The following is a 287,646-nucleotide window of genomic DNA, read 5'->3' on the forward strand; positions in this document are numbered from 1 at the left end:
AATAATGATCCTCAACCATACTCTATTTAACAGAATTATCACTTTTTGTGCCATTACTTCCAAATTTTGAAAGAGAAGTTCAAGAAATGTCGTACCTAACTCCATATCATATCTCGCTTGCACAGCGCTTGCGCACACACCAGTTAGGACTCCTCTAACATCTCCCCACTCTTTGATCCACCAGGAAACGCAGGCGCTGACGCAGCGCAGCTCCAACCTCAACGAGTACTACGAGAGTCTGCGCAACAACGTCATCACTCTCCTGGAGCACGTGCGCCTGCCCGGGGGAGGCGTGGCAACCCAGCAGGAGAAAATCGGCCAGGAGAACTTCGATTCCTACCTGAGCAAGCTGCAGACCCTGTGCACGCCCGAGGGGTACTGCACTGATGAGAACCGGCCCCTGTACGAGACTGTCAAGTGCGCGTTGCAGGACTTCACGGTACTGCCTACTCCGATTTAAACGATTTTAACGTAGGATAAGGTGAAATAACGTACACAGTTATTATTCGACTTGGTATATTGATGTGAAGACGCCTTTAGTTCGAAGAGTCTCGCTCTAATGTCTGATAACGATGAGGGTTTGTTTGTTTATAGGCAACTAGTTAAATATCAGAGTATTATTATCAACATCATGGAATGATGTTGATATGTTGGCAACTAGTTAAACGAGAGTGTATTGTTAGTTGCGTAAATTTTCTATGCTCAAATACAAGTTTTACAGTTGATTTTATTTATTAATAAATGGTTGATTTTAGACTTTTATTGTTCTTATTTAAAAGTGTGGTATAACAATAAATTTTCTTGGCTGTTTACTATTCTTTAAATAAATTAAAAATAACCGAGTTGTTCAGCTTTAAAATTTTTAAAAAGTAATGCTTACATTTTGAGAAGTGCCTGTATAAACCACAAATCCAATGACTAAAGAATACAAGGACAAATAACTTGTTCCTTTAATTTCAATAAATGTAAGCAGGACGTCAAAATTAGTGGTGGTAATTTTCAATTAGTAGGAAAAGTTGTCAAACTTTTAACTTTTCCACTAATTATAATTCAAAATTTGCGAGAAATGTCATTTTGGCCTTTGATTATCTTCCGTCAAGAGAAATTGTGGTGAGAAACCATAATTTTATTGTTTTATAAGCTAAATATAGTAAACGCCACGAATTTTTGGGAGCGATTCATCGGTCGCTACCATGTGAACTAATCTGTTCAAGGTCACATAAAACTTAATTCCAGTGCCGTGGTGTTTCAAGTCATATAATAATCAATATATAATCTGTTGTAATTTGTTGTTTTAACTGTCAAAGTCTTGTCAAAACATATATTTGGTTATAAATATAAAATGGAATGCCCCATTGGTCGCACTGCAAGCACACCAATGGACTGGCGCAAAAAAACGAATCAATCAAAGAAACGCGATATAGTATCGTCTTTGTCAATCACGCTAACATTTTAGAATAAGTAGGAGGAGCGCAGGCAGATGATTAGACCGGGCCTTTAAAAACCTACGTCTGCGGTAAAAATTTACGTTTTTAATGTAAAAATGATAGCCCGCGTGTCGATTTTAACTTCATCAAGCGATAAATTACTCCCAAACATTCGTGGCGTTTACTATATTAGGCTTTCTCTATGGATACAACTAACTAACGCAACCTGTTGCTAGGATATTCTATTAAATTTGATGTGATTTTTAAACTTTGTGAATGATCGTAAACTAAAAAGTATAAAGTGTTAATTGAAACCACTAATCTATTCCACTAATTGCGAGGTTCTGAATAAAGCTATAAACACACAAATATTCAAAATATAGGTAACGTAGGAGGTGGTAACATGGGAATGTCTCGATACACCGTGTAGAACTTTCAGGAGAGTTAATTTTTTTCCAGAAAAATTTAATGAAAAAAGTAAAATGTTCGCTTTTTTTGTAAAAAACCTCTTGTGTATAACCTCTAATGTCGTTAACTATTCTACCCCTGCTAAATTACTTATAACTGTATAATTAATAATTTTTGTTTATTACTTTATCAGACATTACAGAACTCTGCAAGTACATTGCTGTCCACTTTGAACTAAAAAGACTATAATAATACCCTGATGAATTTAAATGAAACATAAAAACCAACCCTTTTAGAACTAAAGAAAAAAAGTTAAATGTTAAATCTTTCCCGTACATTGCAACCTTTAATATGTAAGGTAATAATAATAATAATACAATTAACGTTTGTACGTAATACTTAATTGTGATCTCTGTAAATACCCTAGATTGTAAAAGATTTAAATAACATAACATATATAGCGTGGTCAGGAAAAAAAAACGGAATACGTGAAAAAAGACACTTAATGTATAGAAAAAAATACCTAAAACGTCTCAATAATTAAAAGTTTAAATGTATATAACCAATTAATTGATTGTAAGTGTGTATATATAAAGAAAATACTTATTGAAGTATCTTTAATTGTTATATTTATTTGTTTTATTTAAAGCGCTGTATAAATTATATATTTATTAAAAAGTCATCGGATATTTTTCTTAAAAAAAATATAAATTATCTTGTACGCCACTGGAACTGACGTCTGGAAAATCGACGTTGCCACGTTGATACAATTTTCAGATTTTCACTGAAACTGTGTCGTGTACAAAATATTTTACTTTTTTTAAGTAAAATGAATTATTGTAATATTATGTTTGTTTTTTGGATGATGGCACTTATATTAATTATTAGTAAAATTTTTTAGATCTGTGATTATGTATACCTAGGGTTTAAGTAGAGAAAAATAGCATTATTTACTACAACCAGGCTTATAACTCATACCTGTTGTTTTTTTTGTTATATTATATTTTGTTAAACGTGAATTAATGTAAACTTAAAAATATAATGAGCTCAAGAGAATTTTAAAGCAAGTAAAATTGAAATAAGGAATAACTTACTAATTTTTTCTTCGTGTATTTTTGAGTTCTTTTTATTTTGACAGTTTACGTTAATGATCGAAAAAAAATGTGCTAAAACTGTGCAATTGTATTAAAAAATTTATATACTTACTCATAACAATGTTCAAGAATATGTCGAATATTAAAAAAAAATATGTTTTTTGTTTAATTAAGTTTTTGGCGATTTTTTTACCACTCAAGCGTTTTTTACTGTGCTGTTTATATCCTTACTGTTATATACAGGGTGTTCTATTACAGTAGCTCGTTCATTAAGGGTAAAAGTCACGTAACGGTATACAGGGTGATACTTGCGAAGAAAAATGTTTTAATCTCATTTGTAGTTTCTTTAGATTTGTTTTTTTTATGATGACCCTGTATAATAACGTCATGTTTTTCAAATAAAAAAGACTCACCCTGACATAATAATATACAGGGTAAATATCTATTTCACTTCGAAAAGCTACCGAAAAAAATAGAACGCCCTGTATTTTGTACATATGCGATCGACGAGATGATGGAAAAACATTGTAAACGGAAAATCCCATTACTAAAATAATTATTTGTTCACCAAAATATATATGTTACTATATATGTGTTGTTATTATGAATAATAAACAAAAAAAGTCAAATGCCCCAAAAAATCCAAGTTGTTTTATTTTATTCAAAACAATTATACAAGCCAATATCTTGGTTGTTTGTTGGGCGACCTTTTTCATTTTTGGTTGCATATCAAACCCCATTAAAACGTACGTCTATGAGGTATCGCATTTCTTACCCTGGGCGAAATGTACGTCTTATAGCCATACAGCCTCCTGCCTAAAATGAAAAAGATCGCTCAACAAACAATCAAGATATTGGCTTGTATCCATCTTAAGTGGGACACCCTGTATATAGTTTGTTAAACAATTCATGAAAATAGGATTAAACATAACAAAAATATAACGTTTTTTTGCATCGGAGTGTATTAAATACTAACAATAAAAGTGCTTAAAGATACGAATAATTTAATAGTTAATAAATTACAAGGAACATCGTAGAATTTAGTGTGTAGAATAAATTAGTTCAGATCATATAAAAAGTGGAATGCCGCCGTTTTCGTGTTTTCTTTAACGTGTTTGTGGAATAAGCCCGTTCTTGTCTGGCTCAAAGAACTCCTGGCATATGGCCGAGACCATTTCGTTTAACGTCGATTCGACTACTTCTTTGTCTCTAAAAACAGAAAATAAATCATAAACTTTTGTAGGAAATAATTTATTTTTTGATAGGAAGAGGATAATGGCAAATTTAAAAAGGTATAATGTAAAAGCTTTGAATATATACCGGGTGTTGCATCGTCGGACGGGACATACGACATCCTATGTAAATTTTAATGGTGTCAATTATTGGCTGCCCTAATTATTTTAGAGAACAATTCTATTTAGGTTAATTGAAGAGCACTAAAACCGACATTCAAAACAATAACTTTATATATTTTTGATTAGCTCGTTTACGAGTTATCGCCGATTTTCTTTTTAAATATTTCTCCTTTCTTATGGCCCTGTATTTACTTATGAGCACCAGTCAAGGTAAAAGATAACTGTCAAATGAAGTTGTCATTTCAGAAATTTACGTATTTAGTGCCAGGGGAAAGTGAAATAGCAAAAACGGTTCCATCGTTTCCACGGAAATTTCAAATAAAAATGGTTCCAGCCTCGGGCGCTAGGTGGTAGTGCAATTAATTTTAGGTAAAAGAAGTTGTTACTAGTTATTGCCAGATGGCGTTCAATCAGTATTTTTGTAGTTTTCATAGTTTCCACGATGGTCATTGTCAAACTATTGTCAAATTCTCCATAGCGCCAATCATCAAAAATGATTATCAAAACGTTTTTCAAACTATAATTTGTTATATGTGTTTTTATTAGACAATTCCGGTTTTTTGTTTGTGGCCCTAAAAATATAATGTAAGTCTTTTATTTTTGCCATCAATTAAGTACCTATTTATATTTACTCCATTTACAAAACTTTGGGCGTATTACGTTGGTCTTGATTTATTATAATAAACGATGTTTAAATATTTTACTTAAAACTTAAAATAATAAATAATATTTACACATGTTTAGGTTTAATTTTATTTAATAATTGTATAAATTATACTGTTAAATCTTATTTTTTACACATCACAACGCTACTTGTTATTAGTATTGTTGAATTTGTGTAAAAAACAAGATTTAATAATCAAATTTAATTATTTTAGAGCAAAATTCAATAAATACGCTCATTTAAAAAGCCCGCGCTTTGATCCATTTAAAACAAGCCCTACTCAATAGATGGCGCCACTTCTGTAGGACCATTTTTCAGTATGGCAGAATCCATTCTTTTTCTAGCTAGGTATATTCTTTGTTTAGTGCTTTATTATTATTGAAAACTCATTCCTACAACGGAAATCTTAAAGATGTATATATAAATACAAATTAATATGAATTAAAGTAAAATAATAAAGTAAATCAATTACAAGGTTAATTATGGTATTATTACAATATTCAATAACTTAAACTGAAATTCTATTGCATTCGGCAGAAATAGCATTTTTTAACTCGTCTAGATTTGGGTATTTGTTATCCTTGTATATCCTGTTTTTTAAATGGCCCCAGAGAAAGAAATCATTTCGCGAAATATCAGGAGACCTTACTGGCCAATTTACTGTATGATTTTGGCCAATAACCTTTCCGTTAAAACTATTGTCTAAATATTCCCTAACAGTCAGGGTACTATGTGCCGGGCAGCCATCCATTTGGTACCAAACTTCCTGATTTTCCCTAACGGCGTCATGTAAAGCAGGTAAAATATGATTTTCGAGTAGTTCCAAATAATATTCTGCATTTAAATTTCGCGTAAGAAATAATGACCCGATAATATTGTGTGAGAATATTCCTGCCCAAACGTTTACTTTCTGTGGATATTACGTCCTTGTTTCGACAAACTTGTGTGAACATTGGGTTCATTATTTAAGGTAAACGTGCATTCGTCAGTGAAACATGTTTTTTAAAAATTCCCTATCCGTGTTTGCTCTTTCCATCATATGAAAAGAAAACGCCTGCCGCCGTATTTCGTCCCCATCTCGTAGCTCTTGGTGCTTTTCATATTTGAAGAAATAGTATTTATGTCGTTTCAAAATTCGAAACGCTGTAGTGTGATCTATTCCTATTTCATCCTGAAGTTTCCTTGTGCTGATCTTTCCATCGTTCTCTTCCATGCACAATAAAACTTCCAAGTCTGTATCATTTCTTGCATCTTCTCTTTGTTCTTGCCTTGCTTCACATCTGCAGTTATTTATTAGGGTACCTTTGGTCTCAAATCTCTGGATATTCCTTGCGATTGTAGATTTTCCAGGTATCGGTCTATTCGGATACAGAGCAGCAAACATGTCCGACACCTTTTGATAACTATTTCCTTGATAATACCATTTAATCATCAATACTTTTTCTTCGATTGTGGAATTCATGGCTAATATTTTCGATGTAGGTATGAGTTTTTAATAATAATAATAAAGCACAAAATAGATAAATTTCTGAAATGACAACTTCATTTGACAGTTATCTTCTACCTTGACTGGTGCTCATAAGTAAATACAAGGCCATAAGAAAGGAAAAATATTTAAAAAGAAATCGGCGATAACTCGTAAACGGGTTAATTAAAAATATCTAAAGTTATTCTTTTGAAATGGGGGTTTTAGTGCTCTTCAATAAACCTAAATAGAATTATTCTCTAAAATAATTAGGGAAGCCAATAATTGACCCCATTAAAATTTACATGGGATTTCCTATGTCCCGCTCGACGATGCAACACCCGGTATTTGATATCAATTAAACTTTTAGTTACGTAATCGAGGGCGCGATTTTTAAATTCATTGTTGCCAACGATGGACATAGTCGGCGCCGTGCTGACTAACTGGAATTTAAATTTTGCGCTGGGGATTCAGGTGGTAGCTCTGCTGTAAAAAATGTCAAGTTGCCACATTTGTTTATTTATTTCCTGACACTGTCATTACCTGTCATTAGTTTTGACACTTTAGTGTTGTATTACGAGTCTTTGGTTTAAATAAATAGTGTTGTGATACTTTAAGCTTAAAATTTTTTACTAGCAGACCTTGGAGCCGAACGTTGTTCTTTTTAGAACCTCTTTTAGTGCGAAACGCTACAAGATAGCTTAAAATAGCCGTAAAAAACTCATCGCAACTTTATTAGAATATTTTGAAAGGGAAAGAGGTAGTAATGGCCCTTTATGTCCCTCAAGTGCTGTTAAGAAGGTGAGTTTTGTTGATGTAAATAATAATAATTGTTTATATATTTATAATTAATTAATTTTTGTTTCCTAAAAAAATTGATTAAAAGAAAATATATAAAAATGAGCAACGCTGTGACGGTCAAGCATAATCATGTGACTAAAGGTTTATTTGGTATGAACCAAGGCTATTATATTAAACAGGTTGCCTTTGTAACTGTGGATTAATCAAAGTAGTTGGCGCGATGACTTCAGCTAGCGTGATATTTAAAATAACTATTAACAAAATGTTTAATAATAATAATAATTACACAAGTTAAATTGTTTTTCTATAAAGTCTTTATTTATTTTTCTCTAATTTTGCTGACATTTAACATTTTCAAGCAATATTTGTATTCAAAAAAAATACTTTTAATTTAAAGAATATACAGGGTGGTCCGAACTGTATTCCGGAAACTTCATATTCTGCAGATAAAAATAAGTGAAAAAGTTCTTATAAATGTATGTCCTAAAATGCTTAGTTTCGGAGATACAGGGTGTAGAAGTTTTATTTTTATTTCGATTATTTCCAAATAATTTATGAAGTAACGTCAATATTTGGATGAAATTTGGTGTCTGGGAGTTTTTTGATATGAGAAATTCGATTTTGATGTCAATATGATTCCTACTTGTAGAGGGCGCCACCTACATATTTTTAACTAGTTTAAAGAGTAATAACTTTTCGTCCGTACCTGTATAAAACTACTAAGTAAAAAAATATACATTTAGGACGTTTATAATGTAAAAAAGATCTCTTAATAAAAATCGCTACGAGTAATAGTTCTCGAGATATTTGAAATCGAAATTATCAATACCTGTCATCATTGACATAAATTAAACATGTTGACTAAATAGTTACTAGACGGAAATCATAAATTTGAAATGTTTTTGTGCCAAATCATCATTAATCATCATTTTTTCGAAGAACTTTTTATGATTAATTTTAAAAAGTAAAAATTTATCTCGAGAAGGGTTGCTCGTAACGATTTTTACCAAGAGACATTTTTTACGTAAAAAAATACGAAAATGTATATTTTTCACTCAGCAGTTCTATACAGGTACGGACAAAAAGTTATTACCCTTCAAAACAGTTAAGACACATGTAGGTGGCGCCTTCTACAAATAGGAGTCATAATGACATCAAAATCAAATTTCTCATGTCAAAAAACTATCAGACACCAATTTTCATCCAAATATTGACGACGTTACTTTGGAAATTATTTGGAAAAAATCGAAATAAAAATGAAACTTCTACACCCTGTATCTCCGAAACTAAGCATTTTAGGACATACACTTATAAGAAGTTTTTTTACTTCTTTTTGACTGCAGAATATGCTACTGAAGTTTCCGGAATACAGTTCGGACCACCCTGTATAATATAATTAAAAATAAATAATTTGTTATACGATATTATTAATTATATTAATTAATGATCTCCATTTCTAAGGGAAATTTGATAAATAATTTTAAAAAACTATCTAGTTCATCAATTATAATACGATAAAAAAACTAAAACTTTAAAAAATATAGTATATCTACTAAATCTGTCCTATAATACACTCAAATGCACTTAATACACGGTAATAACTTAATAACAATGTAAAATTATTTGTAAACAAGCTGAAAACTGCTGAGTACCACACGATGACGCGCAATATGGCGGTTAATGTCAAGTTACGAGGCAACCTGTTTAATTTAATAACCTTATTGGGTATGAACTGTAGCTAGGAAGTGAATAAAAAGTAAAATAATACTTACTTAACATCGGGACTCATACACAGTTCGGAATAATACTTAACCTTAGGTTCGGTACCGCTGGTTCTCAAGGTGATAAAGAGGCCATTGTCAAAAACAAACGTGATCATTTCCGATTGGCACGACACTGGCAAAATCGCCCTGTTGCCAGGTTGACTGTTGTCGTACCCCGTTGTCAGATCTCGGATCGATACGATTTTGTATTTGTTGTTGAGAATTCCCGAAGGATACTGAAAGAAAATGTTTAAGTTAAGTTTAAATTTCTTAGTTCATAGATTACTTAGTTTCCCACTTTCCAACGAAAGATATGAAATAGAAAGAGATTACATTAGGAATGTAGCTGAGTGTAATCGATATTCTCCTTCACTAGTTGATCAATTAATTAGAAAACGTAGGTATAGCTTAATGATTTCTGAAAATTCGACTTTTCAAGTGGAGAAAGATACGTCTAAATATTTTTCGATACCGTTTGATAGAGGGTAATCCCGTGGTCTAAAGGAATTTTTAAGAATGTCAATTATAAACTTGTGTAAAGTGCTATTAATAAATTACAACAATTATTAGGTAATCCAAAGGATAAAACACCTCCACTGGAAAGGTAGGGTATTTATGAAATTTCTTGTAAAGATTGTAATCAGAAATATGTTGGGCAAAGTAGAAAATCAATATTAACTAGATTTAAAGAACATTTAGCTCAGATAAGATATGGTAGACTGGATAAATCTTGCGTTGTCAAATTACAGGCAATTAGATGCATATGAAAGCATCAGAATTAATAAATGTAAAGATAGTATGAACGGTCCAATTCCTTCAAGTTCTTTGTTCCTACTACTCTAGTGGCGGAAATCTAATTCTTACGCTCAGTGGGCTCTGACTCGGTTGGCTAGATTTTGCCTAGATGATGCTAACCTGGTTAGCGAAACGCGCGTCCAGTGTAAAAGTAAAAGTGTTTTGGTGTATTGTGGTGATTTAGTGTTTTTATTTTGCTGTGTAACACCAAAGGTTCCAACCCTCAACTGTAAGCTTTAATCTAAATAAAATGTCTGTTACAATCATTTGCTCTATAAAGTAAAATGAAGAGCTGCTCAGTATCTTAAATTATACAACAAATTTAACATTTTTGCCAAAACTTCATTTAGTCAGGTCAATGTCGATATGATTTTGATGACGTGCATCGGAAGATGTTTTGCGATTCCAATAGGTTTCTTTTGGCCAGATCTGCCACCCCTTAATATACTCTCACTTATTTCTGGAAAAATTTTTAATCTAGGTAACATAGTCACTTACTGTATCCTTTCCTCCAAAATTTCTGATCCTTTTAAAGATCGCCTTGATCTTCGGAGGTTCGTGACAAAAGTAGTACGAATTGTTCGACATGTGGAATCCGTAGTAATCGTAGATTTCGGTCAGTTTGTCCACAATCTGTTGTCCGTTGCCATAAAGCTGTGAAACTAGACAGGAAAAGAGAGCCAAGGCAGAAACGCCATCCTTGTCGGTTACTTTGCTGTTGCACATGAAGCCGATAGCTTCCTCAAAGCATAAAATGATGTCGAAACCTTCTTTTTCCAGTTGCAAAGCTTTATTACCTGAATTTTGATAAAATACACATATCAGAGCTTTTATTGAAAATAATAAATTATACGAAAAATTTTAAAGTTTAATATATTTTATTCTAGTGAGCCGATTTCGACGACTTTTTAAGCAATATGTAGCTAAATTATTTGGCTTTTTAATAATTCTTTCTAAATTAAAAACGAAACTTCCCATCTGTCAATTATACGAGGAAAAACAAAATGTTGATATTTTGTTGAAAGTTTGAAACACCCTGTAGAATATAATAAGGCAGCAAGGAATTTAAAAATAATTTTATTGTCTAGGTACATCCTTCCTCCATAGTTTGTTTCTTGGTTTGTCTCAATAGCTTTATTTTTGATGGAGATATTCGTTTTTAAAGAAAACACTAATATTTTTTCCTAATTTTTACGTTAAAACCATTTAAGCCCACAGACATATTAAGGTCGTATCTATCTAAGAGACTCTAAAATGGCCGACTTAAATTCCGATTATCAGTGCCGTTCTAATTTTATTCAAAACGTATAAAAATATGATGTAGGGTACACTAAATAGTTTGTTGTTTTATTTTACGTTGTCAATAAATGTTGGTAGTTATTAAAATTGTTATAAAAATATACACTTAGATTAAGAATAAAAAAATATACAATTCTAATAAAAATAAGTAAGTAATAATAATTATTTATTAATATACAAACATTCGATACGCTACTGAAGCAGGTAAGTCAAATTGACGTATCTAAATTCTTTAACATCTAATCTTTGACGAGTAGTAAATAAAAGCAAAAGTGCAAGAAAAAATATATAATTAGTTGATTTTAAGTGAATTTCATAAATGATCGGTGTATAATATTATATTAAGTATAATATACATACGTGTAGTAACGTATGTATATTATACTAAGGGCCTGGCAAAGGTTAGTCTTGGGTTGAGATTTCCGTATGTAACAAGGGTACTATGCGTTTATAATGTACTGAACAAAGAAAGAACAGTAAACACGTTGCCAAACGTATGAAATAAACCGAGAAACTGCATACATCGCTAAGAGACGTGGAAGGGGATAGAGCAGATTTGTCGCAGTTGACCGGTCGACCCAATCAATACCTCTGTCAGTACTTAAAGTTCTAGGGAAAGGTGTACGTCATGCGTTCAGCTTCACGATTTAATTACGTCTCGTGACACTTGATTTCTTTATTTATTAACAATCTATAGCTTGAATTTTTTAAGTGCAAGCTAGAAACACTGGCATTTTTGGTAAAAATAAGTGGAATTGAGTGGGTGTTCGATAGTGGTGGCGCTATTAGAACTCTGAATTCAAAAATCGATATCTCGAAATCTATTAGAAATAATAGATTGTAAATTTACACTGGACACGCGTTTCGCTAAGCGCTGATTATAATTATAATCATCTGCTGATGATGCTAACATGGTTAGCAAAACGCGCGTCCAGTGTAAAAGTAAAAGTGTTTTGGTGTATTGTGGTTATTTAGTGTTTAGTTTGCTGTGTAACACCAAAGGTTCCAACCTTCAACAGTAATAATAGATTGTAGTTTTTTCAAGAACTTTGTTAATATTTCTGCTGTATTTTCTTTGTAGACAGTATGCGAAAATCTTTATCATTAAAAAAATTACACGATTGCTGAAAATTGCTATGCCCTAAAAGTAAATGGATGGATTGTTTACAATTTTTGAATGGAAAAAACAACCTTATCGAATTTTTCTTATGTAAACATATTGTAAAATATCCGATCTTAAAAATAAAAAAAAGTTTCAATAACTAAAGTGGTTCTTGAGTTATAGCCTGTTATGTGTTAAAAATTGAGTTTTAGTTTAAATTATCGCGATTACTGACGTTTTCCAGTTACAAAAAAAATGACACCTTAACGATATCCTTATAATTCCATTTCAGATGCTCAGAAACATGTCTATGATTTTATCTAGTTATCTCTTGAAAAAAAAGTATTTTAATAATAAGCGGTTTGCGATCGTGATTTTACTTTACTTGATAGGGAAAGGCGTATCGGCAACGCCGCAACAGCACTCCGTCGCGCGTTGCGTCGGTCGGTCGCATTTCTCTTACTCAATAAGATCCCTATGCGATTTACTTCCACACATGTAAATGCCGACCCAAAAGTAACAGTTGCCAGCACGGTATAGTCACTTACTAGCGCAAAGTTATTTCATTATTTCCCTCGATTTTTGACCGAGATCTACCGCACGCTACACAACCAACTATTTTACAGTCTTTTTCGATAAATCGCAGCAGTGTCACTGTTAATTTAAGTTCTGCCACAATTTCAATCTAGATTTACTACCTTTATACAACTATCAGTAGTAGAATAAATAATAAATAACATAAAAAAATAAGCTCAGTAAAGACTGACAAATCCACAAAATGTCAAATCAAATTCAAATGTGCCAAACGAATCGTCAAACAGAACTGTCAAAGATATCTGTCCCCACCCTAGAGTCCTCTTTCCGTCGGCCATGCACGGCCATTTTTTTATTCGAAGGTTCTTACCAATCCATTTGAATCCTGTCAGAGTGTCGACAAAATTAAATCCTTCTCGCTTGGCCATAGTTTTCAGTATCATCGAGCTGACAGTGCTGGCAATCATGTACACTTTATTCACGGGAGCGTTCGGTTTGAATTTTTTGTAAGTCTGGAAGGTCCAGTAACCAAAGAGGGCGCCCAGTTCGTTTCCAGTGAATATTTTCCAGTCGCCAGTCCTAAACAATAACGGAAATTATTATTAATATACAGAAAAAATGGATTTTTGTGCTTGCTTGTTGTTTTTTTCGGCCACAGCAAACCTGTCAGCGTCAGGATCATTGGCTAAAATGACAGATGAGTTATTCAGTGCTGCATGTTTGAAGGACAGGTCCAAACTGCTCTTGCCTTCTTCTGGGTTGGGAAATCTAAGTAGTAAAAAAATGTAATTAATAAAAAAAATGTGTGTGCACTATCGAAGTAATATTTGAAGTAAAACTTCTTACTAACAGCTATTAAATTCAAGGATTTGAAGGATATATATTTTTTTATGCATGCTTTTTATCAGGGTTGGAAAAAATCATAATTTTTTTAAAAAAATCAAAAAAATCAGATTTTTTTGATTTTAATTCAAAACATTATTTAAGTCGGATTTCAAAATGACTAGGACTTATTACCAATTAAAGTCCTATCCTAAATGGCTAAATCTATACCCCGATACCGATAATATTAACAATTCTACAGGGCGTTGTGATTTTTCCACATCGGTCACCAATATATTCCGCAAAAAAAGTCGTTCGCTTCAGGTCAAAACGTCTCAAAAGTACCTATTAATTTTGGTCATTTTACGCCTAGGCATAAAAGTGAAGCACTGTTACGCCTAAAGCACAAAAGTACAAAAATATATTATTAAACTGATTATTAAGTGTCAAATTCAACGAGTGTACAAATTGTTAAAAATGTCTATACCTATGTGGCGGATTCATCTATCCAAAAAAATCCTTATGGGTTTTTCGCCACTGCACTGCAAGAAAAATCTACAAAATAAAATAGTTATTTTTTGTAAACACTTCTGGCGTTAAACCTAAACGGACGCTGCTTGTCAGAAGTTGTGTTTACAGTAATAAAAAATTGCCTAACAAAGAAAAAATGCTTAACGATTCGGAAAGTTTCCTCTTTCCGTCGTCGGAAGCAAAAAATATAAAGAATCAAGAAAAAACTATTTAAAATATTTAAATTGAACTATTCGAGAACACTTTACTTTTAAAACAGATACGTCTACAAGAAATCGTTGACGTTCTGTTAAAATGACATTATATTAAGTTAAACTTCAAAATTAACAATTACTACCTGATAATTACTTAATAAGGTAAAACCAAAAGCCCAAACTTTCTGTATGATTATTTTTAAATTTCACGTATGTTATGTTTATTTATGTAATGTTCTTTAAAATCATAGAAGCGATTGCCATACATTACTAACATCTACAGATGCATGAGCAATACATTTATTTTTATTAGATTGAATTAAAAAAGCCTCTTTTATTTTTCTGTTAGAGGCTATAGCTTTCATTATAATTTTGGCGTTATTAGAATTTATTCTGTGCCCTGTGTCCCATGAATGCTGACAAATCTTAGATTTGTGAAAATCTCCCTTTCTTAAATAATTTTTATGTTCTTTAATTCTAACATTTAAGGGTCTAGATGTTTCACCAATGTAAAATTTATCGCATTCGCAGGGTATTTGGTATATTACATTTTTTGTTTGTTGTTCTGTATTCATTGGTTTAGTATGTGATAAAATTGATCTAAGTGTATTTTGTGTTTTGAAAGATGTTTGTAAACGCCTCGTATGTATGGAATTGTAAGTTGTATATATTGTGTATTGTTATCTTGTGTATGATTTGGGGTTTGTATTTCGTTTAATGTTTTGTCAATAAAATATGGTGGATAGTCGTTTTTTATTAATGTATTTTTTATGTTGTTTAAATCTTTGTTTAGTGAAATGTCGTCTGTACATATTATGTTTGCCCTATCATATAAACTTTTTATAACACCTTTTTTACACTTATACTGTGATTAGATGTGAAATTTAAGTATCTATCTGTGTTTGTGGGTTTTCTGTAAACATATAAAATTAGTTTATTTTGAAATTTTGACACTAAAACATCAAGAAATGGCAAACGATTACCTCTCTCTACTTCTAAAGTAAATTTTATGGTAGGTTCGCGAGAATTTATATATTCCAAAAAAATTGTTGCTCGATTACTGTTTATAATATTTGCAATGTTTGGAATTAATTAAAAAATTATTTTTTGCAATGTTTAAAAAAACTAATATGTTCTATTCGGAGTAAAAATGTACTTTTTGTGCCTCGCTGTAACGTCGGAAAAGGTTTAGGATGGTCCTTCAAAGGTACAACATCGTCAAAAAAGTATAATTTTTACTCCTAATAAAATAATACACTATTGTTTGGAAATAGTCTTAAGTCGAGAATGAAATTAGTATGTATTATCTAATGTCAAAGTGTAAAGTACTTACTGCAGATCAAAATGTCGGTAGGAATTTGGAAACATAAACCGTTTCAAAAAAAAATATAAAACAACATATTTTCTGACAACGATTATAGATTCTCGGGAATGAAGATATAGTCTCTATATTATAAGAACCTAGTTCTGCACTAGTCTTTGCGAATGATATGTATTCGAACAGTGAATTTTTGTCACATAAATTTTAAAATAAATCCCTGCGTTTAGCAGTCTAATGGATTCACACGAAATTAGTTCAAACATCTGTCCAACAATTAAATTGATGAATAGTATATTCTTATATAGTTTTATATCATTTACAATCATTTTTCGATTTATTATCTGTTATATCTGTTATAGAAATATTTTTTATAGTTTTCTGGGACACATTTTTATAACTTTTACAGTTATTTTTTGATTTATAATAAAATTTCAATAAAATCATTTTTTTTATTTAAATCACATGATTAAAATTAAAAAAATCACTTGATTTAAATCATGCCAACCCTGCTTTTTATAAACTTAAAAAAAATTGAGTTAATATAAAACCGTATACTATCCTAGCTTTATAATTTTATGTTTTTTTTAATTATTATTAAAAAACGATAATTCTATTAGACAGTTATAACCAAAGTTATAACCGAATTTTTCAGGAACCGTGTTCCGTAATAAGAAAGCTTTCAGGAAACCAATAGAAACGGAACATAAAACCATAACCAAGATAAGCAACGGAATACACCCTAAGTAAGATTACCTAGTAAAATCTCAAATATCTTACTTGACTGTTGGAAAATCTGGATCAGGATCCTTCTGTTCGGGAACTGTCGCGATCTTGATCCCAACCACCTGAACGACTTTTTCCACGGGCATATACCCCGTGCCGTGTAGCGGAGTGTAGGTAAACGTCAAACCGACTTTCTTGTTACATTCTATGTAGTCTGGATGAATCATGTCCTGAATAACCGTTTTTAAGTAGCTGTCCAAAGCGTCTTTCATCGGATCAATAACTAGAGGGTGATTTTGCAAGATTTCTACTTTCCAGGAAGAGTCTTTGGGTTCCAGGTTTTCCAAAATGCTGTTCTGGATCATTCTGTCGCAGGGAGGGACAATTTGAGCTCCGTTGCAGTCGTAAACCTTCAATTAAGACACTTAAATTATTTTAAATCAATTAAATATTTACACACAATAATACACAAGGTGGTCAAGCGATCTCAGAAACAAGAGGGGTGAAGAGAACTCTCTCAACAAGGACAGTAGGCTCAAAAAGCCTCTACACTAACAATTGGGGATTTTTTTGCGTTTCCTGTTGCCTCGTTCATTTTTGTTTCGTTTTGAGCTATTTCTAAAACGTGGCGGTATCTGTACCCGAGGCAAAGGACTTTTTTCCAAAAATCTCAGTGAAACAAGTAAACCTAGACGTTTCTAAAATAACTGTTGTTACGATAATATTTCGTTAATTATATCTTGTTTTATGTTGATATACACTATTGGACAAAAGTAGAGCAACACTTCGAGAAATATTTGCAAATCGCGATTTTTTAATTATACATACATGCATGATAATGTATACAAATACAATAAATTTAAAAACTACGAAGTAGGCTATAAGTATCCATGACAGCAAGAATTTTTACTAACAAAACAAATGAATTTATTTTGACATTTACTTTCAAATGCTTAATAGTAACGCATAAAAAGTAGAGCAACATAATTCATTCCAAAGAAGAGTTTTAGCAAAAGTAAAGGCCAAAATAATTGTGCGAGGTTTATTTTATGTTTTTTTAAACATTTCTATGCTGGATTAGTCATGCCAAGAGGTATTCCAATTTCAAAAGACTTGCAGCAAATGCATTCATGGAAGGTAACAAACAAGCCGATATTTCAAGACAGTTTTTGTTACCCCGGTACAGTGTATCTAAAATAATTTCATCGTATAATGACAGGGGACACTTAGAAAAGTTGCCAAAATCGGGAAGACCAAAGAAAACAACAGTAATGACCGTCAGACGCATCAAAAGAATTGCTCAAAATGATCCTTGGAAGTCCGCATCTAGAATTATTGCCGAAATTCCAGAAATTACGGTTGGTATACGAACAGTACAAAGATGCAAAGTTATTTAGTAGACGTCCAGCTAAAAAGCCGTTAGTTTCGGAAAGAAATAGAACAACAAGGTTGGCATTCTAAGGTCGACATTTAAACTGGACCGTCAATGGCTGGAAAAAAGTTCTGTTCAGTGACGAAACGCACTACAAAATATTCAATTCTGATGGAATGAGACGTGTGAGGCGATCAATCAATACAAGGTTTAATCCTAAATACGGAACACCTACAATTAAACACGGTAAAGGCAGTGTATTTTTATAAGATTGTTTCTCATTGAATGGGATATATAGGCCCTATATCCTATATACTTTATTAATGACACGATGGACCGAGTTGTTTAAAGGGATATCATGCAGAATGTTATGCTTCCTTATGCAGAATGCTTATGGAATTCCAACAGGACAACGATCCAAAGCACTCTTCACAAGTTGTTCAACAGTGGTTTAGGGAAAATGACGTTCGAGTTTTGCAATGGCCAGCACAATCTCCAGACCTTAACCCCATTGAAAATCTCTGGGAAGAAGTAGAACGTCATATTCGCACCCAAATGTTTCCAAATAAACAATTCTTGATAGATAAAATTAATGAAGTTTTGACAAATCTTCCCGAAAATATCATTCAGAAGTTGATTGCTTCAATGCCGCGCCGTTGTCAGCAAGTTATTAGTAATATTGGATATTCTATCAATTACTAATGTATTACTTTCAATTATTATTGTTCTTAAATGTGTTAAATATTTGTTGTTGAAATAAGACACAATAAAATCTGTTGAATACAATTTGTTGCTCTACTTTGGTCGCCCCCATTCTCATCAATTTTTATAATCATTATTATTTACCATTTTTAAACCGATTAAAAGTACACCAAAAGTTTGTAAAATATTACTTTTAGTGTAAGGATAGTGTGTTAGTAAACATAGTCGAAAATCACAACATAATTTTTTTTTATTCAAACATGAATAAAAATGAACTTTGTTGCTCTACTTTTGTCCGATAGTGTATATTCCGCAAGATTTATATTTGAACACGCATTTATAATATTGTTACGGATTCCGTGGGTCCACTAATTTAAACTCACAACTTACAACACAATTTATGCAACTACTATTACTCTAACGGTATTTCACAAACGCGGTATAATCAAACTTCAACTGCCAACTGCCAAAGCGCGGGCTTTATATACCCCCTGGCGATTGTTTCTGGAACGTTCTAAAGAATTCTGTAATTTTCTTTTAATTTCTGGCGAATTCGCCAATTTCCTCTATGCACGTTGCGGTTATGTAGCAGTAATGCAGTTATGCAACCAGTAATACACCTTGACCTTGACAATATGTAGAGTAGATATTTAAGAACAAAACTTTTCACTCAATCTGCAGGAATACAATAACACTTTGTTTATTATTTAATTTTATTATAATGAATTAGTATAATATAAAATTGTATGTTATGTTTGTTGACGCGGCCTAAATTGATTAATATAACAGTAGTATTGCTTGATGAGTAATACTGGCAACATCATCAATATATCGAGCTGATTGGGAAAATTATTGTATAACCTTATTTTACCAAATTTAGTATTACCTTATAGCCATTGTCATCTTTAGGATTGTGTGACGCAGTAACCATAACACCGCTTGCGCATCCGTATTTTTTGACAGAAAACGGTATAAACGGCGTTATAGCGTAATCTCCAAACAGTCTGACTTTGTAGCCGGCGGTAACAAATATGGTAGTCGTCAACTGGGCCCACCTGTTATTATTAAAATAAAAGAAAAACATTATTCAATATAAAAAATATTTATAATGTTTAACTTGATATAATGTTTAACAGAACGTAAGTAAAGTGTTCTCGAATAGTTGAATTTAAATATTTTAAATAGTTTTTTTCTTTTTTGCTTCCGACGACGGAAAGAGATAAACTTTCCGAAACGTTAAGCATTTTTTTCTTTGTTAGGTAAATTTGTATAACTGTAAACATAACTTCTGACAAGTAGTTAGATTATCAACACCCTGTACGTTACATTTCAGAATTAATTCATGTGCTGAGTTTAAAGGTAGAGAAATAAACTTTACTAAAATGTTTTACTGCTTCGATCCGTAAACTTATGCAAGGGTATCAAAAATTGGTGATCTATTTTTAAATATTTATCTATACTAATATATAAAATCCTTAAGTGACTGACATACTGATTAATCACGATCCTGCTCAAACCACTCAACGTAAGAAGCTCAATTTTGGCATACAGGTTGATTCTAGGGTGTAGAGGTTCGATAAGGAGGGATTTTTCGAAATTCCAGTTCCAAGAGGGTGAAACCACCCCTCAAATATTACAATATTTTTTATTGAAAAAACGGTCAAGTTTCCGAAAAAAACGCTTAAACACCTATATTTTATTTTGTTTTTTACATACTTTAAGATATTTTAAAAATATATACAGGGTGTTTCGAAAAATCTGGTCATTGATTAATCACGATCCTGCTTAAAGCGCTTGACGTAAAAAGCTGATTTTTGGGAAACAGATTGACTTTAGGGTGTAGAGGTTCGATAAGAAGGGATTTGTCGAAACTCGAATTCTAAGGGGGTGAAACCACGGCACATATAACAATCGGCACGCCAACTCTACTCAGATTCCATTGTTTAAAATTTCTATAAAATTTGACCTTGTCGGCGCCATTATGGTTTCCTAGTCAGGGCCGGATTAAAACGTATTAAAAAATTTCTCAGAAAATACGACAGGGTCGTATTAAAAAAATACTGTAATTGACTGAAACTGAATTTTATTTACAATACTTTTGTCCAAACAAATGAATCGTTAACCGCGCATACTTCTCGAAAAGTAAAAATGAAAAAATCAATTAAATATTTCACTGTAGAGAATAGACAATTAAAATTAAAAAACATGCCAGGAGTTACAAACAAGAATTAAAAAAATACCAATAAAATATTTATTGAACAATATAAAGAGGCTACGTACAAATTATGCCCATCAATGGGCGTAGCAAATTTTATTAATATTCAAATTTCACAAATTAATAAATCTACAATTTTTTTTGAGAAACTTGTATTTTTTTCATGGCAGGAAACAAAGTAGGTACCGCATTGTATTTTATACGGTTACAAAGTGAATTGGTAAACATTTTAAATTCAAAGTGAACAGAACACAACCTGTACTTGTGGGCCTTATTTATATCTTCAATCAAGTCTTCTCCGTTAGCTGCAATTGCCCATGTTCTTGCCCTAAAAATGTATTGTTAACTTATTTTCGATATACTCATTTTATTTATTTTTATAATTATATTTAAATGCATAATATAATGATTTTTAAATTTAATTTTTAATGTCTAGATTCTAGATACAACATTAAATTTTATTTTACTAAATATTTAACATTAAATCTTACTAATATTAAAGTTTGTTAAGATTTTTAATTAGATCTACCTATTTAGCTGAATGTCCTAATATGTATACTACTGTTTTTTAACTAAAATATGTTAAAATAATTAATCACATATGTATATACATACCTAATCGGATCTCTAGGAAACAGAAAGAAACTTTTATTGCAGTTTAGTCCTCTACTCGGGCAGTTTTTTGCTGCACAACTCGCCCAGGCATTTTAAAAACACGTAAAATTAACGATTTAAAAATGTTCAGAAAAACAAAATAAATTATATAACACAAGAAACGAAAATAAACTAGAAAACCCAAATATATAACACAATAAACAAAAATAAAACAACAACTATAAAATATAACTCAAGAAATAAACAAAATAAATTAATCCGTACGCTACTGACTCGAATCAGCCGAAAGTGTGCGCAGTCGATGAAACAAACTACGACACTGGTTACTTTCTGTTGATGGAAACCCTAATGGCGGCGTGCGCGACGGTATGCGCGTAGCGTTCCCGCCAAAGAGAGTTAGCCTGCCGTGTGATTTATATGCCGTGGTGAAACTATCCCTAAAATATTAAAATATTTTTTATTTAAAAACCGGTGAGTTTTTCGGAAAAACTCTTAAACAAGTATATTTTATTTTCTTATTTTACATATTTTAAGATTTTTTTATAAATTTATACAGGGTGTTTCATAAAATATGACCATTGAGTAATCACGATTCGCTAGTTTTACATAAAATCTTTGTTATTTCAAATGCAACACCCTCTATTTTTTAAAATAAATCGAAGTAGATTCAAATACTCGTTCAAATTATATTAGGGTTTCCTATACCTATGTAGCTCAGATTTTGAATAATATATACACTCTCCCCACTTTTGTATATACAGTCCATTTTTTTAAATTATAATTTTACCTTTTGCTGTTATGCCTCCCATCATACCCTATCACGAGGCCCTCAGCCTTTAAAGCAGCACTCCTGTTTTGTTCTAGGTACTTCAAAAAACCCTGAGCCGTTTGTACTATCACCAGATCATTCATGCACGCATATCCCGCGGCCATTTTGCCTCTTAAACCGGCCGTACCTACAAAAAGCACGAAAAATCAATAAAAAATACACAAAAACGATAAAAAAAAAACTGTACCAAACGCCACTCTTTTCATCAGAATTTTTTCCAAGTCTTTTGTCTGATTTTGGTCGGCTAACTTTTTTATTTCGTCCCTGGTTTTCGGGTTCTTGTCCCATCTTAACCACTCCTCCACTTTTTGGTTCAAATCACCGGCCATTTTTTGATCTTCCTTTGCTAAAAATCAATTTTATATGTGTTCGGGAAACTTCAGCAGCATATTCGACAGATAAAAATTTGTAATAAAGTTCGTATAAATAAGGTTGTAAGACGATTGCAGAAGATCGAAGATACAGGGTGTAGAGGTTTCAAGAGGGTTCATGCATCGATTTTATATAGTATTAGTGAAATGATAAAATATAAAGAAATTTTAAATAAATTAATCTCCTGGTTTCGCTAATGCTAAAATCGATGCAACGGAACCTTTAAACGCAAATATCTTGAAAACCGTTCGCAATATATAAAAATTATACAGAAAAAATCGAAATAAAAATGAAACTTCAACGCTCTCTGTATCTCCGAAACGAAGCATTTTAGGACATAAATGCATACGAACTTTTTTACTTACTTTTATCTGCAGAATATGCTGCCGAAGTTTCCCGAATACAATTCGGACCACCCTGTATAGAATAAATAAAAAATATATTGATATAACTTAAATAGGTACAATATGAAATGTAATGTTTAAATTTGCCAAAGTTAAATAATTTTTTCACCTGAACCAATAATTTCCACCATTTTTTGTTTAAACTTTATACCAATACGTCTGCACTAAAACTATGCTGTTTTCTGATAAAGACAAACAATAAAAACCCTCATCAATAATAATCTCCGTTTAAAATTATGCAAATAAAAAAGATTAAGTAACACACATCACTGATAATATTTTTTCTTTATTTTTATTTTTTCAAACTATTTCGATATATCTTTCATATATCTTTCATGGAAACTTTATGTGTAAATAGAAGTACGTCATTCTATATCTACTAAAATCAATTATATGTTTAGTTCAAATTTGCGCAATCTATAAGACAAGATAACGATTTTTTTACTCTCAAGGGGGTCCTACATTGAGAAATAAAAGTAGGTGAGCCTAAGCCGGTATTTTGGGACTTTGGGACTTAGCAAAGACGTGGAAGAATAAAATAAAGTGTCAAGGGAAAACGCAGCACTTGTAACAAAGCAGTAACAGCACGGTTGCCAACCGTACGGTAATTACCGTACTTGTACGGTAATTTCAGTTAATGTACTGAAAAACACACACATATAATGTACTGCAAACTTACAAGAAACAAAACCCCGAAAAAATCCAGTGTGATTCTCAAATTTTTTAAAAATAAATCATTTATTTTTTTTAAATTTTTAAACATGAATAACTCGCTTATTTTGGATTTATTTGGAAAACGGTAAAGAGAACATATGTTTCTTCCTTAGACGTTTCTTCTATCAAGATCTGCCAATCCAGAAAATATTTGCACTTATTTCTGACTCACACTGTATAATGGGGGAACATATTTATGTTCCCAATCAGAATTAATCTTAAAGTGCCCTTGACGCTCTAATAAATTCCCATTTGGCAATCTTAAGCCCCCCTACTATAGGATTATTAAAAATTCAAGATTATTACATGACTGTTTGGTAAGAAATACGAGGTACAAGGAACAAGTACATTTGGTATGGCTTATTCTTTGAAAATATATGGCATGTTTTTACCCGAATATTCCAATCGCAGAATACTAGACGAATAAATCAGGTGTCTAAATGTAAACTACTAAGTTACATAAAAATTTGTTCAGTTGAAAATCTAAATTTTCATGTTAAAAGCTATGCGTATTATTATTATTCTTTGCTTACCTTTGTTTGTTTTTTCGATACAATATTATTTAATTTTTATTAAATTCAAGAACTTTTTTTTGTGAAAACCTGACATGTCCCAAATTGCATTTTTAGACAAGACATTTTCAAGAAATAATATACAAGAAAACAGAAAATTACAAAATGCTGTAGATTTTTTATCTTTTTTAATATTCATCTGCCTGAATTTTAAAAATTCAAATATGTATTGAACAAATATGTGGAGTGCGGCAACCACCAATACACATCTCAAAACAAAACCTCCGCAAAATTTTAGGTTAAGAATAGTTTGTTTATTTATTATCTTTTTATTATTAAATTAAACATTATAATAACAAATCGTGTTTGTTTAATACAGTAAACGGAATAGAAATAACGCATATTATACCTATAAATTTTATAAAGAAAAATGGTGCGTCTAAAAAATAGGTATGTTAATTCTAAGTTCTTTTATTCTCAAAACTATGGATATTAGTTAGAATCTATTTTCTTTCTAGATATATAGTGTTACAAATCGAACCAAGAGACCCGAAAGACAGTTCAAATTTCACACTCTCCTCTGATGCAATTATGCAAGTGATAAAAGATAAAATTGAACAGTTACATGGTGATTTCGGCATGGCTTCGATCCAAGCTGGCTTCACAGCAAAGTATTGCAACGAATACACGAAAATAGCCATCGCCAGGGCGAGACACGGACCTCACAAGCTCGTATCTAGCAGTATACCCTTCATTAACAAGATAGGAACGCGAAACGTGAACGTCAGAATACTATACATCGGCGCGACAATTAAAAAATGTTTTTGTTTTATTAAACAGTACCAAGAAAAGGCTTTCGAGGAGGTGTGCGTTAAATTAAAGACTCCCGAGGAACGTAGGACTGTTAGAGAAGCGATTAATAACTTTCAGAGTGCTTTAAAATCAATGGAATAGTAATAAGAGAAAAATTCACTTACCTGTGTAAAAATATTTGCTTTAAATGTCTTTAAAAATCAAGGTAAAATACAGTTTTTAAGTGATTCATAAAACGGAAATGTTAGTGGTGACAATTACATGAAATTAAGAGGAAAAAAATGATAATTTTCTGGAATGTTTAAATATTTATCATTAAAAATGTTAACGCAGACAATCAACCGTGCGTAAATCAATACAAAGGTTGTACGTTATTTAGTGTTAAATTGGTTGCATAATGATTTTTCTCAATATTGTTTTGTGATTTACTGGTTGTATTTCAATTTATTTTTATTAAAAGTTTTTGATTTAATTGCACATACAGGATGATTCTTAAATAAATGGACATGTTTTTTAGGAGTGGGTAGTAGAATTCTATCTTTCAAATAAATTAAAAATTATTTAACAGATTATGAAGGCCGCCGGTTAACGTTTTTTTTTCGTTTTTTTTACTACCTATATTGCCACATTGTCATAAAAGTACATTAGTTAACTTAAAAGAATAAAGAAAGAATATCTTTACATCTCATGTTTCCAAAGGTTTCACAGATTAATAAAGCTTTAAATACCATTTAACCACGGCATACAAATCAATGCCGTGATTTAACTGTAAATGACACTGTTGAATGATTTAAAGCACATGTTTGGAAAAGTACCGTATGATCGAATAAATACGGCCTCAGCGATGGCTATGAAATGAAGATCGCTGTCATTTTATATGTAAATTTATATGGGAAATGTCATCGATTGTCATTTCATAGCCATCGCTGACGCCGTTTTTATTCGATCATACGGTAGTTTAAAATATTGAAAAAGTAATAAAAACATTTTTTTGCGTGTAACAAATGTTTTTTTTATGCGTAATAAATAGTTTTTACGTGTAATGAATAGTTTTATACGCCTAAATTAATAAACAATTAAAATATCAATATTTTTGATAAACACGTGAACTGTTCACAAAAGGCAAATATGCACTTGACCATGAAGAAATGTACAAAGCGGCAACAATGTAAACCTGCAGCAAGTTTTTTATAATCACAAAACATCCCAAACATCCCCCTTTAGAACTTTTTCTTTAATGGCCATAAGCAGGAGTCTTTGGCAGGAATAAAAGACCAACCGCCCGAACAAACACTAGAGGCGCCACCGGTCATCAAATGGTGTAAAAATTGCGAAAATTTAAGCATCTAATTTTGACACAAGAGGTCGCACTTTCAATATTCATTGTTTTCAAACTATATTATTAGACTTTGTTGTATCTTGTGAATGTATAAATATTTTCTTAGTATAAAGTTGCATTATATTAATTTAAATTATATTATATACATATTTAAAATTCAAATATTGTGACATATATGTCAGTTGCCGTCTAAAATGTCATCTTGATAACAAAAAGTTAGTTATTGTCAGAAATAGTTAAAATCATGTTAAAATATTAAAATTTACAAGTTATAATTAGATATTTTATATTATTTCAATAACAAAAACATAATAGTACAGCGTAATGTTGATATGCAGGTCCAAAAGAAAAAGTGCCGTTATATTTTTCAGTTTTCGTTGTCAGCCGCGGAAATTTCAGTGATTTTAGTGTTGTGGGATATTTTTATTTGTGAAATAGAAATATTGCGTTTGGATTGCAAAACTAAAAGTGGAAGTTTTATTCAATGTAAGTAAGCGTTTGTCCATTTTATATTTTACTTTTTTCATACCTACGACAAATATACATATATTGAAATTTTATAATTCGTTTTATTTAAAAAATATTAGAAAACAAGCTTGTAATCCTGTAATTGACATTATTGTTATGTAATATGTTCCATTTAAATGTAATATATTACTTTACAATTAAAAAAATATATACAGGCATTAATTGAAATTTTTAGTGTGCGAACAAACACGAGAGGCGCTTTATTTACTTTCATTTCTTAACATCATAGACGAAGTTCTAAAGGGGGATGTTTTATGTTTATAACTCTGGTTTATAATGCACGGAAAAAAATTAAAGAAACTACAAATATTTTTGTATCTTTGGGGTCAAAATATTTGCACACATTTAGAGAAAAAACTTTACATAATATCAAAGTTATTTTCCTGGTAGAAAATAAAATAATTTACCAAAAAGAAACGATTTATTTATTATAATGAATACATTGACAGTTTTGTAATATTTTCAATAAAAAATACGAAAATTTTATGTATAATACAACAATTTGTTCCTATAACAGTCTATATTTTCTCTGTAAGTAACATTAATTTCAAAACACACCTTATACACAAAAAGGCACCATGTTCATATTGCTTTTTTAAAAAATATCAACTTTTCCTAACAATAACATATAAAAAAAAAAAGAAATGTATCTTAGAAAATAACAGACATCTAACTAAAGGAGAGACACAATACTCCATTCATAAAACACCATTTGTTTACAACGATACATACTTTAACACTTTTTTGTAAGTTAAAAAGAGATGAGTGTATAAATATGACAACGCTGTTCTGTCTTTTCGGTTTACAAGTGGCGTGCCATTTTTAATTTTTTAAAATTTAAATTTTGATTTATAATATTATTATATATACTATATATATATATATATATATATATATATATATATATATATACAGGGTTGTTCACCACATACGACACGGAGTATTTTAGCTAAACGCGAATTTTGTATGGGCATTAGACAGTGTGATAAAAAGTAACACCTTAAAAATGATATTTCATTTTTTAATAAATGCTTATTTATAACAACAACTGACTCAAAAATCCACATTTATTTATAATAATTTATTAACGAACACAATTAAGTATGTCATTCATTAGTATATGGGCGGAAATAATGGTGTTATATTTAATTAATGGTATACTCTTTTATAAAGATTTAAATAGTTTTCTATAAATTACTTTTCAGTAAAATTACTTGAAAAACACAAAAGTTCACAAACACCGCGCAGCAACACTGTTAAACATATAAGTTGAAAAAATCAGTCTACCCGAAGCAGCGTTGCCACAGTTACTTCCCTAATAAATTTTAATTTAATTAGAAAACTAAAAATAATTTCAAAGCTTTAATCTATGTATTTTAATTAAAATGATATACCTACATGTATATTTAGTAAAGTACGTCTGCTGGATCTGTGTCTATGAAAGGAATGCGGACAAAAAACTTTTATTTTATACGTCGACTTGACGAGTACGTCACCGCAAATCGCTCCGCCCACTCATTTTATTGGCTACTTGCAAATTTGTCGAATTTTTATTGATGGGACGCGTCGTCTAATTTTTTACGAAAAACATCGAGAATATCGTTTCCCCTCTCACGGATACTCCGTAGCTACAGAACAGATAGACGTACTGTACGCCGTTTCTATAGGTACCCAAAAAAACATTAATAACAATAATTATAACATCGTTGTTTTCAAACACAAGCCGTAGATCTAACGCAAACCGCAGAAATTTGGCATCACCGATTTTTGTTTGACAAAATACACATAGTTTTGTCTCCTTTTCAGTTAGACATCTTTGGAAAATAATGTTTTTAACCTATAAATAATCTTCAATATTTTTTCTTCGAGTAACATACACAATAAAAATTATTAACATTATAAAACTGTCTCTCCCAGTAGCTTCGTTCCAGATATTTCGAATCAGGAATTGACTCACATAGCCTGGGTTATAAAATTGAGCTTCTTCACACAAACTAACAGGTTTTTTCCAGATTGTATCCAAGATCGGATACACAGGTCTCCGCTCTGACGCAAATTTCATTAGTTCATCCATAAACCTTATCGTAGTGTATTTCTTTTTAAGTACTTCAATATTCTCGGGCAGTGGCATAGATTCATAGTTAGGTAAGATCAAGGTTGAACCACGCCGAACTAGGGTCGTAATAGCAAAAATTATTTTCTTCCTAACCTTACTTATTTGTTCCGGATCCTGTGGGTCCCAGAAATCCAGTTCTTGCAGCCAGAACCTTTGGGGAAAACTCTAAAAATAACATATTATTTAAAAAAAATGTTTGGGGTCTAGTACGATATAGGTATGTCGAATTTTTTTAATTTTAAATATCTATATTTTTGCAATTTTCTGGATAGAAATAATAAAAATAGACACTATATCAGATACATGATTATCATATATAAAACGATGTACTTAAACAGCCGTTAAACGGTAGCCTACTAAAATGCCGTTAATAGATATTGTGACGTCGTTCATGTCGGCGGTAAGTAATGCCTGGCCTTAAGCTTTTTGCAAGAGCACCTATATTAGTACTGGGAGAATTGTCATATCAGGGGCTTGGAACACCCTCAAAAAGGAAATACCACTCCTGCAACTCCCAGTGGACGATATGCCAAGAACGTACAACTTTGACAAACATGTCAATGTAGTATTGAGCAATAAGAAGGATTGGAAGAGCGAAACGCTTGCCCAGCAGTTAAAAGACCATACCATAACTTGGTATACTGATGCTTCCAAAACCAATACGGGAACAGGGATCGGAGTGTTTGGGCCGAGAGCTAATTACTCCGAACCAATGGGCACTTACCCTAGTATCCTACAGGCAGAAATCTACGCTATCGAGAGATGCGTACAACTTATCTTAGATAGGAACTATCGGAAACAAGAAAAGCCATCTTATCTGATAGTCAAGCAGCGTTAAAGGCGATCAACTCAGTATCAATCAATTCGAAATTGGTCAAAGAATGCATAGAGAAGCTGAATAAATTAGGCAAAGAAAACAAAGTCCTCCTACACTGGGTGCCTGCTCACCAAGGGATAGAAGGCAATGAAAAAGCAAATAATCTAGCTAGGAAAGCAGCGAACACTCCACTAACTGAACCAGAACCGTTCTGCTTTCCAAGTGGTAACCAACTCAAGGCGGAACTCAAGAACTTGGAAGATTCCATCCGCAACCTGGAATGGAAATTTTCCAATGGTCTAAGACACTCGAAGAAGTTTCTGAGGGCTTATGATGAAGAAAAATCACAGATCTTCCTGGGTCTGAGTAAGAACAATCTTCGGATTGTCACGGGGTTTTTAACAGGACACTGTCTCCTCAACGAACACCTCAGTAGATTGAAACTAAGAAGAAACGGCGAATGCAGATTCTGTGGGGAAGATGGGGAAACACCAGTACACCTCATCACTGAGTGCGCCGAGATGACAACCATTCGTGCCATGAATTTTGGTACGACTGATATTGGAGATGGAGAACTACCCTCTATAAAACCGTCCCAGATACTGGCTTTTGTCAAAGCCCTGGGACTGTATGATGAGTTATGATTCAAGAAAGGGGGACACAATGGATCTGTAAGGTCGAAGTGATTAACCCCCCTCCCACTCATTCTAATTCTAAAATTCTAAGAGCACCTGTGGGTCAGTGGCTGAGGCTATCGCTTCGTAAGCGGATGGTCTGTGGTTCAAATCTCACGCCGACCAAGACTTTTATATTTTTTTTTGCTTATAGCATGATCTTATTGCATTGGTTTCACACTTTTTGGTTGGATTGGTTTAGTTATTTATTTGTGGGTTGGTTAGCGTGGTTATTTGGAGAGTGTTAATTCATTGGTTTAGTTGGTTATTTGGTGGGGTTGTTTGTTGATTTTACTAATTTATATTTGTTTTTTTATATTTTTATTAGTGTCGAGGTTAGTTGCGTTGGTTAAGTTGGTTTGGGTGGGGTGGATAGCGTTGGTTAGTCCTTATAAAATTACTATATTTCATAAAGCCTTCAAATGCGTCACATCAACGACGTCATACCTATTATAACAGCATTTTAGTAAGCTACCGTTTAATGGCAGTTTAACATATACATGTATACTTCTTAACAAATACCTTTCAACCCCTAATCTAAGGAAGGAGCATAAGCCCAAACATGTATTCATGCATGGTGGGCGGAAAATTCACCATAAAAGCTATTTCACCCGGATATTCATTTACACTTCTTTTGACCTCATTTGACAGTTTTTCATTTGATTTGAAATGTTTTTTAAAGGGAAGTGGTTGACTGACTTATTTTATGTAATTTAATATTTATTCTACTACTGATAGTTGTATAAAGGTAGTAAATCTAGTTGGAAATTGTGGCAGAACTTAAATTAACAGACACTATCATCGCAATTTATCAACAGAGTTGTGTGGCGTGCAGGTAGATCTCGGCAAAAATTGAGGTGAAATAATGGAGCAACTTTTCTCTAGTAAGTGACTATATAATATACATATGTGTGAAGCCAATCATTTATGAAATTCACTTAAATTAACTAAATTATATATTTTTCTTGCATTTAGCTTTTATTTTATTACTTGTCAAAGATTAGATGTCAAAAATTTAGATACGTTAATTTGACTTACCTGCTTCAGTAGCGTATCGGATGTTTGTGTTAATAAATACTTATTATAATTTTATCTATTTTATAAATTACATTATCATAACAATTGGAAAACTATCAACAAATAGTTCACAACAATAAAATAAAACAAAATCACTCTTTTACGTCTACCCTAAATCAAAGTTTACATTTCCAAACAGAACTAAAACAACACTGATCAACCGGAATTTAAGTCGGCCATATTTGAATCCATATCAGGTGGTGAAATAGACTAATAAAACAACAAATTATTGAGTCTACCCCACGTCTACCCTACATCATAGTTTTACATTTTTTAAATAAAATTAGAACGACACTGATAAACCGGAATTTAAGTCGGCCATATTTGAGGCCCATCGCGGTGTACCTAAGATTTTTGATATGCTCCTTCCTTAGTCTTCTTATTCAAAGAGAAATACCATAAAGGATCATATTTAAGTACTATAGGATGATCATATATAAAAAATATCATATATAAATTATATACAGGGTGGCTCACAACACTGGCCTCGGTTGATTATACGAAAAAGGAAAGATGTAGAAACAAAATATTTTATGGATATATGTGGGAAGGCAATGTGCACAATTTCAAATTATTCTGAAATATACAGTGCATTTCAGAACTAATATCCATACCAAAGTTAGTTTTTTTTTTCATATAAAGTCCATAATTTAATTTGAATTTTGAAAATAGCTACTAACTGTCACTAGAAACTTGCCATGACGACACCAGCCCTCTTAGTTGCCATTTTATTGAAAAATTGTTCTTCATTGAAAATCTGAGCCTGATAGGTATAGGAAACCTTAATATAGTGTGAAAAAGCAATGAAATCTGCTTCGATTTATTTTAAAAAATAGAGGGCGTTGCATTTAAAATAACGAAGTTTTTATGTAAAATAAATTATTTAAGATAAACCAGCAATTTTTGATACCCCTGTATACATTTAAGGAAGCAATTAAATTTCTTAGTAAAGTTTATTTCTCTGGCTTCAAAGTCAACATAAGAACTAACTCTGAAAAGTAATATACAGGGTGTTGACAGACTTTTTTATTATAGCATGCATATTTAAATATCTTTAAATATCTCAAAAACCAAAGCATTTAAACATATTTAACCCTTATAATAAATGCTTTATTTTGTGGCCAAGGATCCAAAAATGAAATAAAATACGGGGTTTTCCATAAGAAAAAATATGACTTTGGTGTGGATCTCAATTCTGACATACCCTGTATGTTTCAACTGAGGTGAATTAGGTGCGCCACCCCGTCATAACATCATATATTATTTTTATATGTCATTTTTTATATATGATGACTATAATATGGTCATATATAAATTATATATGATAAAATAGGCGATAGCGACATAGAAAATTTCAGAAAATATGAACAACCTCCTAGAAATATATACAGACATACTTATATTGTACATTCGACCTTCATTGTTACCTCGGCCTCTGCTATACACAATATTGGTCTACACGTTTTTAGTTTATTTGGACACTGTAACATATTGGGATAAATATCAACCAAAACCACAGAGTTCTCTCCACCAAACTCTATAAACTCTGGAGACACGCTCAGACAACTCAGAGCTATTTTCGCAGCTCTATTATATATGGTTCCGATTATATTCCTATCTAAACCTATACAGAAAAAAAAATCGTGATTAGTACAGTATGTCCCATTTTGGTGTGTTTACAGGGTTTCTCGTTTATGAGTAAATGTACAAAGCTACTTTCTTTATGAAACTAAAGATACTGTACACGGATTTTTCCTGTATATTCAAGAAACCCTATAAAATAAACGAAAATGGAACACATGTACATTAAAAAATATATTTTTACAGATATATAAAATAATCTATAGCTTTTACCTGGCTGATCCTTACAAAATCTGATTTATTAGCAGCAAATAATCATAAATAAGGTTAGTATCTCTATTTAAAGCTATACTTTATTGATATATCCTACCTAACATACTGGACATGACTTCGAGATCTACCCCTTTGACCCAGCCATACAATATCCTTATTGCACTTCTCAGGTTACATTTTACACCGTAAAAAATAGATTTTTTTCTTATAGATTCTTTACTCAAACAATTTCTGCATCTAGAAGATTTGTTATTATTCTCTTCCATTATATTTCATTAAAAATAAATGTACCTTAACTGATATGAATCGTATAATCCGAAGGCGAATACAAACTCCATGTATTGTGAACAGTTTGGATCGGTTTCAGCATTCGGACAGCTCACTGTGGAAGAGAGTAGGTCAGTATCGACGAGCCACGTCAGGAAATTCGGGGTTTTATCTTTTAGTTTTGGTAAAAACCGTTCTTGGTATACTTCCGACATACCGCCAGTATCACTGAAAAGGTTTGGATCAATACAATCGCTCTGATTATGAGGGTACCCTCATACAATGACCTAAATTCACATTAAACAGCTAGAAAACTTTTATTTTCTTATTTTAAATAAGTAGATTTTGGTAAATGCATTAGACTATATAGTAATTAATGCAAAATGCAACAAGTTTTGACCTACCTGTCAAACGCACTCAACCGATCTTTGATTTCTTTTCTTGTGTCGGAATTTTCATCGTAAAAGAGATAGTTTTCGTCACCATAATCTGATTCTGTATCTGATGAAACTAGAAACATTTCGTCTTCGTGTTTGTCCTCTACAACTTCCATGTTTTAATAACAAAAATTACTAACAAACTATTAACAAAAATCAACAAAAAGAACACACAAAATTCGCTACGAAAAGCGAAAAGTCAGGCGGGCTGGCGACTGTCAAACGAATCAACAACAAAATATCGATTTAAGCGGGAGACGCGTGCGCAACATGGTACGCGAAGGGGGTTACTCAACCATGGGCGGCACGTTAAGGAGGGAACGCTTAAAATATTATAATGGGGTCTTTCTCTATATTTTGGAATTAGCATAATTAAATAAAGCAATTAATTCTAGAATTTTCTGCTATCTCACTTTCGAAAAAGCTGAAATCGTTCTTAAGAAAATAAATAAAAACAAAAAAGCACAGAATAAAAATCCGCACTTTATTTTTAATACGTCACACGTGGCATGTTGAAAAGCGGCAACACGGCCGGTGCACCATGCTGACCCACCACCACCTCCACACAAAGCCATTCAACCTTTTCCAATATGGCGGAGTTAGAAGTGCTTTATTTGGCGCGTATTTTAAAACCTGTTTTATTTCCAAATAGACATTTTTCACACAAATGTCGGGGGTAGATTACGTAATATTTCACTAATTTTTATAATATACAGGGAGTCTAAAGCTCTCCACATAAGTATGGAATTTTTTGTATTATTACTTTTATGAAAACATCAGTTAGTTACTTTTTATAAAAAGGTCTGCTTTCTCAGAAAATAGATAGGTAGTGTACTAGTGTGTAAATATTCAAACTTGAGGTAGCATATATAGGGTGTTCAAAATCATCGGAAAAAGAAATAACCAGAAATATATATATGACAGAAAATAGCAATATAAACTAAATATTCACTTGCAAACACTTATCTACCATAGTTTAGAATTTACTGCACGTTTAATAAATATATACTATTATATGGACAGTATAGGAAGTTACTTGTCTTAGTAAAGGCCTTGGTAAATGCTCTTGGAATTATAAACTACACTGGCTTGGGTCAAAAAATATGGAATACTTTTCCTATGTTTTGCAGCATTACACAAATGGGAATAAATTTAAACTATAGTAGGTGAGGATAACTAAAAAATATAATATGTGTTTCAAGATTTTATATAGAAAAAAACTAGATAAATACCTTTTTATAACCTTTTTATAACGACTTTTTTTGCATAGTTCTTCAATAAAATATTGGATATTCTGAACAAGATGGATTTAATAATAAATTCTGACGTATGTGAGGGGCAATTGTGACTTAAAAAAAGACTTACATCAAGGCAGGCCATTTATATTTTCAAATGTGAATGTTGTCAATATCTTTCTGTGATCTTTTTGATGTAAAAGCTTGATTATTCTTCCAATATTTTACTTATAGTGAGGTAAGTGTAAGCAGTAGCCATAACTACATCCTCACTAGGGTAACAGAGGCTTTGGCCTTTGGCCTTTTTGAGGCATATTTAATGCACTTCTTACCCGAGAACAACTAGTAGGAGTGAAATTATCTTTTTTAATAGTTGTCAACTATTTTTTACGAAGCTCGTCATTTTTGGGGAATATAAAAGCAGAAACCTTGGGACCCCCTCTATAATTCTCGTGACAATTTGGAACAGAGCATGTAAAAGGTATGCTACAATAAAATGTTAATACCTATCTTTTGATTATTGTAAGTAACTATTATAAAGTACTATGCAGACTGGCGGTGAAGGCATTTTACTCATTTAGGTGTAATATCTTCATAAATACTTCTAGTTCTTACCTTAAAATAATTAATAATAGAGGAGTACGACAAGCACAAAAGTTTGAAGTTCCCTATGTGGAATCAATCTGGTTTGGATTTTTATTACTGTTATTTTATCACAATTTTCTGATCACACCATGCACTGAACACTAAGAAATAAACAAACGTGTTGCAGAAGCACAACAAACTAGAGATAATTAATTATTTCTGGTATGCAATCGGAACGAGAAACCACTATCGGCTTTTCAGGTTAAAGGTAAACAATTTAATAATGCGCTGCCTTCGCCGCCATATTTGCCTTGCCCATATCATGTTGATTGGCCTTGAGTTGAGGTGGTGCTGGTCAAATCAAATCGCAATGTTGCCAGTTGTTGGCTGGCGCACGAGCACGGTTCTGCAATGTGATTGGGCGTATTTTTCATACGTCATCAATTGGCGCTTTAAAATTATTTCAAATTAAAGCAATTTTGAGGGCCTATAAAAAAGTTATTCAATGTCATGGAACTATTTTTTTTTGGATAGATATACTGAAAATAGTCTTCTATTTCAGATTTTATCCTTGAATTGGGTATATAATTTTTTGTGAAAGAGCCCATTGAAATATATTTTTTATTTCAAATTTTTTTTTGAAATAATTTTTGTTAATTTTATACAACATGTTAAAAAAGGAAGTTCATTGTAACTCAGAATGGGGGGGAAACATGCAGAATATTCGTGATAGCAGACGGGAAGAAATCATTTTAGGCAAATATATTAATGGTTGTACAGTTCATGTATGTATAATTGTAATCATGCAATGTACAGTTCATACCAAATAGAGTTTTATTCACACGTGGTTAAGCTTGACCAGCACAGCGTTGCCCAGTTTTATATATTTTCTTTTCATCAAAATATGTTAGAAAACAAAAATAAATTAATTATCAATATATATAAATAGTTTAAATGCTTCGGCATATTTTCAATACACAATTTCAAGAAATGCAATACAAAAACTCGAAAATTTAGTTCTTAAAAGAACTGTTTGTGCTCAAAAGTACGATTTTTAAAAAAAGACTATAAGAAAAAGGTTAAAACGAGAATTACTTACAAAGATTTAACAACAACACACGATATTATACAAAATAATGACATTATGATAATTGTCAAATAATAAACGACAACGTTGCTGAACACGGCGCAATATGACCAATATAGCGATAATAAAATTCGGTTTAAACTAATTTTTGCAGCTTATTTAATCTAAATAAAATATCTGTTACAATCATGTGCTCTATAAAGTAAAATGAACAGCTGCTTAGTATCTTAAAGTATACAACAAATTTAAACATTTTTGCCAAAATTTCATTTAGTCAGGTTTATAGACTTTAGTGTCAATGTCAATATGATCGTTGACGTGCATCGGAAAATGTTTTGCGATTAGGGGTATATACAGATGCCTAACGCACCGTTGTAGGACCATAAGAATAAATATGCATTTTTTAATAATACATTATGATAAAACCCCAGTCCCTACGCCAATGGTTTGCGAATGAATTCGATTTTCCGCTAAGGCCGTTCCCCACTGTGAATGCGCGATGCCGCCTTGTGCTTGGTCGGTCTCCTGCTCCTCAAAACAACTTCAATTGCCCTAAAGGAAACAACCCAAAGGGTCTAAATATCCCGCGTTTGCACCTAAAGTTTTTTTTCCTAGTTTTTAACCGGTTCAAAACGTAATTTTTCTCCATAAACCGGCGTTTTTTAATTAACTTTACGTTACTGAATAATCATTTCTATGTGTACAGTGTTTCAAAGTGTTTTTGTGTGTTTACAGTGATATTTTTCAACCCCTAACCATCTGAAGTTCTCCCTTGACATTGATCTAACGAATTTCATGGAATTTTGTTGGTAGGTAAGTAAGCAAGAACCGCTTTTTTTTCTTAATATGAATCAGAAATTGTATCAAGTAAAAAAATAACAAAAAAATATATTATATTTCACAGAAAAAAAGATGTAATGTTATCTGTAGAAGACCTTTGGTATTTAATCTTGCTGGAATTTGGGTTAAATTCGTGAAACCCCCCATGTTTTTGCGAGTATTTTGTAATCCCAAATAATGTTAATGTCTTGAACCAGATTACCTTGCAAGGTCGTTCGATGTAGGTACCAAGAATTGGTACTATACGCTACTTAAATCAATAAGATTTAAACGACGTTTTTATTATTTTTTGTCGTTTATTATTTTTGTATACAATTCTCTGAATTTGAATAAATCGCGGTAAATCAAAGTGATTTTTTTTTTCGGAAATTTTACTTTTATTTGAATCTGATGGTCGTAAAATCCAGGATGAGCCTTAAATAAGTGCAGATATTTTTAGGGGTGGTAAAATTTCGTATTTTTCGAATTTTAAAACGTGTAAAAATATATGTATAGCATATCAAAACTATATTTCATATTAATGAAACTTTTAGTTACGTAATCAAGGGCGCGATTTGTAAGTTCATTGTGGCCAAACATGGACATATTCGGTACCGTGCTGATTAACTGGAATTAGCCACAGTCATGCCACAGTTCACAGCCATGACACCCTAGATTGAAATTTAAAATACGATTTTTTTAAAGCATAAATATGAAAAAGTTGACATATGATATGTCATTCTACTCAGAGTGTCATTTTCTATCGAATAAAGAAGAAATATACAGAGGGTGGCATTTAAAAATCAAAAGTTGTAGTCATTTCCGCTGAAACAGGAAATGACAATAAACAATTAAATATGCCAGTCAATCCTAATTTATGTCATATATTAACATACCAAATCTCGTTCTTTTATCTGAAAAAGTAAAAAAGTTATAGGGAGTTATTTACTTACTTTGAAAATAAAAAAAAATGATTTTTGCTTAAATTTTGAGAACCACTGGATTTTTTTCGGGTTTTCTTTCTTATAAATTCAGTCTACTAACATGTTGCCATACTTACCATATTATCAGGAAATTATGTTATTTAAAAAATAATAAAAATATAGTAATGTTGAAATTAAAATTGTAGTTTATTCTCATCACAATTTATTGTGACAGGTCAATGGTAATTTTCTTAATTTTATTTAACTTAATTAAAGCCAAACTGAGTGATTTAGACAGCCTCAAATTGACATTAACAAGCTAATTGCAAGAGAGTATTGTTTTCGGAACTGTATAATAGGTTTTTATTGTTCAAAATGGGAGAACATATGGCGCACACGTGTGCCCTAAATAGCCTACAGACTCTGTATATATGACTGTCTTTCATGACAGTCTGTGTGAGACATACATATACTGAAGTTCAACGCAATGCACGCATATTTATTGGGTATTGTTAAATAATAACCACTGATTTTTTAGTCATAAAAAGAATGGAAAACAGCAAATAAAGAATTTATTTGACTTATAATGGTTAGCAATTAATTTTGATTGCATCAAACAAATTAATGAATAACTAAAGACAAATTTTTTGAAATCAAAAATTTCTAATGTAAAACAGTCAATTTAGAAACGATTTTGGCGCACTCTGTATAACCGAATGCAAACAAGTATCACTTCCTGATTTTTTTCACATTTATTCATTTACTTAGACCCTGTACAGGGTGTCCTAGAACTAAGGAACTTCTCACGCACAAATATATCTAAAAATACCGTATGGTCGAAAAAAAAACAGCGTCAAAGACCACTGGGGAATGACCATTTATGTCATTTACAAAAAGTTGACTTAAAACTTGTTAAAAATTAACCCTAATTAAAGGAAAGTTAAAAAAGGATAGAACATTTCTAGACACACAAATCTATTTCTATTAAACTAAGATAACATAGTACTAATATATTATCTGTGATAGTACTATTAATTTGAAAGGCTTTAAGGGCGGAAGTACACGCCTATATCTGTTTTTGTTCGATTGTGCATGAATATACCAATTCATCTGATCAAAACAGAGCAATAAAAGCAGCTTTATTTATTTATTTATTACTTCAGTCTATCTTCCTGTCCTCTAATAGCAAATTTCCTTTACCTGTTTGTTGTTTATCTATTTATACTTTTTGGTTTTACAAAAGCCAGCTACCTAGTCGTTTGATCTGTTATTCAGGAATGATTATGTAGACCGGATGGTATATTAGATATTATTATTACATCAATAATTGTCAAATAATGTCATTTGGATAAATCAATTCAACCATTTTTCCTCTAAAATAAATAGTAATAGAGATAGAGCAATTTTTTTCTATAGGGTTTATAAATTTTCCAGTTTTTTAAACCAATCAGTTTTAATTTTTGCGTTAATAGTATAGTGTTAATATAGATAAACCAAGTATAAATTTAAGCATTAAAACAATTAAAAATAACGTTTAAATATTATTTATTAAATAAAATTGTTGTTAAAAAAGTTATTATGAAATTAAAGTTATTAAATAAAATCTGCTATGACGTCATCCTGAGCGTCATTTTAGCTTCAACTAAAATACAAAAGCTTGTGATACTGATTCCGTAGTAATGACCACACTTTGAAGAACATGCAAAACCCAGTTTCCTACAAGAACAACTTTTAGAACACTGACTTCTTGATCTTTGCAATTACAAAAAATTAATTTTAGTAGGTCAGGAGGCGCTACATCTTCTGTTGATTGAATAGGTGTCAGATTGCCTTTTTTATCTTTCGTCCATCCATATTGTAAAGGATCTAAATTGTTACCAATCCATTCTTGAATCTAAAAAATACAACTTAAAACATTTCCTATAATAGGTATATCTTTACAGCTACCTGAAAGTATGTCCTGAGTAAATGGAGTTTTGCAGAATTCTCAGAGGCAAATTAGATAGATTGAAGGTAGTCTTAAGGGATTCTCAGATAGTTCATATGTTTAATATAGCTTGGGCAGTGATATATTTAAAAGATAATTTAATCCTGACTGAAACAAGTCAAAAATGTGCCTGTCGGTAATGAAAAAAGATGACAATCTTTGTCAATGCCTCGACGTATTTTTAGAAAAAAATCCTAACAAAGATGACTTGTTTCAGTCAGGATTAAATTGTCTTTTAAAGGTATATCACTGCCCAAGCTATATTAAACCAATGAACCATCTGAGATACACTCTATACAATAGGATTACATCAAGGCAAGCCCTTAAGACTACCTTTAATTTTAATTTTAAGCTAATTTGTCTCCAACTGAGAACTCAACAAAACTCCATTTACTCAGGACATACTTTCAGGTAACTGTAAAGATATATCTATTATAGGAAATGTTATAAGTTGTATTTTTTAGATTCCAGAATGGATTGGTATCGAGTTAGATCCTTTACAATATGGATGGAAGAAAAACCAAAAAGGCAATCTCATACCTATTCAATCAACAGAAGATGTGCTACTAAAATTGATATTTTGCAATTGCAAAGGGAGTCAGTGCTCTAAAAATTGCTCTTGTAGAAAACTGGCTTTTAAATGTTTCAAATGTTCACATCAACAGTAGTAGTTGTAGTTGCACAAACTTTTGTATTTTAGTTGAGGACGAAAATGACGCTCAGGATGACGTCATAGCAGATTTTATTTAATAACTTTAATTTAATAATAATTTTTTTAACAATAATTTTATTTACTAAATAATATTTAAACGTTATTTTGAATTGTTTTAATGCTTAAATTTATACTTGGTTTATCTATATTAACACTATACTGTTAACACAAAAATTATAGCTGATTGGTTTAAAAAAAACTGGAAAATTTATAAAACGTATAGTAAAAATTGCTCTATCTCTATTACTATTTATTTCAGAGAAAAAATGATTGAAGGTAAAATATTCTAAATTTAATTTTCTACAAAAAACATATCTTTAGTTTTTTCGAAAAAAAGTAATGCAAACCGAGATATTTGAAAAAAACGAAAAAATCCAAGATGGCGGCGGTTTTTTTCAAACTTCCCCCACTGGGACCGAATGGGACTTTTGAGGGGTTAAATAGGAGATCATTATCTACACATTCCCATTGAGATCGGTTGGTTACTAATTTCTTCCACCTCAACCTCCAGATTGACTGGCCTAAATATAATTAAATTATCCAAACTCAATTTGAATTATCGGTACTTGTTTCTGTAATTATATGTGTATATCCGCGCCAGCTGCAATCTGAGTCATCCATTTAATTTGACTGACCCCGGAATGGGGACCTTGACCACCGGGGAGTACTGCCAACGCCATATGTGGCTGGCTTTGAACAAATATAGGACCCAACGACTAAATAAAAAGAGTCCTCCTACCCAGTAAAATCTCTGAATTCAGTGTTGTTATAAAAATCGAGAAAGTTAAAAAAATATGAAAGTATTTATTTTATTGCAATATTTTCCTTCGATATAAGATAAATTTCGTCGTACCTAGTGATTGGTACTGATTAAAGTGATTCAACAATTAAATTGAATGAGACGAAGATAATTTTAATAGATTAGGGATCTGATAAAACTGCCATTTCTTGATAGACACTGTACTAATATGTCATAAAGAGATTACAGTGTAAATATATACATATAGACAGACATTCTTCAGAAACTACGGATAAAATGGCATACCTGATAACCGTATACAGGGTGTGTAAAATTCCTAAAGATTATACAGAGCGATTATAGATTGTATAGTGAGATGAACCGCCTATTTAGAAATAGGAATATTTCTAAATAAATTCAAAACATTAATTTTTAAGACACTCTGTATACATAAACAAAATTATTGATTTTTAAAATATTATTCACAAACTAGGGAGAGGGAAATCAGGCGACGAACAGAGGCGATAGTTGTTAGATAATAGCTTCTAGACTACCATTCGAGACGCATTGATATTACTTTGGTTCTTGAGTTTTGTGACAAAGAATGTTATTAAAGGTAAAGTAAAAGTTTTCTCATTATTTAACTAATGTTAACTAAATCATATTATTTTGTTTTCTTGTTGTAATTCTGTTCTAAAGCTTTTCTTTATTCATTTGATCTGATAAAGACAATGCATAACATGTTTATGCTGTAAATAATTTCAGTTTAAAAGTAATCTAAATAAAATCGTTTACTGTTCCTTCGTGCCGATGTTTGTGATTTGTGAGAATAAGAGCCTTGTTGAGTGTACTAACAATTTTCGACCTTGCATGAGCGAATATCTTAGCTCGCAAAACGGCAAACAAAAACAATAAATAAAATAATTCATAGAATAACTTACAATTTATTAAATTATAAGATATTGGCACCAAACCTTCAACTTTAGCGTCGATTCCGCAACAAGGGACTTCGTACCTACGGGTGGGGACCCGTTAAACTAACAAAAACCTCTTCAGTTTTGAACGATATAAGTGTGGCATGTTTTGAATGTATTACACTCTAAACCTAGGTATGAGGACAGTTCGATATTATTATTTCTTTTTTATTAAAGTTCAGGACAGCATAGTTAGATTCTCTGGAATAGTGATCATGGTTTTCTCTGCCGTGCTTTTTTATATGTGAATTCCAGGCAGAGTACGGCACTCCTTTCATTTCATTTAATAAAATAAGTAGGGCTGTTTACAAATTTAGCGTTTTATTTACATAACCTATTCTCCTCAAATTTCCCAAAATATTGCTTCTGTCATCCGCGCATCCATATACAGTTGGCCAAAATATTACCTCTTCAACTTTGTTGACGAATTTGGGTTGTTACACTACAATAGGAGGAGGAAGTTTATTCATTAAACATTCTCAGGCCTTTAACAAATGCCAGTATTTGAGGCGGTTTTACAAAAGTTAGTTCTCCATCTTCGATATCAGGGGTCGTACCAAAGTTTATGGCACGAATTGTTGTGGTCTAATTATGGTGTAGTCTCCCTCACATATTTAGATAATACATATCCCCTTTATAGTTGGGGCTATTGTTGTCTATTGTTGGCTATGCGGGCCCAAGTTATCCCTGCTAATTTCCTAATATCATGGTCCCATCTCAGGTTGGGTCCTCTTCTAGGTCTTTTTGTGGTCCATCTATTGCCCATTGTTCTTGCCAGGTGTCTTGCCCATTACCACTTGAGGGATTTGATTATGATGATGACATCATCTATTACCTGGGGCTTTTGTCGTATCCACTCTATTCTTTTACGGTCCTTTATGGTTATTCCCAGCATATTTCGTTCCATTGAACGTTGTGCGACCTGCAGTTTCCTTATAATGTCCAGGCAATGCCCTCTATAAAAGATCAGCCTACGGGCGGACTTTTGTTTACTTCATCAGCTGTACATACTTAGATATTGGGTTAGATTCTGTATTCATATTTTGTCGGTTGATTTTTGGTATTATTTGTTATTGTAGTGCAAAAAACTAATTATTTTGGTGTTTAAGTGACATAAAGTACTACCAGATATATGGTCACTATGATGGTCACTCTGTTTCTCATGAAAAAACACGAAATATTACACGTTTTGTTAAGTGCTTTAACCTAAAAGTGCCCATAAATTTTTTATTTATCGTGACTTTTGTGTGTGTTTTTTAAGACTCTAACAATTCATCAATAAAGCTTAAGTGTGTTTATGGTGCTATGCCTCATCTTTGTTGTGTTCCTGATGGAAAGAATAGTTATACTAGGCAGCTTAAAGTATCCGGAAGAGCAAGAAAAGTGGGTACGAGTTATAAATCAAGACAATTCTATTGAAAATATCTTTAATAAATTTAAAAATAATATTCTTCCAGGATGGTATTAAAGAAAACTGGACAATTATGTTTATTTTATTCATATTGTGGAATCTCCACTCCAAGTGTTGTTGGTTCAGCATCGATAGATTCAAACACGTAAGATAAACACGTAAGTAGGTATTATGATCTAGGGAAAAATAAGAATATGTGTATTAAAGATCATGAAAAGATTATTATTTTGAGTTCAAAATTAAAAAGATTTTTGTAAAGACAAGAATGATAAGTTTAAAAGAAGAATGTGTTTTTGTTTGATAATATAATGTATGTAAAGCATAACATATACCTATTTGTTCAGTAATTTTTACTGAATAGTGTCGATTATTTATAATACCAAATTAATATCAAATATTTAAGTGATGGCTGAATACAATATGAATAAAATAACAATAAAATTGGTATATTTGCAATACAAAATTAAGTTTTAAGAATAAAGGTGTTACTAAAAATACTAAGAAATTCATGTTTTAATTGGTCGAATGTTATTTACATTTTATTTAAGAATTATACTGTATCATCGAAAAAAAATCGGCGTCTAGTTGGCTTGGAAATGAACATCGATGACATTCCCTAAATAATTGTACACATAAAAATTAACTAGAATTTTACAATCTTGGAAAATTTGATATTCTTGAACCTTGTTTTCTAAATATTCTAAATTTTTGATTTTCTTGGGATTTAGGTTCGGGAAAACGCTGATTAAGTTTTCATTTGGTTTTTCATTATTTTTATTTGGTTTTAAAAAAACGTTTCGGCTAACATTATTTTCATCAGTGTTGTGTCATATGAAAAAATAGTGTCGAATATAATCCAAAAAATTACATATAAAATATTCACACCACGCACCACATAATGTTTACTGCGTACTCCATAGTCTCCATAGTCAATGTAGATAGTTTTACTGTTAAGAATAATAATTCTAAAAAATATGTGGTCCTCTTTTGGTAAGTTTATATTAGTTTATTAATTGCAGTAAACATTATGTGGTGTGAATATTTCATATGTAATTTTTTGGATTATATTCGACACTATTTTTTTCATATGACACAACACTGATGAAGGCTATAGTTAGCCAAAACGTTTTTTTTTAAACCAAATAAAAATAATGAAAGCCCAAATGAAAACTTAAATCAGCGTTTTTCCCGAACCTAAAAATCCCAAGAAAATCAAAGATTTTAGAATAATTTACATAAAATGCCAGCGATCTTCATTTCATAGCCATCGCTGACGCCTTTTTTAGATGATATTGTATTATTTGTAAATATAATTTTTGAACATTGATACTTGCAAAATATACATATAAATTTTGTGAATGCAAATAATAATACATCACTATTAGTAGATATTGATTGTTTTTTTTGTTAAATTAGATCGATTTTCAAACCCCAAAATTTAAAATATATTTACATTTTACCCAATATCTTATGTAATACATTATTTGTATATTGTAAAACATTTGCTGCATTTGTATGGTTCATAGTTTATTTGCCAAAGTATTTATTACTATAAATAGGTATATATGTTGTAGTTATTAACTGTATATTATGTATATTTCATGTGAACTATATAATTTTTAAAATACAAAACAAAAATCTGAGGAATAATTATGTTTTCCATGTATTCTACAACATATTTATTAATCCGTAGTATCTAACTAGCGTGACGTCATAAATCTCGCCCCAAGGCTGTTCTATTAGAGACGGCATTGGTCCAGGTCATGACTGGTAGTACACATTGGTCGAATTTATTCTTTTTTAGATAAAGTAGCATTCTAGATTTGAGTATGATCGAGTTTCTTTCATAAGTACTGCATGCTAACTTAATTCTTCTGTTGATTTCTGGTAGAGAATAGTACCGGATATAAAATATACAGGGTCGTTTTTAACTCGTTTTTAAGTTATTTGCTAGGCTTAAAATGTTTCTTTCTATTAATTTCAACTAATAGCTTCTGTGACTTAACGTAAAATAAGTATAATTTATAATTATTATTAATACTAAGTTTTAGTGCCCGCTAACCCATAAATTTCTAATTATATTTCGGCTTTCTTTTTCTTCAAGGTAATGAAAAATTATTTTATTATTATTTACCCCTACTATTTTCAGACAAATATGTTTTTTTAACGCAATTGGTAGTTGTCTTATTAGATTTTTTCTTCCTCGCATTTGTCGATGTCGACTACAACATCTTTCATCGTCTGCAACAGTTTGAAGACTTTTATGGCTCTCCCTGGGCAGATATGGTATTGAAGACATATTTTTTTTTAAATTGGTCTATGTCGTCAATTTTCAGGTATATCATTTTCTTAAATATCTTTTTTTATTTTCTTCCTAAAGTTTTTATAATTTAATTGTGTTATTTCTTTGCATAATTGTATTTTGTTGACTCGTATTGTATTCTCTCGACTGTTCTGATGTCTGTTTTTCTTTTTTTAAATTTCTTAACTGTGCATTTGAAGCATTAAGTTGCAAAACCCGTATTATCCCAAAAACTATGTTTCGAGATAATATGCAAATGCTTGAAGCGTTATTTTACAAAAAACGTATCTGTTGAGTGGAATCATTGCTTTGTATCTCGTTTTTCAAGAAATAAAAATTAATATTTAATTTTTAAAGAAAAAAAAACACAAAAATAATTCGGATAAAGCGGGTTTTGTTGCAGTATGATGCATATTGCGGGTTTTGCTACGGATTTGAAATGGATAAGACGTCAGTAGTAATATTATACTTTTTTTAAATGCGGGATTTGCAATAATAATGACAATAAAAAGCAAATATAAGTGGATAAGACAGATTTTGCTACTGTAACGTAATTTGTAGTGAATTTTATATAGGAACAGGCGACTTTTGCTGCAGTTTTGGGACTATGTTTATGCAGCTTTTTATAGTTTTAGACTTTTCAAAAACCAACTTTTAATCTATATTTTAGTTGTACTAATTTTCAATTGATACACTATAGATTTCAACAAAAACTGTATTATTTAAGAATCCTGCAAAGGAATTCACCTCGGAATTTTCATTTTCCGAGAAACCCTGTATTATAACATCCCATATGTATTTTCTGAAGAATTTACCACGAAAAACGGCATTTTCTTTGAGTTTTTCTTCTCTTGTAAGTTCAATCAGTACCCATCTCGCGGGCAAAGGAATTTAGCGCCGATTTAGTTCCGTTACAATAGAGATTATAGTACCATAATCTTTAGGTGAAACTAGGAAAAACATTCCACCTTCATTGCTACCTCTGTATCATACACGCGATATTTTTATGATTACACTAGATTATCTATAATTACGTGTTTCTAACTAACAATCTCTACAAATACTTAGTAGCAAAACGACATCCTTTTGATTTTTTAAATAAAAACAAGTGTGGAAGAATTTGTATGTTTTCTTTTACGTTGTTAATACAAAATGTTATTAGTTATTAAAGTTGTTAACAAAATATATTTCTAACAAAAATAGATAACATCGAAAATGCAAGAAAAAATATTTAATTAATTAATTTTAAGTGAATTTCATACTCGATTGGTTTACTATACGTACCGTGTATTCTATAGGGTGTCCCGGAAATAAGGGCAAGCATTTTAAGAGTCCATTTCACTAGTCTGAAAAAGTAGCAAAATAAGCGTTCGGCATTTAACATTTTATGTCAAACTGGCTAGGTATTTTTACACAAATGAAGATAGAAATTAAAGATAAAGGATTATACTATATCCGTATTGTAGCACATTTTTAGACAACTTCTTTATTTTTAAGATTTTGATGGTCAAACCTTAGGCAGATTTCTGAAATATATATTTCCTTCGACCACACACCCGCTTTACCCTTGCTTACCCGACCCTGGGGTGCAACTTTCTTCAAGTTAGCAACCAATCGTTTAGAAGCGATGTCGAAGCCACATCGATACCTGTGTCGATACTATGTTCATTGCAAAACTATTGTCGCTCAAATGCTGCGAAATATGGTATCACTATATCACACTCTTGCACACGTGTCTAGACTGTCGCCTCGCCACAAAGCGAGAAATCAGAATATCGCTACGAATCGATGTTGCTACTGAACATAGTGCATCAAGTTACAAATTACTTTGCTATCGCTTTGAAACATGAACAAAGTTGCACCACTGGAGAACGACCCGAACACAGTACAGCGTAATAGGGTCTTGAACCAAAAACATGCCCATCATGAGGTTTTTTTTGCGAAAAAAAGTGCTGGAAATTTTTTATTTTTCTTGACATTTTCCAGAAAATATTGAAACGCTTTTCAGTGCCGCTTGTTCAGTTTGCGGAAACTTTTTATAGTGCTGGAGAGAATGCAATGTTGTCACCTCTTACGTTATCCACATTCTATATATATTTGTAAGTTATAAGTTTACATTTTTAAATTTCTACAAAAAAATACTTAAATGAATTGTATTCACTGTAGATTTTTTAATTACTATCTAGGGTATTTTAATCATTATGGGAGGTATGAATATGAAGGCTCGTAAGTACTAAGCGTTAAAAGAAAATTATATTCTTGCCATTGCATATGGCAGGATATAGACCGCTTGTTGCAAACACACGTGTGTGAAATAATTCATAGCTGATAACGCATCTCCACTCATACAGGGTAAACAAACTCTCGTGACTTTATCGGTATGCCCGGTATTTTTATCAGAATAATTGTCTGCCAAATGTATTCTATACTGAATGTTTTATGACAGAAGGAAATATATTGCCAATCTATTGACAAAGATCAAATCAAGAAAAAATATGATTTAAGACTAAACCTTAAATGACTTCTTACGAGTCACTTCAGGTATAGGAACATTAGAGTGCACCAAAATATATTTTTTTCTTTAAAATTAATAGCACAGATTAGGTATCCTATAAGTATACAGATAAAAATCTTGTCCCTAATTCGTGGTACGAAAATTGTTTTTTATGACGATGTGCAAACGAGTAAAATTTCCTGTGCGCAAAAATAAACTCGCGTAAAATAACAATAAACAGCGTAATAGAGAGATATCGCTAAACCGAATAGCGTGCATGGACGTTAATAAGGCCAGGTGTTATTTCCTTTACGTGAGGTGGTATTAACTCTCTTCATTTAATTTTATAGTTATCGGATCGGAAAGAATTCTGTTCGCGTCGCGTCCGCTATTTAAACTTAACCTAACTTTGAATTTAAAACTTTGAAATTGTTTTGTTTACTAGGTATTTTAAAACTAAAGAGCTAAAGTGCTTATTTCCAGTGCTTTATTGTTCAACGTCAGCCAGTGGGTTTAGGGCAACAAGCAACAAATTCTCTTAGAAAGGCTAAGTCGTCATCTACTGTAAACCTAAGCCTCTTTATAGGTTCTTTAATATTGGAAGAGGGGGAATCCATATTTTGGGCCATATTTATATAATTCAAAACTATTCCCAGCTACTTAAATATCAAATTACCTAATAAAACTAAAGTAATAATTCAAAACAATTCAAACATAACCTAAAATAAAAGATCTCCCCGGCCGGCCCCGGTTGTCAAATACCCGCACATGCCCATTTAAGCAATTTTCAAACGTTATTTAGAAATGGCGCTTGGTGTAATTGATCCGCAAATTACGTCAGGCGGTAACGTTATTAGCGGGTGTTGCGTTAAAAATTGACTCGCGCATATCGTAACCATGATAAGGGACGCGTAAATACTGCATGACGCTATTCGGTTTTCCGATATCTCTAATAACTGAGCCGGTCAGGCGCTGTGCACAGTTTTACAGGCCATAAGTGGGCGTGCTATGTGCGCAAACTAGTAACCTAACTAGTGCCCGATTCCGAAAATTGGAACCACGAAAAACAATAAAGAAAAAACAAAGTTTATAATCTGTATAATCTGTGTTAATAGTTATTTTTTTTATACAAGACGATAAAATGGTATTTAAGAAATAATTATTTCAAGGAATTTATTACGAGTAGAAAAAATACTGTGCTGGGTTGGCGTTGGTTTCTATGTAATATGACAAATAAATAAAGCTGCCTCTTTAGTTGTCAGTTTTGAGTCAATATTTTTTAATTCTCTTTCGTGTCGATTGCTGATTGAATTGGAGCCAGAAATGGCTCAAAACCAAATAAATAAATTACCGACAGATATTCAGGCTGAGGCGACAAACGCCATATCCAAACTACTTCCATTTAAATCCCGAATAACTTATGAAAAAGAATACAAAAATTTTCAAAAATGGAAGCAATTAAAAAACGTGCGAGAAGAAATTAAGTTTTTAACCTATCCTCGCTGTTAAAGTATCATTTAATTTACCCTTGCGGTTAAAGTACTATTTTATCTACTATTTTTGATAGATATAACGCAATTTTAATAGTTGCTATGGAAAAAAAGATGTATATAATATTGTAGAGAAGTTTGAAATTTTAATATTAATTTTGATCGTGATTTTCTATTTCCCATTTAAATAACACGGGGAGTTCTTTTCAATTTTATTGTGTTCTTACAAATCAGTGTATTGCAAAAATCTAGATATATTTTTGTAGGAAATTGAACGCTCTTCAAAAAAGGTCTGATATGATTTTTCATTTACTCGACTCGTTTGAAAGTTATTGAAGGTTAAAGTTCAACTTCAAATCGTATATGATAACTTCCCCAATTTTTTATATTTATCACGAAATAATGGTTCAAAAATATAAAATATCCTATTTTTCGTAAACTTCATCAAGTATTCTTTGGTAATACGTTGAAATTTTTTACGATTGACCTCGCCAAAATTATCTGTCGATTGTCCCAGCTGTCGTCGACGCCGTTTTTTTTTCGATCATACAATATTATTTAGTAGTTTCCAAAGACATTATAAATATAGACCGAACATCTCATTCATAAATACTCGTTGGTAGTGTATCAAACATTCCAATGTGTCAAACAAGGACAGAAGAGATAGAGAAGTCTAAAATTTCCGACCCCGGCAACTAGGCGCATTTGGATTGTTCTAATGGCCAGTGGCGTATCGTTTTTTGGAACGAATTTAATTAGTAAAGTAAAAGTAAAGTAATTAGTAAAATGTTTACTCCATATTAATATACTACATTAACACTTTTTCGTCAGATGAGTTTTGTTAAAAGGTCTAATATAACAATATAATTAATATCCCACATATACTTATGTTGAAACGTTAGTAAGTAGTTTTCGAAAATCGTTCCAAAGTCGATTTTCAATTTAAACTTTCAGTTAATTCTATATAAACTTTCCGTTACTTTTGAATATTTACAGGGTGACTCAGGCTTCCGAAACAGTTCTATATTAGGTTTGTGGTTGGTGACTTTTCTTTCAATTTTTTTTTTGAATATGGAGGCAATGGTAAAGCACATTTTAGACATTTTTGTAAACATAGGTGGCCGGAACATATTTTCAAACTAAAGTTGTAGATTTGCCATTAAATTTCCATTCCAGAAATACCTAGGGTTGCCACCTGTCCTTTTTTGAAAAGGACAGTCCTTTTTTGGAATAACTTGTCCTTTTGACTTTTTTTGACTTAAAAAGTCATTTTTATTTACGTATTTTCCGAAAATTGTGTTTTTTTGAAAATATAAGACAAGATTTGACTCTCTTTCGGTCTTCTTCTTGTATTATGATGGTTCTGATACGTTTATTTACAAATCCATTACTTTTAAAGATAGCTTCATGAGACAATAAAATTTTAGTTAAATGTCCCAATCTTCATGAACTGTATTAAGCATATGTATTGCGGTTTGAATTACCCCGAGAATCACCCTGTATGTTGACAAAAATATTTTGAAAATGTGCGTTACAATGGCCCCCATCTTATGTAAAAAATTGAAATAAAATTACAAACCAAAAACGTAATAGGTAAAAAGCTTTTTGGAGGCCTGGGTCACTCTGTATATAGGTATGTATAAAACTAGTAGCCTAAGAATTATTTACAGTTCGTCCCATTCTAAAAAAAGAAACACACCGTACAAATAACTCTAGGAAGAGGTATTTGTACGGTGGTAAAAATTGTTTAAACGAGGCCGAAGGGGCAGATATAATAATGCAATAAAATGTAAAAGGGCGGGTAAACAACTTTGTTTATTTGTTGAGCAAAATTCCTTTAGAATATCGTATATAATGACCAAAATATGACGCAATTTTAAGAAAAAAATGTCACTTTCTGGCTTATAAGAAAGTTTCAAATGCAACGTTTATATTCAAATTTGTTATGATCTACAACAGTTAAGTAGTAATTGACGACATTTATAATTCAATTACCGGCTACTACGTTCTTGTTTTAATAGCTCAAAATTCAACAAATATAATTAGAAATTATTTTAATTGTGAGAGGCTCCCTTGTGGGACGCCTATGTACGGCGATTACGGCGCGGCGGAAACAATACCTACCTGTGAAAAGACAAATTCGGGTAATTTGAGCTTATTTTTCCACACATTTGACACTGTCGTACCATACTGAAAATTCGCAGATTCAAAAGTACGTTAAACAAAAACAAAAACTACTGAAAAACACTGAAAAGTTCACTTCGGACTTGATTCCGACTTCAAACACACCGTAAGCTAAACGTAGTACCCTTGTTTATACATAATTAAGGGTAGAACGTTATAACGGACCAAGGGCCGTCGCGAGGGGTGGTGGGACGGTCGGCTCATTTCATTCTGGAAGACTAGCAGCGACGTTGCCAATAGTTCTAGACGTTTCAGCACATTAAACAGTAAACATGTCCTTTAATAGTAACGCATATATCCTCTGGTTAATAACATATTATTACGCATGCTTCTTTAAAATAAACTATTAATTTAATTAAGAAATTGAGATTTATTGATATCCGGTGAAGGTTTTAAAGTCACCTTTTCTGCAAATCAAACTAAGTAGATAGGCGCAAATTTGAGATGTGGCAATGTCGCCTTCTCTATCTCAGTTGGTTTTTACAGTACGTAGTCAACCTCCGATTGTTTGATCGGGTTAAAATGCAAAATGTGATATCTGTTCTTCCTAAATCTATAGTAGTTTCTATATCAAGAGCACGAAAGTGACACTTTAAGCAAGTGTTTTCTGAAACTGCTTAGCGAGAGAGTGTATATGCGTATAATAAAACGAGCGAAATACCAAAGAGACGTGGCTATTTATAAGTACCACCGAGTGTTGCAGAGAGTTCGGCCGTTAAGACGGAGACACATCCAGAAAACTTTGTCGCATTCCTCGAATGCACGAAATCATTGCGATATATATTTCGGTGTCGTTTTCAAACCGGCCATATGTCAAAACAACCGAGAAGTATGTCGCGCATTTTTATTTTGATCTCCTTCATTTAAAAATACAAAAAAATATGTTTATATGGAGAACACCAAAGAACGAGCAAGGGTCTATCATTTATCATGCATCAGTATAAACTGATTTCCAATGAAAGAAACAAATGCCTTCAAAAACGCAATTTTGAAGGTACCAACAAGCGAGTGGAATAACTGCTTTCAGAATTGGTTCCAACAATAGACTTAAAATAAAATATAGACTGAGCATCTCATTCATAAATAGCTGGAACATGCGGTCAGACAATATCTTGTTATTGTTTTAGGTTATAACGAGTGCGACACGAGCGATAGATAGGTTGTCTCTGTCGTAACGGTCATTCCCTGACGACTCTGCCGAGAAACACAAGACTGTCTTTCGTTTCTCAAGTACACCTGAACTCTCCGTATCATAGCCGGGTAATTTTTTTATTTTAATCAAGCTATAATTAAATTAAAAATATATCGTATTTAAGCTTTTTTATATTTTATTAAGATTGAGAACAGGTTTTTTAAATAAAAGTTTAGAAAAAACGTCTTAGAGTCCAAAAAGGATAAAAATAATAAAATACACGTTATAGAAGAAATTTTATAATCGAAATTACGTAATTTTTGAAATTAATAATAAATTATTAATTTTAGTCAAACATTTACAACCCCTAATATTAATCAAAACAGGATCTATTCCGCAGATATAATAGAATCGGCGACAGGGAGAGAAAAAAATAATATATGTTTGTTGTAATTTTTTTTCTGGTTAAGTTATGTCTTATGTAAATTAGAGAAAACATAAATCCAATCCATTAAAGCAAGGAAGGTGATAGGAAGTGGATAAAATGAAAACTACATTTATTTAACTCGGTACTGTCTTTATTATACCGGGTGCGTCCCAAAAGTGGCTCATCCCCATAATTTTTTTATATTTTCAAATAAAAAACTAAGATTTAGTATGTTAGTATATGACATAAATTAGGATTGATTGACGCATTCAATTGTTTTTGGTCACTTCCTGTTTCATCGGAAATGACTATAGGGATTTTCGGAAACTGCGATCTGATTGATCGGATTGTGAGGATTACCAATCCAAACGTTCGAAAATGGATCTCAAAACGAGTCTGTGCGTTCGGAAAGTGATCTAAATAACTCGATTTTTGCCATATATTGTGATCCTGCTAACCCTCCTCACGAGGTGGGTAGAAATAATCAGCTGGTCATTTCTGGGATTAGGATATAATTTTTAAAAATAACGGCTAATAACTGCCGGCACAAGTCATGCACGAGTAGGTATATAGTATAAAGTTCTTTTATCGGATATATACCTTTGTTTTTACGTACAATTATTAGCCAATCGACGTTTTCTTTTCTCACTATGGCCTTTGGTATGGCTGACTTTCAAACAATACAATTAGAGTCTGAAGAAGGCATATTTGAATGTGTAGTTAGTGCAAAGGAATACCTAGACATTGAAAATGGTGGTAAGTACTAAAGGGATTGATTATAAATGGTTATTGAAATTCTTAACATATTTTAATAATTCAATTTTAGATAATGAGTTGGCTAATAGAGTGTTGCAGAGAGAAATTGAGAGGAAGAACAGACTGGCTGCTTTTAGGTATTTAAAGGACCAGGCAAGTGCGGACTTGGCGATGTGTAGTGTGGGTGATAAAGGAAACGCTTCAACAGTCCCAGAAAAATCGGGCTCTTCTGAAACTGATGCTACTACTGAAAGTATTCCAGATGAATGTTCTTGTAAATATTGTATAGTATTGATGTATTTGCCAAATTTCTAATATGCTTATATTTGTAGCGCTTTCCAATAGGTGGTCAGATAGTGAAATCAAATTATTATTAGAAAATTATCGTAATAATATTGTTAAATTAAAGGATAAAAAATTCCGTTCAAAAAGCATTTATAGTGAAATAGCTAAAAATTTTCCCCGATTTACTGAGGCACAAGTTGAAACTAAATTAAAAAATCTAAAAAAAACATATAAAGTAATTTTGGATAACAGTAAGTCTACAGGAAGGGGGAAAATCACTTGGTCTCACTTTGATCAAATGCACGACATTTTTGGTTCCGATCCTGAAAATAAACCTATCTCAATAGCCTCCAGTAGCTCTGGTTTTAAAATATGTAAAAAACGAGAAAATAATTCTGAAGATACTGATGATGAAACCGAACTAATGGAGACACCGAAAAGGAAAAAAACGAAGACAGAGAGCACAGAACCTGAGTGGTTTAATAAATTTAGGGAAGAAATGAAAGAGCGTCATAATGAAAGGATGGCACTGGAAACACAATTTTTGACGCTCTTCAAAGCAATGGTAGATAAAAATTGATTATTTTTATTTGTCATTGAAAAACGTTTACGTTGGCAGTAAATAAATGATTTAAATAAAGTTATAGTGTTTTATTAGTGTTTTTATACCATAGATTTAAAAAGAATGTGTAAAATGGATTTAGTAGACAAAACAAATTTTGTTTTTATAAAAAACAGCATTACACAAACTAAAGGTAGATATTATAGAATTGTAGAAATGTAGTTTCTTTTTGCTACTCCTCTATTTTCTACCTCGTCATTATATTCAACACCCACATGGTCTTCTACATCTTCTGGAAGTTCCATAATAATATCATCTTTTTCTGTTATACACACATTATGTAAAATACAGCATACTAAAATTATCTTGGGTATGTTGACTGTCAAATATTTATTTACAAATTTTAATATGTGAAATCTTGATTTTAGTATTCCGAAAGTATGTTCTATTGTTATTCTTATTGACGATAATCTCTTATTAAATCTTTTTTGCTGGGCATTTAAGTGCCCATTATCTCTAAAAGGTGTCATTATATATTGGCTTAACGGATATGCCGAGTCCCCCAGCAAGTGAAAATTATAAAAGAACAGTTGCTCTGGGTTTTGCAGCATTGCAACACCGAAATCTGAATTTCTTAAAATGCGAGCATCATGCATACTCCCCGGCCATCCTAAAAAGTTAATCTGTTATGTTATGCTATAAAATATAATAGAAATTAAATTTAGAGTTTGAGCCCCATATTTTTAAAGATTTACTTACCACAAGTAACATTAATAAATTCCTTTTTTTCATTACATATTCCTTGCAAAACGACTGAGTAATATCCCTTCCTATTTATGTATGATTCACTTTTTTCTTGTGGTTTTGAAATTGGTATGTGGCTGCCATCAATGCATCCAATTATATCAGGAAATATATTTTTTGTTCGAAAATGGTAACTTGTTCTTCTTGCTTCTTCAATAGTAGGCCACTTAATAAAAATATCTTTTAAACATATAATAGCATTTAAAATAATATCAATACATGCATAGGCTGTACTTTTGGAAACATTAAACCTATCTGAGATTGATCTACAAATATTTAGTATGAAGACGGCTGTTTTTAATTTTAATAGTTGCCTAACTTAAGTAGGTACCTACCTAAAAACTTCTTGATTTCCCAAGTACCAAAGGCAAATTAACATTTGTTTTTCAAGTGGGATTGGATGTCGACCAGGCCGCTTAATAATATGGCGTGAAACAAGGGTAAGTAAAATTTCTACTGTTGACCTATTCATTCGGAAATGGGATTTAAAATCTGCAAATATAATAACAGATACTATATAAACCAAATTATACAGTCATAAATCACTTACATCAATGAAGACTAATATAATATTATATTCAGGTAAACGACTAAACGAATATATTTTCTTACCATCATTGAAATATCTTGGAATCATAGACTTAGAATAAAATATAGACTGAGCATCTCATTCATAAATAGCTGGAAGATGCGGACAGACAACGTCTTGTTATTGTTGTGTTATTGTTTTTGGCTCTAACGAGTGCGACACGAGCGATAGATAGGCTGTCTCCGTCGTAACGGTCGTTTCCTGACGGCTCTGCCGCCCAACGCAACACTGTCTTTGTTTGGCTTCCAGTGCACCTGCACTCTCCGTATCATAGGCAAGGTATTTTTTAATTTTAATGAAGCTATAATTCAATTAAAAATATATCGTATTTAAACTTTTTTATATTATTAAGATTTAGGATAAAGAAAATAGTTTAATATAAAAGTAAAGTTTAGGACTTAGAAAAAATACGTCTTAGAGTCTAAAAACGATAAAAATAATAAAGTACGTGTTATAGAAGAAATTTTAATAATCGAAATTATTTAATTTTTGAAATTGATGATAAATTATTAATTTAATAAAATATTAATTTTAGTCAAACATTTACAACTCTAATATTAATCAAAACAGGATCTATTCTATAGATATAATAGAACAGAAAGAGAAAAAACTTTATAATTGTTTAATTTTTTTTTCCGGTAAAAGTGATGTCTTATTATGTAAATTAGAAAAAACAGGAATCTGTTCCATTAAAGCAAGCTTTTAGGAAGTGAATAAAATGAAAACTACATTTATTTAACTCGTTACTGTCTTTATTATAGAGTAAGTATAATAATGGTAATGGTGACTATACTTTATTCAATGGAAATATGCACCAAATTCAAACAAATATAAAAGGCATGAGTATAAACAGTATTACTACAGTAATATTGAACATTGGTTCAAAAATATTACATTAATATAATACAATATTACTGTAGGTATTACTGTCAACGTGCAAGCTTGTTTGAAGCTTGATGTATTTGTATGCGCTTGGTACATCTTGGCGTTGGAAAATGTATAGAAAATTATTAAGAAAAACTAGTACGTAATGGGGGATATCTTGATATACAGAGTGGTCGGAATTGTATTCAGGAAACTTTGGCAGCATAATCTGCAAATAAAATCAGTAAAAAAAATAGTATAAATTTATGTCCTAAAATGCTTCGTTTCAGAGATACAGAGTGTAGAAATTTCATTTTTATTTCGCTTTTTTCCAAATAATTTATGAAGAATGTATTGATTAATTCGTTTCCAAATATCTTGAGAACTATACTTGTGGCGAGTGTCAACAAGAGACCTTATTAAGTAAAAAACGTTGGAAATGTAAATTTTTCTCAGTAGTTTTATATAGATACAGACAAAAAGTATTACTCTTCAAATAACTTAAAAAATATGTAGGTGGCGCCCCCTATTAGTAAAAGTCAAATTGACATCTAAATCTAATTTTTCATGTCAAAAAACTCCCAAACGCCAATTTTCGTCCAAATATTGACGTCACTTCAGAAATTATTTGGAAAAAAATCGAAATAAAAATGAAACTTCTACACCCTGTATCTCCGAAACGAAGCATTTTAAAAACTTACAAGTTCATTTTTTTAGAAAGCCAATGCAACATTTCTGAGTTTCAAATAAAGATAAAAAACAGTAAAACATATAATAATAATATGTAAATTATTTTCTTGGATACATACATATATGGCAAATAATAACAGATTGTTTTATTAAAGATTTACGTTTTGGTTAATTCTAAAACTATCTTCAGATTATATGTGATATTACTTAAGTGATATTACATTATAAAAGAAAAAATGAAAATTATACCTTATAATCGAAAAAAAACGGCGTCAGCGATGGCTATGAAATGAAGATCGCTGTCATTTTATATGTAAAATTATATGGAGTATGTATCGATGGTTTTTTCCAAGCCAACTGGACGCCGTTTTTTTCGATCATACGGTATTACAAATTAATAATAGATTAACAGTCGAGAAAAAAAAAGAAAAAACTCTAGGTAAGTACTGGATAAATTTTAAAATGGCATATTTATTTTATCTTTGTTTAATATAAAAAAAACGAAATATCTACCTGGTTTACATAACCCTGTATAATTTGTGAAATAATAATGGACAAAAATGCAAGCGGTAAGAAAAATATTTACAAAAAATATGTACTTGTTTACATTTCTGGACCATTGTTCGTCATTTTTGTTATCATAATGGTGACCCTATCATAAAAACGTAGTTATTTCTATACCTGATGTGAAACTATAGGGAAAAAGTAATGTTTGTAAAATATTTTAGTCTTGAAAAAAAATAAGGAATGTTTGGTATTTTAAAATGTTTGGTAGCTTGTAATTTTTTCGACTTTCTCGATTGTTTATAGTTTATAATAAGCCTTAAAAATTGTTGTTTCATAATGGAATATCATTCTGGAATTCCTGTATGTTATTTTAGATTCTAAGGATGGTTTTAGAATAAAAAGAAACACATTTTTCATAAAAAAAAGCATTAAATTAACCAATGCCCAAGAAAATAATGTGTCTACTTCTTATGTACTTAATAATGTATCTACTCGTTATATTAATAACGAGGTTAGTAAGAACCTTTACGTAAATGATAAATATAAAAAATACAGATTTTCCAGGGTTTATAATTTACTAAATTATTATCTAAATAAGCGCCTTTCTACAACGCCACTGACGCCAAAATAGTAAATTTGACTTACCTGTGGAATGTTGTTCCAGGACTTAAATAGTCCAATTTCTTACAAATTTGGCACTGACGAACCATGTTTTATAGTTTTTAAATAAAGTAATCAAATTAAACACTAAACCGACACTACACACTAAATCAATCGAATCCAAAAAATACAAAATCAAAACATCCAATAAAAACAATAAAATAGCCATGGCAGAAACTGTGACAACAAGGTTTTTACGACACGTGCTTTACTCTACTATGGCTCTACTACGAGAGGAATAAAGAATGAACAGGCGACCCGGCGATTGATGGGTGTTGCCAAATTGTAAAGAATTTGTCATTTTAAATAGTCTCCGACTTATAATTTAGTGAAGTATAGGGGACTATTTAATACATCTTTCTACTATTAAACACTACTTTATTAAAATACAGTTTTAATATCTCAATATATGTGTATAACAAGAAAAAAAAAATATTAATAATATTTTAGACATGACTGACAACATAGGCTGGAGGCGAAAAGAAGAGACTCAGACGACCGAGGTCCAGCACCCAGGAGTAAACATGTTTTTACAAAAATTAATATTGGACCGCGCTTAAATGTAAATAGTGTAGTCTATATTTTATTCTAAAGCTTGTCGCCCACTTGTCCGGCACAGCACGGACCGTAGCTGCCCGTCGCCTGCAGGCGACGGAGAGCTTGGTCGCCCACTTTTCCGGTGGAAACCGGCAAACCGTCACGTCGCGGTCGTGTGTTGCGAAGATCTTTTTATTTTAGTTTACATGTAGCAGTGACTGGGTCACTATGTGTGAAAGCAACCCAGTTCTGATGAAGAAGTTATTGTAGCGGCCGCATTTTGGCAGAAGAAGAAGAAGAATTTTTGTACTAAACAAATTAATTTTTTCATCGTCCATTTTAATTTTTTTCTTAGGACTGCTTTCTCGGACTCAAACAACAACAACTGCCGAAATAATTGCAAAACATATGTATATGCGATCGACAGGCTTCCACAAGTTGGTGCAGGCCAGCGCCAGCCGGCGACAGCCGGCTTCACAGCCCAGCCCGGCCGGTCAGCCCGTCCCGGCACGGGCCGTCATTTGATGAGGGAGAGTCGGAGAACTGGAATCTGTTCCGTCGACGGACTCGCCGTTCCGTGCCGTGACGGGCTAATGTGCGATAGTCTATTCATTTGCATGGTTTTAATCCTATCCGTATTTTGACGGGCCGGAACGGGACGGGACGTGACGGCCAAGTGGGCGACAAGCTTAAGTCTATGCTTGGAATAGTGTCTTCATAATAGTTATCAATTTTTTGGCGAGATTTTTTCCTGAATATAGAACTTCTAGCGGCTAGTATTCCTTCCTCCTCTTCATCTTCATAATTAAAAATAAAGCGTTTCAGGAGGGTTATAACAATTATTTTTTCCATTTAAATGAGACTAAAATTGTTTAAAAGTTGATTTCTAAATATTTAATATCCTATAATCTATAATTTCTATAGAGCAGAGATATTTAAATGTCAATGTTAACCCGGTTAATCGATCCAGCCGTTCTTAATTAAACTACCAGCTGATTGCTCTCAGCACTGATCTCGGAACAGCTGATTAGTAAACTACCCAATCTTGGATTTTAATTCCGAAAATCCCTTATAACTTTTAATTTTTAAACGGCACCCTTGGTATATTTCTACTTTATTCGATAGAAAATGACACTCTGAATAGAATGACATATGATATGTCAACTTTTGATATTTTCGCATATGGTTTAATTGTAATTGTAACACGCGGTTCATAACGACAATTTGGCTCGAAATACCAAGTTGTGTGGTATCAATATATTCATAAAAAAATGCTTTTTTTCCAAATATGCTAACGAGTCACCCTTGTTCCATTTGAAAAAAATTGACATATGTATGATTAAAAATACGATATGTACATCTTTTAACCGGCCTAGACAAGACACGAAACCTATTAGACGATCAAAACTATTTTTTCCAAAGGCTCCTTGATTAAAACTTAGTGTTTTTTAACAACACCATGGCACCCTGGTTGAGAAATTTAAATAGGATTTGTTTTTAAGCGACAATGTTAAAAGTTGACATATGATATGTCATTCTATTCAGAGTGTAATTTTTTATCGAATAAAGTAGCAATATACCGAGGGGTGCCTTTAAAAATCAAAGATGTAATCATTTCGGTGAAACAGGAAGAGACCAAAAACAATTGAATACGTCAATAAATCCTAATTTATGTCATATACCTACTAACATACAAATCTGTTTTTATCTGAAAAATAAAAAGTTATAGAGGGTGAGCCACTTTTTGAGACGACCCAGGTATATTAAAAGTATTGTTTCATAATGTAATATCATTTTAAAATTCTTGTATGTTATTTTAGATTCTGAAGATAATTTTAGAATAAACCGGAATATATTTTTAATAAAAACATTATTAATTATTAACAGGGTTATAATTATGATTTTGTTACAATGTAAGTAAGTAAATAATGTAATGTAAGAGAAAAAATCAGATTTTACATTTTACTAAAATATTATCTAAATAAGCGCCTTTCTACAACAACGCCACTGACTCCCAATGGATTAAATTGAGAGTTGCCTACCGGTCAAAAGTCGTTTCAAGACTTAAATGGATTATTTAAGTCAAATTCGGTTTACAAATTTGGCACTGGCGAACCATATTTTATAGTTCTTGAACAGAAAAAGTCAATGGAAAATAAACACTTAAGGACTACAAGCTAAGAAAATGCGTTAAGCTGGCCGGGAGATAGTGGCACGGCAACAAGCCTTACCGCACACGTGCGACACACGTACTACAAGGTAATATATGAATGAATAGGCTCCACGCCCTCTAATCAGTGTTGTCATATTGTCAAGAACTTATCCTTTTAAAGCAGTATCAAACTTATAATTTAGTAGTATAAGGACTATTTAATACATCTATGGCATATTAAAACCTACTTTATTAAACTGTAGTATTAATATCTCAATATATGTGTATAACAAGAAAAAAAATATTGATAATATTAAAGACGTGACAACATAGGCTGGATGAGGAAGGCTCGGTCGACTGTACCCAGAAGTAAACATGTGTACAAAAAATATTGTTTGTCCGCGTTGAGATGTAAATAGTGTAGTCTATATTTTATTTTAAGTCTATGGTTCCAACCGATGCAAAAATGCATTTCTCATCGTGAAGAATACTTCCAAAAACAACAGTATTTAAAAGTTATCTACTGTTTTTTTTTTCTATCTCTTATGCTTGTGTTTTCCAAAAGTTCAAAGGAGAGAATATGTGTGTTAGTGCAGCATTATTTGTGAGTTTGTTATTAATTGTTTCAAGTGGGTGGCACTTGAGTTAGTACTGTTGAGATCATCCCACTTTGTACCATTTATCTAACTGGTTATTTCTCTTAAATATCAATGCAATAAAGCTGTTACGAAAGTGGTTTTAGATCATGTAAAATCGAATCATATACAGGGTGAGTTTTCTACGATGTTCTCTATGGGTATCTCAGAAACTACTGGAGAGAGTCGGTTAAATGGAAAGAATTGCAGTTTTGTGGGGTCATAAATATGCTATGGCTATGACTTCATAGATGACTATTGGCTATGACTTCATAGAAAGCGCCATTTTTTAAGCTTTTCAGCGATATAAGCTACATATATGTTATTTTCGAAAAATTACTTAGTTATAGCCAATTCCTATCTTTTTTGATTAATTTCACTTAGTTGGCCTGATATTCTTATTTTATTATGATTTAAAATTTATAAAAAGACAGAATATTTGATTAAACGGTTCTTTGCAATTTACATTAAAGAAATATTGATGTAAAATCGAATCATATAGAACCCCAAATCTGTATTTATTTAATATTATTGCAAAAAAATCTTAATAATCAAAAATTATTTTTCGCCATTAGTTCGTAAATTTTACTTATAAAAAATGTGTGTTTTTATCTTTTAAACTATTAATTATTGTAATTATCTACAACAAAAATAGTCTAAAATTGAGGCGTTAAGTAAATTTTATAGCCCCCGATCGAAAATAATGTTACGTAACGTTTATTTTGCGAGTACAGCATGACAAATAAAATTGGAGTCAGTGCCCTAATGGTTAGGTCCCACCCAGGGCTGTCACACACCCATTTTTTGTACTAGGTATTATTTTTTTTCATAATAATACAGAAAATAGTAAATTTTCATAACAACCTTTTATTTTGAATAATTTTTAATCCCAATATCAATAACATTTTATAGTGGGTGGTCCTTTTTTTAATAGCAGAACTTTAACAGTCGATAGAAAAAATACAGGGAGTTTTGAAAGATAGATTGATTATTTTTGGCAGTGAATCCTGTGGAGATATTTGAACCAAATTTGGTTAATAATAAGCGGACTGTACAGTGAATTTATATTATATATTTTCCTACCATAAAACTAAAAAAAAAATATAAATTTCTATCTTTTCTAAATTCCCTACAAAAATACCCCTTGATACCTTTTCGACCCTGTATGAATTTCACCACAAAGTTCTGTTTTTTTTTGTGTATATCTTCTGTATCATCGTGGAACGTTATGAAACAACACAAATCAGCTTCAAATTGTGGTGAAATATCATTAATAAGCAAAAATACGTACCAAAAAGAAGAAATGTACTGAATTATGTACAAAAATACGTTCGATTCATCCCTGGACCCAGCCTATTTCTGTCTGTTGTTAATTTTACTTTATTATTGTTTTCACAGTGTCTCTGGAACCCACTGTACGTCCTGCAGGAAGCTCTAGCCTCGTCAAAGCCATTATTTACAACGGTTATTCAATATTTTAATGGCCGAAGAATGATACTTATCTGTCAAATAAATTGTGTTTTGCAAGAAATCTCTTTCGAAAAGTTAAAACTAGAAGTATTTTCTAGGAATCAACTTCATATTTATAGTAACAAAGAATCTATTCAATAATATAATACACAATAATGCTATATAATCGAAAAAAAAAAACGGCGTCAAAGACGGCTGAGAAATGATAATTTTCTCATTTACTTGGCCCTTACTCTTCTTTATTTTTTAGTGGTGCTTACTGCCAGTTGGCCTTAAGAAGGTTGTAATTTATTTTTATTATTTTTATATTGAATAAATATGGTTTTTAAATAGTATAGTTTAAAATTCCGGAAAAAATATTTTTTATATTTCTCTGCAAGGTCTAAAGAGGTATTAATTTGGCCATATTTTCCAGTGTCTGGACCACTACCTTATTAAACTTAATTCCTATCTGCATCTTTGTGATATATGGCATCCGGTTTGAAGATAACTAGACGAAACATACAACTCATAATCATCTACATACATTATGTCGTCATTCACATGCTAAAACGGCTTTACTTTGATACAAACGAATATCTAAAATGTCTTGTCTTAAGCTGTTTCAGATAAAAAGGAGTGTAGTAACGTGAATGTGTAATAAAATAAATTATCTTTAAGATAAGGTAATAATAGATACAAACAAATAATGCTGGATAAGGCAGATGTTTGTTGTTAACAATTATTTATTGTTATAAACACCCCGGCACAAAATTCCGCCACCCTAATATTTTGACTAAATTTCGTGTTTCATAACTTTTTAATTTGTAATCCGATTCTCGTTTGCCTATTTTCGTAGTCTTTTTTTAAAAATTGCACTTTTAAACAAAAACAGTTCTTTAAAGGAACTAAATTTTTGAGTTTTTGTATTGCATTTCTTGAAATTTTCTGTTGAAAATATGGCGAAGCATCAACAGTCGAAGCAAAGAGCTTGTAGCTTCCCTGATAAACTGTTTTGAACGAGAACGTGACAATAAAGGTCTTTTATTACCCTTGACTGCATAGTCAGAGAAGTAAGTTTGATTGATAAGCACTTTATACCACTTTCAAAGTTATTTCTACGTGTTTTTATTAAATTCTGTGATTATTAGTTTGTGTTTTAATACCACCTCCTTACTTGTTATTACCACTTATGGCGTTGTAAGATGTACATCAATAAATAAATAAATAACCCATAATAACGCTTACCCCCGGTGTTTTCAGGTACGGATAGCGTGTTATAATCTGCCAGATATATTTTATTTGACGGATAGCAGAAAAACGCGTACCTTCACCTATATCTCCCAAATATCCTATCTGGCGCCCGAACTGCCAAATAGTGTTTTATTTGGCGGATAAAAATTTGACGCATGAGCAAAGGCATGAGGAGATATTGATTTTTGACAAAACTGCTTAACATAACCAAGACATTGTTATTATTGAAGATTTCGTTTATTCCAATAAATTCGATTTTAGATTATTTGGAAAAGACTTACCTATTCTGAGTATGTAGGCTATAATCATTTTAGAACGTATGGGGTATAAACACCAATAAACACATTAAAATGGTGCAAAAAACGATTGTTGCTAGTGCCGGACTTTGTAAGGACTGTTACGAAATAAAGAGAGTCCCTGTTCTGTTAGAGCATCAGAACGAAGAGAATGCATTAAGTTAGGATAATAGTGATAAAACAGTAATTTATAAATTATTTTATTTAAATCCTTTCAATTATAAACCATTACTACATATTATATAAAATGCTAATGTTTATCTGTGTCGTCTCTACAGAAGTAACGACTTGCTCTAGAAAGTTGCTTTTTTTACTAAAAGATAGCTAATTGGCTCGTCTAAAAACTGTCGTCGCCGGATTTTTTGTTTTTCATTTAATTAAAAAAAATAAAAAGTATTTTTTTTTCCTGATGTCGTGGCGGATGCGCTAGGCTTTAACTAGTTTTTAATAAAGCTCTAAAGTAGGTAAAAAATAAATAAAACTTTTTAAATCAAACTACATATTTATTTCATTTTCAATTCGCATATCTTAATTTATTAATATTATAACAGGAACCTTATAAAACCAGTTATTCAACTCACATTTGCTTTTATTTCTTTTGTGTTACAATTTTAGTTTAATTTTTTGCACTATGTACCTTATACCGTATGATCGAAAACAAAACGGCGTCCAGTTGGCTGGGAAATGATGATCGATGATATTTCCCATATAAATTTACATATGAAATGACAGCAATCTTTATTTCATAGCCATTGCTGACGCCGTTTTTTTCGATCATACGGTACATCTCTTCTCCATGCTGTTTTTTAAGTAACTCTCTAGCTAAACCTTGCTAAAACATCTGTATTGTGGTCCTTTGAATTCCAGTTAGTTCAACTTTGTTTAGACAAGATTTTTCCTTTATTTTTTGAAGTTCCATCACTTTGAGTTCTTAAAAATAAAAGTAATATGACAAAATTGTTTTTATTTAATTTTTTTTATTAAATAATTTGTGCATATAATGTGTAAATATAACAATTATTATAGGTACTATTCATTTATTATTATTAAGACAAAAGTATAAGTGCATTTATCTATTTTATAAAATAAAAACTTACCTTAATTACTATCGTTGATGCTATCCTACCTATTTCTTTACTATGAGAAGCCCTAGAACAACATATTTGTTATTACTAACAGTCTTATGCTATTTTTAATTTTCAATATTAATAACTTACCAGATGGTGGTTTTAGGATTTGTTTATAAATCTCTGCTTGCACTCACCAGCTTCTTCCATATTTTCAATTATCAATTGTACTAAAATGTTAATATAATAAATATAACAGTAATATTATGTAATTAAACTATAAATTACTTACAGATTATTTTTTCTTGTTTTAATTTCTTATAAATCGCATTCCATCAATAGATCTATTGCACCACCACCACTGCTAAAATTGAATTATCTTTCCCTTTTTCCATAAAGGTAAATTTAAATAGCCTATACCATAATAGGACTAGTTGGAGTTAAACACAAAATATATTTTAGTTGAATTTTATTGTTTTTAATTTCATTTTGACGATCTTTTGACAACTGAACAATAACCTCACTTTTTAATCTAACGATTTGAAATTCCGAGTTTTTGTCTCTGTCTGTTGTATCGACTTTTCATATATAACTATCTCAATTTCAGATATCTTATATTGGCAACACTTTCTCTACGGAGTGTCTACCGGTCCGTAGGCGGCCGTCCTCCAAATTGTTATCTATTGGATTATTTTGTATGAAAATACCCAAATGTTATATCCTATAGATATCAGGCTCTAGATTGTTTATCTTTTAGATGGTTATTTGTTAGATAAAAGTTATTTATTTATAACTGAAGAGACCGCGCCTTAGAATAATATTCATAATGGACTAATTTTTGCCAATATGTAATATGAAAAATAAGCTATAAAACAAATAAATCAATTGATTACTAAAATATTAGTTATTAAATTAAAAATAAAACGTAAAAATCTTTAAAATATTATATAATAAACTAGCGTGTACCAGCGACTTCGTTCGCGTCGAATTAATCATTTGTAATGGTGATAATAAAGCAAAGCAAGAATTTCCATTAACATACAAACTGGATAAAATGTTCTCACATTTATGTCAGCATGAGAAAAAACAATATGGCGATATTATTATATAACTTGGTAATATTTGAGGAGTAGTTTCATCTCGTTGCAATTTGACTTTGGAAAAATATATATATACAAATCAGTTTATAACGTTCTTCGACGTCTTCTGATTTCCAGTCTCCATTGGTCTCTGTCTGTCCAGAGGTTTTCGTCTATTCCTCTTGTTCTGATGTCCCCGTCTATTCCTTCTCTCCAACTCCGTCTAGGTCTCCCTCTCTTGCGTTTGCCTTGTGGTGTCCAATTGAGTATTTTTTCGGGATTCTGTTCTCTTCCATTCTTTTTGTACGTGCCCGTACCACCTGAGTTGGTTAATTTTGATGTCTTCTGATATTCGGTGTTTAACGCCCATGATGTTCTGAATTCTTTCATTTCTAACTCTATCCAATTTCGATTTTCCGGCCGCGCGCCTCCAAAAGTCCATTTCTGTAGCTTCGAGTAACTTAAGGTTTCTTTCTTTCAAAGGCCATACTTCACTACCATAACTAATGATACTTTTAACTATGCTGTTATAAATTTTGTGTTTGTTTTCTTTTGATACGGCCTTATCCCATAAAATACTGTTGAGTTGTCTAATTGCTTGTCTTCCCTGGTTGTTTCTGCACTTAATTTCTTCATCAAGGCTACCATCGTTGGTAATGTTTTGGAAAAATCCGTTTGCCAAAAATAAGCTTTTTACGTCAAGCAGTTTAAGCAGAATCGTGGTTAAGAAATTACCCAACTTTTTGGAACACCATGATTGTATGATTTTTTAAAAAATTTCAAAATATGTAAAAAACCAAATAAATTATGCTTGTCCAAGCGTTTTCCCGAAACACTAACCGTTTTTTAAATAACAAATATTGTAATATTTGAGGGGCGTTTTCACCCTCTTGGAATTTGAGATTCGAGAAACCCCTCCTTATCGAATCAATCCTTTTGCCAAAAATCAGCTTTAAACGTCATGCAGTTTAAGCAGAATCGTGATTATTCAATGGTCATATTTTATGAAACACCCTATATAAATTTATAAAAAATCTTAAAATATGTAAAACAACAAAATAAAATATACGTGTTTAGGAGTTTTTCCGAAAAACTCACCGGTTTTTATATAAAAAATATTTTAATATTTGAGGGATAGTTTCACCCCCTTAGAATTCGAGTTTCGAAAAATCCCTTCTTATCGAACCTCTACACCCTAAAGTCAATCTGTTTTCCAAAAATCGGCTTTTTACGTCAAGCGCTTTAAGCAGGATTGCGATTAATCAATGACCAGATTTTTCGAAACACCCTGTATACATTTTTAAAAAATCTTAAAATATGTAAAAAAACAACTCAAACTTGACCGTTTTTTAAATAAAAAATATTGTAATATTTGAGGGGTGGTTTCACCCTCTTGGAACTGGAATTTCCAAAAATCCCTTTTTATCGAACCTCTACGCCCTAGAATCAACCTGTATGTCAAAATTGAGCTTCCTACGTTGAGTGGTTTGAGCAGGATCGTGATTGATCAGTATGTCAGTCACTTAAGGATTTTATGTATTAGTATAGATAATTAATTTATTTCGGTTTCCTAAAATACTTTGATTAAAAGAAAACATGTGAAAATCGGCAACATTGTGCCGGTCAAGCTTAATCACATGACTGAACGTTTATTTACAGGGCCGTATCTGGGGGGGTGTTTTGGGGGTTCAAACCCCCCCCCCGAAATTATGGCCGAAAATTTTTAAAAAGTAATGATCATTAAGTAAGTAAGAATGAAACAAAAAAGAAGAAGAAGAAGATGGATGAATATCAATGACTAAAGAATACAAGGACATGTAACGCCCATATACGGGCTGCAGCAGAATTTGTAACCTTAGACGCCAACTTTTTAGACATAACCACATCATCAGCTGGTCATCAGCGACAATTTTAGCGATTTTTAATAGTTGATTGTGTGTAGTGAACTTTGTATAAACTTTATTACAATGGTAATTTATTCAGCTTTCAAGTGTAAAAGGCACAATGATAAGAAAGAGCCAGAAGTTACGTTTTATAGGGAAATAAACAGTCCCCTACACTTTTTTAGCGTTTTTTTTTATTGAATTCGATAATTATTTTTCTGATATTATATGTACTTGATATGTACTATACGTCGATACTAGTTATGTACCTTTTGTCAACATTTTAATACGTTTTTTTCGTAATTAATTAATATGATACCACCCGATACACCATAAGCGTAGTGAAAACATATAATATCAAAAATATAAATATCCCTTCAAGCGGCAATGTTAAGTAAAATAGGTGCTACGCGAGGTGCTACGGCACTGTTTGGAAGAATGGTCACAGTTTGGTCTCGGGTGCTATTTGTCCTTGTATTCTTTAGTCATTGATGAATATACATTATACATCCTAACCTCATTTTTCCACTTTGAAAGCAAATGTCATTTTCGATTTTCGACTTTCAACATTCAAGTGTTTAAAACAGCAAAAGTTTGACAAGGAAAGATTTGGAATGTTATGTGTTTTGCTGGTCATTAACGTGATTAACGTTTGTTATTGCTATTAGACAAAGAATTCTTGGACTATGACACTTTAGCGGCAGAACTAGACTTGTGGCGGCAAAAATGGAAGCAGCTACCTGTAGTCGACCGACCTAAAAACGCCATCGAAACGATAATCGGAGTGTAACCAGTGTATATTTCCAAATATATACATTTTATTAATGATCTTAGCAACTCTACCAGTGTCAACAGCTACACCAGAAAGGTCTTTTTCAACCCTAATGCCGCAACCGCACACGCGGTATTCGGCGATCTCCGATCGGGGCTTCGCCGATTTCCTATGTGTGTGGATGAGGAAGTCGGAGTTCGGCGACGAGAACGAGCGCTCGTCTCTATGTTGTTGCTATCAAAGCCCGCATGTATGGATGGAAAGGCGAAGTCCGATCACGAGCGTTCGGTAGTTGATGAGCGCTCGGAGTTCGCTAAATGCCGCATGTGCGGTTGCGGCATAAGACGATTGATGGACTTCCTACGTAACTCTACAGGTCAGGAGCGATTGACAGGACTTGCTCTATTAAGCGTACATTGAGAAATAAATATCGATATCGAAGAGGTAGTCAATCGTTTTTCCAGGGAAAAGACCAGTTTATCCTTTAAGATTAATAATTTTTACCTGTTACTTTTTTAAAATTTTATTTTCATTTAAGATTTGAGTGTAGCCCAAAGCGATTTTTTTATTATGCTTTTTTCTAGCAGCTTTTTACCCCCCAAGGCCAAACCCCCCCGAAATTTTGGTCTAGATACGGCCCTGTTTATTTAGTATGATCAAACACGCCCCTGCTCTATGTAAATAATCGTAAGTCGACTAGCTGGCTAATAAATAAGCTGTGATTAAATTGATACCTGTTTCGATAAGTATTCCCATTCAGTTCACTTCAAAACAAGAATATTCACCTTTCTCTTGCTGTATTATTGTATAAACTGGCATAATTTCAAGTCCAATCGCCTTTACGTAATAACAGTCTTATTTTTTATCGAAATTCTTCATGACTTATTCATTTTGATCATTTTAGTCCGCCAGACGGCCCAAGAAAAAAGAGAAATACCTTGAATAACGAGTAGTTAGGAAGTCAGTCATGCGTCTGAGTAGATTTTAACTTATTATTATAACAGCTACTTATATTATTAGATTTTCAAAGAAGCTTTTTATTTCCTTTACAGACAGTTAGAGAACCTAAACGGTTTTTCATTAATGTAATTTGTTTTTTTTTTCTATATTATCATTGCTGGCCGTAGGTCCAGCACTACGAGGGTTGTGGTTTATATTTTGCATGTAGAATTGTTTGACTCTGACTGAGAACTTCAAGTTTTCAGTTATTCCTAAATATACAGGGTTGTTCACCACATACGACACGGCGCCGGCGCACAGTGCTTCGAACATATGGCTCTAGAGGACAAAAATGCAAAACTTCTCTTTTATTGTAGGCAATTTATTCAAACTAGGTTTATTTGACACAAATGATGAGTACTCTCATTGTACTAAATGATGGTGTTCTTAGTCCCACGCTTATAGAAAAAAATCTTATAAATAATAAAAATGTTGGAGCTGTGTTCCATCTAAGGAAATAATAATTTATAGTATGAAAACGGTGTAAGTATTAAATAAATCTCTGTGATAAAAAAAAATTGAAATAACATTAGAACATGATTCCTACAATATAAGCCTAATATAAGATAAAAATATTTTTCTTTAATGAAAAAGAGACATTAATGTTATATTTAATTAAAAAAAACTTAAGATACTATAAATTTACTTTAGGACAGAAAAATGCATAGATCGTTACTACTCTGATTCAGAAGAATCACTGCTGACAGAATCTTCCTAATTTATAATATCCAAATCACAGGTAGATGAAGTATCCTCATATATAAGATATTTCTGTACATCATTTTCTAATATGTTACTTTTTCGCATTGTTACTGTTCTTTTTGTTGGTATGAGGGGTTCGGATGTTAATAGTTACTTCTTTAATAGACCATATCCATATATTATTTTTTCCTTTTCTTGGGTAAGAGGTTTTATAATAAATTGAAAGATGGAAACTTTTTTTATGCGACGTTTCGCTCCAACATAGTGGGCTTTTTCAGGCACAATTGGTGTCTCATTTGACTGGAAGGTTCATCAATATCTAATAAAGAACACATTTTTTAAAATACAAATAATTTTGAGTTCTTGTCCTTATGATCAAGTCAAGTATTAACCAGATCGGCATTACTTATCAATTTTACTCCATCTGAAAAGTATTATAAAATAAAGTTCGTCGCAAGCAGACGCAAGTGAACTATACAAAAATTAAAAGTGTATGAATATGAAAACAAAAATATTCAATAAATACGATATGTTTTGATATGTTTTTTTTTAATGCCTTTTTGAAGTTTGAAAACGTAAAATTTTTATACCCATTTAGAATCATCTTAAAAAATAAATAAAAACTAAACAATAACGAACTTGTTCAGAAATAAACTTAAAGTACATACCTTGTTTAACAATATCCATAGTGGCTTTCAATTAAGTACGTACCGTTTAACTCCATATACAGAACTACTATGAATGTTATTCTTTTCACTGATATAAGATAATGATCGCAAAATTTATTTTTAGTGAAAATATTTGCTAACAAAAAACGTGAAAAAAAATGTATTTTTGTGAAAAATAATATACAGGATGGTTGAACATTGCTATAAGTATAAAATTACATATTCAGATATTAGTAAATTTTAACTTTTTTTTCGATTTTTGTCCATGGGACGAAGCACTGTGCGGCGTATTCTAGCTAAACGATTACATTTTTACAAATTGTAAGTTTTGGGTTCGTTGATAGATACAGAATGATAAGAATATCCCAAATAAGATAATATTATGGTTGTATTTTTTTAAATGGAACACCCTGTATATTATTCTATTTTTAGATTCTACGATTGAAATAAAGATAAAAAAAAAATTTCATTAAGGTTTATCACAATTAAAACTTACCGTTTTTGAAATATTTTCAATTTTATAAAATTGCAGTAAAAATTTCAAGGCTTCATTTCTCCAAAGGTATCAAAGTTTTTAATACTAAATATTTACTGTAGCTTATTTATTGATCAGATATTGTGTTGCAATAATAAATAAAATACTACCTAATACAGAGTGTCCAAAAATTTGTATTAAATTATTACTAGCTTTAAACGGCAATAACTTGTTTAATTTATATGGAACACCCTGTATATTTTACGAGAACCAAATGCACAATTTAATTGTCTGTTCAAGTTTTTGCAGAAAATGCATTTAACAACTAATGGGTTTGCAATGTTATTATTTTTACCACCTGTTCATTTTGTACATACAGTACGTCTGTCCGTTCTGTAGCTACGGGGTATCCGTGAGAGGGGAAACGATATTCTCTCGATGTTTTTCGTAAAAAAATAGACGACGCGTCCCATCAATAAAAATTCAACAAATTTGCAAGTAGCCAATAAAATGAGTGGGCGGAGCGATTTGCGGTGACGCACTCGTCAAATCGACGTATAAAATATATTGCTGTTTATTTAAATGTTTTTTGTCCGCATTCCTTTCATAGACACAGATCCAGCAGATGTACAGTACGTCTGTCCGTTCGGTAGCTACGGGGTATCCGTGAGAGGGGAAACGATATTCTCTCGATGTTTTTCGATGAACATTTGCGATGACGTACTCGTCAAGTCGACGTATAAAAGATATTGTTGTTTATTTAAACAGCTTTTGTCAGCATTCCTTTCATAGACATAGATCCAGCAAACGTACTGTACTGTGTGTTGCTTTAAAAAATCTAAAATGTCAATATTCCATGGGTATAATGCTAAATGAGGTCTAAATTATAAAAAATGCATTTTTTACGAAAACTTGAAAAGATAGATAAAAAATGATACAATACAATTTGATAGACAATTAAATTGTGCATCTGATTCACGTAAATTATACAGGATATTCCATTTAAATTAAACAAGTTATTGCCGTTTAAAGCTAGAAATTATTTAAAATAAATATTTAGACACTCTGTATGAGGTGAGGATGAGGTAGTATTATTTTTGTTATTGCAACACAATAACTGATCAATAAATAAACTTCAGTAAATATTTAGCATTAAAACCTTTGATACCGTTGGAGGAATGAAGCCTTGAAATTTTTACTGTAATTTTATAAAATTGAAAATATTTCAAAAACGGTAAGGTTTAAGTGTGATAAACCTTAATCAAATTTACCTTTATTTTAATGGTAGAATCTAAAAATACAATAATATACCGGGTGTTCCATTTAAAAAAAAACAACTATAATATTTTTTACTATTTGCGACACTCTGTCTCTTGTAAAATTATTTTTAAATTGTAGCTCTAATAGTCCTTCAACGAACCCAGAACTTACAATTTGTCAAAATCTAATCGTTTAGCTACAATACTCCGTGTCGTATGTGGTGAACAAGCCTATATATTTTTCTGTATTCGGATGAAAAAAAAATACATGAAACGCCACTGTAAAATTTAATCAGACACGCCTTTGTGGTGCGGTATTTCTGTATTTTATATTTTTATTGTGTTAAAACGCTTTAATGTCTATTTTAAGTTAATTTATGATGTCACCTTACTTTCTTATCAGTGTTAGTAAATTTTATGAATAACATAAAGTTGTAAAAGGAAATAACAAGTGTAACAAGGCTTAATTGATAAAACTATCAGTTTGGTGCTGTAGAGAATAAAACCTAAGAAACTATACAGGATGAGTCTTAAATAAGTGTTGTTTTTTTCGCGAAAAAAAAACTAGAAAATTTGGAATTTTAAAAAAAATTATGGGAAACTTTTTAAAGCCAAAAGCCAGAAAAGATCTAGTGGTTCTAAAAATATAAGCGAAAAATTAATTTTTTTTAATTTTCAAAGTAAAATATTTTGGTTATTTTGGACTTATTTGAAAAACAGTAAAGAAAAAATATGTTTCTTTTACCCAGATCTACAAGCCCTGAAAATATTTGAACTAATTTAAGACTCACCCTGTATAAGAGCAGCAAGATTATTTTAAAGATAAATTCATTAAAAACTTCAGGATTAAAATGTTTAATTGCTTCAGGAAGTTAATTAATAATATAGCTTGGGATTTTTTCTTATTGTGTATTATTTTATTTATAATAAATTAATTAAATTTATTTAATAAAGATATTGCACAGTAAAATATTGTTTTATCTAACTGTACTTCATTTATGATTTATTATAATTATGATTGAAGCTCTAATTGACTTATTTTTTTTTAATTTAATTGGAGTGACGATAAGAATAAGTTTTAATTTTTTTAAAATTTTGTTATTATTTAAAACCGTATAAACCGAAAAAAAACGGCGTCAAAGACGGCTGGGGAAAGACAATCGATAATAATTTTGGCGATGTGAATCTCTAGACGTCACTTACTAAAAATTGACATAAAATTTGTCAAAAACTAACATTAATTATACAAGATAGAACGTTTCCTGACACAAAAATCTATTTCCTATAAAATCATTTTTATTCAGTCTAAAAATAAATTATAATCTTCTTAAGGCCAACTAAATGACGTTTAGTGCTTGACCTAGCCAAAATTATCATAGATTGTCATTCCCCAGCCGTCTTTGACGCCGTTTTCTCCGATCGTATGGTATCAGCTTTAGAAAAATTAATTTTCTTTAATTACTGACTATTCAGGTACAGTTAAAACTTACCCAACGTTGATTAAAATCAAAATTAAATAAATAAACAATGAGTGAGAATAAAAAAGTAAAAATGTTAGATATTACGTATATTTTTCATATATACGGTGTGAATATTACAAAGATATCTATTGTTTCTAACCTTTTCTCAGGTGACTGTTACATAAACAAACTTGGGCTTTCATCTTTTGTCTATTCTTAATTCTAACATTATTATGTTTTAATTTGCTTATGAATATTCAATGAGGCAAAATATCTTTGTTTTAATAATATATGGCTGTACAGGGTGAGTCAACGATAGAGTAAAGTCCATTATTTCATTTGTTTCGAGGTTTACAAAAAAAATTAAATATAAAAGTTATAGGGACGGTTAAGATACACATTTTGAAATTATTATAGAGTATACAGGGTGCTTCAAAAAAGTGTGGCGAATATAACATATGTTTTTTTAAATATAACACCCTATTTTTTACTTTATTTTTAGATTCTGCATAAAATTCCATAACTTTTTTATATATCATGTTATATACCTAAAATTAATAGTTTTTGTAATATTTGAATTTGTTTAAACAAATGTTATATTGCAGTGTGATAAAAAATTGTCGGTGATGCCCTTGTTTCTTAAGTTGGACAACTAAAATTTGGTAGGAGAATTTTATAGAGATATAGAAAAAGACCTATGTAAAGATATATTAGTTAGATGGTACAGGATGTTCAAAATATATTTATGAATTTCAACTACATGAAATTAAGAAATTTCAAATTTTTTAAATGGTACACCCTATATATTATTATTTTTTCTGGTAGAGTGTGCAAAACTCTTCAACTTTCATTAAGTATGTCATATACCTATTTTTAATAGTTTGCGATTTATTCCAATTTTTTCTATTTTTACCCATATTTTTAATACAACTATGTATAACATCATAGTTGCCATGACAATAAGTAATAATTATCAAAATTTCATGTGTTTTAAGCAAGTTAAGAACAAAATTTGAATTTTAGTTTAACTTGTTGTAATAAGTATAAATGGTAGAGATAATAGTTACAGATTTTCCTTAAATGAATTAGTCAATGTGACTGATATACACGAACAAGTCAAGAAAAACATATTTTTTAGTTCAGTACTAATTAGTATTATATAGTACTTTGCTAAGTACTATAAGAATAGATGTAGATTATCTAGAGAACATATTCAGTGTGTAATGAGACGGTTTCGCGGCAGTTGTAATATTGGCTTTACGAAATGAATTATAAACCAGAATTACTACGAGAAAAAAAACTTTACCGTATGTCGAAGAAAATTTCTAAATGATTCTAATCAGTAGTCTTCAACATTTAGGTAATCTAGTAAGTATTACCCTAATCTGTCGCTTTTCGCTCCGACGGAAAATCCAAGTGTCATCTTTCATAATATAGAAATATTCCAAGAAATACAGGACTACTAATAGGTATATGATATAGGTACTTAATAAAATTTGAAGAGTTTTGAAAAATCTACCAGAAAAAATGATAATATATAGGGTGTCATATTTAAAAAATTTAAGATTTTTTAATTTTAAATAGTTGAAGTTCATAAATATATTATGAACACCCTGTATCATTTAACTAAAATATCTTACATATATCTTTTTTTTTTCATCTCTATAAAACTGTCCTACCAAATTTTGGTTCTCCAACTTCAGAAACAATGGCACCACTGACAATTTTTTACCACGCTGCAATTTAACATTTGTTTAAACATTGTTAATCTAAGGTTTAAACAAATTGAAATATTACAAAAACTATTCATTTTAGGTATATAACATTATATATAAAAAAGTTATAGAATTTTACGCAGAATCAAAAAATAAAATAAAAAATAGGGTGTTGTATTTAAAAAAACATATGTTATATTTGCCACACTTTTTTGGAACAACACCCTGTATACTCTATAATAATTTTAAAATGTGTATCTTAACCGTCCCTATAACTTTTATACTAAACATTTTTTTGTGAACCTCGAAACAAATGAGATAATGGACTTTACTCTATCGTTGACTCACCCTGTACAGGGTGTCCCAAATTATCAGCCTCATCATGTCGGAAACTGAAAGAGAATAACGTAACATTATTTGCTGAATGTAGATCTTTGATAAAAAATAATATTTGAGACTTTTGGCTCAGACACTTTTCAATATCTCACCCTGTATATTATTTAATGCTATTTTTTGGCTAATATTGGGCCAAGCCAAGTAAATTATTTATTTACCATTTTTTTAAATATTTGTTGTGTATGTATGGTTTTTCTTTAATGTCAATAAGTGAAAGGGTAAACAGAAATAATAATAACAAAAGGGCCAACATGAACAAAAACATATAAATTCTTATTTTTTATTATATCAATTTTTTAGTTTTCGCCGGTCTATTTTTATTGTGACCATGGAACAGGATAGCACCATTCCCTATTTGCGTCATTTCAAGATCTTCTATGTCTATTAATGACTTCTAGCAACGCAAACGGAGAAATAAGCCAATTATAATACGACCGAAATATAAAAAGTATTAAAAATTTGACTCGAAAGTTTTATAATAAACAAAAATTCAAAGAAACACTATAGATATAGAAGAATTAGAAGGTTAACTTAGAAAAAAATAATTCCTATTAAGGGATTTTTAAGGTTATACCTTGCGAAACTGCTAAAACAGTTTGCGTGACTGTTCTAGACCTACCGGAACGTATTTTTTTTCTCTGTATTTCCGCACCCGTCAACAGATCAATAAATTCATTTTCAATGTTAAGGTTAATCCCAGTTTTTTTAATCTCTTCAATGTTTCCTTAAATTTCCTATGAGTTTCCTTGAGCAGACCTATCACTACGATTAATGCATCAAAATGCGTTTGTCAGTAAATTTTTAAGCTTCAAAAAATTAACTGGTAATCACAGTAGGGTAATTTAGTACAGCTTCATTTTAGAGGAAAAAAAATATACAGGGCAAATCAAAAATAAACTTTAAATATGTTTTTTTTATTTTTTAACATCGAAACTCGAAAGTATAATAACAGGTATAATACCAACTATAAATAGAGTATGTCATATAAAAATGTTTTAACTTTTTACTAGAATCAAGCCTTGATAAAAAATTGGCGCCTGGAGGCACGTATAGCCGCCCATACTAAAATATGTTAATATCTCGAAAACTGCGACTTTGACTGATTTTGATGTTATTACAAATTTTGTTGCAAATATTATTCCTAATCTTAATTTGAAAACCGCGTTTCGCTAGCTACTGTAATTTTGAAGTTACGATTTTTTTAAATTTTTAACCCTCTCCTATACCCCCTTACCACCTCCCCACCCCCACCAAAAACTAATGGCCAGATTCTCGGGTGCCACAGTATTTTTGTGCCAAATTTGGTTAAAATCGGTTCAGCGGTTTTTGAGTTATCGTGTTACAGACGGCAGACAGACAGACAGACACCACGAAAATATTATGTATTTAGATCATTTATGTGAGTGAAATTAAAAAAACCTTTTTTTTGTCGATCCTAATAGCCTACCATACCTATTGGTATGGTCGGCTAAAAAAGGGACTAGATTTAAGTTTCCCTTTGGTCCAGTCTGTATACTATTTCCTTGGTTTTTCTGCACGTGTGCAAAAACTACACATAGTGTTTTAAGACATAGTGTTTTAATGTCTGCATAAAGGAGGAGATAAAGATCAAGCTTCGAACTATCGCCCAATTGCTCTCCTGCCCACATTATCTAAGATCATTGAAAGATTGGTTAAAAAAAGGCTTCTATCTTTTCTCCTTAAATATAAAGTACTTTCTACCCATCAATTTGGATTTCTAAGTAACTAATGCTATGTTCGACCTTTTTAATAATGTATACTCTAGCCTGTGAATAACCATCACTCTACAGCTACAATTTTCTGTGATTTCTCTAAGGCTTTCGACTGTGTAAATCATAATATCTTAATTAACAAATTGCAATACTATGGATTCAGGGGAATGCCGCTCGAATGGCTTAAGTCGTATCTTGGCAACAGAAGGCAGCTTGTGAGGATTGATACGTCTATATCTTCTTGTAAGCCTATAGAATGTGGTGTCCATCAGGGTTCAGTACTTGGCCCTATTTTATTTCTGGTGCTTATCAACGACATTGCAAATCTAGGCATTAGCGGTAAAATCTGCCTCTTTGCGGACGATACTAGTTTCACTTGGAGCGGCCCAGATGTTACGGCACTATATAATACCAAAGATAATACTATATCCAGTGACTTACGCACCATTAAATCTTGGTGCGATTCTAATCTCCTATGCCTCAACCTTTCAAAAACTAAAGTTTTGTCATATAAAAGTACTATACAACCTTTTGTACTTAATAACACCACTATTGACGTCGTGGACTCTGTGAGATTCTTAGGACTTGTTAAAATGGAACTTGCACATCGAAGCCTTATCAAAGAAACTAAGCTCTGCCTGTTTTGCGCTAAGATCTGTTTCTAAGGAACTTAACTCATCAACCTCTAGAATGGTTTATTATGCCCTTTTTGAATCGCATCTTCGTTATGCCCTTCCATTCTGGGGTACTTGCTGCGCGACAAAATTTGATCGTATTTTCAAACTTCAAAAGAGAGCAGTTCGATACTTATTGGGACTAAACCGTAGAACTCACTGCCAGAATTTCTTTAAAAATTTCAAAATACTGACTCTTTCTTCCTTATTCATTTTTGAATCCGTTTGCTTAATCCGCAAGCACATATTCTCTATTCCGGAAAGGCCTTCTCACAACTATCCACTTAGGAATGCGGAGCACGATATTTATCTGCCAACCCCGAGCTCAGAACTAGTTAAGGGCTCAATACTGTACAATGCCAGGAAAATGTACAATCATTTGCCTTCGAATATCAAGTCACTTTCATTCTTTCCCGCATTTCGCAAAGCTCTGAAATTATACTTACTGGAGAGAGCGCTATATGCGGTAAACGACTTTTTTGTTGATGTTTAATCATGAACAATTTTGAATTTTAAAATTTTGATCATCTCACACACTGATTAAAGGTCTAGTATTTAATATTTTATAACTCTTGATTTTATAATATATAACATTATTTTATCCATTTACGGTTTTCCTTTTGTAAAATTTTCTATATACGCCTGTGTTCTGCAATGTCCATATATGTTTTATTTGTAATTTTATGACGTAATTTTTTTTTGAATTCATTTGTATTGTATGACATTTTTACTTGTTTATTTGTATATTTGTTTTTGTGCTTTTTTGTTTTGCTTTGTCGATGAAGCTGTTTTGGCTTTTTGTGCAATAAAGCGTTGTGTTGTTGTGGTTGTCTTATAGAAAATGTTGCGTTGAATTTGCGGGATTTTATCTGAAAAATTATTAATTTGGAAGAAAGCGGCAGAAAATAATAATATTTTAGTAGAATATATATAATATTTTTAGACCAGCCAACGACCAGGCTTGGTTAGGTTAGCTTGGCTGCGACCTAGAGGGTTTTTAGGTCAGTGCCTTTGCGCCCTAATAGCAAACAACTGATTAACAAGAAAATATGTTCTCTGTCGTTTCTCCTTCAGATTGATAAAATCCTCACATTTCTTTATAGCTTTAGATGCCTATTATTAAGCTTAAAATGCCCTGTTATTAGACTCACTGCAGCTTTGACAGCCGTCCTCTCTTTGTTCCATGTTTCTCGGTCTTTGCGTCCCTGTTCTACTATTGTATGCTATTGAATTATCGATATTTTTCTAAACGTGAAGTTTTTCTGGCACTGCTTTTATAAATCGATGGTTTACATCCCTATTTATTGGGGAATAATATACCTTATTTTTAATAAACCGTATTTTTCCAGGAAAATTCACGAATTTAGCTGAGCTTGTATTAATTAAAAAGAAAAATGACTTCCTACGATTTCCTGCTCAGATTTTTCGTAAAAATAAACCCAAAACGATGTTATATCGATTAGAATACCCCAGATCCGACTTGCTTGATAAATATGGACTGGCAGAATGTCTGGAAAAACTGGAAAAATATGTTTTCACTCTTATTTATAAATCGTTCTGTCTTGAGAACAAACGCAAATAAAAAAATGACATGGAGGACTGGAGGACGTTCTTAAAATCTTAAAAAATGCTTGAATTAATGCTATGCCAAAAGAAACATATAGAATTAGTTGATGTAACGTGCTAACAAACAGTTTTATATTTCATATTTCTGTTAGAATGAGTGAAGAAATCGTTATAGATTTAATGAAACTCAGTCACAAAAAGAACGGTTAAAGTTTCAGACAATGAATTCTTAATTGTTTTTGAGATTGTAGATTATATGGGAGACGTGGGCTTTGACAAAAGTCAGTATCAGAGACGGTTTTATAGTTTTTAGTTTAAGTTTAAAAATTACTGAGTTATAGCCAATTCCTTGTTAATTACTAATTAAAATTCCTTGTTAATTATTAATTAAAATGTTCCTGGTTAACAATAAAGGGTTACAGAATCATTGGGAAGAAGCAGTTCACAATAGAACTCAATGGAGAAGAATTGTAAATTCCGGAGTGCGGTAGGCAAATAACATCACGTATCGGGCTTTTCAATCACAGAAAAGCTCATGAAAGAAAACGCCTTGCGAGACCATCTTTTGATGCGTGTCGAATACTCGTCAGCGAGTAATGGCAGTATATGTATAAAGGTTTATAAAAAAAATATAATTAAGAGAGGCAGTCGAAGTGGCGGTACGAGAGAAACAAGGTACAAAGTTTGGATGTGACAACTTCACATTTCTGAGAGCAAAGACGATTAAACTTGTTTCCATTGCTAACTAAGTGAAATTGTTTAAAAATTAGAAGAATTGGCCTATATATGTATAACTCTAATTTTTCGAAGAAAACATATTATAGCTTATATCGCTAAAAAGCAAAAAGCTTAAAAAATGGCGCCTTTTATGAAGTCGTGGCCAACTATGGTTTCCATTTAAAAAAAAACATATGTTTGTATCATATGTCAAAAATTACAGGCTTTAGAAAAAAAAACGGAGGACACAATCTCATTAAGGATGTGATTATCTTACAACTTTTATCTGAAAACTTTTTGTCTAAAATAGTTTATAACGGAATTAGGCACAAATTTTAAAATAGCCGAAATTTGTTTTTTTTTTCGAAATAGTAAGCCATGAAGTTTTTCAAAAATCTGAAAGGCGCATATTTATGACCCCACAAAACTGCAATTGTTTCCCCATTTACCCGACTCTCTATCTCCAGTAGTTTCCGAGATACCCATAGAGAACATAGTAGGAAACTCACCCTGTATATGGTAGTTTTCGGCGTTCAAAACTCGATTTGACAACCCAACTCGTTAAATCGTTGCAGATTTTGCTTTGTTTATGTTTTAGGTTTCATTAAACGTCCTTTTTAGGAAAATTGTGAGCTTGGGAATTTTATTCTTTATAACGAGTAAAAAGTGAGATTACTCTTTATAATAGTTTACAAATATTCTATGCTATGGACCGTTAAAATACATGATTGGGTTAATTTACAACATCTGTTGTTAATTTGGCTTTAAAGTGACTGTAAAATTCAAATGAAACATTTCACTGAGATAGAATGCCTTATTGATCTTTTACTCAGATATATAGGTTTTTTAGAAGGTCCGAAGATCATTATTGAGATTCTGATCTTATGCAACAAAAATATACTTTTACTCCAGGTGATTTAAACATTAAATATAGAGAAATTTTATTGCAGTTCTTTTAGTTACTTTTTCTATTAATTACCTTGAAATCTTTGTTTATGGTGTAAAATATTCCAACTAATTTTGTACAGAGGGTCCTCACAAGCAGTGATATATGAAAATTTTCAGTCACAAACAAATAAAAATAAAATCGCGTAAACTGTTTTTTTTTTCGAAATCTTCGGAATTTTTAAATTTTTAAAGTGATATTTTGATCAGCATCCGATATAATCGATCATCCGGACACGAATTTGGGTCACCCTATACAAAAAAAGTGATGAAATATGTTTGCGAGAGCTATATTGGTGTAAAAAATTGATTCAAAAATTAAAAAGATACCACCAGTGACAGCAATTAGCACAAGACATAAAAAAGCCCAATTAAAATGGAATCACCCATTTATGGTATCAGGAAAAACTGTTTTTCGCATCTTATATGGACTTTTTTTCTAATTTCTCCTTGTCTAGACTGATAGAGTCATTAAAGAAAAATTAAAGAAAAAGGAAATGTAGGCTAAGGTTATTTCGGCCTTATAAAAAATTGCTTTTATGGGCATAAATCCCACTTCAAGATCAAGATTATCGTCCAGTCAATTCGATGTTTGTATTTAAGTTTCTCTTGAGGTCGAATTCGAGCTAAAAAAAGTATTAAACTACTTGGACGTATGCCACCAGATCGGTTTTTTTTCTAGTTATGGTCCGATATTGTACAGGGTGTCGTAAAATTCGATCCTTTTATCATTGGGATGTCGGAAACTACAAGTTGAGCAATTAAAACATAATAATGTTAGAATTAAGAATAGACAAAAAATAAATTTTGATTATAGCTACAGGGTGTTAAGGTAACAAATCTAAAAAACGGTGTATTTAAAAATGCAGTCATGTATGTATAATAATTACAATCAATCAATTAATGAAAGTTTATAATAGAGTAAGTCAATTAACCCTTTTTTCACAATTGTGTTGATCCACACTTCATCCAGAATAATTAAAACACTGTTCCAAAAATAGGCTGGCTTTCGACACTAACCAGACTATCACCTGGATAAATAATCTTTTCATGGATAGAGCTCATTCGTTATATTTTTATTAGGGTTAATTTTTCCTGTAAACTCTTTTATAAATAGCTTATTCATTAACCTCAATACCTCAAAAGCATTTTCATTAACTTTATTAGCAAATTTAATAAGCATTGTATAGTTTGTTATCAGATGATTTTTTTAATGAACTGAAAAAATATATCAAAGCAAACCTTTGAAGGAGGGTAAAAGGACAATATATTAATGTACTCTCAACATATTAATGTACTCACATTGGGTTAGAGAACGTTTTTTGAAAAAATATAGGTGGAATCAGTCGAATTCTTACATCTTGACCAATACGCAGACTTTTTTAAAGAAATATTACATCGGGGTTGTAATAATTTAAAAAAAATTAAAAAAGTAAGTAATATATACCGGGTGCGTCTCAAAAGTGAATGGACTACCGGAAATGACTACAACTTTTGATTTTTAAATGGCAACCTCGGTATATTTTTACTTTATTCGATAGTAAATGCCACTCTGAATAGAATGACATATCATATGTCAACTTTTGACATTTTCTCATATGGTTTATTTGAAATTGTAACATGCGGTTCATATGACTCGAAATACCAAGTGTGTGGTACCAAATTATTCGTAAAAAATGCTTTTTCCAAATATGCTAACGAGCCACCTTATCGTTCCATTTGAAAAAAAGAGATATGATTAAAAATACGATTGGGGCATTTTTTAACCGGCCCAAAATCCCGCCAGATGCGCCAAATTCTAAACGAATGACCCCTGTATCTAGAATAAATTTAGTCTCTCCGCTATGCATTTATATATAAATACAAGACGTTTCCGTATTGCAAATCTAATTCCTTTGTATATGTCAACGATATTTATATCACTTTCGTCTATTTCAGGACGGACAATTAAACGGAAATGGACCCGGACATTCCAGAGAACACTCAGCCAGAGCCTGTAAACATCACAGTACATTCTGAAGCCAAAGAAGATGCTTTACCTCCACCTGCCATGGAAGAACACGAAGATATTGAAGCAGACTCCAACATTCACGGGTTCCTAAACATCACAAACAACATCACAGTGATCGAACAACATCTCAATAATTCTAGTGACAGTAAAAAACAGTTATTGTGCGAAGGTAGTGATAGTGGTGTTGAAATAGCTGAAACTATAGAGTATCAAAGAGCCCTAAGTTCGAACAGCGGTGTTTCTCAGGATTTCGACAATATCTGCGCTCAATCTTGCGACTCTTCGATCATTTCTTGCTGTTCTAACTACGAAGAAGCCTACAATCTTTTAGTCAGGAAGAATTCGACGCTTTTGGAGGATTATACCTTGAGAAACGGTGACGTTACCAGTGAGAACGGCAGTGAAAGTTCTTCACTGAGCGGATCCCAAAGCAGATGTAGACGTAGCACTCTATCATCAGCGAAGAAGAAAATCCTGAACTCAAACGAGTCAAAAAAGACACCCACAACTGCAATCAGGGATAGATCCAAGTCAAAACCACCCGCAACACCACTAAGAACGTCGAGTAATCCTTCCCGACTCAAAAGCTTGGATAGGCTTCAAAGTAAGACTGCGCCAACTTCACGAACAAGTATTGCAAGCTCCAGGAGTAAACCTGTACCAAATAACCTGGATCTTAACAGGAAAGACTCTGTTAGGAAAACTCAAGGACCTAGATCTATGCCTCCCACTTGTTTGAGTAGAACTTCCACCCAGGCAACACCTACAGAAGACAATAGATGGTCCAGTAAGACATCTTCTGCCATGACGAGGTCTCTGAGAGTCAATACTGAACATAAATCTAGAATATCACATACTGACAGTAAGACTATAGAAAAATATGCTACACTACCGAGAAGGAAAAAAGAAAAAGACAAAGTTATTGATGAAAAGAAAGTTCTTAATCCTTCTACGACAATAAACAAGAAGAGCTCTAAAGAGAACACTCCCTCCAGAATGTTTAGTTCGTTATATGTCCCGAAAAACAAAGCCAAAACGAAAATATACCACGAAATGAACGTCCAGACGGCCTTGACGATGTGTGATATAGACAAGGCCTTGAATGGTGCCATGGTGTCTCCGAAAGACCCCCAAGACATCGATCAGTGTACCAAAGAGGTTCAGGTCGATATCCATTCGAAAGAAATGGAGAAACTCAAAAACCAACTGAGGAATTTGACTGAGAAATACGATAGTTTGCTGAGTCAGCATAAGGATCAGACTGAGAAGTTGAACGAGACTGAATCGAGGCTTAAGGCTGAGACTTTAGAGAAAAAAGGCTTGAGAGAAGAACTGAACAATAATACTCAAAGGGTACTTGCCATATTAGGACAAGCAGAAAATACTGAAGCTACAGGTAAAGTATTATCAAGTATTTCTTTTGCATAATCAAAATTCTCACTCTAAATTTTACATAACCAAATTGTCACTCTAAATCGCTGTCTATTTTGGACAGATGTCACTTGTCTTGTCATTATTCTAACAAAAGTTTCATCTTATAATAAAATTTTAATCAATCACAATTGTTTATCTCCATCATTTACCGGATTAATAATACAGGAATTACAGATGAGTTGAGTGTTACGGCCTTGAATTTTTACTCCCAGCGCGCGTAAAGAAGTTTCAGAAACTTAATCTCTTTGCAGAATCGAGCTCTTCCAATGACAGTTTGCTGGTGCTGGAAAACAGGTTTCAAAACGTCAGTCAGGTGATCATCCAACAAGAGGAGGAAATAGCCAAACTCAACAACTACTGTCGTTCCTTTCAAATAGACCTAGAAAAAAGCCTGGCAGCTCAAAAAACTCTCCTCCAGCAACACCAAGACCTTGAAGCTGAAAGTATAGAGCTTCAGGAGTTCATGCAAGCTGAAAAAACGACTTTGGCAGATGCTTTGAAAGAGGCGGAAGGTGAAATAAAAAGATATCAGCAAGTATTAACAGAAAAAGATAAGGAACTAGCCGAACAACAGGAAGAGTGTAAACAGCTTGCTAGGCTTAGTGAGCAAAGACGTTTAGAGAAATTAGGACTGCAAGCTAGAATAGGAAACTTAGAGGCTAAAAGTAGAGAATTGTTAGTACATCAAGGAAGCTCTGTATCTGGAGCTTCTGTAGCTTTAGCTTCCCTTATTCAAAGGCTTAGTGGTCTGGTAGATGAACTTGTAGCAGCTTACAATATCTCAGATCAGGAACTAGAAGTGAGTATATCAATAAATCTACTCCAATTCTTTCATGTCAATGATATTAATGATTTGTTTTATTATTACAGGATGTAATATATCACAACGAAGCATATAATAACAGTAGCAGTAGTGTAGAGTCCACTCCAGAAAAATCCAGAATATTTACTGAAGACAAGCAGTCTCCAAATGGAAAAGGTTTGTTTCTACAATAACTAGGTTTTTTAGTCAAACGCTGCTTAATATGCAACAGCAATACGCTCACTCCTAAAGAAAATATATAAATTTTTCAAAGTCTTTTCTTTGTAGGTTCTTCGTTTGTTTCTGCTGTGATCAATGCCATAAAAAACGCAGCCTCCGGTAAGGATTTGAGCAGAAAGGACAGCCTGTATGACCGCAGCAGTTCGAACGAAATGTTAGATTCTGAAACTGAACCATGCCTCATGATGGAACACGTTCTGGAAGACGTGGTGGTTCCTGATGGTTTGTATATATAATAGTACTAGCTCTTATCGAAAAACAACGTTTCCAATGACCTCAATTATGTTATAATTAATAAAAATAGTATTATAAAAGTTTGTGCAGAGTTTTTTGCTTCTAAAGCAAAAGGATATCACTGAGATTTTTACTGTTTAAAGAGTAACTGTTAAAAGTTTTAACCGTTACTGATGATACTGTTAACAGTAACTGTTAAAGATTTTAACAGTTTTACTGTAATATTTTTAGCTTTTTAAATGTAAACTGTTAAAGGTTTTAACAGTTACTGCTAAAACTTTTAACAGAAAACTGTTAAATTCTTACTGTTTAAAGAATAATGGTTAAGTTGTTTCTCAGTATTCTGTCATGTCATAATTAATAGTATCACTATAAAACTTTGTACAATGTTTGCTATAGGTTATAACTGAAATTTTTACTGTTTAAAGAGTAACTGTTAAAAGTTTCAACAGTTTCTGGTAACACTTTTAACAGTTACTATTAAAACTTAACTGTTTTACTGTATTGTTATTTGTTGTTTTTTCGTAATGGTTTATATTTTTAAAGAGTAACTGTTACAACTTTTAACAGTTACTTCCAAAACTTTTAACTATTTCACTGTATGGTTTTTACTTTTTAAAAAGTAAATGTTTCCAATATCTTCTTATATTCAGTTAGGTCACTTAAGGAGACTGTCTGCATTTTGTACTTCTATGTCAAGCAGTTTCGGCTGTTTGTTGATCCTTAAGTCAGCCAGCATCGATTTTTGCATATTCTACATATATAACTTTTGCATAGACGCTAAATAAGGAAAATATACTAAAAAACCCTTGAAAATTATTTGATACTGAAATAAACTTTTTTATACGCTGTACAATCATTATAAACATATTTTTTGTAGGTCATTCACACAATATGATCTCTTCAGGACATGGCAGCATGCTGAGTTCGAGGCTAACTCACAGCGAGAGTTTGAAGGACGTTTCAAATATATACCTGAGCAGGCAGTGTTCTGAACCGACTAGTCTCAATACGTCATTAACCAGTGATATTTTCTCTTTAAGTATGTTACAGAAATATTTTTGGGGACTCCCTGTACTAAATATTAATATATTTTTTTCTAGGTGAGTTTTTACCACCTATTTCTCTAGTTGATCAAGTGATAGATGTCGATAACGTCATCACCAGGTTATTGAAGGTCATCAGGATCATTCAGATTGAGAATGACGATTGCATGAATGAACTACAAGGTATAAAATAGTTATTTTTGAGTTTACTGTACAAAATAAGTTTTTTTGAAATAAAACATTCACTTGAATGTATTATAAAACACTAATTTTGCACATAAAATGCAAGAATTTTGTACAAAACTGTGCGTTCTTGCTATTTAGTTAAAGAGTTTAAACTAACTTTTGGCAGTAGGTAACTGTTGAAATTTTTAACAGTATGTAACTGCTAAAACTTTAACAGTTACCCTTGCTACTTAACCGTTACTGTTTAAACTTTTAAGTGACAGTAACTGTTAAATCACTGTAATGTTTCCTACCGATTTTTCTAGATCAAAGAGACTCACTGACAGAACAAGTTGACAAACAAAAAGAAACCAACAAACTAGTGGTAAAACAGCTGAAAGACTGGGAAGTCTTAGGTGCCAGACTCAAGAGTGAAGTCAAAGAGTTGATGAGTCAGCTGAGTCGGAAAAACACTGAGATGGATGGAGTGAAAAGTGAATTGAACAAACAAAGAGAAGAGGTAGAGGTAAATAAATTATTCTTTTAATAATAAAAAGTGTTTTAAACAACAAAAAATATATATTTTAGAAGTTGAATCAAGATGTGTGTGATCTGTCAACAGCTCTGTCAAAGGCTGAGCTTGAAATGAGAGTGAAAGATGAAGATGTTGATAGACAAATAGGAGTTTTTAGTGATACTGGTGAAATTCCATCAGAGGAGGTCTTGGCAAGACTTATTGTTACACAAAACGAGGTAATTCGCACTCATTTTTTTATCTGTATATTACATCGTCAAGTCTTGAAATATTTAATGTAATAATACACAGTTCCATAAATATCATAATATAATAAAGCATCATGTTAAGTTTCAAGATTGTTTAATCTCCTCTAGGTTCCTTCTTTGAAAGAGAAAATTGCTGACAAAGATAAACGACTGAACGAATTGAACCAAGAGTTCCTAGCCAGCAAACAAGTACTGACTGAAAGCCTGAAAGATGCCATGAACGAAACCAAGAGACAATACGACGCCATTGACAGCGCTTTGGAGGTAAAACTAAACAGAAAAAAATATATTTTTCGAAAGTAATAAAAAATATAAACATCTTTTAGGTACTTCACAGTATCCAACCCGTAGTCCAACAATGCCCTCCCCTATCCCAACTACAAAGAGACCTAGAGGAAGCGAACTTTCTTAGCGCTTCCACCATGCCTTTGGTAACACCAGCAGATTGCAACGCCAACGCAGGGTTGCTTCAAGGAGTCGAAATCACTCACGCTATCAACACTACTGCCTAAAAAAACACTAATTTCTAATAGTTTACGATTTATTCATAGATTGAGCCATTTTGTGCCAGTGGGTTAGAAGAGGATAAAGCTTATAAGGTTGTTATTCAATAATGTTTCATTTTTTGTCAAAAAAAAAATCGTGATATATTACTAAAAAGCGCTTTAAAATGTTTTTGTTTTGAGCGAGTTTAAAAATAAGGTTATGTAGCAAAACAATATGGCTATCACCAGCTGATCTCTGTTTTGGTTCAATAAATAACCAAATTTTTAGAGAAAGACTATAGGTATTGTTAAAAAATGTTGTTTTATCACCTAGATTCAGTCATATACAAAATTTTCGTTCGTACATTAGTAAAATTTAAAGATTAGCACAAAAAAAACGACCAAAAAAATTAAATACGTTGTTATATTGTCAATTTTCAAGTTAGAGTATGGCTTGAAACAAATCAAAAAAGAATCATTGAATTGTACATATATTTCCGAATTTTCCTTGTGTACCTATATACAACGTGTTCCAAAAATAAGTCCAAAAAACTTGGATATTATTGTAGTGTAGTTTTGACCTCCCCTTTTCTCATAAAGGCTGATAATAATATGCCATCCAAGTTATTATGTAATATATTTAATTTCACCTTTTTTCTCGATAATAACGGTATGAAATTATATGATAATTTTTTAGTTTTTTTTCAAGTCTTTTAAGTATAAAACAACTGTTTCTGTTTTTTTTTATACCCCATGACCATAATTGTTCAAAATTCGAAACAAAATTGTTTTATATTCATCTCAACTGTTTAGTTTTAATTTTTTTTCATTTAGATATTGGTGCTTTCAACAAGATTACATATTTTTAGAATGTATTGTAAAACGGCCATTTTATTATAAATAAATTTTATTTAAATTTTGAAACTCTCTTGTTTTATTTCTTCATTAGAACAATTCTTGTGAAGCAATATAACAGTTGCTTGCACTGTTGCCAACTTAGCGGTTTTCCCGTTAGGTTTAGCGATTTATTTTTCAGTTTAGCGGGAAAAAAATATTATTTAGTGGCTAGCGGGTTTTTAGAGGTATGCATTTTTCAAGCAGTTCAGAAAATTAGGTTAAGTTCAGTTAATGGAAAAACAACATGGTTACAATCAGCTGATCTCTGATTTAGTCCTGATGATTGATGACTAGTTTGTATACAAAACCTTACTATACAGGATGTAGTTATAATAGTTTCCATAAAATTGCATATTTTTTCTAAACTGACTTCCAAAAAAATGTTTTTTTGTCGCGTCTTCCGTACTTCTTCTGGATTTCTCTGAAAGTTAAATGTTAAAGCACTTAGCTAAACATAGACACTCAAAATCCCATTCAAATCGGAATAACGGTTTTTTAAATATCTAAAAAAATATGTGGACCTCTAGCGGACAAACAAAGCACTTTTATATAGGGATAAATTGTATCCAATGGCCTTATTTTGATTTCAAAAATACGTAGTAGTTCTATGTCCATGGAATATTGGGACACACTATATTTATTATAAATAAAAATTCATTTAAATTTTAGAACTCTGCTTTTATTTTCTTTCTAGAATTCATATTAAATAATGGAAAAAAGTCTTCAAACAAAAATTATAACAAATATAAATAACTAGAAAAATATTAAATAGTCTTAAGATATGTAATTTAAAAAAATATATATTAGGCGTAGTGGTACATCTATAGATCATAGAAATTTCATGACCCAAGGAAATAATATATTTTTAACACTCCTTATAGAAAAAAAACTTCTTTGTAAATGGTAAAAATAATTGTTCCTTTCGTCATTTTGTAGATTTGGGAAAATAAAGGAAAATTTCTAAATTTAACGTACTAATAATACAAAAAAAAATAACAAAATAATAATACAAAAAAAACATTAATAGTAATAAATATTTACAAATAGATATTCTCTAAATATCCTCACACTTTTTATGTATATTTACAAAACACCTGTCAACAGATTTGTTTTCTTTAAGTATACAGGGTGGTACGAAAGTACCGGAATTATATGACATTATCTATGTGGTAACTAGCGTCATCTATGAGTAGAGAAAAAAGTTAATTTTAATGTGTTTTTTTCAGAGTCAATTGCCTAAATATTATTTTGGGAATTTAAAAAATCTAGTCTATACATAGGAAGGAATATTTTTTAGATCAGATATACTGAGGATTTTTATAAGTTTACTCTCTTCAAACGTTGATAGAATTTTAAATTTCTCAATGGCACATAGACACATTTAGTATATTTTTCTCCAAATATTTACAAAAAATCCAAAATAAATTTAAAACCCCCCGTTTTTGTTCTTTTCGTGTGTTTTAAAATTAACAAGTAAAAATACTATAGAGTAAATGAATATTAAAAAGTACTGGAAAAAGATAAGTAAAATAATATTAAAAAACATCAGTAAAAAATGGTAACATATTAATAATAAAAAAAACCAAGTAAAATATCAACGAAAAAGCAAAACAATAAAATAATAAATAAAAAAGAACTGTGTCATTTTTTTTTATAATACAGGATGTTTCACAAATAGGTACAAATATGTTACCTAGTAATTTAGCTGTAGTGTAAATTTTTATAAAGTTCAAAAATATCGTATGTTTTTTTTAATTTAATAATAATAATAATAGCTCCCGTATATAGCGGTTAACGCCTTGGGAGTAACAAGGTACAGCTTGCCATACTAGAGCCGTTCGGTATACAAGGAAGGTAATGTGGCTAGCACTACGCTTCAACCGCCTATTATTACCTCAGGATTGTGAATCCCAAGTACTCATTTAAGGCTGAGTCGACCTAGGTACCCAAAAACTATTTTTATTTTAATAAAAATAGTCCACTACTGGTAGACGAGATTGGTAGACGAGAGAAATTTTTTACAAAACTATTTACTACTTACTTATTTTACAAAACTTTTTAAAACTGCTCTTTCCTTGTCTGTATATCAAAGTCACGCAACGTTGCCACTTCGTGCATAACCCTTAAGGATAATTATTCAGTGTAGCGGTTAAGGACTAACCTACATTCTTAATTTTCAATAAGATCCCAATAATGTCATAATTAGTCATAAAAATTAAGATTAAAATTGGATTTATATTTCGGTTTATTTTAGAAACACCCTGTATATATATTTTTGTCCCAATAAGCTTAAGACGCACATCGAAAATTGGCATTTAACATGTATTTTCGGGTTTTAAATTTATAATGGAAACAAGTGACTCAAAACACGAATCTCTAAGACACGGTCGCTATTTTTTGACACACCCTGTATCATCACTATCCCTGTAAATCACACGCGCGCTCTCAATCTAAAGTCGCGTCTCCGCTGGTAACGCTACGTCAAAACGGATGCGCGTTGATCGTGTGCGTTCGCAGATCCTTGGCATAACTGAAGACCATACTACAGATCGAACACGAAAATACTTTTCCCGTACTACCAGAAGAAGTACTAGTACTAGAACTACCCCCGTTCGTCAAAGCAGCCTTCTGTTTTTCGTGAACTTTCAAGTGAATGGTTAGAGAGTTTTGTTTTTCGAAAACTCTATCACACTGGGTACATTTAAACTCTACTTTAGCGTGTTCTGGATGATGCTGTCTTATATGAGTATGAAGAGTGTCAATTCTACTGAATCCAGAACTGCAATGTTCACAGGGATATTTTTTAATGATAACCTGCTGGCTATTTTTCTTCTGTCGCTCGAGAAAGTCATGAAATCTTTGGTGCATTTCGTATTCATTTTGAGTGGCGAAATCCTGATTGCACGTCTCGCATCTCGGGACTAACATAACCTCATCCATACTCCTGTGTTTTTCCAGGATATGGATTTGAAGTGCCGTGTCGTTGGGTAGCTGCGCAGAACACGTACTGCATTGGAATTTGGAAGCTTGTTGCGCAGGTTGTTGTTGCTGAGGTTTGGGAGTGATTTTCTTCTTAAAAACTTTGGACTGTCTGACGATTTTTGAAGCTATCACACCGTGGGCCGTGTTAGTTTCCGGAGCTGATTGACTTAGTAGTCTCTTTTTAGCGAAAATGCGTTTGTGCCAGCCCGCGTGGGAGTTTAGGGCTAAGACAGTTACAAAAGCTTTCTTGCAAATGCCACATTTATACCTCCTATCTCCCAAGTCTTTTCGTTTGATTCTACTAACCTTAGGTTTAGCAGTTTCGTCATGTTCCTCGTGCATGTGTTGCGCAAACTCAGCAAAATTATCGAAAGTAACCTTACAGTATTTACACAGATTTGTGTTTTTGATCTTGGTAACTTCAGTCGTATTTTTCTCTTCTTTATCGTCGTCTTTTTGATCAACCTCCATCTCGTTTACCAGCTGAGGCATACCGTCCAATCCTTCAGAATGTTCTGATGACTTATGCTTCTCCAATTCATCAGCGTTATCCAGACAAACATGGCAGATGTTGCAGGTGATTTTTTTCGATGGTTTCTTGGCTGGATTTACACCGTGACATTTCATGTGGTCCCGTAATTTTCCTTTGGTTGCGAATACTTTGAAACACCTCTTGCAAGTGTGGTAAGACCCTCCTTCCTCATCAGGATCAGCTTCTTTCTCTAATGAGGCTTTCTTTTTTGCTTTGGCTATGGCAGATTTGTCTGATTTCAAGTCGTTTAAGGTCATGCGCTCGTGCATTTGGGTGTGGAGGTACAGAGCTGCTCCGGTAGTGCACATCCTGTCGCAGTACTGGCACTTTTTCGGGAAATCGTTTTTTCTCTTGTACAAAATTCCGTGTTTGTTCTTCATGTGCTCTTTCAAAGTTTTCACGCTAAGGTACACTTTCTGGCAGGAAGTACAGACGAATCCGTCGTCCTTTTTCTCCTCTGTCTTTTCGACGGTTTCAAGAACAGGCATTCCTTCAATATCCATAGTATCTCCGTCATCTTTCAACGAACTTCCCGACTGAGACTTGTTAGATCTATCTTCGCAAACCAGCTTGTGGTTCTTCAACTCTTCCTTACTCTTAAACATCGTGTCACAGAGTTCGCACATAACCATCACCTCACCCAATAAACCATTAACTTCACCCACAGGACTCAGCATGGTGGACTTGTAGGAATGTGTTTTGGAGTCTCTGTGAATTTTCAGGTTCAAGTGAACGCTGCGGTGTTGCTCTAATTCGCCTTGGAACTGGAACATCTTGTCGCAATCTCCGCAAGGTTTGGGCGGATGTTTTTCTTCCAAATGTTTAGCCCATTTAGCTGTGGGGTACATTCCTCCACAATCCGGACAGCTGTACAACGAATCGTCTTCTTCTCTCGCTTGAACTGGCATAGGAACTTCGTTTTTCTCCAGGTGAGTTTTGTAATGTCTCGCCATGTTATGGATGCTCGCGTACACTTTGTGACACAAAGGACACTCGGATGGGTTTTTCCAGGTCGGGTTAAATTTCACAGCTTCGTTTAGCATCTTCTTGAACACTGTTTTCGGCGCCATGTCTAGCGGTTCCGGAGGGATCTCCGAGTCGTATATCTGCACTAAAATCGGGGGTTTCACCGATTTTTTTCTCTCCCTTTTTCCTTCAACTACGTTTGCTTCAGTATCAACTTCCTTGTGGTGGGAGAATGGCTTTCTAGGACTGTATCCGTCCTCTTGAAGAAGTACAAAACCTTCTGAAGAGTCGTGGAGTTCTTGACAGTGTTTCACAAACTCTTCCTGCGTGGTGGTAGTGATGAAACATATGTCACAATAGTATGAAAGGATGCAAGAGTTGTAACAGTGGTTCCTGTATTCTTCCAAAGTGTCAAAAACGTATCGGCATGAACAGTAAAATGGAGGCGAACCAGACGCATGATCTTCTTCTATATGTTTGCAAAAATCTTCGTAGAAACTGTACAAAAAGCGACAACGGTTACATTTGTAGTTTTCGTACAGCCTGGTCTTGACTTCGCTTCTTTTTTTGAGGTTTGACAGCTTGATCAAGGTCTCGAATTGAGTTCTGGTGCATTTGGTGTGGTGTTTGGTGAACGTTGATCGGTCAGTGAAAGAAATCATACAGTTGTAGCAAGTGAAAAGAGGAAACCAGATGCGTAGCTCTCGAAGGTGAGAGTGAAGGTTTCTTGAGGTTTTGTGCTGGACATTGTGGCAGGCGCATTGAAGAGTGTGGAACATTGAAACCATAGCCTTACATTTGTCAATGTAGCTCAACTCGATTTTGGATAAAGGTTCGCATTCTATGGGGGTGGAGTCTTTTTGAACCAGTTTTAAGCCGGCGGCGAACTGGATTTTTTGTTGGTCACTTTCTGGAGTGTTTTCGGTTGGTTCTTCTTGAGTTTTTTCGGGTTCTGTTTCTTCAGGATTTTTGGGTTCATCTTCAGTCTGTTCTTGTTGTTCTTCTTGACATTTTTCCGTTTCTTCGGTGTTATTTACTTCTGAAACTAAATAAAAAAATTTGATAATAAAAATATATAAAATTTGTCTCTAAAATTAAAAAAAAACACATTTTTTAACCCCTGAAATATACTTACCAGTGTTCTCTTCAGACATATTCAAGGAGCTGTCATTATTTTCAGGTGGTACTTCGCCAGAAGTATCAAGAGAAGGGACAACAGAGGTGTTTTCTATTGCTATGTCCTTCTCGGTTTCAGCTGACAGATCTTTGGGTTGATCTGTCACGGCCACGGGGTCGCTGGCTTTCTTAATTTCGTTCATTGGCGTTCTTTTATCCTTGCGATGGAGCACGTTCTGATGCCTCCTCATGTTCTGAATTGTGCCGAACAGTCGGCCGCAATCCGGACATCTTGTTTCTTCTGTCAACGACAAAAAATTCACTTACCTCCATTGTATGACAAAAGGGATGTGCAAAAGTATCGACATTTATAAAGCGTCGATATCGATAACAAACTATTGTGCAGAAGTATCAAAATTTTAAAAATCTCGATGGTTGCAAAAAGTCGATATCGATATTCATAAATTATCGATACTGGTACTTAAAAAATGTCGATATTGCTATTTGTAAAATATCGTGTTAAAACTTCAAATTTTTGAAAAATCGATGTTAATAAAATGTCGATATCGCTATTTATAAAATATTTAAAGAGTCTAGATATATTAGTCTAGAGAAATATCGATATCGAAAGAATATCGTGCAATAGTATCGAAGTTTAAAAATATCGATAGCTGCAACATGTCAGTAACGATATTTATAAAATATCGATATCAACAAAAGTAGCAAAAGTTAAAATATCGATAGTAGCAAAACGGCGGTAACGATATTTAAAATATCGATATCGACAAAATGTACAAAAATATTGAAAATTAAAAATACCGAGTGTTACAAAACGTCGGTAACGGTGTTTATAAAATATCGATAATCGACAAAAGTATTGAAAGTTAAAATATCGATAGATGCAAAATGGCGGTGTCGATGTTTATTAAATATCGACTTTGACAAAATATCGTACAAATATATCAAAAATTAAAAATACCGAGTATCGCAAAATGTCCGTATCGATATTTATATAATATCGATATCGATAAAAGTATAGAAACATAAAATATCGATAGTTGCAAAATGACGGTATCGATATTTGTTAGATATCGACTTCGACAAAATATCGTACAAATATATCGAAAATTAAAAATACCGCAAAATGTCGGTATCGATATTTTTATAATATATCGATATCGACAAAATATCGTGCAGACGTATCGAAAATTTAAAATATCGATAGTTGCAAAATGTCGATATCGAGATTTAGAAAAAAAATCGATATCGATATTTTTAAAAACTCTACAGATTCAATCACAGACGCAGTTTTTAAGAGATATTTTACCTTCTGAATAGTTTCCAGTGGGTGAATTAACCACGAATGGCTCGCCGTGGTTGTCGAAACTGTTAGGAAGGAGGTGAGGTGGTAGATCGTTGTATTCTTCGTCCATGTCTTCGTCCACGTCTACTTCGATTTTGACGGGCCAGCTCACGTGATTTCCGTTCACCAGGCCCACTTCGTTGAACTCGAAATCATCCGGTTCCGGTTTGATGGGAAAACTCTGTAAAATGGCAGCCACTATTAATGACAACAGAAATAAAATATCAAGGAATATAGTATGAGTCATGATATTGATAATAATAAAATAATAATGTATTGTCTACCATTTAAAAAATTTGAATTTGTTTTTTTATAATGTTATCGGTATCGAGAAAAGTTACGAAGATTTAGCTATTTAGGATAGGAATTTAACTGTAAATAAGTTCTATGCATTTCTATCCAAATAATAAAATAAGTTAATAATAATAACTAGTTTAAATAAAAAAAAATGTTCGCGTTTAATTTTCGCTAACCCTGTTTGATTTAGACTATTTAGACCTTACTTACCATTTCATTTGAATTGCAACCGGCGTTTTTGTTCAACCATTCTGCCAATTTTGTCTGGTTTCTGTGGCATTCCCGCTTATATGCGTGAAAGGTATCCAGTCTAATGATGCAATCATTGCAAATGAGCGTCGATATCTTGTCTAGCTTGTTAACCTATTAGAAAAGATAATTTTTCAAAATAAGCCCCACTAATAATACTAGGATCAAATAGGAATAAAAAATTGATATAAACAAACAAAAAATACAACTTACAAAAATCACAGCATTATTCAAACAGATTCCCAAAAGAAATGAAACCAAAATAATAAAAAAAACACTATCACTAAATTCAGGAAATAGAGAAAGACCTGGCAACACAGTTTTGAAAACAATATCAGATCAAGGGCAAATGTTGCACTCGCACACTGCAATTTAAATAACAGTGAGATAATTAAGATAATTTATGATTTAAGATCTAATAAATAAATAAATAAATAAATGAAGTTTTATTATTACTCTATATAACCAAAATTCCTTACAGGTATATAATCAATAAACAACAATAAAAATACTTTAATGAACTACCTACAATTTTGTTATTGTACGGTATAACCCAAAAACTACTTAATGGGATATATTTTATAACTCCCTTCATTATATTTTTTCTTTTGTACCTGAAAGTATAATTATTCTACTAATAACTTCGTTTAATTATAGTAGGTGCCTCAGTTTGAATTTCACAATAGAACTACCCTCGGAACTACCTTTTTCATTTACTGAAAATCGGAAAATATCAAAAATATGTCATCGTTTTCCATTAAAATCCACCTGTTGTCCATTAAATCAATAATAATTTATTAATTTTAGACAATAAAAAATAAATAAATAAGTCCCAAACCAAAAATATTTTTAGTATCCTTAAACTCAAATCCATTCCCCTGAAATCTACATAAACATAGTCCTAAACTTCAGCAAAAGTCGCCTATCTATACTAAAAAAATCCTTAATTTACTGACATACTGATTAATCACGATCCTGCTCAAACCACTCAACGTAAGAAACTCAATTTTGGCATACAGATTGATTCTAAGGTTTAGAGGTTCGATAAGAAGGGATTTTTCGAAATTCCAGTTCCAAAAGGGTGAAACCACCCCTCAAATATTACAATATTTTTTATTTAAAAAACGGCCAAGTTTCCGAAAAAACGCTTAAACACGTATATTTTATTTTGTTTTTTTACATATTTTAAGATTTTTTAAAAATGTATACAGGGTGTTTCGAAAAATCTGGTCAATGATTAATCACGATCCTGCTTAAAGCGCTTGACGTAAAAAGCTGATTTTTGGAAAACAGATTGACTTTAGGGTGTAGAGGTTCGATAAGAAGGGATTTTTCGAAACTCGAATTCTAAGGGGGTGAAACTATCCCTCAAATATTAAAATATTTTTTATTTAAAAAACGGTGAGTTTTTCGGAAAAACTCTTAAACACGTATATTTTATTTTGTTGTTTTACATATTTTAAGATTTTTTATAAATTTATACAGGGTGTTTCATAAAATATGACCAATGAGTAATCACGATTCTGCTTAAACTGCTTGACGTTTAAAGCTGATTTTTGGCAAACGGATTGACTGTGGGGTGTATAAGGAGGTTCGATAAGGAAGGGTTTCTCGAATCTCAAATTGCAAGAGGGTGAAAACGCCCCTCAAATATTACAATATTTGTTATTTAAAAAACGGTTAGTCTTTTGGGAAAATGCTTGGACAAGCATAATTTATTTGTTTTTTTACATATTTTGAAATTTTTTAAAAAATCATACGGGCTGTTCCAAAAAGTTGGGTAATTTCTTAACCACGATTCTGATTAAATTGCTTGACGTAAAAAGCTTATTTTTGACAAACGGATTTTTCGAAAGTCAAATTCCAACGGGATGAAACTACCCCTCAAATATTACCAAGTTATATAATAATATCGCCATATTGTTTTTTCTCATGCTGACATAAATGTGAGAAAATTTTATCCAGTTTGTATGTTAATGGAAATTCTTGCTTTGCTTTATCATCACACCATTACAAATGATTAATTCGACGCGAACGAAGTCGCTGGTACACGCTAGTTTCTATATAAAATTCACTACAAATTACGTTACTGCAGCAAAATCCGTCTTAAACACTTATATTCCCTTTTTGTTGTCATTATTATTGCAAATCAAAGAATAATATTACTACTGGTGTCTTATTCTTACCCAATTTTAATAAAATAGCATATCTAAAAAATCAAGTTAGGATGCAAATATGTAGCTGTAGCAAAACTCGCAATATACATTATACTCCAACAAAACCTGCCTTATCCGAATTATTTTTGTGTCTTCTCTTTAAAAATTAAATATTAATTTTTATTTCTAGAAAAATGAGATACAAAACAATGATTCCACTCAATGGACACGCTTTTTGTAAAATAACGTTTCAAACGTTTGCTAAAACAGTTTTTGCAACTTGGCAATGAAGAAAATCAAAATTAACGATAGACATTAAGTGGAATTTTAGATTAAAAAGAAGCTTAAACATCTTTGTTAAAGCACATTTGAGAATAGAAATTTATGTGCTATTGGGATTTCAATTTTTTTTTATTAAAACATTAATTCTAAAAAACAATTCAATTCATTTTAGAAAGAAAATAATTAACGCCATTTTTATCATTCACTTCTTCCATCCATTTATAATCCTTTTTTCTCCCAAAACAAACGAATATTAATAAAAATATCATTGATACAGTAGATTCAACAAAAGAAATTCACATGGATCATTCAGTTTCCAAAAAAACTGCTGTTAATTTTAATTCACTTAATTTCTTCCAAAATGAAAGCACTCGGTTTAACCTCCATCATTATTTACTTTGAATTGATTGGAAATAATGATAAAAACAAAGAAAAATTACAGGTTTTTGATAACTAAGCTTCAAAAACTATTTTATTACATTTAAAGCTATTCACCCGAGTTTTCGACCAAATTTGTAAAAGAAATAATCAAATAGTTCATTCATTCCTTCTAAAATCAAAACAATGTTAAACACCAGCATCCTTATTTACTTCGAATTAATAATAAATAATGATGAAAACAAAGAAAAATCACAAATTTTTGATCATTAAGTCCCAAAAACTATTCAATTACATTTAAAGTAATTTACCCTAATTTATAAAAGAAATAATCAGTTAATTCATTAATTTCTTCCATAATTAAACCAATATTAAAGCCCAGTATCCTCATTTACTCTGAATTAACTATAAATAATGACGAACAAAGAAAAATTACACGTTTTTGATCATTAAGTTTCAAAATCTATTCTATTATTATGTAAATCCATTTTAAAAGAAAATAATCAAATACATTCATGTTTTCCAATATCAAAATAATATTAATCATCAACATCGTTATTGAATTTATGATAAACAATGTTGAAAACAAGCGAAAGTGACTGTCTTTGTTACGTCACAAGCTGGAGAAAAAGATACGAGTTCCAACACGCCAGGAACATGTTTGAATTGAAAATATCCCAGTTCCCATAATAAATCATCAACTTTTTCGCAAAATCCCACGTGAACCCACACCAAAACACCAAAATCCGTTAATTTTCAACCAGTATCATCGCCCTAAAACGGTGCACCAACCGTTCAAAGCCTGGCCGACTCGCTCTGCAGCCATTTTCCAATCGCTGGCCCAGCCATGGTGCGTAATGTCGATAATGCCGCGACCGGGCGCGCGATTCTCGCCTTTACGGTTCCAAACCGATGGTTTAGACGGTTGTAAAACATGGAAAACATCGTGTAAAAACTCACCTGGACGGCCAACAGTTGTAGAATCTTCTGTGGAAGACGGTTCGGACCTAAGGCGATGTCGTAGATGGATTTTAGCGAGTCCGTTCTATCGGAGAGGCACAGTCTGCAGACGGCAAGGTAATCTGCGCCTCGATGTTGTTCCGCCATGGCTGCACGACTGCTGATGAATGAATTGAATTGCGGAGTCGGCGACGACGGCAAGGAACGTGGCAAGCCAAGAGACACTACTCGATAACACGGCGAAGTTTATAGGAAATTGAGCGATTTCGTCGACATTTTCACCATTTCCGCCGTCTATCCCATCGTTTTCTTCAAATTTTCACGATAATTTAGCTGCCGATACACACCAAAAAACCGAATACCGAACAACCGAGTCAACGTCGTCGCATCATTCCATCAAGTCAGTCTTGTTTTTTAACAATTTGCTCGTTCTAAAAACAATAACATTTGACCTTAACTCAAAGCACTCTAAATTCTATACGAAAAATGTCATTACGTAAAGCGCACCAAAAATATTACATAAAATCAATTTTCTTTCAATACTGCTTTAAATTAAAAACGAAGGTCTGTGAAAGATTCGTCTTGATGAAACAATACAAATAATGAAAGCAGTTGGAGGAGTTGATGAAAATACACCGATTAATGGGGCGTTCTTACCTGGTTCCTTAAGATTTTCAGTCGATAATTGATTTGAAACACTAAAACACTCGTTTTTTTGGATTACTGGAGTTGGAAATGAATGAAAACAACTTCTCCAACTCGAATCGCAGATAAACACTGGCAGAAATTTCAGAGAAATAAGGGGAAACACGTTTGGCAACACTGTACGCAGAATCTTAAGTCGCGTTCACACATCTTAACACACAAAATTATTTATTTTGCTGTTTTAAAAATATTAAATAATAAAATATATACATCAGTGTTTAGTTAATTAACTATTATTTGTTTGTGTAATATTTTTTTATGAAAATTTAGGCAGGTTTAAGAATATAAATTTATTAATTTCAAAGTCAGTTCCGGTGTAAAGTCACCTTAAAACGTCAAAGAAAATACGTGACATATGACGTATGAGTTTTTTCAGAATTTTTGAATATTTTTGTTTTTAAATTAATTATTAAACAAATATTCAGTAAGTAGATTTGTTTCATCTTATATCGTCTTTTAAAATACTTGAAGCACATAATTCGCTTTTGCTATATTCATATTTTTCGGTAAAATTAATGTCAGCTTGTTTTTTTAGGTTATACCCTTGTTATATCCATCATAATCATTCAAATATATTCATATTTTTCCAGATTTTAAACTGAAGTAAGCACTAAATCATGTCGAAAAGACATGCAGAGGAGCCTACCTCCTCTGGGGGCCTGCCCCCCATTAAGAAAATTCATTTTGAACCCCATTTAATTGGTCCTGTCTCTACTCTCGAAGAAATGGACATCAAGGTGCTTCAGTTCCAAAACAAGAAACTCGCACAGGTATAATAACTTGCTGTGACATTTTAAATTGTTCTAAATACATTTTAAACTGTTTTAGAGGATCGAGCAAAGATGCAGAACAGAACAGGAACTGAGACAACGGATAGAACAGCTTGAGAAGAGGCAAACTCAAGACGATGCTATGCTGAACGTGGTAAACCGTTACTGGAACCAATTGAACGAGGATATTCGTATATTATTGCAAAGATTCGATGCAGAAACAGCTGATGAGTCTGAAAATAAAAGTAAGGAACATTTCAAAAAACTCCAAGCACTAATTTTAGTGTTTTTTAGATGAAAATGAGGCTACTACGTCTTTTCTTATGCAGCTCTCAACTTGGGACAAGGACGAACTCAATGATAAACTAGCCAACAGAGTTCAAGTGTCCAGAAGGGCCGTGGCTAAAGTTATTCAGGCTTTTGACAGGCTTATGCAAAGAAACGAGAAAATTACTCTAGCTCTTAAAGGAGAACTAGAGGGACGTATGTATATTTTTCTTATTTTTTTTAATCATTAGTAATAACAATAAGTAAATGTAAAAGTCATTTAAAAATCACTTTTATACAAATTATTAACATTATTATAAACTAGAGTACAGGCCAAGTAAATGATATCTAGGGCTTGACCTTGCCAAAATTATCATTGTTTATCGTTCCTCATTCTAGAGGATGCCCCGTCCGTTGACGAAGCTATCCGCCAAACCAACATACAACTGCAAGCGGAAAACAGAAACCTACAGGCACTACACACAACATTACACGAAAAATACCACACAAACAGCTTGAAGGTGGCTGAATTACAGGACTCTGTAACGGCAAAGGAGACAGAAATAGCAGAGTTAAAAAACCAGATAGACGATCTTCAGTATGAGCTGGAAAAAGTGAGAAATAGGAACGATAAGTTGGAGACTCACTTGGCTGAAGCGGTTGAGAAAATCAAGGCCTATCATCAGTTGCACGGTGACCCTGAAAAGGGTGTTCAACAGAAACCTGTGGTGCAGAGCAGTGTTTCACAGGTTTGTTTTTTTTTTGGTGCCTTAAGATTTTTGAAGTATTTTTTTTTTAATTTTTTAGGCTAAATTGGAAGACCTAATGAAGGAAGTGGAAGAATACAAGGAATTGGCGAACAACAGGCTGCAAGAATTGGACAAATTGCATCAAACCCATCGTGAAACATTGAAGGAAGTGGAAAAATTAAAAATGGATGTATGTACTTAAATATTTTTTTGCTATATAGAGTGTTCCATTAGTCAGGCATCTTTAGTTCTTATAAAAAAGAACTTGTTGCAGAACACTGTAAAAAAATACAATTAAAATTTTTCTTTTAGATAAGACAACTACCAGAAAGCGTTATTGTTGAAACCACTGAATACAAGTGTCTCCAGTCTCAATTTTCTGTACTGTACAATGAATCCATGCAGCTTAAAACGCAGCTGGATGAAGCAAGGCAACAGCTGCAAACCAGTAAGAATGCTCATTTAAGAAACATAGAAATGATGGAGGTAAATATAAAAAATATTTTTTTAATAAGTTTTATTTTTAATTTTTTTTTACAGAGCGATGAGCTGATAGCACAGAAAAAATTGAGACAAGAGGTCATGCAATTAGAGGATTTCTTGGCTCAATTGAGAAAAGAATATGAAATGCTTAGGATAGAGTTTGAGCAGAATCTAGCGGCCAATGAGCAAACAGGGCCTATAAATAGAGAAATGAGACATCTGATCACTTCATTGCAAAATAACACTCAACAATTAAAAGGTAGACTTAATAATATCCTATAATATCTATTTTTGACTTTTTTTGTTGTTTTTTATTTTTTGTTTTATCATTTTGTAATATTTTTTATTAATTTTTATTTTGGTTTGTTGTTTTTTTTTATTTTTTAAACAGGTGAAGTGCACAGATATAAAAGAAAATATAAGGAAGCCAATGGAGAACTACCAAAATTAAAAAAAGAAATAGAAGATTTGCAAACTAAACTTACTCAAAAACAGGGTACCCATCAACAGGAATCTAAAGAGGCCATTAAAAAAGAAGATATCAAAGAAGAAGCCGACATTAAGGAAGAAGGAAATGCTCCTGTCAAAGAGGAACAGTCAGTGACGGATGTGAAAAAGGAAGGTGAAGAACAAGAGGTAAGTTACTTTTACTTTATTTTTTATTTTGTATATATTTTAACTTGTTCTGTATTTTAAAATTGTTATCCATTTTAATATTAATATGTAATCCATTTAAATATTGTTATTAAAATGGATTACATACACTCGAATTACTACACAAATTACAAAAAATTGTTGTAATCCATTTTAATTTTAGAATGTAATCCGTTTTATATTACAACATTTGACTGATATTTTATTTTTGACCTTATGTCAATTATGCTTGTTCTATATTTTAAAATTGCTATCCATTTTAATATTAATATGTAATCCACTTAAATATTTATATTAAAATGGATTACATAAGATCCCCAAGTTAGAAAAATATTCCACTTTAATTTTAGAGTGTTCTCCATTTTAATAACAATATGTAATCCGTTTAAATATTGATATTAAAATGGATTACATACGTTACAATCACTGCACAAATTACAAAACATTATTGTAATTCACTTTAACAATTGAGTGTAATCCATTTTATATTACAACATTTGATTGATATTATTTTGTTTCGACCTTAAAAGGGGAAATCGTTAGGATTCGTTATATTGTTAATTGCATAATTTTTGTTTTTTTAGCAAACAGCAGAAAATGCTGAAGGAGACAAGAATCAGGCGTCAGGATCTGGAGAAAAAAAGGATGTCAAGCAGGAGAAGAATATCATTAAGAAAGAGCAACAAATCAAAACGGAAAAAGATCAGAGAGAAGCTCAGAGGGCCAAAGAGGCTAAAATTGCTGAAAGCGAAATGATCAGGGACTTGAAGAATCAACTAAAGTAATTATACAGTTTTTTGAAACGAAATTATGTTAGTTTTTGAGTGATTTTTATTTTTAGGAAGGCTCTGAACGAACAGAAAGAAATGAAGCTTTTGTTGGACATGTACAAAGGAGTGAGTAAGGAACAGAGGGACAAAGTGCAGCTGATGGCGGCTGAGAAGAAGCTGAGAACGGATTTGGATGAAATGAGGCAACAAATGAAGAAAATGCAGGTAGGTCAAATGTCCCACAACGATTTTTTTAACTAGCAATATTATTACTTTATTTTTTTCTATAATTCGAGATCAGTATTTGTCAAAATCTCTGATTTGTTATTTTTTCACTCTTTTATTACGAAAATCTGATTTTTTTCAATAATAATATTAAAATGTGTCTTATTTTTTTAAAATTTTTAATTTCATTTTATTGATATATTGAAAAAATAAAAATAATTAAAAGGATTGATATGAAAATAAAATGTTTTAATAAACAAGAGACCATTGTTTATACAAATATCAACAATTGAATTTTATACTACAAGACTTCAAAATCAATGATATATTTTGAGCAGCAAAATTTAGTATTACTAGATTAAAACAAATTAACGTTCATCAGATTTGACTGGCAAAAATAATTGTAATCCATTTTAATATTACGTAATCCATTTTAACACATCCTTTAAAATTGTTATCCATCTTGAATACGTAATCCATTTAAATATTCATATTAAAATGGATTACATGCGATCTTTAAGTTAATAAAAAATAGTCTTAAAACTTATTTTTATGATTTTTTTAGTGAATTAGTACAATCCATTTTAATATTAGTGCAATCTGTTTTAATATTAGTACAATCTATTTTAACATATAAGTTAACTGTTAACCATTTGAATATCAATATATAATCAATTTCAATATTAATATTAAAATGTATTGAACTCTAATATTAAAATGGTTTATGCTCTAATATTAAAGTGTGTTACAATTAAATTTGTGACTTGTGAAGTGATTGGATCTCATGTAATCCGATCACACACTGGTTACAAATATAATTGTAATGCGCTTTGATATACAATACTTTTATTGTTATCCATTTCAATATTAATATTAAAATGTAACATGGTTTTTTTTGTTCTCTTTGCTTTCCAAGATTTTTAGTAATAATTGACTAACTATTAATAACAAACAATTTGTGATATATTCTTAAAAAAATCTGACCAGCAAGTGATTATATACGATTTTTTTTCTAAAATATCTTTCTAATAGGAAAACAAAAGAGATGACAAAAGGAAGTTAGCAGAAGATGAAGCTCTGAAGAAGATCAAACAGTTAGAAGAACAGAAATATGAGCTTCAGAAGCAGGTAGCTCTGCAAAAACCTTCAGATGGGAACTGGCCAGGGGGCGTTGTCCATCAAATGAGACCATTTGTAGGCTCCCATGAGGAGGAAGCCTTGCTAAATGAGATGGAGGTTACTGGTCAAGCTTTTGAGGACATGCAGGTACTAAAATTTCCTACACATTATTATGTTATATTTTTATTCTATGGCTATCTTTATTAGTGAAGCTCACATGACAAAATCTTGAAATTATTATAAGCTTCCTAATTTTTATACAGGTTTTGATAGGACTTTTTATCTCTAGTATCGTCGATTTGCGTTTAAGAGGGGATGCAATCGTTCCCATAGTAATTGTGTGTTTTAGGTGCAAGAAATGATCTTATTTTTCCTATCTTTGTCACATTTTTTCATTTACAAATTCTAGTATAATTTGTAAATGTTCACGAAAAAACCCGAAGAGCCAACCTCGGTTTCCAGGTCATTTCATCCACCTAAAAGACACATTTATCGTTTTTTTTTTGTGGACGGTAGGTGATTGTTGTGTCTTTTTTTATAAACTATTAGTTATTTAAGTGTACCATTGTTGCGTATAAAAAATTAAAATTAGTCTTTACTACAACTGTACAGTGTGAGTCAACGATAGAGTAAAGTGAATTATCTCATTTGTTTCGAGGTTTACAAAAAAATATTAAATATAAAAATTATAGGGATGGTTAAGATACACATTTTTAAATTATTATAGAGTATACAGGGTGCTTCAAAAAAGTGTGACGAATATAACATGTGTTTTTTTAAATGCGACACCCTATTTTTTATTTTATTTTTAGATGCTGCGGAAAATTCCATAACTTTTCTATATATAATGCTATATACCTAAAATTAATAGCTTTTGTAATATTTAAATTTGTTTAAACAAATGATAGATTGCAGTGTGATAAAAAATTGTCAATGATGGCATTGTTTATGAAGTTGGACAACTAATATTTTTGTAGGAGAATTTTATAGAGATATAGGAAAAGACCTATGTAAAAATATTTTAGTTAGATGCTACAGGGTGTTCAAAATATATTTATGAATTTCAGCTACTTAAAATTAAGAAATTTCAAATTTTTTAAATGGTACACCCTATATGTTATCATTTTTTCTGATAGATTTTACAAAACTCTTCAACTTTTGTTAACTATATCATATACCTATTTTTAATAGTTTGCGATTTATTCCAATTTTTTTCTATTTTTGCCCATATTTTTAATACAATTACTCTATAACATCATAGTTACCATGACAAAAAGTAATAATTATCACAATTTCATGTCTGTTAAGCAAGTTAAGAACAAAATTTGAATTTTAATTTAATTTGTTGTAATAAGTATAAATTGTAGGAGTTTTGTAAAATGTATCAGAGTAAATTATAATATATAGTGTGTCCCATTTAAAAAATTTCAGATTTTTTAATTTTAAGTAGTTGAAATTCATAAATATATTTTGAACACCCTGTATCACAACTAAAATATCTTTACATATATCTTTTTTCATCTCTATAAAACTCTCCTACCAAATTTTGGTACTCCAACTTCAGAAACTCACTTCATTGACAATTTTTTACCACATTGCAATTTAAAATTTGTTTAAACAAATTGAAATATTACAAAAACTATTAATTTTAGGTATATAACAATATATATAAAAAAGTTATAGAATTTTACGCAGAATCTAAAAATAAAATAAAAATAGGGTGTTGCCTATTTTTTTGAAGCACCACACTTTTTTGAAGCACCTTGTATACTCTATAATAATTTTAAAATGTGTATCTTTAATTTTTTTGTAAACCTCGAAACAAATGAGATAATGGACTTTACTCTATCGTTGACTCACCCTGTACAAAGTGTGACATTCTATAGGCATTATGATAGTGTAAATAGTTTTTTTTGTAAGCTCCCTCTTCCTCTGAATCAAAGAGAGTTTCAACATGGTTTCAACAAACAGTTACGGAAACGAAAATAAATCAAGTTTTTGCAGAAAATTTTATATTATCAGTAATATAACTATTTTTACCGCATAGGAACAAAATTCAAGACTGATTCAGCAGCTAAGAGAAAAAGATGACGCGAATTTTAAACTCATGTCCGAACGAATCAAATCAAATCAGTTACACAAGCTGGCCAGGGAGGAAAAAGACGTTTTAAAAGAACAAGTAAGTGTTTTTTTTTCTTTGTTACCCTAATTAGGATGATTTATAATGTGTTTTACAGGTGACTACACTGACGACTCAAGTGGATGCTGCGAATTTAGTTGTAAGAAAACTGGAAGAAAAAGAGAGGATACTGCAAAATACTTTGACGACTGTGGAAAAAGAACTGCAGTTGAGACAACAGGCGATGGAAATGCATAAAAGAAAAGCAATAGAGTCGGCGCAGTCGGCGGCGGATTTGAAGTTGCATTTAGGTAAGTTGTACAAATGAACTACCCTACTGAGTGTCTGTATTTTGCGCCAAAAATATAGGAAATGTTTTTTTTTGAATTGACATACGGTCTTAAATGGCGGCCGTGATGCACGAGCTAGCGAGAGGAAAAGTGGTAACGGCAGTGTTGCCACAGCTACCCCATTCGGTGTAGATCTACCCCTTTATAAAACAACTAGCGTGTACCCGCGACTTCGTTCGCGTCGAATTAATCATTTATAATGGTGATGATAAAGCAAAGCAAGAATTTCCATTAACATACAAACTGGATAAAATTTTCTCACATTTATGTCAGCACGAGAAAAAACAATATGGCGATATTATTATATAACTTAGTAATATCTGAGGGGTAGTTTGATCTCGTTGGAATTTGACTTTCGAAAAATCCGTTTGCCAAAAATAAGCTTTTTACGTCAAGCAGTTTAAACAGAATCGTGGTTAATCAATTACCCAATTTTTGCGAACACCCTGTATGATTTTTTAAAAAATTTCAAAATATGTAAAAAACAAAATAAATTTAACGTAAAAACTAACCGTTTTTTTTAAATAAAAAAATATTGTAATATTTGAGAGGCGTTTTCACCCTCTTGGAATTTGAGATTCGAGAAACCCCTCCTTATCGAACCTCTACACCCCACAGTCAATCCGTTTGCCAAACATCAGCTTTAAACGTCAAGTAGTTTAAGCAGATAGAATCATGATTACTCAATGGTCATATTTTATGAAACACCCTGTATAAATTTTTAAAAAATCTTAAAATATATAAAACAACAAAATAAAATATACGTGTTTAAGAGTGTTTCCGAAAAACTCACCGGTTTTTAAATAAAAAATATTCTAATATTTGAGGGGTGGTTTCACCCCCTTAGAATTCGAGTTTCGAAAAATCCCTTTTTATCGAACCCCTACACCCTAAAGTCAATCCGTTTTCCAAAAATCAGCTTTTACGTCAAGCGCTTTAAGCAGGATCGTGATTAATCAATAACCAGATTTTTCGAAACACCCTATATACATTTTTAAAAAATCTTAAAATATGTAAAAAAACAAAATAAAATATACGTGTTTAAGCGTTTTTTCGGAAACTTGGTCGTTTTTTAAATAAAAAATATTGTAATATTTGAGGGGTGGTTTCACCCCCTTGGAACTGGAATTTCGAAAAATCCCTTCTTATCGAACCTCTACACCCTAGAATCAACCTGTATGCCAAAATTGAGCTTCTTACGTTGAGTGGTTTGAGCAGGATCGTGATTAATCAGTATGTCAGTCACTTAAGGATTTTATACAGGGTTGTTCACCACATACGACACGGAGTATTGTAGCTAAACGATGAGATTTTTACAAATTGTAAGTTTTGGGTTCGATCACAGAATATCTAGCTACGCAACAGAAGCCTCGTTACATGTATAAAATTGTAGGTAGCAAAAGGAGACAGGCTTTAAAAGTCTGTCTCCAAATCAGATATTTTGATGTGGTAGTTTCGCTACTACATAATAGAGGGCAATAAATTTAAAAGAAAACAGTTTTCTACAAACAAAATTTAAAAGAATTTTGTGCAGTGTTGCCATTGTGTAATTCATATCGTAATACTTCCTGATAAAGCCTACCTTCAAATTTGCTACATCATTTAAACATATTAAAATAGATCAGAGCTGTTTTTTTCAGTTTGCCATGTTAGTTGGAATTAAATCTTATGAGCTAAATTACAATCACTTCCTGACGTTTGATTGTATAATTGAATCCTGAATTTTCATTATAATTCGGCGACAATATAATAAGTATTGTTCTACTATTATGATACTACTTCCTGACGTTCGATTGTGTTCATACCAAGTTCATATTGTATAATCGGGAAAAAACGGCGTTAGCGATAGCTATGAAATGAATATCATATTTAAAGTTATATGGGAAATGTCATCGATCGTCCTTTTCCAGCCAACTGGACGCCGTTTTTTTTCAGAAGCATATCAAGTGATACCATAATATAGTACTATATTACGATACATGGCATTCGATTGGGCTTAAACTTGGTATACTATATCTTCAGTGACATTGTAATATCATGGAGCATATAAAGTGGTACCTTCTATAGTACCATATTTGATGACATAGCAATATTAGGTACATGGCGGCAATAGGGCTTAAACTTGGTATACTACGTATTTTCGGTGACATTGTAATATGATGGTACTATGATGCATATCATCTGGTACCATAATATAGTACCATATTATGTACATGGCGTTGGATTGGGCTTGAATTTGGGATACTACGTATCTTCGGTTACATTATAATATGATGGTACTATAATGCATATAAAGTGGTACCTTAATATAGTACCATATTTTAATACCATTTCCTGGCGTTCGATTGAGCTCATATTTGATATATACTTGCGTATTTTTGATGACATTGCATTATTATGGTACCATGAAGCATATCAACTGGTACCATAATATAGTACTATATTACGTACATGGCGTTCGATTGGGCTTAAACTTGGGATACTACGTATTTTCGGTAACATTGTAATATGATGGTACTATGATGCATATAAAGTGGTATCTTAATATAGTACCATATTACGATACCATTTCCTGGCGTTCGATTGGGCTCAAACTTGGTATACTACGTATCTTCGGTTACATTGAAATATGATTGAACTATGATGTATATAAAGTGGTACCTTAATGTAGTACCATATTACGATACCATTTCATGGCGTTCGATTGTTCTTAAATTTGGTATACTACGAATCTTCGGTGACATTGCAATATTATGGTACATTAAAGCATATCGAGTGGTACCATAATATAGTACACTATTATGATATTATTTCCTGGAGTTCGATTGGGTCCAAATTTGGTATACTTGCGTTTCTTTATAAAGATTTGTTTAATTAATAATTTTAATTTATTCTACGAATTTTAATTTATTGTTCGATGTAGTTACAGCAACTTTTATGCCAACTAATATATTATTAATTGTACCTGTGTCACTTTTTAAAATCTACCTAGGTCTATATAAATAAAGTGGCAAACGGAAGAAATTTGTTATTATAGTATTTTTTAATCAGTTAACATTTTTTGTACTGCATTTTAATAATTTCCATTATTATTAAACTTATATTTCATTACTAACGTTCCAGCATTAATAAATATCACTATCAATCGCCCTGTATATTATTAATTTTAAAGGTAATTAAAGGTATTTTCTTAGTTAACATTATAAGGTATAGTGTATATTAAAAATGTATATGTTTTGTAATAATATACTTCAAACTATTTTAATAGCCAAAGGAATAATTAATATAAGTGTATTTGACAAGAAAAGAAGAATAGAAAGAAACACATACTGAATTATATACAATAAAAAGAATGGGATGCCAATTCAAGTCTTTTTGAATCTGGCAACTGTGCATATTTAGCCGAGCTATAAGGCCGTCGATCCAAAACCGAAAGTTCAAAATTTCTAATTATATTCTGATTATGATATTGTCGCGCCATCTAGTATTCTACTTGTGCAATTTTAGCTCTTTCATTTCGAGTATTTTTCTGTTGCGTAGCTAGATATTCTGTGGTTCGATGAAGGACTATTAGAGGTACAATTTAAAAATAATTTTACAAGATACAGAGTGTCCCAAATAAGTAAAAAATATCAAAGTTGTGTTTTTTTAAATGGAACACCCTGTATATTATTACATTTTTAGTTTCTACAATTAAAATAAAGGTAAATTTGATTAAGATTTATTATACTTAAACCTTACCGTTTTTGAAATATTTTCAATTTTGTGAAATTGCAGTAAAAATTTTAAGGCTTCATTTCTCCAAGGGTATCAAAGTTTTTAATACTAAATATTTACTGAAGTTTATTTACTGATCAGTTATTGTGTTAAATAATAAAATAATACTACCTTAGTACAGAGTGTCTAAAAATTTATTTTAAATAATTATTAGCTTCAAACGGCAATAACTTGTTTAATTTAAATGGAACACCCTGTATATTTTACGAGAATCAGATGCACAATTTAATTGTCTATCAAATTATATTATACCATTTTTTACCTATCTCTTTAAGTTTCCGTAGAAAATTTATTTTCTTGTAATTTAGAACTTATTTATCAATATATCCATGGACTATTGACATTTTAGATTATTTTTAAAGATGTATCAAATTTTTAAAGAGTACAGATACTAATATTGTCGATATAATTCGTTTATTTCATTAAAAAATAAAAAAAAACTGTTCAAATATTTGTTAAAGAGGACCAATTAATATGATCCAGTATTCAAACTACATTAACTGACTGTTTGCATTGATTAATAATAATTGCTCCAAATACTAAAAAACTGAATTTTGTATGGGCATTAGACAGTGTGATAAAAAGTAACACCTTAAAAATGATATTTCATTTTTTAATAAATGCTTATTTATAACAACAGAGACTTTAATTTGATAACTTATTATTATATTGATTTCTGACTCAAATCCACATTTATTTATAATAATTTAATAACGAACACAATTAAGTATGTAATTAATTAGTATATGGGCGCAAATAATGGTGTTATATTTAATTAATGGTATACTCTTTTATAAAGATTTAAATAGTTTTCTTTTTGCATACAAATGGGCTAGTAATATTATCGTTTTGCTAAAAACGATAATATTACTAGTCTGTACATTTTGTACATTTGTTGCTTTAAAAACAATCTAAAATGTCAATATTCCATTGATATATTGATAAATGAGGTCTAAATTATAAGAAAATGCATTTTATACGAAAACTTGAAGGGATAGGTAAAAAATGGTATAATACAATTTGATAGACAATTTAATTGTGCATCTGATTCTCCTAAAATATACAGGGCATTCCATTTAAATTAAAGAAGTTATTGCCGTTTGAAGCTAATAATTATTTAAAATAAATTTTTAGACACTCTGTATAAGGTAGTATTATTTTATTATTGCAACATAATAACTGATCAATAAATAAACTTCATTAAATATTTAGTATTAAAAACATTGATACCCTTTGGAGAAATGAAGCTTTAAAATTTTTACTGCAATTTCACAAAATTGAAAATATTTCAAAAACGGTAAGGTTTAAGTATAATAAACCTTAATCAAATTTACCTTTACTTTAATCGTAGAAATTAAAAATGTAATAATATACAGGGTGTTCCATTTAAAAAAATACAACTTTGATATTTTTTATTTATTTGGGACACTTTGTATCTTGTAAAAATATGTTTAAATTGTAGCTCTAATAGTCCTTCAACGAACCCCAAACTTACAATTTGTAAAAATCTCATCGTTTAGCTACAATACTCCGTGTCGTATGTGGTGAACAACCCTGTATATTAGTATAGATTTTTTAGAAACTTTTTTAAAGCTGCAGGTGTATCTAAATTTCTTCTCGCCAAAAATTATTTTCTTTTACAGAAAAATACCACTCTCAGATGAAGGAAGCCCAACAAGTGGTCGCCGAAAAAACATCTTCGCTAGAGGCAGAAGCCTACAAAACAAAGAGACTCCAAGAAGAAATAGCACAACTCAAGAGAAAGGCTGAGAGAATGAAGAAGATGGAGCTTGCCGGTACGACCTTGGACGAGGTCATGATGGAGGAAATCAGAGAGTATAAGGAGACCTTGACGTGCCCTTCGTGCAAGGTCAAACGGAAGGACGCGGTGTTGTCGAAATGTTTCCACGTTTTCTGTTACGACTGCTTGAAGACGCGATATGAGACGAGGCAGAGGAAGTGTCCTAAATGTAATTGCGCCTTCGGGGCTAACGACTATCATAGACTCTACCTGTCAAATTAATTATTTTAATTCTAGTTTTATGCGCCTATGTGTTTAGGTTAAGTGTATTAATTTTTTTAAATGGTATTTGATCAATTTCTGAGTATAAATCGTGTAATTTATTTAAAATAAAACGTCTTTTTAAGTAGTGTTTTACTTTAGTTTTTCTACTTTGGCATTTTTCTAGGTGGCTCAAAAAAGTGTGAGTGGATTGGGATGATTTTTTTTTAAATGGGACACCCTGTATATTATTGCATTTTTGGCTTCCTTTTAGATCACTTTAAATAATTTTAAGATATGAATAAATATATTTCGATAGGTTTCAGAGATATTAATAAATAAATAAAAAATATATACAGGGTGTTTCAAAACAAATGCGAAAAACTTTAGGGGGTGATTCCTTGTTCAAAATAAAGGGTAGTTTGCTTTATAAACGTTGGGTCAAAAGTCAACCATTAGGGAGATATCGCGGTACAAAGATGGTGGAAAAATAATGTTTTTATTTTTTATCCTGAAAACGAAAAGAGATAGACTAATGAAATTTTATGGAAGCATTACTGTTATGAAAACACCCTTTCATGTAATTTTTTTACTTTTTTAAAATGAGTGGAAGGGGTTGAAATAAACTACCCCTATCATTCTTGTTAACGAAGTTTAAAGAAAATTCTTATCAAACACATGCAAATACTTTAATTTGGATAGTTTAGTTTGTTTAGAAACTTTTTTACCTCTTGTGTTTTTTTGATAAAACTCACCGATTGGAAATTAAAAAATAAAATGTAAAGCATTACATGTCTGGACAAAAAATATTTTTAGATTAAGAATCTAGTGATAATAATGATAATAATAATCATCTAGATAATAACGTATTGCAGTAGAGTAATGTCAAATAAAATAATATTAGGAAAATCCTAAAAAGTAACAGCGACCGATTTTTTCCTAAAAAAATTACAGCAGCCCACTAGATTCTTTATCAGAAAATTTTTTTTGTCCTGACATGTAATGCTTTACATTTTATTTTTTAATTTCAAATCGGTGAGTTTTATCAAAAAAATACCAGAGATAAAAAAGTTTCTAAACAAACTAAACTATCCAAATTAATTTTTTTGCATGTGATTGATAAGATGTTTCTTTAAATTTTGTTAACAAGAATGATAGGGGTAGTTTATTTCAACCCCTTCCGCTCATTTTAAAAAAGTAAAAAAATTACCAGAAAGTGTGTTTTCATAACAGTAATGCTTCCATAAAATTTTATTAGTCTATCTCTTTTCGTTTTCAAGATAAAAAATAAAAACATTATTTTTCCGCCATCTTTGTACCGCAATATCTCCCTAATGGTTGACTTTTGACCCAACGTTTATGAAGCAAACTACCCTTTATTTTGAACAAGGAATCGCCCCCTGAAGTTTTTCGCATTTGTTTTGAAACACCCTGTATTTTTCAACCTTTATTAAAAATACAAGAACTGTCCTTTTTTTGCACTAGGGATTATGTAAAGTGATCTGAAAAGAAGCCAAAAATGCAATGATATACAGGGTGTTTCATTTAAAAGAAATCATCCCGATTCACTCACATTTTTTTGAGCTACCCTATAGAAGTTAAAATATTTTCCTGAAATACATCCTAGAATCTACTTTAGATTTGCACTTAAACAGAATTCCGGAGGAAAAAAGGAGCTACCCCAAGCAGCATTTGGACGTCGGGACAACGTTGTGTCACGCGACCAAACGTCGGGGCGCAACGTCGGCACAACCTCGTGCCAACCCTAGTCTGCACTAGTTTGGAGAATAATTTTTGGGTCGAAACGACGTTGGATACCGACGTTGGCTAGAAGCCTAATTTAGTACAAACTGCAACGTTGTTTAAAATCCTAATTCACAGAAATACAAAACTAATATGGCGTCTAAGTCGCGTTTTATCCTAAATTGGGATAATTATAGTAAAAATATTATATTTATAATTTAGTTAGAGACATATGTCAGATGGCAGTGAAGGAAAACAAAACAAAAGTATTTAAGTGTGGAGGATGTTTGAAGATCATAATTATTGAAACACTTTAACCGACTCTGTAACTCGTTACCCAAGGTAAAAAGTTAAACGCAAACAACTTTATTGATAAATGTATTGTTTCTACTTTAAAAAATACTAATGGGCCTTGAAATTAAAGAAGTTTTAAAAATTTTCTTGAATTTTTTTTTTAGTAAAATGAGAATAATTTATTCGCATTCGAAAAAATTGTTTCCGCGTATTTTTTAGGGTCAAATATTTCAAGTTAATGTATTCAAAAAGCAGGAATTGCTATTTTAAGAACGAAACATTTTCTTATTTAACAACATGGCGGCTTTAACTTTGTTGTTTTGGAGATTAAGATGGAGTAGTTCGAGTAGTCGCATACTGGACTAATAAAGTCGCAGTTCGGCCTTAACAGGTAGTATACTAGTCGCAAGATTGCCTAATTTAGTCATTCTAGAGTCTAGCTTGTGCCGCCCTCTATAATCTAAATAAACGAGGAAGTGTCGGTAATATATGTCGATGTATATTTAAATTTAGTTTTATATGTACCTTTCTTATGTCCCATTTTAATTAAGTTTTTTTTTTATAAAAACAAAAACAGCACTGAACTGTCTGACTGAACAGAACAATGAATTGAAAATTTAAGATTTAAGGTTATGGTTCAATACAGTTGCAAAAAGGTAGTGACTCTACGTCCTACCAACGTAAGAATAAGGAAATCTAAACAACGTTGGAATTAGTAAAACAGACGACGTTTGCATAACGTTGGAATAGGTCCTGAAACTGACGTCGGAAAACTCTATATTATCCAACGTTGTAACTACGTTGTCCAAATCACCTAAAGATCACTTAAGCAAAAAAGTTACAAGACAACGTTTATTCGACGTCGCAGAAGCTTCTACTTTGCTGTAGTACTAGTCCAACGTCGGCACAACGTTATAAAAACGTTTAAATTTATTTTAATACCCAAGGTAGGGAGCTAACTATTTTTTGTAACTAATCCAACGTTGTGATTAGTAAACATGTGGTCGCAAGTCGTGAAAATGCTACTTGGGACAGATGCCCGACGCACTATTGCCGGACCCTCTGTATATGAACGAATTTAATGTAGAAATAAATAATAGGGGAACGCGGAGGAAAGGAATAATAGGGGAGCATCGAACAGAATGTAACAAAAAAACAACGACTGCTTATTAATGCACAAACATTTTAATATAAACTTAAAAATGGTACAACAATATGAAAAATTATAGACTATCAATATACACATATTTTCTTACTTATTTTATAACGGGATGGAGAGAACCGTTCTCACTAATAATAATATTGTAATGAATATATTAATAATAATAGTAATAAGTTTTCTTTCTAGCTACGACTTAGTCACAAATATCAATATTTCATTTAATATAAAGATGTTTTTTTATGTCTTATTAACAACCTAACACAGATAGTAGTAGTGACATACACAGTTATTAAAAAATTGGATTTTCGGTTTGACAATAGCTCTAGAGAGCTCTGTATCATCTTGATTTGGTTGTATCTCTTTCTGAGCTATTGTCAAATCAAATTCTTTTGAGTTTTAAAAGCTACGATATTATAAAAAAGATCCATCACATACCACTATATAGAGGTCAGTCCATTCTAAGTACTAAAAGATATTTTTTTCTTTTCTTATCTACAGGGTATCCCAAATTCGAGTTTTGTCATTGGAATCTCGGAAACTAGAAGTCAAAATTGCGCAATTGGATGCTGATCACCTTAGAAGTTTAAAAAATCAGTTTATTTTCTAAGATTTTTGAAAAAAAAAACGAATATTCTTGATTATATTTTTAATTTTTATGATTCTATTTGAATAGATAAAACAAAATAGGTTTTACATTCTTATTGCTAGGTACTTTTTTCTTATACAAGACGGTGTTAACAGATTTCCAAAGAGACGTTTCGTTTTTGAGCTTCTCGAATTTGGGACAACCTGTACAGAGAATGGTTACAACAATTTTACAACGTTGCTTTTTTCCTTTACATTTTCAATCTACGTCTGAACACAACCATTTTGTATTATTTTATCTATAAAACAGTTGTAACCACTCTTCTAATAAGATTATTTCTGAGACATTTTTTCTCAAACTTTAAATTCGAATTTTTTGAACTGAATTTTAAAAGATTTTTAAAGTGAAAAACTTCTTTATGCGCTGGGAGTAAAATTTCAAGGCCGTGACACATAGTGTTGCACAAAATCAATTTCTTGTCTCCAACAATTCAAGACAAGAAATTTTCAAAGTCTTGTCTTGCAGATTTCTTGAATGGCAAAGTCTTGTCTTGTCTAGCAAGACTCTTGAAATTTCTTATCTTGAAAAATTTTACTTAATTTTAATAATATTTCTATATTTTATTTCATAGAAAGTGTCGTATACAAAATGTAGTACAGAAAAATGAACAACAACGATGCTAATTTTAGCAAAAAAAAATCTTAACACACCACAAACGAACTACGTCAACTCGCCCGTTTGACGAAACAGGATTTGTTACTTTTATTTTTTATGGTATATTTATTTCATTTTTTTATTATGGAAGATTGGTTGGAAAAGTTTGAACACAGGGTGTACGGAAAGGTCATGCTAGAGTGTACTATTTGCGCTATTTGATACTACTTTTTGTTCGCGGAGCAATTTCGTGCATGAAAAGTAGTACCAAATAGCGTGTTCCACGAATCCACCATTAGTTTCAACTACCGTTTTTTTTTATAATACCATTATGCCAATATAATTTTGTGTATAATACCAATTACCAATATACGGTTTGTAGCCTCGACTTGAAATGAAAAATGAAAGTATCTTGAATTCAAGAAATCTTGCAAGACTCTTGAAATTTCTTGCATATTAAAGTCTTGTCTTGAATTTCTTACAAGAGTCTTGGTCTTGCAAGACTTTTTCAAGACTCTTGTGCAACACTAGTGACACACGTGCTAGTGGTAACAAAAAGTGATAACGGCATAGAAATACGTAGTGTTCAACAGCCCACGTGTTTATCAGAAATATTTGTTACACCTAAAAAACTATTTTTTACGTATTTAAAACTATTTCTTACACGTAAAAACTGTTTTTATATGTAAAAACCCTTTTTTTTACATATAAAAAAATATTTTTTACGCTGTATTTTTTTTTAACTTATTACTTTTGTAACATTTTCTATTTTTCTATTTAATAGTTATTAGTAAGAAAATTAGTAAAAAGCTAAAAAATATAAAACTCATTGAAATCAGTAAACATAGATAGAATTCAAAATACTCTCGGATAGAACTCTATATTTACTTATTTCTTTGTTTCTCTTTTTTCTTCCAAAATTTATGAATTATAACTAAAAGATTCAAAATACAGCACAGCCATAAATAGTTCAATTACAACTGTTCATTAAAAAATATTTTTTAGTTTCATAAAATTCGAATTTGGCGCCATATATTTTAACCGTAACCTTATTTTTCCTCTTTTGCTTCTAATTATCTATCTAAAAATTGTAATTAATTACGAAACACCGATTTTATATAAACGACATTTTGTTTTTATTTATTTTTTTCTAAATATAGATGAAAGGGTCGATATTTATATCATTTTTATTATTATATACAGGGGAAATAAAAAAATGCAAAGTTACACGAAGCGAGTATAGAAAATAATCTATAATAGTATATAGCTAATATTATTTAAGAATCATGTACATTTTGTAGCCTCTGTTACTGACTTCATCAATTTCATTGCTGATTTCTTCACATTCTTTTCTTTCGTTCACACTTGGTGTGAAATAAACCAACGCCTTCGTAGTGAGTGTAAGTCAGTGAACAATATATCAGGTAACGACTAACATGTGCCTTTCCTCCATTTTGTTTTCTTTGTTTCGCTATTTATTTATAAAAAATAAAGGCCATCCCTCGAAAAAACTTATAAAAAATACTTTATATTTTTTAGATATTTTTATCCATTTATAACTGTTATTTTGGTATAACAGTTTGCAATAGTTTTTACTTCCTGAACATATAACAGGTATGAAAATAACATTGAGTGTTCTTGACGTTAGATTCCTATTTCTATGATATGAAATTCTACAATACTCGAAACAGTTGTTTAAAAAAAAAACAGTTATGGCAATAACAGTCCATTGGCAGCGACCAATTGCGATGTAATTGTGAAAAAAACAATGTAATTGTTAAAAAAAAAAATAACGGATTTGAAAATGGCATTGCTCTCAGATTATATATAACAGTTTTTTTTAAATAAATATATAGAAAATTCTAATACCTGTAATTTTCTATATATTTATTTAAAAAAAAACTGTTATATATAATCTGAGAGCAATGCCATTTTCAAATCCGTTATTTTTTTTAACAATTACATCGTTTTTTTCACAATTACATCGCAATTGGTCGCTGCCAAAACAATGTAATTGTTAAAAAAAAAATAACGGATTTGAAAATGGCATTGCTCTCAGATTATATATAACAGTTTTTTTTAAATAAATATATAGAAAATTACAGGTATTAGAAGTGTCTGTACTAATGTAGAATTCATTTCATCCTAATTTAAGTTTTGAATGTTAAGAAAACTGTTATTTGAATCTGTTACTTTAAAATAACAATAACAAGTGATTTTGAACAGTTATTTTTAACTTATGTAGCAGTTACTTGTTTCTTTCTTATGTTTTTACTGTCAGGAAACCTGTTATTTTAAGCTGTTATTTTGAAATAACAGTATCAAATTATTTTTAACTGTTATTTCAACTGTTATTTTTAACTTGTGTAATATTTGCTTGTTTCTTTTTGTTGTTTTGACTGTCAAGAAACCTGTTATTTTAAGCTGTTATTTTTAAATAACAGTAAAAAGTTAGTTTCAACTGATATTTTTTGGAAATAATAGTTACATAGGAGTTTAAAAGAAGTTACATCTCCATATTACTCTTGGAATATCTAATTACTAACTATATTTTAAAGGTTTTATTACAAAACACTTATAATTAAAATAGTTAATTTCTTTTTCTAATAACTTCTAACCATATAAAGTATTTTTATATCAATTCGATTTTGTAAAGACGCAATTCAATCACTGTTTTGAAACAAAGAAATACTGTTACGGAGAAAACTCAGCTTTTAATCCATCTCAGGATTACAATGACCTAACGGGTAATACATATACTTTTTGACTAAATCTATACGTAAGTACTGCATGTAGTACTTAAGGTTTTAGTAAGAATATAATGTAAAAAAGCTACTCGTTTAAAAAGGATTAAAAACTACCACGTACAAACACAGAAGAATTATATAATTTTTTATGCCGAAACCAGGGTAACACCAATACAGAAAATACTGTATTTTTTATTTTCAATCTCAGAGAAATAAGTAAACCGAGAGTAGGTATAAAATAGCTCTTGACCTACTTGTTTACATCTTCCAATGTTATTATAGACACTTGTGTTGAGTAATATGTAACAGTAACAGTGTTTTAGTTTTGGTTATTAAGTATTTTACTTTATGTTGAATGTTAGATGTTAGATTCTCTCTGTATTTTTATTTATTTTTCTGAGTTTTTAACTATTTTCTGTTTGGTGTTTTCACTGATCGGATTAGTCTCAAAGTTATTGCATTATAATTTTTTTGGGAGACCGCACCATAGTTACAGGGTGGTCAAAATAAATTCTAGTTCATTCTGAATATTGATAAAAAAAAAGCTAAAGTACGTTACAGGACCGAGAAACAGTATTTTCTTCATCTTTCAAAGCTTCTATAGCGCAAATACTATTCTTTAGTTTGTTTTAAACCCAAAATGAACGAGAATATGTTTTTCCAACCAGTATTTTCCTAAAAATTCCCCCAAAAAGAACGTGGATACTACCGTTCGGGTGCATTTTCTTACTTCATGATCATTTTAAATTTACCTAGGTCACTCCTGAGTAGTAAAATGTAAAGCATTTTTCAATCACAACGATAGACTTCTCAGTATCTATCCATAGGGAAAATATTCCACGACAATGCCTTCACTCGCCAATGGTAAGCGTTTTATTTTTATTTTTTCTACAGTTTTTACTTTTTTTTACTTTATATATGATATACCAGGGTGTACTAAAGTTCTTCAGGGTCTTTGGTGGCCCTGCTGGTATTATTTATTGCAGTTTTTTAAATATAAAACTTCTCTAAAGATTTGAGCTTTCTACATATTATATATCAAAATGCTTTCGACTTTTCATAATAAGAAAATATCAATATTTATACCAATACCACATTATATCTGATTTGGTTTTTTCAATATGTCTTTTTTGGCGAGTTATTGACATGTGTCAGGATTCTAGATAAGCGTTTTAAAGATTTAATTTTGATTTTTTCGTTGAAGATATCAGTAAGTCTTTAGCTTCAAGATCCATAGATATTAGATTTATTTTTTCAAGCTAGTTGCTGTTTTCAAACTGTTTACTTTGGGTGCATATACCTGTTTTGGGTGCCTTCGTTACAGTAAAGTAAATTAAGTTGGTATTTTAAGATACATTTTTGTCTGTTTAGTGTAAAACTTTTTTAATATCTTTGGATCCAAAACCATGAATTACCATAGCCACTAAAGGAATAATCTAGTACAATATACATAATATACATATCAGGTACACAGAATAACAAAGTGCTAAACAAAGAAAGGAAAAGAACAAAAGAAATAAAAAACAAAAAACAAGTCATAACAAAATATATATATTAATATGAAATTCAACAAATACAAAGTAAAAAATAAAGGTGAAAAAGTAACAAAAAATCAAAGCAGTAAAAAATAGCGTATCTTTTCTTAAAATTAATAATAATAATAATAATAAGAAACAAAAAGCACATCTATCTAGACCATGCTCTATATTATACATATAGGGCAATACTGGGTTTTGAGGCAAAAAAACTAATCAATAATAGGAGAAGGTGGGGTAAAACATATAAAGGACAAAATTATTTAACTAATTTTGAGTGGTTTCAACCCCTAAAAGATGTAAAAACCTAAAAATTTGCCTCAGAGTAGAAAAAAAACAGTTCATGAGTTTACAAGAGTTCATAAGTTAAAAAAATAAAGCACAAATAAAAAAGATATATCACAATCTTAAAACAGATCATATTAGGTATTTAGTATAACGTTATAACGTCATGAACTATTTTTTTTCTATGAAATTTCATCATATTCAGACCTAGAAGACTGATTTACAGAAACCAAGAATAGTTTTTGGTTTCTGTCAGCATAATATTATGCGATCTTCTTTGTTTTCGTTACTAAGTATATTTCTGGTATCTAAGTTTTTCCTAAGTTTAATCATATATTTATATAGTATTTTATATTGATATGCCCTACACATTAATCGATTTAAAAAAAAGGATTATAACATTTTGGGGGACTAGATGATAGCTTGAGCTTTTTCTATCATTTTAATCATATATATCTCGTTCTCATATACAAAAATAAAAAAAATACATACGATATATAAAAAATCTTCACTGGAAACGCACTATTTATAGGCTACACTATGTATCGAATACTGTAAACACCATATATAAAGTAAGAAACATCTATATATTTATATATAAACTTTCTAAATTCCTACTTTCTTCTTTATAAAAATCTAAAAGTATATTTTAATTATAATATATCAAGCTTTTTTGGATGATTTCTATCATTTTCATGTCCGTTACTTGGGCGAAATAGTCATGATCTATTTCTGATCAATTTCAGAAGCGATTCTAATGATTCTACTACTGTCTTTCTCCTTCCTATAATATAAAAGTTTTTGGTGATGTTCTCGTATAAAAAATAACCTACTACGATTTTTTTCCTCGCAAAAAAAACCATTTTAAAGAGTTCGAACTTATAAGGGGGGCCACACACCGACAAACTTATATGTTACTGATTCAGTAACATATTCCAAGTTCAATACATTCATAATTACAGTCGTAGTTAATGTTGATTTATAATTAATTTTCTGCAAGGTATATAAATCTGGAAAATATTGTGTCAAAACTTGATATTATACTTATTACTGAGTCTTTTATTCAGTGGATGAAACGTTTTATTCTTTGGTGTAGTTAAACAAAATCTTTTTTTGTTGGAAATATGTATTTTTAATATTGTTATCTTAAAAATGTTTTCAAATATTTTGTTATGTTTGAAGAATTTCGACGCTATATACAGGGTGAGTCTTAATTAAGTGCACATATTCTTAAGGATGGTATATTTCGATCCCAAGAACATGTTGTGAAGTTTTTTTCGCCAAAGAAATATTGAATATTTTTTGTTTTTCGAAAAAAATGTAGTTTTTTTGTCAGTTAAAAAACATAATATCTTGATGATCTCTCAACATAGGTAGTAGATTATATTTAGAGAAAAGATAACCAAAAAAAATTAGTGATTCTCAAAATTTAAGCAAAAACTAGTAACAGTAAAATAACTCTTTTTTTAGACTTACCTATTTGAAAAATGGCAAAGAAGAAATATGTTTATTTTATCGAGATTAACCAGTTCTAAAAACATGCGCCCTTATTTAAGACTCACCCTGTATATATAGTTTTTATTAGATCAAAAAATTCCTTATAATAATGATTAATTTTGAGTAAAAAATTGACAAAATCAAGTAAGATGGACGTATCAAACATACAACAATCCTGCCAGTGTGCGTCCCGTATTATTTAATGAAACTTCCATCTAGACTATCTATCTAGACGAGGTTAGGACTCGACAAAAATTTCCCCATTAAGAAAAATATATTTGTTTTTCTCCCATCGTTTTCACTTTTTCCGGTATATTTTTTCATTTTTACCTTGGTGAGAAATACTAGAATTTTTTTCCTACAAAAATATGTATATGTTATGTATAAATAATTATAAGTTACATTATGTACAAATTATTTTAATATTAGAGAGATCACTGGTTCCAAGAGAAGTGGAACTTTTTTTACTGGTTACTGCATCGACATATTTTTTCCCGTTATAAAGAAACTTATTATACTATATATATTTACAAATTTACTCAATTACTATGCGTTACTCTCGATTAATTTACGTAAAAAAATAACAAATAAAAATATCAAATTTAAGCAAATATAAAAAGTAGGAACTATTCAACTAAGACAAATATAAAAATCCACAAGAACTATATATGGTTTTCTTTTTTTCCTATTTTTTTTTGTACATTCGATTTGTTACAAATAAAAAAACCAACACTATTTTGTATGTTTCTTGATTTCTGTGATGTATAGATAACCATACTACGCTTACTACGACATCGTTTTTTTTTCTAGACAGACCTGCTGAATGTATTTTAAAGTTTAACATATTTTGTTCTAGTGGGCCGATTTTGTGTGATGATTTTTTAAACAATTTGTAGATAAATTATTTAACTTTTTAGTGTCTCGTTCTAAATTAAAATTAAGAGTTTCCATCTGTCAATTATACCAGGAAAAACAAAAGGTTCATATTTCGGTGAAAGTTTGAAACACCCTCTAGAATATGTTAACAAAGCAAGGTATTTTAAACAGGGTGTTTGAAACTTTCACCAAAATATCAACATTTTGTTTTCCATCGTATAATTGACAGATGGCAACAACATCATTTTTAATTTAGAAAGAGTCAGTTAATTTAGCTACAAATTGCTTAAAAAATCACCAAAATCGGTTCAGTAGAACACAAAATATAAAACTTTAAGATAGATGAAAATTTTAAGTGAGCGTACAAACATACAAAATAGTATTTTTACAAATATGGAGTTGAAAAATTTAACAGTTTTGAATTAGGTTTTGGTTTCATTCCTTTCAGGTTTTTTTTTGAGCAGTACTGTATAAGTTACAGAAGCAAACCCAATACAGAGCTGTCAAATTTGAATCAATTTCTACAAAGATAACGTCATATGTTTAGGAATTTTTATTATTTAATCAGGTAATCTTTTAAAATAGTTTTTTGGGGGGTTTAAAATGTTACTACAAAAAGGAAACTGGGTACGGTCTGTCCCTGTATAATAATCTTCCCAGTTTTCTATAGGGACCGATAAAAAAGGAAGTTGTTATAGTTTTTTTTATAATATTCCAAGTCTTCAAAACATATTGTGATTTCTAGCTTATAACTAGATTTAGACGTTATCTTCATAGACATAACCTTCATAGTACCACTAAAAACCTCCCATCCTCGCAGAAAGACACAATAGAATCGCAAGACGCCTCCATCTACCTAGCTCCCACCTCAATTAGCCACCAGCAAGTGTTGGTACTGTCCTGCATTTCCATAACCCCAGTTGTTCTCCAGCAAGTCCTTGTTCTGCGCACCGTTGGACCCCATTCCGCCGCTGGGGGGTACGTTCATACCGCCGGTAGTGTTGTTGTTGGGGTAGAACGGTCCGAAGGGGGAGTTATCGAAGGGGAAACTCAACGGGTTGCTCTTGGTGGGGGGATAGAGGTCCCCAGGGCTCAGGAACTGGTTGGAAGACTCGAACACCGACCTTGGGGGAAAGGGAGGGGGATAGTGGCCGTGCGGTGGGAAGTAATAGGCGGAGGGGTCGGGGGACAGAGCTCGGCTGCCTGGGGAGTGGTGCGGGGGTTGCTGGTGCATTTGTTGTTGCATGGCGCGCTGTTTGATGTAGTTGGAGAATTCCGTCGGTGACATTCTGTAAAGAAAAAGAAAAATATATATTTTTGAATTATTTTTTGAATATACAATTATTGTAATTTTTTTTAAAGGTTGCTATTAGACTTGGATCAAGGCAAATTAATAAAATTGCGTGTATCTCATCAAGAAGGCCGAAATCGACAAAATATTATGAGACAACTTTTAATCGGCATTAAACTGCTTACACTATTTCGCTAACGAGAGAAAAAAAAAGTCAGTGGCGTACATCCTTTTTTTAGAAAAATATTCCAGTGATAACCCATATGCACGTCTCTGGTGAATATGCCAACCATGGACATATTCGGCGTCGAGTTGACACTCTCCTAGTGTATTACGAGTTTTTGTTTTAAATGAACAGTGTTGTGATACTTTAAACGCAAAAATTTTTACTAGCAGATCTTGCAGTCGAACACTGTTCTTTTTAGAACCACTTTTAGTGCGATGTGTACAAGATAGCTTAATAGCCAATGCAAAAACTCATCGCAATCCTATTTTGAACGGGAATGCGGTAGTAATGGTCCTTTATGTCTCTCAAGTGCTGTTAAGGAGGTGAGTTTTGTTGATGTAAATATTAATTATTTATATATTTATAATTAATTTATTTTTGCTTCCTAGAATACGTTGATTAAAAGAAAATATGTAAAAGTTGGCAACGCTGTACCGGTCAAGCTTAATCACGTGACCAAAATTTTAATAGGTATGAACAGATTACAGATTACTGTACACAATTGCTGTCCTCCATTCACGAACTTCGAGTTCCGGGCTTTAGGGCTCTAACTCACTGACGACCAGGTCGCAATGACCTGTCGGCTGGCCGGATGTATTGCGTTTATAGCTGCGGCCAGATGAACGACCAGGTTCAACAGAGTTGTCAGATCTAACGATTTTTTACGTTTTACCAATTAGAAAATATTGTTTCAGAAATAATTAAGTTTCAGAAATGTTAAAATATCCGAGTTAATTAAAAAGCCAAGTTCAAAAGCTATTCATGAGCTTATTAAATGTTCTAATATTAAATAATGCATTAAAAATATTCTTGGATTTTTCGTTAATAAATACTGGTGTGGTAAATGGAGCAAGTAAAATCTCCAACCCCGATTATACGGGAACGTCGTTATTTCCATGTTTTTCAAATCCGCGATGCCTGCTATTCCATCAGTCGTTTCATAACAGAATATTCTACATCCTACGTTTATGTAATTTAATATGTGTAGAGTGAGTCATGTAACTCGCGAGATTTTCAGCATTATATCAATAAAGGACAAAAACAGTATTGCTCCTAAAGGTGCGTCCAGACTTCGCGCGCACGAACAAGCAGAACAAATAGGCCGAACAAAAAGCATTGTGTACGCGCTAAAAAGGGAGATATTATGTTTCTTTTTTCTACTGATATGGACTTCTACTAATGGCTCTTATCGACTTTAGAAGTAAACATATTAGGGCCATCGTAAAAAAAGGTCGTCAGACACTGGCTCTAAATATAAGCAGGTAGAAAGTTTAGCTTCCAGTTATTTCAATGTTTACAATATAAATTCCTCTTTTTTATTGTTACTGAGAATCTACAACAGTAAATACTTCTATTTTTATGAATGTTTAAGTTACTTTTACTCTTAATTTTTTTTTAAATAATGTACCTAGTAGAAATATAGTCTAATGGACCCTGTTCGATAAACGTTAAATTAAATATAATATTTAAAATACAGTTGTCTTTCTTGTACATGACTACAATACAACTAAAAAAAAATAATTTAATTAAAAAAACAAGTGGAACAGTTCTGGAACTTTATGACTCAATTGAATGGAGTGAGAGTATCGCGTTCTTGAACAGTTCAGAGCTGTTCAACTGCGTGAAAGGAGGACAGCAAATGAAAGTATCCAAGGTATACAGACTAGAAATAAATAGAAATATGCTCTACGTTGCCACTTATCATAAAATTTAATTAGTATAAATGTTGTTTATATTATGCTCATCAAGAGCAGATCCTTCCATTGGCAGATTGTACAGTGTGTCCGTTGTAATTGAGATTTTTTTAGTAAATTTAGAACTTAAGATTTTTGTGAAACCAAAGATGCCCTAAACAAATTTATCATGGTTTCCTTAACTGTCCTTAATTATAACGTAGTAGTATATAGACAAAACAAATTACATTTGACAATAATAAAATCACAGGTTGACAACTTATGCTATATTAGAGTTTCAATGGCTTTTTATTGTTACCTGTTCAGTTTTAATTAAAAAATAGAGCGTTTTTCTTAAATTACTTAAAATCGGCTTGTCCAAAATTGCTCAAATTTGACATGTGTATTCAGTATTTTAAAAACCAAGTCAATATTTGGACAGTCCAAATTTTGCATGGGATTTCCTGTTTTCCAAAGACGACGCACCACCCAGTATATATCAAGCAAGAATGGGAAACTCTCTTCATTTACTGTTTTAAACCATGATTACTTATGGAGCAGTTGCCTGGTACACAAAACTAGAGCAACGGACGGCAAGGCTAAACCTATGCAAAGTCCAGAGACTAGCATGTGTTTGCATCACATGAGCCATGAGAACCTGTCCAACAGCAGCAATGGAGGTCATTCTAGATCTAACACCACTGCACATTGTCATTGGTAGATATGCCAATGCGACAATGATTAGAATGGTCACTAACGGAATTAGTACTGGGAGAATTGTTAGATCAGGGGCTTGGAACACCCTCAAAAGGAAATACCACTTCTGCAACTCCCAGTGGACGATATGCCAAGAACGTACAACTTTGACAAACATGTCAATGTAGTATTGAGCAATAAGAAGGATTGGAAGAGCGAAACGCTTGCCCAGCAGTTAAAAGACCATACCATAACTTGGTATACTGATGCTTCAAAACCAATACGGGAACAGGGATCGGAGTGTTTGGGCCGAGAGCTAATTACTCCGAACCAATGGGCACTTACCCTAGTATCCTACAGGCAGAAATCTACGCTATCGAGAGATGCGTACAACTTATCTTAGATAGGAACTATCGGAAACAAGAAATAGCCATCTTATCTGATAGTCAAGCAGCGTTAAAGGCGATCAACTCAGTATCAATCAATTCGAAATTGGTCAAAGAATGCATAGAGAAGCTGAATAAATTAGGCAAAGAAAACAAAGTCCTCCTACACTGGGTGCCTGCTCACCAAGGGATAGAAGGCAATGAAAAAGCAAATAATCTAGCTAGGAAAGCAGCGAACACTCCACTAACTGAACCAGAACCGTTCTGCTTTCCAAGTGGTAACCAACTCAAGGCGGAACTCAAGAACTTGGAAGATTCCATCCGCAACCTGGAATGGAAATTTTCCAATGGTCTAAGACACTCGAAGAAGTTTCTGAGGGCTTATGATGAAGAAAAATCACAGATCTTCCTGGGTCTGAGTAAGAACAATCTTCGGATTGTCACGGGGTTTTTAACAGGACACTGTCTCCTCAACGAACACCTCAGTAGATTGAAACTAAGAAGAAACGGCGAATGCAGATTCTGTGGGGAAGATGGGGAAACACCAGTACACCTCATCACTGAGTGCGCCGAGATGACAACCATTCGTGCCATGAATTTTGGTACGACTGATATTGGAGATGGAGAACTACCCTCTATAAAACCGTCCCAGATACTGGCTTTTGTCAAAGCCCTGGGACTGTATGATGAGTTATGATTCAAGAAAGGGGGACACAATGGATCTGTAAGGTCGAAGTGATTAACCCCCCTCCCACTCATTCTAAATTCTAAAAAATTCTACTGTTTTAAACAAAGAGACAAAAACATCTTCTACCAACCTGTTGGCTCTTTTGCTGCTGGTTTTGAGTTTGGTACTGCCGAATTTCGTCTGAGCAAATGTAGCGGTGGTGAAGGTCAGTGGCGTGGTGGTTCTGGGTATGAAAGTGGGTACCGGCGATGGCGAGCCTTTGAACGAGTTGCCCATGGATGTCGGGGACGGAGCTGTTGAGTTTGAGTTCAGATGATTGTTGGGCAAAGGCTGAAAAAGAACAAAACACACCATTAAAATAATTTAAACACTATACGAGCGACTAAAAGAAAAGATAATAAGAATTAATATACTAATATAAAAGAAAATCTAAAGCTAATTTTCTAATATCATCTAGGTCCTTTAATTCCTCGTGGGCACCACGCTGTAATTTTTGTGGTCCATCTGTTGTCCGTTCTTCTTGCTAGGTGTCCTGCCTATTGCCACTTGAGGAATTCGACTCTGATGATGACATATTTTTACCCAAAAAATATTTTTTTCGCAAAAAAAAATTAATTTTTTCGCACATTTTTTTTACACATTTTCAAACATTTCCTTCAAATTTTTGAATTTAATAGCATCTCCCTAAACAGTATAGATGTTCTCTATAAAAATATTTTTTGATAATACCCTCAAACGAAAAAAAAATGCATACTATTTAATTTATTTTTATTGTATGACTAGCGTATACCCGCGACTTCGTTCGCGTCGAATTGATCATTTTTAATGGTGATGATAAAGCAAAACAAGAATTTCCAGCATGAGAAAAACAATATGGCGATATTATTATATAACTTGGTAATATTTGAGGGGTAGTTTCATCTCGTTGGAATTTGACTTTCGAAAAATCCGTTTGCCAAAAATAAGCTTTTTACGTCAAGCAGTTTAAGCAGAATCGTGGTTAATCAATTACCCAACTTTTTGAAACACCCTGTATGATTTTTTTAAAAATTTCAAAATATGTAACAAAACAAAATTAATTATGCGTGTCCAAGCGTTTTGCCGAAAGACTAACCGTTTTTTAATAATAATAGTTTAATAATAATCCTACACGCTTTTCTTCATTTGAAAAAGTCATATTTACAATTTTTGTTTATTTTAATTTATAAAGTTTGGATGTGACAGTTTCACATTTCTGAGAGAACTGACGATTGAACTTGTTATTTCCATGGCTAACTAAGTGAAATTGTTTAAAAATTATAAGAATTAACTATAACTCAGTAATTTTTCGAAAGAAACATATTATAGCTTATATCGCTAAAAAGCTTTAAAAATGGCGATTTTTATAAAGTCATGGCCAACTATGGTTTCCATTTAAAAAAACATATGTTTGTGTTATATGTCAAAAATTACAGGCTTTAGAAAAAAACGGAGGACATAATCTCATTAAGGATGTGATTTTCTACAACTTTTATCTGAAAACTTTTTGTCTAAAATAGATTATAATGGAATTAGGAACAATTTTTAAGATAGCCGAAAGTTGTTTTTTTCAAAATATCTAGTAAGCCATGAACTTTTTCAAAAATGTGAAAGGCGCATGTTTATGACCTCACAAAACTGCAATTCTTTCCCCATTTAACCGACTCTCTATCTCCAGTAGTTTCCGAGATACCCATAGAGAACATCGTAGGAAACTCACCCTGTATATTAGTATAGATTAAATATTACGTCCGCTTATGACGGGGTCTCATCTTTGAAATCGCTAAAGACTCTACAGAAAACAAATTGATTTGTTTTCATTTGCGTTTTTTGCGAGACACGCCGAACGCTACACGCTTTTGGTGGGTGTTATTTTATTTTAGTCAAAAGACGCTTCACGCTAAAAACGCAAAAAAAACGCTTTCTCTGTGACCGTGGGTTAAGAGAGGGGGCGCTTAAAACGCTTTAAAACGGAGCGGAGGGTGCAAAAAGCGACGCGAAGCGGAAATAATAAAAGCTTTTGCATTAATCCCTCCGAGCTATTGCTCCATTAAAACATTTCTTTCATGTTATCGACTGGTTTTTGTATGCGGTAAAGGCCCGAAAGAATGGAAGAAGTATTTTTAGATACTTGAGCGTTCCTTTTATTTTTAAAATCTCCCGCAGAAAATTTTCGTTTTCCTTTTTTCTTCTGCTTGTTGACGAATTTTATAAAATGACGAGAGAAAAGTCTGTGGATGTATTATTTGTGGTGTAGAGTATGAATTATTGCCATTTTAATTTTTAAAAAAGCCTCGAAACATCGAAAAAAATATAAAAGGGAGTTTGTTTTTGATACCAATTAAACTTTTATTTATTTATTTCCTGACATTGTCATTCGTTTTGACACTTATAGTTTTTGGTTGAAATAAATAGCGTTACGATATTTTAATATTTTTAATCTGTTTTTATTTTTTGCGCGAGTGTAAAAGATAGCTTAATAGCCGTAAAAAATTCATCGCAACTCTATTAGAATATTTTGAACCGGGAAGCGGTAGTAATGGCGCTTTATCTTCCTTAAGTGCTGTTAAGAAGGTGAGTTTTGTTGATGTAAAACTGTTTATATATTTATAATTAATTTATTTTTGTTTCCTAAAATATTTTGATTTAAAGAAAATATGTAAAAGTAGGCAACGCTGTGCCGGTCAAGCTTAATCACGTGACTAAAAGTTTGTTTGGTATGAACTATAGTTGAATTATAAAAAGACTAGCGTGTACCAGCGACTTCGTTCGCGTCGAATTAATAATTTGTAATGGTGATGATAAAGCAAAGCAAGAATTTCCATTAACATACAAACTGGATAAAATTTTCTCACATTTATGTCAGCATGAGAAAAAAGAATATGGCGATATTATTATATAACTTGGTAATATTTGAGAGGTAGTTTCATCTCGTTGGAATTTGACTTTCGAAAATTCCGTTTGCCAAAAATAAGCTTTTTACGTCAAGCAGTTTAAGCAGAATCGTGGTTAAGAAATTACCCAACTTTTTGGAACACCCTGTATGATTTTTGAAAAAATTGCAAAATATGCAAAAAAAACAAATAAATTATGCTTGTCCAAGCGTTTTCCCGAAAGACTAACCGTTTTTTAAATAACAAATATTGTAATATTTGAGGGGCGTTTTCACCCTCTTGGAATTTGAGATTCGAGAAACCCCTCCTTATCGAACCTCTACACCCCACAGTCAATCCGTTTGCCAAAAATCAGCTTTAAACGTCAAGCAGTTTAATCAGAATCGTGATTACTCAATGGTCATATTTTATGAAACACCCTGTATACATTTTTAAAAAATCTTAAAATATGTAAAAAAACAAAATAAAATATACGTGTTTAAGCGTTTTTTCGGAAACTTGACCGTTTTTTAAATAAAAAATATTGTAATATTTGAGAGGTGGTTTCACCCCCTTGGAACTGGAATTTCGAAAAATCCCTTCTTATCGAACCTCTACACCCTAGAATCAACCTGTATGCCAAAATTGAGCTTCGTACGTTGAGTGGTTTGAGCAGGATCGTGATTAATCAGTATGTCAGTCATTTAAGGATTTTATATATTAGTAGTATAGATTTGAGATCTCATTTAATTTTTTATTCAATTTTTTTATAATAAGATTAAAAATTGACAAAATAACAGCTGATTTTTTAAAGCTTCAAATATAATAACTAGCTGTTATAAAAATATCAGCCAAATGAACAAGCAAAATTGGTATTGCATGCAAAAAGTACTATGATGCACGTTGCATTTTTTTACATATGTCCATATAATTACCAGAAATTGTGCTATTATCTACAAAAAATATGTTGTTTATACTTGCTTTTTTTGCTAGCACACGCTTCTACTTATTAAACATATATTATCTGTTACATACATAAAAAAATTAAATTTTTTTTACCAATAATTTAAATTTTGAATTTAACGTATATTTGTCATTTTATTCATTTTATGGAAAGCACTGTTCATTAAAATGTTGTATCCTATGTTATAGGGCTTGTATCTCTCTACAATTTCCTGTCTCACAATGTACCGTTTGTGTCCGGGAAGGGTTCATAGTTTCATAGTTGTCCATTTTCGAAAGAAATCAGTACATGTATATTATTTCGGATATTTTTCATTTTATTGATATTATGGAAAGCACTGTTCATTAAAATGTTGTATTCTATGTTGTAAGGCTTGTTTCTCTCTACAATTTCCTGTCTCACAATGTACCGTTTGTGTCGGGGAAGGGATCATAGTTTCATAGTTGTCGATTTTCGAAAGAAATCAGTACATGTATATTATTTCGGATATTTTTCATTTTATTGATTTTATGGGAAGCACTGTTCATTAAAATGTTGTATCCTATGATATAGGGCTTGTTTTTCTCTACAATTTCCTGTCTCACAATGTACCGTTTGTGTCCGGGAAGGGTTCATAGTTTCATAGTTGTCGATTTTCGAAAGAAATCAGTACATGTATATTATTTCGGATATTTTTCATTTTATTGATTTTATGGAAAGCATTGTTCATTAAAACGTTGTACCCTAAGTTATAGGGCTTGTTTCTGTCTACAATTTCCTGTCTCACAATGTACCGTTTGTGTCCGGGAAGGGTTCATAGTGTCATAGTTTTTTGATGAGTTTTTCGATTTTCGAAAGAAATCAGTACATGTATATTATTTCGTATAAAAAAAAACCAAACTGGCATAACTGGAATAATCAAGAAATACCGTAAAAGAATAGAGTGGATACGACAGAAAACCCAGGTAATAGATGTCATGTGGGAATGGGCAGGACAAATGGCAATGGACAGGACACCTGGCAAGAAGGACAGACAACAGATGGACCACAAAAATGGACAGCATGGTACCAACGAGGAATTAAGAGACCTAGAGAATAATAATTCGTAATAAGTAATAAACGTAGCCTTACCTGAGCACCATTCTGAGTCACTGCCTGGCCCTGGATCTGGGGTTCTACTGGATTTCCAGGAGCTACGTTGGCAAAGGGCGTCAGTGACTTGCTGGGCGACAAGCTGAGGTTGTTCAGACTGCAGCTGACAGAGTCAATCGGCCTGAAGCACTGAGCTTCCGGGTTGAAGGTTTTGGTCACCTCTCTAGAAGAAAGAAGAACACTGAAGTCAATTTATTATTAAACCGACTAAGTCTACCTTCCATGTTTAACACGCTTTTGTTAGTTACACTTGAGATTATACAGGGTGTCATTGAAATGGTGTAAAAATAGTAAAAAAAGTTCATATAAGTTTAGGGCGGAAAATGCATATGAAGGGAGTTAGGGGCACTAAAAGGATGAATTTAAAATAAAGGTTCTTATATGCAACACACTGTATTTTATTTAAAAAATTAAAAGAAAATAATAATAAATTTGAATAAATAATATTTGGCAATATAATTCCGGAAAAAGCCAAACCGCTCCGAAATTATCAAAAGCTTTGGAAAGCAACCGTTGTCAGAATAGCGCCAAATAGTATATAAATTGTCCTTATGGGCACTTTCCAATCTAAACTTGTTTCTTTTATCTATGTTTAAATTTTTCACCCCTACTATAACATGTCAATTAAAGTGTTCCGATTATTGAATATCCTGATTAACGTAATGTTCCGATTAAAGAGTTTACACTGTGCTCACCTATCAGCCGAATGGTCCTCCTGAGGGTCCGCCTTATCACTGAACAGTATTTTCACAGCTCCCTTCTCTCCGATTCTGTAGCTAACTTCGCCAGGGTCCACCCACACGGCCAGTTCCTGCGGGAGATTCTCCAGGATGTCCTGGATGGGCACTCCGCTCTCCCTGGCGGCCCTTTCCAGGACCTTGTCGATGGGATCGCCCGTTTTCAGGCATCGGAACGCTGAGCCTTTGAAGGGTTTGTCGGGATACCAGTGACCCTGGAAAAGGTAAATATAATTAAACTCGGTTTTGATCAAAATATTAATGCAGTGGTAGATTAGGTACTATACAAATGTTACTACATAAGTGATAAAGTTTAAGTTGCCATAGTTAAAAGGGTTATTTATGTTATTATTATTATTAAGAGTAAGAATATCTCTAGAAGTTTAAAAATCATCAGAATGTACCAAACGATGATACGACCAATAATAATGCTGTATGCATGTGAAACGTGGACGTTCAAAGCAACGGAAAGTTCGAGGCTAGAGATTTGGGAAAGAAAAATACTGAGGAAGATTTCTGGAGGAAAGAAGATAGACAACGTATGGACCAGAAGAACAAATGAAGAATTAAAGCAGCTATATCGGGCACCGAGTATAACGGGACTAGCAAGAGCACAAAGACTGTGATAGCTAGGACACATTGAAAGAATGGCTGAAGCAATGATAATGAAACGTGAAATAGGTGGAAAGAGAAGGAGGGGTAGACCGAGAACCAGATGGAAAAAGGATGTTGAAGAGGACTTGAGAAGGATAAGAGTGGATGGGTGGAGAATAAAGGCGAAAGACAGAAACAAATGGAGAAAGATAACCAATCAAGCCATGAGCCTTTTAGACTATAGCTTGATCTTCATCAATGAATATGTTTTTATCCAAAATACCCGTCTCATTTTTTCCACAGGGTGTTTTGAATTTATTGAGAGGAACAATGTTTTGATTTACCCCGGTATAAACCCACCTAACCGAAGAATATATGCCATTAAAATACTAAAAAATAGTGCCAATAAATTTATCTTCACACTGATACCACAATTATAAAAATCGGATTACAAAATAAAAAATTATGAAACATCAAACTTTTAGGGTGGCGGAATTTGGTACCGGGGAGTATAGTTTGCTTCTGGGCTACAGATATAGACTATATATTATTCTTGGTACTAACCTGGAATTTGTCTTTTAAAGCTTTTTCCAACTCCTCGCCGAATATGTTGACTCTCCGTCTGGGAAGTTTGTTGTATAGGTACGATATCACGAAATTCAGCGCTACTTGTACTTCAATATGCATGATGAGACGTGTTCTCTATGTTATTCTATGTATGTATAAATATTATATGTGTATTCGCTGGACTAAACTTGAAAGACACGGTTTAACAGAACATTGATTGATTCCTACGACGACGCCTTGACTTCGAGTGGCTTCGCTGCTTGATTGATGCTTGCGTCTGTTTTGGTTTCTATCTTCTTGCTTCTTCTTGTTTCTTCTTCAGTTCAAAATACGTAATCTGCAACAAAAGAAAATATTTTTAAGTTTTTAAGTAGGGTAAAGCGGGTGTGTGTACAGTAGTTGTAAAGTTGTAAAGTATATATATTTGAGAAATCTGCCTAAGGCTTAGCCCGATTCTGTTGTGTTAAGCCACACCCAACATTCCAATTTTTCTGTCAGTAATTCTGCATAGTAGTTACGCCATTTTTTTTTGGGTGGTCGAAGGCTGGTAACGGATCTCAAGGAGATACTCCAATGTCGAATAGGAGTATTTCATCAAAAACTGAGAAATGTCCACTGTTTCATAAGCTCTGCCAGCAAGTCCTATTTCCTACGTCCTCGAAGGCTCATGAGAGCCGCGTGACCACTGGTAATGTATGGCATCCAATGGATGGGTGTTATGCAGCTAACAGGAATAGGGCGAAGGCGAGATTCCGGCGCCTCAAAACCGGTTCTCTCGGCTAAGGATGGGCATCCCTACAGAAAGGCCCCTGGTCCTCCAGGTTGGGGATTGAGGCAACGGGCTAGCGACCTGTTACTCGGAAAAAAACTTAATTGCTCAAAGAACCCTAATTTTCTTCTTCATCTGTGTAAAAAATAAATATAATTCACCCTCCTGCCATACATGATAAGTCCAAGACCAAGGGAATAGCGGCTTTGGTCTTGCACTTGCCAATCAGTAAAGTTCAAATCTTTCATTTATTTACGAATAAAGATGAAAAACCTCCAGATAAGAGTTATCTGAAGCTTGACAGACTCTACCATTAACTCTATCATGTTAATCCATCAAAATTTTTGACTTTATCTCAAAAATAAAAAAAAATTAAGCTTTTTCTGCAATTTTCAATTCGTATACATTAAACAATAAATTTCCACTGGGTTTTTTCTCTCTTAAAATTGCAATAATTAGGACTGTTTGCGTGGCGAAAACAACAATTGTTTATTGTTAATAACAAGCAGTCGATTATTTCAGTGCTAAAAGGTTTTATAAATAAATAAAATATGACGCATTGCGGCGAAAATACTATTAACAACAGAAGCGGATACATAATATACGAGTATATGTATGTGATTTTTTTACAAAAATTAAGTAAGTGTAAAAAATATGATATTAGCATTAATAAACGGTGAGATAAGTATAGGAATAGTGTAAATTTTTGCGATATATGATGAATTAAATGTCAGTTAAATAATTTTTGTTTGTTTTTATTCTTTAAGTGAACTGAATGTTCCTCATTTTAAGAGGCTATTACGCTGTACTTTCGGGTCTCTGTCAGGGGTCGGGTAATATATTATATTTCATAAATCTGCCTAAGGCTGAGCCCGATCCTGTCGTGTTAAGTCACACCCAACATTCCAAACACACGGGCTTTGATAAAGGCTTGATTAAGGTTTGCAGAGCTTCAGTATTTGCCATAAAATAGCGAGCAATTTGTTACAAAACCATATAAATTATATATCACTGTGACACGAGCTAGTAGCACAGAATATCTATCTACGCAAGCTATATACAGGATTGTTCACCACATACGACACGGAGTATTGTAGCTAAACGACGAGATTTTTACAAATTGTAAGTTTTGGGTTCGATGAAGGACTATTAGAGGTACAATTTAAAAATAATTTTACAAGATACAGAGTGTCCCAAATAAGTAAAAAATATCAAAGTTGTATTTTTTTAAATGGAACACCCTGTATATTATTACATTTTTAGTTTCTACGATTAAAATAAAGTAAATTTGATAAGATTTATTATACTTAAAACTTACCGTTTTTGAAATATTTTCAATTTTGTGAAATTGCTGTAAAAATTTTAAGGCTTCATTTCTCCAAGGGTATCAAAGTTTTTAAAACTAAATATTTACTGAAGTTTATTTACTGATCAGTTATTGTGTTGCAATTATAAAAATAATACTACCTTATACAGAGTGTCTAAAAATTTATTTTAAATAATTATTAGCTTCAAACGGCAATAACTTGTTTTATTTAAATGGAACACCCTGTATATTTTACGAGAATCAGATGCACAATTTAATTGTCTATCAAATTATATTATACCATTTTTTACCTATCTCTTTAAGTTTCTGTGGAAAATACATTTTCTTGTAATTTAGAACTTATTTATCAATATACCCATGGACTATTGACATTTTAGATTATTTTTAAAGATGTACCACATTTTTAAAGAGTACAGATACTAATATTGTCGATATAATTTGTTTATTTTATTAAAAAATAAAAAAAAACTGTTTAAATATTTGTTAAAGAGGACCAATTAATATGATTCCAGTATTCAAACTACATTAACTGACTGTTTGCGTTGATTAATAATAATTGCTCCAAATACTAAAAAACTGAATTTTGTATGGGCATTAGACAGTGTGATAAAAAGTAACACCTTAAAAATGATATTTCATTTTTTAATAAATGCTTATTTATAACAACAAAGGCTTTAATTTGATAACTTATTATTATATTGATTTCTGACTCAAAAATCCACATTTATTTATAATAATTTATTAACGAACACAATTAAGTATGTCATTAATTAGTATATGGGCGGAAATAATGGTGTTATATTTAATTAATGGTATACCCTTTTATAAAGATTTAAATAGTTTTCTTTTTGCATACAAATGGGCTAGTAATATTATCGTTTTGCTAAAAACGATAATATTACTAGTCTGTACATTTTGTACATTTGTTGCTTTAAAAACAATCTAAAATGTCAATATTCCATAGATATATTGATAAATGAGGTCTAATTTAGAAGAAAATGCATTTTCTACGAAAACTTGAAGGGATAGGTAAAAAATGGTATAATACAATTTGATAGACAATTTAATTGTGCATCTGATTCTCCTAAAATATATAGGGCATTCCATTTAAATTAAAGAAGTTATTGCCGTTTGAAGCTAATAATTATTTAAAATAAATTTTTAGACACTGTGTATAAGGTACTATTATTTTTATTATTGCAACACAATAACTGATCAATAAATAAACTTCATTAAATATTTAGTATTAAAAACATTGATACCCTTGGAGAAATGAAGCTTTAAAATTTTGACTACAATTTCACAAAATTGAAAATATTTCAAAAACGGTAAGGTTTAAGTATAATAAACCTTAATCAAATTTACCTTTATTTTAATCGTAGAAACTAAAAATGTAATAATATACAGGGTGTTTCATTTAAAAAAATACAACTTTGATATTTTTTATTTGGGACACTCTGTATCTTGTAAAAATATTTTTAAATTGTAGCTCTAATAGTCCTTCAACGAACCCCAAACTTACAATTTGTAAAAATCTCATCGTTTAGCTACAATACTCCGTGTCGTATGTGGTGAACAACTCTGTATATACAGGGTGTCCCAGAAATAAGTGCAAATATTTTAACTGATAGTATAGTTCAACCCCAGAAACACGCCTATGAGGTTTTTTTCGCGAAAAAAAAATTTTGAAAATTCGAAATTTTTTGAAAAATTTTTGGAATTTTTTTTAGTTTTTAGTTAAAAAACATAATTTCTTGATAATATGGCAACATAGGTATTAGATTAAATTTACTAGAAAGAAAATTCAGAAAAGATCCAGTGGTTCTCAAAATTTTAGCAAAAAATATTTTTTTTGGAAAATTTCAAAGTAAAATAACTCCGTTATTTTGGATTTATTTGAAAATCGATAAAGAGAAAATATGTTTCTTTTATCGAGATCTACCACCCCTTAAAATATTTGCACTTATTTCTGGGACACCCTGTATAAGCAAATTAGTAGTAACGAAAAGTGGTAACCATAGACTTAGAATAAAATATAGACTGAGCATCTCATTCATAAATAGCTGGAACATGCGGTCAGACACTGTCTTGTTATTGTTGTGTTATTGTTTTAGGTTATAACGAGTGCGACACGAGCGATAGATAGATTGTCTCTGTCGTAACGGTCGTTCCCTGACGACTCTGCCGAGAAACACAACACTGTCTTTCGTTTCTCAAGTACACCTGAACTCTCCGTATCATAGCCGGGTAATTTTTTTATTTTAATGAAGCTATAATTAAATTAAAAATATATCGTATTTAAACTTTTTTATATTTTATTAAGATTTTTTAAATAAAAGTTTAGAAAAAACAATTTAGAGTCCAAAAAGGATAAAAATAATAAAATACACGTTATAGAAGAAATTTTATCATCGAAATTAGGTAATTTTTGAAATTAATAATAAATTATTAATTTTAGTCAAACATTTACAACCCCTAATATTAATCAAAACAGGATCTATTCCACAGATATAATAGAATCGGCAACAGGGAGAGAAAAAAAATATGATTGTTGTAATTTTTTTTCTGGTTAAGTGATGTCTTATTATGTAAATTAGAGCAAACATAAATCTGTTCCATTAAAGCAAGGAAGGTGATAGGAAGTGGATAAAATAAAAACTACATTTATAACTCGGTACTGTCTTTATTATACCGGGTGCGTCTCAAAAGTGGCTCATCCCCATAATTTTTTTATATTTTCAAATAAAAAAAACAAGATTTAGTATGTTAGTATATGAAATAAATTAGGATTGATTGACGCATTCAATTGTTTTTGGTCACTTCCTGTTTCACCGGAAATGACTATAACTTTTAATTTTTAAACGGCACCCTCGGTATATTTCTACTTTATTCGATAGAAAATGACACTCTGAATAGAATGACATACCATATGTCAACTTTTGACATTTTCGCATATGGTTTAATTGTAATTGTAACACGCGGTTCATAACGACAATTTGACTCGAAATACCAAGTGTGTGGTATCAATATATTCATAAAAAATGCTTTTTCCAAATATGCTAATGAGTCACCCTTGTTCCATTTGAAAAATTGACATATGTATGATTAAAAATACGATTTGTACATCTTTTAACCGGCCTAGACAAGACACGAAACCTATTAGACGATCAAAACTATTTTCCAAGGCTCCTTGATTAAAACTTAGTGGATTGAAAAAAAACTAGATTGAAATTTAAAATTGGATATGTTTTTAAGCGACAATGTCAAAAGTTGACATATGATATGTCATTCTATTCAGAGTGTCATTTTTTATCGAATAAAGTAGCAATATACCGAGGGTGCCTTTAAAATCAAAAGATGTAATCATTTCGGTGAAACAGGAAGAAGACCAAAACAATTGAATCGTCAATAAATCTAATTTATGTCATATACCTACTAAATCAAATGTTTTATCTGAAAAAAATAAAAAAAAGTTATAGAGGTGAGCCACTTTTTGGCTGACCCAATATATTAAAAATATTGTTTCATAATGTAATATCATTTTAAAATTCTTGTATGTTATTTTAGATTCTGAAGATAATTTTAGAATAAACCGGAATATATTTTTAATAAAAACATTATTAATTATTAACAGGGTTATAATTATGATTTTGTTACAATGTAAGTAAGTAAATAATGTAATGTAAAAGAAAAAAATTCAGATTTTACATTTTACTAAAATATTATCTAAATAAGCGCCTTTCTACAACAACGCCACTGACTCTAATGGGTAAATTGAGAGTTGCCTACCGGTCAAAGTCGTTTCAAGACTTAAATGGATTATTTAAGTCAAATTTCTTTACAAATTTGGCACTGGCGAACCATATTTTATAGTTCTTGAACAGAAAAAAGTCAATAAAATAAACACTTAAGGACTACAAGCTAAGAAAATGCGTTAATACAGACGGGGAGATAGCGGCAACAAAGCTTTACCGCACACGTGCGACACGTACTACAAAGGTAATAAATGAATGAATAGGCTCCCTCGCCTCTAATCGGTGTTGTCATATTGTAAAGAACTTATCCTTATTAAACAGTATCCGACTTATAATTTAGTAGTATAAGGACTATTTAATACATCTATGGAATATTAAAACCTACTTTATTAAACTGTAGTATTAATATCTCAATATATGTGTATAACAAGAAAAAAAATATTGATAATATTAAAGACGTGACAACATAGGCTGGATGAGAAAGGCTCGGTCGAGTGTACCCAGAAGTAAACATGTGTACAAAAAAGGTTGTTTGTCCGCGTTGAGATGTAAATAGTGTAGTCTATATTTTATTTTAAGTCTATGGTGGTAACGGCTTAGAAATAGCGTAGTGACGCGACGTCTACTTATGAGCAGTCCACGTGTTTATCAAAAATATTGATATTTTCATACAAATTTTGTGAAAGCAAATCAAATTATTAAGTGTAAAAAACTATTTGTTACACGTAAAAAACTATTTTTATTATTTTTTATTTTACGTGCATGTCTAAAAATATTTTTACGTGTAAGATATACTTACTCTTAGAAAACTTAAACTAAATTATTTTTTTATCGAATTTATGACATTTAAGTGATATAACCTGTATATGAGTGTAATAATTGTGGAAAATATATGAAAATTTATTAAAAATAGAAATGAAAACCGCGAAACGCGAACAGAAATAAACCTGGATGGAAATTTTTGTGGTTGCCGACGTATTTTAAGAGCGTCGTACGGATCTGGAACAGTATTCGGCACAGTGGCGTAGCGTAGTTCAATTCTTTGGGGTACAAACCTTAGAAAAACATTGTCACGCGACCAAGCCAAAATACTCCTTTTTGACAGACAAATTGGCAATCTAAGGCTACTGATTTTAAGTTTGGTAATTATTGGGAAAACTGGAAATCGTCAGATTTTCACCAAAATTGGTATACACCCTATTTTGAGGTCGTAGATTACGAATCTGAACTTTTTTCTTGGCGGTCTCTTACCGTTTTTCAGAAAAACGGAAAATTATTTCAACATCGAATTTTTCTTAATTTCTCATATTTTTAAGGTTTTCTAGCACATATTTTGTTAGGTATTCAATAAACAATGATGTTATTGCTATTTTCTGTTACTTTTTTAACCAATTCTATGCATAATAGAGGAAAATTCGCTAAAATAAATTTGGAAACAATCTGAAAATGTTGGGTTACGTGTTTCTGGCATTTAAAGCAACGTTGCCAATGCTAAACCTAAATTTAGCGTGTTTTTTTCGCTCATTCCGGGATTACGAAAGGCGGTCGCCAGAAGAACGGCTCCTTCCCATAATTGCTATTTTACCAACGAGATCTGACTATTTATAACCACGAAGTTGCATGAAAGAGTTTTGATTGCATTGGTTACAACTTTCATGCGGAGGATATTAATCTTTTGTTGTTATATGATATCAAAAAAAGATTAACCCCCTCCGCAAAGAAGTTAAAACCAATGCAATCAAATCTCTTTCGTGCAACTTCATGGTTATAAATAGTCTTTATATAACTTCTTTGCGGAGGGGGTTAATCTTTATTTGATATAATTTAACAACAAAAAATAACACCCTCCCCATGGAAGTTGTAACCAATGCAATCAAAACTCTTCCGCGTAACTTTGTGGATAGGTATAATAGGTATATTTAATAATTATTGTTGTCGATCTCATAATAGGTCTTATTGAAAATCCCTAATCACCCGAAAAAATAGAAGATATGGCAACGTTGTAAATTTTCAAATTTCTAGATTAGGTCTAGAATATATTTGTCTCTCTCATTACATAGGAGAGAGAAAAAAGGATATATCAAATGTCAAACTTCCATCTGGTCTCAATTTTCTTTGAAAGTTTTATTTCAAAAATTTTTTTTTTGAAAATTTTCTTATTTTGTTAAGAAAAGTGTTTTTCAGTAAAATTTTGGACATTTTTCTATCCCCAATCAAGTGTAGCTTTTAGATAAACTATAATATAATGAAAATATAGTGAAACTATTACTTTATAGGGCCGAAATAAAGAAAAATTCAATGTTGAAATAATTTTCCGTTTTTCTGAAAAACGGTAAGAGACCGCCAAGAAAAAAGTTCAGATTCGTAATCTACGACCTCAAAATAGTGTGTATATCAATTTTGGCGAAAATCGGGCGATTTCCAGTTTTCCCAATAATTACCTTAAGTTTAATTGTAATCATTTAGCTTTAATTATCACTAGTAATACCACTAGTGGTATACCACTCGTGTGGTATTCGGTAAGAAAATTCTACACCAAATTGTGTTTGAAAATCAAATAATTAAAATGTTTTTTTCGATTTTTGGTCGACTTGATTATTTAGTTACTATAAACTGTTGATTTCTACTGATTGTAGTACCTCAAAAGTGCCATTTTAGTACCTAAAATATTATATTCTTTCATTTTATAGTTACTTGGGCTTATTACAAGTGGTAGAAAATCATAATTTAAAAGGTTTTTCGGAACGCTGCGCTGCATGAACAGATTTACAGCGCGTCACAGTTTTGGCAGCAATTTAGACCTTTAAATTGTTGACTTCTACTCGCTGTAGTTGCACGAAAATACCATCTCAAGACACAACACAACGTATTCTTTAATTTTACATGAGTTTTGAGTAACTACAAGTGGTAGAAAATTGCTTTTTTGCATTTTTATTAACTTTTATTGGTATGGAATTCGTAACCAGCGCGCAGCGTCAGCAAGCGTCAATCATAAAAGGCTGTGATCATCGTATTTTGACAGTTCAAAATATCGAAACATTCGCGTTTTGTTGTAATAAAGAATATTGTGCAGCTTGAAAAACCAACAAAATTCTTTGTTATAAAAATGAATCGGTTTGAAAATCAAACTACATGCAAAATATGCGTGAAATTGCCTGATGTAATGATCAATCATCGTGCGATAACTTATTTACCCGCATTAATAGAGGATTGTGGCTCCTACTTGAAGAAAGAAAATTTGTTTCGAATTGTTCACGAATATTTGCATCCAAACTACTCAAAATTCAAAGTACTAAATGGAAAATTGGTGAATAAAATAGTGTCTAAATATTATATATATTTCATTAGACATAGACATTTAATTCAGTTCATTCCAAGTCCTACATTTCGCCATTTAGAAGAAAGGAGGTGTCCAAAGAATATAGAAAACATCTCAGCTTTGTAATTGAAATGTATCAAAATTATCATGTAAACAAATAAAAACCAGACTCTCAAAAAGATATTCTGTCATTATAAACGTCAAAAAATTTCCAGCTGTTGGGTGCCCACAAGGAAAAAAATGTTCACTAAAATTTATCCGTTATAATTACATTAAATATAGGATTACAGAGACCGCCACTGGTCGAGCAGCATCCAGAAAATGGTGAAAACAACGGGAGCAGTCTGGCAAGCGAGGCGAGCGGTGCGGATCAATACCAGACCTCGCCACGCCACGCAGCGCTGGATAACTGGAAACTGGGTCACTACAACGCCCCAGTTGACACATTTCGCGTGTGCCAGAAGGGTCACGAGCAGCTGGAATGCCCCATCCACAAGATGCACCGGCTCGGCTTTTGCCAGGTCCACGTTTTGCATTTTTAGTGTTTCCTAAAAATTGTTCTTTTATTAATTAATGTAATTCATTATTTTCAATTTTTGTTCTACAAAGAATACTTGTTTTAAAAAACTAAATTTCTTTATTTCGAGTCCGGTGAACTATCCAGAAAGACGATTTTAGAATTTTTCTTTCAAAAATGCGGATTATGCACCAAATTAATTAACTAAAATTAAAATTTTCACGGCGTTTTTTTGCAAAAAATAGATAAAAAATGGCACACCCGACATACGTCTTGTCATCAAAGCCAAAGAGTAGATAAGACAAGAGACGACAGTGAACAAAGAAGTCGAATTTCGCAAGAGAGACGCAGATATATTAAAATTTAAAGGTCCCGTCAAGTCCCATTTTGTCTGTTGCCAAGTATATTTCTTCGAAAAATAAACAAGATTTTCTGAAAATAAATTAATAATATAAGAAGGATATAAGTAACGTATGTTAATACGGAAATGTAAATTTTTAGTTTAGGTTGGTTTAGGTTCTTTTTTCGCAATGTACTGATAATATCAAAGAAACAGAATGACTAAAGTTGGTCGATTTCAAAGATAAACAGATAAAATCTGAAAATCTGACAACGGCGCATTTTATTTATTCGAACCTAAGATTTTAGACTTGTGTCTAGCCCTAGCAAGCAACTATTAAGCCCGACCAATCACGTTAGAGTTTTTGACAAACACAAATGAATTAACACCCTTCGAATAACCACGCTAACCAACCTGATTGGTTAAGCTTAAAAGTTGACTGCTAGGGCTAGACACTTCTAGATTTTAGGACGCTAATCAGCTGTGCTGGCTGTGCTAATCAGGCTTAAACATAAACAAATCTGATTAGTTGTTTTCTTGCATTTTTGCCTTTTTAAAGTGTGTTTTCAGAGTTTTTCGATATATTATCGTTTTGAGAATTTTTAAGGTTTAATTTTAGTATCGTTTTTATTGCGTTCTAATTTGTAATTATTGTTAAATATGAATACTGAACAGGACACGAGTAGCAGGAAAAGACGAGATGGTGGTATTGTGTGTGCTTATAAACACTGCAAAAATAGGTCTTCACTCTTTTCCAAAGGATCCTGAAAAGTATTTTTATAGAAATATACTATATAATTATGTTATTAAACTAAATGTAATCCATAGATCAAAGACATGGTTAGAAGCTTGTAATTGCGAGTATTTATTAAATAAAAATTGAGCAACTCTATTTTTTGTACATAAACTCCACATTGTGATATTACACTTGTTCAAGTCCATATGTAAAAAAAATACACGTAAATAAAACATTTCTTACAAATCGACTTGGTCACTTTCTCTTGTTTATATAATATTTAGAAAACTCATTTTTTTTTCGTTTCTATTTATCTCTTTACCCATACAATAACTATTTATAACCTATACAGGCAAATTTTAATAATAGTCTATTTCAAATTTCCCGCGAAAAAATTACGAAAATTTAAAGGGACAAGCGAGACGAGGTCACTCTCCCCACCACTCAAACATGAAATGTACCGCGCGAATTGTCGTCTCTTGTCTTATCTACTCTTTGTCAAAGCTTTACTAAACAAGACTGATGCACATCACTGCTTCTAGTTGCATAAATTTGGCGCTAAATTTAAAATTAATGTAATTCATTATTTTCAATTTTTGTTCTACAAAGAATACTTGTTTTAAAAAACTAAATTTCTTGATTTCGAGTCCGGTGAACTATCTAGAAAGACGATTTTAGAATTTTTCTTTCAAAAATGCGGATTATGCACCAAATTAATTAACTAAAATTAAAATTTTAACCGCGTTTTTTGCAAAAAATAGATCAAAAATGGCACACCCGACTGCATACGTCTTGTCATCAAAGCTTTACTAAAGACTGATGCACACCACTGCTTCTAGTTGCATAACTTTGGCGCTAAATTTAAAAATGTGACTAAACCATGTAATTATCAATTTCGCCCCAAACTACGGTACCTATTCTCTACTGTTACGTTTGTTTCTTCTTTCCAATGGAGTTTAATATTGAAAAGTACTTTATTAATAAACTGTTAAACTCGTTAGGCAGCTTAAGTAAAGATTTGCAGGTCGAATATTAAAACAGATCAATAATAAATAAACAAATCTAATCAATATTTATATTTTTATAGCTCACAAAATATTCACGATTACTTGTTGACACTGATTGACAAACAAAACCAGAAAAACCAGCCTTCTCGCGCTGGTTAGTTTGGTGACAGTTATAACCGAATTTTTCACGAACCGTGTTCCGTAATAAGAAAAAAATACACACTAAACACGTATGATTTGACATGACACAGACAGAAGAAAACGTAACGTTGACGTGCATTCCCCCAAAAAAAAGACGTAGGGTAGACATGGGATAGATTCAATAATTTGTTGTTTTATTTTACGTTGTCAATAAATGTTGGTAGTTATTAAAATTATTCTTCTAAAAATATCAATCATAATAAAAATAGATAAGTTATAATAATTATTTATTAATACAAACATCCGATACGCTACTAAAGCACGTAAGTACATGGATATCACTGCTTCCTTAATCTTTTTATTCAAAGTATTAATCAAACAGGGAAAAACAAAAAAAAACTGAAACCAAAGCAATCAAAACGATTTGATTAAATTTATTACTTTATATTATAAAGTTTTGAATTTGTTAAAGTGTAACATTATCTATCCTTAGTTCCTTCTTCCATTTCTTTTGTTTGCCTAAGTCAGATTTTTCTTTCTTCTGCATTTTGTGCAGCTTCTTTAAGTAGAGTACCTACTGTATAATCGAAAAAAAGGGAATCAACTTGACCCGGAAGCACGAAATGTTATAATTATTATTCTGCCATTCGGGATGTAGACGAATAACGAAATCGAAGATCATTATAATGGGTCCAGATGTTCTTGAGTTATAAATGATGACCTAACTGGGCTTTGTTTTATTAAGTTAGATGACTCTATTGAATGTTACAAAGTTTCATCCCTTTAAGGGGTAACATGGGAAATGAGAAATTATATGAAAATTGTTCACATCTGAGTCTAGAATCATGAAATATTAACTTATGATATGGTGAAAGTCACGGGCAAAAGCTAGTAAGTAATACATATTTAAATAAAGTATAATTTTATTTCCGTATTTATTTTAACAGTCTGCTTTTATTTTAGAACCGTTGAACCTTAGAATATTTCAAAACAGAAACAGATATGTATCATATTAAACGTACTGTCTGTGTTGTATATGTATGTATAAAACATCAATTTCTCAATAACAAGGATGGATTTCATAACAAAACAGTATTTCTTTGATAAACATAACTCCCTTTATATGGTTTAGTATTTCTTTCTATATCATTATTTCAGGATTTCTAGTTCTATATTTGTTGATTTTCTTTTGAGACATGATATTATATTTAAAATTTATGATTTGGGCATTTTTTAACCGGCCAGGACAAGACACAAAACACATTAAACGATCAAATATATTTTTCCAAAGCTCCTTGATTAAAAATTAGCGTTTTTAACATAACATTTTTTAAGTAAGAATGTCAAAAGTTGACATATGATATGTCATTCTATTCAGAGTGTCATTTTCTATTAAATATAGTAAAAAAACCGAGGTTGCCATTTAAAAATCAAAAGTTGTAGTCGTTTCCGGTGAAACAGGAAATGACCGAAAACAATTGCATACGTCAATCAATCCTAATTTATGTCAATAAATTAGGATTTGATTAATAAATTAGGGATTGATCATCCAGTAAAATTGTATCGCCGTAGAGAGTGAAAATAAAAAAATTACGGGCAAGCTGATTTTTTCAGAGTTTGTCAGCGACTGTCTTCTGAGTGTAAAATTAACAAAATCGGAAATTTTCCCCTTGCGGTTTTTGAGCAATAGGGGTGGTTTTTTTAAAACTGTACTACAACAAAATAAAAATTACAGCTGAGGGTTGGAACCCTTGGTGTTACACAGCAAAATAATTAGACGCAGATTGTACATAAGAACATTCTCTATAAGTTTGCCTAATGAATTTTTTTTATAAGTTTATTATTTCCGGACTTAGCGGCCGTTTCATGAGCCATGAGCCCTTTGGGGTGGTTTTCAAAAAGTTTGTATTACAGCAAATTGACCAGTATGAAAGTTGTTCATAATAAATGGACAAGCAACATGCATTTTTTTGTAGCTTGATTATTTTTGGAGATAGCGTCCAGTTCATCAACAAATTAGGGCAGTTTTCAATGTTACTCTTTTTTCAGCAAATTCACCCTAGAAAACTCGTTAAAAATAAGAGGTATATGTACACCTTTACCTTATGAACTATATTTTGACGACGACGACTTTACTTCATATGAAGCAACAAAAGAAACCAACAATAAATCTGAGGAGCCAACGCCAGGTCCATCAAAAGAAGACGATACAAATAAAAAAAATCATAATATTCATTCACTTGATGAATTTCATGTTTCGTTTTGGGGAAATAAATACATATCACAGAGAAGTTTGCATGTAATTTTAATATGAACACCTTTAAGTTGGTAAATTTGTAGAACTAAACAAAAATTATGAAACTACCCCAATTTGTTGATGAACTGGACGCTATCTCCAAAAATAATGAAGTTACAAAAAAAAAAATCATGAGGAAAAGTTGCTTGTCCATTTATTATGAACAACTTTCATACGGGTCAATTTGCTGTAAAACAAACTTTTTGAAAACCACCCCAAAGGGCTCATGGCTCATGAAACGGCCGCTAAGTCCGGAAATAATAAACCTATAAAAAATTCATTAGGCGAACTTATAGAGAATGTTCTTCTGTACAATTTGCGTCTAATTATTTTGTTGTAGTACAGTTTAAAAAAAAAACACCCCTATTGCTCAAAAACTCAGAAGACAATCGCTGACAAACTGAAAAAATCAGCTTGCCCGTAATTTTTTATTTTCAAATAACAATTTTATTGGACTAATATTAACATAGCAAATCTCGTTTTTTTATCTGAAAAAACAAAAAAAAGTTATAGGGGTGAGCCACTTCTGAGACGCACCCGGTATATGTATCTTATAGATTTTACAGTCTCTTGAAGATCTACATTGCGTCATTTTGACGTATATGTTTGAACGTTATCAATAAATGATCAGTATTATCTTGAATCCTATACGAATTAAACGAGGATAAATTGAGCAAATAATTAAATAAGATAACGTATACCATGGAATGTTACCTGTACAGGTTAAAAAATAAATATCATCATTGTTGGTTAATTATACAGTACGACCCAACAAAATCTACGTCATGACAAACACAGAGGTAACATTTCAATGCACAGAGTTTATGCGTTTTTACTTTAGAAAACTCCAGATTAATCTTCCAGTGTGTATTCCAGATTTTAATTTATGCATAGACTGAGCATTAGACAGTATCTAAATTCATCACTATCTGTATCTCGGGACAATAGAAGTTATAACCAAATCACAAATTACCTATAACAGATGCGAAAGAAAGCGACTGCATCGGAAACCGCTCGGCAAACCCGACACGCCTATTGAGTGGTGTAAATACACCAGTCGTTTAGTCCGGAAACCTATGCTGTGTCGTATTCGCTTGCTGGAATGACAGTGCGTGGTTATATGTTTCTTTTTAAAAACGGGTGTAGGATTTTTGTTGAACTTTTGAACTGTTATTTCTAAGTTTTGGTAATTTGTATATCTTATTTAAAATGGTATACAAATGTGTTTATTTATAAGGAAAAAAAGATATTTATAGTATAAAAAATTAATTTATTTAACAAAATTTAATTAAAAATGTGACAAAATAGTTACCTTTCTATTGGTTCTATCGGACTTTTTTCGACTATATAAATCTTTATTTGTAAACTTTAATACATCAAATATTTTCAATCTAATAAATCATTTAATGATGTAAATAAGAGGAAATTTCTCACATGGGTGGTCAAATTCTATAGTTTTCATTATATCAAACAGCCTCTGAATGTTTTCTTCAGTGCAAAACTCATCAAAATTTAATATAAATAATTTTTCCAGCCTGTAAATAAAATGAACAAATTTTTCCACTTTCATGATCAAAGGCTTTTAAATGGGTAAATAATTTCGAGTTATCCAGAGATTCGGATTCTTTTGCAAATTTTAGACAAATATCACATTGATGTATTTGAAGACCCTTTTTAATGATGTAGTCAAACATAATTAAAGGCATTTTGAGTTGAAAACATTTCTCAGAGGCTGTTTGATATAATGAAAACTATAAAATTTGACCACCCATGTGAGAAATTTCCTCTTATTTACATCATTAAATTATTTATTAGATTGAAAATATTTTATGCATTAAAGTTTACAAAAAATAAAGATTTATATAGTCGAAAAAAGTCCGATAGAACCAATAGAAAAGTAACTATTTTGTCACATCTTTAATTAAATTTTGTTAAATAAATTAATTTTTTATACTATAAATATCTTTTTTTTCCTAATCTCCGACGAACTGGTATAATATGACGAGCAATCTATTAAATTACTGTGAGATTATATGCCTCGATAACATATTGGTGCAGATTATTTTCACCCAAACTATACATTGATGCGGATTGTCTATGAACTCTTTCTGAAGGTCACAGAAACCTGAACGCGTAATGCGGTGTTCTTTCGCATCTGTTATAGGTAATTTGTAACCAAATATCATCACTTTTTTATAAAAAAAAACTCCATTTTTTTATTCTTAAACAAATTCTAATAAACAATCAATTAGGCCTATATCGTTAAATGAAACATTATGCAAAACAAACAGCGTTGTTCAGCAAAGATTTTAAATGGAGGAAATCAATCGATAGACGCCTATGAAATTTTATTAATCCGTGCTAAAATTAGAGAGACTGCGGGATTAGGGAATCCCTATACATTGGCTTATTGAATCTACACTGTTTAAACTTTATGATTACGTAAATATTTCCTTTGATAGAAAGAAGAAACAAGATATTTCTGTCTACAGAAGAAATATGTTTATTACAAGAAAATATGTTTATTTCTTACTGAATGAATATAAGTTTATATCGTATTATATCGTCTCCTTTACGCTAACATATACAGGGTGTCCCAGAAATAAGTGCAGGTATTTTAACTGGTAGAATAGTTCAACCCCACAAACACGCCTATGAGGTTTTTTTCGCAAAAAAAAATTTGAAAATTCGAAATTTTTTGAAATTTTTTTGTTTTTGGATTTTTTTTTAGGTTTTAGTTAAAAACCATAATGTCTTGATAATATGGCAACATATGCAGGTATTAGATTAAATTTAGAAGAAAGAAAATCCAGAAGAAATCCGGTGGTTCTCAAAATTTCAGTCAAAAATCATTATTTTTTGGAAATTTTAAAAGTAAAATAACTCCGTTATTTTGGGCTTATTTGAAAAACAATAAAGAGAAAATATGTTTCTTTTATCGAGATCTACCACACCTTAAAATAGTTGCACTTATTTTTGGGACACCCTGTATAGAGTTGGGACTCCCTTGGGACATTATTAACAGGAAATAAGATGTCATAATTCCCTCTATCTTTTATAAGTAACAACCATGAAATACAATATAAATTTTGAGTAATAACTACCCTAATGATTTATTTACGTCATTAATGTCACATATAATAAATTTACAAGAGAACAGTTTCATCAACATCCCCTGCTGCATTATTTTTCTGTCTCAACCACTGAAGGTATTTTTTATATTCCTTTTGGTAAATGGATTCACTTTTAGGTGGAAATAAAGCTTGTCTTGCTTCTTCAGTTTTTTTTTAATATTTTCTCCATTTTAATGGAAACGTACTCGAACGAGTGCCATATTCGTGCGAAAGGTGTAACAAATATACCGGAAGATTAATCAATGCAATATTTGTGTCATTTTAAATACGACAAAATGTACTAAATTCAGAGTAAGAAATAAAATTATCTGTGTACCACGGGAATTATAGAATGTATGTATGAACCTCGGGCAGTTATTGTCTCTCGGCCATAAACAAACTATCGAGGAAAGTATACACCTTGAGGTGAACAAAAAAAAGTGGTTTTTAAATTCCTTATTTTGGTAAACCATTCCACAGCTTGTTTCCAATTTTCATCAAAAATTTTACAAAAAATTACTTTTTTTTAGTTTTCTGTTTTTCAGATTTTTTTTTTCAAGATATTTATTCTTGCTTTGTATTATACAGGGTGTCCCAGAAATAAGTGCAAGTATTTTAAGGGGTGGCAGATCTCGATAAAAGAAACATATTTTCTCTTTGTCGTTTTTCAAATAACTCCAAAATAACGGAGTTAGTTTACTTTTAAAATTTCAAAAAAATAATGATTTTTTGTTAAAGTTTTGAGAACCACTGAATCTTTTCTGGATTTTCTTTCTTGTAAATTTAATCTAATACCTATGTTGCCATATTATCAAGAAACTATGTTTTTTAACTAAAAACAAAAAAATTTTTTCAAAAAATTTCGGATTTTCAAATTTTTTTTTTCGCGAAAAAAACCTCATAGGCACTTATTTCTGGGACACCCTGTATACTTATATAATCTATAATCTAAAAATCAGATACGGTTTTACATTAACTAATCTAGTTTGTTAATAATGCAAATAGACATTTTTTACAAAAAAAATGGCATTGTGTAAACAAAAACTTAATTAAAACCAATTGCAAAAAAATGGTAATTACAAAAAAAAAATGTTACAGTTACCGATTATGAAAAATTTAACTCAGTATTTAACTAAGCTAATCAATTTTTTTGGTATCTAATTGAGGAATAAATTAATCAAATATTTAGTCCTTGATGTTTTGTCTATGTCATGCTTTAATTCGAAAATTCTAGAAAACATAACCTCAAAAAAAATACGTATAATTTTTGTTTTCGCTATTTTCAGTTGTTATTGTTTATTAAAAGTTTGTTATTGAATTAATTGTTATTTTCTAAAAAGAAAAAGATTTGATATTGATTATTTTTTTATTTTTAATTGTTTTTTTCAAAATCTTTACTGAAATTATATTAAATAATTTTGTGTCTTTCAACAAAAACTCAAACATCCAAAAAATGTTATTACAATAATAATAATAATAACAGAATAACTACTAAAATACTGAAAAAATTCGCGGAAAAAAATTAAACAGAAAATTATTTTTTAAATAAATTAGATTTAGAAAAGAAATATTATTACAATGAAGAAAAATAATAAAAATTAAAAGCAAACCTAAAATATACATAAAAATAGTTTGGTTAAATAAATGTGTCAGACTTTAATTTGAAATTACTAATACAATTTCTAACAAAGCAAGCTTAATTATTTTTTTATTGCGCTATAAACCTACGTTGAAATTTGTTTGAAAATTTGTGAAACATTATTAAATTTTGTATAATAATGTATTGAAAGCGATAAAGGATTGTAATCATTGATATTTGAACAAATTAATAATAACCTTCAATCCGTCTGTCACAGTACATCCAAGATTATAATTTACTTATAAGATGTGTCACATTATTTGTAATACCACAAAACAATAAAGTAATATATGTACAATAAATAATTTTGGATGATAAGTATTAAATAAACATTCGTTTCTTTATTAAGCTTTTCATTAATAATATTTTTTGTATTTTGTCATAGTATACATATAAAAAAATCATAGACTTGATTTTGGGATCGAAATATACCACTCCAAAAAATATGTGTAGGTACTTATTTAAGACTCATCCTGTATATTATTTGGTATAATTAAAGAATCGCAGTGTAATTTGTGTATTACTTTACAAAAAAGGTCAAAATTTGGATCAAAAATGTTAAAGCTCTAAAATTTAAAAAAAATACCTTGTTGCCAAAATATTTTTTGAAAAAAACTTAATATAATGAAGGATTTATACTAAATTACAGATAACTTAACAAAAAAATCACAAAAAAAATGTTTCTATTATTTTCTAAAAAAATATCTTTTCTCTCTCAAAGTTTATAACATAAATCACTTTATACAGGGTGAGTCTTAAATAAGCACACATATTTTCACAGGGCTTGTAGACCTCGATAAAAGAAACATACCTATTTTCTCTTTGCTGTTTTTCAAATTACTACAAAATTTCGAAAAAATTATCTTTTGCTAACATTTTGAGAACCACCGGATTTTTATGGGGTTTCTTTCCTCTAAATTTAATCTATTACCTATGTTGCCATATTATCAAGATATTATGATTTTTAACTGAAAATTTTCGAAATTTTTTTTTGAAAAATACAAAATTTTGAAAAAAAAAATCGGCAAAAAGAATGTGTAAATACTTATTTAAAACTCGCCCTGTATATTATTTGGTATAATTAAAAAATCGAAGTGTAATAAAAGAATATTACTTTACAAAAAAATCCAAAATTTGAATAAAAAATGTTAAGCTCTAAAATCACAGCTAAAATTTAAAAAAATTACCTGTTTTCTTTTTAAAAAGTCGTACAAAAAATCACTTAATACTTTAAAGGAATTATTATATCATTTGGTACGAGTAAATCAGTCGAAATCACAGACAAAATTAACACAGAAGACTCACACTAAAAAAACTTTCAAGTCTCAAGCCTCGAAATACGTCTACGACGTTTGTTTCGTCGCGCACTGTTCCGAACAGATTCCGTATCGCTACTGAACTGAGCTTGATGCCCGATCGGGACGCGATATTTTAAACGCCGCGAACCTTGGGACGAGTTACGTGGTTATTTTTACTGGCGTGGACTGCGCTAACCACGCTCGGGAGGGTCACGAGAAGGACCGTGACGTTGGGACGGTGTCAAATGATCATCTCACAGTGGAAATAGCCGATCCGAGGAGATTTTACGGTTCCTGCATCGTAAAATTGACTTTTTCTGATGAATTTTGTGTTAAAGTTACATTTGGAGGCTTTGGATAGTGTCAAATGATCATCTGACGCTGGAATTAGCTGATAGAAGGCTATTTTACAGTTCCTGCATCGTAAATTTGACTTTTTCTAACTTATTTTGTGTTAAAGTTACATTTGAAGACTTTGGATAGTATCAAATGATCATCTGATAGTGGAATTAGCTGATAGAAGGAGATTTTACAGTCCCTGCATCGTAAATTTGACTTTTTCTAACATATTTTGTGTTGAAGTTACATTTGGAGACTTTGGATAGTGTCAAATGATCATCTGATAGTGGAATTAGCTGATAGAAGAAGATTTTACAGTTCCTGTATCGTAAATTTGACTTTTTCTAATTTATTTTGTGTTAAAGTTATATTTGGAGACTTTGGATAGTGTCAAATGATCATCTGACGGTGGAATTAGCTGATAGAAGGAGATTTTACAGTCCCTGCATCGTAAATTTCACTTTTTCTAACATATTTTGTGTTAAAGTTACATTTGGAGACTTTGGATAGTGTCAAATGATCATCTGATAGTGGAATTAGCTGATAGAAGGAGATTTTACAGTCCCTGCATCGTAAATTTGACTTTTTCTAACATATTTTGTGTTGAAGTTACATTTGGAGACTTTGGATAGTGTCAAATGATCATCTGATAGTGGAATTAGCTGATAGAAGGAGATTTTACAGTTCCTGTATCGTAAATTTGACTTTTTCTAATTTATTTTGTGTTAAAGTTACATTTGGAGACTTTGGATAGTGTCAAATGATCATCTGATAGTGGAATTAGAGGATTGAAAGAGTTCTTACAGTTCCTGTATCATAAATTTGATTTTTTTCTAACATGTTTCATGTTAAAGTAACTTCAGGAGCTTTTGTGCAGTATCAAATGATTATCTAACAGTGGAATAAACTAATTGAAACGAGATTTTAGAGTTCCTGCATCATAATTTTGGCCTTTTCTATTGAATTTTTTGTTACAGTTACATTAAGAGTATCTGGTTGGTGTCAAATAATCATCTGACCATGGAATTAGATGATCCAAAAAGATTTTACAGTTCCTGCATCATAAATTTCAATTTTTCTAATATACTTAGTGTCAAACTAACATTTGGAGCATTTGGTCGGTGGAATCAGTTGATTGAACAAGATTTTACGATTCCTGCATCACATTTTTCACGTTTTCTGACGAATTTGGTGTTAAAGTAACATTTGGAGCCTTTGGTTTAGGTGCCAAATGATCACCCGATAGTGGAATTCGTCGATGTAAGAAGATTTTACAGTTTCTGCATCGTAAATTTGACTTTTCCTGATGAGTTTTATGTTAAAGTTACATTTGAAGTCTTTGGATGGTGTCATATAATCATCTGACTGTGGAATTAGCTAATCGAAAGAGATTTTTTAGAACCTGCATCAAAAATTGCACTTTTTCCAACATATTTAGTCTTGATGCCCGATCGGGACGCGATATTTTAAACGCCGACTATAGTATCATGTCGAGTCTTTGGATGGTATCAAATGATCATCTGACAGTAGAATTAGTCGCTAGAACTAAATTTTAGAGCTCCTACATCGTAATTTTGAATTTTGCTCAAGAATTTTATGTTGAAGTACCATGAAGAGCATTTGGCCGGTATCAAATAATCATCTAAAAATGTAATTAGCTTATCCAAGGAGATTTTGCAGTTCCTGCATGCTAAATTTCAGTTTTCTTAATATATTTTGTTTAAAGTATCATTTGGAGACTTTGGACGGTGTCATTTGACAATGGAATTAGCTGATTGAACGAGATTTCAAAGTTCTTGCATAATAATTTTGCCTTTTTCTATTGTATTTTGTGTTGGGTAGGGTACCAATGGAAACGTTTGGTCCAAGTATAAATAACTATAATTGCATTTATTATTAAATAACTATATTGCAATATTTATTTTACTTTAAAGTAATACTAGAAGCATCTCTTGTGAATGTCGAATGATCATATGACAGTAGAATTAACCAGTCGAAAAAGATTTTACAGTTCCTGCGTCATCAGTTTCAGTTTTTCTAGCGAATTTGATGTTAAATTAACCTTAGGGAAATTTTAATGGCAACTTTTTCATTTGTCAATTACTCTTCAACTCAAACTTTACCGTTGTGAGACCCATATAATATCCATAAAATTACATCAGTGTTACACTAACATTATCTAATTGATTGTAATTTCTCAATAAAAAAAACAGAATAAATTACGATCTAGTAGCAAGCTGGGCTAGAAAGTTTAATTTATTTTGACACTTTTTGAAAAAATGATTATTTATGACCAAAAATATACTAGTATTTAATTGTTTACATCAATCAAATTGACGAAAATAGACTTTAGACCGCATTTTGTTGCTAAACATGTTAAAATCATTTTTAATGGGACATTTTAATCATATATTCCAATTGCTCCGATATATTAACATAATATTATGCATATCGCATATAAAGATTATATTTTTTTGAAAACTTTATTAACTAATTAAGTGTTGGTAAATTTACGTCAGCAATGTAAAATTACGTCAGAAGTGATAAGAAAAACGAATATTATAAGTTAAACATTTGAGGGTCTAGTTATGATTGTATTTCTGCCACAAAAACACGTATTTTTATGAATTATTCGATAGAAAATTTATTGGATCAATATTAAATGTTATTTAGAACTTTATCTGCTTGTTTCAATTAAAGAATTTGAAGTATATATTTTTTGTTCGACGATTAAGAGATTAGAACAACAAACTAATCATATTCCACATTTATTTTGATAAAATTATTTATTGTTTTTATCAAAAATTGTTATCGTTGTCTTAGTTTTTTATTATTTGTCGCATCAAAAAAAAAGTTAGTCTTTAGAATGCCACTTTATCTAAAGAAAACATTTGATCAATGTGTACTACCAGTCATGACCTATACAGGGTAAGTCAACGATAGAGTAAAGTCCATTATCTCATTTGTTTCGAGATTTACAAAAAAAAATTAAATATAAAAGTTGTAGGGAAGGTTAAGATACACATTTTAAAATTATTATAGAGTATACAAGGTGCTTCAAAAAAGTGTGGCGGATATAACATATGTTTTTTTTAAATGCGACACCCTATTTTTTATTTTATTTTTAGATTCTGCGTAAAATTCCATAACTTTTTTATATATAATGTTATATACGTAAAATTAATAGTTTCTGTAGTATTTAAATTTGTTTAAACAAATGTTAGATTGCAGTGTGATAAAAAATTGTCAGTAATGGCATTGTTTCTGAAGTTGGAGAACCAAAATTTGGTAGGAGAATTTAATAGCGATATAGAAAAAGACGTATGTAAAGATATTTTGTTAGATGCTACAGGGTGTTCAAAATATATTTATGAATTTCAACTACTTAAAATTAAAAAATCTCAAATTTTTTAGATGGGACACCTTATATATTATCATTTTTTCTGATAGATTTTACAAAACTCTTCAACTTTTATTAAGTATGTCATATACCTATTCTTAATAGTTTGCGATTTACTCCAATTTTTTCTATTTTACCCATATTTTTAATACAGTTACCCTATAAAATCATACTTGCCATGACAAAACAATTTATGACTTATCTTGAACAAGTAGCTAAATAATTAGTTACAATTGCTGGTATTAGTTAAAGTTAATTAACTTTACTCAAATAAACTAAAACCGTAGTCGTGAATTTCTTGGTGTATTTCCATATTATAAAAGATGACACTTTCTCTCAGGGCGAATACCCACAGATTAAGGTAACTCTAGATTACCTAATTGTTCACGACTACTCATATAGGAATTTTCTTTTACAAAGAGGACACTCGGATTTTCCGTCGCGCGTCGGGGCGAATAGCCACAGATTAAGGTAATACTATATTATCTAATTGTTGAAGACTACTAATATAGGAATTTTTTTCGACATACAGTAAAGATTTTTTCTCGTAGTAATTCTAGTTTATAATTCATTTGGTAAAGCCAATATTACTACTGCCGTGAAACCGTCCCATTACACACTGAAGATATTTTCTAGATAATCTACATCTATTCTTATACTACTTAGCAAAGCCCTATATAATATATAGTACCCTTAGTACTGGACCAAAAAATATGTTTTTCTTGGCTTGTTCGTGTATATCAGTCAAATTGACTAATTCATTTCAGGATAATCTGCAACTATATATCTCTACAATTTATACTTATTACAACATATTAAACTAAAATTCAAATTTTGTTCTTAACTTGCTTAACAGACAACAAATTTTGCGTAATTGTAATAAAAATATGGGCAAAAATAGAAAAAAATTGGAATAAATCGCAAACTATTAAAAATAGGTATATGACATAGTTAACAAAAGTTGAAGAGTTTTGTAAAATCTATCAGAAAAAATGATAATATATAGGGTGTACCGTTTAAAAAATTTGAAATTTCTCAATTTTAAGTAGTCGAAATTCATAAATATATTTTGAACACCCTGTAGCATCTAACAAAATATCTTTACATACGTCTTTTTCTATATCGCTATTAAATTCTCCTACCAAATTTTGGTTCTCCAACTTCAGAAACAATGCCATTACTGACAATTTTTTATCACACTGCAATCTAACATTTGTTTAAACAAATTTAAATACTACAGAAACTATTAATTTTAGGTATATAACATTATAATACAAAAAAAGTTATGGAATTTTACGCAGAATCTAAAAATAAAATAAAAAATAGGGTATTCCATTTAAAAAAACATATGTTATATTCGTCACACTTTTTTGAAGCACCCTGTATACTCTACAATAATTTTAAAATGTGTATCCTAACCGTCCCTATAACTTTTATATTCAAATTTTTTTTGTAAACCTCGAAACAAATGAGATAATGGACTTTACTCTATCGTTGACTCACCCTGTACATGTGAAACCGGGACACTTCATTATAAGGAAAGTGCAGCTCGCACAACGCTCAATGAAACGTAATATGCTGGGAATAACCAAGAAAGGCCGTAAAAGAATAGAGTGGACATGACAAAAGACCCAAGGAATAGATGTCATCCACAGAATCAAATCCTTCAAATGGCAGTAGACAGGACACCTGGCAAGAACGACGGACAACAGATGGATCAGAAAAATTACTGCATGTTACCCACGAGGAATTAATAGACCTAGAAGACCAGACCTGAGATGGGACCATATACTATTAGGAAATTAGCAGGGATGACCAGCACCAGCATAGCCAGCTATACACAACAATGTGTCCAATTACAAGAAGATTATCGAGATATACGTAAGGAAGGCTTCAACATGACTGGAAATAGTTGAATAAGCTAGAAAAGATGATGATGAAGTAGTATCTTACTATAAAGATTTTTATTTTAGGTTTCCCTTAACTTTTAAAGTACTTACTAAATAATAGTAAAAACTTTCTCTGTGGTTTGGTATGTTAAGTAAGCCTCAACAAAAAAAACCTATAACGGAAGTGTATGACAACATAATAGTTCCACTAAAACTAAGCGTGAAATATAATAAAATAAGAAAATAACCAGACAGTCGAGATAAATTTTGATTCTCAAAAAATTATTTAAAAAAAAATTAACTTACTTCCGAAAATGTCTCTTTTCTTTTCTCTAATCGACCACGCTTTTCAACTGATGTTCCTAATGCGTAAGTATTACACGGTACTAAATAATTCGGTTGATTATGAAACATTGTTTAAGATGCGAAACCTTGGAAACAATAAAAAAGATCGCAAAAATAAAGAGAGACTGATTATCTATATTGATAATGCTTTTGTATGCCGTGACGTGATCGCAATTGAACAATCTCATGCCTCTAGAAATTTCTTTACACATTTTTCTTTACTTATATCTTTTCACATTAAACGTTTTTTCTTTATATTATCTCATTTTTAATAGTACTTTTATACATGGAATTTATTAATTAAATTTATTTGATCAGATATCTTTTAGTAGGGGTCCCCAAGTGCGGTAGAATAACATAAGGGGGATAAAGTGGTAGATAGCAAAAAGACAAAACAACTACTAGAGCAAAAAAGCACCTAGACGAATAATTGTTGGTATCGTCTCTGGAAACTACCCCACCGGGGGTTAACCTCCTGAGATGGAAGATTTCCAACGACGACTATTGCAGAGAATGCGGGGAGGAAGAAGAAACCATCGAGCACCTTCGTGTCACTGTCTGGCACTGGAAAACCGACGCTATAAAACTTTAGGGCAGGGTTTTTTGGAGGGACTAGAGGAAGCAGCAGAAGCCAACATCACAGGGATATCGGGAACTTTGCAAAGAGCTGGAAGTGCTTTAACTCAAAGAAAGAATGAGAGGAAGGTTTGGTACAGTAATAACAGGAGAACAACAAGATCTAATACTAGAAGAAGGGAAGAAAATTAAGTGGTGCACAAAATACAAATATTTGGGTATGCAAATCACAAATGATGGACAGTTGGATACAGCAATTAAAGAACGAAACCAACTTGGAAGGAATGCTATCACGGTATTAAATGGAATACTGTGGGACAGAAGCATAAACAATAGGAACAAAACACTAATATATAAAACCATCATCAAGAGTATAACCACGTACAGCTGTGAAGTGTGGCCAATTAAGGAAACAACAAAACGAATGCTGGGCTTCCAGCATTCGTTTGGTAAAAATGCTGGGCTTCCAGCATTCGCACAGAGATGGATTTTTGGAGAAGATCAGCAGGCAAATCAAGACTCGAACGAATAACTAATGAACGCATAAGAGAGAGTATGGAAGTTAAACATACAATAGTGGACAAGATAAAGGACAGTCAACTGATATGGTACGGGCATGTCCAAAGAATGTCAGAAATAAGAATCCCAAAGCTAATTGTAAAGTGGAAACCTGCAGGAAGAAGAAAATCGGGTAGAGCGAGAAGAAGTTGGCAGGAAGAGATTGACACGTTTATTGAGGAAAGATCTCTCGGAGACGGTGCATGGAGAGACAGACAGGCATGGAGAGATGGCATCGGAAGACGTAGAACGTTTTAAACCGATTAATATACATAATACAGGAGTATCGCCAAGTAAGGAATCAAACAGTCTGTTTAGAAGAAATCAACCGATTTCTTCTAAACGAAAGTAGCTCTGGGTCCGAATTCTGGAACTTTGACATAAAAACGTTACGCTTTCAAAGCGGTAAGCGAAAGTATTCGATTAGCGGAACACCAAGCAGTCGATTTTGGTATTCTCGTTGCCGTGCGAATCGTTTTCTGGATACGCGTTGAGCACATGTCGGCAGCAACGCAGTTTCTCAGGTATCTAATAGTCAAGTGTGGATAAAACAATGAAAAATGTCAATCTTACGTGAATTTCATAACCTATTGTTGAATTATGTCAACCTACTTTTCTATGGATATGTCATTATTCTTATTATACGAGGGAAATGTTGAAGAACCTTCTAAGCTTTTTCGACGTTTTAAACAATATTTATAGCTGCCAAGTCGGGAATTATTAATTACTTTATTAAGGAATTTATAGAAGAAGAAGTAGTTTTCACTAAAGAGCAAGATCACGCAAAAAATCGCAGTTTTTTTCTATTTTTACTGACAGTTCAACAAGCAAAACAATCCTTTAAGGTAGCCGTTTTCGAATCGCTTAGCGCAATCAGTAAAGACGCTAAGCGCGCCCAAATCGGTAGTTAAGTAGTTAAGCGAAAATTAACGTCATATACGCTGAGCGTCTAAAAGCGTTTAGCGTTTTCTAAGTTACAGAATACGAGTACGGGCCCTGCTGGTTTTCAATTAGAATGTATTTGTAATATCATCAGAAAAAAAGAACTTTGATCATTTTTTCCATAGTAACTGTTAAAATTGCCTTATATCTATCAAAAATAGTAGATAAAATAGTATTTTACCCGCAAGGGTAGATTAAATGATACTTTAACAGCGAGGATAGGTTAAAAACTTTATTTCTTCTCGCACGTTTTTTAATAGCTTCTATTTTTGAATTCCTTTTCATAAGTTATTCGGGATTTAAATGGAAGTAGTTTGGATAATATCGCGTTTGTCGCCTCAGCCTGAATATCTGTTGGTAATCTACTTATTTAGTTTTGAGCCATTTCTGGATCAGCAATCGACACGAAAGAGAATAAAAAAATGTTGACTCAAAACTGGCAACTAAAGAGACAGCTTTATTTATTTGTCAAATTACATAGAAACCAACGCCAACCCAGCACAATATTTTTTCTACTCGTAATAAATCTGAAATAATAATTTCTGCATAGTTTTTAAAACGTAACTACACGACGATAAAATTGCATTATCGTCTTGTATGAAAAATAACTATTTTTTTTCTGAAAAAAAAAACAAATTTTTGGAAAACTTACACACTTACCAGCTTAAAATTTACCCAAATTTCGTTGACAAAATAAAGAAAATTTCCCACTACACTTTCACAAACTTTTCTAAACCTCTGAACACAATATTAATTTAAAATATACTTCGAAAAATTTCGAATTAATAATTCACTCAAAAATCAACGCACAACAGTCCAAAATATTACTTTTCCAACTTTCTTTTTCTTATTTAACCAAATTAGTGAAACCAAATCCAGACCAGTGGTCTTTCTCCCGACGCGTCCAACTGAAAAGTGACCATTCCACCGTCAGAATAGCCATTTTAAATCTGGACACGACGTCGCATGAATCATTTACTGAATGTTGCCGCGGAATCATTGCCAAGAAATTTGCCATTTTTCCCTATTAGTTTTTATTTGGCAAATAACCGTACCTGTCTGGGCCTAATGATGACAGAGAACACCAGAAAAATAGAATTTTTTACGGTTATTTTTTTGTTGACATATTTTCATTTTCTTTGAGAAATAACACAGAAAATATTTTTTTAGCTTCGTGTTTTTTGTGTCGTTATTTTTGTTTTTGACTCAGATCAATACACAGTGTGATTCAAAAATAATGTTAATAAGTTTCTTATAAACTTTAGTATTTCGAGGGGTTGTTTTTTTACCTTATATTTAAAACACCCTGTGCAATAATTTCGTTCGAAAATTTTCCTAAAATATAATTTTACGGTTAGAATGATGACGCCTGAGCATTTTGTTTTTTGATTCACGTCAATACAAGCTTTGATTAATTTTTTAGAGCGAAATGAACCGATCACGATCAATTTGCAATTTTTTCAATTATCATTACTTTCTGATGTAATTTGATTTTCAAGATGGTTTTTGGTGACTATTGTCGTAACGTCATATTATACCTGCATTGAATACTCTATACTAAATTTAAAAAAAAAATGAAAACTAACGATAAAGTCCTGGTTTTAATAAACATTAATAACAATTACAGAACCAACGATATTTAAGAAACATCTGTATTACTCAAGTATACAAACAGAAAAAAAATTGTAAAAAATACCATAACGCTTTCTATTGCCTCCCTTGGATGTTATAACTGCCTGTAAATGTTCGTTCATACTGCCATTGATGCTGCATATATCATATTGCGTTATGTTTTCCCATTTTTCTTTAAGGACCAAGCGATGTTCATTTAATGAAACTGGTATCGCTTCGCGACCTCTAACCGACCTGCCAAGCATTTCCCAAACGTTGAACCTGATGGGCAGCTCATAATAGTCCGGGTGTTGCATCGTCGAACGGGACATAGGAAATCCCATGTAAATTTTAATGGGGTCAATGATTGGCTTCCCTAATTATTTTAGAGAATAATTCTATTTAGGTTTATTGAAGAGCACTAAAACCCACATTCAAAAGAATAACTTTAGATATTTTTGATTAGCCCGTTTACGAGTTATCGCCGATTTCTTTTTAAATATTTCTCCTTTCTTATGGCCCTGTATTTACTTATGAGCACAAGTCAAGGTAAAACATAACTGCCAAATGAAGTTGTCATTTCAGAAATTTATCTATTTAGTGCTTTATTATTATTATTAAAAACTCATACCTACATCGAAAATATTAGCCATGAATTACACTACCGAAGAAAAAGTATTGATGATTAAATGGTATTATCAAGGAAATAGTTATCAAAAGGTGCCGGACATGTTTGCTGCTCTGTATCCGAATAGACCGATACCTGGAAAATCTACAATCGCAAGGAATATCCAGAGATTTGAGACCAAAGGTACCCTAATAAATAACTGCAGATGTGAAGCAAAGCAGGAACAAAGAGAAGATGCAAGAAATGATACCGATTTGGAAGTTTTATTGTGCGTGGAAGAGTACGATGGAAAGATCAGCACAAGGAAACTTGAGGATGAAATAGGAATAGATCACATTCCAGCGTTTCGAATTTTGAAACGACATAAATACTATTCCTTCAAATATGAAAAGCACCAAGAGCTACGAGATGGGGACGAAATACGGCGGCAGGCGTTTTGTTTTGATATGATGGAAAGAGCAAACGGATAGGGAATTTTTAAAAAACATATGTTTTACTGACGAATGCACGTTTACCTTAAATAATGAACCCAATGTTCAAAATTATCGATATTGGAACAAAGAAAACTAACACAGGTTTGTCGAAACAAGGACGCAATATCCACAGAAAGTAAATGTTTGGGCAGGGATAGTCGGACACAATATTATCGGGCCATTATTTCTTACGCGAAATTTAAATGCAGAATATTATTTGGAACTACTCAAAAATCATATTTTTTCTGCTTTACATGATGCCGCTAGGGAAAATCATGAAGTTTGGTACCAAATGGATGGCTGCCCGGCACATAGTACCCTGGCTGTTCGGGAATATTTAGACAATAGTTTTAACGGAAACGTTATTGGCCTAAATCATAGAGTAAATTGGCCAGCAAGGTCTCCTGATATTTCGCCAAATGATTTCTTTCTCTGGGGCCATTTAAAAAACAGGATATACAAGGATAAAAAATGCCCAAATCTAGACGAGTTAAAAATGCTATTTTTGCCGAATGCAATAGAATTTCAGTTTACCAACTAGCGAATGTAAGAAGAGAATTTTATGATCGCCTGGGTTATTGTCTAGCAGTCGACGGAGGAATATTTGAACATCTTAAATCCTAAAGTTCTAACAATTTAATAGTACCTAAATTAATAAGTTACTGAATATTATAATAATACTATAATTAATCTTGTAATTGATTACTTTTTTTTACTTTAATTCATATTAGTTTGTATTTATAAATACATCTTTAAGATTTTCGATGTAGGAATGAGTTTTCAATAATAATAAAGCACTAAATAGGTAAATCTCTGAAATGACAACTTCATTTGACAGTTATCTTTTACCTTGACTGGTGCTCATAAGTAAATACAGGGCCATAAGAAAGGTGAAATATTTAAAAAGAAATCGGCGATAACTCGTCAACGGGCTAATCAAAAATATTTAAAGTTATTCTTTTGAATGTGGGTTTTAGTGCTCTTCAATAAACCTAAATAGAATTATTCTCTAAAATAATTAGGGAAGCCAATAATTGACCCCATTAAAATTTACATGGGATTTCGTATGTCCCGTCCGACGATGCAACAACCGGTATAGTTCACAATAATCACCAAAGCCGATATGTTATATTAAAAATAACTTCCAAAAAAATGGTAAATGAAAAAATTGCTAATTGTTGGTGGTAAGTTCATTTCGCTCTTAAAAATTAAAGAATGCATGTATTGACATGATCCAAAAAACAAAATACCCAGGAGACATGGTTCTGACCGTAAAATTATATTTTAGCAAAATTTACACAGGGTGTTTTAAAGTTAAGGTAAAAAACAACCCCTCGATTAACCCTGTATAATATACCCAATACTAAAGTTTATAAAAAACTGACTTTACGAATTAAAGTCGACATAATTATATACAGTTTGCTAAGAAACTCATGAAAATAGGGCTAAAAATAACAAAAATATAACATTTTAAATTTGAGCCAAAATTTCTCTGTTGCATTTTTTCCATCTGAGTGTATAATGATGAGACTTCCATTGAATTAAGAAATCTAGAATAAGTGTTATTACCTTTAATGTTTGTTTTTCAAAAAATATTACAAAATAACAATCTGCCAAAGAATCTAGACAACATAATTATTATTAACCAACAAAAGAGCATATTATTTTGATTTAATTTTATTTCTTGTTTACGCATTGCGGCTGTTTGATTATTCCCAGGCCAAAAATTTTGATTATTTTATTGTTGTTATTCGCCAGGTTGAAAGATACGGCGTCATGTGTGTACCCATATTGTTTGCAACTTCCTTGTTGATCGCTACTAGTGTTGGCTTGGCCTCAAAAAAGTCAACATAATAAAATAAAACTCAAATGTGCCGCAGAGATTTTTTTTCTGATTACCTTGTGCATTATTTTGTGATATATTTGATTTATTGCAATGAGTACCGAAAAGGACATATAAAATTCAATTATTGCACAAACCTTGTGTCATGTGTCATGTAATTATGTCGTAAATATTAAAAATTTTCCATTTTTTACAATAGAAATACAAGTAAACACTTAAATTATGACATAGAGATTTACTTACAGACTTTGAAGTTTTATATTATGAAATTGTGTTGAAATTTAATGATAACATAAATACAGGGTTGTTCACCACATACGACACGGAGAATTGTAGCTAAACGATGAGATTTTTACAAATTGTAAGTCTGGGGTTCGTTGAAGGACTATTAGAGCTACAATTTAAAAATATTTTTACAAGATACAGAGTATCCCAAATAAATAAAAAATATCAAAGTTGTATTTTTTTAAATGGAACACCCTCTATATTATTACATTTTTAGTTTCTACGATTAAAATAAAGGTAAATTTGATTAAGGTTTATTATACTTAAACCTTACCGTTTTTGAAATATTTTCAATTTTGTGAAATTGCAGTAAAAATTTTAAGGCTTCATTTCTCCAAGGGTATCAAAGTTTTTAATACTAAATATTTAATGAAGTTTATTTATTGATTAGTTATTGTGTTGCAATAATAAAAATAATACTACCTTATACAGAGTGTCTAAAAATTTATTTTAAATAATTATTAGCTTCAAACGGCAATAACTTCTTTAATTTAAATGGAATGCCCTGTATATTTTAGGAGAATCAGATGCACAATTAAATTGTCTATCAAATTGTATTATGCCATTTTTTATCTATCCCTTCAAGTTTTCGTAGAAAATGCATTTTCTTATAATTTAGACTTCATTTATCAATATATCCATGGAATATTGACATTTTAGATTGTTTTTAAAGCAGCAAATGTACAAAATGTACAGACTAGTAATATTATCGTTTTTAGCAAAACGATAATATTACTAGCCCATTTGTATGCAAAAAGAAAACTATTTAAATCTTTATCAAAGAGTATACCATTAATTAAATATAACACCATTATTTCCGCCCATATACTAATTAATTACATACTTAATTGTGTTCGTTAATAAATTATTATAAATAAATGTGGATTTGAGTCAGAAATCAATATAATAATAAGTTATCAAATTAAAGTCTCTGTTGTTATAAATAAGTATTTATGAAAAATGAAATTTCATTTTTAAGGTGTTACTTTTTATCACACTGTCTAATGCCCATACAAAATTCAGTTTTTTAGTATTTGGAGCAATTATTATTAATCAACGCAAACAGTCAGTTAATGTAGTTTGAATACTGGAATCATATTAATTGGTCCTCTTTAACAAATATTTAAACAGTTTTTTTTTTTTTTAAAGAAATAAACGAATTATATCGACAATATTAGTATCTGTACTCTTTAAAAATTTGGTACATCTTTAAAAATAATCTAAAATGTCAATAGTCCATGGGTATATTGATAAATAAGTTCTAAATTACAAGAAAATGCATTTTCTACGGAAACTTAAAGAGATAGGTAAAAAATGGTATAATATTATTTGATAGACAATTAAATTGTGCATCTGATTCTCGTAAAATATACAGGGCGTTCCATTTAAATTAAACAAGTTATTGCCATTTGAAGCTAATAATTATTTAAAATAAATTTTTAGACACTCTGTATAAGGTAGTATTATTTTTATTATTGCAACACAATAACTGATCAATAAATAAACTTCAGTAATTATTTAGCATTAAAAACTTTGATACCTTTGAAGAAATGAAGCCTTAAAATTTTTACTGCAATTTCACAAAATTGAAAATATTTCAAAAACGGTAAGGTTTAAGTATCATAAACCTTAATCAAATTTACCTTTATTTTAATCGTAGAAACTAAAAATGTAATAATATACAGGGTGTTCCATTTAAAAAAATACAACTTTGATATTTTTTACTTATTTGGGACACTCTGTATCTTGTAAAAATATTTTTAAATTGTACCTCTAATAGTCCTTCATCGAACCCAAAACTTACAATTTGTAAAAATCTCATCGTTTAGCTACAATACTCCGTGTCGTATGTGGTGAACAACCCTGTATATTTTATTTCCGGTTTATTTTGTATTTTTAATACTTCATCTAAGTTGAGAAAATATTTTTGACCTTCAAACAACATTCTAAATTACTTTTTTGGATAATTTTTTTGAAAAAAATATTTTTTAAATACAACTTAATATAATGAAGGACTTTAAATCACAACTTAGTTAACATAAAATTGCAAAAAACAAGATTTTTCTATTATTTTGGGGCTGCTTGATTAAAAATTAGTGTTTTTAACACAGCCATGGCACTCTAGCAAAAATTTCAAAAGGTGACATATATGATATGTCATTGTATTCAGAATGTCATTTTCTATCGAATAAAATAAAAATATACAGAGGGTGCCATTTAAAATAAAGAGTTGTAGTCATTTCCGGTGAAACAGGAAGTGACCAAAAACAACTGAATAAGTCAATCAATCCTAATTTATGTCATATACTAATATACCAAATCTCGATTTTTAGCCGACCATACTAGTGATGGGAATAATAGAATTATTTTCACCATCGAATAATTAGTAATAATTCATATTTCACAATCGAATTAATAATTCGAATTATTTAGTAGTATTATAAATTTAACCTAAAAATAAATTCGTCCCAGCTAGTGCTCGTCTAGGGGCTATTTTAAACAAATCTGAACCATTGCCATACCTATATTCTATCACTGAATAAAAAATAAATAAATAAATTCTTTATTCAATGTATTCTATTAACTGTGCCGAAGCCGTTTAATAAATAAAACCATAATTTAAAGTTTTAAATTTAAAAGTGCCGTGTTTATGATTGTTTCAATTCCTATTGAAAAGCTCATCTAAAATAAAAGCTTCTTCTAAAACGATATAAGTATGTCCTTGTTTACGTGCGGTTTGTATTTCTTTTTATTTTATCAGTTGCAATCAATAATTATTTAGATAAAAGAAGAAAATTAATTTTAGTGTTCGGTGAAGTTTGGGTGAGATGGAAATGAACCAAATAATACTAGTATTCTTTCGTTCTGAACGAAATGAAAATTTTCACTTAAACTGATTTATTCCTACGTGGTATAGGAAATAACAATGATTTCTGGATTTTTCTATATCGGACCGTTCCTTTCTTTGTCGATTCCCTTTATAAATCAGTTTAAGTGAAAATTTTCAGTTCGTTCAGAACGAAAGAATACTACTAATAGTACTATACTAATTACTAATATTCGTATTCGTCCATAAGAGGTTATGTTTTATGTTCATTTGTAATTCGGTTACCACAGATATAATATAAAATACTACTAATTTTTATCTCGATTATATCGAAAAAGATAATTCGAATTAGTTAGTTTTAATTTACTATCGAATTAGTCGTATTATTTAATTCGAATTTTCCCAACACTAGACCATACCAATAGGTATGGTAGGTTATTATTAAGATGAGCAAAAAAATGTTTTTTTTAATTTACTCAAAATGAGTTATTTGGGTCATAAATGACCTAAATACAAAATATTTTCATGGTATCTGTCTGTCTGTCCGTCTGTAACACGATAACTCAAAAACCGCTAAACCGATTTTAACCAAATTTGGCACAAAAATATTGTGGCACCCAAGAATCTGGCCATTAGTTTTTCGTGGGGGTGAGGGGTTGGTAAGGGGGTATGGGAGGGGGTTAAAAATTTTAAAAAATCGTAACTCCAAAATTACAGTAGCTAGCGAAACGCGATTTTCAATTTAAGATTAGGAATAATATTTGCAACAAAATTTGTAATAACATCAAAATCAGTCAAAGTCGTAGTTTTTGAGATAAAAAAAATTGGAAAAACTCCTTTACTTTGAAACTAAAAGAACTGCCTACCAACTTTTTATTAACATATTTTAGTATATATTATATTAACATATTAATTAACGTGCCTCCCGGCGCCAATTTTTTATCTGAAAAAATTATAAAGTTATAGGGGTGAGCCACTTTTGAGACGCACCCGGTATATTCTATACATTATCAGTGTATGCAACTATAATAAATAAATTAATGTTCCAAAACAATTATTTTTAAAGTGATTCGATTATTATTATTATTATTATTATTGTCCTTTACGTTTCACAGAGCACCTAATTGATTTTATTTTAATAGGACAGAAATACAGAAATAAAACAAAATGAACAATTATTATTGTACAAAAGAGTTTTTTTTCGTAAAAAAAACGCCATCATCATCATTATTAATTGAGGCTGATACTGAACAATACAGGTCAAGGCGGTTTTGCTCTTTGAATCCGCATATTTTACATATTGTCTAAGGTTGAACAATAAATAAGTTTAATAAAGTACCTCGGTTTACGGGAAAATGCTTAATAAACTATAAAAAATACAATCACAAGCATAAATATTACCGATAAAAAAAAACGGCGTCAAAGACGGCTGGGGAATGACGACCGATAATAATTTTGGCGTGGTCAAGCCCTAGACGTCATTTACTTAGCCCGTACATTTCTTTATTTTTTAATGATGCTTACTGCCAGTTAAGAAGGCTGTAATTTATTTTTATATTGAGTAAAAATGAGTTTGAAATTATGTAGTTTAAAATTCGAGAAAATAGTTATTTATTGTAGTAGTGTGTTATCCAAATACGTTTAAATTACCTATACGGAGGGTACCGCTTAAATTCCTGTCCCGATGTTAAAGGATGGCTATAGAATTTCAATGCATTTCCTACATTAGGTCTAGTGTGGTAGGAGGTTTGACTAAACAAGGATGAACCTATGTCTTGAAACCATTCGACTCGATTTTCTGTCCTTCAATACTGGGACATAAATTCTCTCATTGCTCTTATGGGAAGGCCGCGGTATAGGTAATTTAAACGTATTTGGTGTTATCTTACATACAGAGAAGACCAGGCTACTAGTAACATAGCAACTTGCCGGACGAATTTACGCTTGCCCGATTGCGTTTGTACTTATTCACTGCCGGCTAGTCGGCTGGTCAGGCAGTAGGCAGTTGCAGTTGTGCTTGGACGGGTCGGTCGTGACAGACTAGGAATACGACGCGAGGAGTGCTAGGCACAATCTGCTGTTGTAACAAGTCCAAATACTTTGCAACAGTAAAATTACCCTCTATAAAAAATGGACCAATCATATTACAAAAAAACCACCCCAAACATTTCTACAAAACCACCCCAAACATTTAGCTTTTGAGGATATTGCGTGCGTACCTCAAAATATTTGTGCAAATTTTCCCGAGATCAATATCGTACTTGTGTAGGGTTATGACGACTCAATTAATGAAAACTTGATTCGTCGGTGAAAACTATACGCCGAATAAAGTTTTCATCTAAATTGGCCTTTTCCATTACAGATTCACAAAACGCCATACGCCGAAATTGGTCTTCATGCAAAATTTCTTGACTTTTGCGCGCTTTAGCCCACGGCCACACAGAAAGCGTTTTTAGCGTTTTGCGTTTTTTGTGTCTCAAGCGCTTTTTGCGATTTTACCGTTTTAAGCGCTTTTTTCAATTTGTGTCCATTAAAAACACGCAAAAGACGCGGCAGGTCTGCAGTTTCTGTCAAGAAGTCAATTTAGTAACGTGGCAAGTTGGATTCTGGCCCGTCCAACAATCAATCCTGTGAGAAAGAGAGAGACGAGATCGGCGCCGTTAGCGTTGAAGAGACGAAGATAAAAGATGCCGGGATTGAATTGTGGACGGGCCGGGGCATATATTCGGAGACAAACAAAATCTACTCCTAGTGCCAGTGGTGTGTGTAAAAATAATAATTATTATTTACCATTTACTTTAGGAATTTTAGTTTATAAGTGTATAGTTTTTTTTATGTTGTAGTGTTGTGGTTAGTACTTGTTATAATTATAATATAATATAATAAATAATTATAATTATATAATAGAATAGTAAATATTTCTAGTTGCTAATGCAATTTTAGGACATGGTATATGAAACATTTTGGAGTAACTTCTTTACGCGCGCTGGGTGTAAAAATTCAAGGCCGTGACATACGAGCTAGTGAGACAAAAGATTCACGGTGCTGTAAGTGTTCCAGAACGAGCCGATGTAATGACAGAGCCTATTTCAAGCAGTGGAGGGATACAAGAGTTTTACAATTTCTGAATCTACAAAAAATTAATTTAAATAAATAATTGAATTAGTAATTTATGAATAAAGCTTAATAATTTCTCTAAAATGGTGTAGCTTTAAAGTTATAACACACTAGTTTGTTATAACATATATGTGAGTAATGTCTGTATAAATAGTCGCTGTTGGTTAAAGATTTTTTTCGAAATTGTATTGTGTGTCTGGAAAAGTTCTATTCTTTTTTAATCTTCCTATAATTCGTGTTCATTTTTGACAAGTTTTATGTCAATTTTTAGTAAATAACATCTAGAGATTGTCCTCGCCAAAATTATCGTCCATCGTCAATCCCCAGCCGTGTTTGACGCCGTTTTTTTCGATCATACGGTACAAAAGGGATAAAAATAACAAAAAATTCTGATTTTATATTTTATAAGCACATTGTAACTGAAATATTAAAGAGATATGAATGTGTTAAACGACGTTTTAACTGCACATTCCGTTTCATGGTTGTACGGTTGGTTCATTTTTAATCCTTATCTGTGGAAATAGGGTCAAGTTCAGCGTACTAACCTTTCAATTACGTAGCGTGATGGCCGGGGAATATCTTTTTTTTCAAATCCACGATCACGCTTTTTGTAATTTTTAATGGAAAATATTATTCATTTTTCTATCCACGGTTTCTAAAAGTATAAATTAGCAGATAAATCTTGCAGTCTTGGTCTTGCAAGGTCCAGTCTTAATATTGGTCTTGGTCTTGCTGCCAAGACTCTTGCAAGTCTTGCATTTGCAGAAAATTTTCGAGTCAATAGTATTTTTAATAATTTAATGCAAATCAAACTTAAAAAAAGAAATTATTAGACGTCCCATACAGCCACGGTACGCTATGTACGTACCTGGTACGTAATGTTGGGATGAACGTCAAGTCCCTGGTACGTACATTTTCCAATGCTCTGTACGTCGCATGTACGTACATTCCAGGTACGTACATTTTACGTTTTGTTCCGGTCTAAAACTGGACGTAAAATGATCGAAAGTACGTACAATGTACAGGGTAGGTCAAATTCGACGCTTTTAAATGGAAACACCCTTTTATATAGAAGATAGACGAAAACTAATATCGGTGTCTGGAGCTCAATTTTCATCAAAAATATGATGGTGAAAACCGCATATCAATATCTGTTACCGATTCGGAGTTACGGGGTGTTTTTCAAAAATGTACATTTTTAACAAATCGCTGTAACTATTTTGTTATGGAAAATTTTGTATTTCTATGAAAACATTTCCAAAGCACCTTTTTACGTAGAATTTAATGGTTTAAGTATAATTTTTTTAACATTAATAATTTAAGAGTTATCAACAGAAAAAATGATTTTTTATTCGGAACACCCTCTATATTTTTAATTAACTGAAAAGAAATTTTTTGTTATAATCCCCTTCGAAATACAGATTTTTTAAAAGTTCGCCACTTTTAACTAGTAGGCTTTGGACCCCTTATTGATGATATGCCCTTAATGGAACTCGAAAACATATTTTTCCAGCAAGACGACGCACCGCCTCTGAACGCTGAAGTTATTAGCAAATTTTTGCAGCCAATTTCAAGAATAATTGGATAGCTAACCAAGATCCCAGCCGTTGGCCGTCGAGGCCGCCTGACTTAGAGCCCATGGATCTAATCCTATGGATATATTTGCGAATAAAGGTTCCTTATTCTTCCGTATAATTTAGACAAGAATTAAAAATATTTAGCAGTTATGAAAGGTACAACAAACTCCTAAAAAATGAATTCCGCGAGAAATGTTCAAAAACTGCGTCGTCTGTCCATAACAGATATAAGGTCGATATGTCGAACACCTGTAGCAAAATCTCATGTCTTGGTTAGCTATTTATTTTTATTGTTATTAGATATAGTTTAAATATGTTGATGTTGGTTAAATATATTTTAAATTGTTATAAAATTCTGCATCTCTCATAGCAAATATTATTTTCGTTTTAATTGATGCTCACAGCTAGAATTTTTTTGCATTATAGCCGGTGCCGTTCAAAGCCTACTTATTTAAAGCGGGCGAATTTTTATATACTCTATATCTCGAAGAGGAATCGAGCAAAATATCAAGTCTGTTATATTTTTGGAAAGGTAATTTTAAATCCTTTTCAATAAATTAAAAATATACAGGGTGTCCCATATAAAAAATCAAATTTTCTGTTGATAACTCTTAAATTATTAATGTTAAAAAAATTATACCTAAACCATTAAATTCTAAATTTTTTATTTTTCACTATATTATATTGTATCAAAATTTAAGTGAGGATGCCTGTCAATAATCACCACACAGGCTAATAAAACTACTTTTTCAAATTTGTCAAGCTTTCTAGAATTTTATTCCCATCATCAGGGCAGTTTGACCGAGTCAATTAGCAAAAACAACATCCTCTGCACAAAAAAGCCTTAAAACTACTTTATAAAATATTAAAATACATATCCAACGACATTACTTTTTAAAACAATTTTTCTTAATTTACTAACTGTTTATACAGGTACAGACGAAAAGTTATTACTCTTCAAACCAGTTAAAAAATATGTAGGTGGCGCCCTCTAGAAGTAGGAGTCATATTGACATCAAACTCAATTTCTCATGTCAAAAAACTCCGAGATATCAATTTTCATCGAAATATTGACGTTACTTCAGGAATTATTTGGAAAACATCGAAATAAAACTGAAACTTCTACACCCTGTATCTCCGAAACTAAACATTTTAGGACGTACATTTATGCGACCTTTTTTACTTATTTTTATCTGCACCGAAGTTTCCGGAATACAGTTCGGACCACCCTGTATAATAAAAAATAAATAAAATAATAAATATCTATTTCTTACTATTGCTTCTAATACTAACAAATATTTTCGAAATCTTTTTTTTTCTCGGTACACATACAGGTATATTAATTTTCTCGAAAGAATTTCGCATTTTCGCCGATTTTTTTCCGTCCCAATCGCGAAAATACGTCCGAAACATCTATTTTCGTTTCCCGCTGGAGAGCGCAGTGACGTCACGGGAATAAAACGCACGAAAGAAGCGCCGAGCGACGCAAGCAAAACGACAAACTAGGGGAAGCAGGGGTAGGAGCGACGCGAGGGGAGATAAGGGCGTAGGACGTAGGGGTAAGGAGAAGAGAAACAAGCGAGGACGGGGTATACATCGCGTTTGACCTTGCCTTGTTTTGGGAAGGACTTTTGGATGACAGCGGATACGGTATAGTAAAAGAATATCTCATAAAAGAAATAAATAAAGAATTTCGCGTAAAAAATACATATTCTGTACCAGAAGGAAGCTTTCTACACTTTTTATCTGCTTGGACATTCTCCTCCAAACCAATATTGACAGCCTGGAGCAATAAATATCTTTTTTCACACCACTTAAAGTAAAAAAAATATTTAACACAGCCAAAATTATTTATACAGGGTGTCAAAAAATAGTGTATCTAACTTTGGTGGGTGATTCTATAGATTTTTATCTATAAAAAAAAAGTTCATATGAACATATGCCCTAAAATGCTTCCCCAAGAAAACATAGCCCTCGAAAAGTTAAATAATAGTTATTTTTATAATCGACCGAAAAGATTAATTCACGAGCTTTGACGAAGAAGACTAAGGAAGGAGCATATCAAAAATCTTAGGTACACCGCGATGGGCCTCAAATATGGCCGACTTAAATTCCGGTTTATCAGTGTCGTTCTAATTTTATTTAAAAAATGTAAAACTATGATGTAGGGAAGACGTGGGGTAGACTCAATAATTTGTTGTTTTATTTTACGCTGTGAATAAATGTTGGTAGTTATTAAAATTGTTATAATAATATATAATTCTAATAAAAATAGATAAGTTATAATAAGTATTTATTAACAAAAACATCCGATACGCTACTGAAGCAGGTAAGTCAAATTAACGTATCTAAATTCTTTGACATCTAATGTTTGACAAGTAATAAATAAAAGCTAAAATGCAGAGAAAAATATATAATTTAGTTAATTTAAGTGAATTTCATAAATGATCGGTTTACTACACGTATGTATATTATATAGTCACTTACTAGCGAAAAAGTTGTTCCATTATTTCACTCAATTTTTGCCGAGATCTACACGCTACACAACCAACTATTTTAGAGTCTTTTTCGATAAATCGATATAGTGTCACTGTTAATTTAAGTTCTGCCACAATTTCCATCTAGATTTACTACCTTTATACAGCTATCAGTAGTAGAATAAATAATAAATAACATAAAATAAGCTCCGTAAAGACTGACAAATCCACAAAATTTCAAATCAAATTCAAATGTGTCAAATGAATCGTCAAACAGAACTGTCAAGGATCCCCACCCTAGAGAGCTTTTATGGTGGCTTTTCCGCCCACCATGCATGAATACATGGATAGCATTATGCTCCTTCCTTAGTCTTCTTATTCAAAGTTCACGAGCGATGAAATCGCTGGGTTGGCGTTGGTTTCTATGTAATTTGACAAATAAATAAAGCTCTCTCTTTAGTTGTCAGTTTTGAGTCAATATTTTTTAATTCTCTTTCGTGTCGATTGCTGATTGAATTGGAGCCAGAAATGGCTCAAAACGAAATAAGTAAATTAGCAACAGATATTCAGGCTGAGGCGACAAACGCCATAGCCAAACTACTTCCATTTAAATCCCGAAAAATGTATGAAAAGAAATACAAAATTTTTCAAAAATGGAAGCAATTAAAAAACGTGCGAGAAGAAATAAAGTTTTTAACCTATCCTCGCTGTTAAAGTATCATTTAATCTACCCTTTGCGGTTAAAGTACTATTTTATCTACTATTTTTGATAGATTTTAAGCAATTTTAACAGTTGCTATGGAAAAAAAGTATTTGTCCTGACCTTAAGTGTTTAGCGAATGTCTTTAAGGAATAAAAAGCTATTAGGAGTTTGTTGTACCTCCATAACAGAACCAACCCCAAACCGTTCTACTTGCATCTGTAAAAATCTCCATATTAAAATGATCATTATTTCTAATGTTTTCTTTGCATCTGGTATTGCACGGCAAGTCCTGAATATCAGAATCAACTATGCTCATTTGACTAGATATTTGTCCAAATATCTTCAACACACACAGTTATATTTCTTATAGAGAAAAAATATTTAGAGAAAAAACCTTGTGAATGGTTCAGCTTTTCCATTGAGCTAAACCGAATATTTTCATGCTGAAAGAAAGTTAAAAATACACTTTCCAAATGTTAACATTACTACGTAAATCGCTCTAGCATGCTTTAGGAACATGCGTAAGTACATATTCGTATTTTTGGAATTCCAAAATCAAGGTTACTATATGCTAGTGTATTTTTTCTATGTCCGAATCCCCGCTTTTTCCAGCAAAAAATTCTTACATAAATTATATTTCGTAAAACGAAATATGTTTTTCCCCGTGTGGGTCTAAAAATATTGTTTCGACATTGAATAATTTTAGTGAATACTGAATTGTTTTATAAATAAATACAGGTAACTGTATTAACGAAGATTCAGAGTAAAGATTCAAAGCTTGATTTAGCTTTTTTTCTAAAATAATTGTATAAATTTTCGAACATGTTAAATAGGGAGGAATTTGGTATAGGCTAGACAAATTTTAAAAAGTCAGTAATGTCAACATTGAATATATAGGCCTTCAAATAGGAAGTTTCGGTAAATTCACCCCCGGGAAGGGGTGAAATAAATAAATAAAACTATTTTTTCGAAATTTCGGGGAAACGGTAAGAACTAGAAAAAAAAGGTCAAATAAAAGTTGTAGAGCGTTCAATTTTACATAAAAATGGTCTCTATACTTATTTAGCTCATATCAAAATTAACCGAGATAGGTTGGCTAGAAGTCCTTACTGTTTCGCTGAAATTTGGAAAAAACACAATAGACATGTTCACTAATTTCTAATTTCAATGAATTTCTATAGCTACATATGAGTAAAAAAACATGGCACTCAAAATTTTTCTTAAAAACTATAATTTTCTCACATAAACGCAAAACAAAATTGAGAAATGCAACAAGGCTAGAAAACGTACCCGGCTCGAGGCTACTTGTTTTTGACGTCACTGCTCTGATCGATCGATGGCGTCCGTACGATCGTGCACTTGCCGCATTGTTTTTACAGACGTTCGCAAACGTATATTGTTTATTTTCATTGTTTTGGTGTTTTGAAGAAGTAAAATGAGTTCAAATAAGTGGTGTTTTGTCCCTGGGTGTATTATTACTTCAAAAAATAATCCACAGAAGTTTAAATCGTTACTTTGCGCCCCTTGCTTTTAATTCTTATTTTCTACATTTAAGTGCATTTAATTTTAAGCTTATTCTACAAAAAAATTATCAATTTTTTCACTTGTAAATTTTTCGCTTAATATGGGTCCTATAGGGTGTCCAATTTAAAATGAGGTATATGGGGATCTTGGAAACCATTAAAGATACAAAGTCGGTTAAATGGAAGCAAAGTTGCGTATTTGTGTGCCCAAAAATAATCTATGTCTATTTTATTTTAAATCCATACCGTTACGTAGATACAAGGTGAAAAAGAGAAAATAAACATTTTCGAAAAACCACCATATTTTCTTTATTATTGGAGCTAAGGTAATCAAAATTTCAATATATGGGCAAGACAACATGGCAATTTTAAAAATGATATCAAGAAAAACCTAGGCTTTCTATGTTGCCCACGGCCGAGGTGAGTTTTTATTTTTCTTACGAGCCCCATATTTAAATTTGGCGATTTAAAAATCCTTATTAAAAATGTTTTCAGCCATGTATTTCAATATGGCGCCCACAGGAAAAGAAAAAGTGCACTTCGGCCATGCGCAACGTAGTAAGCCTAGTATTTTTTGAACATGATTTTTAAAATTTCCATATTGCCTTACTCCTATGTTAAAATTTTGATGACCTTAGCTCCAATAATAAAGAAAATATGGTGGTGTTTAGAAAATGTACATTTTTCTTTTTCTCTCTGTATTTAGGTAACGGTATATGAATATTGAATAAAATAGACCTAGATTATTTTTGGACACACAAAAACGCAACTTTTCTTCTATTTAACCGATCTTGTAACTTTAACGGTCTTCAAGATCCCCATTATTCCACATATAGGTACCTCATTTTAAACTGGACACCCTGTATACGTGTGCAAATTTTCAGGTCAATACAATTAAATTTAAGATTTGGCTCCTTCTCCTTAATACGGCTCTATATCAGATCAACAATACGATAATTTTACATTGTCTTAGCTTCTATATACGCATGCAAATTTTCAGTTTAATATGATAATTAAAATTTAAAATTTGGCCCCCTCCTCCTAAATACGCTCCTCTGACAGCTCAAAAACTCAATAATTTTGTATTGTCAAAAACCAAGTGTTTTTTTTATCGCTTCCAAGTAAACCCGTCCTCACCCCTTACTTCTACATGCGGGGCTCTGTAGAAGTGGACCGACTGTCCTTAGCGACTCATAGGAACACTATGAGATCTGATAATAATAGTAATAAAAACATCACCGGTGAAGCTGTGGGGACACCCCCTAGCGACACTGGGAACAGTAACAATGAAAGTTCCAAGGGGCCAAACCCAAAGAAAACTACAGGAAAGGTGGCTGACACTTGCGTGAGACAATCCTCCGCAAGTGGCATACAAGCTACCACCTCCTCCAAGGGTCGGGAGCCTACCTCCTACCTCTAAACCCAACAGGCGACACAAGCTATAGTCTATAAAATGAATAACTTTGAATTTTGACCGTTATTTTTTACCAATATGGCAAATATAAAATCCCTCTATCAATAAAGTTACTGATATTCTTTAAATTGAGTGACTGAACCAATCAGATAGGTAACTCTTTTTACTTTCGTGAAATAGAAAAGGAAAATTATAAAACAAGTCACAGTTCTGCCTCTTCTTGCAAAACGCTCCTCTGACAGCTCAAAAACTCAATAATTTTGTATTGTCAAAAAACCAAGTGTTGTTTGTTATCGCTTTCAAGTAAAACCCGTCGTCCATCTCACTAAGTAGCTTTGTTTTTAAACTAGTAATAAACTCCATATATTAATCACAATAAACCAAATTTAATATACAAACTACATCCGAGCACAACGCGATATGTCGTATTCTAAAGTCGGGTCCACATATGTAGCACACCCTATTGTATCAGGATCATGTATCACGTATCAAGAGCTTGTATCGTAAGTATGGACGTTTATTTGGGCTGTGTCGACTGAATATGCATATCGTGCCAAAGTAAGCGTCCATACTTATAAAAATTCATACGTATCAGCGTACAAGCGTGCGTATCAGTGTATGTGGACGGCACAACAAATCACCTTGTATCGTCGTATCATGTTCATTAATTATCATTTATATTATCAGGATGGAACCCTCGATGCCCCTTTGATGATCGGAGAAAAACCGCCTCAAGACGGGTTATTCGTTTCACAGATTATACCGTTTCGTCTACCCGGCCTGGGTCGTAGCTCCTCGACTGTGAGGGACACGGGTCTCCGTAGGAAGTCCTGGGACTGTATGATGAGTTATAACTCAAGAAAGGGGGACACAATAGATCTCTAAGGTGGCAGAGATTAACCCCCCTCCCACTTATTCTAATTCTAAAACCCGTCCTCCATCTCACTAAGTAGCTTTGTTTTTAAACTAGTAATAAACTCCATATATTAATCACAATAAACCAAATTTAATATACAAACTACATCCGAGCACAACGCGATATGTCGTATTCTAAGTTGTTCTGTTAGAAATTCCACAGCGTGCAGACAGCACCGTTTACTAGCGGGGAAATACCGATCGAAGCAGTGACGTCAGGCCGCGTTTAGCGGATTCAAACGATTACGATAATTTCGCGCCGATTTTTGAGGCATACGGCTTTTACGAAATATTATGAAACTTTGCATACTGAGTTTTAATGTCATAATGAATGATTTTATGAGAAGTAGGCACGTTTTAATTTTTTGGTGAACATTTCTATTCTACAACATAGCGGGTACAAAATTGTGGTACTCCGCCTGACCTACAATTTTTTCGTACTTTAGTAATAAAATTAATGTATCGCGCAACCAGTTTAGTCCAACTATTTGCATTCATATTATCGTCACAAAAGCGTGTGGATTTTAGTAGTAGGTATACCGTGATAACAGAAAATCGATTGCACGCAGACACATATAGTACTTATCGCAAGTATTTCACAGAAATAAGTCAACCTAGAGATGTTCCAAAAAGAGAGAAACATCACCATCTTTCTTCTGAATTTATTAATCTCAATAAATTCAATAAAGTGAGGTTAGTTAAAATTATACAAAAAATTAATTTTTAAATAAAATAATTAATGAAAAAGGAAACACATTTTCTCTTTACCGTTTTTCAAGTAAGTCCAAAATTACCGAGTTATTTTATTTTGAAAATTAAGAAAAAGAAGATTTTTTGCTTAAATTTTAAGAACCACTGGACCTTTTCCGGGTTTTCTTCCTTGTAAATTTAATCTACTACGCATGTTGCCATATTATCAAGATATTAATTTTTTTAACTAATTTTTTAACCCATTTTTTTTTAAATTCCAAATTTTCAGTTTTTTCCTCATAGACTTGTCCCGCTATATTTGCTTATTTCTCTGTGGAAAGTACTCATCATTTATACACGCGCATTGTATGTGTACGTATGGGGTTATTTTGCTATATAATATTATGTACATTTTTTATTTCAACAAGTTCGGTAGCGATAAGTATATAAAATAATCAGCTGATTTACGTAAAAGTCTGCGTTGTATAAAATCATTTCGTGCACTGATATTATTTTAACTCTATGGATATGTCGAAATTTTATACGATGTTTGGATTTAGATACAAGTAGTAATACACTCGATATAAAAAAGATAACAAGAAAAAAGAAAAAAAAATTGACGCCGGGAGGCACGTATAGCCGCCCATACTAAAATAAAATTCAAAGTAAAGGAATTTTTCCAATTTTTTTTATCTCAAAAACTGCGACTTTGACTGATTTTGATGTTATTACAAATTTTGTTGCAAATATTTTTCCTAATCTTAAATTGAAAACCACGTGTCGCTAGCTACTGTAATTTTGGAGTTACGATTTTTTTAAATTTTTAACCCCCTCCCATACCCCCTCCCATACCCCCCCATACCCTCCCATACCCTCCCATACCCCCTCCCATACCCCCACCCATACACCCTCCCATACCCTCTACCATACCCCTTACCAACCCTCCACCCCCACCAAAAACTAATGGCCAGATTCTCGGGTGCCACAGTATTTTTATGCCAAATTTGGTTAAAATCGATTTAGGGGTTTTTGAGTTATTGTGTTACAGACGGATAGACAGACAGACAGACACCATGAAAATATTTTGTATTTAGATCATTTATGATCCAAATAACTCATTTTGGGTGAAATTAAAAAAACTTTTTTTTGCCGATCTTAATAGCCTACTTTTACATACCTTTTGGTATAGTTGGCTAAAAATAATGAGAAAAAACAACTGCTAAGTTTACGATCATTACTGCTATCGTTTCTAATAAGCAATGACAATTTTCTATAGTGAACAAATAATAATATCTTTATCTATTTCTTACCCAAATAAGGAGAAAAACTAACTTTTTTCTTCCCATAATAATTCAAACTGATCTAGATAATCGTAGACAGGTAATTGCTAAGAAATCTGATGCAAAACCATGTAAAAAATGTGTCAGAAATTAATAATAAGAATTACTCGTCATATAACTCGTTTTATGTAAGCCACAGATCGGCAAAATAAAGCGCATCAAACTAATTTTTAATGCTTTAATGGATTTGTGTTACTCAATAATCGCTGGATTTATTCTGAAACAGAGTTAAATTTTTGTGGTGAAGAAGAATAAGATTAAAGACCGAAGATTAGAAGAAATCTAGGTTATGAGTTTATGTAGGTTTTAGTAAAAAAATTGGTGTAGTGCGAGTCGGACTCGCGCACGAATGGTTCCGTACTATTCATTACCTATACAACATTAAAAAATATATTATTATAAACTTTTTTTCAGATTTAGCTGAAATTTTGAATGCGTGTATAAGTAATTTAAAAAAGAATGAAGAAACATATTACTAAAAATTGTATTAATCAATAATAAATATGTAAAAAGTAAAAATAAATATGTAAAAATATGTAAAAATTAAAAAAAAAAACGATTAAAAAAACTCGCCTTAACTAGGATTCGAACCTGCCTTACTACGGCTCCAACGTCATAGCAGCGTAAAGTCCTTTACGCTTTAACCACGCGGCCACCAAGGACTTGAAAGATTCTATGTAAGATTCTTACTTAAAAGATAATGTTTAGTGAAAGTACTTTTTTATTTATAAATATTTATTTAATTCTGTTTCTAGTATTTGTTCTTATAGCGGCAACATGGATACATTATCTGTAAAAATTTCAACTGTCTAGCTATAACGGTTCATAAGATAGACCTGCTTTGTGACAGACGGATAGCGAAGTCTTAGTAATAGGGTTTTTACCCTTTGGGTACGGAACCCTAAAAATATGGAATATGGTTTCAACTTTTTTTAATGATCCTCGTTTTTTTTTAAGTTTCAATGATTTCAATTTCTTGTAGTGGACCTTGTACTACAGAAAATAGTATTTTCTGCCTCAAATCATATATAGTCTGTTCAACGACAAGATCCTTGACAGTGATAGATGTGTCTGTCATTTTATTTTCAAAGTAGTTTATTTTATTTTACAAAGAAATAAGTTGGTACAATTAGAATGCACAGCAGGAAATTATATATTTAAAATTTAGGTGACAAGTGATTACTTCAAAATATTGTGAAAAAATACTATAAATTGAAAAAATCTAATCGAGTTATTTTATTAAAAACAATTACAGTATGTGTTAATACAAAACAAGCAAGGGTGTATTTTAAAAAACACCACATACCAAAGATATAATATATAAAAAAATATTTCCTGCTTTCAAACCGTGTTTCAAGCTCAAGCAACTTTTTGAGGCATACTCCTGCATTTATTGTGTTTCATTTATCAATATAATTATTCAATATTATTATTATTTACCTATCGTGTGCTGCCATTTTACAGGTACTCCATTTTTTGGTATCATATACTCTATATGATACCAAATGATGATGTATCAAGCGACTTACCTCCCCTTCAAATTATTTTGGAGAGGGAGGCGAGATGGGCTACATATAGGTTTCTAAATATGGCACGAGAGAGCCAAGGAACAATCATGTTCATACAAAACGGACTAGTAGACGAACTACAATCGGATGAGATTCTGGGAATGGTCTCGGATCTCACACCACCAATCCAACTCTTGACGCGCACCTACAACGTCCTGTTTCCGAATAGAGACGAATGGGATAAGCCGAGAAATTGCTTATTACTTGCGGAAATGTGTTGGTACACGGACGGATCCAAAAACGATAAAGGATCTGGCGCAGGAATTTACTGCAGCAGTCCAAAGACTGAGATCTACCACAGTCTTGGAAAACACACCACTATTTTCCAATCTGAGCTATATGCGATTGAAACCTGTGTGCAACTGCTGGTAGAACAGCAATACACCGGGAAAACAATAAGTATATTTTCGGATAGTCAAGCCGCGTTGAAAGCACTTGAGGCAACGAAAAGTACGTCAAGGACGATTCTTCATTGTAAGAAACTACTCAATATATTAGGAGATGGAAACAAAGTGTCGCTAATATAGATACCGGGACACGTCGGCCTAGAGGGAAATGAACGTGCTGATTCCCTCGCCAAAACTGGTGCAGGCTCGCCATTCGTGGGCCCAGAACCGACACTTAGCGTACCAAAAAATCTCGCAAGAGACAGGCTCTGTGAATGGGTTAGGGGTGTGACGTTTCGGGACTGGTATGACAGTCCCGGAATGGAATATGCCAAGACAATCCTAGCAGGTCCATCCAAACGTAGAACAGATGAACTCCTAAAGGCTGGTAGGAACGGAGCGCGTACGCTTACTGCAGTATACACGGGCCACTGCCGGCTGAGATCACACCTACAGAGGATGGGACTGGTGAATGCCGACTCTGTATGGAAGATGACGAAACAATGAAGGCACGTTATGTGTACCTGCCCCGCTGGGGGCAGGACCAGGTTTGAGGTGTTTGGCAAACGCACGCTAGACCTATCAGACCTAGAAGACATATTACCCTCGGACATAACGGCCTATGTTAAAAGGCTGGGTCTTGAGGGCGAACTTTAATGCTCTTTTTCTATTAAAGAGCTTGTAGAAACTGAGCCACAATAGGCCCTCGCGGCCTCAGTGGAGGTTCCCACCTGGGACTCACTCTTAGTAAAATACAATACAAAAATCATATACAAGATAGTATACAAACTTTATTTGTGACTAATACAACTCTCTGGCAATAATCTCTGGCAAACTGTCTCTGGGCACCGAATATTAACTGTAAAATATGGTCTGGGTCAACACTTAATTTCTTCTTTTAGTTTTCCTCCACTTAATTTTAAAAAACACGAAACACACGTAATAACACAGTCTAAAATGCAAAATGCAAAATATTTATAATTTCTATTTGACATAATTTGACACAAAATTATAACCTCTAATTTGGCAAGAGTTTGACATCTCTCAAAAACGTTAAGTCGTGTTCATACGCATCGGCGTCCGTTTGTCGTTCATCGTTCCGTTAAACCAATAATATTGAAATATGATCTGTCATTTTTGAAATAAACCAATAAAACTGGTTAAAAACAACAAGAGATGACGCATGACAGATTTATATAGAAACCCATCCATAGTTAACTTAAAAATATTAGAAACTTTTTTTAGTTAAATAAATGGATTGGTATGGACGTCATCTGCTTTTTTTCTGTCATCGTCTGTCGAAATCTTACCTGAGAAAAAAAACAGAGTATACGTTAAAATAAAATTATAATCAAAAACATCAATAAAAAACTTGTCAAAATGAAACTAAACTACCAATTTTCCGTTTGAATACATAAAATATAAGTTTATAGTAATGCAGTAGCCGTAGAGTTTGAAAAATTATCAATGGTAATTTACGAAAATTACTGGAATTGTTGCTAATTCGCTCTTTCCTCCGATTTTTTATGCAAGCTCATCGCAATGCCAATGCCATTTCAATTACCGCCCGGTATATTGTTTATTTAAAACATTTTAGCGTTACGTCACATTATTTGCACAAATAATTGTGTGAATTAGCTGTCTACTTTACACGCCTCCCGAAAAAAACTACGGAAAAACAACATGTATAACACTTTTAAATTGCTATTATATTAATATTGTTATATATATTGTTACATACTATTTATAATATGTTTCAAGAACTAGATTTATCAGCTCATTCTAGCCACAGATTAAGTATACTATATGTATACAGATAAAAATCTTATCCCTAATTCGTGGTACGAAAATTGTTTTATATGACGATGTGCAAACGAGTCAAATTTCCTGTGCGCAAAAATAAACTCCCGTAAAATAACAATAAACAACGTAATAGAGAGATATCGCTAAACCGAATAGCGTGCATGGACGTTAATAAGACCAGATGTTATTTCCTTTACGTAAGGTGGTATTAACTCTCTTCATTTATAGTTATCGGATCGGAAAGTATTTTGGTCGCGTCGCGTCCGCTATTTAAACTTAACCTAACTTTGAATTTAAAACTTTGAAATTGTTTTGTTTACTAGGTATTTTAAAAGTAAAGAGCTAGAGTGCTTCTTTCCAGTGCTTTATTGTTCAACGTCTGCCAGTGGGTTTAGAGCAACAAGCAACAAATAATTCTCTTAGAAGGGCTAAGTCGTCATCTGCTGTAAACCTAAAGCTTGTTTCATGTAGACGCGAATTGCGAATTGCGGAAAGCGATTCGCCAAAAAATATTCGCAAAATTTGGAGCTATTTTTCATTCAAAATCTTTCAACATTGAAAGTTACCAAAAAAATCATAACCTGAGATAACTTAATTTGTTTTTTATTCGTGTTTACAACCTTTATTTTATATTTTATAGCATACAATAGCTTTCTTCGGGTTTCTCTTATTACCGATTCTGAACCGTCCTAGAACTGTGATGCGTATGCGCAGAAGGAAATATGAAGACATTATTTCATTTGCACATGCGCTGCAGAGTTCTAGGACGGTTCAGAATCGGTAATAACAAGAACCTGAACAAATCTAATATGAGTTCAAATTTGTTTAATGATTATGAATATTGATTACGATTGTGGGATTGGAACAGAAGGCGTAAAATTGTCATTTACTTATTGTTAAAACGTAGAAGAGAACGGTCATTTGGGACATGTGAAATATTTAAGTTTCGTAAGCAACAAGGGTGCTTATCGCAATTTAATTCAAGAAATGGGGACGAAAGATGAGAAAAAATTTAGGAATTTTCACAGATTGTCTGTACAGGAGTTTGATAACTTGGTTGAAAAATTGTCACCATATATATCAAAAACATATCATAAACATATGCACGAGAACCCATTTTACCCGGAGAAATCCTTTCAGTTACTTTGTACTTTGTCAGCGTCGTCAAAATAATCGATAACCGATCACAACACATTCTGCGCAAACGCGAACCTTAAAATCGCGAATATTCGTCAAAAAGTTGAAAATACTTTAACTTTCCCGCCCCCCAAATTTTAAATCTTGCGAATCGCCAAAATCTTAAAACTTCTGACAGCGCCGCCATGATCATTAAAATTGGACCAATGAGAGCAGTTTCGCAAAATCGCGATTCGCGTCTACATGAACAAGGCTTAAGTCTCTTTATCGGTTCTTTAATATTAGAAGAGGTAGAATCCATATTTTGGGCCATATTTATTTAATTAAAACTAATCCCAGCTACTTAAATATCAAATTACCTAATAAAACTAAAGTAATAATTCAAAACAATTCAAACATAACCTAAAATAAACCCCGGTTGTCAAATACCCGCACATGCCCATTTAAGCAATTTTTAAGCATTATTTAGAAATAGCGCTTGGTGAAATTCATCCGCAAATTACGTCAGACTGTAAAGTTATTAGCGGGCGTTGCGTTAAAAATTGACTCGCGCATATAGTAACCATGACTGACCATGATAAGGTACGCGTAAATACTGCATGACGCTATTCGGTTTTGCGATATCTCTCTAATAACTGTGCCGGTCAGGCGCTGTGCACAATTTTAGAGGACATAAGTGGACGTGCTATGTGCGCAAACTAGTCACCTAACTAGTGCCCGATTCCGAAAATTGGAACCACGAATAACAATAAAGAAAAAACAAAGATTATAATCTGTATAATCTGTGATTCTAGCCTACGAGCACGAGGGTCACAAGGGTAACGAAAAGTCATATAAAATGGTGAAACAAAACTCATCAATGCCATTCATAGCCCGATCCTGTCGTGTTAAGCCACACCCAAAATTCCAAACACACGTGCTTTGATTAAGGCTTGATTAAGGTTTGCAGAGCTTCAGCAATTGCCATAAAATAGCGAGCAATTTGTTACAAAACCATATAAATTATTGTATCACTGTAATCACAAAACTTCCATCTATTTCCGTATTGTAAAGGAATTTTAAATTATGTCTTTATTTTCGAGAAAATTTAGTCCGAACATAAGGATTTGTTGATGTTTGATCATCAAAATCTTAAAATTAAAGAAGTTGTCTAAAAATGTGCTACAATACGGATATAGTATAATCCTTTATCTTTAATTTCCTTCTTCATTTGTGTAAAAATACCTAGCCAGTTATTTATGTATAACTCTAAATGCCGAACGCGTATTTTGCTACTTTTTCGGACTAATGAAATGGACTCTTAAGGTTAGTATTTAAATAGAACTTGTAATACAGTGTAAACTCAATACACCAAAAAATTTTAGTACTATATTTTTATTCCGTTTTTTTTTTCTCTGTACATCAAAATTTATTTTAAAACAAAGATCAACAACCTTCTCAAATGAAGAATTACTTAATACGTTTCTCAAGAGAATATCTTTGAAGTTTACAAAACTCATATTCTCCACCTCCGTTTTAACCTTCCTGTTCTTGTGCAAATATTAAATATTTATCTTCTAATTTCCAGTACTTTATTATTTTGCCTCCGTCTTTTATATAATTAATTATATCAGAAAGGCCGTATATATGATGTTCTTTCGAGAGTAAAGAGGTTGTAGAATTCAAATTAGGGTGAAGATCATAAGACGTGATGAATAATTTAACCAGAACCACTATGGAAAATATGCTTACAAACAAGTGTTACTTTGTATAATAATATTCAGCCTAACCAAAACATAACGTAGATATTTTATTCATGTTAAAATATTTCATTTTCAAAGTCAAAGTTGCTTGAAATTAGTCTCTGTGCAGTATCGTACCATTAAAGGTTATCATCTTTAGTGTTTTATTATGGATACTCCAATACAATATTATAGTTATTCAGCTAATCGTTTCACTGCTGATGAGCATATGCTATACACTTTAGAGAGACTCAGCAATGTAAAATATTCTTTGTATGTTTAGATTTAGAGAGTTGATGCCTTACAGTCCAATATCACACTTCTTCAGCAAATGGATTACTTTTGATGGACACATGACATTCAATTTATTGTGTCCTGGTAGTCTGCTAATTATACTAGTAAAGCGGTTTTAGTTAAATTACTATATTTTTAATAGATTTTTAGTAGAATAATCGTACTTTACCCCAACAGCGTACTTCTTCAGCTAATGGTTCACTCCTGATCTACATATGCCATCCATGCCATATGTGCAATGATACTTCCTGTCCATAGACAGGAAGTGGAAGTAAAAAAAAACTTCTCTCATCTACTTATAAGGAGTTTTCCTGCAAACCGTAATTGCTTTACTCATTCCCTGTTTACTCATCTAAACTTAATGTTATTTTTTTCCGTCAGAAAAAGAAGACGTCAATCCCTCGGCCGATTTACGGCATGTCGGTCACGGGAAAACAATTCGCTAGTCGCTAACAACGTCACCGTTAGCGCGGCAAGGCGCAAACAGCCATAACAAGCGGCGTCACACAGAACAATCTATTTCGGATTTTCAAAATGGTTTTCTGCCAGATTTTTGCTGCGTTTTCTTTTCAAATTCTCTCGTTTCTTTCGTGTGTGTGTGTGTGAGTGCGAGTGAGTTATTTTGACGGCAGGCCCGCGATTTTATATTATTAGTCACATCGGCGAAAAACATTCGGCCGAAATTATAATATTGTTTGCGACGAGTTTTTTGGACCACGTTCAAGATCTCTGATGAAAGAAGATGTTCAATTTTTCATGTATATTTGGAAAAATTTAAAAATAATATTTAATTTACAAACAAGTCTGTATTTAAAAGGATTTCTCTGTTTTTTTTTTCTCAGGTAAGATTTCGACGGACGATGATAGAAGAAAAGCAGATGACGTCCCATACCAATCTAATTATTTTACTAAAAAAATTTTCTAATATTTTTTAAGTTAACTATGAATGGGTTTAAATATAAATCCGTCATACGTCGTCTCTTGTTGTTTTTAACCAGTTTTATTGGTTTATTTCAAAAATGACAGATGATATTTCAATTTTATTGGTTTGACGGAACGATGAACGACAAACGGACGCAGATGCGTATGAACTCGCCTTTAGATTTTTGAGGCTTGTCAAAGTCTTGCCAAATTATAGGTTATAATTTTGTGTCAACTGATGTCAAATACCCTGCGTTTTTGAAGACGATGCGTTTTGATTCGTGTTATTACGTGTGTTTTGTGTCTTTTGAAGTCAAGTGGAGGAAAAATCGAGAGAAAATTAACTGTAGACCCAGAGCACAGTTTATAGTTGATACTCGTTCTCCAGGCAGAAAGTCTTATACACCAATAAAGTTACCACCAATAAAGTTTGTATACCATCTCGTCGTAGATAAGTGCATTTCGTATATGCTACAAGAATCGTACTAAACATATACTAAAAACTGGAGTAGCTGTAAAATATCGACATCACACGATAGGTAAATAATGATGACTTTAGTATTGCAGAAAAATAATGTCCAAAGGTACTGGTTTAAAGAAAACAAGATTAAAGTTAATTATTCAACCTTTAAGGTATAAAATTTGGTAAGTGTTATTATTAATAAAATAGTTTGTTTTATTTATGTTGTTTTATTTATTCCTGTGGAATATTACAAATTTGTATTTGTACATAAGTTATATTGATATATATATATATATATATATATATATATATATATATATATATATATATATATATATATATATATATATATATATATATATATATATATATATATATATATATATATAAAATAATAAATGCGGGAAGTTTCTTGAAGCTTGAAAGTAACAAATAGTTTTTTTATATTTTTTTTTGATATGTCGTGTTTTGTTCTTGTTTATTTTGTATTAACACATACCGTTTTTTTTTAAATAAAATAACTCGATAACATTTTTTCGGTTTTATACAGTTTTTTTTCACAATATTTTGAAGTAATCAATTGTCAGTCAAATTTTAAAATTTCCTGCTATGCGCTCCAATTGTACCAACTTATTTCTTTGTAAAATAAAATACACTCCTTTGACATTAAAATGACAGACACATCTATCACTATCAAGGATCTTGTAGTTGGACAGACTTATACAGGCATAACAATTTAATTACAACTCCCGAAATTAATTCACTCACGATTTCATCGCTCGTGAATTAATCTTTTCGGTCACTTCCCCTAGGAGATGCAAGACCTTGTCGTTGGTGGGGAAGCTCCTGGTCAGGTGCTGGGGGGAATCCCCTCTAGCACTTGGCTTGGTCTAAGAAGCATCTCACTCATCGTCTTATCCCTGACTATAGTGTCGTGGCCAGGGAATTACACCAAGACATATAACGATGCCGGGCGGGGCTACGGACAGCCTCAACCTTGGGGCATCGGGGGGCACCCCATTGTATTTTACCCCTTACTTCTACATGCGGGGCTCTGTAGAAGTGGACCGACTGTCCCTAGCGACTCATGGGAACACTATGAGATCTGGTAATAATAGTAATAAAAACATCACCGGTGAAGCTGTGGGGAAACCCCTGGCAACACTGGGAACAGTAACAATGAAAGTTCCAAGGGGCCAAACCCAAAGAGAACTACAGGAGAGGTGGCTGACACTTGCGTTAGACCATCCTCCGCAAGTGGCATACAAGTTACCAACTCCTCCAAGGGTCGGGAGCCTACCTTCTACCTCTAAACCCAACAGGCGACACAAGCTACCGTTTCGTCTACCCGGCCTGGGTCGTAGCTCCTCGACTGTGAAGGACACGGGTCTCTGTAGGAAGTCCTGGGACTGTATGATGAGTTATAACTCAAGAAAGGGGGACACAATAGATCTCTAAGGTCGTAGAGATTAACCCCTCTCCCACTTATTCTAAATTCTAAAAATTCTAATCTTTTCGGTCGACGATAAAATACCATTTTATCGTCTTGTATAAAAAATAACTATTAGTTTACGATCATTCACAATGTTTAAAAAATTAATAGAATATCCTAGCAACAGCTTGCGTTAGTCAGTTGTATCCATAGAGAATGAACGTTATACCACACTATACAAATGAAAGTTCCATGGGACCAAATCCAAAGGAAACTACAGGAGGGGCGGCTTACACTTGCTTGGGATCATCCTCCACAAATGGCACACAAGCTACCACCTTCTCCAGCAAGGGTCGGGAGCCTACCTCTAGACCAAATAAGCGACATAAGCTACCGTTTCGTCTACCCGACCTGAGTCAACCAGGCGGACTAGACGATCCTCTGAGAGTAGGTCTTAGTGGAGCAGAAGCACGGAGGTACCTGCGACTGCTCCACGAAGGACTTGCTCCAGAGGAAGCAAAAGCAAAAACACTCCTCCGCAAAGGGGAGAGTAAAGAAACCAAGAAACAACCTCACTCATCTCCATCAAAGAGCAAGAGGGGGAGCGAGAACTCCTCACCTTGTAGCGTTTTATTTTTCTTTTTATAAAATTCCAAATTTTAATATTGCTGGCGCCATCTATTCGCTAGATGTTAAACTTCATTCAGTACAGGTAGCGGTTCCTTTCCATAAAAACAAATTTCATTCAGTATAGACGATAGAGTTCACTTAATTGCCTTTGGTCATATGACCTGTCAATTCGAAGACTTCCGTTTTGCGAAAAGGAGGAAGGAGGCTTTTTTACGAGAGATTGAGATCAGAAAAACGCGTGGTTCAGCGTCCGACGAATCTCAGAGAAAAAGGGCTTTCTGAAACACTTTTCCTAACAGTAAAGGCACGGGTATCCAAAAGTGGAGATTTGAAATCCTGTAGAATATACTGTTCAGAGCCTAGTTCGTGTTTTTTGGCCTTTTCCTGGAATAAGATCACAGTAAGTGTATCTACCATTTTGTATCGCCATGTCTAACTAAATTTTATTTCAGTTATTCCTGTTTTTTATTTATTTTGATAATGTTTGATTGTGCATTACTGGTTTGGATCAGCATATAGTTTGGCTATATTTTGGAATGTGTACAGCTGATTTTCAGACCGTAAGTTATTTTTTGGTATTCGGTGACTGTTCTGAGAGTTTTTTTTATATAGAGAACTGGCGTATAAGAAATTGACGTATAAGTAATTGGCATATGAGTAACCACTTTTGAGACAGTATTTATGACTCTACATTTATTCTACTGATATCGAAGACTCCTGCTACTATCGAAGAGTCTACATCCACTTCCGTTAGTCTGGAGACTGCCTGCCTATCTGTTCACTACGTCATAAATTAAAAAAAAAATACAGATAAGTTCTAAGTTCAACACACAAGGTATTCCCTAAATTTTTTTTACTTTGAGATAATATTTTGAATATCTCTGTAAATTGTTGTCATTTATTCCATATATTATAGTCAAAATTTACCTTTTAGTTAACATTATAAGTCATGCTTTGTCCTTAACGGTACGTTTTACTTCAGTATGATCTTTTATGTGAGAATCGCTAACACGGATTCATTTTTGAAGGTTATTGTACACGATTTGTTTCGAAACATCATCGTATTGGTACTTACATAAATTTCACCTGTTTATATATTACGTAGTATAGTATACTGAAGAGAACTTTAACTAAATTTGAGTTTACTTAAAGCAACTAACGATTTCATTGGGATAATTGAAACTGGGTTTAAACTGATTGATAATTGTGTTCGTTTTTAAATAAATGTTCAACGTAGGATAGTTATATCTGACTTTTTATTCTTGATGAACATAATAGACCCTTATTGCTGTTGATTATTTTATTTTAGCTATTTCATGATCAAATTTTCTTACTGGTTTCTTACTTTACTTTTTTCATACCCAAAGTAAGTGGCGCCCTTTTACTGTCTTTGACCATTACTATTTGAATACTTAACATCAATTTTAGAATCTTTGCAGCCTATACATTATTACTTTTATTTTATTATTTAACAACATTATTAAGTCACCACAGGTCACAAGCCTTACCTACGAACCCAGCTCTCCTCTAACCCTGAGCAACGGATACCTTTTTCTTTCTGTTTGAGTGATGACAGAAAAAGTCGTCACAACCTCTTCTCCGACAGGGAGAGAAAAAAGCCAGGCTGGAAAGCCGTCCAACACTGGGAGGCAAGCAGAGACGTATCACCAGCTTTGCAGCTATTGCTGGACAAGTGAAAATGGCGGTGCTGCCAAAGGATTTCCCAGAGGTTGCTCTGACCACCGACCAGCAAACGTCTCTAGAAGAGGCTATACTGGACGAAGTAGTGGCGATCGGGTGGCAACAAAACGATCTACAAAATGTGGGTCAGCTGCGTTTTGCGGGGATATACTTTTGGGTGGGCATGATCCTCATAGATTGTGTATCTCAAGAATCGGCGAATTGGTTGGTGGAAATCGCAACCAAGCTTAAAAATTGGCAAGGGCCGGAACGGGTTGCAGTGAAGGGAGAAAACATCTCTAAAGGGGCGGCCATAACGGTCTTTCCGCCGAGGAGCAAGGGGAAAGACACCACCTACCTGCTGAGCCTTATCCAAGGTCACAACTTCAATGTAAGGACATCGAGTTGGCGAGTCATCAACTCGAGGGAGGAGGGTCATGGTCAGGTTCTCACAATAGGAATTGACCTCAAATTCAAGGAGGCAATAGAGAAAGAGGGACGTATCCTCTATTATAGATACGGGACAACACCGGTATCAGGTCTAACGAGAGACCAAGTTAAAGAGGTGGAGAAAATGGAGACAGATCTTCCAGCCTCCGCCTCACGGGTTCCTCAGCCGGAGGCAAACTCCTCCACTGTGAAGGGCGGCAAGGAGGGCCAAATTCCAACCGTGGAACGGTGTGTACCCTCGGAGGAAGAACTGTTGTCAGAGGAGGATGGGAAATATCCTGTCCCCTCTACAACAGGGGTATGATGGGTTATAGATTGTGTGATGACTCAAGGAAGTGGGGCACAATGGATCTTTAAAGTCACAGTGATTACCCCCCCCCCTTACTCATTCTACATTCTACATACAGGAAGCCTTTATTTTCAGTGTATTAGAATTTTCTCTATTCAAATAATTTTCCCCATCACAATACGTCGAAAATACCAACGTTACGATAACAACCGTGACGTCAGAGATTTTAGCACAAATCGGTTTATCTTTTAATAACTGCGCTATATTTAGCGAGCCCAAGAAACGCCAGCCGGTCGCAGTGTATCGTAAAACAATTCCCCATTATCAGGAAAATCGATACAGAGAGAAAAGTCTCAACAGTTTCAAGTTTATCTATTCTTAACCCTCTCTATATTTGGATATGTTGTTGTGATTTTATTTTTGTAAATATATTAAAGGTGTTCTCAAAATTTAGTAAATATTCAAGAATTTCCCATAAATGTCAATACACCGTGTGGTGCATCGGAACACGGAACATCCCATGTTAATTTTGAAAAGGTCAAATATTATTTCCCCAGATGATTTCATGCAAAAATTGTAGTAGACTTTAACAGCCATTAAAGTTGTACTGTAGTCTTGAATTTTGTTTGTGTGATAAAAAGTAACACCTTAAAAATGATATTTCATTTTTTAATAAATGTTTATTTATAACAACAGAGACTTTAATTTGATAACTTATTATTATATTGATTTCTGACTCAAATCCACATTTATTTATAATAATTTATTAACGAACACAATTAAGTATGTAATTAATTAGTATATGGGCGGAAATAATGATGTTATATTTAATTAATGGTATACTCTTTTATAAAGATTTAAATAGTTTTCTTTTTGCATACAAATGGGCTAGTAATAAATTGCTAAAAACGATAATATTACTAATCTGTACATTTTGTACATTTGTTGCTTTAAAAACAATCTAAAATGTTAATATTCCATGGATATATTGATAAATGAGGTCTAAATTATAAGAAAATGCATTTTCTACGAAAACTTGAAGGGATAGTTAAAAAATGGCATAATAAAATTTGATAGACAATTTAATTGTGCATCTGATTCTCCTAAAATATACCGGTCATTCCATTTAAATTAAAGAAGTTATTGCCGTTTGAAGCTAATAATTATTTAAAGTAAATTTTTAGACACTCTCTATAAAGTAGTATTATTTTTATTATTGCAACACAATAACTGATCAATAAATAAACTTCATTAAATATTTAGTATTAAAAACATTGATACCCTTGGAGAAATAAAGCTTTAAAATTTTTACTGCAATTTCACAAAATTGAAAATATTTCAAAAACGTAATGTTTAAGTATAATAAACCTTAATCAAATTTACCTTTATTTTAATCGTAGAAACTAAAAATGTCATAATATACAGGGTGTTCTATTTAAAAAAAATACAACTTTGATATTTTTTTTTATTTGGGACACTCTGTATCTTGTAAAAATATTTTTAAATTGTAGCTCTAATAGTCCTTCAACGAACCCCAAACTTACAATTTGTAAAAATCTCATCGTTTAGCTACAATACTCCGTATTTTAATAAAATTTACAAATATTTCGATTGTCCCTTAAATTATTGTGGATGTACCATTGCGATCAAAAAAAGGTAGTATAACAAAATATGATTTAATCTGCTGGTCTATAATAAAATAAAAAATCAGTCCACAATGTGAGTTCAAAAATTTGACTGTTCTAAATTTGTACCAAGGCAAGATTCAAGCTTAAAAATAAATATAAATACCTCGGTTATGATGATGGGAAATGATACAATAATAACAAACAACCGATTCTATTTATAAAAATACATTAAAAATGTCTATTTTGCCTCGAGCATATCATAAATGACCACGCGAAAATAAAATAAATAAAATGAAAATCTAAAATAATACTTTATATTAATAATAATCTTAAACAGCTTTACCAAAAATATGAACTACCCAAAAAAATACTTAATAGTAACCTCGTTTTGGTTTAAGCTGTTCAAAAGTTTCTAAAAATAATTTTATTGGTGAGAAATATTTTGTATCGTCATATTTATTGATGATAAACCTGAGAATTTGCTACAACAAAATTCTTGATTGACTCTCAAAATCAAATTATGCTATTGGCATGAAATTGATTTTAATGGCGTCACTAAATTTTGCAAATGCTCTGAACTAACGTGACGACAAAACATTTTTGTATTGAAGTGTTCTATAAAAAAAATAACGACATAGAAGTATATATAGAAAAATTTAAAATCACTTCAAATACACATATAAACAATGAAATTAAAGGAAATAAATAAGATGAAATTAACTAAAAATAAAATAATTAAATAACGAAAAAAAATTAAAACAGATTATTAAAAATGATATTTGAGTTACAGTCTTGTCGTTATGTCGATATTTGAGTTACAGTCCATCATCTGCTGGTTGGCTAATATGGTGAGCGAAACGCGCGTTCAGTGCAAAAGTAAAGTGTTTTGGTGTATTGTGGCGATTTAGTGTTTTATTTTGCTGTCGTAACACCAATGACTAAAGAATCCAAGGACAAATAACACCCGAGAGCAAATTGTGACGACGCCATCAAACAGTGCCGTGGCACATATTTTTCTTAACCTAGCTGTTTGAAGCAATATTTATATTTTTTGATAATTGTTTTGACTACGCCTATGGTGTATCATCCTAATTAATTACGAAAAAACGTATTAAAATGTTAACAAAAGGTACAAAACTAGTATCGACGTATAGCACATATCAAGTACTTATAGATATTAATTGAAAAAGAAGAATAATTATCGAATTCAATAAGAAAACGCTAAAAGGTTGGAGTGGACTGTTTATTTACCTATGAAACGTAATTCCTGGCTCTTTCTTATCGCTGCTGCTTTTACACTTGAAAGCTGAACCACTAATCACCATTATAATAAAGTTTATACAAAGTTTACTACACAGAAACTATTAAAAATCGCTAAAATTGTCGCTGATGACCAAATGATGACTCATTGTTTGCCACCAAAACAAAAAAAAAGGTCACAAATTCTGCTGCAGCCCGTATAGGGGCGTTACATGTCCTTATATCCTTTAGTCATTGCGTAACACCAAAGGTTCCAACCCCCAACAGTAAATTGAGATGACAATGAATTTTTTTTATTATAGGTTATCGAAAACAAAATCAATTATTGATCGAATTATAGTGATGGTGAAATTCCTAGATAATATAGTAACAAAATGTGTATTTAGAGGTTTGCAGTAAGCTATACAGGGTGAGTCTTAAACAAATGCAAATATTTTAAGGGATAGTATATTTCAACCTCCAGAAACACATTTATGAGTTTTTTTCGCGAAAAAAATTGAAAATATGGAATTTTTTGAAAAAATTTTTCGATTTTTAATTAAAAAGCATAATAACTTCATAATATGGCAGCATATGTAGTAGATTAGAAGAAAGAAAACCCAGAAAAAATCAAAATTTAAGCGAAAAATCATATTTTTTTTTATTTTTAAAGTAAAATAACTCCTTATTTTGGATATGTCTGGTATTTAAACAAACTTGAAGAGGAAAACATGGTTGATTAAATAGAAAATTTTTCCTAACGTTCGGAAAAACGGATCGATATGGAGAAAACTAGAAAAAATATGGAAAGCTAACACACCTACGTCGTGTTTTGTTTATCATAATATACGGTCATATCGATTGGGTTAACCTTCATAGCCACACTCATTAATTTATTTATGTGTTCCACAAACTTAGATTTTCATTCGTTTTTTATCGATATAGGTAATGTATAAATACCACAGAAAACAGAAAATGATTTAGAAATGTTTGTGTGAGAATCACGAATTTTTTTTGGAAATATAGGATATTCGTATAATTTAATAAAATTACTATAAATCACTATGAGTGCGTTCCACTAAGCGCTCATAATGCTCAAAATATGCCTTCGGTCGTTCCACATGACGTTCGCGGACGTTGTGGTCGCGGCGTAAACGTCACTAATGACGTCATTATTTTCGCTCACACCGAGCTCACAACGACCCATCTGAATATTAGGATCGAAGTGGACGTTGAGGAATTTTGGCGCAATTTTTAAAATTTAGACAAAAAAGATTATCGACTTAGGATAAAAATTTCCATAGATTCTCATAGCCAATAATACGTGGCCTAAGTGTTCGCTTTTTACGTCGCGATTTTGTAAAATTGCATTCCACTATTAATTCGTCTGAACTAGATGAAGAAGTTTCAGACACATTCCGATGCACCAAATATCCAACTGTCGCCAAAGACATTTTGATTTCTTTTTTTTAGACAGATTTTTTGAATTCTCTTCTGTGATTTTGACTATTATTTTCTATTTATTTACATACATTGATAGGATTGACGCTTAAAACGCCCCATAACCCATTCCACTTGAGTTTATGATTGTAACGCTCGCAAGCAAGTGGAACGGGAAAAATCGCGATCTTGAGCGTGAACGTTATGAGTGCTTAGTGGAACGTACTCTATAAATAATGAACAAAAAATTTGAAAAAACAGACCACAGATCATACAAAACAAATTGTTGGTTGTATTTGTATTTGACTAAGAGTGGGTCCCAAGGGGGACCCTCCACTGAGGCCGCGAGGGCCTATTGTGGCTCAGTTTCTACAAGCTCTAATTTACAAGAGCGTCAAAGTTCATCCTCAAGACCCAGCCTCTTAATATAGGCCGTTATGTCTGAGGGCGATATGTCTCCTAGGTCTGATAGGTCTAGCATGGGTTTGCCAAATATCTCAAACCTGGTCCTGCTCCCAGCGGGGCAGGTACACATAACGTGCTTCATTGTTTCATCATCTTCCATACAGAGTCGGCATTCGGCGTCTTCCACCAGTCCCGTCCTCTGTAGGTGAGATCTCAGCCGGCAGTGGCCCGTGTACACTGCAGTGAGCACACGCGTTCCATTCCTACCGGCCTTAAGAGTTCTCCTGTTCTATGTTTGGATGGCCCTGCTAGGATCTTCTTGGCATGTTCCATTCCGGGACTGTCATTCCAGTCCCGGAACGTCGCACCCGTAACCCATTCACAGAGCCTGTGACTTGCGAGATTTTTAGGAACGCTAAGTGTCGGTTCTGGGCCCACGAATGGCGAGCCTGCACCAATTTTGGCGAGGGAATCAGCACGTTCATTTCCCTCTAGGCCGACATGTCCCGGTATCCATATTAGCGACACTTTATTCCTATCTCCCAGTATATTGAGTAGTTTCTTACAATGAAGAATCGTCATAGACGTGCTTTTCGTTGCCTCAAGTGCTTTCAGCGCGGCTTGACTATCCGAAAATATGCATATTGTTTTCCCGGTGTATTGCTGTTCTACCAGCAGTTGCACACAGGTTTCAATAGCATATAGCTCAGCTTGGAAAATCGTGGTGTGTTTTCCAAGACTGTGGTAGATCTCAGTCTTTGGACTGCTGCAGTAAACTTATGCGCCAGATCCTTTTTCGTTTTTGGATCCGTCCGTGTACCAACACATTTCCGCATGTAATAAACCGTTTCCCGGCTTATCCCACTCGTTCCTATTCGGAAACAGGACGTTGTAGGTGCGCGTCAAGAGTTGGACTGGTGGTGTGAGATCCGAGACCATTCCCAGAATCCCATCCGACTGTAGTTCTTCTACTAGCCGGTTTTGTATGAACATGATTGTTCCTTGGCTTCCTCGTGCTATACTTAGAAACCTATATGTAGCCCATCTCGCCTCTCTTTCCAAAAGAATTTGAAGAGGAGGTAGGTCGAGTAGGGTTTCCATAGCTTTTGACGGCGTGGAATGGAAGGCACCAGTCACCGCTAAGCATGCTTGTCGTTGTAGTTTCGACAATTTATTCTTTGCCGTTGTTTGGTTGGCTTTCTGCCACCAGGTAACTGCATCATACGTGATAATAGGTCTGATGGCCGTCACGTATAGCCAGTACATATTTTTGGGGTTTAATCCCCAGTTTCTACCACAAATTCGGCGGCATGCCCATAGAGCATAGCAAGCCTTTTTTGATGTTTTTTCCAGATGAGAGGTCCAGCTAAGTTTTTTGTCCAGGTTTAATCCCAGATACTTAACTTCCTCCGCAAACGGAATTGTCTCACCAAGAAGAATGGGCGGTTTCAGTTTGTCTGTTTTCCTTCTTCTGGTGAATGGTATGATCACGGTTTTCTGTGGGTTTACACTTAATTGTTCCAGTGTGCACCAGCCGTGAATTGCATCTAGGATTTCCTGTATTTTTGAGGAGATGTCCTCCTCTTTGTGTCCTTTTACTAGGATCACCAGGTCGTCCGCATATGCCTGTGCTTCAACCTCGTATGCATCGATGATTGCCATCAGGTCGTCCGCTAACAGGGTCCACAGAAGAGGAGAGAGAACTCCTCCTTGCGGGCATCCCCTGCCCGGAACAAACCTAACGGACTCACCACTGAGCGAGGTCGTTGCTACTCGATTTTTGAGCATTTGCTCAATCCATTCAGTTATGGTAGCTTCGACTCCTCGTGCTTTCACAGCGCCTAGGAGCGATTGAGGGGTGACATTGTTGAATGCTCCCTCAATATCTAGGAATATCCCTACCGCAATTTCTTTGCGATCAAAGGTACTCTTAATTTCCCCTACCAAATTGTTGAGGGCCAGTTCTGTTGATTTTCCCTGTTGATAAGCATATTGTCGGACATTCAGGGGATTAGACGTAAGAATCCTCCCCCTAATGTGTCCATCCAATATCTTCTCCAGAGTCTTCAGCAGAAATGATGTAAGGCTTATTGGTCGATATGAGCCAGGTTGTAGGTTTTGTTTCCCCACTTTCGGTATGTATACCACCTTTGCTCTCGTCCAGTCAGCTGGCAGGTGTGACCATGCCAGACTTGCCCTAAAAATTCTTAATAAGCGAGGGACGATAATGTTCTCAGGCTTCTGGAATAAGGCCGGAAACACTCCGTCCTCTCCTGGGGATTTGAATGGGTCGAAACTTTCTATCGCCCCTTTAGTCTCCCTATATTAATAATTAATATATTATATATATATATATATATATATATATATATATATATATATATATATATATATATATATATATATAATAATTGTTGGTTAGTACTAGTCAGAGATATAGATGTAGTAATATTTTGGTTTAATGGGCACAGCTGCCAGGGTTATCCGGTCGGCTGAGAATTGTCGTTTAAAAAATTAAAAAATCATTATAAAATTATAAGTCTAGAATAGAATAAGTTTTTATATTAACTCTAATTTTTTTGCAGTTTAAAAAAAACGTCCTTAAAAAATATATATCCTTCAAATCCTTCAATTTAATAGCTATTAGTAAGACTGTACAATTTCCTGTCTCACAATGTACCGTGTGTGCCGGGGAAGGGATCATAGTTTCATAGTTGTCGAATTTCGAAAAAAAACAGTACATGTATATTATTTCGTATATTTTTCATTTTATGGAAAGCACTGTTCATTAAAATGTTGTATCCTATGTTATAGGGCTTGTTTCTCTCTACAATTTTCTGTCTCACAGTGTACCGTTTGTGTCCAGGAAGAGTTCATAGTTTCATAGTTGTCGATTTTCGAAAGAAATCAGTACATGCATATTATTTCGTATATTTTTCATTTTATTGATTTTATGGAAAGCACTGTTCATTAAAATGTTATATCCTATATTATAGGGCTTGTTTCTCTCTACAATTTCCTGTCTCATAATGTACCGTTTATGTCCGGGTAGGGTTCATACACTGATAAAAAAGATAGACTTGAACTAAAGTCGTCATCGTTCTTGAAAAAAAAATAGTGGCAGGAGAATTTATTTTAGTGTAAAAGAAAATATTTTACCTGAAGATAAACCCTCTTAACTCAAGAAAACTGGTTCTCTTGAAAAATTCGAAAATTTCTCTTGAATCTATTTTCATTCAACCAAGTGCAAGTTATTTTGTTTTAAGATAATAAGAAAAATACGCTAGGAAGTACTTCATTCAAGAAACATGGCCATTTTGCAAATAGCTAAATACTCTTTTGATGAAAAATAATAACGACACGCAAAGACGATGACGAAGGACGGTATATACAATCAGTCGGCAGTTCGATCAGTCGTATGTCGCATTTCATATGTCGCACATCATAGTACGCACGGGTTTTGTTGCTTGGAATTTTCCACTTGGAATTTTGCATAATTTGGTTTTTAAGCGCATATCGTATAACAAATTAGTGATCGTTTTTAACATGCATTTGTCATTTTTTATGGACAAGTTTTAGGATATATGGATTCTTTAAAGAAGTTTCTGAAAAACATGGAAATTAGAGCATTTATTTGCTATATTTGAAGGTAAGAGACATTTACCTAATGCACCTGTTTAGACAATGCATGCGTGACTATAGATAGAATAAGAATAATAAATAAGCAAATAATTACAAAAATTTTAGAATTTCAAGTCGTCGTATTAAAAAATTCAAAATGTGACCAAGCTTATGATTTTAATAATTTATTTGCTTTAATTTGATTAATCGTGATGTAACATTTGTTTGTAATTTGTAGAGTGATAAACCACCCAAAGAATACCAAGGAGTGAAGATGAAGAAATAACTATTATCGAGGAAAATAATATCACTTTAATTACTACAGACCAGGAAAACCTAAATTTATCAGAAAATATTATACCTTGTAATATGCCTGTATATGATATAGACTTCTCTTAGACCAAAATAAATTTTAGTTGAGTCAATAGTATTCGTTATTGGTTTAAGAAAAGTGTCTTTTTAATCAAGAAATGTCCCTTATCAATCAAGAATTTTTGCATGAATCAAAGAGACTATTGTTCTTGTAGCAAGAACTTCTTTGCATATTCATTTTGGGTCAAGAGTGAAATATTTTGGACAGATAGATTTTTCTATTCCCTAAAGTAATTTTTTAAAGCTTATGAAAAGATAGTTGATGCTTTGGGCAAAGAAACATCGTTCTTGGCCCTATTGAAAAGCGCCAATCTTTTGGGTCAAAGTCATATTCATTTCGACTGAGAGATCCTTTTTTTCAGTGTAGTTTCATAGTTGTCGATTTTCGAAAAAAATCAGTACATGTATATTATTTCGGATATTTTTCATTTTATTGATTTTATGGAAAGCACTGTTCATTAAAATGTTGTATCCTGTGTTATAGGGCTTGGTTCTCTCTACAATTTCCTGTCTCACAATCTACCGTTTGTGTCCGGGAAGGGTTCATAGTTTCATAGTTGTCGATATTCGAAAGAAATCAGTACATGTATATTATTTCGTATATTTTTCATTTTATTGATTTTATGTAAAGCACTGTTCATTAAAATGTTGTATCCTATATTATAGGCTTGTTTCTCTCTACAATTTCCTGTCTCACAATGTACCGTTTGTGTCCGGGAAGGGTTCATAGTTTCATAGTTGTCGATTTTCGAAAGAAATCAGTTAGGTTTTGTTCATACGGTATTTTATCCTCAACCATACAATAAAAAGGATTTTAGCCACTCATATGAAGCGTTGAAAGTCATATTTTATCTATCTACTGGGATAAAAATAAAATAGCCTATATGCTACATAAATTTTTCTTTCTAGTAAATCTAAAAACAGATTCCAAATATATCGTCAAGGTTTCAACAACAGAATTTTAATTACTGGTTTTATTTTGAAGTACTCTACGTTGAAAAAAAATCCTACAACTAATTTTAGCTTGTCCTAGAGAAGATTTTGGAAAAGATGCTAGGAATCTTAAGGTTAGAACTTTCGCATAAACATTCATACTATACGAATATCGGCATAATTTAAAGATAAACATGATTTGAGAGATAAATATTATTGAAATTATTCGTTAAAAAAGAATTTTATTCTTGAGTGAAATATGTCTAAAAGAGAGCTCATGTTATAGCTTGGTGCTTTCTCCGCCGGTGCTGCCACTATCGGAGAATATCGTAAACATCTAGTATATACAAATACACGGTTATATTATATATTTTCGGTTATAACAAAAAATTTTATAAGTACATAATTATAATTTTAGAAGATTTAATCACTAGTTGATTAAAAAAGGTATACAATTAATACAATAATTGCCATAATACATTGGTCATACAATAATTATGACCGCGAAATTTTTCCTCAAAATATCCCATCCCTAGTCTGGAGATTTTTCCAGAATTACTCTAAAAACACACGCAGTCCGGAAAATCGACAAAAAAAACACGCCATAATCCCGGTTGTTGTCAAATTTACGAGACAAATCTGAGAAAAAGGACGAATCTCACGAAAACCGAATGATACAATAAATTTCCTGAGATTTTTCTTGGACCAATTTACGGGGGAGAAATTGTAAACATTGAGACGGTACGTGCGGTTTTGGAGCAAACCTTCGGGTGTCATTTCCAGCGCAAATAACTCAAATAATTTATTTTTTTCTTTGGATCGTCTGACAAACAACAATTTGGCAACAGTTGCCATAATTTTTTTAAGTCGTGTTATAATTATTTGGCTAGAAAACATCGAGATACTGTAATGATGTTTATCATTTTATGTATGTTTTCAGCGATAGTACAATGGATTTTTTTCCAGTGGCGAAAAACTCGAAAGAATTATTTTCAAGAAATATACAGAGTGTATACAGAAATTTACGGGATATATAATAATTCTATATACATACCTGTAGTTCTTTCTTGTCGAGAGCCAATCTGTAACAAACAAGAAAAGTAATTTTAATATTTGAACATTTTTTTATTGTTTGAACATTTTTTGTATTGTACTACTTTCAGATGTCGTTGAAGTTTTTTACTTTTTCCTTTGATTTTATAATGTAGGTAGAATTTGTTAAATTTTATACAGGGTGGCCCATTAAAAATTCAATAGGATCAAGTTGTTGACAATGATATGAAAAAAAGTTTTATATAAATGCGAGTATAAATAAATGTTGCATGGTCTAATAAGGTGCATATCCTAAAAATATTTTGTTGTATATAGGCTGTCCCAAAAAAAGTAATGATAAACTTGTAGGTAAGTTTTTTTTTCCTTTATTTTCCTTTATTTTCCTTTATTTTCCTTTATTTTCCTTTATTTTCCTTTATTTTCCTTTATTTTCCTTTATTTTCCTTTATTTTCCTTTATGTAAAATCTATCAGAAAAAATGATAATATATAGGGTGTACCATTTAAAAAATTTCAGATTTTTTATTTTAAATAGTTGAAATTCATAAATATATTTTAAACACACTATAGCATTTATTTAATATCATTACATATATCTTTTTCTTCAAATCTATAAAACTCTCCTACCAAATTTTGGTACTGCAACTTCAGAAACAACGACACCACTGATAATTGTTTACCACACTGAAATCTGACATTTTTATCAACAAGTTTAAATATAACAAAAACGATTAATTTTAGGTATATAACATTATATATAAAAAAAACTTGGAATGGAATTTTAAGTAGAATCTAAAAATAAAATAAAAATAGGGTGTTGCATTTAAAAAAAAAACATATTTTATATCCGCCACACTTTTTTGAAGCATCTTGTGTACTCTAAAATTATTTTAAAATGTGTATCTGAACCTTAACTATAATTTTTGTGTTTAACATTTTTTTGTAAACATCGAAACAAATGAGATAATGCATGGACTTTACCCTATCGTCGACTCACCCTGTACAGAACTGAGTTGCACATAAAATTCTGCATATTGTACACTATATTTTGCCATTTGTAGCACTCCTTGTGAAAATTCACCGTGTTCGTTTTTCAAAAGATTATAGTGAAAAGATTTTAATAAATATCAATAAAAATGTAGAGAATCACAGATAAAAATGTTGAAACCAAAGTAATCAAATTCGAATTAAAATTAAGAAAAAAAAACAGAATCACAACATTTACCCAGAAAAAAATTTGAAAAAAAAAATAAAAAAAATAAATTTCCAAATAACTAAATAAACAAATATTTTTTTATACAGGGTGAGTCTTAAATAAGAGCAAATATTCTCAGAGCTGGTAGATCTCGATAATAGTCGAAACAGACCATATAATCGAAAAAAAAACGGCGTCAGAAATGGCTATGAAAGAAAGATCGCTATCACTTTTTTATGTAAAATTATGGGGAATGTCAGCGATGTTGATTTCTAAGCCAACTGGACGCCGTTTTTTTCTATCATACAGTATTTCCTCTTTAGCGTTGTTCAAATAAGTCCAAAATAACAAAAGATATTTTACTTTGAACATTTAAAAAAAATGATTTTTTGTTTACATTTTCAGAAACGTTGGATTTTTTGTGGGATTTCTTTTCTGTAAATTTAATTTACTACCTATGTTGCTATATTATTAAGATATTATAATTTTTAACTAAAAAGTATTAACTGATTTCAGCTAAACGAAAGTCTTTTAAGTCAACTAAAGACATTTTTCCGGAAAAATATTGTTTTGGCAGTGGTGTCGGAAAATTGGAAAACGGGCGTTGGCGAAACCCGGTCCACTATCGATTTTCCCCAGGCCCGACCTGATTTTCAACGGCCGGCCGCCACTTGACTTCGATATTCCTCCAATCAGTGGCTAAAAATCCACCTACACCACCTCTTTTACCATCTTTTTATAAAAAGGTACATTCATAAAACGCGCCCTTGAGGAAAATCAAGTTTGAAAACGTTTAGAATGGACTCAGCTCGAAAAAAGTGCTTTAGTAAGCTTTTTCCAAAGAATGGTAGATGAAAAATGAGAATATTATCGACGAATATTAAAATACTGATGCCTGTGGATTTATAAAATGATTTTTTATAATATGTGCACAAATTTAATGCTTCATTTTGAAAAAAAAATTAGGTACTTCGGACACATAAAGGTGCGTATTCATTATCCGCACGAACGAACGAACGAACGAATGTTCGCTAGTGGTATGGACGGGGACCGCACGATAGGACCGCACGAGAAGACCGGAGGCATTTGTTGGCGAACGCCTTTGATGTACCGACTCGAAACGGATGGTCGAGCGAACGAACGAACGAACGGCCGCATGCGTTCGGTCCCCGTCTAAATATACCGCACTTTCATTCGTTCGTTCGTTCGTTCGGATAATGAATACGCACCTTAATACGTGGCACCAAATATTATATTCCTCGTTTGATAATTCAAGGAAAAATCGAGGGTAGAAGATGGGTAGGTCAAAAGAAACTGTCATGGCTCAGAAATATACGGAAGATAGAGAACTCTTACACGAAATAGTCATGGAGATCGCCAACGCCTGAAGACAGGCACGGCACCGCAAGAAGAAGAATAAGAAGTTAGATGTTAATCAGTGAACAGGATGAAAGTATGCAAACAAGGATAATTGCAAATGATGATGACCTTTGGTATTTTTTACATTTTATACTATTTCTTACTTTACAACTTAATCTATACAATGGTATAGATTTAAAGACTTCGATAGGTTTGTAATAAATAATAAAATAATCAAATTTGTGACCTAGTTTTAAGGCAAGGCGACATGTAACGAGACCAATCTAGCAGAAAATTGTTCCACAATCGTTGTGTTTGTATTTCCTGACGATGTCTATTATTAAATAACGATTTCTTTTGTACTGAAATTTTTTCTCCGCTAACCTATTAATGATTTATTAATACTTCATTGTTATATAACAATAAATCTAGCTTTTTTATTACTTTCTTTTTAGTTTTTCTTTTCATTATGATTAGATTTTTCCACATGCATTTACAGAATAATCTGATTATTTGATTTCTTTATTATTTACTTTAATATTGATATATTATAAATACTTAATATACTTAGAATTTGCACCATATTACTTTTGTTGTAGGTAGCTACAGGGTGGCCCATCGAAAACGTTCCGCATAAGGCATAACGGCCAGGGTATTTCTTTTTCAAAAAATCCAAAAACACGTCAATTTTGTTTGTGAGGGGGACAACTTTTGCCCCAAAAATGATTGCAAAATCTTCAACCCCCTGAGCGGGGGTGTCATCCCCCAACTTTTTTTAAATGGGAAGGGGGATCAAGTGGCACCGCAATGAAAAGAGCTTTCTATTCTCTATATTTCCCCGCCTCGTTTTTGAAAATCGATCGAGTCATTGAGAAAATGACTGAAGGATTGAAATTTGAAAAGTTTATTTAAACATTTATCAGAATAAATTACCAAGTTTACACGAATGCTTAATTCGCATTAGTCATTAATGCGATTTAGTGAAAATACGGTTTGGGTCGTGTTTACACGACGGGTTAAAAAAGGGATTTTTACGTTGACATTAAACAGCTGTTTCTTATTGCCAACCTAAGAAAATTCAAACCATAATAATATTGCTTTTGCTTAAACAACTGATATTGATTTGTCGCATTTTTAACAAATAATTCTAAACTTTTAAACGTTAAAAATGGATCATCTAAATATTGTTAGTTCCTTTATGGTTCTGTTAAACCAATTACTATACGAAAGAAGAAATCAGGTGATATCTAGAATCTTAGGAAGAAGAAGGTAAACTCTAAAAAGAATGAGAAGTTTAATGTTAGATTCTTATTTACATTTACTACATTGTCAGATTGTAATGGAAATACCACGATCAGTTTTTCAAAACTTTCCACCGAGCTTCAGGAGTAGTTGGATGAAACCAAGGAGTGGTCACTTTTTTAAAAAATAAACACAAAAAATAACCTCAATATTCGTTCAGTCAGCTGTCGGTTCATTTTTTTTTTGTTGGTAGCGCTGCGAGATAATGCGCATTTGTGTTTACACGAAACTTTAATTCGAATTTAAGCGAAATAATCCACATATTTAATGCGTTCTGAGTTAATGCGAATTAGAATTTTTTAACGATATTGAGAAGAACTTCAACGCATAAGTCACAGAACAGCTATCTAGCAACTACCGCACCTGATCGTTCAACCTTGCGGCAAGTGAAAACATGCGTAAACATCTAGAAATAATAAGAAAAAAACAGCAAATTGGTCGAAGGAATTTAGCCTTATCATTTACTCTGATAAATGTTTAAATAAACGTTTCAAATTTCAATCCTTCATATTTTCTCAATGACTCTACCGATTTTCAAAAACGAAGCGGGAAAATATAGAGAATAAAAAGCTCTTTTCATTGCGGCGCCACTTGACCCCCCTTCCCATTTGAAAAAAGTTGGGGGATGACACCCCCGCTTAGAGGGTTGAAAATTTTGCAATCATTTTTGGGGCAAAAGTTGTCCCTCTCATAAACAAAATTGACGTGTTTTTGGATTTTCTGAAAAAAAAATTACCATGGCCGTTATGCCTTGCGGAACGTTTTCGATGGGCCACCCTGTATATCCAAAAGCAACGCTAGAAATAATAGAAGAATATATATATTTAGGAAAACTAATACACAGCTCGGGATCTCTACTACCAGAAATCAACAGAGAAATTAAGTTAGCATGGGTACTTATGGAAGAAACTCGATCATATTCAAATCTATAATGCCACTCTACCTAAAGAAGAAAACATTCGACCAATGTGTACTACCAGTCATCACCTATGCATGCAAAACCTGGACACTTAAAAAGGACATCATAAGGAAACTGCAGGTCGCACAACAACGCTCAATGGAATGAAATAGCCTGGGAATAACCAAAAGAGACCGTAAAAGAATAGAGTGAATACGACAAAAGACCCAGGTAGTAGATGTCATCCACAGAGTGGCCACAAAAATTACAGCATTATCGTACCGGTGTTTGGCAAACCCACGCTAGACCTATCAGACCTAGAAGACATATCACCCTCGGACATAACGGCCTATGTTAAAAGGCTGGGTCTTGAGGGTGAACTTTAATGCTCTTTTTCTATTAAAGAGCTTGTAGAAACTGAGCCACAATAGGCCCTCGCGGCCGCAGTGGAGAGTCCCACCTGGGATCCACTCTTAGTCAAAACAAGTATCCAAGAGGGAAAAAAGGGAAAACATTAGAACACGAATCAGATACTGGCTTTTTTCAAAACCCTTTTTCAATCTCAGATACTGGCTTTTGTCAAAGCCCTGAGACTGTAGGATGAATTGGGCTGGGGCTACAATAAGGCTTGGGTACAAAATTATACAACTAAATTATTGGTTTGAGTAAAATATAAAAATCTGCAAACTCTATAAAATTATAAAACAAATTCTCTCGTACTCTGTCTCGCTCAGTTTGACCTTGTCTCATCCACAACCTAATAAACGATGTTTTTATCGCGTAAACAATATTATATTTGTTAAACATCGAAGAAAGGATGATACACGTTGGCTAGACGTGATGCAAAAATCCCGATACTTTTATTTTCAACGGAATAACTTTAATATGTTTATCCAAACCGCATTTATACACACAAGTGTTGCAGTATTGCTGGAAACCCCTCTCAATTGTTTTTAAAATCAACAATTACAAGTAGTAATTCTAGTTTGCATAAATGATATACACTGACAGACAGGAAAAATCGGGCAGCTAAAAATTTTCTTTTATTTTAAAGATAAGTTAAAGATGGGAGATTCTATCGGAGGATCTCTACTCCAAATGAGATCGGACTAAATGACCCCTCTTTATCACTACCACAAACCATTCGAGGTGAACAAAATGGATCGAGGAATGTGGACAGATATAACATTCCTTCAGGATGGACTAACCTGGTATACAGACGGATCAAAGACCGCTGAAGGAACAGGAGCTGGAGTATTTGGGGAAAGACCAAGGGCAAGCTTATCCTTTTCCTTGGGTAAACGCTCAACAACCATATACCCCATTCATTTCTACAGTAGTTTTTTCGAAGTGAAACTTCCTTACGCGCGTTAGGTGTAAAAATTCAAGGCCGCGACACACGGCCTGGAATGACGGCAGCGAGACGGTCGGGACGCGCGAGCTAGCGAGGGGAAGAGTAATACACAGTTGCCACAGCTGCCCCATTCGGGTAGATCTACCCCCTTGTAAAACAATTTAACCCCGGTATCTCGTGATAATCTACCCCGATGAAAAATAAGCTTGTGGCAACACTGGGTAACGATCTATGCCATACGCGGCTAAGAAAAACACTATAATAAACTTGAAACTGTACCAACCTTCATTTCATGCATATTTTCATCGAAAGGTTTGTAGTTCCTGAAAACGGTCTAGGTAAAGCATCTAGCTCATTTTCCGACTCAGAATTAAAATTTACAGTTAGTAACTAGCATTTTCATTGGAGGACACTGTCATTTTTATTTCAAACCAATAATCAACGAGAATATTCCTACAATTTAATCAAATTAATCCGGTAAATTATGGAGATAAACAATTGTGATTGATTAAAATTTTATTTTAAGATGAAACTTTTCTTAACAACATTCTGAGAATTCGAATAATGAATTGAATAATGACAAGACAAGTGACATCTGTCTAAAAAAGACACCGATTTGAAGTGACGATTTTGGTTATGTAAAATATAAAGTTACAATTTTGATTATGCAAAAGAAATACTGGTTGCCTAACGATTAACATTAATTTAAAAATAAATCCCCAACATAAATAATGAACGAAACATTTAAACATAAACAGGCCACAGACTACACAAAACAAATTGTTGGTTAGTAGAGGACCTCTCATTCAGCCAAAAGTGTTACCCAGGTGCATGCGAAAACTCCTCGCTTTGTGACGTCATTGTAGTCCTTCTCATGGTTATTAGTCCTTATCCGGCAACCAATGATATACACACGTGCATTATTGGTTGCCGGCTGCAAAACGTTCATTATTTAGTTTATTTATTTAAACACCTTATATGTATGCAGTATAGAAAATTAACTGTATAAATCGTATTAAATACTCGGATAATGCATTTTTAAGAACAGTAGTTCCCAGCATCACTTTTTTCAGGCATTCTTTTTAGAGTATTTCCATATTTTGCTTTAAAATAATTAATAAACAATATCGTACGCACTAAGTAAACACTTTGTCACAATCCACAACACAAAATGAACGTATTTATACATTCTATAGCTCTAAAAACTTTAAAAACACCTTTTCACATTTAAAATTGACAAAATAATTAACTCAAAATTTGTTGGGTTAGTAGCATAGAGAAAGTTAATAGTTTAGAGAGTGGTGAATCGCGTGGTAAAATGTTGGGAGATTGCGCTTTTGGCGCCCTCTACTTGGCTACAGGAACGAACTATGAAAGAGCGGGAGATTTAAATTATTATTATACTTATTATTTTTAAGGCAATTAAAACTAAGAGTGCCCTTAAACAAAAACAGTGAAATAAATGGAGATACCTACTCAAATTTTATATTATCATGATATTAAAGGATATATATACAGCATTTATAATCCTTTTACACCTTTTTATTCAAAGTCTTACAAGCTAATATAAAATTTGACTATCTGCCATTTTATTTCACTATTTTGGTTAAGTTAACTCTTCTTTAATTTTCCTATTTTTTATGATTATTAAACGATTAAATGGGAAGATATTGAATGGGAATGGAAAGAATGACCAATTATTGTATATTTGTATTAATTTATAATACCTGTGGTTATTCTACTAAATATCTAGCTACATTGTACTTACAGTTAAATAGCTACATTGTACTAGTTTACATATTTACAAGTTATGATGGCTATTATTTCTTTTTCAACGTGCTATAAGAATTGATCGTCCGACTTGAGTAACTATATACCTCTATGGAGATGGCTCCAGGAATTATTTATCTTTACAGGCCTAAAAATATGAAGATTCACCTTGTAGAATTTTTGTTTTTACTGCCTATTAGAAACAAACCTACCCCCCCTACATCAAGGGACATACAATTATGCCTTTGTTCTCGGCCATGATATTCCTTCCATTGAGTTATCCAACATCCAACTTAGCAGACCTATTTGGTTCACAACAGGGCCTAGACTGGCCGGATGATATTTTAACAGAATAGCCTTTGATATCTCTTTCACACTTTCATTTAATATTAAATAGGAGGGCTGGATGGCATAATTTCTAGAAAGAATAGCCTGTGAAATAAAAACTTCTGCATGGACATTACCTTTCTTACCTTTGTCTGCTACTTTTTAATAAAAAACAACTGTTTAGTTTGCACAAAAATAAAATTAACAATCAAAATATCTTAAAAATGATCAAGTTTTGTACTACGCCGCGTGCCAGTTTTGAACAACAAACAAAAAGAATGAGGTTAGCGGCGTTGCCAACATCAATTTTCTAAACTACCCAAAAATCTAAATTAAATTCTCCAATTTGGAGAAAAATGTCCCGATTCAGTCAAAAATTTCCCCATATGATTATTTTAACAAAAAAAAATAATTTTAATAAAAATACAATGTTTTTATTATATATTATGTTAGAGGGATTAAACTGTAAATTACCTCCTTGTTTTTTAATCCCTTCCCTAATAGTCATTAAATAATTTGAGGTCATTAAATTTTCTTTCAACTGAAGCATTTTACAAAGGGAAGAATTACAAGTAAAAAGCAGATTATAATTTCTAAGTTGGGAAAGATATATCGTCCCGCTCCGTTTTTAAAGCTAAAAATTTTACGCCATTTTCAATCAGCAATAAAATGTTGAAACTCCTCTTATTTTCGCCGCCTATTGCTAATCCCCACAAAATTCCCAATCGGCTCCGGATTCCCCAAAATTTGGGGAATTCCCCACAAATTGGCAACGCTGGAAGTTAGCGTGTTCTTTCTGAATATGCTAAGACTAACGGACTAGTGTCGAAACACAGATAGCTAGATGGACGTATTTCCGCACTTGCGTCGATGCGCTACAGGAACATTTGCCTGCGCGTCGTATGTCTTCTGGCAGTGTTTTAATTTTTCTGTTTGTCTATGGTTAGTAGCAGTTAGTCAAATACGTTTAAATAAAATATACGACGGCCTCCCCATAAGAGCAATGAGAGGATTTACGTCGCAGTATTGAAGGAGGACAGACAATCGAGTCGAATGTTCAAGACATAGGTTCATCCTTGTTTAGTCAAACCTCCTACAACACAAGGATAGATTTATGTAGGAAATGCATTGAAATTCTATAGCCATCCTTTAATATCGGGACAGGAATTTAAGCGGTACCCTCCGTATACTTTATTTTAAACGTATTTGCTTAGTACTCATTTGGAATGTATGCAATGTTGCCATTCTGTTCCCCAATAAGTAACCGTCCAGTTAACAATCTGTATAGGTACTATTTATTATGATTATTAAATTGAAATTAAAATATGGCTCTAAAAATATTAAATTGGTATTAAGAAGTCTTTAATAAATAGTATATATAAATTGGATTTATAATTTAATATTATTGGTAAAATAATCTATCCAATTACGACAGTGTCATAAAGTGTTGAAAAACAAATGAAAGAACTGTATATTTCTTTTTCTGGTCCCTTAAGTAATTGTCCTACCAAATTATCGCTGGTATATAGTGCCAGTTACGATCTTGTTTTTATGAAACGTAAATTCTGCATGTGGTTCGTTCAAATGAACGAATCGTAGGAGTCGATTCAATATGAGAAACTGAATCGTGTAATTCGATTCACTAAAAAGAATCGTAATGCCCATCACTAATACCCTACCCACTTCTCTAGTAGTTTTTTTGTAGCTAAATTGGGGAAATTTTGAATATACACGAAAATATTTCCGCAACATCATGTAATCATCACTCTGTAGCTCGTCTGACGATGCACTATTATTTCATTCATCATTGTCAAGGTCAAACAAGATTAACCGTATTTAAATTTGCCATTTGTATAAGGAGACAGAGACGCAATAAGAACAAATTACATCCTCTAGTAGTTACAAAACGTAGAAAAAATAAATTGTGACAAAAACCAATCCTCATAAAGTGATAAAAACTCAAAATTTGGTACTACCACTAGTTAATATTCGGTGATACTAGTAGTAGGAGAGCCTAAACTGCTAAATAGGGATATATTCGATCGTCGCGGGGATCTATTGAATTGAGGAAATTACATGAAAAATAGAACTATGCTAATTGAGAACTAAAGGAGCTACTATTCAAAAAACTGCTGATTTGGAGGCTACCAAAACTCATGGCAATTTTTTTAGAAATACATAGCTCTCAGCAGCACATTTTATTGGTGATTTTAGCTACTTCGGCTGGTGGAATTTGGCAGATTATGACATATAAACACTAATTCTTAATCAAGGAGCCTTGGAAAAATAGATTTGATCGTCTAATATTTTTAGTGTCTTATCCTGGCCAGTTAGAAAAAGCTCAAATCGTATTTTTAATCATATTTCAATTTCAATTTCATTACCATATTTGGAAAAGGCATTTTTTTACGAATAATTTGATATCACACACTTGGTATTTCGAGTCAGTATAATTTCAAATAAACCATATGCGAAAGTGTCAAAAGTTGACATATGATAGGTCATTCTATTCAGAATGTTATTTTCTATCGAATAAAGTAAAAAAAATACCGATTAAAAGTTGTAGTAGTCATTTCCGGTGAAACAGGAAGTGACCAAAAACAATTGAATCAGTCCTAAATTTATGTTATGTACTAAAAACTATACTGAAAAAATAAAAGGGTGCCTTTCGCACCACACCGGTGGAGAGTCTTTATGCCTTATCTGGATATTCTTCCTTGCATCATAGGAGAATTCTCCATACTCTTAATTTTGGAATATCCATTAAGTTAAAGCCTTTTTTGATTGACTATGGCAAGTTCTTCGACTTACAAGACAGTGAAATGTATACTGTTCATCTAAAATACCAACGCCCCATTAATATAAGATACCACCTATTTTCCTCCCAACAAAACATTCCTAATATCCCTGTATCCACTTTTTCCGACACACTGCCCTCCATCCATGGAAGGATCCTATTTCACTTAATATGGAACTTTGTAAATTAAAAAAATCTGAAACATCCAGATATCTTTACAAAACTAGTCTAATACAACCCAAGTAGCATTTTCACGACTTGCGACCACATGTTTACTAAACACCACGTTGGATTAGTTACAAAAAATAGTTAGTTCCCTACCTTTGGTATTAAAATAAATTTAAACGTTTTTATAACGTTGTGCCGAGGTTGGACTAGTACTACAGCAAAGTAGAAGCTTCTGCGACGTCGAATAAACGTTGTCTTGTAACCTTTTTTGCTTAAGTGATCTTTAGGTGATTCGGACAACGTAGTTACAACGTTGGACAATATAGAGTTTTCCGACGTCAGTTTCAGGACCTATTCCAACGTTATGCAAACGTCGTCTGTTTTACTTATTCCAACGTTGTTTAGATTTCCTTATTCTTACGTTGGTAGGACGTCGAGGCACTACCTTTTTGCAACTGTATTGAACCATAACCTTAAATCTTAAATTTTCACTTCATTGTTCTGTTCAGTCAGACAGTTCAGTGCTGTTTTTGTTTTTATAAAAAAAACTTATTTAAAATGGGACATAAGAAAGGTACATATAAAACTAAATTTAAATATACATCGGCATATATTACCGATAGTTTATCCACTCCCTCGTTTATTTAGATTATAGAGGGCGGCACAAGCTAGACTCTAGGATGACTAAATTAGGCAATCTTGCGACTAGTATACTACCTGTTAAGGCTGAACTGCGACTTTATTAGTCCAGTATGCGACTACTCGAACTACTCCATCTTAATCTCCCAAAACAACAAAGTGAAAGCCGCCATGTTGTTAAATAAGAAAATGTTTCGTTCCTAAAATAGCAATTCTTGCTTTTTGAATACATTAACTTGAAATATTTGACCCTAAAAATCACGCGGAAACAATTTTTTCGACTGCGAATAAATTATTCTCATTTTACTAAAAAAAAATTCAAGAAAATTTTTAAAACTTCTTTAATTTTAAGGCCCATTAGTATTTTTCAAAGTAGAAACAATACATTTATCAATAAAGTTGTTTGCGTTTAACTTTTTTGCCTTGGGTAACGAGTTACAGAGTCGGTTAAGTTACTTGTTGTTACTTGTTGTTACTGAGCGCTAAAAGAAGTTCCTCGCTGTTGACGCGCTCTATAAACCAATACCCCTCTCTCTCTCTCTCTCTGAAAAAAAAAAAAGTTATAGGGGTGAGCCACTTTTGAGACGCACTCGGTATATTCAATAATAAGATTTAAAATTACTAATTTAGAAATACCATATATTTCAAACACGAAGACATATATTATTGCATTTAAAATACGAATAAGAATGATGTTTTAACATTTCCAAAATGACCCAAAATAAAATAAAAGTCAGTACCTACTAAATCACATCAAAAACGACATTTGGCAATCGCAATCTCATGTCCTATAATAAAATACAATAGACTTATTATCAATCTATTGCCAAAAACTTAAAAGTCATCTGTTGGATAATCGTGTTCCTATTTTTTGCCGGGACACATTTTTGAGCACAGCTCAACGATTTTGTTTTGCAGATGGGCAGCTAAGTGCATCGACCCGATAGCTTTTTGGCAAAATTCATCAACAATTAATTTTTTAAGTCGCAGTTTTACTTATCTTTGTTTAATTTGATTGGGGAGTCTCTCCCATATGTACTCTTCTGTTGATTTCTGGTAGTAGAGATCCTGATCTGTGTATTCGTTTTTCCAAATAACATATTCTTCTACTATTTCCATTGTTGTGTTATTTTTAGAATGTCTTCTCTGTCTACTAGCTCATTGTACATTACTTTAGTTTTTGCTAAATTCATTTTGAGGCCCACTTTGTTGCTGGCTGTATTTTGTTCGTTAATTTATGGTTGTAGTTCTTCAGGACTATTGGCAATTAGGACTATGTCATCAGCTAATCTTACATGGTTAAGATATTCCCCATCTATTTTCAATCCTTTATTGGTCTAAACTAGCTGACGGAAGATCTCTTCTAGTATTGCTGTAGACAGTTTTGAGGATTTCACGTGTCCCTGTTGTACTCCTTTGCCACTTGGGAATTCTAGGGTTTGTATATCATTACTTTTTATTATCGGTTTCTTTGTATATATTGGTGAGAGTTTCTATATAAGGCTTGCGGCGGTCTGTTCAACATAAAAAGACTCAGGGCAAAGACACGTACAAAATTCATCACAGAACTTCAATACGCTGATGACTGTGCTCTAGTTGCAAATACGTTACAGCAATTGCAAGAAATGTTGAACACATATACATGGGCATACGAGGCCTTGGGACTTAAGCTGAACATCGATAAAACTAAAATCATGTGCACTCCCCCGGAAGATCACAACAATGCTATAAAAATCGGAGATGAGCTGTTGGAATATGTAGCGGAATTCAATTAACTCGGCAGTTTGATTTCGGAAAAGGCCAAATTCAGCACAGGATTAGCAGCGCCTCAAGAGCATTGCGGAAATTAAAAGACAGGGTTTTCTACAATCATGACTTGAGCACAAAAACGAAACTTGCAGTGTACCGAGCAATAATAATTCCTACCATGTTATATGGAAGCGAAACCTGGGTGCTGTACCGCAGACACATGAACGCATTAAACAAGTTGCAACAGAGACATCTTAGACAACTCTCAAGAATAAAATGGTTTCATCATGTCTCAAACGTATCGGTCCTTGAAAAAGTTAACTGCGAGAGTATTGAAGTCATGATTACAAAGTCCCGCTTAAGATGGGCTGGTCACGTATGCAGAATGCAAGAAAACCGCATACCAAAATCTCTGCTTTACGGTGAGCTTGTAGACGGTAAGAGGAGGCCGGGTGGACAACTCAAAAGGTTCAAGGATATTTTCCACGAAAACTTAAAGGGAATTAACAAGCAGAATGAGTGGGATGAGGCAGCTCACAGTAGAACGGAATGGAGAAGAATTATAAAGTCAGTTAAGAGCGACAACCAAAAAGTAAAGAGGCAACAAAGCAATGTGATTTTTGAATGTCTGGAGTGCGGTAGACAGATAACATCACGTATCGGGCTTTTCAGCCTTGCATGACCATCTTCTGATGCGTATCAAATACTCGTCAGCGAGTAATGGCAGTATGTATGTATGTATAAGGCCTGCCTATACCTTGTTTCGATAGAGCTTCTATTATTACCTTAGGATATATCTAGTCGAAAGCCCTCTCGAAGTCTATAAAGCTATGATGATGATATAATATTAGGTAAATAATGTATGTAATTAAAAATACGCAATAATAGTAGGTAACAAAGTATTCTAAATGGTTTAATTAAATCAGTTTGGCTTAAATTATGTATTTGTGTTTTTCATTTCGACACTCGAACCAAATGAAAAACAAGTTCTGAATAATGAGTGGAAATTTAACGAGAAAAACCGTCCGAAAATACATTTCAGAATGAGTAATAAAGCGATTCACGTTACAATAAGATGTGTATGTGGGCACCCTGCTATTTGTAAACAAAAGCGCTCGGTCTGTTTTTAACAGCTAAATGTTCGTGTTTCGAAATTTCGTTTTTTTAATTAGACGTTTATAAATATAGGTATGTCCATTTTGAGGGAAAAATCGATGTATGTCAGTGTTGCCAGAAATTTTCGAGCGAATTTCTTCAACGGGGCTTTTCAACTTCACAAAAAATTCTAGATCTTGTGAAAAATTACCAAATTTCATGTATTTTATAATTAGGAGAAACTTTTTAAAAACTTGTAGAATGTAGAATGAGTAAAAGGAGGGGTTAATCACTGGCGACCTTAAAGATCTACTGTGCCCCCGTTCCTTGAGTCATCAAACAATCTATAACCCATCATACCCCTGTTATAGAGGGGACAGGGTATTTCCCATCCTCCTCCGACAACAGTTCTTCCTCCGAGGGTGCACACCGTTCCACGGTTGGAATTTGGCCCTCCGTGCCGATCTTCACAGTCGAAGAGCTTGCCTCCGGCTGAGGAACCCGTGAGATGGAGGCTGGAGGATCTGTCTCCATTTTCTCCACCTCTTTAACTTAGTCTCTCCTTAGACCTGATACCGGTGTTGTCCTGTATCTATAATGGAGGATATGTCCCTCTTTCTCTATTGCCTCCTTGGATTTGAGGTCAATTCCTATTGTGAGACTCGCCAACTCGATGTCCTTACATTGAAGTTCTGACCCTGGATAAGGCTCAGCAGGTAGGTGGTGTCTTTCCCCTTGCTCCTCGGCAGAAAGACCGTGATAGGCGCCCCTTTAGGGATGTTTTCTCCCTTCACTGAAACCAGTTCCGGCCCTTGCCAAGTTTTAAGCTTAGGTGCGATTTCCACCAACCAATTCGCCGATTCTTGAAATACACAATCTAAAATCTAAAGAGTCTTATCAGCGTTTTTTATCTTTTGATTGCTTTTTGAGGTATATGCCAACAAGGGGGTTCAACTACTTCAAATAATAAAAGCAATAAAAAACGCTGCTAAGGCTATCAAAATGTTGAGCTAATAACAATTTGACGTTTATACTATTATGTCAAAAGCAACTTTTTTCCACAGCCTACCATGACTTCACTGAATCATCGTTCTTGTTCACTGTTATTAATATCTTAATTATTAGATATTAATATATCTGCTATTATAGTATTCTGGTATTTCATCGATTTTAAAATAAACTAACTGTTTTTATCTTATTTTTTTGTTAAAATGGCCATAATCAAGAGGGCTACTGATACCGTGTTGTAAAAATAAGGTAATTAAGGGCATATTTTTTGGTATTTATTATAATTTTGCTAATATCTTCGGTTTGAAAGAAGATATCAAGATGTGGTTTTCGCTGACTTTTTAAGCTTTTACTACTCTTTACTATCAGCTAAAACTACATATACTATTGTATTTAATTTTTTTGAAAAAACGCACTATGTTTGTTAAATTGTAAGACAACGCCCCCTAGCGTCTACGTTCAAAAGCTTATTATTATTGTTTATATGGTACAATATAGAGTAAGAAACGCTCTTTTAAACGAGCCCTCGCTTGTTGGATTCCGATCATCCAGTCCAGAGTTATTAATATTCAAATAAAAACAGATCTAACCTTCCCCCACCACTTTATTTTGATAGATAGGGGAAAATGGCTCCAACAAAAAATATTCAAAATTTACTGAAGATTATGAAGCTGTTACTTATAGTACACCTTATCTAGGCAAAATTGTGTAAAAACTCGATTTTCTTATTTTTTGTTGCAGTTGCGCCCCCTAGCGGTCGTTCTACAAACTTGAAAATAATTTCCAGCAATTTCCTATAGCCTCTTTGGTTATAAATATGTTTTTTCCGCAGCCCCTACGGCTAATACTTTCCGAGATACAGCCGAGAGCTATTCTCAGTGGGACACCCTGTACATTCTCCAGTGGCAAAAACAGTTTGTTTATCCGTATTAGCCAGCACACACTAATGGCAAAGTGAAAATGGCAATAAAGAAATGTCATAAGTCCTGTATATGTGCCAAGATGTGTCCTATATTACGCGTTATATAGCCAGTGTTGGCTCGTGGCCAACATTCCTTGCACTAGAAAGTTATAGATCCCAAATGTGGTAAATTTAAAATAAAAGCTAAGCGTAGCGGGTCGGTCACGTAGGTAACTTTTTATTTATCGGATGTTCTTTCAGTTTTAAAACAGCCTTGTATTTTCCCAAAGCCAACAGGTCAATAGAAAAAATTATTTTGACTTTTTTTCGTTATTAACTAACTTAGTTCTTCTGTTGATTAAGATGACACATAAAACATGTTACATAACACATTCTTATATTACTTCTTATTTGATGATTAGAATAAATCTCTCTCTCTCTCTCTCTCTCTCAGTGTAAGACACTGGCTATTTTTTCTGCGCGGGCCAATTTGACCGACAAAAAAAATCAACGTCCAGGGATACCTTTAGGTATATTGAAATAGTGTATTGTTTGATGGCAAATTACATAACGGGCACACCGTTATAGGTCCGTTCTTCAAAAATAAACCGTTCTATAATGCTGAGCAGTTGGCTAAGCGATTCTATCCCGTTACGAAAATAAACCAGAGTGTCAGTTGCCAAATCTGGCAACGCCCACGCCTATTGTCACGACAAAAATTTCTTTTTTTGAACCAACCGAAATACCTAACCATAGTTTTTATATAGTCAGTCAACTTTTGCATTGTTACGGTTTTAATAAGTCATCGGATATTGCAAATTTTTATTCTTTATATTTCCATGTTGCATATGATTATGTAGTGCATACCTGATGTTTTCCAATAGTGGCCATCAAAAAACAAGATTTTCTAAGTCACCCGAACTTTTGATTTTTTAATGGTTTATTTTTCCTCGGTATTTTTTTACTTTATTTGATATGAGGAGGCAGTGTGCTGTTAAAAATCCCGTCGTGACAATTCGAAATTGTTCTTATTTAAATCAAGGAAGTATCTTTCGAAGAATATCATTCGAAGATAAAAAAAATGAGTTATCTAAAAGTCAAACCAGTTGTAGTTCCCGTATGCAAAAAAAAATCGATCATATAATGTAGACTAAATATTAAAGTTCTTTTATTTTAATTGGGTCAGTTATTTTAACCTCGCTCTAAAGTACTATTCCACTTTTAAGGAAATTTTAAGTTTTATGTAAGCTGAGTAGTATTTCCAAAAACTTATCAGACATACAAGAAATTCTCCCGTATACTATCGAACTGAAAAAAAAAAAGATTCTGATAATAATGTTCATGTACTTGTAAATAATATTATGTTATTCACGCTAAATTAACTTGAAAAGAAAAAGTTCTTGAAACATAAACAAAAATGTAAATAAATCGGTTACTTTTTGATATTAACAAAATTATTGTGCTGTAACTTAAATGATAATAATTAAAATAAATAAAGTGAACTGGAAACAAGATTTAGATAAGAAATATAAGAATATTAAGATGATAATATAAGATTATAATATATATATATATATATATATATATATATATATATATATATATATATATATATATATATATATATATATATATATATATATATATACATATATATATAAAACATATGTTTAAAAAACAGTTGAAAATGTCAAAATTGTGTAATATTAGTGAGGAGTCTGTACAGCACTTGTCTTCTGGATGCAGTAAAATAGCCGGGACCAGATACCTAGAAAGACATAATAACATGGGAAAAATAGTGCACCAGTTGGTATGCCTGAATAAGGGCCTCCTTGACACATTTACCCCCACCACATGTACGTTCCAAAAGCTGTATTAGAGAATAACACCACCAAGATATACTGGGACTACAGGATTATAAGTGGCTATTATTATTATATAATTAAGTACCGCAGGATTATAACGTGGCTAAAGCCTATGCAGATAAGATAAACAAGTACGCTGCACTTTCTCAGGAAATAAAAGCAATCTGGGAACTTCGGAAGGTGATTATAGTACCGTTAATAATAAGTGCCAATGGACTTGTACACAAAATGACAAACCAACATATCAAAGAACTAAACCTCCCGAACAACACCATAATGTGGATGCAAAAAGCAGTTGTGCTTGGTACCGTCGGAATTATTCGAAGAATTGTCTCACCTTATTGACAATATTCGTCGTGCCCTTGGCTGGTTACAGCCCGGACATGGACTAGAACTACCACTAACAGTGTGAGAAAAAAAAAATTATATATATATATATATATATATATATATATATATATATATATATATATATATATATATATATATATATATATATATATATATATATATATATATATATATATATATATATAGGTGGTATATAAGTGGTGATTTTATTTTGATAGGGAAAGGCGTACCGGCAACGCCGCAACAGCACTCCGTCGCATTTCTCTCACTCCGACTTAATAAGATCCCTATGCGATTTACTTCCACCCATGTAAATACCGACCCAAGAGTAACAGTTGCCAGCACGGTATATATGGAACAACTAATACACCAGCTCGGGATCTCTACTACCAGATATCAACAGAAGAATTAAGTTAGCATGGAGTACTTATCAATTTAATTAATTTTATTTGCACTACTCTAAAGTGCTTAATCCTTGCTATCTGTTGAGATTTTCGTGTTGAAGTTATCCTGTTTTACCACATTTTAAACTGTGCTGTACCGTATGTAATCTATGTAATCTTCAAGGTTGTGTACTCTTCACACGTGATGTCCCATAAATTTCGAACGCATTTTCAATGTTTTTTTTTTCACGCTGTTATTGTTCGATTAACCGCGATATTGCGTCTTTGAACAGGCTAAAGCACTACGCACACGTTACACTTTGTCGTACAAAGTGTGTTTTAGTTCCAGTTGGCATCTTATAGTTTCACTAGCGTGTACCAGCGACTTCGTTCGCGAATTAATCATTTGTAATGGTGATCATAAAGCAAAGCAAGAATTTCCATTAACATACAAACTGGATAAAATTTTCTCACATTTATGTCAGCATGAGAAAAAACAATATGGCGATATTATTATATAACTTGGTAATATTTGAGGGGTAGTTTCATCTCGTTGGAATTTGACTTTCGAAAAATCCGTTTGCCAAAAATAAGCTTTTTACGTCAAGCAGTTTAAGAAGAATCGTGGTTAAGAAATTACCCAACTTTTTGGAACACCCTGTATGATTTTTTAAAAAATATCAAAATATTTAAAAAAACCAACTAAATTATGCTTGTCCAAGCGTTTTCCCGAAAGACTAACCGTTTTTTAAATAACAAATATTGTAATGTTTGAGGAGCGTTTCCACCCTCTTGGAATTTGAGATTCGAGAAACCCCTCCTTATCGAACCTCTACACCCCACACAGTCAATCCGTTTGCCAAAAATCAGCTTTAAACGGCAAGCAGTTTAAGCAGAATGGTGATTACTCAATGGTCATATTTTATGAAACACCCTGTATAAATTTATAAAAAATCTTAAATTATATTATCAACAATTGGTTTGTAGCTTCTGAATAACGGTCTAGGTACAGCATCTAACTTTGTTTTTTCTTTATTGTTTTTCGTGGTTCCAATTTTCGGAATCGGGCACTAGTTAAGTTACTAGTTTGCGCACATAGCACGCCGACTTATGGCCTCTAAAATTGTGCACAGCGCCTGACCGGCACAGTTATTAGAGAGATATCGGAAAACCGAATAGCGTCATGCAGTATTGACGCGTACCTTATCAGGGTTACGATATGCGCGAGTCAATTTTTAACGCAGCACCCGCTAATAACGTTACCGCCTGACGTAATTTGCGGATCAATTATACCAAGCGCTATTTTTAAATAACGTTTAAAAATTGCTTAAATGGGCACGTGCGGGTATTTGACAACCGGGGCTGGCCGGCAAGATCTTTTATTTTAGGTTATGTTTGAATTGTTTTGAATTATTACTTTGGTTTTATTAGGTAATTTGATATTTAATTAGCTGGGATTAGTTTTAATTAAATAAATATGGCCCAAAATATGGATTCCACCTCTTCCAATATTAAAGAACATATAAAGAGGCTTAGGTTTACAGCAGATGACGACTTAGCTCTTCTAAGAGAATTTGTTGCTAGTTGCCCTAAACCCACTGGCAGACGTTAAACTATAAAGCACTGGAAATAAGCACTTGAGCCCTTTAGTTTTAAAATACCTAGCAAACAAAACAACTTCAAAATTTTAAATTCAAAGTTAGGTTAAGTTTAAATAGCGGACGCGACGCTAACAGAATTCTTTCCGATCCGATAACTATAAATGAAGAGAGTTAATACCACTTCACGTAAAGGAAATAACACCTGGGGCCTTATTAACGTCCATGCACGCTATACGGTTTAGCGATATCTCTCTATTACGCTGTAACTAAACTACGCTGTAAGTACTACGCTGTAAATTTTACGCGAGTTTATTTTTGCGCACAGGAAATTTTACTTGTTTGCACATCGTCATAAAAAACAATTTTCGTACCACGAATTAGGGACAAGATTTTTATCTGTATACTTATAGGATACCTAATCTGTGGTAGTATATTGGTTGAATGGCCACAGCTGCCAGGGCTATCCGGCCGACGAAGTTATTAAAGTTAAATAAATTTAAGCCTTAACATTATTAGGCATTTGCATAAAAGTGTGTATTATGAGTGGTATTCCACAAAATGTGCAGCCTATTGTGGAATCAGAAAATGGACAGAAATAAATTGAAAATAATATTTATATTGAAACAGCATTATATGTCCAATATTGCCTTATCTAGTGTCCGTCTTGGATATTTTGATTCCGAGATATTTAAAGCTGTTGCAATGTCTGATGACTTCTCCTGTTGTTAATCATAGGTCTTTTTGTTGTCCACCAATGATGATCCATAATTTGTTCAAAATTCTAGGATCCTCTAATACAGGTTTACCATCTATTTCGATCAGTGCTGATGGCTCCGTCAAAACGTCGTATAGCGTATAGGATACCTTTATTTCGTAAATTAGGTATAATAAAACTACGAATATGACATGTTACGTTATTATCTAACTCATCACGAGATATTGAAAACGAGCATTTAGCAGTACTATATCAAGTAAAATATGTATGTTCATGGATAACGAAAGATAAATAAGTAATTTACCATTATCAGATGCGAAAGTCGAAAATTAAATTTTAATTATTTCTTTTCACTTTTTTTAAAACTTTTCGACAGTAAAAAAATGGTTTCACCCGGAAAAATGCAAAAAATTGCGTTTCAGTGACTTGAACGCCCTCTAACTTTATCCCCGTAGGTTTTAGAGGTTTGTTACGTAGAAATGAAAATGTAGAGAATTTAATTTTCTTCCTTCTTTTTTGTCCCATAAAATTTTCTGTGGGACCTACGGTTCAGCCAGAAAATTGAATCCAAATTTTTTTGGAATTTCTCAAAAACTGCAAAGGCAAACTGCTATAGTCTGTAAAACGAATAACTTTGAATTTGACAGTTCCCGCGGGCTTTTCTAGTGTTAATTTTATTAGGTTATCAACTTGCGGCCATGCTGACGCAATGCCGTCTCTAATAGAATAGCCACAGAGCGAGATTTATGACGTCACGCTAGTTAGATACTACGGATTAATAAGTATGTTGTAGAACACATGGAAAACATAATTATTCCTCGTATTTTTGGTTTGTATTTTAAAAATGATATAGTTTACATGAAATATACATAATATACAGTTAATAAATACAATATATATACCTATTTATAGTAATAAATACTTTGGCAGATAAACTATAAACCATACAAATACAGCAAATGTTTTACAATATGGCTGAAATCGTACTCCATAGTCAATGTAGATAGTTTTTGTGTTAAGAATAATAATTTAATAAAAATATGTGGTCATCTTTTGACAAGTTTATATTAGTTTATTAATTGCAGTAAACATTATAAGATATAAATAAATTTTGTGATTGCAAATAATAATACACTATTAGTAGATATTGAATGTTTTTTGTTAAATTAGATCGATTTTCAAACCCCAAAATTTAAAATATATTTTACATTTTACCCAATATTTGTATATTGTAAAACATTTGCTGCATTTGTATGGTTCATAGTTTATTTGCCAAAGTATCTATTACTATAAATAGGTATATATTATATTGTATTTATTAACTGTATATTATGTATATTTCATGTAAACTATATCATTTTTAAAAATACAAACCAAAAATACGAGGAATGATTACGTTTTCCATGTATTCTACAACATATTTATTAATCCGTAGTATCTAACTAGCGTGACGTCATAAATCTCGCCCGTGGCTGTTCTATTAGAGACGGCATTGGTCTAATATTTAGAAATGTCAAAAGCTGATGACACTTTTACTTTTGTCAATTATGACATTTCTGTTTTGATTTTGCAAGAAGAGGAAGAACTGTCACTTGTTTTATTATTTTCCTTTTCTATTTCACGAAAGTAAAAAGAGTTAGCTATCTGATTCGTTCAGGCCCTCAATTTAAAGAATATCAGTAATTTTTTTGATAGAGGGATTTTATATTTGCCATGTTGGTAAAAAATAACGGTCAAAATTCAAAGTTATTCATTTTATAGACTATAGCAAAGTACAGTTCGTCTCCTGGATCTGTGTCTATGAAAGGAATGCGGACAAAAAACATTTAAATAAACAGCAATATATTTTATACGTCGACTTGACGAGTACGTCACCGCAAATCGCTCCGCCCACCCATTTTATTGGCTACTTGCAAATTTGTCGAATTTTTGTTGGTGGGACGCGTCGTCTAATTTTTTACGAAAAACATCGAGAGAATATCGTTTCCCCTCTCACGGATACCCCGTAGCCCCAGAACGGACAGACGTACAGTATAAGAGCGGGGATAATCAGATTTTTGGATGAAATTATTATTCATTTAGAATTTAGGCGAATTTATGAACGACCACTTTATGATTATTTTATTAGGTACGAAACACGTTGATAAAGTGCGTTTTGCATTTTAAATTGTTCCTACGAGTATTATTTAAATAGGTTGTTAAACAAATGTGACACACATGTAATTTACGAACTAGATATTCTCGGTTTTAGGCAACAAAAACAAACGTAATACACAAAGATTAAACATTTAAAACGGCTTATATTAAATTAAGGTGGATTAAATTTTAGACTGTGGATTTCCTATCATATTTTTTTATCAGACAATCTTTATTCTACGTCACAAATAATTTATTACTATTGTTTTATGTCTCTATAAATTAACAATCGATGTTAATTTTTATAAATGTTTTTTCCGAACCTAAAAACAGAAATAATATTGACATCAAAATCCCAAATTTCTCATGTCAAAAAACTCCCAGACACCAATTTTCGTCCAAATATTGACGTTACTTCAGAAATTATTTAGAAAAAAACGAAATAAAAATGAAACTTTTACACCCTGTACCTCCGAAACTAAGCATTTTAGAACATTTATACGAACTTTTTTACTTGTTTTTATCTGCAGAATATGCTGACGAAGTTTCCGAAATACAGTTCGGACCACCCTGTATATTCTGCTACTATTTCCAGTGTCACACAAGTGTTGTGTTATTTATTAGAATGTCTTTTCTTTCCACTAGTTCCTTGTACAGGGTGGTCAAAATTGGTCTGTTTTAACAGGGAAAACCTATTTCCTGACTAGATGTAGCAAAACCGACATAGATGTCATGGGCTCTATTTCTGAGATACGAATAATGGCGTAAACCGCCTGTTGATATTTTCACTGCTGACAGAGATACAGGGTCTTTTTGAATTTTTTACCATTTGGAAAATTGCCCATAACTTTTGTATTTCGCGGAATAATAAAATTCTGTAAAAACGTCCTTAAGGCACTTTTTTAAGCACAATCCAGTGGCGTAGTCAGTTTTTTCTATACTTGCTTTTTTTGTCAGAAATAATAAAAAATATAATTTTTTAAATGGAAATCTGAGTTGGCTGTGAACTTAAAAAATGCTGGCGTTTAACCCTTTCCAACGATATAAAGTTATGTGTATTTATTTCTAAAGATGAGAGAAATATTTCGTTTTTTATCTTTGTGTCGAAGCGGGCCTTGATTTTGTGTTGACCTATAGTTGCTTAACTATTTTTTCATCACAATTTAATATTCTATATTATTATTTATCACATCATCATCTATATTATAGAATCACTGTTTGATCCAACTCGAAATAACAATGTAGAAATTAAATTTAAAACATCTTTTTGTTTGTGTTTAAAAGAAAAGTAATATCGTTGATATGTATTTTAATATTTTATAAAGGAAATTCCTTGTATTCCAATGTCATACGATGCTAGTTTTTAAGGCCTTTTTGTGCAAAGGATGTTTTTTGCTAATTGACTCAGTCAAACTGTCCTGATGATGGGAATAAAATTCTCGAAAGCTTGACAAATTTGAAAAAGTAATTTTATTAGCCTATGTGGTGATAATTGACTGCATCCTCACATAAATTTTGAGTTTTTTATTATTTATCTGCATAATTAAAAACTTTTGAAAAGGTAAATCAACATTCTATAGTAGTATTACCATTTACAATTGAAACGCCAGGGTTACAACTGCACTATTGAATGGAGAATTTAGAGAGAATTGGATTGGAACAAAGGGCCTCATATCTTCGCCCCCATAGCGAGGCCTGCTAGGTCCTGTAATTTAACTCCTTTCAACATTTTTATGGGGGAAATTAAAAGACCTTATCCATAAGGGAAGAACCACTGGGACGAGAGAAGAATTGCAGAAGATTACTATAGGCAAGCTTTTGGACTTGTTACACTATTTCGCCTAATAAATCGTTTTCACTCTGTGCGCAATAGATGTTTGTTGTGTATTCAACAAGGAGGTGCTCAGATTGAACATCTTTGATGATTTTTTTTAGAAAACTATATTAGCCACATAAAAAATACGTTGTTCTTTGTTTATTGTTTCGATTTTATTTATAATTACTAATACTAATATAGAATGTTAATTTACCTTTCCAAAAGTCTTTACTTATGCAGATAAATAATAATATTGAATATTAAATTGTGATAAAAAATAATTAGGCACATAGGTCAACACAAAATCAAGGCCCGCTTCGATATAGAGATCGATATAGAATATTTCTCTCATTCTTAAAAATAGATACCCCTAACTTTATACTGTTGAAAAGGGTTAAATGCCAGCATTTTTTTAAGTTCACAGCCAACTATGATTTCCATTTAAAAAATTATATTTTTCATTATTTGTGACAAAAAGAGCAAACATAGGAAAAAACTGACTACGCCATTGGATTGCGCTTAAAAAAGTGCCTTAAGAACGTTTTTACAGAATTTTATTATTCCGCAAAATAAAATAGTTATGAACAATTTTCAAAATGGTAAAAAATTCAAATATACCCCGTATCTCACTTGACAGTGAAAATATCAACAGGCGGTTTACGCCATTAAACGTGTCTCAGAAATCGAGCCAATGACATCTGTATCGGTTTTGCTCTATCTACTCAGGAAATAGGTTTTCTCAATTAAAACAGACCAATTTTGACCACCCTGTACATTACTTTAGTTTTTGCCCTAAGTTATAATAATTTCTTTGTGACCACAAAGTGGGTCTCAAAATAATTATTTTAACTTCTATTATATTGTATATTTATATCTACATATTTTTATTAGAAAAATATTTTTATTCAAAGTACTAGCGTCGTCATTTATTTATTTATTTATTTTTTTAGGATATTATTTACTATAATAATTTGCTATTTCAATTAAGCATATCGGAACAGCCTGTTTAATAGTGGAATTAATAAAATTGCGGACATGTATACGATGAACTTCGATCTCTGAATGGCGTGAATGTTAAGTAATTCGCAAATAAAACAATAAATAAATTGGGCAATAGGTTGGCGAGGGTCAAACTGTCTTCTGGCCAAACGCAGTAAGCGCCATTGACCTCCAGTCGCGATTGTGACTTTGAAACGATAAATGCTCAGAGAATTCCGAAAAAAATTGTACTTACGGATAATATACTATATAAATTCGATATAAATTTGAACCCTTAACCGCTACAATGAATAATTCTCCTTTAATCGTTACAGAGAGGTCTGGTAGACACCTCTATTAAATAAAATTTAATAAAAAATAATAGTTATTTATGGTACTCTAGTCTGTTATCTTACATACCGTGCTGGCAACTGTTACTTTTGGGTCGGCATTTACATGTGTGGAAATAAATCGCATAGCGATTTTATTAAGTCGGAGTGAGAGAAATGCGACCGACAGACGCGACGCGCAACGGTGTGCTGTTGCGGCGTTGCCGATACGCCTTTCCCTATCAAGTAAAGTAAAATCACGATCGCAAACCGCTTATTTCTAAAAGACTTTTTTTCAAGAGATAACTAGATAAAATCATTAGACATGTTTCTGAGCCTCTGAAATGGAATTATAAGGATATCGTTAGGGTGTCATTTTTTTTATAACGATGAAACGTCAGTAATCGCGATAATTTAAAACTCAACTTTTAAACACATAACAGGCCATAACTCAAGAACCACTTTAGATATTGAAACTTTTCTTTATTTTCAAGATCGGATATTTTACATTATGTTTACATAAGAAAAATTCAATAAGGTAGATTTTTCCATTCAAAAATTGTAAACAATCCATCTATTTACTTTTAGAGCATAGCAATTTTCAGCAATCGTGTAATTTTTTATTGATAAAGATTTTCACATACCGTCTACAAAGAAAATACAGCAGAAATATTAACAAAGTTCTTGAAAAAACTACAATCTATTATTTCTAATAGATTTCGAGATATCAATTTTGGAATTCATAGTTCTAATAGCGCGACCACTATCGAACTCAATTCCACTTATTTTTACCAAAAATGCAAGTGTTTCTAGCTTGCACTTAAAAAAATTCCAGCTATAGGGAAAATTACAACGACTCGGTAATAAATAAACAAATTAAGTATCACGAGACTTAATTAAATAGTGAAAATGAACGCATGACGTACACCTTTCCCTGGAACTTTAAGTACTGACAGAGTATTAGTTTTTTTCGTTTTCCTGTTATTGCCGATTCTGAACCGTCCTAGAACTGTGATGCGTATGCGCAGAAGAAAATATGAAGACATTATTTCATTTGCGCATGCGCTGCAGAGTTCTAGGACGGTTCAGAATCGGCAATAACAGGAAAACGAAAAAAGCTATTGATTGGGTCGACCGGTCAACTGCGACAAATCTGCTCTATCCCCTTCCACGTCTCTTAGCGATGTGCACAGTTTCTCGGTTTATTTCATACGTTTGGCAACGTATTTACTGTCCTCTCTTTGTTCAGTACATTATAAACGCATTGTACTCCTCTTACATACGGAAATCATGACCCAAGACTAACCTTTGCCAGCCCTTAGTATAAGTCATGCTGGGAAATGTTTAGCTAATTTTCTCAAGTGACTTATATATTACTTATAACAGGCGAGTGCCACACAAAATTTTATCCAACAGCAGAACTGTTTCGTATTCAATCTCTAAAGAATAATTGATTTAAAAGGATCTACCAGTTCTACATTCATTGTTGCGAATTAATAAATTATCAGGGTGCGTTTATGTTACGTAGATGTATTATGCAATGTAGATGTGCATTTTGTTTTTTTGTAAATAATAAATAGCACTGACATTAAGACGTCATTTAGATAAATTGCGATTTTTTAACGATAAAATAGTGAATTATCGACCAGCAAGTCAGATTTTAAAGAACAATAATTATTCAAGACCTTCCGCAAGTACTTGGGCCTACAACATCCTGAGCCACAACATCCACTGGTCATTGTATGAGAAGATCATCCGCTACATTACTGGCAAATGCAGGAGTGAACATGACAACGTTAAAAAGACACGGAGGATGGCGATCTGCAACGGTTGCGGAAGAATTTATCGAAGAGACCATCAACAATAAAATAGAGATTGCGAAAAAGATTCAAGGTGCTATAGCGTTTTTTATAAACATTACCACTGCGAACGGCAGCTTTTCATCGGAGAGCAGTCGTGGGTAAGGTATTTCACTAGAGAGAAAACTAGTCAATAACAATAAACAAAAAAATATAGACATTGGGCGCGAGGCATGTACAGAGAAAGAAAACACAGTTGTATATTACTTAAAACTAATGACTATATTTCATGATGTTCTTTGCTGGTACATGACATTGTAGAATTCTAATAAATATATAGTGGTTATATGTCAAAAAAAAAATGGTGTTAAGAGTTGTACTAAATATCTATGAAAGTAATACCATTACAAGACGTAATGTAATGAAACCTAAGATCTAAATCATATTTTAAATATTAAATCGACATGAATGTTCTTAAAAGTCTAACCACTAAACATAGTCTGTACGATATTACTTGGCGATATTACTTGGCGATTGTACGATAACGGCGATCCTGTTGGCCAAAACAACAAAAGGGGCCAGAATGAGGACACCATGAATCAATACAGCCGTAGCTACTGACTAGGCTTAGATATGGGAGCGAAGCAGCATGGGGCTTACGCTGTATCCATACTGTGGCAATATGGGGACACTACCCGTACCTTGGAACACTACTAGGACCTTGGATAATGCCCGAACCTTGGAATCAATACATAGATATGGGACACCTGCCCATACCTTGGACACAGTCCGTCCATAAGACAATGTACGTCCATAAGATAATGTACGTCCATAAGACCCTAAAAATACGAAGCTGTTGTTTAAAACCAAACAAGGTCTAATAAACAAAATAAACCTACCTCGAAATACTTCCGAGGGCTCAATAATAAACAAAGAAACTGTCCTTTCTTCCATGTAACATTCTGGAGGACAAAAGCAAAAGAACACCAATGTGCCAGCAAAATACAAAAAAATACGAGTTGAGGTGGGTCAATCCAAAACTCTACCCTAAAAATATTCAATAATAATAACGAATCTAATAAAGATAATATCTCATCTTTACCTGTTGCTTCGAAATGGCAGCTGATTCAGATTTTGCAGCAAGATTTAAATTATTACCATTTCTAAAAGTCGGGTGAACAAAAGTGAGGTTAAGCGCGGAGAGCGACCTAACCTTGGAGCGATGATTGACAGCACCTCCACAGAGCAGTGAAACGATAACAGGGTTGGCGACTAGGGAACGTAAAAATTACGCCAAGCGTGCCAAATAAATTATCAGGCCTGAACGATACGGAATCCGATGACAATACGCCAGACATCATATAAATCATATATAAAAAAGACATGTAACGAACTAAAAACGTTACAGTGCTGTAAGTGTTCCAGAACCACCTGTTGTAATGACAGAGCCTATTATTTCATGCAGTGGAGGGACAGCATCTGGAGGCATACAAGGTTTAACAATTTGTTAATGTTAATTCAAATAAATAATTCAATTGGTGTGGTTTATATGCCTTTTTACTGATTTTTGAAGAAATTTAATGGAACTTTTTAAAGTACTTAATTAAATCAGCCTATCTATCAATTTCCTAACTCTTCCTCTAAGCTGTTTTTAAATTATTTGCAAAATTAGATCCTTAAAAAAAGTAACTTTTACAACGGCAAAACGCTCCGGCCACCAGTAATTTATTTAAATATAAAATATGCAATAAAATTTGAATAAAATCGTCCTATATCTGTAGGTATTTTATAAAATATGTGTGTAGAGTCCCGAACTATTTTAAATATATCTATTTGTATTGATTTATTAGGTCACAGATGTTTTAAACTGGACTTTTGCTTTGAAAATGTAACCGAAATGATATATTTTTGGAAAAATAAATTCGGAGGTTTTGATATATTTGAAAATTTATAGAACTTTAGTTTTGTATTTTAATAAAAAGTGACAGACAATATTTGATCTGGTTTCTACTATTTTTTTTAAATTTATTTGATGAATTAATTAAATATTCAAATAAAAAAAACGATATTTATTTTATTTTGTAATTGTCACTTTTTTGATTCTGATGGAATGCGTGCTCTGTAAGTTTAAGAATTAATACAGCAAATATAAAAACTAGTATCTACTAAATCTATGAATTGATAAGATAAACAGCTTAGAGGAGAAAATATGTGAGTACGACTATGGGCGCCTGCATAATAAATCCCATTATTTAACAAAATTTCAGGTCAGGTGTACTTAAATTGAAACGTTGCCAACATGACTGCTATTTCCTAAAATATCAGAGATCTTTTTTCTTGACTCAATATTAAAAAAAAATGTGTGTGCACTATACCGGGTGTTGCATCGTCGGACGGGACATAGGAAATCCCATGTAAATTTTAATGGGGTCAATTATTGCCTTCCCTAATTATTTTAGAGAATAATTCTATTTAGGTTTATTGAAGAGCACTAAAACCCACATTCAAAAGAATAACTTTAGATATTTTTGATTAGCTCGTTTACGAGTTATCGCCGATTTCTTTTTAAATATTTCTCCTTTCTCATGGCCTTGTATTTACTTATGAGCACCAGTCAAGGTAAAAGATAACTGTCAAATGAAGTTGTCATTTCAGATATTTATCTATTTAGTGCTTTATTATTATTATTAAAAACTCGTACCAACATCGAAAATATTCGACCGTTCGTCATTCCCGTCCACTATCTAATATTTTTCAGCCAAAATACCCAAATCTAGACGAGTTAAAAAATGCTATTTCTGCCGAATGCAATAGAATTTCAGTTTACCAACTAGCGAATGTAAGAAGAGAATTTTTTGATCGCTTGGGTTATGGTTTAGCAGTCGATGGCGGAATATTTGAACATCTTCCTAAATCCTAAAGTTCTAACAATTTAATAGTACCTAAATTAGTAAGTTATTAAATATTGTAATTTGTAATAATACTATAATTAACCTTGTAATTGATTACTTTATTTTACTTTAATTCATATTAATTTGTATTTATAAATACAGCTTTAAGATTTCCGATGTAGGAATGAGTTTTTAATAATAATAAAGCACTAAATAGATAAATTTCTGAAATTACAACTTCATTTGACAGTTATCTTTTACCTTAACTGGTTCTGATAAGTAAATACAGGGCCATAAGAAAGGAGAAATATTTAAAAAGAAATCGGCGATAACTCGTAAACGAGCTAATCAAAAATATCTAAAGTTATTCTTTTGAATGTAGGTTTTAGTGCCCTTCAATAAACCTAAATAGAATTATTCTCTAAAACAATTAGGGAAGCCAATAATTGACCCCATTAAAATTTACATGGGATTTCCTATGTCCCGTCCGACGATGCAACACCCGGTATAATGCTGTTTTAATATAAGTTAGGGTACTCCCAGCCTGCTCCCAGCGCGCGTAAAGAAGTTTCACTTCAAAAAATATATTTTTCTGTTTTATTTATAACACCCTGTATCATCTCGATGATTCAATTATTCTTAATTGTCGTACGACACAACACCAAATATAAAAAATCATGTACTAATGTCTATAACTAGCTGCTACATAAATGAAATGAATGAATATCATTCTCTGCTGTGTGTCTCTATATGACACGGTGATCTATTTCTCTCAAGTGGCATAACAGACCTGCTATGTAGCTGTGTTTCTATAGGGTGGCTCAAAAATATTAGTATTTATTGGTTTAGTAACACAAATAACAGGAAACTCTATATTTAAAGTTCTTAATTTCCTCCAATTTATGACAGTAGATTCTTTTTTTTACTGGATAAATACGATGTATAATTCACACCGAATAAACTTTTCGTCACGTGACTAAGCTTGACCGGCACAGCGTTGCCCACTTTTGCATATTTTCTTTTAATCAAAATATTTTAAGAAACAAAAATAAATGAAATACAAATATATAAACAGTTATTATTTACATCAACCAAACTCACCTCCTTAACAGCACTTAAGGGACATAAAGGGCCATTACTACCGATTTCCCGTTCAAAATATTCTAATAAGGTTGCGATGAGTTTGTTGCATTGGCTATTAAACTATTTTGAACAATCTTCGACTGCAAAGTATGTTAGAAAACATTTTTAAACTTAAAGTATCACAACCATAGACTTAAAATAAAATATAGACTGAGCATCTCATTCATAAATAGCTGGAACATGCGGTCAGACACTGTCTTGTTATTGTTGTGTTATTGTTTTACGTTATAACGAGTGCAACACGAGCGATAGATAGGTTGTCTTTGTCGTAACGGTCGTTCCCTGACGACTCTGCCGAGAAACACAACACTGTCTTTCGTTTCTCAAGTACTAAACTCTCCGTATCATAGCCGGGTAATTTTTTTATTTTAATGAAGCTATAATTAAATTAAAAATATATCGTATTTAAACTTTTTTATATTTTATTAAGATTTAGGACAGGTTTTTTAAATAAAAGTTTAGAAAAAACAGTTTCAAAGGATAAAAATAATAAAATACACGATATAGAAGAAATTTTATAATCGAAATTGCGTAATTTTTGAAATTAATAATAAATTATTAATTTTAGTCAAACATTTACAACCCCTAATATTAATCAAAACAGGATCTATTCCACAGATATATAGAATCGGCGACAGGGAAAGAAAAAAAATATGATTGTTGTAATTTTTTTTCTGGTTAAGTGATGTCTTATTATGTAAATTAGAGAAAACATAAATCTGTTCCATTAAAGCAAGGAAGGTGATAGGAAGTGGATAAAATAAAAACTACATTTATTTAACTCGGTACTGTCTTTATTATACCGGGTGCGTCCCAAAAGTGGCTCATCCCCATAATTTTTTTATATTTTCAAATAAAAAAACAAGATTTAGTATGTTAGTATATGAAATAAATTAGGATTGATTGACGCATTCAATTGTTTTTGGTCACTTCCTGTTTCACCGGAAATGATTATAACTTTTCATTTTTAAATAGCACCCTGGGTATATTTCTACTTTATTCGATAGAAAATGACACTCTGAATAGAATGACATATCATATGTCAACTTTTGCATTTTCGCATATGATTTAATTGTAATTGTAACACGCGGTTCATAACGACAATTTGACTCGAAATATTCGGTGGTAAAAATATATTCATAAAAAAATGCTTTTTCCAAATATGCTAATGAGTCACCCTTGTTCCATTCCAAAAAAATTGACATATGTATGATTAAAAATACGATTTGTACATCTTTTAACCGGCCTATACAAGACACGAAACCTATTAGACGATCAAAACTATTTTTCCAAGGCTCCTTGATTAAAACTTAGTGTTTTTAACAACACCATGGCACCCTGGATTGAAATTTAAAATACGATTTGTTTTTAAGCGACAATGTCAAAAGTTGGAATATGATATGTCATTCTATTCAGAGTGTCATATTTTATCGAATAAAGTAGCAATATACCGAGGGTGCCTTTAAAAATCAAAAGATGTAATGATTTCGGTGAAAAAAGAAGAGACCAAAAACAACTGAATACGTCAATAAATCGTAATTTATGTCATATACCTACTAACATACAAATCTGTTTTTTTTTATCTGAAAAAATAAAAAAGTTATAGGGGTGAGCCACTTTTGAGACGACCCGGTATATTAAAAAATATTGTTTCATAATGTAATATCATTTTAAAATTCTTGTATGTTATTTTAGATTCTGAAGATAATTTTAGAATAAACCGGAATATATTTTTAATAAAAACATTATTAATTATTAACAGGGTTATAATTGTGATTTTGTTACAATGTAAGTAAGTAAATAATGTAATGGTAAGAGAAAAAATTCAGATTTTACATTTTACTAAAATATTATCGAAATAAGGGCCTTTCTACAACAACGCCACTGACTCCCAATGGGTAAATTGAGAGTTGCCTACCGGTCGAAAGTCGTTTCAAGACTTAAATGGATTATTTAAGTCAAATTTCTTGCAAATTTGGCACTGGCGAGCCATATTTTATAGTTCTTGAACAGAAAAAGTAAATAAAATAAACACTTAAGGACTACAAGCTAAGAAAATGCGTTAATACAACCGGGGAGATAGCGGCAACAAAGCTTTACCGCACACGTGCGACACGTACTACAAGGTAATAAATGAATGAATAGACGACCTCGCCTCTAATCGGTGTTGCCATATTGTAAAGAACTTATCCTTTTCAAATAGTATCCGACTTATAATTTAGTAGTATAAGGACTATTTAATACATCTATGGAATATTAAAACCTACTTTATTAAAATGTAGTATTAATATCTCAATATATGTGTATAATAAGAAAAAAAAATAGTGATAATATTAAAGACGTGACAACATAGGCTGGATAAGGAAGGCTCGGTCGACTGTACACAGAAGTAAACATGTATACAAAAAAGATTGTTTGACCGCGTTGAGATGTAAATAGTGTAGTCTATATTTTATTTTAAGTCTATGATCACAACACAATTCATTTAAATCAAAAAACAGTAATACTAAACTAAAGTGTCAAAACGAATGACAATGTCAGGAAATAAATAAATAAATGTGACAAATTGGCATTTTTTACAGCAGAGCTACCACCTGAATCCCCAGCGCAAAAAGTAACTGACATACTGATTAATCACGATCATGCTCAAACCACTCAACGTAAGAAGCTGAATTTTGGCATACTGATTGATTCTAGGGTGTAGAGATTCGATAAGAAGGGATTTTTCGAAATACCAGTTCCAAGAAGGTGAAACCACCCCTCAAATATTACAATATTTTTTATTTAAAAAACGGCCAGGTTTCCGAAAAAACCCTTAAACACGTATATTTTATTTTGTTTTTTACATATTTTAAGATTTTTTAAAAATGTATACAGGGTGTTTCGAAAAATCTGGTCATTGATTAATCACGATCCTGCTTAAAGCGCTTGACGTAAAAAGCTGATTTTTGGAAAACAGATTGACTGTGGGGTGTAGAGGTTCGATAAGGAGGGGTTTCTCGAATCTCAAATTCCAAGAGGGTGAAAACGCCCCTCAAATATTACAATATTTGTTATTTAAAAAACGGTTAGTCTTTCGGGAAAAGGCTTGGACAAGCATAATTTATTTGTTTTTTTTTACATATTTTGAAATTTTTTAAAAAATCATACAGGGTGCTCCAAAAAGTTGGGTAATTTCTTAACCACGATTCTGCTTAAACTGCTTGACGTAAAAAGCTTATTTTTGGCAGACGGATTTTTCGAAAGTCAAATTCTCTCAAATATTTCCAAGTTATATAATAATATCGTCATAGTATTGTTTTTTATCGTGCTGACATAAATGTGAGAAAATGTTATCCAGTTTGTATGTTAATGGAAATTCTTGCTTTGCTTTATAATCACCATTACAAATGATTAATTCGACGCGAACGAAGTCGCTGGCTGGTACATGCTAGTAATAAATATAAGTTTATTACTCAACATAAGTCAGATGTCATGCCCTATTAGTAGATTATCTTTTTGAGCCACCCTACACATGAACATACGTTTTAATGTTCAAGATGCTTCTAATGAAGTGTTGTTTATTTATTAGGTAATGCAAGTGGGTTATTCAAACAGCACCAAGATTGAATTAATGTACGCACATATTGACAAACACTGTTACAGTATAATAAATTGAATATGGGCATAAAAAAGAACCAAATCTATAAATATACCGTGTGTTTAATAAATACATGACTACATAAACTGTCTTTTTTTATTTGGTCCCTTAGTTATGATTTTAAAATATATAAAATTATTTAGAAAACACGCTCTATATTTAATTTTTTAATAATACTAAATAAGTAACACAGGTAAAATATTTAGTTAGATTTAAATACAGGGTGTTTCAAAAAACATGTGCCAATAAAATTTATTTTTCGTATCAACATAGGTCCGATTCTGCTTTATTTCGTAGCTACAGGGTGTAAAAGAAAAAAAAAGAAAAATATTCTTTCGATCTATTATAATTTTCTTCCAAGTACTTTTAATGATTCGAATAAAATTTTTGAGGGTAAAAGTTATTATAAGTGGTACATATTTTAATGCTAAAAAAGTGGAGATAAATTCATCAGGGACGTGCATATGGGTTATCACTGGAATATTTTTGAAAAAAAACTGTACGCCACTGACTTTTTTCTTTTGATATCAAAACTGTGTAGACCGTTTAATGCCAATTAAAAGTTATCTCTTGTTATTTTGTCGAATTCGGCCTCCTTGATGAGATAAACGCAATTTTATTAATCCCACAATTAATAAAATTAAAATAAAAATAAAATTAATAAATTACATATTTTACCTAATTTATTATTAAATATTATTTCTATTACTTATTATTACTATTAGGCCAACCTACAGCAATTTAAAATAAAAAATAATGGTATTTAAGATAATTACAACCAAAAAACCTAATTTTAAAAAGTTTTATCATCCTGTACCTCTAAAACTATGGATTTCCATCCTTACCCATGTTTATAAGAACTTTATTTCAATTTTTTTTTATGAGGAATCAATGAGTACTTATTTACAACTTTCGCAAGTTAATGATATTAAACTTTTTTAAAGGTTGCTATTAGACTTCAATAGGATCAAGGCAAATTAATAAAATTGCGTTTATCTCATCAAGGAGGCTGAAATGACAAGAGACAACTTTTAATCGGAATTAAACTGCTTACACTATTTTGCTAACAAGAGAAAAAAGTCAGTGGCGTACATGCTTTTTTTAGAAAAATATTCCAGTGATAACCTATATGCACGTCCCTCGTAAACATATCGACACTTTTTAGAAATTAAAATATGTTGTATTTATAGTAACTTTTACCCACAAAATTTCATTCGAAACGTTAAAATTACTTGGAAGAACATTATAATAAATCGAAACTATATTAAAACTCAAAAATATTTAACACCCCGTAGCTACGAAACAAAGCAGAATCTCCCCACCAGAGATGGCACATGTTTTTTGAAACACCCTGTATAAAAAAACCTTCTCTTACTAGTAGAGATTTATTATCATACTATTAATATAACATCTACCTAGGTATACCTAAACTATTTCCATAAAATTACTCAACAACTGTTTTAAAAAAATTAAGATATATTAACACAGTGTTGATTTAATACATAAATACAGGGTGTTCCATTTTAAGCAGTTGAATGCGTATAAAGAAGTGTGAAAGAACATTATGGTATTTTTAGAATGGAAAAAATAATATTGTATTTAAAAAAAACAACTTTAGTACAAAAATACGTCTTATAACCATCCTGTATATTTAAACGAGTCAAAATTTGTTAAGTACTTTTTTGAGACGGTATCCAAAAAATACCTTTCTTCAATTATTTGCTCAATCAAATTCTTCTATATTATGTCAAATCGATTAAAAATAAAACAGTTAACATCAGAAAATATTGGATGTAGGTCAAGTAAAGGACATATATACTCCCAAACTGCTTCAATCCCCACCCAATAAACCACATGCACACATCCCTACTACTCACTACCTGTGCTACTATTCCCCCACTTACCTGGTTTCAATACAGCCACTGCCGGTAGCACCAAGAACTATATTTATTTATATTTTGTTACAGTATATACCGAAGAAAATGTTGGTTATTTTACTTATTTATAACATCAAAGACAGCAAATTCGAAGGTTTTTGAGACAGTTACTATATAAAAACGTTAACGTTACAGTTTATAAAAGTAGAAAAATATAAAAGATAGACGCGTGTGTTCGACTGATTAAGGGTAATACTTGTTTGTATTAGTCTATAATACGATTTTATAGAGTTTTTAGGTGTTTTTTGCCAGGTTTTGAGGGGTACTTAAAAAATCGGAATATATATACTATGAGAAGCGGATGGCGGTAAGGTATTGGGTTTGGATATTAAATATATATTTTTCTATATACACTCGTCGAGTTGTGGTGGTTGCGAGCCGCGATGCTGCCGCGCCGGATGCACAATGACGATAGGCGACGCCGGGCGTCGGTATATAACTCGCAGCGGCCGCCGCGACGACCAGCTTGACGTCACCGGTGACGTCACGAGGCGGCGGCGGCGTCGCCTTGGCAACGGCGGGGAGGTTTGTTTATCGGGCGGCTGGGCGGTTGTAGTTATGGGCTCAGAGCCGCCAAAAAATTAGCGGAATTCGTACCTTTATAGTACCTCCGTATCTCCTTTACTAGCGTGTACCCGCGACTTCGTTCGCGTCGAATTAATCATTTGCAATGATATCAAAGCAAGAATTTCGATTAACATAGAAACTGGATAAAATTTTCTCACATTTATTGATATATAACTTGTTAATATTTAAGGGGTAGTTTCATCTTTCATCTCGTTGGAATTTAACTTTCGAAAAATCCGTTTGCCAATAATAAGCTTTTTACGTCAAGCAGAATCGTGGTTAATCACTTATCCAACTTTTTCGAACACCCTGTATGATTTTTCAAAAAATTTCAAAATATGTAAAAAAACAAAATAAATTATGCCTGTTCAAGCGTTTTCCCGGAAGACTAACCGTTTTTTAAATAACAAATATTGTAATATTTGAGGGGCGTTTTCATCCTCTTGGAATTTGAGATTCGAGAAATCCCTCCTTATCGAACCTCTACACCCCACAGTCAATCCGTTTGCCAAAAATCAACTTTAAACGTCAAGCAGTTTAAGCCGAATCCTGATTACTCGATGGTCATATTTTATGAAACACTCTGTATAAATTTTTAAATAATCTTAAAATATGTAAAACAACAAAATAAAATATACGTCTTTAAGAGTTTTTCCGAAAAACTCACCGGTTTTTAAATAAAAAATATAATATTTGAGGGGTGGTTTCACCCCCCTAAAATTCGAGTTTCGAAAAATCCCTTCTTATCGAACCTCTACACCCTAAAGTCAATACGTTTTCTAAAAATCAGCTTTTTACGTCAAGCGCTTTAAGCAGGATCGTGATTAATCACTGACCAGATTTTTCGAAACACCCTGTATACATTTTTAAAAAATCTTAAAATATGTAAAAAACAAAATAAAATATACGTGTTTAAGCGTTTTTTCGAAAACTTAACCGTTTGTTAAATAAAAAATATTGTAATATTTGAGAGGTGGTTTCACCCCCTTGGAACTGGAATTTCGAAAAATCCCTTCTTATCGAACCTCTACACCCTAGAATCAACCTGTATGCCAAAATTGAGCTTCTTATGTTGAGTGGTTTGAACAGGATCGTTATTAATCAGTGAGTCACTTAAGGATTTTATATATTAGTATAGATAGGTGAAGAAAACTGTAAAGTAGAAAGCTACCCCATCATATTATACATTAGTGACGTGCCGGTATTTGAGTAACGCGATTTTGGAGCGGTATTTTTTTGTATCGTCGGTCGTGTCGCGCTCCAAAACGAATCAGGAACGTGTTATTGAAGAACGACGATCATAATAACGGCAAAACTATAAATTATTTATAATTTGCAAATAAAATTATTTATAATCGCTCTTGGAGTTCCCCGAATCGCAGTAACGACATAGCGCCGTGTTTCGCTCAAACCGTCGCGCTCCTAGGGTCGCAATTTCGTCGGTCGCGAACAGTAGTAACTAGAACTGGAACTGGTACGTAGAGTCGCGCGATCTCAACCACTTTACCTGTCGCGAAGAGATGTAACTGGTAACGACTTAATACCGCGACGTACTTCGCTCCAGTGCCAGTGGTCGCGCAACTGCTGGACCGTAGGGTCGAGTTTTCGTCGGTCGCGAACAGAAAAATTTTGAGAGCCACCAGATTTTTTCTGTATTTCCATCCATTTCATTGCCGTAACCATAGAGTAAAGCCATAACTATGGTAATATCAGAGATTAAGAAATTATACCTTAATTAAATAAGATTAAGAGATTAAGCATGTTTGTCCAGTAGGCCGCTGGTTTTGAATTTTGGTGGTACGATCTGCGATTGTCACGGCTACCGCTAGATGGCGTAGAGCGTCTAGCACTCTTGCCATAGTAGTACTTATTGTACTCAAATGCTATTCTCTGCTTTTCGTTGGTCAGATCGAGGGTTACAGCAAAGTCGGCCTGAGGATGGAGAAGAATCTCCGAAACGGTCGTCAAATGGCTGTTCCCTTCGGTCTAATGAACTTAATGCAGAGAATAAGCATATATGTAGGGTTTTTTTGGTCCCTTTTTTCGCTACTCGTATTTTTGTTTATTTAACATAATTTAAAATTCCGTTACAATACGGAAATAGATTGAAGTTTTGTGATTACAATGATATATAATTTATATGATTTCATAACAAATTGCTCCCTATTTTATGGCAAATGCTGAAGCTCTGTGTAAACCTTAATCAAAGCAAGTATGTTTGGAATTTTGGCTGTAGCTTAACACGACACGATCGGGCTAAACCTTAGGCACTGACAGATTTCTGAAATGTAATATGTATTTCCTTAGGCCACACATCTGCTACCCGACCCCTGAGAGCGACCCAAACAGTACAGCGTAATAGACTCAAGATGGACAGCATGTACCAGCCATCAATCTAATATTTGTTACTCTGAGCTGGAGCGACCATGTCGATTACGTCACTGGCAGAGTTTCTTCGTCCCTTCCCCCTCGCTTAACGAGTAAGGCCGACTTTAGGCGAAGGGGTGGCCAAAGGGTAAAGGGCCAGAGGATGGGATCTGGACCAGAGATATTCTGGATGTGTAGGCGGAATGGGAGGCAATTGGAAGATGGTGAAATAGATGTGGAAGTGGGTAAAAAAGGGCAGAATATCGTAAACAGGGTAATATGTAAATATTGACATTTTGCTTCGGTGTTAATTTAGCTACTCCTCCGTAATGCACATAGTTTGCAGTTGATTTGACAATAACAACAACTTTACTGGTTTAAGACTGATATACAGGGTGTTTCAAAAAATATGTGCCATCTCTCGTGGGGAGATTCCTCAGTAAAAATAAGATTCCTTTTTCACATCAATATATAGGTCCGATTCTGCTTTGTTTCGTAGCTAGAGGGTGTTAAAGCCTTTTTTTTAATCTTGAGTCTAAAAGTTACTACAAATGCGACATATTTTGAAGCTAAAAAAGTGTCGACATATTTACCAGGGACGTGCATATGCGTCATCATAGGAATATTTTTCTAAAAAAAAGCATGTACGCCACTGACTTTTTTCTCTTGTTAGCGAAATAGTGTAAGCAGTTTAATGCCGATTAAAAGTTGTGTTTTGATATTTTGTCGATTTCGGCCTCCTGGATGAGATAAACGAAATTTTATTAATTTGCCTTGATCCAAGTCTAATAGCAACCCTCAAAAAATTTTAATATCACTAAAATATTGCTAAAGGTTGGACTAATATTAATAATAACTAATAGTAATAATATTTCATAGTAATATTAATATATAATAAATTAGGTAAAATATATATAATTTATTAATTTTATTTTTATTTTTATTTTAATTTTATTAATTGTGATTAATGAAATTGCGTTTATCTCATCAAGGAGGCCGAATTCGACAAAATATCAAGAGATAACTTTTAATTGGCATTAAACGGCCTAGACAATTTTGATATCAAAAGAAAAAAGTCAGTGGCTGACATGTTTTTTTTTTGAAAAGTATCCCAGTGATAACTCATATGCACGTCCCTGATAAATTTATCAATACTTTTGTGGCATTAAAATATGTGGCACTTATACTTTCACCCTCAAAATTTCATTCGATTCACTAAAAGTACTTGGAAGGAAATTATAATTAATCGGAAAAATATTAAGACTTCAACACCCTGTAGTTACGAAACAAAGCAGAATCGGACCCTATGTTGATATGAAAAATAAATCTTATTTTGACACGAGAAATCTCCTCACGAGAGACGGCGTATGCTTTTGAAACACCCTGTACACAGGGAGGTCTACTTGAGGGAGTTGATTATTTGTGTCTAGGGCTTGACCTCGCCCAAATTATCATCGATTGTTATTTCCCAGCGTATTTGACGCCATTTTTTTTCAATTGTATGGTAGTTTAAATATGTTACGTAGGTAATATTCTAAAATTGACTATATGTATAAATAAATGGCATCATTATTTTATAAGAATCAAACAGAAATATTGTACCAATTTAATTCAATGGTCGTTTTTTATTCTTTTTCATTGATAATCGATAGTCTCTAAGCAAAGCAAACAGAAATTGTTTGTTTCTCTATTTGATCGATACAGTTTTTGTGCCAAGTTACAATTTCATCAATTTTTTTCTAATTATATCTTGTTCAGTAAGAAATAAACCGTAAAAATTACTGTGGTTTATTGGTTTTCGTCATTATATAATATCTATTGAAACATATTTTTATAAGTATTTATTTCATAGTAACTAGGTGACACTCTTAGTTCCATTTTTTAATAAATAGCATACAATAAAAAAAAACGGCGTCAGGGATGACATGGAAATGAAGATAGCTGCCATTTTGTATGTAAGGTTATATGGGGAATTTATGGCTATTTCAAAGCCAAGCGGCTGTCGTTTTTTGTTCAACGATAAGATATAGAACCCTTAATTAGGTTGTAACGTTTTTAGTTCGTTACATGTCTTTTTTATATATGATATATATGATGTCTGGCGTATCGTCATCGGATTCCGTATCGTTCAGGCCTGATAATTTATTTGGCAAGCTTGGCGTAATTTTTACGTTCCCTAGTCGCCAACCCTGTTATCGTTTCACTGCTCTGTGGAGGCGCTGTCAACATCGCTCCAAGTTTAGGTCGCTCTCCGCGCTTAACCTCACTTTTGTTCACCCGGTTTTTAGAAATGGTAATAATTTAAATCTTGCTGCAAAATCTAAATCAGCTGCCATTTCGAAGCAACAGGTAAAGATGAGATATTATCTTTATTAGATTCGTTATTATTATTGAATTTTTTTAGGGTAGAGTTTTGGATTGACCCACCTTAACTCGTATTTGTATTTTGCTCACACATTGGTGTTCTTTTGCTTTTGTCCTCCAGGGTGTTACATGGAAGAAAGGACAGTTTCTTTGTTTATTATTGAGCCCTCGGAAGTATTTCGAAGTAGGTTTATTTTGTTTATTAGACCTTGTTTGGTTTTAAACAAGAGTTTCGTATTTTTAGAGTCTTATGGACGGACTGTGTCCAAGGTACGGGTAGTGTTCCCCTGTACCGTTATCTTATGGACGGACTGTGTCCAAGGTATGGGCAGGTGTCCCATATCTATGTTTTGATTCCAAGGTTCGGGCATTATCCAAGGTCCTAGTAGTGTTCCAAGGTACGGGTAGTGTCCCCATATTGCCACAGTATGGATATAGCGTAAGCTCCATGCTGCTTCGCTTCCATTTTTAAGCCTAGTCAGTAGCTACGGCTGTAGTGATTCATGGTGTCCTCATTCTGGCCCCTTTTGTTGTTTTGGCCAACAGGATCGCCGACAGACAGTAGAGAGATGCGAGACCACCTCACGCTGTTACTGTTTGAAACAGGATAGCTTCAAGAACAGCTAAGTTTAGATTTAAGTTTTAGCTTACATTTAACATTTAACACATTTTCAGTCTTAAACAATAACGTACATCTTAAGTAATATCGTATAGACTATGTTTAGTGGTTAGATTGTTAAGAACATTCATGTCGATTTAATATTTAAAATATGATTTAGATCTTAGGTTTCATTACATTACACAGAGAGAAAGATTTAATTTATATAAGTGGGAGATATTTCTGATAATTAAATAATTTAATTCGTATCGGGCAATTAAATATGTAATTGAAGGAATTCAATTATTTAATTGGTTCATTTAATTGGTTAAAGAAAATCATATTTGCTATAAGTAATATTTTACAATACAGAAAAAAACATGATTTAATTCTCTTAATAATAGTTTATTTGTTTCAGCATTATATTACGATATCTATAATTAATGATTGTCAACAAAAATATCTCGATTTAATTGTGATAAATAAATTATAATTTAGAATAGAAAGGTATATATTATTCCCAATTTTAATAAGATTTTTAAAACATATATATTTTATCCGTAACAGTAAACTTTAATTACGAGAAGCATACCAGTTTTGTAACTAAAATTATTTTTTATTTGCGTCAATACAATATTTTTTATATGCAGAATTAAGATTTAATTGTAAAAATTTGTTCAATATGCTGTAGGGCACTTGACTTGAAGTATAATCGATTCTCTTGATTCAGCAACACTGGGTTTCCACTTTTTTAACTTCATTGACTTATTACATATGAAAGAACATAATAGATAAGTCTGAATAAGGGTTTGTGAATCTGAAATTTGGAAAAAGATTATGTCCATCTGGGTTAGCGCATATTTATATGCTTTTGAAATTTAACATACCTTGTGATAATTCGCCTTGTACAGGTTAACTAAGAACTCATTGTCTGTGTTGACACAAGTCTTTTTCTTCAGCTCCAATGCTGCGTCAAACAGAGCAAAGAATTTCGTAAAAACATTATTTACTTTTTCTGGATATTCTATCTCAAAATCTTTTTCAATCTGAAAATTAAGGCGTTTGGTATTAGAAAGAAAATCACAATGGTAATAAAGTATATAATAATAATAATAATAACAAAAAGGGCTTACTAGGATATATCCAAAATGATGCTTCAAAATAGGTCATTCGTTAAAATACAGGACACCGTCTGAAAGGTCGAAGTGGTCAACTGAGTACGTCTGAAACTATTGGTTTCGATCCAATGATTGAAAATGTCCTCAAACGGTTCGGAATGATGTTCGAGCCAAATTTTGGAATTTAGAGCTACTTCAGATATTTGATCTAAAAAAACATGAATATATAACGTGTGATAGTTTTTACAGAATAGTTCTAACCTTCTCCTGAAGTACTAAATTCGTCATCGCATCGTTTCGGCTCTGGATTCCATTTTTGAAAGTACTCCTGCTTCCCTTAAAATGGCCAATTCGTTCTACAATTCACAGACTACCAAGTAATAGACGAACGCCGGTAATATTTTAATTCTGGAAGGCATGATTTAATTGCCACAAGTAAACTTTAATTTCTAGAATTATATAATTAATTTTATTCTTCCAATAAAATTTTAATTATTAATATTTTTTTTTCATTATTATGAAAAATGTAATTTAATTGGCGGAATAAAATTTTGGTAAAAATGTTTAATTTTTTGGGTTTTTTATAAACTTAGCAAAGTTTTAGTTGAATAAACAATAATTTTATTGCTGTTACAATACATTTTTCAATTAAATATTTTAGTTGCATTAATTAAGTAGAAACATTAATTAATTTTATAGCAAATATGCTTTTCTTATTCGAATTCATATTTTCTGTTTTGAATTAAATTATTTTTAAGAAAATTAAATAAACTGATTTAATACGCACGAATAATTTATTTCTCTCTGTGTACGTCTTGTAATGGTATTACTTTCATAGATATTTAGTACAACTCTTAACACCACTTTCGTTGACATATAACCACTATAATAATTATTAAAATTGTACAATTCTATTTACCATCACAGTCCATCTTGAATAAATACAGTCATTATTCTTTCTCTGTACATGCCTGGCGCCCAATATCTGTATTTTTTTGTTTATTGTTATTGATTAGTTTTCTCTCTAGTGAAATACCTTACCCACGACTGCTCTCCGATGAAAAGCTGCCGTTCGCAGTGGTAATGTTTTAAAAAAAACGCTACAAGGTATACATACATAGGCAGTATGTATTATCATTTAATTAAGCAAAATATTCTTGTAATATCTTTATTAAATACTTATCTAACATCACCAAAAATAAACAAAAAGTTAACAATAATAATTGAAGATTTTAATACATTTATTTGTTGAAGGTAAAAATGCTAGATTTCTTTGGCTTAAAACCTACATTCTGGCGTTTTAAAAAAGCGACGATTTTGTAATATTTCGATATGTCAGTCTTTTCCCTTAATTCTAGCATTGTCCGTATCATGCTGTACGTAGCCCAAAGAGTAGATGGCTTTTTCTATATTGCCATGTCACTAAAATATGCCATCAAGACTGTCTCCGAAGCAATATTCTTAGCATTTCTTTCAACACACCATTTTTCGTATACTTTCAATGCTATTTCATATCGCCCCCTACTTTTCTCTGGAAGTAAACTGGATTCTGCTCTTTTTGCAGCTTCTGTAAGTTCTGGTGGAGTACCAATATTAAAGTAGTCTTTATTATCAGAACTTTCCGACAACAGTCTGGCTTTCTATGTTATATAAATTGGAAAAAGCGAACAAGAAATTCAAAACTGTTACTTAGTTGTTTGTTGTTTGTTTTGCTGTTGAAGGTTTGCGCCATAATGACCACTGGTACCAGTAACTATAGATATAGAAATGCCAAAACAGAAAACGACAAATTTTCTAAAATACTGTCCCTATTTTTTAATTAATTATGTGGTTTTAAATAAAATAGTATACAAACCTCGGAGGAAAGTAACATACATACCGCCATTACTCGCTGACGAGTATTTGACACGCATCAGAAGATGGTCACGCAAGGCGTTTTCTTTCATGAGCTTTCCTGTGACTGAAAAGCCCGATACGTGATGTTATCTGTCTACCGCACTCCAGACATTCAAAAATCTCATTGCTTTGTTGCCTCTTTACTTTTTTGATTGTCGCTCTTAACTGACTTTACAATTTTCTCCATTCAAGTTCTATTGTGAGTTGCCTCTTCCCACTCATTCTGTTTGTTAATTCCCTTTAAGTTTTCGTGGAAAATATCCTTGAACCTTTTGAGTTGTCCACCCGGCCTCCTCTTACCGTCTACAAGCTCACCGTAAAGCAGAGATTTTGGTATGCGGTTTTCTTGCATTCTGCATACGTGACCAGCCCATTTTAAGCGGGACTTTGTAATCATGACTTCAATACTCTCGCAGTTAGCTTTTTCAAGGACCGATACGTTTGAGACATGATGGAACCATTTTATTCTTAAGAGTTGTCTAAGATGTCTCTGTTGCAACTTGTTTAATGCGTTTATGTGTCGACGGTACGGCACCCAGGTTTCGCTTCCATATAACATGGTGGGAATTATTATCGCTCGGTACACCGCAAGTTTCGTTTTTGTGCTCAAGTCATGATTGTAGAAAACCCTGTCTTTTAATTTCCAGAATGCTCTTGAGGCGGTGCTAATCCTGTGCTAAATTTGGCCTTTTCCGAAATCAAACTGCCGAGGTAATTGAATTCCGCTACATATTCCATCAGCTCATCTCCGATTTTTATAGCATTGTTGTGATCTTCCGGGGGAGTGCACATGATTTTAGTTTTATCGATGTTCAGCTTAAGTCCCAAGGCCTCGTATGCCCATGTATATGTGTTCAACATTTCTTGCAATTGCTGTAACTTATTTGCAACTAGAGCACAGTCATCAGCGTATTGAAGTTCTGTCGTCGTATCTGTATCTAATGCCCAAACCTCTCTCCTGCAGTTTGCTGTCCACTATAATGGAGAGCTAAGACACATCCCTGCCTAACGCCTGTGTTTGTTAGGAAGGGATCGCTCAGTGATCCATGATATGACACTCTTGATTTGTTGTTGTTATGGAGGCTTTTACACACTGTAAGAAATTTGATGGGTACTCGAACTTTTTCACATTGCTCAAAGTGCATCTCTGTTCACAGGAGACGAAGGCTTTTGTTAGATCGATGAATACAACGTAAAGTATAGACTGCTGCTCTTTTACTTTTTCCTGTAGTTGCCGGATGGAGAATATGGAATCGACGGTACCGCGGTTGATGCGAAAACCCGTTTGCGATTCTGGGAGGATTTTTTCTATATGTGGGTGCAGGCGGTTTGACATAATTTTTGTAAGAATTTTTCCTCCGATAACCAGTAGTGAAATTGCTCGGTAGTTTCCGCAGTCTGATGCACTTCCTTTGTTCTTAAATATATTCACTATATTCGCGTTGCAAAAGTCCTGAGGTACCTCTCCGCTTCCCCCCCAAAAAAACCTTCAAAACACCCCCTCAAAATCCCCCCTTCTTCCCCCCTTTAAAATACATGAAAATACTTAGACCTCCGGTTTTCTTGTCTTTTTTTCCAAGATATTTACACAAATTTCGATACAAAAATAAAAAGAAAACTGTGCAAATCGGTGGGAGCCCTCCATCCTATATCCCAGTTCCATCCAGGCTAAATGCCGCTGCTGGGCCACGAAAACGCGAGAGCTATATCGATTCCTCTGCCGCTGCCACTGTGAACTTTGACATTTTGGGCATCCCGGATCTGCTGACGTCAAAGCGCCTCTTCTTCCTCCCCTACCCTCCGCTTCACCCCCGTTACCTCCCGCTCTGACTTGCATCCGAGCAGGAAGAGTTTGTAGGGTGCATCCCTGCTTGCATTTTGGCCCGGTAAGGTTTTCGGGCTTAGCATTTTAGTTTTTTTTAATAAAACTGTAAATGTTTTGTACCTGGTAAATAAAACTGATAAAAATGTCGTGACTTCCATTGTCTCTGTTGTCTGGTTTACACTGTACACGACTAAAAGCGGATTAAAACCTTTTCTAAAAGAAAAGCAAAAAAAAAATATAAATATAATATACCGGGTGCGTCTCAAAAGTGGCTCACCCCCTATATTTTTTTTATTTTTTCAGATAAAAAACGAGATTTGGTATTTTAGTATACGGCATAAATTAGGACTGACTGACGTATTCAATTGTTTTCGGTCACTTCTTGTTTCACCGGAAATCACTACAACTTTTGATTTTTAAATAACAGCCTTGGTATTTTTTTACTTTATTCGATAGAAAATAACACTCTGAATAGAATGACATATCGTATGTCAACTTTTGACATTCGCGCTTAAAAAAGAATTGTATTTTAAATTTCAATCTTGAGTGCCATGACTGTGTTAAAAACACTAATTTTCAAAATAGATTTGATCGTCTAATGTTTTTAGTGTCTTGTCCTGGCCGGTTAAAAAATGCCCAAATCGTATTTTTAATTATATCTCATTTTTTTTCAATAGTTTATTTGGAAAAGGCTTTTTTTAACGTCAATTCTAATTTATGTCATATACTAACAGACCAAGTCTCGTTTTTTTATCTAAAAAAACAAAAAAGTTATAGGGGTGAGCCACAAATGTGTGGCTCTCAAATGTCAGTTTAACATAAAATTTAAAATATTTCAAATACAGTTAAACATTGTCCAGTCTTGGTCTTGGTTTTGCTTCAAAACTTTGTTGCAAGTCTTGTAATTCTTAATCGCCAATATCATTAATTGTCATTCCTCAGCTTTCTTTGACGCCATTTTTTTTTGATTCTATAATAATTGTATAAAAATATTGTACAAAAAATAATAATAATAATAATAAAAGTTTCCAAAATTGCAAAATCTTGAAGAATATTAAACAGAAATAATAAACTGAGAAAGTTTTTACTAAATAAATATTTATTTTTGAAGTATAGGTCCAACAAAAAAAACATCCTGACCTTGAATAATCGCTCACAATACAAAACAGAGAAACACATTTCCTTTTTCTGGAAAATGACAAGACAGGTCCTGAAAAATGCTTGAGGGCGTTATTACCAACTCTTTTCGTCATACCTCACCCTTTTTTATCTTATTACTTTTCATCTTTTTCCGCTCACAACGTCCCTTTTACTCCGGTCTCCCCTAATCGTAAATCGAGTCACATCCCAGAGAAATAAGTAAATATAGAGACAACCTAAGATATGAGTAACGTTGGTTTGGTAGTATTTACCATAACTATAAAGTGATAATAACCATAACTGTAAAGTGAATCACTAGGTCCCTGCAGTGGGAAAATCACCAGGTCCCTGCAGTGGAAAAATCACCAGGTGCCTGTAGTGACAAAATTACCAAGTTCTTGCAGTGGAAAAATTACCAGGTCCCTGCAGTGGGAAAATCAGCACGTCTCTGCAGTTGAAAAACTACCAGGTGCCAGTAGTGACAAAATTATCAGGTCCTTACAGTGGGAAAATTACCAGGTCCTTGCAGTGGAAAAATTACCAGGTCCCTGCAGTGGGAAAATCACCAGGTCCCTGCGGTGGCAAAATCACCAGGTCCCTGCTGTGGAAAAATCACCAGCTCTCTGCGATGGTAAAATCACCAGGTCCCTGGAGTGGGAAAATCACCAGGTCCCTGCAATAGAAGAATCACCAGGTACCAGCAGTGGCAAAATCACCAGGTCCTTGCAGTGGGAAAATCACCGGGTCTCTGCAGTGGAAAATCACCGGGTCTCTGCAGTGGAAAATCACCAGCTTTCTGCGATAGCAAAATCACCAGGTCCCTGCTGTGGGAAAATCTCTAGGTCCCTGCAGTGGGAAAATCACTAGGTCCCTGCAGTGTAAAACTCTCCAGGTCCTTGCAGTGGGAATATTACCAGGTCCCCGCTGTGGCAAAATCACCAGGTCCCTGATGTGGAAATCACCAGGTCCCTGCAATGGCAAAATCACCAGGTCCCTGCAGTGGAAAATCACCAGTGCTCTGCGATGGCAAAATCACCAGGTCCCTGCAGTGCGAAAATCACCAGGTCCTTGCAGTGGGGAAATCACCAGGTCCCTGCAGTGGCAAAACCTCCAGGTCCCTACAGTGAAAAAATCACCAACTCTCTGCGATGGCAAAATCACCAGGTCCCTGGAGTGGGACAATCACCAGGTCCCTGCAGCGGAAAAATCACCAGGTGCCTGCAGTGGCAAAATCACCAGGTTCTTGCAGTGGGAAAATCACCTAGGTCCCTGCAGTGGCAAAATCAACAGGTGCCTGCAATGGCAAAATCACCAGGTCCCTGAAGTGTAAAAATCACCAGGTCCTTGCCGTGGGAATATTACCAGGTCCCTGCAGTGGCAAAATCACCAGATCCCTGATGTGGGAATCACCAGGTCCCTGCAGTGGCAAAATCACCAGGTCTCTGCAGTGCAAAAATCACCACTTCTCTGCGATGGTAAAATCACCAGGTCCCTGCAGTGGGAAAATCACCAGGTTCCTGCAGGGGGAAAATCACCAGGTTCCTGCAGTAGCAAAATCACCAGGTGCCTGCTATGGCAAAATCACTAGGTCCCTGCAGTGGAAAAATCACCAGGTCCTTGCAGTAGGAAAATTACCAGGTCCCTGCAGTGGCAAAATCACCAGGTCCCTGATGTGGGAATCACCAGGTCCCTGCAGTGGCAAAATCAACAGGTCCCTGCAGTGGAAAAATCACCAGTTCTCTGCAATGGCAAAATCACCAGGTCCCTGCAGTAGGAAAATCACCAGGTTCCTGCAGTGGAAAAATGATCAGGTCCCTGCAGTGACAAAATCACCAGGTCTCTGCAGTGGAAAAATCACCAGGTTAAATGAACCAGCCATCCTGTAGAAGATAAAATATTTTTCGGTAATACATCATAATACATACATTAGGTCTAGACTTCCAAAGGAAATTCCAATTTTATTATAGGAACTACAGATGTAGGCAGAGGCGCAACTAGGGGGAGGCCAGGGGGGGCTTAGCCCCCCCCTGTTGGCCTGTGCGTGTCGTATAAAATTGGTTTTAACCTCACATGAATCTTATCTTATAATGACCTAAGCCCCCCCAAAAGACTTGAGCCCCCCCAAAAGTATATGTCTGGATGTAGGTATATTTGGTTATAGTCTACATTTTATAAATGTCTATGGTTCTATTAACAAATATTTTAGAACCTCTCTAGGTCTACTTATTTTTCTGATAACCGCTTGACGTTTCTCACTTGCTATTTCTTCCTCCTCCTAAAATTACCCGTCTTTTTCACCAAAAAATTGAGGGTTGTGAGTTATAATAGGTCGAAAAGGGGGGAAACTTTGTCGATACTCAAAATAAATGGTATTAAGATGAGAAGGTTGACTTTAATAACTGGGGTTATGTGTAGGGGAAAATAGGGTAAACCAGTCGAACACGAGAGCAGTCTCGAAGAAAACTATAGTAATTCCCAAGTATTATTTAATATATTTATTTTTTTGATTATGTAATGGGTACTTAGTTTACTCACTTCAATCAAATCGGTGTGAGGAGCTGTGAAACTATAAAATGTTGTTTCGGGAGAGTTGAGTTATTGAATGTTACTGCCCTCAACAACCGTGTAAATAATTTTACGGCAATTTTATTAACATTTGAAATTTTCACAACACAATGCGACGCTAAGTTCGTTTTTTTTCACTTAATTTTTACTACCCGAAACAGAGTTCCATTACACAAACCTCCTACCTCAATAGTTTATAGTTTCAATAACAGCACTAGTAAAACTATTATACTTAAATATGCAAAGCCACAATTTTAACATTATTTCAATGCGATTAACATGAAATGTAACCGCGACTGCGTGAATACATAGCCGAAAAGTTCTAATGTCTGCCGTACCGAGCGCTGCGAAAGTGTCGAAGTCTGGAACTACGGGACTTGGAATAATAAAGATTGTCCACCAGTTTTTAAAGAAATGTTTTATGACATTTATTTTCAACAGATCCAAAATAGCAAATATATAGGGTGGGGCCTCTCATACGCCGCGGAAGCTCCAAGAAGAACGACAGTTTGTATTGAAATGAAATTTTGTCAGCATATGTGGGTTAATTCAGAGCACTTTTTAAAAATATAGAGAGTTCTACAGGGTGTCCCCAAAAAAAAGTTACATATCAAAGTTGTGTTTTTTGTAATGTAAAAAACCTTATATATTAATTGATTTTGATTTTGGATTCTGGGAGAAAAATAAAGGTGAGTTTTATAAGAGAAGTATATGACTAAAATGTAAGGTTTTTAACATATTTAACATTTTCTTGAAATAAAAAACAATTTTTAAATTACAATCAAAGCTACCTAAATTGGAATGTACCCGGTATAACCTAATATGTAGTAAAATTAACTATTGTACGTTAAATCAAATTAAAACTTGATCCAAAAAGTTATACAGGTTGAGACAAAATTAATATTGAACATTGGTCACATTCAAAAGTATGTTACTCTTTTATTTTAAATGGAACACCCAGTATATTATTCCGATATTCAATGAAGAATTCATGTCTCTTCAAAATACTATTAAGGTTGCCTACCCCTCAAACAAAGATTTTCCTAGATATTTTCATTTACATGATTTGATCTGAGAAGATCTTTATTATTTGATAAAATCTAGGTGTCTGCGATATGGTCTGACGTTACTTCAACATTGCTGTCTAATTAGTCCAACTTTAACAACTAGTTATCATTTTGTGTCAGTTAAAACAAAAAAAATTCTCAGAAATTTGCCGAAAATGCAAACTTATCTTACATCAGAGAGAACTGATATGATTGGACTCAATTAATAGAATACTTAAATGCTCCAGATTTTATCTAGTCCGTTTTTTTATGGGGATATGTTAAGGACAGTATTTACAAAACTCGACCAACTATTGTCGATATGAGAGAAATTATTGTAGCTTCTTTTCGAGGTAAAACTCCACATATGCCTTTTAAAATGAAAAGATCCTTTTGAAAAGACAATCGTTTTATGCAGTTAACAGGAAAGTAAGCATTTTGAGCATTTGATTTCATCTAGCAATTTTTGTCACATAAAATTTAGGTTTATATCTAGTTTTAATTCTGTAATAATTAAAATATGTTTTAAACGTAGATTTTTTTTATTACCCTTGAGTATTTTACTCTGCATTTTTTCATTTTTGTTAAATTAAGAAAAGGTATATCACAGCCACCTAGATTTATCAAAAAATAAAGTTCTATTGACACAAAATCATAAAAATTAAAATATCTAGGAAAATCTTTGTCTGAAGGGTAGGCAACCTTAATAATATTTTGAAGATATATAAACTCCCCATTGAACACCGGAATAATATACTGGGTGTTCCATTTAAAATAAAGGAGTAAGTTGCTTTTAAAAGTGACTAATGTTTCATATTAATTTTGCCTCACCCTGTATAATTTTTCGGGTCAAATTTCAATTTGGTTTAACATACAATGGCTACTGTAACTAAATATCATACTATACAAGGTTAACTAAAATTTAGGTAGCTGTTATCGAAATTTGAAATTTACTCTTCATTTTCACAAAATGTGAAATATATCAAAATCCTTAGGTTTTAGGTATATGCTTCTTTAATAAAACTCACCTTTATTTTTTTCCTAGAATCCGAAAATCAATTAATATATAGGATGTTCCATTAGAAAAAACACAACTTTGATGTGTAACTTTTTTTGGGGACACCCTGTATAATTCTATATATTTTTATAAAATGCTTTCAGTTAACCTACATATGCTGCCAAAATTTAATTTCGATATAAACTACCGTTCTCCTTACAGCTTCCGCGGCGTATGAGAGGCGCCACCCTGTATTTTGTGTCTCGAAAAAATTGTCATTACGGTTTTCAGAGTTAAACAAACTTTCCCGAAAATAAAAATAAAGTCCAAATAACGCAATTCGGTGTTTACAGCGAAACACAATTTTTATCTAAACTGGGTACTTCATCCCCTCCTAAACATCCCTCCAAGCCGTAAAAACCGACGACCGGAGAGCGAATTTAGAAGCAGGAGAAAAAAAAGAGACGCTGGCATAAAATGAAACATAGTGGGCTGCGAGGGAGCACCCACAAAGATACAGAAACAACAAAACATTTTACAATCTCGCCAAAGGCACACACACACACACACACACACTGTAGCAGAATCTAATCTGTGCAAACGGGCTATTTCCTAAGACGCCATCAGCGCCCCCAAACGGCGACCGTTGACCCTCCCCAACTGTCCCCAAAACGGATATAAAATAACTAGACGGTTCAGACTTTATTCTTTCAGATATGTGACTGATATGTGATATAGAAATATTTTTTTTGCACTTGAATATTTTTCCTCCAAAAACTAAGTAAGGAAGAGGTGTTTTGTTATTTAGAACTAATAGATTCAATCATATACACCAAAGGGTCATACGATCGTAAAAAAGAGCGTCAAAAACGACTTGGTTAGGAGGTTTAGAAGGTTTGCAGAGCTTCACCATTTGCCATAAAATAGCGAGCAATTTGTTACAAAACCATATAAATTATATATCACTGTAATCAGAAAACTTCAATCTAGTTCCGTATTGTAACGGAATTTTAAATTATATCTTTATTTTCGAGAAAATTTAGTCCAAACATAAGGAATATTTTGTTGACGTTTGACCATCAAAATCTTAAAAATAATGAAGTTGTCTAAAAATGTGCTACAATAGGGATATAGTATAATCCTTTATCTTTAATTTCCTTCTTTATTTGTGTAAAAATACCTTGCCAGTTTTACATAAAACGTTAAATGCCGAACGCTTATTTTGCTACTTTTTCGGGCTAGAATTTAGAATTTAGAATGAGTGGGAGGGGGGTTAATCACTGCGACCTTACAGATCCATTGTGTCCCCCTTTCTTGAGTCATAACTCATCATACAGTCCCAGGGCTTTGACAAAAGCCAGTATCTGGGACGGTTTTATAGAGGGTAGTTCTCCATATCAGTCGTACCAAAATTCATGGCACGAATGGTTGTCGTCTCGGCGCACTCAGTGATGAGGTGTACTGGTGTTTCCCCATCTTCCCCACAGAATCTGCATTCGCCGTTTCTTCTTAGTTTCAATCTACTGAGGTGTTCATTGAGGAGACAGTGTCCTGTTAAAAACCCCGTGACAATCCGAAGATTGTTCTTACTTAAACCCAGGAAGATCTGTGATTTTTCTGATCATAAGCCCTCAGAAACTTCTTCGAGTGTCTTAGACCGTTGCAAGATTTCCATTCCAGGTTGCGGATGGAATCTTCCAAGTTCTTGAGTTCCGCCTTGAGTTGGTTACCACTTGAAAAGCAGAACGGTTCTGGTCCAGTTAGTGGAGTGTTCGCTCCTTTCCTAGCTAGATTATTTGGATTTTCATTGCCTTCTATCCCTTGGTGAGCAGGCACCCAGAGTAGGAGGACTTTGTTTTCTTTGCCCAATTTATTCAGCTTCTCTATGCATTCTTTGACCAATTTCGAATTGATTGATACTGAGTTGATCGTTTTTAACGCTGCTTGACTATCAGACAAGATGGCTATTTCTTGTTTCCGATAGTTCCTATCGAAGATAAGTTGTACGCATCTTTCGATAGCGTAGATTTCTGCCTGTAGGATACTAGGGTAAGTGCCCATTGGTTCGGAGTATTTAGCTTTCGGCCCAAACACTCCGATCCCTATTCCCGTATTGGTTTTGGAAGCATCAGTATACCAAGTTATGGTATGGTTTTTTAACTGCTGGGCAAGCGTTTCGCTCTTCCAATCCTTTTTATTGCTCAATACTACATTGAGATGTTTCTCAAAGTTGTACGTTCTTGGCATATCGTCCACTGGGAGTTGCAGGAGTGGTATTTCCTTTTTGAGGGTGTTCCAAGCCCCTGATCTGACAATTCTCCCAGTACTAATTCCGTTAGTAACCATTCTAATCATTGTCGCAAAGTGTTAGATCTAGAATGACCTCCATTGCTGCTGTTGGACAGGTTCTCATGGCTCCTGTGATGCAAACGCATGCTAGTCTCTGGACTTTGCATAGGTTTAGCCTTGCCGTCCGTTGCTCTAGTTTTGTGTACCAGGCAACTGCTCCATAAGTAATCATGGGTCTTACTATCATGGTATACATCCAGCGCAAAATGTTAGGGGAGCAGCCCCATCTATTTCCGGCCAGTCTTCTGCATATCATGAGAGCCTGGTAGTGTTCTTAATATGTCTGTTCCACAGGAGTTTACTGTCCAGGGTTATTCCCAGGTATTTAACTTCCTGTGTTGGCAGTATTTCCTCTCCATCTAGTTGGATTCTTTTCAAGTTTTTCAGACTTCGCTTTCTGGTGAATGGCACTATCGCGGTTTTGTCTGAGTTGATACTCAGCCCGACAGTTCTACACCATCTCTCAGTTTTTCGGGCTAGTAAAATTATAGTTTTTATTATATCAGTAAAATACTTTGATTTGGACGTAATTATTAATTATTAATTTTTTAATTAAGTTTTGCTTTATTCATTTTGGCATAAATAGAGACTACATTAAGCTTAATATAAATTAAGTCCTGTAAATGTTAGTATAATCTATTTAAAAGACTGTTTTACATTTTCTTTAAATTCAAAATAAGTTGTTTCATATGAAAAATAATCTAGTAATTTGGAAATAAGTTCAGAAAAGAACTTTAAATTCCTTTTTCTCATAACTATGTTTTGTGACAGGATATAGTTTGCTTCTGGTGTACAGGGTGGTCGAAATTGGTCTGTTTTAACAGAGAAACCCTATTTCCTGACTAGATAAAGCAAAACCGACATAGATGTCATGGGCTCGATTTCTGAGAAACGTTTAATGGCCTAAACCGCCTGTTCGTATTTTCACTGCCAACCGAGATACAGAGTCTCTTTGAATTTTTGACCATTTGGAAAATTGCCCATAACTTTTGTATTTCTCGGAATAATAAAATTCTGCAAAAACGTTCTTAAGGCACTTTCTTAAGCACAATCCAGTGGCGTAGTCAGTTTTTTTCTATACTTGCTTTTTTAGTCAGAAATAATAAAAAATATAATTTTTTAAATGGAAATCGTAGTTGGCTATGAACTTAAAAAAATGCTGGCGTTTAACCCTTTCCAACGATATAAAGTAATGTGTATTTATTTCTAAAAATGAGAGAAATATTACGTTTTTTATCTTTGTATCGGGCCTGGATTTTGTGTTGACCTATAGTTGCCTAATTATTTTTTGTCACAATTTAATATTCTATATCATTATTTATCTGCATAATTAAAGACTTTTGGACAGGTAAATCAACATTCTATATTAGTATTACCATTTACAATTAAAAAGCCAGGGTTACAACTGCACTATTAAAGGGAGAATTTAGAGAGAATTGGATTGGAACAAGGGGTCCCATATCTTGCCCTACTAGGTCCTGTGATGTAACTCATTTTGACTTTTTTATGGAGAAAATTAAAATGCCTTATGTATAAGGGAAGAACCATTGGGACGAGAGAATAATTACAGAAGGCTACTAGACAAACTTTTGGACTTATTACACCAGTTCGCCCAATAAATTGTTGTAACTCTGTGCGCAAAAGTTTTTTATTGTGTATTCAACAAGGGGGTGCTCAGTTTGAACATCTTTGATGATTTTTTTTTAGAAAACTATATTCGTCGCTCAAAAAATACTTTTTTTTAGTTTTATTCTTTGTTTATTATATCGATTTCAATTGTAATTACTAATACTAATATAGAATGTTAATTTACCTTTTCAAAAGTCTTTAATATAGAATATTAAATTGTGATAAAAAATAATTAGGCAAATAGGTCAACACAAAATCAAGGCCCGCTCCGATATAAAGATCAAATACCTAATGTTTCTCTCGTTCTTAGAAATAGATGTCCATAACTTTAGATCATTGGAAAGGGTAAAACGCCAGCATTTTTTTTAAGTTCATAGCCAACTATGATTTCCATTTAAAAAATTATATTTTTTATTATTTCTGACAAAAAAAGCAGGCATAGAAAAAAACTGACTACGCTACTGGATTGTGCCTTAAGAACGTTTTTACAGAATTTTATTTTTCCGCAAAATAAAAATGTTATGGGCAAATTTCAAAATGGTAAAAAATTCAAAAAGACCCCGTATCTCAGTTGGCAGTGAAAATATGAACAGGCGGTTTACACCATTAAACGTTTCTCAGAAATCTAGCCCATGACTTCTATGTCGGTTTAGCTCAATCTAGTCAGGAAATAGGTTTTCTCTATTAAAACAGACCAATTTCGACCACCCTGTACATATATTTACTGCGATTATTCATAAATTAATGTAATTCCTATTCATCTAATAAGTATTCACGATTAAGCATAGGAAAATAGCTTTTCCCAACGATCAATATTTATCGGAGCGTGAAATTCTCCAGAAGAAAAACGTCTGGATAACCGCTTTATCCTTAGGCGGGATGCGTCTGCCCGATCTTGTAATCGAATTCAATAAAGGATTTGCGCCAGATTGAGGAATAACGGGATAAAAGGAATCCATCTATATTTTTTTTCGTTTTTAACAATAAGCTTTCTGGGGGTTTGTATAGGATGATCGAAATAGTTTTTTCGCTAGATTTATTTTATGTGAGCTTTATTAAAGGAGCGGTATGATTAATTTTTGAAGTGGTTTCAATAATAATATAACTAAAAAAGCCATTAAAAGTTTGATTTTAGGATTAAGAATCAGTTTATCAGAAAAAAAAATTCATATGAATGCGTTCGTTCATAGTTAAATAATGAGGAAACATATAGACTTGATGCATTCTCCGCCGGTACTGCCACCATCGGAGAATATCGTAAACAACTGACATATACAAATACACGAGTTGATATAGCGAGGATACGAAAAATTTATTATACAATTATTCTAAAAGTATAATTTGTGAAAATTCTAAAAATAATAAAGTAAATATTTTGATATCTTCAAAGGGTCGAAGGACTTGTATTATAATTGTATTAAATAATTATAATGTATTATAATTTATTATTCCAACCAAAGAAACTTTTTCGATGAGTTCAACTACGGTAGCGAGCATAGTTTTATGCACCGGTTTTGCTCGTTGGATCATAATTGGGGCTATTTTGGCTATGACGAAATTTTTTAAAGGTACATAATTATAATTTTAAAAGATGTCCATAAAACATTTAATCCTAGTTGATTAAAATTAGTTAAAACTATTATTTCAAGGAATTTATTACGAGTAGAAAAAATATTGTGCTGGGTTGGCGTTGGTTTCTATGTAATTGGACAAATAAATAAAGCTGTCTCTTTAGTTGTCAGTTTTGAGTCAATATTTTTCAATTCTCTTTCGTGTCGATTGCTGATTGAATTGGAGCCAAAACGAAATAAGTAAATTACCAACAGATATTCAGGCTGAGGCGACAAACGCCATATCCAAACTACTTCCACTTAAATCCCGAATAACTTATGAAAAGGAATACAAAAATTTTCAAAAATGGAAGCAATTAAAAAACGTGTGAGAAGTAATAAAGATTTTAACCCTTCCTCGCTGTTAAAGTATCATTTAATCTACCGTTGCGGTTAAAGTACTATTTTATCTACTATTTTTGATAGATATAAGGCAATTTTAACAGTTGCTATCGAAATAAAATTGGCGCCGGGAGGCCACGGTTAGCCGTCCCACAGTAGGCAATATGTCCAAACCAAGTTGCAAAAAATAACATCCACAGTTAGCATTTATGACAAAAAAATTAGATTGGAAACATATTAGTTAAGAGGAAACCACATAAAACTAACAAAAAAACATATTCGGAGTCTCTTTCGAGGGGCTGTAAAACGAACTTTGCGCAAAACCTACATTTTCAGTAAATTTGTGTCCAATAACTGCCTTTTTTCTACAATTTTTTAAATAGTAGGCGTTGCATTCAAGTGACACAGTATATTTTTATTATTTCTGACAAAAAAAGCAGGCATAGAAAAAAACTGACTACGCTACTGGATTGTGCCTTAAGAACGTTTTTACAGAATTTTATTTTTCCGCAAAATAAAATGTTATGGGCAAATTTCAAAATGGTAAAAAATTCAAAAAGACCCCGTATCTCAGTTGGCGGTGAAAATATGAACAGGCGGTTTACACCATTAAACGTTTCTCAGAAATCGAGCCCATGACTTCTATGTCGGTTTAGCTCAATCTAGTCAGGGAAATAGGTTTTCTCTATTAAAACAGACCAATTCCCTGACCACCCTGTACATATATTTACTGCGATTATTCATAAATTAATGTAATTCCTATTCATCTAATAAGTATTACGATTAAGCATAGGAAAATAGCTTTTCCCAACGATCAATATTTATCGGAGCGTGAAATTCTCCAGAAGAAAAACGTCTGGATAACCGCTTTATCCTTAGGCGGGATGCGTCTGCCCGATCTTGTAATCGAATTCAATAAAGGATTTGCGCCAGATTGAAGAATAACGGGATAAAAGGAATCCATCTATATTTTTTTTCGTTTTTAACAATAAGCTTTCTGGGGGTTTGTATAGGATGATCGAAATAGTTTTTTCGCTAGATTTATTTTATGTGAGCTTTATTAAAGGAGCGGTATGATTAATTTTTGTAATGGTTTCAATAATAATACCGGGTGCGTCTCAAAAGTGGCTCACCCCTATAACTTTTTTATTTTTTAGATAAAAAAACGAGATCAAGTTAAGAATCAGTTTATAAAAAAAACAATTAATATGAATGTGTTCGTTCATAGTTACATAATGAGGAAACATAACATAGACTTGGTGCATTCTCCGCCAGTGCTGCCACCATCGGATAATATAGTAAACAACTGATATATACAAATACACGGGTTTAAATGCGAGTATACGAAAAATTTATTACACAATTATTCTAAAAGTGTTAGAAAGTATAATTTACGAAAATTCTAAAAATAAAAATAAAAAAGTAAGTATTTTGATACCTTCAGAAGGTCTAACTTGTATTACTCTACACCCCACAGTCAATCCGTTTGTCAAAAATCAGCTTTAAACGTCAAGCAGTTTAAGCAGAATCGTGATTACTCAGTAGTCATATTTTATGAAACACCCTGTATAAATTTTTAAAAAACCTTAAAATATGTAAAAAAACAAAATAAAATATACGTGTTTAAGAGTTTTTCCGAAAAAAAAATCTCACCGGTTTTTAAATAAAAAATATTCTAATATTTGAGGGGTGGTTTCACCCCCTTACAATTCGAGTTTCGAAAAATCCCTTCTTATCGAACCTCTACACCCTAAAGTCAATCCGTTTTCCAAAAATCAACTTTTTACGTCAAGCGCTTTAAGCAGGATCGTGATTAATTAATGACCACATCTTCCGAAACACCCTGTATACATTTTTAAAAAATCTTAAAATATGTAAAAAAAACAAAATAAAATATACGGGTTTAAGCGTTTTTTCGGAAACTTGGACGTTTTTTAAATAAAAAATATTGTAATATTTGGGGGTGGTTTCATTTCGAAAAATCCCTTCTTATCGAACCGCTACACCCTAGAATCAACCTGTATGACAAAATTGAGCTTCTTACGTTGAGTGGTTTGAGCAGGATCGTGATTAATCAGTGAGTCAGTCTTAAGGATTCAAATATGATCTATTTGCCTATTCATATAGCTGTAAGGACATCGCCCACAGAGAAACGAACCCATCATAAAGGTATAGAGACGTTAAAAGAAACTGAAAAACGTTAAAACAAACGATGCGTGTTCGTATTTTTAATTTGAAAACCTCCCCAAAAACTTTTTTTGTCTTCTCGCCAAACGAACAAACTGCTTCGAACAAAAATCAGAATGGCCGTCATTCGGCTCGGTCCATTCACTAGCCAAATTAAAATCTCCCATCCTCAATTCATTTAAGTGAACATCCAGGCTAAATGCACCGCTACTAATCTGGTCGACGGCATACTCAGCCAAATGAAAAAAAGAAGAGAAGAAGACACTAAAAACACAGTAAAGAAGAGAAGAATGACACTGTAATTTTAATTGAATTAGTCTGTTGTTGGAAGGGAGAGTGGATTAAATTGGAGAAAACACTTTCTTATTATGATTTTTTGATAAACAGATTCTTAACCCTAAAATCAAATTCTTGTAAATATTCTGCAGATAAAAATAAGTTAAAAAGTTCATATGAAATTATGTCCTAAAATGCTTCGTTTCGGAGATACAGAGTGTGCAACTTTCTTTTTTTTTTATTTTGTTTTTTTTTCAAATAACTTCTTATCGATCAACATATATATGAATATTTTTATGAAAATTGGTAACGAGTACCATCTCAATATTCTCTGACACCTATTGTGAGAATTACCACCACACATTTGTTCGCTATTTTCTTATAGAATCAAACATATTTAACTATATTGGAGATCTACAAATGCCTAAATAGTAGGAGAAACCGGGGGAATCTCGCGCACGGGGGAATAACGCGCACGCCGCTGTAGAAAAAACTACAACTAGGAATACACAGGTGTGAGACTGGAAGTGTTGCATAAGCCATATGAAGTTTGCTCCAAAAGTTTGGAATAATTACCGGCAGTCGTTAACCAATAACGAACATTTTAGTGCTAGATGAGTTTTTCATCTATCTTTTCGGCAATTTAATCGGTTGATAATTAGTAGTTCCTGTGATTATTAAAAGCAGCTTGGTTTTATTTCCATTTACCAGTGCACCTATGAATGTTATCGCAAGCGATCACCAATAAAATGTAAGTAGGTACTTTTGCTAAAATAAATTTTTAGGTAAAAAAACGGCTCCCGGGGAAATACCGCGCAAAAACAAAACAATCAATAACGCGCTGCGCGGTATTACCCCAAATGTACACTCTTGTTTATTTTTTATAGCTTGTTTCTTTTAGTTTATGATGCCCAGAACTAACCAAAGGGCATCAGAATTGGCACTTAAATCAGAATTGGAGACTATGGAAGAAAAAAGAAGAGAGAAAAGAGAGAAAAAAAGAAGAGACAAAAGGCAGAAAAGAGAAGCAAATATTGTATTGAAAAAAAGAAAACTCTCAACAACTTTAGAAAGTAAAAAAATTAACAAGAAGCCAAAGCACATTCGCAATATTAAGTTTGATGACGATGATACTGAACCTGATAGTTATTCTGAAAACGAGCTTTGTGTTGATGATGACTTAGATGAAGTTGATGCTTTCCCAACCCATGAAGATGACATCTGTTTAATTTGCGGAGAGTTTGGAATGGACAACGAGGTCTGGTATCGCTGTAATTCCTGCTCAAAGTGGGCCCATGCTGCTTGTAGTGGAAAGGGGAAAGGAAAGATCTACCTTTGTGACTACTGTTGCTAGGTAACAGTTTATTTTTTATGTAAATATCTGTGTTAGAATGTGTTTTTTATGTTAATATACAATAATGTATCTTTACTTTTGTTCTCACTATCATCTTTTTTATTATTTGTGTTATCTATATACCTGTATTTTATATACAAGTCTTAGTTAAACTGCCTTAAAATATCTCAATGCGTGCCATTCCTCCAGACCATGCGCGGTATTACCCAAAAGCCCGGGTAATACCGCGCAGTCACACATTTTTATTTTTTTGTGTTAATAGGTACAACGAAACAAAAATGTTTAATTTTCGATGTTGCAATAGTTTGTATATTGTATCAATACTCCTCATACAAAAAATTACCTCATAAAAAAAATTAACATCAATCTAGGATCTATTTTGCTTGTGTGCGGAATTCCCCCGGTTTCCCCTACTCCTACCATTTTAGACGCAAAATGTAGCAGTGTTTTCTACAATTGCTGGGTTTATTACAATTTTTTCCGTGTAAAATACATTATAAATTCCTATAACCAATGTCGGAATTTATATTCAATCTCTGCAACTCCCTATATAGGGCTGCAGAAGGTCAAATGTGAAAAGTTCACACTTCGATCCGGAATTCCATTATAGAGAACTGTCGGAACTGTGCTAAAATCCGATGTGCTGCAGTGTAAAATAAATTGACATGCATTATTTTAGAATATTCCAATATGTTTAGTTCAACCTCTAAAGTAAATTAGGTTGAACGATATACAGGGCGAGACTTAAATAAATACAAAGATTTTTAGCCGTAGTATATATCAGCACTAGAAATACGAAGATTTTTTGTTGAAAATTTCACACCTCTACTTTTCAACCAATAACATGCTTTAATGTTGACTAGTTACCATGGCAACTGAAAAAATTTCCGGAAATTTTTTCGAGGCGCCACGAAACTTTAGTGGAAATTTTTTGACAGTTGAAAAGGTAAACATAAGATCTACAATCATAATGTGAATGAACTACAATGTCTATATATTGAAATATTACCCATTTGAGTTTTAGCCATTTGATGTAACTAATTAAATATATAATAATATTTGTTAATATTATTAACAAATTGAAATTATTTTAAAATGTCATGTTGGATTAATATTTTTTTTTTCAAATTTAGGTGTGAAATTTTCTTACCGAATACCACGCAAGCTTAAATTATTCCTGGAAATTTTCTTTCGGGCACGAATATTTTAGGAAAATTATCCCTCGTCTTCGACTCGGGATAATTTTCAAAATATTCGTGCCCTCAAAAAAATTTCCGAAAATAATTTAAGCTCTTGTGATATTATAAGTGAAAATTTTTGAAAAAAAAATGGAAATTTTTTTAGTTTTTAGTTAAAAAACATAATTTCTTGATAATATGGCAACATCAATAATGAATTGAATTTACAAGAAAGAAAATCGAGAAAAGATCCAGTGGTTCTCGAAATTTAAGCAAAAAATCATTTTTTTTTTAATTTTCAAAGTAAAATAACTCTGTTATTTTAGACTTATTTGTAAAACGGTAAAGAGAAAATATGTTTCTTTTATCGTGATCTACCAGCCCTGAAAGTATTTGCACTTATTTAAGACTCGCCCTGTATAACAAAATGTAACATTTAAACTCTTTTTTTATTTTTCTACGTAAATATACAGAGCAAACCAGTATCTTGATAGAACTCGTTCTAATATTTTAAATAAAATTGGTAAGATGATTTTGACCAACTTGTCACTTTACACTGACAAATAAATTGTACACAATACCGTATAATAAAAAAAACGGCGTCAGCGATGGCTATGAAATGAAGATCGCTGTCATTTTATATGTAAAATTATATGGAGAATATCATTGATGTCCATTTTCAAGCCAACTGGACGCCGTTTTTTTTTTCGATCATACAGATCGAAAAAACGGTCAGACGGCTAGGAATGACAATCAATAATAAACATGGCGAGCAGTGGCGTAGCGCGGCCTAGCGTAGCGTGGCGTAGTGTACCACAGCGTAGCATAGCGTGGCGTAGCGTAGCGCAGCGTGGCGTGGCATAACGTGGTGTGGCGTGGCGTGGCCTAGAGTGGCGTGGCGTGACGTGGCGTCAATACATGGGTTTGAATACAATTTGAAGTTACAAAAATAAAATATATAAAAATGTAACAGGTTAAAAAATAATCAAACAATTTAAAAAAGAACTAAAATTAGGTAAAAAAAAACAAAGCTTTGATTTATTATCTGTTAGATTTTAAATTTTAAAATTAAGATCAATTCTTATAGCATACGCATATTTGCGAAAACTTTTATTACATTTTCTTCAAATGGGAAACTTCGCCGCTCATGGTGAGGTCGAGCTCTAGACGTCAACAAAAGATACCAGAAAGATAACAAAAAAAAAACAGAATATTATAAGTTTTGCGCCTCTAGTGGAGAGCAAAGAAGACACACGGAAACTAGAATAGAAATAATAGAAAATTATTTTAATTTATTGCCAAAATTATAGTAGATAAGAGTTCAAACTGACGGCTGACCGCTGTTCACGAGTTTATGATTAATATCCCTAACAACTTTTAAGCCCTATCCTCGACTGAATTCTCTCTGTAAACCCCCAAAAAAACCGTACTACAATCACACCATGATGCTCTCTGGGCCACGGTAGGTCGAGGTCAGGGCCGGCCGAGGCCCAATCGATAGAGCTGCGCGAGTAGGACCCCCCAAAGCGTGGGGAACGGGTGAAGACAGCGTGGGCGAAGCCGGTGTACTACACCGTTACAGGGCAGGCAGCCCCCCTTTGCTCACCCCTCTAGAGTGCCGCCTTTGTCGGCCGACACCCCTGGACAGGGGGGTGCAACGGGCCTGTCGTGCTGCAGTTAAGCCCTCCAGCCTTGTAGAGCCCTGGAAGTTCACCGGGTCACGAGGTGGGGATTATGGATAACAACATAATAATATTATAAATTATTTTTTTAAGGAAAACACTGTATTAAGAGTCCGTTTCACTAGTCCAAAAAAGTAGCAAAAGAAGCGTTCGGCATTTAAGGTTTTATGTAAAACTGGCTAGATATTATATTAGAAATTAAAGATATAGGATTATACTATGTCGGTATTGTAGCACATTTTTAGATAACCACTTTATTTTTAAGATTTTGATGGTCAAACATCAACAAAATATTTCTTATGTTTGGACTAAATTTTCTCGAAAATAAAGACATAATTTAAACTTCTGTTACAATACGGAAATAAAGTGAAGTTTTGTGATTAGAATTTAGAATTTTTAGAATTTAGAATGAGTGGGAGGGGGGTTAATCACTGCGACCTTACAGATCTATTGTGTCCCCCTTTCTTGAGTTATAACTCATCATACAGTCCCAGGGCTTTGACAAAAGCCAGTATCTGGGACGGTTTTATATAGGGTAGTTCTCCATCTCCAATATCAGTCGTACCAAAGTTCATGGCACGAATGGTTGTCGTCTCGGCGCACTCAGTGATGAGGTGTACTGGTGTTTCCCCATTTTCCCCACAGAATCTGCATTCGCCGTTTCTTCTTAGTTTCAATCTACTGAGGTGTTCATTGAGGAGACAGTGTCCTGTTAAAACCCCGTGACAATCCGAAGATTGTTCTTACTTAAACCCAGGAAGATCTGTGATTTTTTCTTGATCATAAGCCCTCAGAAACTTCTTCGAGTGTCTTAGACCGTTGCAAGATTCCCATTCCAGGTTGCGGATGGAATCTTCCAAGTTCTTGAGTTCCGCCTTGAGTTGGTTACCACTTGGAAAGCAGAACGGTTCTGGTCCAGTTAGTGGAGTGTTCGCTCCTTTTCTAGCTAGATCATTTGCTTTTTCATTGCCTTCTATCCCTTGGTGAGCAGGCACCCAGTGTAGGAGGACTTTGTTTTCTTTGCCTAATTTATTCAGCTTCTCTATGCATTCTTTGACCAATTTCGAATTGATAGATACTGAGTTGATCGCTTTTAACGCTGCTTGACTATCAGATAAGATGGCTATTTCTTGTTTCTGATAGTTCCTATCTAAGATAAGTTGTAGCTTTCTGCCTGTAGGATGCTAGGGCAAGTGCTCATTGGTTCGGAGTATTTAGTTCTCGACCCAAATACTCCGATCCCTGTTCCCGTATTGGTTTTGGAAGCATCATTATACCAAGTTATGGTATGGTCTTTTAACTGCTGGGCAGACGTTTCTCTCTTCCAATCTTTTTTATTGTTCAATACTACATTGAGATGTTTCTCAACGTTGTACGTTCTTGGCATATCGTCCACTGGGAGTTGCAGGATTGATATTTCCTTTTTGAGGGTGTTCCAAGCCCAAGTTAGATCTAGAATGACCTTCATTGCTGCTGTTGGACAGGTTCTCATGGCTCCTGAGATGCAAACGCATGCTAGTCTCTGGACTTTGCACAGGTTTAGCCTTGCCGTCCGTTGCTCTAGTTTTGTGTACCAGGCAACTGCTCTATAAGTAATCATGGGTCTTACTATCATGGTATACATCCAGCGCAAAATGTTAGGGGAGCAGCCCCATATATTTCCGGCCAGTCTTCTGCATATCATGAGAGCCTTTGTGGCTTTGCTGGTAGTGTTCTTAATATGCCTGTTCCACAGGAGTTTACTGTCCAGGGTTATTTCCAGATATTTAACTTCCTGTGATGGCAGTATTTCCTTTCCATCTAGTTGGATTCTTTTCAAGTTTTTCAGACTTCGCTTTCTGGTGAATGGCCCTATCTCGGTTTTGTCTGAGTTGATACTCAGCCCGACAGTCCTGCACCATCTCTCAGTGATACGGAGTACTCTTTGGATAAAATCACACAGGGTGCCTTCATGTTTCCGCCGAGCGATCATGACTATGTCATCTGCATACCTAATGTAGTGTATTCTCGCTAGAGTTAATTCGTCTAGTAGTTCATCCACTACCAAGCTCCACAGCAAAGGGATAGTTACTCCACCATTACAGTGATATATAATTTATATGGTTTTGTAATAAATCACTCGCTATTTTGTTGCAAATGCTGAAGCTCTGCAAACCTTAATCAAGTCTTAATCAAAGCACGTGTGTTTGGAATTTTGGGTGTGGCTTAACACGACAGGATCGGGTTAAGCCTTAGGCAGATTTCTGAAACATAATATATATTTCCTTCAGCCACACAGTCGCTTTTACCGACCCTTGAGAGCGACCTGAAAGTACAGCATAATAGACCCTTAGAGGCCAACAAGATTCTTCTATAATATACAGAGTGGTCCGAATTGTATTCCGGAAACTTCGGCAGCATATTCTGCAGATAAAAAAAAAGTAAAAAATTTCGTATAAATGTATATCTTAAATTGCGTTTCGGAGATACAGGGTGTAGAAGTTTTAGTTTTATTTTGGTTTTTTTCCAAATAATTTCTGAAGTAATGTCAATATTTGGATGAAAATTAGTGTCTGGGTGCTTTTTCACATGAAAAATTTGATTTTAATATCAATATAACTTCTACTTGTAGAGGGCGTCACTTACATATTTTTTAACAGGTTTGAAGAGTAATAACTTTTCGTCCATATCTGTATAAAACTACTGAGTGAAAAAATGTATATTTACGACTTTCTCCACGTAAAAAATGTCTCTTGGTAAAAATCGCTACGAGTAATTGTTCTCGAGATATTTGAAATCGAAATTATCAATACCTGTCATCATTGACATAAATTAAACATGCTGACTAATTATTATTAGACTGAAACCATAAGTTTGAAATGCTTTTGTACCAAAAGTTCAACAGAAACTATTTAATCATCATTTTTTCGCAGAAAAATTTATGATTAATATAAAAAAATAAAAATTTATTATTTCAGTAAAATAACTATAGGTACTCATTGTGTTTATTTTTTGTCAATAATGACATGTATTGACTATTTCCATTCTAAATATCTTGAGAACTGTATATCTTGAGAACTGTATATCTTGAGAACTGTATGTATCTTTACCGAGAGACAATTTTTTACGTCATGTAAATGTGTATTTTTTCACTCAGCAGTTTTATACAGGTACGGGCGAAAAATTATGGAAGTACTCTAAAAAGAATGCCTGCATAAGGTGATGCTGGGAATTGTTTTTCTTAAAAATGCATTATCCGAGTATTTAATACGATTTATACAGTTAATTTTCTATACTGCATACATATAAGGTGTTTAAATAAATAAACTAAATAATGAACGTTTTGTAACCGGCAACCAATAATGCACGTGTGTATATTATTGGTTGCCGGATAATAACTAATAACCATGAAAAGGACTACAATGACGTCACAAAGTGAGGAGTTTTCGCATGCACCTGGCAGACACTTTTGGCTGAATGAGCAGTCCTATTAGGTTAACTGTTCTTGCAAAACACCCAGAAGCCAATTTTCAGCCAAATATTGACGTTACTTCAGAAATTATTTGGTTAAAATCGAAATAAAAATTAAACTTTAGGATAGAAGCATTTTAGGATATACGCACTTTTTTATCTGCAGAATACCTATGTTGCCGAAGTTTCCGGAAAACAGTTCGGACCACCCTGTATATTGTAAATAATATATTGTATATAAATTTCTAGATACTTATTTATTAGAGACGTATTTAGAAAAATACTATACAGAAATAAAAAAAATATATAGGAAACTGCGTATCATATTTCTTGAAGTTATGAAAAATTGTTAGAATTGCTATTTATCCGTTAAAATAGCTATAGGAATTATTAATATAATTTATTATTTTACTTATTTTTGTCAGCTTATAACTCGGACCACCCTGTAAATTAGGTATCTTTGTTAAATCAGAAAATCCGACACGACAGTTTTATTTAAAAGAAAACATTATAAACTACCTTTAAACAATAGTTCTGTATTTATATTTCAATTTTCTTATCAACCAACGTAACAAAATATGAGTAAAACCATATTTCAGACCATACATGCAACTTTATATCCTTTATTATACCCTAAAGTCTAGTTTACATTGAAAGAAAAAAACACCAAACACGTCCATAATATAAAAAGAGAGATATTCAAAGTTATGTAATAAAAGTTTTCTGAACTTGAGTACAACGTTCTAAAGATGGCGGTGGGTGGTTCGAAAAAGTCGTTCCCTCTTTTCATTTCTTCGTTTTTTCAAGTAAAAGATGAGAGGATGCTCTTTACGAAAACCGTTCTGCGTATTACGGCGAAATGTTTATATTTTTGTGCAGAGAAGATGGTTGCAATATTACTTTGTGTATGAATTACTTTATTTTGCTCGTATTTGTTTGGGGATATTGCAGTTTTACGTGACTAGTTCCTGATGAAGAAGAGAAAAATTTCAGTTCAAATACTTGTCTTCTAAGACTTAAATAAATGCAGTATGATCAAGATATTTGGAAAAATATTATCTTGCGTAACCTTCTCACAAATTATTATTGTTGAAAACAACTATTTGTTTTTCAGAACATTATTAATGAATTACTAAAAATTAAGAATTTAAAGAAAAAAACAACTAAGAAATTTAAAAAAATGCAAAATAAAACACTAATTCACTACAATATACTTTACTTTTGAACTGGACGCACGTTTTGCTAACCATGTTAGCATCATCAACAGGCTATATCTTATGAGCCATATGTTCTTTAAATCTAGTTAATATTGATCTTCTCTAGTTTGCCCAACATTATTTCTAACCTTTACATGATATCTCATTAATACCCCACCTTTCCAGTGCAGGTGTTTTATCTTTAGGATTATCAACAAACTAACTAACAAGAATTTGTTACGTACAGGAAAACGAAGAATATGCATTAGTAAACAATAATTAAAAAAAATAATGAGGAAACATTAACTTTGCCTTTAAATATATTCTTTGTCACAATAACCAAAACTTACAAACCAAAATGTTGTATCCTATATTATAGGGCTTGTTTCTCTCTACAATTTCCTGTCTCACAATGTACCGTTTGTGTCCGGGAAGGTATCATAGTTTCATAGTTGTCGATTTTCGAAAGAAATCAGTACATGTATATTAATTCGTATATTTTTCATTTTATTCATTTTATGGAAAGCACTGTTCGTTAAAATGTTGTATCCTATGTTATAAGGCTTGTTTCTCTCTACAATTTCCTGTCTCACAATGTACCGTTTGTGTCGGGGAAGGGATCATAGTTTCATAGTTGGCGATTTTCGAAAGAAATCAGTACATGTATATTATTTCGTATATTTTTCTTATCTTTTATTCATTTTATGGAAAGCACTGTTCGTTAAAAAGTTGTGCATCCTATGTTATAAGGCTTCTTGTTTCTCTCTACAATTTCCTGTCCACAATGCAAACCGTTTGTGTCGGGGAAGGGATCATAGTTTCATAGTTGGCGATTTTCGAAAGAAATCAGTACATGTATATTATTTCGTATATTTTTCATTTTATTGATTTTATGGAAAGCACTGTTCATTAAAATGTTGTATCCTATGTTATAAGGCTTGTTTCTCTCCACAATTTCCTGTCTCACAATGTACCGTTTGTGTCGGGGAAGAGATCATAGTTTCATAGTTGTCGATTTTCGAAAGAAATCAGTACATGTATATTATTTCGTATATGTTTCATTTTATTGATTTTATGGAAAGGACTGTTTATTAAAATGTTGTATCCTATGTTATAGGGCTTGTTTCTCTCTACAATTTCCTATCTCACAATGTACCGTTTGTGTCGGGGAAAGGATCATAGTTTCATAGTTGTCGATTTTCGAAAGAAATCAGTACATGTATATTATTTCGTATATTTTTATTTTATTGATTTTATGGAAAGCACTGTTCATTAAAATGTTGTATCCTATGTTATAGGGCTTGTTTCTCTCTACAATTTCCTGTCTCACAATGTACCGTTTGTGTCCGGGAAGGGTTCATAGTTTCATAATTG

The 287,646-nt window shown here is 32.5% G+C and overlaps 9 protein-coding genes and 1 long non-coding RNA gene across 16 annotated transcripts in view; 5 read left to right on the forward strand and 5 right to left on the reverse strand.

Annotated features, from left to right (window-relative positions):
* LOC115883376 (myelin transcription factor 1-like protein) overlaps positions 1–964 on the forward strand; it is a 361,128-nt gene extending 360,164 nt beyond the window's left edge. Inside the window, exon 22 of the mRNA XM_030901741.1 lies at positions 185–964. Coding sequence (XP_030757601.1) covers positions 185–460 — 276 coding nt within the window. The 3' untranslated portion in view covers positions 461–964. The remainder of the gene's footprint in view (positions 1–184) is intronic.
* Positions 965–3,878: 2,914 nt separating this feature from the next.
* On the reverse strand, positions 3,879–23,081 carry LOC115883365 (glucose 1,6-bisphosphate synthase-like). The gene is made up of 10 exons (XM_030901731.1): positions 22,917–23,081; positions 22,219–22,377; positions 21,990–22,158; positions 19,259–19,427; positions 16,353–16,708; positions 13,344–13,475; positions 13,078–13,286; positions 10,271–10,569; positions 8,987–9,213; positions 3,879–4,138 (listed from the first exon to the last, which is right to left on the reverse strand). The coding sequence occupies exons 1-10, from the start codon at positions 22,936–22,938 to the stop codon at positions 4,036–4,038; spliced, it is 1,845 nt and encodes a 614-aa protein (XP_030757591.1). The 5' UTR covers positions 22,939–23,081; the 3' UTR covers positions 3,879–4,035.
* Positions 23,082–24,327: 1,246 nt separating this feature from the next.
* On the forward strand, positions 24,328–25,004 carry LOC115883366 (ribonuclease P/MRP protein subunit POP5-like). Its single transcript, XM_030901732.1, has 2 exons — positions 24,328–24,483; positions 24,552–25,004. Exons 1-2 carry the CDS (start codon positions 24,464–24,466, stop codon positions 24,985–24,987), a joined length of 456 nt encoding a protein of 151 aa, XP_030757592.1. The 5' UTR covers positions 24,328–24,463; the 3' UTR covers positions 24,988–25,004.
* Positions 25,005–27,824: 2,820 nt separating this feature from the next.
* On the reverse strand, positions 27,825–34,163 carry LOC115883374. The gene is made up of 5 exons (XM_030901740.1): positions 33,923–34,163; positions 33,543–33,746; positions 33,349–33,488; positions 32,825–33,021; positions 27,825–28,994 (listed from the first exon to the last, which is right to left on the reverse strand). Exons 1-5 carry the CDS (start codon positions 34,069–34,071, stop codon positions 28,551–28,553), a joined length of 1,134 nt encoding a protein of 377 aa, XP_030757600.1. The 5' UTR covers positions 34,072–34,163; the 3' UTR covers positions 27,825–28,550.
* A 3,201-nt stretch (positions 34,164–37,364) lies between these two features.
* Positions 37,365–92,687, forward strand: LOC115883359 (myosin-15-like). 2 transcript variants are annotated; one of them, XM_030901723.1, is made up of 11 exons: positions 37,365–37,675; positions 86,545–88,013; positions 88,303–88,850; positions 88,922–89,030; positions 89,142–89,315; positions 90,208–90,369; positions 90,431–90,556; positions 90,865–91,064; positions 91,127–91,291; positions 91,430–91,585; positions 91,648–92,687. In XM_030901723.1, exons 2-11 carry the CDS (start codon positions 86,564–86,566, stop codon positions 91,831–91,833), a joined length of 3,276 nt encoding a protein of 1,091 aa, XP_030757583.1. In that variant the 5' UTR covers positions 37,365–37,675; positions 86,545–86,563; the 3' UTR covers positions 91,834–92,687. The 2 variants fall into 2 exon arrangements, with proteins under 2 accessions (XP_030757583.1, XP_030757584.1); XM_030901724.1 differs by having other exon boundaries at positions 37,365–37,671.
* LOC115883360 lies at positions 54,937–56,089 on the forward strand. The gene is made up of 2 exons (XM_030901725.1): positions 54,937–55,486; positions 55,545–56,089. Exons 1-2 carry the CDS (start codon positions 55,207–55,209, stop codon positions 56,075–56,077), a joined length of 813 nt encoding a protein of 270 aa, XP_030757585.1. The 5' UTR covers positions 54,937–55,206; the 3' UTR covers positions 56,078–56,089.
* Positions 58,187–60,238, reverse strand: LOC115883361. Its single transcript, XR_004050369.1, has 2 exons — positions 60,159–60,238; positions 58,187–58,545 (listed from the first exon to the last, which is right to left on the reverse strand). It is a non-coding gene; the product is annotated as an uncharacterized LOC115883361 (long non-coding RNA).
* A 1,924-nt stretch (positions 92,688–94,611) lies between the features above and the next one.
* Positions 94,612–104,760, reverse strand: LOC115883362 (zinc finger protein 91-like). Of its 2 annotated transcripts, XM_030901726.1 has the most exons (6): positions 104,642–104,760; positions 103,985–104,415; positions 100,170–100,322; positions 99,627–99,843; positions 98,319–98,600; positions 94,614–98,228 (listed from the first exon to the last, which is right to left on the reverse strand). In XM_030901726.1, exons 2-6 carry the CDS (start codon positions 104,129–104,131, stop codon positions 95,185–95,187), a joined length of 3,843 nt encoding a protein of 1,280 aa, XP_030757586.1. In that variant the 5' UTR covers positions 104,132–104,415; positions 104,642–104,760; the 3' UTR covers positions 94,614–95,184. The 2 variants fall into 2 exon arrangements, with proteins under 2 accessions (XP_030757587.1, XP_030757586.1); XM_030901727.1 differs by lacking the exon at positions 98,319–98,600 and having other exon boundaries at positions 94,612–98,228.
* Positions 104,761–105,023: 263 nt separating this feature from the next.
* Positions 105,024–118,103, forward strand: LOC115883369 (E3 ubiquitin-protein ligase Bre1-like). 2 transcript variants are annotated; one of them, XM_030901736.1, is made up of 15 exons: positions 105,024–105,113; positions 105,225–105,459; positions 105,518–105,704; positions 105,754–105,942; positions 106,126–106,475; positions 106,534–106,665; positions 106,788–106,961; positions 107,016–107,217; positions 107,350–107,594; positions 108,197–108,393; positions 108,454–108,607; positions 109,640–109,873; positions 111,774–111,905; positions 111,964–112,156; positions 117,616–118,103. In XM_030901736.1, the coding sequence occupies exons 2-15, from the start codon at positions 105,307–105,309 to the stop codon at positions 117,993–117,995; spliced, it is 2,922 nt and encodes a 973-aa protein (XP_030757596.1). In that variant the 5' UTR covers positions 105,024–105,113; positions 105,225–105,306; the 3' UTR covers positions 117,996–118,103. The 2 variants fall into 2 exon arrangements, with proteins under 2 accessions (XP_030757596.1, XP_030757595.1); XM_030901735.1 differs by having other exon boundaries at positions 105,280–105,459.
* An 8,632-nt stretch (positions 118,104–126,735) lies between these two features.
* On the reverse strand, positions 126,736–214,415 carry LOC115883356 (protein Tob1-like). 4 transcript variants are annotated; one of them, XM_030901721.1, is made up of 6 exons: positions 214,393–214,415; positions 141,195–141,534; positions 139,995–140,251; positions 139,279–139,462; positions 134,444–134,643; positions 126,736–130,642 (listed from the first exon to the last, which is right to left on the reverse strand). In XM_030901721.1, exons 2-6 carry the CDS (start codon positions 141,315–141,317, stop codon positions 130,222–130,224), a joined length of 1,185 nt encoding a protein of 394 aa, XP_030757581.1. In that variant the 5' UTR covers positions 141,318–141,534; positions 214,393–214,415; the 3' UTR covers positions 126,736–130,221. The 4 variants fall into 4 exon arrangements, with proteins under 4 accessions (XP_030757581.1, XP_030757578.1, XP_030757580.1 ...); XM_030901718.1 differs by lacking the exon at positions 214,393–214,415 and adding an exon at positions 170,164–170,417; XM_030901720.1 differs by lacking the exon at positions 214,393–214,415 and adding an exon at positions 167,389–167,509.
* Between the last annotated feature and the right edge of the window lie 73,231 nt (positions 214,416–287,646).

The sequence above is a fragment of the Sitophilus oryzae genome, unplaced genomic scaffold (assembly GCF_002938485.1).
Source record: "Sitophilus oryzae breed Bouriz unplaced genomic scaffold, Soryzae_2.0 scaffold_1870_pilon_pilon, whole genome shotgun sequence".
In the NCBI taxonomy this organism is placed as follows: domain Eukaryota; kingdom Metazoa; phylum Arthropoda; class Insecta; order Coleoptera; family Curculionidae; genus Sitophilus; species Sitophilus oryzae.

What these genes read in the sequence shown, in the direction of transcription:
- LOC115883356 (XM_030901721.1), bottom strand. Translation starts at nt 141,317, where the DNA reads ATGCATATTGAAGTACAAGTAGCGCTGAATTTCGTGATATCGTACCTA. An exon ending in CTTTAAAAGACAAATTCCAG is followed by an intron (nt 140,252 to 141,194) that starts GTTAGTACCAAG and finishes TACCTTTTCCAG; the next exon opens with GGTCACTGGTATCCCGACAA. An exon ending in GAGGACCATTCGGCTGATAG is followed by an intron (nt 139,463 to 139,994) that starts GTGAGCACAGTG and finishes TCTTTCTTCTAG; the next exon opens with AGAGGTGACCAAAACCTTCA.
- LOC115883366 (XM_030901732.1), top strand. Translation starts at nt 24,464, where the DNA reads ATGGTGCGTCTAAAAAATAG. An exon ending in ATGGTGCGTCTAAAAAATAG is followed by an intron (nt 24,484 to 24,551) that starts GTATGTTAATTC and finishes TTTTCTTTCTAG; the next exon opens with ATATATAGTGTTACAAATCG.
- LOC115883360 (XM_030901725.1), top strand. Translation starts at nt 55,207, where the DNA reads ATGGTGGTAAGTACTAAAGGGATTGATTATAAATGGTTATTGAAATTC. An exon ending in TATTCCAGATGAATGTTCTT is followed by an intron (nt 55,487 to 55,544) that starts GTAAATATTGTA and finishes TTATATTTGTAG; the next exon opens with CGCTTTCCAATAGGTGGTCA.
- LOC115883362 (XM_030901726.1), bottom strand. Translation starts at nt 104,131, where the DNA reads ATGGCGGAACAACATCGAGGCGCAGATTACCTTGCCGTCTGCAGACTG. An exon ending in GTTGCAATTCAAATGAAATG is followed by an intron (nt 99,844 to 100,169) that starts GTAAGTAAGGTC and finishes GCCATTTTACAG; the next exon opens with AGTTTTCCCATCAAACCGGA. An exon ending in CACTGGAAACTATTCAGAAG is followed by an intron (nt 98,601 to 99,626) that starts GTAAAATATCTC and finishes TGTCGTTGACAG; the next exon opens with AAGAAACAAGATGTCCGGAT.
- LOC115883359 (XM_030901723.1), top strand. Translation starts at nt 86,564, where the DNA reads ATGGACCCGGACATTCCAGAGAACACTCAGCCAGAGCCTGTAAACATC. An exon ending in AGAAAATACTGAAGCTACAG is followed by an intron (nt 88,014 to 88,302) that starts GTAAAGTATTAT and finishes ATCTCTTTGCAG; the next exon opens with AATCGAGCTCTTCCAATGAC. An exon ending in CAGTGATATTTTCTCTTTAA is followed by an intron (nt 90,370 to 90,430) that starts GTATGTTACAGA and finishes ATTTTTTTCTAG; the next exon opens with GTGAGTTTTTACCACCTATT.
- LOC115883369 (XM_030901736.1), top strand. Translation starts at nt 105,307, where the DNA reads ATGTCGAAAAGACATGCAGAGGAGCCTACCTCCTCTGGGGGCCTGCCC. An exon ending in TGGAAAAATTAAAAATGGAT is followed by an intron (nt 106,666 to 106,787) that starts GTATGTACTTAA and finishes TTTTTCTTTTAG; the next exon opens with ATAAGACAACTACCAGAAAG. An exon ending in TAACACTCAACAATTAAAAG is followed by an intron (nt 107,218 to 107,349) that starts GTAGACTTAATA and finishes TTTTTTAAACAG; the next exon opens with GTGAAGTGCACAGATATAAA.
- LOC115883374 (XM_030901740.1), bottom strand. Translation starts at nt 34,071, where the DNA reads ATGGAAGTTGTAGAGGACAAACACGAAGACGAAATGTTTCTAGTTTCA. An exon ending in CGGTTGAGTGCGTTTGACAG is followed by an intron (nt 33,747 to 33,922) that starts GTAGGTCAAAAC and finishes AAACCTTTTCAG; the next exon opens with TGATACTGGCGGTATGTCGG. An exon ending in AGTCATGTCCAGTATGTTAG is followed by an intron (nt 33,022 to 33,348) that starts GTAGGATATATC and finishes TTTTCTGTATAG; the next exon opens with GTTTAGATAGGAATATAATC.
- LOC115883365 (XM_030901731.1), bottom strand. Translation starts at nt 22,938, where the DNA reads ATGGTGGAAATTATTGGTTCAG. An exon ending in GGTGGAAATTATTGGTTCAG is followed by an intron (nt 22,378 to 22,916) that starts GTGAAAAAATTA and finishes ATTGATTTTTAG; the next exon opens with CAAAGGAAGATCAAAAAATG. An exon ending in ATTTTGGAGGAAAGGATACA is followed by an intron (nt 9,214 to 10,270) that starts GTAAGTGACTAT and finishes ATTTTCTTTCAG; the next exon opens with TATCCTTCGGGAATTCTCAA.